The sequence below is a fragment of the Urocitellus parryii genome, chromosome 2, assembly GCF_045843805.1.
Source record: "Urocitellus parryii isolate mUroPar1 chromosome 2, mUroPar1.hap1, whole genome shotgun sequence".
Classification (NCBI taxonomy): Eukaryota; Metazoa; Chordata; class Mammalia; order Rodentia; family Sciuridae; genus Urocitellus; species Urocitellus parryii.
Window position 1 is genome coordinate 177,696,417 of NC_135532.1, and position 288,358 is coordinate 177,984,774.

Consider the following 288,358-nt stretch of genomic DNA (forward strand, 5'->3'; position numbering starts at 1 on the left):
CAGGAGAGAGGTATGGAACTAGTTCAGAAGGGTGGGCAGGGCCAGGTAAGAGGACTTTGCAACCAAGACAAGAAGGTGGGTTGAATTGTAAAGTGTCATGGGAAGCCATTCAGAGAGTTGAAGCCAGGATGGGGCCTATGACCAAACATGGAACTGGGCTCTCAGACAAAGAAATGAAAATAGAAAATATAATGAATCTCTCCAGTCCCTGTCCCACAAAATGTTCCCTGCTCACATTCAGTTATCTTTGTACAAAGGTACCTTGCATCTAGTTCCAGAGCAGCCAGGTTCAGGGCTGTTCTAGAACAGCCTTAAAAATTTGCATATCAAATCCTTAAAATTTGCATATCACTTCTTTCTAGCAAGGACTCTCCAGGCTGAGGATTGGAGAGGGAAGAGACAGAGAAGTCCTTGGGCTCTTGTTAAACTGTCCTGTGCCAAGGACTCACTGCAGAGAAGGCTAGGCCCTGACTGGGGTACAAAACTACCCCTAAGGAGTAGCCTGCCACCTCATATCTCTGAAAATTCACAGCAGAGACGCCTGCATGCAGAGAGAGGGAGTTAGTTGTGCCGTTACAACTACTCCCAATGGCTCCAATCTTCACACACAACAAATTAAAGGAATTGGCTTAAAATTATAGCATTAAAAATAAAAGTCCTGCAGGTAAGACTTTTCCACCTATGAGGAGTTACAAGCACTGGGCTATATTTCTGAGCAGAGATGTGCACAGAGCCTCCGAGGGACTGTGTTTATTCTGTTTATTTAAACTCCACTTTGGGTAAATAACTACCCCCGTGGAAACATAAACATGGCACATCTTCTCCATTACAGAGTCACAATTTCCAAATCTATGCTCTCTCTTCTATCATCAGTGTGTATATATAATTTTTATGGGGTTACAATCCCAGGGATGCTTGCTTCCTAGTGTTCTGGTTTTGTTTAACATTTCACATATATTTTTCCATGTGGCTTAAATATTTACCATTTTATAGAGCTGCACAGTGATTCAGTATAATAGGAATAGCTCACACTTACATAGTCATTACTGTTTGTCAGGCGCTGTTCTAAGCACTTTATCCATTTTTTTTTTTTTTACTTATTTAATGTTTTCTCACTACAACCCTTCGAGGTGGGTGCCATCTCTCTTAGTCTGGATTCAAAGTAAAGCCTGAAGCAAAGGGTTCTGTAGACGACTGTACTCAGGGTGCAATCCCCAGAAAGCAAGAGTAAAGGAACAATGAGGTGAAGCTGGGAAGGGGGAAGCATCAGTTTGAGGGGATGTGATCAATTTGGTCACCACCAAGTGTGCCCAATTGCTCCATCTCACAAGACTGACTTCCCAGGAGAATATCCTCCGAGAGGCTGCATCTAGACCATCTCAACCAGTCTCACAACAGGAGGAAGAAGAGCTTGTCCACCCTTTCCCATCTGCCCAGTGAGACTTTACATCCACCCACCCTTACCCTGAGACACACACTTTCTGGGCTGGTGCGTGTCACACCTCAGTATGAGCAGGGAAGTCTCAGGAAAGGTGACAAAGGCAGGCATCTGGGCATCCTATGGTTTGCCTGCACAAAATCAGAAAGTGGTACCTGCCCACACAAACCTGGGAGGTTCTATTATTGAGACTCTATTATTGCGCTGGTCTTACAGATGAAACACAAACAGATTGAGTGTCTGCCTAAAACCACACATCTAATAACTGATGGAGCCACAATTTGAGCCCAGAAACTCGGTCTCTTCACAATTATGCTAAGCTACCTCTCTAATTTGGGGAAATCTGAGTTGTTTTCAGTTTCTCACTAAAATGCTCCAGAACATAATAGAAAGATCACTGGACAGGAATCTTAGCTCTGATCTGGCTCAGACCCTTGGAAAATCCATCCTCCCTGTGTCCAAAGACCTCAGACTATATGACCTTAGAGATCTCAAATTTTGGTTAGTACTTCTCTGAAAATATAAACAATTTTTTTTTTAATTTACAAATCCTTAGAATACAAATCCAGAGAATAGATCACTAGGTGATAAGGTAGGACCACTTTCATGAGTCATGGTTTAGATTACCTGAAAATAATCATACTGATTTAATGCACTTATAGTACCTTCCATATCTGAGTGTGTCTCCTTCCTGATCATTGAGATTAAATAAAATTATGTATAAATATTAATTTTCAATTATTTGATAGGTGTGAAGTACTATCTCAAAATTGTTTTGTTTTCTATTTCTTTAGTAACTGAACAAGCCAAACATCTCACGTGCTTTTCATATGATTTCCTCCTGTGTGAATTTACATTTGGCAAGTTACTTCCCTTCCCAGGGGGATTAGTTGTGCCATCACTAAAATGATTAAGTAGACTGAAGTCACTAAGTTTGTCTGAAGCGTCTCCTCAGACCACTAAGAGATAGCGCCGGCTTCAGAACCACTTCAGTGCCCTAAGTAAATAAATGAGCCTTTTCTGTCTTCAGGATTTCTGAGTCTAGAAACCAGACAGCGTGTCCCTTGACAAGAACTTTTAAAAAATGCCTGGTCGACCAGATTCTCTTCTTTCTAGATGGTTCATATTTTAGTCCTTCCCAAAAGGAGAAGGGATGAAATTAAATGACCTACATGTTTTTCCCCCAATCCAGCCATGTGTGGCATTATTGTTTGATGAGAAATGCGTACCAAACGTCGCTCCCAGGTCACCCCTTATCTGGATGGACTAGCACGTCTAGTTTTGCTCTAACGGTGGAATTGGGCAAACGTTTGACACATTTGTTCTGAACTTGTGTCTACCTGCTTATTCTAAGTCTCAGTCGTTTAGCAGATAAGATTAAAAATGGACAAAGCAATGATGTCATCCTTGCCATTCTTTGGAGATTTAGAAGAAATAGGACAGCACTCCCAGACATGAGGGCAGAGTTAGAAGGCTGAGGAATTGGGTATCTGCAAGCAGATTATCATGTTTCCATTTGGGGATAGAGTTTTAAAAAGCAGGGACTCATCTGTGGAGAGAGCCAGTCTCCCTTTTCTATGCCTTATCCTCCTCTCCATAACGTTCCTCTTGAACATGCTTCTTCTTCTCCTTCTCCTTCTTTTCTTTCTTTCTTTCTTTTTCTTTTTCTTTTTTGAGGGAGGGAGTGCCTAGGATTGAACTCAGGCACTTTACCACTGAGCTACTCCCCCAGTCTTTTTATTTTGTTTTTTTAATATTTGAGACAGGGTCTCACTAAGTTCCTGAGGGTCCCCCTACGTTGCCAAAGCTGGCCTTGAACTTGCCATCCTCCTGCCTCAGCCTCCCAAGTTGCTGAGATTACAGGTGTGTGCCTCATGCCAGCTTTCCTCTTGATTTTTTACTCTTCTGTGAAAATCTGTGTTCAAAACAGACTCGGAGGCAGGAGACAGGTCAAGTCCAATTCTGTCACATTATATCTCTATAAATTTAATAAGTAATATCACATCATTAAGTCTCAGTTTCATTACTGTTGCCACAGTTATAGTTCCTTTCATTGACTGTTCAAGGTCTCTACTAATTGGTAGGTAAGATTCATGAATTAGTAGTAAGGCCTTATCTCTCTCCATCTACCGCACAAATTTGTCATGTGAAGGTGCTGTTTCTTCTTTAGTATTCTGAATTCTTATCATTCTCTCCTTGATCCTGAGAATAACCCATATTTTTAAGGTTGCACAAATATATTTCTTTTTCTAGACCACTGCAACAAATTGCTACAAACTTGATGGCTTTAAACAACAGAAATTTATTTTCTTATAGTTCTAGAGAGTAGAAGTCTAAGATCAATGTGTCCACAGAGCCATGCTCTCTCTGAATGTCCTAGGAAAGGATCATTTTCTGCCTCTTCCCGACTTGTTATGGTTGCAGACAATCCTTGCTGTTCTTTGATTTGCAACTGAATCCGTTTAATCTTCTCTTTGGGCCCAAATCTCTCTCTCTCCTTATATGGGCACCAGATACTGGATTAAGATGACCTCATATTTACTTGATTATATCTGCAATGATCCTATTTCCAAATAAGGTCACCTTTACAGGTTCCAGGAGGAGAAGAACTCAGAGGGACACTGTTCAACCAAATACACTAGGACATCTCTACCCTCTGGCTTTTCCCAGCTGTACCATTAGGCTTTCTCCCTTGCCCTCATCAAGAGGAAACCCTCCCCCAGGATGACTTCGTTGGAGTCCAGAGGGTCATCCTCATTGTTCTCCTTGACAACAACTCTCCCTCTTCCACCCACGTTTCACAGGAGTCTGCTGTCAGGCTAATCTACAAAAAGAACAACTTAGATATCTTCACTCCCCTGATCAAAAAAAAAAAAAAAATGTTACCTATAGCATCAGGGCTACATTTTCTCCAAAGACACTTGTAGACCTTACCACATGACCACAAGTCACCTTCCTAGTTTTGCTTTCACCACTCCCCTTCACAACACCTCACTTTGCCCTGTGACTCCATCGCCTGCCCTTCTTCCCTTGGATCATTATTTCCTCCTCCAACTAAAAAACTATTCTAACACAATATGAATTAACATCACTCTTGAAAAGCCTCTTTCTTTCACAGTCTACCAAGAACCACACCTATAGTCAGTCAGAATGGTCACTCCCACTCCAAACTACCACAATATTTTCATATCTTTATTCCTGAAGTTATTGTGATGATGCTATATCTCTTTTGATTAAAACATATTTTTTTTTTTACAAGCAGGGTCCCTTTCTTCCTCCCCAGTTTCTGGTTCTTGGGAGGTGTTTGATACATGTTCCCAAGGGAGGAAGAGAAGAAGGGAATAAAGAAAAAAAGTATGACTCTAAACTAGTGATTTTCAAATATTTTGTATTTGTTAATAGCTAAGCTAATCAAAATGTAAATGTTATCTTTACCCCTAATTTCAAATGTTCAGAGTTATAAAGATAGTTCATTTCTTTATAAGCAAATACTATACTTTCGGACTTGCCAAATAAATGCATTTATTAAATGTATTTTTATCTTATAAGTAGGTTCTGAGTAAGATTTTGTGCATTAAAAAATTATTTAAACCATTATAGCAATGAGGTCACATATTGCCCCTGGCAGATGAAGTATTAGCGTTTTCTTTTAGACTCTCTTAACCCTGGGAGACATAATGATGCTTGGGACTTTCTATCCTGTGGGTGAAATTAAAAGAGGGGGATGTTGTAAGACCAAGAAGCAGAAAAGAAAGGTAATGGATTTCAGAGTTACAAAGACTGTGAAAACAGCCATTTATTAACTGTGTGATTTGGGAGAAAATAGGGATTCACTCTCATTCCTAGTGTTGTTGAAAGGATTAAGTAGTATATTTCAAATGAAGAACATGAGTCACTCAACAAATGGCATCTATCTTGATTACAAGGGGTTCACTCTGGGGAGAGGCACCATGTTTGTTTTTTCTTTCTCTCTCTCTCTTTCTTTCTTTTCCCCTTGTGAATTGCAGCCACAATTCCAACAGAAGCTGAGAAAGTGGATGAGTGGGGCCTTCACCTCTAAATTGCCCCCAGGGAGAGTGAGTTAATGAAAAGCCACAGGACTGAATTATCTGCTGACTGCACTCTTTGGCTGAGGTACAAAATTACTTTTGTATAGATATTCGGTTTGCTAATTATGTTTTGAAAATCAAATGAGTGTTCTTTTTCAAGTCCTGGTTGTGACCAAGATGTACTAAAGGAAAATCATCTGATTTTTACCCAGGAATCAAGCAAAAACATATTCAGAAATGACAAGCGGTACCTGAAGGCATATTGTCTTATGTGACTTTGAAGTAGATAAGGCATTTTCTTATCTGTGGTCTCCTCCCTCCCAGACTTGGATTTTAAAAATAGAACAATCGGAGAGATGATTCTGAGATAAAGAAAAACCCACTTCCTGGATTAATTTGAATCTTTAAAAGAATGATTTCTTCTCTTACCAGTTGGCTTTCAAACCACCATTTTTGAGGAGACGGCCCTTCTTGTGCACTTATTGCCAAGGTCCTGGGTACTGCAGAGGAATGTGCAGCATTTATGTACAGGACTAATTAGTCCTGGGGGGGAGGGTCTTACCAGCAGGGCTATCGATGTGCAAGTGTTGGTGGATGTACCTTCATTTTTGCCACTCAGGGAGTCTGGGAGGATGTATTCAACGCTGTACAGGGCATGTCAGGAACCCTCCTCCCCATCTCTCATATTAAGTTCTAGGGCTGTTTCTCAGACTAGAATCTTATTTTTATTGTCCTCAACCTCAAAGAACCTAACCTACTGTCTTTCCCCTTAAAATACATGTTATTACTGCTTCACATTCTGTCCCTTGGGCAAGACACCAGGGCTCTAATTTAAAGAGGTTTACTATCAATCAGAGTAAGGAACACACAGAGCAAGCAAAATCATATGGGAAAGACAGAAAGTTTCTAACATCTTACAAACTAACTGGAGCTGGCGTCCAGAGCTGGAGTTGAATTTCTGACCTCTTGCTTTCTATCCTTTGCTTTTGTTATTCCAGCAAAGCATTATTCGATTTCTACTCATTGCCTGTCTCTACCACAAAGAAGCCAGCAAAACAAATAGATGTTATCAGCTCTAAAGAGTGTAGCATTTTTTTCTTTCTTTTTCTTTATTTTATTTAGTCTGGGAATTGAACCCAGGGGTGCTGTACCAGTAAGCCACATCCCCAGCGCCCCCCCCACCACCACCACCTTTTTTTGGAGATCGAGTCTAAGTTGCCAAGGCTGGCCTCAGACTTGAGATCCTCCTGCTTCGGCTTCCCACAGTTCCTGGCATTACAAGCATGTACCACTGTGCCTGGCAAGAGTACAGCTTTTATATCTGAAACTTCAGACTGGGCATTTCCAAGCTTTTCATAGGAAAGATTGACACAGGGCAGGTATTCTCAATGCTTTGGAGAGGACACCAACCAAAATGACAAGAGAAGCAGATGCGGGGTAGGGGGATTTCATTTTTGTTTTTGTTTTTTAATGCCTCAGACTCCTGCCATCCTGCAGTCCTTATCAGCTTCTTCACACTGGTCCCTAAGCCACCTACCTTGGTTCTCTGAGAGGTTTGTTGCTTTCCCCTTCCCTCAAACTGCACCTGTGGCCACAAGCTAAGCGTGATATATCATCTTCACCCATCGATCCTACTTGATGATCTTGTTTTCATATTAAAATGTACACACACATTTGTGTGTAGACATGTACTGTGAAGAGAAAGCAAAGTTCTTATATTAGATTCAACCATAAGCAGTTGCTAACATTCTGCCATTTGGGGCCTATAGAAAGGGCAGTGATGTATGGTTTTTAAAGTAAGTGGATTTTTTTCAGGGGTTCAAGGGAGTGCTTTATACCCAGTTCCAGAAATGCTGCTTCCCTTTCCATTAACGTTAGGAATATCTCAAATAAAAGTCTGAAAAGCGGCACTTTGCATAGTGCAACTTATTCAATAATATTTGGAATATTTGATGGTATTGGGGATAACTGGCTATAATTCAGAAAAGACCATCTTTCAAACTGATTAGCACCGCATTCTGAAAACAAAGGGGAGGGTGACTGGTTTCATTTTCTTTTCTTTTTCTTTTTTTTTTTTAAACATGATCAGCTGTTTCAGAGCCCTCCAATTTCTCACCCCTTACCAAAATTTTCTCCCTTTCTCTTTCACAGCTCATAATTTAGTCAGCTTCTTTGCCAGCCCTTCCCCCCATCTTCAGCCCAGGTTTTCCAGATTCTGTTCATTCACTTTTTCATTAAACATACAGAATCCACAGTTTCCCATAAGTCTCAGGGTGGGTCTCTCCAGTTTGTCTCCTGTGAGTGAGACAAAAATAGTATCAGCTGTGCTGATGAAAACAAAATGTCACTTAAAATTTGACAGGGTTATACCAGATATGGTAGCACAGGCCTATAATCCCAGCTACTTGAAAGACTGAGGCATGAGGTCTCAAGTGGGAGGCCAGGCTTGGCAACTTAAAGAGACCCTGTCTCAAATCGAAAAAATAAAAAGAACTGGGAATGTGGGTTGGTGGTAGAGCACCCCTAAGTTCAATCTCCAGTAACAGAAAAAATGAATCATTCACAGGGCTTTTGAGGTGATGGATACACCAATTATTCTGATTATTTTATCATTACACATAATACATATATTGAAATATATACTGTACACATAAATATGCACACTTGTTATGTGTCAATTAAAACTTTAAAAACACTTTTTTTTTGGGGGGGGGGGTGCTGGGGATTGAACCCAGGGCATTTTGCATGCAAGTCAAGCACTCTACCAGCTGAGCTATAGCCCCAGCACTTAAAAACATTTTTAAGAGTTGATAGGGCTAAAAGAATTTGAAAAACTCTAACATATTATTAAATTCTATTCATTCATTTTTTTCATTAAATTTTGAGCCATATGATTGGGGGTGTGTTATACTCATCTCTCAGTTTCATCTTTCTCACATGTGAAGTATAGGTTACATAACTAGATGAGATGACACTTCCAATTCTGGCACTTCTCGATTCTACAACTCAAGAGCATTCATGCTTAACGAAGCTAAGAACAACATAAAAATACATCAGCTGGGACCACCATCAGCAGAGGATATCAGCTGTTGTGTTTGGTTGTGGGCCAGCACAAAAACCAGTATTTTTCCATATTCTCTTGTGCATTTGTTTTATGTGAGCTAGGTTTTGAGCTACTTTGCAATGATTATTAATTAATGATACCCAATAAATGTAGAAGCCAGGAAAGTATTGAAAGTGTTAATAAGAGATCTAAGTTAATTACCTAAACAGGTTGGAGTATATTTAAAAATTTAAAGTGGCCTGATTCACTGGACTGCAGAAAAATTTCTGAAGACAAAGAGCTGCTCATGAAGCAGGTGCAAGGATCTATACCTTTGCAATCAGCAATAGTCATTAAGAGCAAAAGAGAAGTGATTGATGAACCTGAATGCCATTTGAATGTGTGGCTGCAACATCAGCAGTAATGTGTTCATCCTGGAGACTCTGAGTTTGTTAAAGAATTTAAAGGTGGAGCCTATTAACCCAGTTAATGAAACCTGTCATAAGCCATGCATAGTGTGTGGGTTTAGGCATCTCCATGGGGAGGGAAGGAATGCAGGTGCAGGACATGCTATAGAACAGCCTGCAATACTTAGAGGAATATCAAGGAGTAGGTGACCTGCCTCAGTATGTTTCCAGGCTATAAAATGAATTGGTTATTTGGGGAAAAGATGTTAGAGACAAGGCATAGCTGTGAGGAGAGAAAGTGACTATCCAGTTTCAAATCTTTGAACATCACTCACACTAAAAATTCTACAGGGTGGAAATTAGGGTGTAGACAGTAAATAAAGTCCATGCATATTTATGAAGGTACCACTCTAATTCCCATTGGCTTCAAGAACAGGACTCACTTCCCACCTCTATGAGAATTCAATGCAGGCGATGCTGGTGGCAACATTTCACAGGACCCCCTGTCCTGTGGCTCCTGTGAGTCCTCCCCACCAACCTAACAGAGAAGGGTGCTGTGAGGGAGGTACACTTGCCCCTTAACTCTTCCACCCAGAGGTGGCTCACATCACTCCTCTCGCACCTATTGCCAAGAACTGGCCAAATGCCTCCCACTCCAGATGCAGGTAAATGGGAAACACCTCACTTCTGAGCACCCCTGCACTGGGAGGGGAACTTGGAAAGTCAGCTATCCATCTTTGCTGTGCTTTCTTATTTCTATTGTGAACTAAATTTTCAGAACCTAACCTGAAATAGAGAAACTTCTGTGGTACTCAAAAATAGAAGTCAGGCCTATAAAATAAATGAATAAAAGCATTTTTTTTTTTAAAGGAACAAACTGCAGGTTACAGAAAAGAGAGGCACTCTACTTTAGACTGTAAATGTTTTAACATCAAGCTTATGGAATGCACGTGTGTTAACCCAGCATCACTTCCACTAGGAAACTACCACATCCTCGTGATGTAGCATCTCTCTCAGTTCATATGGTAAAAGGAGGTAGAGGGAGGACTGACCAAGGTCACTTCCCTCCCTGGGTAGTTGCATAGGACCTGGCCCTGGTCAGTCAAATGGCTTTTCCCACCTGGACACAGTGAGTTTTCAGGCATGAGCACATGATCTAAGCCAGACCATTCAGACCTCCCAGTGGTAGACTTTCCAATATCTTGTTTTCTGGACCCATATTCTCTGGAACTCATGTAAGCTGTTGATAGACATTACAGCATGGGCATAGCCTGAGAATGAGGCCAATCGAGAGCTGATGGTGTTATTTGAAGACCTGAACAACCTAGACCAAAGTCTACTGCTTGAACCTTCTGGTTGCAAGAGCCAATGCATTTCTCCTCCTGTAGTTTTTCTTTTCTTTTTGCTTAATTTGAGTTGTTTCTGATAATAAAATGTTCAAAATGAAAAGGATCTTAACTGTGACACTTGGTTTGGATTTTTCCTTCTTTTATCATGTTACTGTTCTGCTCTGAAACCTTTCATGAGCTTTTTAACTGTCCATAAAACCAAATTACAGCTCTTCTGCTTCACTTTCAGAGTCTCACACACACACACACACAAAAGGCCCACCTTTCCTAATATGTTCCAACATAAACCTGAGAATGCTCAGCCACTTATTTTTTATACTGACATCTGGTTTTAGTCAATTTCTGTCTTAACCTGTCTCAACCTCTAAAATTCTACCTATGTTAGCACAGTTCCTGTGGAAATTATTGCTGCTTTGAGGGAAGGAACTGTGTCTTACAAACAATGGTATTCAGCTTTGCCATCTACACCCTTGCCTCTTAAAACAGTTCAATACTTAGAGTGGTACAGAATCCATAAAATACTCAGCAAATACTTGTTGAATTACATTTCCACAGTGATATTTCCTTGTGAAGCAGACTTTTAATTTTGAACAAGCTACATTTTTTTTTTTTTGTTTCTGAGAGGGGGGAAAAGAAACTATCGAAGTAGACAATTTGAGGAGCGAATTTATAGCTTGTGAAAGGTGCTGAATTAGCCAGAGCCTCCTTAGGTCACTTCTAAGGTCACTTTTCTTTTTATTTCATTTTCAACACCATTATAGCTCAGGTAGCAATTCAGAGAGGGGTTCCAAATAACTGACCAAAGTGGTGATCTCTTTTAGATGTGAAAAAGGAACCAGTTCTTTACAGATCAGCTCTCCAGAAACTGTTGATCGCCTGTTCTTCATTATTTCTGACACATGATGGTATTTGTTAAAAGAAAAAAAAAAAAACAATTCCTGCATTCCCTTGGGTTCTTTCCTTCAACTCCGAGACTCTTCAATTTCTGCACAACATTAGGAAGGCAGAAAATTAAAGTATAATAACTTTTATAATAATTTTATAGCTTTTACTTGTGTTCCATCTTTTCACAGCCCCCTTCCCCCCACCCCCTACCAATAACTTTGTAGCAAGTAGGAAAGGATGATGTCCATTTTGCAGAGGAGGAAAACTGAAACTCAGAGAGGCCAAGGGAAATTGTACAAATGATACAGCTAGCAAATGAGAGACCTAAGCTGTCACATCTCCTGACACAGACAAATCACTTGCTACCCAGTACCTTGCTCACTGTCCCACTGTTGGCCCTAGGAGGTGACCAGGAAGGCATCACAGAGTGGTGGTCAGGCCATAGATCTAGATTCAGCCGATGCAGGTGAGAGTCCAGGTTGGCTCCTTGCTATTATGTGGTCTTGGAAAAGCTATATGATCAACTCCAACCTCAGTTTCCTCCTTTGAAAATGGAAATGATACTACAATTTCCTAATCCAATTGGAGAGAATGAATGATATGGTGTTTGAGACATAATGAGTATTCAGCAAACACTGGGTGTTAAGAACAAAGTTCTGGGGGATGAGAAACTAGTCAGGTGCAAGGGGTTGTTATCATAGGATTGAAAACTGGGCTTTGGTTTCCATTAGCTTATAGAGTCATTATCTTATCTATGAAATGGGTTATGAAAGACCATAATGAGGGAAATGCCCCCACTTTGGAGAACATCTTGGAGAGAGAGTTGGCATTTATGCCCTGCTTCACAGGCATTATCAAGAATTTATCCTTGAAATATCATCCTTGGGTGAACATGGGAGGGAATCTCAAGTGAACTCAAGCCAAGATCCCCCAGGGAAGGCAATTGCAGCATGAGGATTCCAGTGGAGGGGCTACATTCCCAAATCCTTTGTTACTTGCGATTCCCCAAGACATTTCTTGATGACACACTTGTTACACAGTCCCCACAAGTCAACTCGTTTTCCTCTAAGGATCAGGAGACTCCTGTGGCCTTTCCTACAGTGCTCTGCGGCATGGTCTAGCCTTGAGAGACACATGCCCACTCATCCTGTGCTGACCGCCTCGGACCTGCACCCATCTGGAAGTGTCTTGTAACTCTTCATACTCTTCAAGCTCACACCCCAGGCCAGTGAGGCTTCTTCGGTTCTACCTGGCTCAAACTTGCCTTCTATCCTTTTTTGAGGCCCCACTTCTGTGCTGGTGAATGTTTCTGAGGATGTCTGCTTTTCTTATGGGGACACTCTGCTCTATAACCAAATGGGGCTGTGACCTTGTCCTGAAGCTAAGAGTAAAAAACAATAAACTAAATAGATGAACATCTTGGAGGGGATATATTTTCTTATGAAGGCCATTTGTTTGTTTGCATAATTATCACGTATCTTCCTCAAGATGCTCCATTTCTTGCCACACCTGCCCCTCTGAGGCATATCCGGGCATTCTCTGTCCAGGTATTATGGATGCACTGTGAATGATTGAACTCTGCCCTCCAAAATGTAATCCAACAGTCCGTGAATCAATGGTTTGCCTGTCCTATAAGATTGTTGTGGGGATTGACATTAAAATGAGTTAGTGTACAATAAATCCAAAGCATTATGTAAATGTGAGGTAATCTGATTCTAAGCTTCTAGACACACTCCTCATCTTTGGAAAATAACAAGAGACCATCACCACCACAAGACAAATGTTCAGCTACCCACGGAAAAAGCCGAACTCTGATCCCCTTGAGTGTTCCACACATTGGTTAATATCCACTTCCCAGTGATGTCCATTTATATAATACCTCTGATCAATAACCTCATTTCTCCCCAGTCTCCCTTTTATTAGCCTCTTTGATAGATTTAATTAAAGTAATGCACTTTATGGGGATATGAAACCAGGCAGTTGGTGACATCACTTCCTGGTTCAGGTCCCTAGCTTCCCTTTCATAAAGTGGAAAGCAATTGCTCTTGCTCAATTCACAGTGGTATCAACTGAATAAAGTCTGGTCTATGAAGTGTCTGCAGTCTAGTTCCTATCATTATCATAATTTTTTTTAATGTTACATTAGACCCAAAATTTGGCGAATTATTTTGAGTGGGATAAGAGTATCAGTTTCAGGGCTGGGATTGTGGCTCAGTGGCAGAGCGCTTGCCTTGCACGTGTGAACTAGTAGGTTCGATCCTCAGCACCACATAAAAATAAATAAATAAAATAAAGGGATTGTGTCCATCTACAACTAAAAAAAATACAGTTAAAAAAAAAAAGAATATCAGTTTTAGAACAAGCCCATGGCTGACTAGTTCAGTTACAAAAACAAAACAAAACAAAACAAATGAACATGAATTCCAATGTGGGCAACAGATGATTAAATTTAATGTAGATATGGGAAAGACTGGTAGTGGTGTAAGTAAGGCACAAACTGTGTCTATTTAATAGTGATTTATTAACCAATGGCCATTCCTTGAAATGAGGGTGGGGCTTGGGGCATGGAAACAAGATGGCCAAGAGTAATTTAAGAAAAGAGGTATACAAAACACAAAACTATATGTGATAAAAGCAGTCCCAGCTGAATTTTACTTTCTTATGAACCTTTTAGTTCCCATATACATTTTCTCTGTGTACACCATTCCCCTGAGAAAAGCAATTTTATCATTCCTCTCTCTCACACACATACAAACACAAAAAATATCCTCGACTGAGTGGTAAAAAGCATTAAGGTTTTAATTTTGTGATATATACATAGCTGAGCATATTGTTTGGTGAATCAATTGCTATATATATTCATTGAAAATTAAGGTCTAATAGATTTCTTCCATTTATGGAAAGAGAGCATGGCTTTTTCAAAGACAGTTATACTGAAACAACAGAGATAAAGCGTTCTTTCCCAGGGATGGCAAAACTCATTTGGAAGAGGCAGCAGTATCTGTCTTCTGAAGGAAAACAGCACTGACTTGTATGAATCACACCCTGAAGGTTTTCTGTGTGACTTTGGAGGAATCTCCTGATCTCTCTGTTTCCTCTGCAAATGTGTTAATATCTTTGGAATGAGTATTGAATGAGTTCAGAGTAATCACTGGCTAAATAAAAGAAGTTTGATGAATGCTCTATATTTCCAGCCAAACTGAACCACTCAACGTTCCTATATACATCACACATTTCCCTGACTCCACACTTTGCTTATGCCATTTCTTCCACTGGGAGCGCCACCCTCCTGTTTCCCTTGTTCTAATTTTACCCATTCTCCAAGGACAAACTCCTTTCCTGTGTCTTTACCTAGAAGTACTCTTTCTTCTTCCAAACCCACAAAAGACAGCAGGTGCTCTCCATCTCTTTTGATTTGCAGTCGTATTTTTCAATGTTCATTTAAGTAAATGATTTATGTTCTTCCATTGGAAAGCAGAGATTGTGCATGATTTATCTAGGAAATTGGCATCAGGTAAACACTTAATAAATGTTTGTTGAGTAGATGGTGTGGTGGTAAGTTTTATGTGTTGACTTGGCTAGGCTATTGTATCCATTTCTTTCATCAAACACAAATCCAGGCATTCCTCTGAAGATATTTCCTCTTAAAATATTTCCTCTGAAATATTTTCCTAGATGTGGTTAACCTCTACAGATAGATGGCTTGAAGGAGATTACCCCACATAATGTGGACAGGTCTTCTCCAAGTAATCAAAAGGCCTTAAGAGTAAAAATTGAGGTTTGAGAATACTGAGAGTATTCTCTCTCTTTAAGAGAAGAAATTCTGCATCCACAAATCCTGGTTGTTGACTTTCTAGCCTGCTTACCTGCCCTATAACTTTCAGACTTGTGTACCCTATAGATTTCAGACTTGTATGTACCTTGAACTGCATGAACCATCCCCTTAAAATCAATTTCCTTATATAGGCATATGCTGTTGGTCCCATAGGAAAATCATTTGTTTTCTTTATATCATCTTCTTCATCAAGATGATTAAGATTTTGATGTGATAGAATTTAGAATTCCTTCCTCTCTTCTCTAGTATATGTGAATTTTATGCACTACTATATCTTTAGTTTTGCACCTATTTTTGATATTCTACACACTTGATGTGTATTGCACCAAGGGACGTGGTAATTGTTGCACGATAATTATTTCTTCACTAATCAGGCTAGCATCAATTACTAGCTGGGATTTATTGTTTTAAATTGTTTTCCAAAATACTTAAAAAAAACTGTAGCCCAGATTTCTAGGACCAGATCTCTTCCATATCTTAGTTGTGAAGAAATAAAGAGACTTTTAAAGGCTTGCCAAAACCATGTTTCCTTGTGCCCAAGGAAGGAAAGCCTGGCTGTAAAACCCCATATATACATTCATCCTACACCTGAGCTTCATTCAGAACATCAAACTTCTGCTTCTAATTTTAGGGACAGACAATTATTTTTTATCTTTTTGCAGCCTCTTGTAAATAATTCCTGGGGTACTTTCTTTGCCTACCTTTTGTTTGTTTTTATCCTGTGGGGAGAAAGATATCTGGAGTCGGACACACCTGCTGGGCTCTGGCGGAGCCCTAAGAACCCAGAGGCCATATATCCATGCCCCAGGGTTGAGCTGCTGAGTGAATTTGAGCAGCAGGCTTGGCTTTGTCCCCCACCAGCAGAGAATAAAAGGCAATTAGCCAGGATGTGCTGAGGAGGGGGGTCTTAATGCACTTATAGATTCTCTTCTCTTTGATTTCAGGCTGATTCTTTTAGAGCAAAGATCCTTAAAAAAAAAAATAAATAAAAAATCTGAGAATGTCTAACTATGGAATGTCAAGCCATGCAAGGATACACTGGGGAAAAAGAAACGAAATGTGTTAGGAATTTGTAGGGGCATAAGATGGCTTTATTTGTCTTTTCATGTTAGAACTACAGTCTCAGAATGTCACGCCTGGATAACACCTTATTCTATTTACCTACACATGAGGAAATGGAAATTCAGAGAAGAAGATTTTTCTCTAACCATGGAATTTACTAATGGTCAAACTGGACTAGAAGAGAGGTCTCCTGACTTCCAAACCATTGCTTTTGCCTGTATTTGCCTATTCATAAGGCATACCCTATATATACTAGTAGGCAAATTAAAAAAAAAATGTACACACTCATATTCCCCAATTAGCTTAAATAGACAAGAATAATCAGAAATTGTATACAGCAAGGTAACTGATTTTTTTCTTTTATGTCTTCACTTTTTTTTTTTATTCTTTTGCTGTTGTTTTTAAAAAGCACCCCCCCCCCTTAATTCATTAGACTATATTTTAAGAAAGCATTGGGGAGTGGAAAGGGGTTCAGATTTGAGAATTTTTCCCCCACTCACTTTCTTTATTTCTGCTTAGGAAGTTTAATAGAGAAAGCAGAATTAGAAGGCACTGTCCATGGAGCCTATTTATGGCTATGAATGATAATGTCAGAGCTGAAGAAATGTCAGCTTCTCTCCATGTGTCCTCTGGGTTTTGCAAGTTGGTGTTGACAATGAGATTTGGACCACAACTCAACACACCAGGTCTCAGACAGGGGAAGCAACATCTTGTATTCATACACTGCACTGGGCTTGCCTGGGGAGAGAGGAGCCGTGTTTTTCAACAAACTTCTAACAGAGTTGGGTTTAGAGAATCCTTTTTTTTGAAAAGATCTGGAAACAAAACAGGCATCATTAGGATTCCTTTGTCAATGTTGCAAATCTGTTCAGAGAACCATTGTCTACTATAAAAAGATCGAGTACACTAATGTGTTAAAGGAAGAACCTTTCTTTTCTCTTTCCTGAGATCTTCTTTGAATATAAACTTGGGGTATGGGGTATATGTGTCATGTGTGTGCTGAGTTTCTGTACTACAGAAATTCTTTATACAAGGTAGAATGATAGAAATTGGTAGAATCAGACAGTAGGAAAGCCAGAAATTAGAATATATATATATTAAGCCTAGGGGAAAAAAGACACAATCCTTGATTTTGGATCTCATGGATAAATGATATAAATGGATATAAAACATTTTGTGCCAGGAGCGGTGGTGCATGCCTGTAATCCCAGCAGCTGGGGAGACTGAGGAGGATTGTGAGTTCAAAGCCAGCCTCTGCAATGGTGAGGCGCTAAGCAACTCACTGAGTGAGACTCTGTTTCTAACTAAAATATAAAAAAGGGCTGGGGATGTGGTTCAGTGGTTGAGTGCCCCTGGGTTCAATCCCTGGTACCCGCCCCCCAAAAAACACCTTGTGCTTAGTGCAGAATGTAGCTCAGTTGTGAGGTGTGTCCTTGCAGAAAGCTAGTGCTCAGTTATTCTGTGAGCTGAAGATGAATCATAGAGTTGGAGCTTCTCAAAGCTTGAAGAGTCATAGTCTGAGCTCCTTGCCAGCTCAGGACCTCCTTGAGCTGAACCCTGACAGACTGGTAACACTGGTCTGGACATTTCCTCAGATGAGGAGTTTACTAATTCAAAAGCAACACTGTCTTTGCAGAGTAGCTCTTTTTGTTAGAAAATACTCCTACATCCTGAGCTTTAATTCTGAAGCCTGCCACCCATCTCTCCTGGTTCTGACTTCTATAGCCACACAGAAAAAAATAGCCTAAATTAATTTTCCCTTATCAGTTAACTGATTATAGTAAAATAAGCCAATCATCTCACTCTTCCCATAATAAGATACCATGCTTCACCTTTGATACATGAACCCATACACAAAACAAGACAGGATATGGATCCGTGTGGAGGACCTGGAGCTGGCCTTTTCTCAAGTTCTAGGGCTCACAGAGGATGTAACAGTGTCAGGAATTGGTTGGTTACAGGAGCCCCAGCTTCCACAGAACAGTGGCTTGGATTAAGGCATTCATACACAAAGAAGATTTCTAGATTAGTTAAAACTGCTGGAAATCAAACACTGTCTTTTCTTACTTGATGTGTAGAAGTATAGTTTGGATATGAGGTGTCCCCTAAAAGCTCATATGTGAGACATTGCAAAAATATTCAGAGGTGAAATGATTAGGTTATGAGAGCTGTAACCTATTCAATGGATTAATCCACATGAATGGAATAATTGGGTGGCAACTGCATGCAAGGATTGTGTAGGTGCAGGAAGTAGGCAATTAGGAGTTTCTTTTTGTGGGTTATATTTTTGTCCCTGGAGAGCAGAACTTTTTCTGCTTCCAGACTGTCATGAACTGAGCAGCTTTCCTCTTCCACACCCTTCTGCCATGATATTTCTGTCTCACCTTGGGCCCAGAGCTATGGAGCTGGCCAACCTTGAACTGAACTTCTGAAACTCTTGAGTCAAAATAACTTTTCCTCCTCTAAGATGTTGTTATCTGGTATATTGGTCACAGTGATGCAAACACAACTAATACTGCAATTGAACAAGTTTTCCCTAGAAAAGAATGAAAACTTTTGACTTATTTTTTTTTAAAGCTATTTTTGTCATACAGTTAATTGAGCAAATAGCCTGTGCTTAGATTTTAAGATAGGGAAAAGAGGAACAAAAGACTTTGCAATGATGGAATCTGAATCAAGCTTTTGGGATCACATGGAGTGTACATTGTGTGGAGACAAACAAGAGATCAGGCAGCTACAATGAGCTGTGAGGAAAATTAGGACCAGAAAGAGCAAAGGCCATAATAGTCTAGAAGGAGCCTCCCTGGCCTAGTTGTGTGGTAGGGTAGATGGCAGAGGGAGGGTCACAGAAAAACTATTTGCAGAAAATTGAGCTGAAGGATAATTACTGACTGGTGACCTCATAAAAATCACCATCTCTCTGAACCTTGGTTTCTTATCTCTAAAATGGGAATAATAACAATAGCCTGGAATAACCTATTTTAGTAGGAAATTGTGAGGAATGGATTAATGAATCATTGTTCAACTGGAGCTTTTTTGAACTGTAAAGTGCTCTGTCATTGTAAGGGATGTTAGTGTTTTCAGATATTATCTTCTTTCTGCACATATAGATTTGCCTCCCCCTTGAACAGCAGGAACAGAAGAACAAAACAACAGATTGGGATGGGGAGATTTATACTGTTTACTTTTCTGCTCAGCTTGATTACCTAGGCTCTCAGGGTTATCAGGGGATGGGGAGAGAGTAGGGCAAGTCTGTCAGAACCAAGTGAATCTGTCAGAGAGGGCAGGATTCCCTTGAGGCCTACCTTGTTAGAGCCAAAGTCTTAGTGAATAGTGTAATCCATACCTGTTTATGTGGTGGTGGTGGGGGGGGGGGCTGGTGTGGATGGGTGACTTCCATAGGATTTCACTAACATTTCAGAGGCCTCATCTCACCAGAGGTAAAATTGCCCAATTTGTTCCAAGCAGACACGTGTGTATCTGAAGGATTTGTTTGTATATTTAAGAGATTTAGTTATAGTTATGATTATTCATTCTCACCAGGAAATAGTAGTAGCCCAGTGATTCCAAGTATCATTAACTCATTGTTCATTAAGATTTGAATTCCAAGTGCAGGGGCTGGGGTTGTGGCTCAGTGGTAGAGTGCTTGCCTAGCATGTGTGAGGCACTAGGTTTGAACCTCAGCACTGCATATAAAAAAATGAATAAAATAAAAGTCCATCAACAACTAAAAAAAAAAAAATGCAAGTGCAATGTGTACATTTTGCCCAAAGCCCACTCTCCTATAATAATAATTATCATTATTAAATCAAGATTTTGGCACAATTTCATGGCATTTCCTATCCTGCTTCTGATGGTATGAAAACATAATATTTACTAACTTTGAAGCTGGCAATAATGTTGGAATCAGTGACTCTGTACTATTTAAGCAAATCTTTCCTTTTCTGTTCTCCTGTCTGCAAAATAAAGACGATAGATTTGATTTATCTTCCAAGTGCCTTCTAACATCAATATTCCACCCATCTGTAATGTTTGCCTCTCCTTTCCTGCCCCAATTCTCAAATCATAAGAAACTTCCATTTGTTCGTCTTTTATTGAAAATCCAGCTGCCTGAGAAGGCCAGATCTTGTAGACTGGGCTGCTATTTAAATCTCTGTCAGGCCACAGAAACTTTGCTTAAAATCATATTTTGTTAATCCATCATGTGGATGTGGAGCTTGCTATTTTTAATATATGCTCTGCGCAGCCTAGTTATTCATGGCTAAGAGTTTGCCACGAACTTCAGAGCTGAATGTAAAAGCAAACAGCTCCAGAAAAGCAAGATGGAGACTTCTTTCACACACTAATAAAATCTGGGAGTGGAGGAGAGGAGCCAGTTTCTCCTCCTGGTGTGAAACACAGGGAGTTCCTCTGGAATGTTTGACCTCATAGGAGCAAAAGAAGAAACAGCCTACAGTAGTGTTTATTTAGATGGCAGGCTCTTTTTTTTTTTTTTTTTTTTTTTTTAGTTATTGAGCAAAACTCTAGAAATGTGCCTTTTGTTACAAGGCTCAGATATTCTCCTGAACATCTTCTAATTGCTGTTTTCTCTTTTTCTCTTCAACTTCCTTTTCATCTCCTTTCCTTCTCAAATATCATATAATATGCACAGGTTAAAATAAAAAGGCATGAAAATTGAAGCATTTTAATTAGACTCAAGAAGAAATACCTACATTTCTACTAACTTGAGTCCTAATGGAAAGCCACTAGATATGTACTTGTAGCCAAACTCACCTGAATACTGACTTTCTGAACTTTGAGCCATGTAACTAATTTATTCATTCAGACATGTTCATTAAAGTCATAAGATGGATTAGAAATTGCATTAAATGCAGTGTTCACAAAGGTGATGAGACCCAGTACTTGCTCTTGAGTAGTTCAGAGTCTACTAGGGCCTAGAGATTAAAAAGAAGCCAAGGGTGGTGACACACATCTGAAATCCCAGCTACTTGGGAGGCTGAGGCAGGAGGATTGAATGTTTTAGATCAGCATGGGAAATTTAGCAAAATCCTCTCTCAAAATAGAAAAGAACAAAAGGGCTGAGGATGTGGCTCAGTTGTATAGAGCATTCCTAGCATGTGTGAGGCCCTGGGTTCAACCCCCAGCACTGTGGGGCAGAATGGGAGGAATCCCTCAAGAGATATATCAGGAAATAAGGTCCTGATTGTCTTTCCAAAATTTCAAGTAATGTTTATACCATCTGATCACAGTTCTATAAAAGCCTATGAGAGGTATTTACCATTCAGCTACATTCTCTAAATAAATAGGCTCATTGAGGGTCAATGATTCATAGAATTCTGATCTGGCTAATGGAAAGTAGAACAGACAATGAAGAACAGAAAGACCATTCATTGACTCAGTCACTCAAAACTGCCAAGGCCCAGAGCTAAGGCACAATCAGAGTAATTTCTACTACATACCTGTTTTCTCTCTACGACTATAAATATCACAAAAAAAGGCAGAAACAAGGGAGGGATGATACCTCCTCCCCATATTTTTGGAAATTAACAAAGTGCCTTGACTTGACTTTTTTTTTTTTTTTGTCTAAAGTATTTCTAGTGAGAGTACATAAGTTGGAAGTAAGCTAGAAAACCACTCTGATCCATTGGATAACTGTGCCTCTCTCTGCCAGCTGTCTCACAGATGCCCACCACAGGAAGTAGACCAGTATGTGCAGGAGTTTCAACCACTTGTGTAGCATACACTGCTGCCAAGGAATGATAACATCCTCTCGTGATAAGTCAGTTCCTCATGGCAAGGCTGCAAATGTCAGAGACTTCGAGTACCTTCCTCATCAGTCCATCATCATTTATTTAGGTGCATATATCCTCCTTCTTTCAGAGTAAGTGGGTGAGAAAGCTTATTTTAAAGAGAAGGAAATCAAAAGTAAACTACCAGGTTATACCAAAGTTCTTCACTCTTTACTCGATTCAGTAAACATAGAGGAACTTTGTGCAGGGCTAAATGCCACAGGGAATACAAAGATGAGCAAGATTTTGCCTTCATTTTAAAAGATGTCATGGTCTGAAACTTGCATTAAGAATGAGACAGCAATGCCAAAATTCATCATTGTCATATGAAAGCTTCTGTAAGGGTGCAATGAGAGTTCCAAGGAAGGAAAGGTTGTTATATGTCTTGGGCACTTGTGGGGAAGGGGCTGGCATGTAGAAACTTTCAGATAAAAGGCAGGTATGGAATTGACTGTAGTATAAAGTTGGAAAGGGAGTAAAGAGAAATTCCACGGGAATGTTGGTGACCAGATCTGTGTTTTGTAAAGATCACCGTGGCAACAATGTACAGAACAGATTGTGGAAAAGGGAATTAAGTTTATAATAATAGTGGAAGTTGACAGAGCTAATCTCTATTAAGCACTTATTATGCCATTCCTTATTCTAAGTGCTTGACCCTTTTTCCCCCTCATATAATCCTTAAAACAATCTGTGATACAGGACTTACTATTTTCATTTTACAAGGGATGTTGTGGCAGAATCTGGACTTTCTTCCAAATCTAACAAAACAATCTGAATTCTTGATTATAAGAACTCAGGTAAGACCTGATCCAAAGCAGAGACTGTGATATAGAGATATGTTTTGGAGAATTAAGGAAGATACCCTTTGTTTCTAAGAGGCAAAGGCCTCCTCAGTGTTTGAAAATCACCTTTCAGATCCCATCTGTCTGATGACTATGACTCAGACTGAACCTGCCTTGTCATGAAAGCCTTACTCCATTTAGGAAAACACGTCCTTTGGTTTATCACTGTCCACCCAGGTTCTAGCATTCTGTCAAAAAAAAAAAAAAAAAAAAAAATAGAATGCTCCAATTCTACGTGTTAAAACAAGAGAATGTTCACCTCTCCATCCCATAGTCATTGGAACCTGGAGCAATTTATTCTATTTCCCCTCCTCCATACTCACCCTCCAGTTTGCTTATCTTTATGTTAGAGCAAGTTGGACCTCATTAACTCATTATATGTTAAACTGAGTAAGTTGTTATCCTGAAAAACTAATTACCTAGGGCAAAGGTAGGCATACTTTCGCGGTTAATAAAAGCGTCCATACCGGGTGGCATTGACACCCCTTTTTTGGATACGCTTAGCCCTATAATTCTTGGTAATCTATGTTAAAAAAAAAAAGAAAGAAAAAGATGGATTTCATATTCCTTAAGGAAGTTTCCTTCACCATCAAAAGGTACTGGAGTTCTTGGGATAGAGATGGCAACGCGGCCCTAGAGATGTCCTCGCCCGGGACACCGCCCTTAAGATGAGCCAAGGAAGACTCCTTTCTCCTTGAATGCGCTTGGCAAGCCCTGCCCCCAAAGGGGGGTGGTGGTGGAGGTGGAGGAAGAATACGTGCGCACCTCGTGCATCTGCCCGAGTACAGATTGGCAAGTGATACAGGCGCGCAGACCTCTGTCATTTATTTATTTCTCTTTCCACCGGGTGCGCTGTCCCTTTAAATGGGGACGCTGGTGCTGGCTCCGTAACACCGGAGCCCGGCAGCTTGTTGATTTCAGAGCTGGTGAATTTCACATTGTTTCCACTTCACTTTCCTTGCCCGGGGGGGAGGCTCCGGCTGGCGCTACGACCGCTGTCGCCGCTGCCAGCGAGAGCTAAGGGAGGACAGGGACCCGCAGCATCGGGGAGGGCTCGGGACCGGAGGAAAAGGTGTCGGGGCCACACACGCACCCTCGCTGCAGTCCAGCTCCTCCCGAAGCCCGGACGCCGGGAGCGCACCGAGCGGGGGACCGCCCGCCTAGACGCCAGCCCGCCCACGGGCCGGGGCCGAGCCCGGGAGCCGGCGAGTGGAGGAGGCCCCGGGGGCGGGGTGGGGGGCGGGGGTGGGTGCCGCCGCCGCCGCGGAGCTGCTGCTCGGCGCGTTTTGCATGAAGATGGCGGCTCCCACCGCCAGCAAGGCAGCCTCCCTGGGCTGTAACAACAAGCCTGCGTTCCCGGAGCTGGATTTCAGGTCGGGAGCTCGGGTGGAGGAATTGAACAAACTCATCCAAGAATTTACGAAGCACGACCAGCGGGAATACGACGACCAGAGAGCGCTGGAGATTCACACAGCCAAGGATTTCATCTTTTCCATGCTGGGTAAGGAGGAAAAAGGGGGAGGTGTGTGTGAGTGTGTGTGTGATGGGAATCGGAGTGGAGTACCCACTCCTCCTCGAGCGCTTGCCTTCTGGGTTTCTTTTCCAGAGCCGGGTGGGTGCCTGGGGGTCACCCATCTGTTCCTCCTCTTCCCTGTTTTTTCTCCGCTGCAAGCCGAACTGGCTCCCCTCCCCTCCTGACTACACTTTGCGCCGGGAGCCCCTTTTCTCCCCCCGTTCGCTGGCTCTTTTGTTAATTTCCCAGTCGCCGGGGGCTGGCAGGCAGGTGAGGCGGTCAAACGCCCCACTGGTGGGAGGAAGCCTTTCTGCGCCGCGCGGTCCAGGTGCGATCAGAGGCTCCTTTCATTTGGGGGTGTCTGGGTCCTCTCCTAAGCTTGGGGCGCAGAAGACAGCTTGGGGCTTTGGCTCCGAGCCCGAGCGACAAGTTGCTTCTCTCGTCTTGCGGCGCGGCGCTGTCACGCCGAGCCCCCGTGGCCAAACTTGTTGGGTGTTCCCGAGTAACCCGCCCAAGTAGTCTGGGCGCCCAGAGTTCCTGCAAGTTTGATTTGCAAGTCGACTTCCCTTCGAAGCCTTCGGAAGCATTTCCGGTGCTTCTCCAGGGTGGTTGCTGGGCTCCGAATCCCTAATTCTCAGCTCGAATTTAACCAGACGCAGCGCTCTGACCGCAGAGGAGCGTGGCCCCCTCCTCTTTGTGTATTGTCCTAGCGCTGGCCAAGAGAGGTGCCCAGTTTCCAATCGAGAGAAACCGGGCGGGTAGAAAATATGCCCCTCACCTACCGGTCCTGAAAGGTTATCGATTGCTGCAGAAGGGAAAGTAATTGAGCCGGGCCTGGGAGACCAAACACCTCCCAAAGCGTCCTGCCTTTGGAATGATTGCTACTGAGTTGAAGAATGAGTGTCCGCTGCTGGGAGCCTCGGTGGTCGCTTTCGGCTCTTACAGTGGAGTCGTGGCTGTCATGCAATACGTGGCTCCGTCGTTGTCATTCTGCAGAACTGGGGCTCCAGCGTAGCGCTGCTCTAACAACGCGCGTCTCTGTGTGTGTTTTACAAATGTACCCTCAGTCAGTTCCCAGATAGTGGAAAACTTGGCAAAGATCTTTCTACCACCGAGGAAGTCGGAGCCTTTTCCTTCCTCCTGCGATGTAACTTGGATTCCAGCCTGCCCCTGTTGCTGCTTCTATTCCGGGATGTCTTATTCCCTCTAGGTTTCCTTCCTCCCCACAGCCCAAGTGGGGGATAATACAAGTTGAACATTGTCCACTGGTAGTACTAAGGACTTGGGAAGTTGGATAGAACATACTAAAACTTGGGGCTAGTTTTTACCTTTTTTCATATACCTCCCAAGCATATTCTAGATTGTGTATGGGGTTGGAAGGATGTTTACTGGAACTTTCAACTATTGAGCTGAATTACTATATATTTTTTTTTAAAACCCATGACCTGGTGGGAGTGAGCTTTCAAAGCAAAGCTTAAAAGGCTTACAAAGCTTCTGCATCTGAAAACCAACATGGTGATTGTCAGGAAGGTGGGGACACACAGAAAGCTCAGGGCAGTTATTTAAGTTGCTTAATCATGGCCTTTCTCTTTGGCATAAGTAACACTAGCTGCTGTTGTGTTATTACAGCCCCCACATCAGTTTTCCTGTCTTTTCCTTCTTATGGGAAAGGTTGTGGGTGGGTCAGAAAAGTCAAGGATGGAGAGATGATGGGGAGGGATAAATTAAATGCCTAACTCTTTAGGAACTTATGTTAACCTATGTTTGATACACCAAATTAGCAAAGCTTTTGTCCAAATATAAAGGTTGAATTATTCTAGGATGCCTAATTTATGCATGTGTTTAATGTCATGGGTGGCATTGTATTGACAGGTAAACTAGATTTGCCTCTCCTCCTTTTTTACTCAGTTGACCTTGCAAGAGAAGTCTTTCTTCCTCCTGGCAATTTGATGTTTCCACTCTCGAGAGAGAGAAAATTCAGGAGTGTCATTTAAGCCCTCGCCCCTCTGGACACTAGAAGGCAGATGGCGAAATGAGCTTGCCCGTGTGTGTTGCTGCATTCATTTTCGAGTTCCTTGCTTTCCTTAATGAGGTGCTGGCTGCTCTAGACAAGTGAAGGTTCAGGCGACAGCAAGGGTCCCTGTGTGGGTTTACTTTTTCTAAAGCAGATTTTCGCTTGGCTTAAGAAACAAAATCTCTTTTTGTACACTTTGTTTTACTTGCTACAGCCTTGGGTCCTTCATGAATATGCAAGTGAGGTGTCTTTTAATGACCCCCAGCTTGTTAAGGTGTCACTTGGGTGGCATCCGGCCCTCATTTCTGGGAGTTGTTGGGAGCCATGTAGTTTGCTTGGCTTTGTTCTGCCTCTGTCTGAGCTGCACCTGAGGATTGTCAGCAGCTTAAGGACATTATCCCCTCACACAGGATAAAATGACCAAAGAATTTGGTACAAGCCTCTTTAAGGGAGCTATGGATAATGCTGCCTCTGGTTTCAGGCAGGTGGAGGTATGGTGGCCAGGCCAGCCACTGTCTGTATGAGATTGTTAGACTGGGTGGAAACCCTTCCAGCTTCTTAGACTCTTTCTTTATGTGTTGTCTAGTTTGCAGGCAGTTTTACAAAGAAGAGCCAAGGGGTGAAACACAGCTCATAATCAATGACCTGTCAGCACTAAGACATTCCAATGTACTGTCAAAGCAGAGATCTGCATAGGCTGTGGGATTGATGGGAGCCCACTGGTGGTCACTGTGTCTCTGTGATCTGGCCTGATGTTTTCTTGTTTGTGCAGATTCAGATTCCTCTGGAGGCAGGTGTTAGCTGAAATCACCCAGACCTACTCCTTATTTCTTTACACCTTGGTCTTTTAGGAGAATGATTGCTGTTATTATCTAGTTAATGTTTGAGAGCCCAGATTGTGTGAGAGGCTGGCAGTGCATAATAAACACCATTTATCAAAATTCAGGGAAATTGCCAGAGTTCATTAATGTTTTAATAATATTTGGTATTTGCATAATGTCTTTGCCGACTCTTTTGTTATCTTCATTCCCTGGCGAGGTTGGATGGCGACTGGTTGTTTCTATTGAACATTTGTGGAAGAGAGGGCATATGAAAGCCAGAGAAGACAGGAGGGAGACAAGCAGTCACTAAATCTGCAAACTAAGTGGTAGGTACCACACATAGTTATTAGAGTAGCTGTCATTGCTTATTACCTCCTCGAGCTAAGAACATGACATAACCTTTTGAATAGATATTGCTTTCCCATTACACAGATGAAGGTATTGAAGGTTACTGAGGTTAGGAAACATATAAGAGTACATGGTTCATAAATGGTAGAGATTACTAAAACTGTGGTCTGTTGGATGCAAAGACATAATGCGTGATGTTCTTCTACTTGAGGCTGTTTGGACACATGAGCCAGGCACAGTGGCCCATGCCTGTTTGTTATACAAGTGACTCAAGAGGCTGAGGCAGGAGGATTGTAGGTTTGAGGCCAGCTTCAGAAACTTAGCAAAGGCTTTAGCAACTTAGCAAAAACCCTATCTCAAATTAAAAACATAAAAAGGACTAGGGATGTAGCTCAGTGGTAAAGTGTTTGGAAAAAAAAATAATAGTTACATGAATTCCAAAAAAGAGCTTTATTTTATTTTATTTATTTATTTTGTCATGTTGGAGATTGAATAGGTCTTTTTCTCTATCAAGCAAGCATTTACCACCTAGCTATATCCCTAGTTGTGAAGGGGCTTTGTTTTAAAAAACTGCTTTTTTTTTTTTTTTTTTTTTTTTAGTATTATGTTTCTGGTTTCAGCTAAAAGTATTAGATTAGCATAATGCAAGCAGCATCTGAAGTGATTTCAGGAGCAGTCTGAGTTCAAGTTTTTTTTTTTTCCATAAAAAGATCACCTATTTGAATTTTTGATTGAGAAAATCATGATCATTATAATAAAATGTTAAAATCTTCAGTTCCTATCTCAGTCTGCCTCTGGCTGAATGTGTGGTCTTAGTTTTTTTTGGTTTTGGTACTGGTGATTGAACTCAGTGGAACTTGACCAACCTAGTCCTTTATTTTTTATTTTGAGACAGAGACTTGCTAAGTTGCCCAGGCTGGCCTCAAACTTGGAATCCTCCTGCCTCAGCCTCCTGAGTCGCTGAGATTACAGTAGTGTGCTACCACTTCCGGCTTGGTCTTAGTTTTTTGATTTATTACACATTGCTAATAGTAGTGCATCATTTTAGAATTATGTCTGAAAGTGAAATCACTTTGCTAACTGAAAAGGAATGTTTACATGATCTTAGTATTTATTTAAAGAAATGTGCTTTATTAGAAAACATTGTGAACTTCAGTTGGAATTATTTCTGCAGCTTGACACCCCAAAGAACTATGGAATACCATTAGCGGCAGCCTAGGAGGATATTGGCTGTGGCTGTAGAGGGCGTGATGAATTCCAACAGCATCGCCATTTGTTAAGTTCATGCTATGGGCCGACCACAGTGCTAGCTACTTTGCATAAATCCATTAACTCCTGTAATCTTCTGACAATTTTAAGGATAAGTGTCATCCTACCTATTCTGAAGATGAAGTAGGTGCCCTTTTAATGGCGAAACACTGAATGAGGCTCAAAGAAGTCAAGTATTTACACCAATCATACAGAGCTCGGATTTAGATCCAGGCATTTTCCCCTCAAATGCTCATGTTTCTTTCACTGTATTAGCAATCAGCTTCTATTACTCTTGGGTCAGACAACCCAAAGGCCCCACTTCCCAGGGAATACTCCACCCAGTAGTAGCCCAATTAGCTAGTTGGAACAGGGAGAGTCCCATTCTTGCTCACTGTCAGTCCCAATCTTTCTGCTCCTCTTTCTTTCATGCACTCAACAAATACTTAATGTAATATTGTTTGCCAAGCAGTATATAGGACTCCTGGGATAGTGATCCAGAATGTTGGGATGTTCCCCAGGTCTTAGGAGACCCCTGTCCTTCTCCATTGTATCCTAACTCTAAGAGACTAGTTTGCTGGCTACTAAAAAAATGAAGGCCCATTGGCCATTTCAAAGCTCTAAACCTTTCTAGTGCTTGGGAGAGCTCTTGGATCTACCACATTTTTAGGCAGATGTTTAGAAACATCTGGAGATCCAGAGTAGGCTGTTTTGAAGGCCCGACTTTGGTATTTGAGTGCTACTTTTCTATTATTGAATTCACCAGCAATATTTGTTGTGAAATTGTTGCTTTGTGGTCTTCAACTGCTTGGTAAGTTCCTTAGAGTTGTGTTCACTAATGTGCTATATCAGTATCAATTACAAAATAATCTCTGAAGTTTGTTCTTCCTCTGAAAACATCATGTATCCAGGGCAGGGAGTTCCTCTCAACATTTATTTTTATGCTGATTTGAATTGGTTCCAATTCTCCCTCTATGGTTCTGGACAGCTGCTTCCTTCACCCTTGACAGAAGAGCCCTGGAACTGCTGTCTTCTCAGGAAGACTCCCATTGTGCCACCTATTGGGTGATGAGGCTGAGGCTGTTTTTTGTTTTTTTTGTTTTTTGTATTCAGAGACGCATTAGATTCCCTCTTGTCAAACAGAGAACTTGTCAATGAGTGTTAGCACTTTAGATTCTCCCAGGGAGCTTTTTAACAATTCAGAATCCATGGTCCCATTTCAGATCTATTGATTCAGAATCCCTAGAGATCCCCGAACTGGTTGCTCAGCACTTCAACCTACTGTCCTGTTAGGCCTAAGGCTGTGCATTCTCTGTCCCTTAAGCTGCTCCTGAGTGCAGTGAGCATGGTCCTGGTTGACTTTTAAGGCTAGATCCAGGATGCCCACCTCAGTGAGCAGTTATGTCTGCTGAATCCGGAGAGGTAATACTGGAGTCCTTCCACCCGGGACAGGGGCACTGAGGCTTAGTGGTTAAGAGTGTTTACCCTCAGGGGCTGTAATAGGATTTTTTACATCATTATATTCTATAATCGCCACCATAACCCTTTGAAGTAAACAACTGTGAGGAACCCTAGGATTGGAAAACTTTGGGAATTTGCCCAAGTTTAGAAACAAGTAGGTGGCATAGTTGGAACCTAATCAAGGTCAGACTGATGAAAAGCCCTTTCTTTCAACAAGGACTATACCTTCTACTCATAAGGGTCAGGAGACCTAGATTTTGGCTGTGATTTCTCTGGTTACTTACTGTGTGATTTTGGAGAAGTCATAGCCTCAGTTTCTGAATATGTATGAAAGTATAAGTTGGGGTTAATAATTATACCTAGTGCATGTATTTGAGTGCATCCAATTCTGAATCTGAAATCTTTTGTGCAGTGCAAAAGAAGGCAATTTCTGTGTTCTGGTACCAGATCTGTTTTTCACTGTGTGGCTTGAGTGTTGCTCTGAGTAAGTTTCCTAACCTTTTTTGGTCTTCTTTTGCCTACTATCCCATGATTGGAAACGCAAAGAAAAAAGTGAAAGCATTCCTACATTCTAATCACTATTAATATTTGGGTGGAGGGTACCCGGGATTGAACTCAGGGGCACTCAACCACTGAGCAACATCTCCAGCCCTGTTTTGTATTTTATTTAGAGACAGGGTCTCACTGAGTTGCTTAGTGTCTGACTTTTGCTGAGGCTGGCTTTGAACTTGTTATCCTCCTGCCTCAGCCTCCCAAGCTGCTGGGATTACAGGTGTGCGCTACCACTCCTGGCTCATTATTAATACTTTATTTATTTTTTAGTTGTAGTTGGACATAATACCTTTATTTATTTATTTTTATGTGGTGCTGAGGATTGAACCCAGGGAGGGCCTCACATGTGCCAGGTGAGCACCTTCCCTCTGAGCCACAACCCCAGCCCTCACTATTAATATTTTGATGTGCATATAGTTACATAGCAGGGATCATATGGGATATGTGCTTTTCTTATAAATTAATCTACCACTTTTTAAAAGAGGAGCTATAACTTGAAACCTGGGGAAAAATGTTCTCCTTACTTCTTTCAATCATTTCCTTTTTTTAATCCCTAAAGACAATTCCATTCTGGAATTGTAACCTGTGATTAAGTAATTGGGGGTGTTGAACTTTAGATTGATGACCTTTGACCTTCCTTTCAGGGCTGCCTCCCATCTCTTTTTGCATGCTTTGCATGGCCACATACACGCCCTGTATTTCTCCCCCCCCCCCCCCCCCAGGATTCATGAAAACAGTTAAAATAGTGTCTGTGAACTTGAATCAGAACATAAAAGACATTTTTATTAACCTCTCACTGAAATAAATTATTTCCTTCCATCATTAGTAGGTTAAAAAAACATTGTGTCAGTGGTACCCGTGTTTGTGTTGCCCATAGAAATCACAGGCATTTTCATTTCACATTACAGTTATTGCAGATATTTCAAAAACTCATTTATTGCTGTTTCAAAATGATGGCAGATATTAAACTAACTAGATTTTATTATTTCATGCATTAATAAAAAACCACATATGATACTCTATCATAAATATAATTTTAAAACATGTTGTGCACTTTAATACTGATTTTTTTTGAAATATCATGCAATATGATCACCTTCATTTAAATATACTATTCTTTGCAGGGGTTCATAAACTAGACCAGCCTGTCAAAAGAATCCAAGCTACAGAAACAGTTAAGGGTCCTAGTTCTCACAGATGGCCTTGGGTATCTTGTCTATGGGTTTTTTTTGCTTTGTTTTGTTTTTTTGTCTCCTCCAGCTCAAAAGCCCTTGACTCCTATTGGCCTTCCTATCTCTCCAAGGTGGGGGCGGGGAATTCCTTTCCTGTGTGGTTTTCTGATATCTTGTCCCCTTTTCTGACCCTTAGCACATTCTTTCCCCATGCTATAGATTCAAGGATCCTGGGCTTATTTATGTTTGCATCCGCCAGTGGGCTGTTGAACCCAGTAGGTACTAAGTGGGAGGTGACAAGAGTTACTTTTTAGAGACCTTGTGAAGCTTCTTACTTGAAGTGCTTTTTAAGAAATGAGCAGTTTCTGACCTTGTCGCTCTGATTTTCCTCTTCTATTAAGCCAGGCTCTTAGCATCTTCTCTGGAGTCCAAAAAATCTTGATGTTATCTCCTTAAGGGGTACAGGACTATAGAGGATTGTTTTCTACATTTTATATTTCTGTATTCCTTAATACTCACCCTACCTAGGTCTGTATTAGATATGTCCAAAGTGATTGCTGGTTTGCCAAGAGCAAGTGGACCTCTGCCTGCCTACTCTTGGGCCTTACAGAATGTAAAGCAGAAACTAGTTGTCTTTCCCAGTAAGGTGTTCCATAGACTTATCAGTCATCCTCCAAATGATTAGATGCTTTCTTTGGGATCCTAATTGTAGCAATTTGTTTGTTTGTTTGTTTGGTGCAGGGGATTGAACCCAGGGGTGCTTTGTCACTGAGATATATCCCCAACCTTTTTTTACTTTTGAGCTGGGGTCTCCTTAAGTTGCTGAGGGCCTCACTAATTTGCTGAGGCTGTTCTTGAACTTACAATCCTCCTACTTCAGCCTTCCAAGTCACTGGGACAGGTGTGCACCACTGTTCCTGGCTCCAATTGTAGCAATTCTTTATTGTAATAAATGACTGTTATTTGCCATCAAATAATAGCAGTTTGTTTTTTATCACAGTAAGCAATGTTTTATAGATTATAATCTCTATTCACATCTAGTGTAGTATCCTCAGGATAGGCCTTAAAGAAGGGTGTGTAGGAACTTTTTGCTCCTCTTTACAGATGTGGGTACTGAGACTTGGAGGTGGTGATATGACTTAGTTCAAGGTTTCAGAATAAGCTGAGAGAACAAGAGACAATCCTGCTATCAAGTGCTTCTGCTGCAGTACATTGCCTGCAAAGAGCTTCTATAGGGGCTGTTCTATCCTCAGACATCTTTCATGGGTTGCTGGAAGAAGCCCAGGATGATAGGGCAAGTAGGTTTCATTCACCTCTGGGCTTTTCTGCCCTTCTCCTAACCCTAAGCTATGCAGTGAGAGTGGTGTGGGTAAGCACAAGTTCTAGAGCATCTAGAGATGCATTCTCCAGGTCTGGTTTGTAGGCCTTGCCCAACTGGTTCTTAGTGTCTGTGATGGTGTTTACAATGAGCCTGGATAAGTGCTTGCCAGCTGAGTGATCTCTTTAAGGACAGTTCATAATTATGCCATTCTGTGAGGCCCTGTCTCCAGGAAACAGCTATCTGTTTTTCATCCACTTAAGTGCCTTTTCATGAATTCCCTCTGCACAAGAAAAAGATAACTAGGGACAGTGTTGCTATGAATATAGTGGGCATGGGGAGCTGTTATTCAATTTGTTTCTATATTTTTTATATATTTTTTTCCTCCAAACAGGAAGACTTGATTACTATTTATAATTTGAGTCAAGTCGCAAGTGGGAATTGGTATACATCTTGTTTAGGTTTTTTTTTTCTTCCACCTTAGTATTTGAATGTCTACAGTGCGTATCACAGTGGTGTTAAGCATTCACTTATTAATTCATAAATTCATTCAGCATATGTTGATGTGCCAACAGTGTGCTAGTGTAATTACTATGTAAGTACAGAGAGCGGTGAATAAGAGAAGAAAGATCCCTGCCTCCATAGGCTTCTGTTCTCTGGAGGATTTAACAAGATTAAACATGCAAATAAACAGGGATGTGTCTTGTAAGAAAAATGAGAAGCACAGAATATTTTGATGGGGGCTAACTGAGTAGGATGGAGTGAAAAGTGATAGACGAGATTTCCTTGAAACACAGACGTTTTGTATGAAAGGAGAAGGAGTCAACCTTCTGAAGAACCGATGGAAGCTTACTCCAGGTAGAACTGCAGATGTAAAGGCCCTGAGGTGGAGGTGTTGGGGAACTTTGCAGTTTTCAAGGCTGCTTGCTTTATAGCCTGTCTCTGTGGCTTCTACTGAGAGGAAGGATGATAGGATTAGGCCTGGACTGAGGAATGAGGTGAGCTTCCTGAGGGTGCACCTTTTCCAGGTGGATGCTTCCCAGGTGGGCCCACCTCTGCCTGGGCTCTTGTCACTGGCCTTCAGGGATAGGGGTGGAGGTGAGAGTAACAAAGAAAGGATGGATTACAGGTGCATAAAAGGCCCTTTGTGGCCCTGTGATTCTCTGATTTCACCTCTGATTGCCCTAGGCTAGAAACAGTAAGTCCTACATTTGATGATTTATGGGGCAAACTGAAGCTTTCTTGCAGGACAGAAAGCCTTTGTTTTGTATCTAGTCCTCTACAGTATACAAAATGCATTCATATGCAGAATATCATTTGACATATCTTGTAATACCCTATGAAGTAAGTATTAGGGTATCTTTTTTTCACAACAGAAGAAAAGATCAAGAGAAGTCTAGTAGCTCACTTTCCAAGGGGTTGAGGTGGGGTCAATTTCAAGTCCTTTGAAGGTCACCCTTTGTATTGTGCTGAATCTAAAACCTTCTCTTTTACCCTGTCCCATGGATCTTGGGGAGTGGAAGAAGGAGGGCGATTTCTGGGCAGAGAGTCCTTGGGATTGGGAGGCAGAACCAAGCCAGAAGCCTGCAGGTCTCCACGTGCCTGCTATGCCTGGACTGGCATTCAACTTGGACGCGCTTTTTCTAGTCTGCCTCAAGATCATCCTTTTAGCAGCTGCAGCTGTTCTTAATAGCAGCTGCTTGTGCGGATTGTGTTGTGATTAATAAAGGAAACTCAACAGTTTGTTCTTTCAACTGTGCCCTTGGTGTGCGCAGCCTGCTTGCACACAGGCTGTGCTTCTGATTTAGAGCAACACAGTCCTACTGGCATACGGTGCCCAGGGGCTCATCGCCCTCTTGTGAGAAGAGGTGGGTCATCTAGATTAGAGCCAGGGTGCCAAAGGCCCTCGGGGACTGGATGTAGGGGAATGAGCGTGTTGGTGGGTGGCTCAGTGTCAGAACCCAGGGCATGGGGGGGGGGCGTGCCGCCATGAACTGAGATCACCTCTGCCCTTGGGTCTGCCAGTGGCCGATGCGCCTCAACACCATGTCCTTCGTCTACTTGGGCCTGTATCCATCCCGTGCCTGTTCAGCACAGGTTGCCAGTCCCCACTTTCAGAGTTCTGATTATGTAGGTCTGGGTTGGAGCCAGAGAATTTGCATTTCTAACAGGTTTGCAGGTGATACAGCTGCTGCTGCTGCTAGTCCAGGGATCACACTCTAAAAACCACCATGAGGGTGGAATTTAGGGTGTTTGAATTTTTATGAGAAATTCTAAACTTTTTTAAGTATTGAGACTAAAATCATATTTAAAAGAAATACCATTGGATTTAAAAACTTAGGTCACATGGAACACTGTGCCTGTGTTTGTCCCCTCTTGTCTGAGTACTTCAGGGAGATCCTTGGGTTATCCCAGGCTTGGAGGGGCAGAAGCTCTTCCAAGAACATCCAGTTAGTTTTGGGCAGAATCATAACTAGAACCCAAGTTTCTTGTGTACCTGCTGTATGTGTGTGTGTGTGTGTGTGTGTGTGTGTGTGTGTGTGTGTCTGTCTGTCTGTCCTAGCATGCAGTCTTCTAAATGTTTTGTTTTTTAAATAGAAAAACTAGCTGTGTAATCTTGAAAATAATGATAACCACACTAAAATAATGTTCACTATGTTCTAGGCACATTTCTAAGTGTTTCGTATTTTACATTTATTGATTTTTTTTTAAGTTGTTATGGGGTGCTGGGGATCCAACCCAGGGTGGGCCTGGGTTTGATAGCACTTAGGGCTTCTAAGTGTTCTACCACTGAGCTCCATTTCCAGCCCTTTAAATTTCATATTGAGACAGGGTCTCATCAAGTTGCCCCATATCTGTGATTCTAGAATGCCCCACTATGCCTTGCATACTTTACCTTTATTATCTGTATCAATCCTAACAACACTGTGAAATGGGCAATATTATCTTCCTTCACTGATGAGAAGTTCGAAGCACAGAAAAATAATCTGTAGAAAGCCACAGAGCTACTAGTGGAGTGGGGGGTGTGAACCCAAGATGTCTAGTTTCAGGTAGAAAACATCAAATAACTCTGCATTTTTAAAAATTTCATTTTAAATAACAAGAAAACATTTTCCATGGGAACTGGAAGTCATCGAGGGACTGCTACAATTTTAATGCTCCTAAGAAGCTTGGAAATTAGGTGCCTGATGTCCTCTGTCCTCCATTTTACAGTCATGGAAACTGAGGTTGAGGAAGGAGGAGAAATTTGATCTTCACGGGCTCTGACTTACTTTTGGTCAGAGTGGAGGCTGAGTAAATGTTGGGTAATAACTGCTCCTGAGAAAGGTGTTTGCACATGAGACGGTTGACCCCATAGCATTTGCTCCCCAGGGAGGACTCTGCCTGGCTTTGACAAGGAAGGGAAGAAGGGAAGTCGTTCCAGAGGGTTATGCTTCAAGGTTGGGAACATTTTCCCTGCTACAAAGCCGCCTTGTAGTTTGAAGTTCTCTTAATTGCTGTTAGAGAAAGGATGCTAAAAAAGATAACCTCATGGGCAGGGTGTATTTTTGGTCTGTCGTGTTTGCTTTGGTCTTTTGATTGTTCCCTATCTCTCCCTCTCTGGTGTCTTTCCTCTGAAGTGTGTCCTTTTCTTACACCGTGCAGATCTCATGGCTTTGAGCGTTGTGATGAATATTTTCATCTTGGAAAATCTGTATTTGGAATAGGGAAGGCTGGCTGGCTGGCCCTCACTGTGCTTGAGAAGTGGCTCCACTGGCTGGTCTACCTCCTGGTGGAGGAGGGGACCGGCACTCTCTTCCCTTCCTTTTGCTGATTTGGGCGCTCAGAGCCTTAGGTTTAGAGTTGTAACAGGATTGGAGGAATTGCAGAGGAGTAAAGCCAGCGACAGTCTTCCTGAGATCAAGCCACCTGACTGCACCATTTTATTGAGAGGGAAACTTAACCCCCATAGTGGACAGTGATTTGCTCAAGGTCAAACAGTGGTGGTGATGAGAACAATGAGATTGGGAAACTTTCCCACTGTTTGCCAGGCATGGTTCCAGGTGCTGTATAATCATTAACCCATTCAGTCCTCACTACATGCTTGCAAGGAGGGAATCGTTACTATCCCCACTTCACAGATGAGGAAGCTCAAGTCCTGAAATCACTTGCTCAGGCTAGTAGTAGAGGCTGGGTTCAAACCTAGGCAGCTGGGTACCATCATTCCTTCCTTGCACCTTCCCAGAACTGACTGCCAGATCTTGCTCAATGGCATACAACATGGTGTGTGTATGTTGGGGGGGGGCAGGCATGGCAAGGAGGATGGGGAGGGCTAGTGGGCAGAGTGGAGAAGAGGGTGGCTTTGCTGTCCTAGAAGCCAGTTGTGCTGGCTCCTGGTCCAAAGTCTTTTCACTCTGTCATCTAGCTTTCCTTGGCAGCCCTTAGGACCAACATTCTTTTGATGCTTGTGGTTTTTGTTTATTGAATATTCCTTTGTATGCAATCTCATCCCATCCACAGCCTCCTCCCTTTGAAAGTAAGGGAGTGTATTCTAGCTAATTGATTGACTTAAGCTGCATAAAAGTCAACTGGGCCCTTGATATTGGGCAAATTAGGGCAGTTTTATGAAGATGCAGGATTTCCCCTCTTTTTCCTCTCCCCCCCCCATTTTTATTCCAGATTTAGAAGATTTAATTAGGACATAGTTAATGTAGTCCATCATTGTGGGGATAATGGGGAACAGATTTTTCTCCCCTGGAGAAGGGCAAATGCCAAATGTATTTCTAAGAAGTTCAAAATATATAAATTGAATTGGTTTCCTGTGAACTAAGAGATCAGCCTTTTTAGTGTTGTGCCCCCCCTTTTTAAAATTTTTTAATATTTATTTTTTAGTTCTCGGTGGACACAACATCTTTGTTTGTATGTGGTGCTGAGGATCGAACCCGGGCCGCACGCATGCCAGGCGAGTGAGCTATAGCTTGAGCCACATCCCCAGCCCCTGTTGTGCCCCTTTTTAAAAAGTGACTAATAATTTGTTAAATAATTGTGCCTGGTTTCCCTGCTTTGTAAGGGCTGATATTAGTATATGGTCTCTAAAGCACTGAAGCACGTTGGCATTATGCTACAGAATCCGTCCTTGGGTTGAAAGAGCTTCTTGACATCCTGGTGCTTGTGATTCCGAGGACTGGAATTGGATTCTTCACAGAAACCTCATTCCAACCTCCTTACTCGTCTTTTTTCCCCCAGCAATTAAAGTTGTAATGGGAATGGACGTGTCCTCCAGTGGTGAGCCCATCTGGATGCTGTAGGAACTCACAGGACTGATGTTTATAATTTCTCATTTACCTGCTGTGATGGCATCCTGTGAGGGACTGTCACCGCACTGCGTGGCAGGGTGAAAGCCAGGCACTCTGGCTGTGATTGGAAAGCCTCCGTGCTCCAGCTCTACAGTGTCTCTGGCCTCTGTCCCCAGCCTCCGATGGCCTCACCCTGTCAGTCACACTGGCCCAGCACAGGCCAAATCCCCCTCAAGTGGTGTGCCAGACTTGTAGATCTCTTGGTTGCACTGGTCAGTTATGAATTTGAAATTATTTGTGGTTAAGTCTGGTGCTTTCCCACTTCATAAAATCTCAGCAAGGGATGGCCTTTTATGGTTCTGTTTGTCTTTTTGTACTTGCCATCAATATTTGCAAGGTGTTCAGCAAATACTTCTGGTCTTGTTGATCATTTTTCTTTTGTTCTTGAACTTGGGCCATTGGGTGGTCACTGTTCATGATGAGGCACTGGGATGGCCATGTGTGTTCTGCATGTTAGATACATTCCTTGGTATGTTTGGTATCTTCCTTTCCTAGTCTCCCACCTCTCTGTAGCATTTAAAATAGGGACTTTTAGAAATTATCTAGTCTAGTCAATCCTAACTTTTTCTAAATGTGAGAATCCTTTTATGTTCAATAAAAAAGTTGTGTGAGATCATGGGACTGGGAGCATAGCTCAGTAGTAAAGCATTTGCCTGGAAATAGTAAGATCCTGGGTTCAATCCCTAGCATCACATATAATTACACACAATTATGAGATCAAATAGTACTGGAAATATTTTTGCTGTCAATTCACTGGGAAAAATGTATAGTTATGAAACCCTTACACTGAATTTAGTTAAGCATTTCATTATTTTGAATTCTATTTTAATGACATCTGTATGTACTTGAAAAAAGCAGTATATGTATATGTCAGATAATACATGGTGGGCATTTGGATTTTTAGCATCAATAACAATACCCCTGTGGTCCCACAGTCAAAACTGGATATTTGCTTCTCATTTTATATGCATTACGTTTAAGACTGGCTGCCTATTCACTTAGTTTCCCTTGTGTATGCATTTGATTTGACCAGTATGGTGTTTTTAAAAAATTTGGAGCAAACATTTGAAAGCCCCACTTTTTAAAAAAATTTTTATTGTTGGTTGTTCAAAACATTACATAGTTCTTGACATATCATATGTTAAGATTCAAGTGGGTTATGAACTTCCATTTTTACCCCATATACAGATTGCAGAATCACATCGGTTACACAACCACTGATTTACATATTGCCATACTAGTGTCTGTTGTATTCTGCTGCCTTTCCTATCCTCTACTATCCCCCTCCCTTCCCCTTCCCTCCCCTCCCCTCTTCTCTCTCTACCCCATCTACTGTAATTCATTTCTCCCCCTTGTATTATTTTTCCCTTTCCCCTCACTTCCTCTTATATGTAATTTTGTATAACCCTGAGGGTCTCCTTCCATTTCCATGCAGTTTCCCTTCTCTCTCCCTTTCCCTCCCACCTCTCTTCCCTGTTTAATGTTAATCTTCTTCTCATGCTCTTCCTCCCTGCTCTGTTCTTAGTTACTCTCCTTATATCAAAGAAGACATTTTAAAAGCCCCACTTTTGTCATAAGCCAGGTAGTATGGGAATTTGTAATCTTCTGACTTAATCCCCAAGTGAGTGGGGTCTCCTGTTCATCTCTGCTGAGGCTTGTGAGCATGAAGAGCCCTGGGCCAGGAATCAGGAAACCTTGCCTTCTTGCAATTACTGACCCACCAGCTTGGTGACCTCTCTGGACCTCAGTGTGATCATCTTTTACCCCATTATGATCAATACCTTCTGGTTCCCAGAGAGTTGTTTGATCTACTGAGGGAAAAAAAAGAGCTTGCTATAATAGAATTGTTATTATTTCCCCATCTTCTCTTTTTTGTCTCTTCTCTCTTTCTGTCATGGAGGAATTTGTCATTCATTGTCACAGCTTCATGGTTCACTTTAGACTTACATGAGAAGGGAGCTATGGGTCTCCCTAGCTTTCTTCCCTACTATGTCCTATCCTGTCCTTTCTGAAGGGACCTTCATGCCTTTCATCCCACATCCTCTTGGTAGGGGTCCACAGCCACAAGCAAGCTCCTGCAGTGCCATCCAAGACACCTGATCATTGGAACTTTCCCCCCAACATCAAAGAATGGCTGCTGGATTATTGTCTGTTAAGATACTTGAAACTAAGGAATTGTGGCATTGTTAATATCTAGGAGATGCTAACAGGTTGCTGGACTGTCATGGAGGATCTCATTTCTAGCAGTAATGTTCTTACAGAAAAATCTTGCAGTTTTGTGTTAAGTCTCACTGTTTGGGGTGAAGAGTGCCATTGCATTGGTCCTTCTGGATGTTGAGGGGAGAGGAGGGTTGTAGTCATGCCAAAGAAGAGGAAATGAGCACAAAGGAAGCATGGCGGTATAGGGAAAACATGGATTTAGCCTGAGGGTCTTAGGTTACCTTGGGCAAACAATCCTGAGTGTTAGTTTCCTTGTCTATAGAACAGGGATAAAAAGAACGTGTTTCATCTTAATTTCGTAGCCTGTTTTGGTTTAAAGATTTTGAGGGGACCTTAACTTCATAGGGTTGTTTTAAGGATAAGTTTACTGCACATTCTTGTTACTAGCAGGGTATATGAAACTGTCCTTCCCTTCTGTGTCTGTACTGGAAAGTTTATTTTCCCCTCCTCCCTAAATAAGATTAGTCTGCCAGCCTGGGAACAGAGAAGTAGAATAAAGTCCTCTGAGTAGGGGCTTGTGCCGTTCTTCATGCAGACGTTTTGGCTCAACATGTTCTTGAGTAGATAGGATAGAGCTCCTAGGGATTCTTTTTCAAGTTTTATAAGTAAACAAAGGCTAGATTTCCCAGGAAACTAAATAAGTTTCTTTTGCTTTTAACAGTTTCCTGGACATTTCAAAAAGTGTGGGATTGGCCAAGCAGGATGCTTATTCTGGCTACTCTGCAAACCCAACCTTCAGGAGGGAAGAGAGCCCCCCATCCCACCCCCATCTCACTGTGATTGCCCGCCTGCCTGGATTGAAAGTTTCTTGCCTGGTTGGGTTCCAGAAAATGAAATTAAGTTGACCATTTTTTTTCTTTTTTTTTTTTTTGTAACAGGGATCGAACCCAGGGGCCCTTAACCACTGATCCACATCCCCAGCCCTTTTTATTTTTTATTTTGAAACAGTCTCTCGCTAATTTACCTAGAGTCTCGCTAAGTTGCTGAGACTGGCTTTGAACTTGTAATGCTCCTGCTTCAGCCTTCCAAGCCACTGGGATTACAGGTGTGCTTCAGCACACCTGGCTAGGCTGACATTTTGAATCTGATACTTATACTAATAATTTTTACACAGCAAAGAAGTGAGGGAAACATTTAGGGGAGATATGACCTAGAGATGGTTGTAGGATGTGGGTGTGGGAGAGTGTGGTGCTCCCACCCAGAAGTGTGCCTGTGAGGTTCAGGATTACACTAATCTTCCTGAGGATTGAGGTGGTGCTGGAGGTCAGGCATCTACTAGTAAAATGAAGGTGGGCACTGGACTAGAAGTAAAGGTTAAGGAAAGACTTACACTCCTCCAGGTTCCTTGACCTAAAGAGAAGTTGGTACCATGTAGAAATTCCCCAGCAGGTCCCTTGTTTCCTGCTTCTGTAGGGCTCAGTGACTAGCCCCATAAGTGGAAAGGGTTGGTGAACAAGGAGTTGCTCATGGGTGGGTTGCCAGAAGACTCTTCTGAGGGAGACTGTAAAGAGCTTGGAAAGAATGTGCTAGGAGATGTTAGACAAAGAGATTTCATATCGATACCTTTGTGTATAGGATTAGGTTACAAAAAGCCTAAAGGAGAGGTACACCTGGGATTACAGGTGTACTTCAGCACACCTGGCTAAGCTGACATTTTGAATTCTGAAGGAGCAGCTGCCCTGTGAAATGGGTGCACCCCTCCTTAGAATGTGTGTTCTTTTGCTTAGGTGAGAGGTGGAGGGAAGGGGTGTTGGGTTTCAAGGAGAAAAGGGCTTCTTAAAGAAGGGAGGAGGCTGGTGGGGGATGGACTTTCAGCCTCAGTCTCAGGAGTAGAAGAAACTCTAATTGCCTTTGCAGAAAAAATTAAATTGTATATTAGGCACAAAAAGCTTATAAGATTCTGGCAGCTTTTAAATGTTCCTGGGTTGTTGCTCCAACTCCCATTGCCTTCCTATTGATTTGGGTGATGAGAATCAATCAGGGCCGAGTTCCTTTTCCCCAGATGTTGAAGACTGAACACCTGAGAAATACCAAGGCAAGCGTAGGAAGCAAGTTTTATTTATTTTTTTCAAATTTTTTTTTTTAATTTCAATATTTATTTATTTAGTTTTCGGCGGACACATCTTTGTTTGTATGTGGTGCTAGGGATTGAACCTGGGCCGCACACATGCCAGGCAAGCGCGCTACCGCTTGAGCCACATCCCCACCCAGGAAACTTTATTTAAAGGACAGAACACAGATAGACTTCTCCCGGGAGACGGAGCCCCAGAGCTGGATGTGCAAGGAAGTGAGGGTGTCCTACCCCTTTTATAGGTTTTAAATTTCCTTTTTCATGCCCTCCTTCTCCCCTTTTCTTGCCTATGTGACTACTGACCAAAAGGTGGGCAAGAAGCCTTCCGGGCATGCCTCTCTGTGTCTGCCCCAATGGGCAGGAAAGGAGCTGCCCAGGAGGTACTTCATTAACAACTTCTTGGGAGGAACCATTCCCTTGTAAGCAGGTAACCTAGCAACAGGTGGAGGAGGAGGGAGAATGGCTCTGGAGGTATTAGCATTTGATTGCCTTTCCTGTCCAATCAGCCCCCATCTTCAGGATCTGACCCAATCGTGGATTATTACACTGACTGTCCTTTTGCGCCCGTGCCCCACCTCCTTCCTTCACTATTGTGCTGAGAGGTACAGACCTCAGGAGAAGCCAGGTAGAGGGCTGGGGGAAAGGCTGAGGGGGTCCATACTGTACTCCAAAGCCAGGAGGGAGGGAAGAAGATGTCTCTGAAGAGCAGAGGCCATCCCACCCTGGAGTGGGGAGGAGAAAGTGCCTGGGCATCAGGGAGGGCCTGGGGGCTGGACCCTGAGAAGCGGGCAGTGGGGTTCCCCTCAGTGTGCTGAGAATTGTTCATGATGTTTCCCGGATGTTCCAGGGAAAGCAGTGTTTTCTCAAAATCTCTGGGTATTTGCGACCTTCTTCTGTCTTGCACGACTTGGTTGTCTTCAGGAAGTCACTTCCTCTCTCAAGCCCGAACTTTCTCCTCTATAAAATGAGGAAACTGGGTTTCTTTTTCGGGGTCTGTGATTTTAGATTCCATATATACTCATCTCTCTCTTAGTGGTGTGAAAATGTGTGTTACATACCTCAACTTTTGAAATTCTGGGTCGGATGTGGAGATTTGTTGTGGTGGTGGTTTGGGGACGGTGATTTATTTTCGAAGGGAGTTTCTGGAGAGCAGTTTCTGTTCTCATTTGAGGAAGCCAGGATGTCATGTCACATGACACATGGGGAAGCCCAGATCCCCTCCTATGGCTCTCAGAAGGGTGACTCCAGAGGGGCTTTGACCTTGTTGGGAGGTTGGTCACCTGGCCCCTGTTGCCCTGGTGTGACAGCGTTGTGCTGTGGCCCAGCAGAGTATTAATTGCAATGTGGAAGGCATCAGGAGGGCCCGGAGCAGTTTACACTGAAGGTGACAGCCAAATATTGTCGTGCAAATTAAGTAGGACACCAAATGAGAAATTCATCTTAATCTTCTTTAAATACTTACTGCTCATTTGCCAAGGTTCTAAGTAATGCAATTTAGAAGGTTCAGAGGTGTCTAATACAATTTTCCCCCTCTGTACATAATTCTATGCCCATTGTGTAACTCTATTAGAAACATTAGGGTAATTATAGAGCTATGTTCTGCTTTTGGATTGCTGTAATATTAGCCCCGAGTCTGCCTGTACTAGCCATATGAATAAGCAATGACTGGGAATTAACAAGAATTTAGCAGACTCCTTAATTAAGATACCCCAACCCATTCCTGTGCCCTAAAGCCTTTGTCCCTGGCAGTAGTGTGTCCCACAGGCAGGCAGGGTGCAACATGGGGATGAGCTCTGGATTCAGAAACCCAGTTCTATGTCCTCATCTATAAAATGGGGACAGAATTATCTGAACTTCTAGGAATTGATGGATATGAGGACCAGTGAGCTAAAGATGGACCAGACAAGTATGATTGGCAGGGCTGCTATTTAGCACAATTCATAGCATAGCCATAGGGAACTGTTACTTCCATGGGTACTTTCTGGTAGTCCTCATGGGTATGTTTTGTGGAATAGAAATTTAATACTTAATATCGGGGCTAATAATGATTATATTTCCTTGACACTTGATAGTGGATGAAATGCTTTGACCCCACAAATCCAATGAAATAAGTTATTTTGTTACTTCTTATTCTACAAACCAAGCAATTGTGGTGCAGATGGGTTAAATAATATGCCTAAAATCCAATTAAACTGTTTGAAAATAATCTGTTATAATGTCTGGCTTGTGTTCACAGCATCTTGAGTTTTTCCTTTTTTTATATATCACATTTTACTGCAGAAAGGGCTTCCTGTCACCTCTGTAACAACAATAATAGCTGACATTTCTTGATGCCTGGTCTATGCCAGCACAATTTACAGATGATGACACTGAGCTAGAGATGTTATGAGTTCCTTAGGGGATTGGTTCCTGGACCCCTGAGGATACCAAATTCTGCAGATGCTCAAGCCGCTTACATGAAAAGGCCTAGTGTTTGCATATAACCTGCACACATCCTCCCTGGACTTTAAGTCATCTCTGGCTTACTTATAATAGCTAACGCAATATGATGCCACCTGAAGAATTATACTGCATTGTTCAGGGAATAATGACAAGAAAAAGCAGTCTGTACATGTTTAGTATAAGTGCAGTTTTGTTTATTTTTCCCCAGGCAATTTTGGTTGAATCCATGGATGTGGGCCCCCCAAATTCGGAGGGCTGACTGTCGCTCGCTGGAGGTTACATTGCTGGGTGGCAGATGCAGTCGAGCTTTTCCTGTCCTAGCTAGTAACCATGATAACTGCAAAAGAATGAACATTTCTTGACTACTAGGTGCCAGGCACCCTATGCAGCAGTGTCAGTCAGAGCCTCATTTGGTGTCCCACTCGCCTGTGAAGGAAGCTCCAACAAAGAAAGGTGTTCTGCAGGTGGCAGCTCCTGCCATCTCTCCCTGCTCAGAGTGGATTCTCACATGCCTACCTCCTGCTTTCTCCTACCAGTTTGGAAATAGCAAAAGTCAGTATTTCTTATGAGGTTGTGTTTGCTCTCTTTCTGTCACATCTGTTAATTCCAATCCAGATGTTATAAATCATCAATCTGCAGCCTCAATTTGGCTTGCAACCCTACCTTGTTTGCCCCTGTTGTATTAAAAACAAACATACGAAATTAGATGGCAACATTTAAAAATTCGGGTGACACTATGAAAGTCTGGATTTATCATTTGTCGTGGAAAATAATGGCCGTGTGAGGTACTTTTATTGATGACCCAGAACCAAACTGCTCCCTTTAGACTGGAAATGAACCTTATTTTTTCTCCCCATCTCTTTTTTCCTTTTCCACCTAACTACCAGTGTGAGTGAGGTCCCTAGGAGGGTTGCTTTGGTTAGATAGAAAAATAAATAAATCTTGATACAGAGAAGAGATGCCGCCAATGTATGCAGAATTAAATTCATGGAGGTAGCTTAAGAAATAGGTTGTTTGGTAAGAGAATATTTGCTATTTGTGAGGTGATTTACTCTTGTGGGTTTTTTTTTTCCCCACAGATGGGCATATTGGGCTTAATTATTATGCAGGGGAAGAAGGGTTTTGTCCCTCTAACTTGAGGGCCTGTGACTCATCAGAACTTAAAAGGTGACATGCTTTAGACCTTCCCCTGTGGTGCATAGATTGAACCCAGGGCCTCAGGCATGCTAAGGCAAGTGTTCTATTTCTACTGAGTCACCCTCCCACCTTCAAAATTACTTTTACTATACTACTTGACAAAATTACTTTTATTGTACTACTCAGTATTTGAGAATATGGAAAAATAAAATAAGCCATATAACCAGTGAGTTAAATGAGATGATGTATTTGGAAAGTACTTTATGTTGTTGGGTATTAAGCAGTGAATTACTGAAGTTTTTATTTTTTATTTTTTATTTTTTTAATTTTTGTGGTGTTGGGGATTGAACCCAGGGCCTTGTGCATGTGAAGCAAACACTCTACAACCAAGCTATACCCCCAGCCCACTGGAGATGTTTTGAGAGCATTATCACCTATATTGTTTCAGGCTTATGATAGGCTTTGTGAACCTTTGTACTCTTCCACTTTGTCCCTGTCTTGAGAAGTCACCTAATCCCTGAGCCTTTTCAATACTCACACATATATGGCTAATGTTATCTCCCAGCACTGGGTGCACTGCTTGGCATAGAGAAAAGGTACTCAATATGTTGAATACATGAACAAGTAAATATGGAGATTTTTGCAACTTTAATGAGTTAGTGTACATAAAACATCAAGCCAGCAGGTTAGTTTGTTAGGGTCTCTCTCTCTCTCTCTCTCTCTCTCTTTTTTTTTTTTTTTTTTGTGGTGGTGCTACTTAAACTCAGAGCCTTAGACGCACTGCATACAAACTCTGTCACTGAGCCACACCCTAGGCCCCAGTTTGCAGTTTTTAGCAATTGATTATTTTCTAGGACTTTTTCTTGGACACAGGCTGGGGGATGAATTTCACTCTTGGTTAAAGCGAATGGAGGGCTGGCAAGTGTGCTGGCAGGTGACAGAAGGCCACAGGGCTCCAGCTGTGTGTGAGACACTGGAATGAGAAAGGGAAAGTCCAGGGTTCTTCATAAAATGCCAGAGCTGCCCTGCTGCTGCCTTCTGTCCTGTGTCTGATCCCTGCCCTTTCCAGCCTGTCAAGCCCAGTGCACCTGATTAAAAAGGAGCAAGAGGAGTTCAGACGTATGGAACTGGGAGCCTGGTGATTAGGACTATTGGAAATGAGTGTGCAGTCTAGAAAGACTCTTGGCCAGCATCCAGGCTCAACCCTTTTTTTTTTTAATGCTTTGTAGAGATGAGGAAGGAGCAAAGAGCAAGGACTTTGGAGTGAGACAATCCTTGGTCAGAATCCCTGACCTGCCTTTTCCTAACTCTTATTGTATGTCATTGTTGACATGATGCAATTCACTAGTTATTTGCGAGGTTTAAGCATAAAACATTCTTAGCCTGATACCTGACACATGGTGGTGTGTATTTCAGAAAAGTGGCAGCTGTCATTGTTTCTGACAGGAATTGGAAGCCCAGAGGTAGGAGTGGCTTGTCAAAGGTACTAACCATGGGATGTAGTGCTTGTGGTGACACTGAGGCCTGCTGAGGTGGCCTGTGGCCTCCTGATATAGGCCTGAGTCCCCCTGACAACTGGTCTGTGGTAGGGAGGAGAAAATGGAGCTGGGGACATGTACATTTGTTTTTATCTAAGACTGAATTACCTCGTTGGGGAGTGAGCTGAGATCTTGAGTTTAGGAAGATCAAAGTAAGCCCTTACGTACTTATTTGAGTTAAAATGAGTCAATTAATTTGAACAGGAAACTTCTAGAGGAACTTCATACATGTCAGAACATGATGTGTGTTTTGTGTTGTAAATAAATATTTGATTAAAGTCTTCCCCCAAGAGGTATTCTTTTTGTGGGATACGCTGTTAAGAAATGATAAAAAACAACAACCAAAAACCCTCTAACAATGCAACAACCTTAGACCTGGATATGGGGTGTCATTATCATTTTTCCCCACTTGACACAATCTATGAGTTTTATTATTAATATTAAAAATGATCATCTTTTTTCCCTCTTTCTTTTGCTCTGTGTGGACCTGATATTTAGGATTCCTGAGAGGCATGTACATCTTGTAACAGTAACCACCTGCCATGGGAGGATGTGAGGATGGCTGTTATGACTTAATGCTATATTCTCATAGCATAAATCATTTTTGTTGAAATTCACTTGTTTCAAAGGTTGTTATAAGATAGTATAATCACTTTGCTTCATGGCTTTCAGAATTTATGAATTTGTACCTGTTCAGTCTGGTAGAAACATGGTATGCCAACTATAAACTTTATTGGTAGATTTTTTTTTCTTTCCTGTAGTTATTGCTTACAGAACAAAACGGAAAAATTTATCATGCAGGAAAGCTCAGATTTTACCTTTTGTCTTGATGTCCCATCAGGCATTCAAGGCCAAGCCTGCTGTCCTGTAAACTCACCCAGGGTTCTTTAAAGGACATGTAGAAACTTTTTGTTTATCAAGTTCTTGAAATCCTAAGACTTAACCAGATCATGGTTTCCCTAAGTACACAGAGCTGGAAATACCAGGAAAAAAAAAATTTTTTTTTTCAGTCCTTTTATTTCTTTTGGGATTTTCTCTGGCACAGTGATCTGTGAAAAAAACAGACTGTCCACAGGAGGATGGGAATATAGTTTGTTTGCACCTTGCTGATTCTCAACAAGCAACTTTTCCATACCACTTGATCCTTAGGCCTGTCCTGTAAGGGAGACAGAACATGTCTCGGTTACTTATTCTAAGGAGGCACTTTTCCATAAATACCTGAAGGATGTCAAGAAAAGTTCGCCCTTAGTTCTTGTTTGTGTATATTCTGAGGAAGAAATAAAAGGGAAAGGAATTGTTTTTCTGACTCACTGTGGTTTCAGAAGTAGCATTGGACATTTCTCGAAGTCTGTACTTCACAGAGAAGACACTTCTGAATTTTGCCCTGGGATTTTCTTGGGGGTTTCTTCCCCACTGAGCAACATTTTTATGATTTTATCTTGTTAATCTCGGTACTAATTCTCTGGAGGTGGGTGTTCAGGACCTTACCTCTTTCCCGTGGGAGGTCTTTGGACTGGGTCTGATTCTAGGACTGATAGAAGTGGTTTCTAATTGTGGATAAAAAGTTTAACCATGACATTTTACTGTTGTATTGCCCAGGTTGCAAATGATGCACAAAACTCCTTTCATGTCTGGACTCTGAACACATTGTTTTTTGCCTCCCTGTTTCATATTTTGGGTAGTGGTTTTGGTTTAGGTTCAGGGCACCCTGGTTCAAAACTCTTAAAAACAGAGTGTGAACATGTTTCTTTATCTTTCTCTGACAAACTCCAAAGACGGGGCAGATGTCCTATAATTCCCCTGCAGACTGTGGCCTCAAGAAAAGCTTCTGGGGCTAGTCACAACTAAAACAGATGTTTTGCAAAGTCACAATAGATTTTTTTTTTAAGGAATAATATCTATTAATTAAAAATTAAGTACAAAATTGGAGATCCAGGGCTAAGCAGCCTCTTAAACTAACCAACTCACTGACTTCTTTTCTTCTAGTGGCCCCAGTAGTCTGAATCTTTGCATTCCAGCCATTCCAAACTACTTGCTGGTGTTGTTTCTTATAGGCCTCAGTGTCTTAGCTTCTATTTTTTCTTCTTTGTATATTATAAGTGACCTCAAGGTCCTTCCAAACCATCTTAATGGAGACCTCTCAGCCCTTTTGTCAGGATCCCCCCAGCCTGCACTGAATGGAGTGTGTGTGTGTCAGACAGTTAGTATATACTAATTTTTCTGTATGCTGACTTCTCCTGCTGACTGCAGGCCTGACTAAGGCAGGGATGGGTAGGCTTCTTCCCTGTCCCTCACAAGTAGCTCTCTATCATACCCCCAGAGGGTGAGCAGCTGGATTTGAGCCACTGGATTTGAGCTGCTCCTCTAGGTATTGGACAGCTTAGATCTGCAGTTCAAGAGCAGAGAGAGTTGCTAGCACCTTTTCTTTATATCACTGCCTGCTGAAAGAAGCAAGAATTAACATTTTAGGAAAATATCTTTGCAAAGAGGAGAAGGACTTAGTAAAGACAAAGTGTTTTAATTGAAATAATTAATATAAATTGCTTAATACTTGTCTCACACTCAGTGAGCTCTCTGAATGGGAGAGGCATGATTACCTGCCTACACCTTAAGAATTGTCCTGTATGCTAGGCACAGGTCATCTAACAAATAGAGCCAGCAGTCTCTGGACTCAGAAGACTGCATAAGTTAACCCAGTGACCATCAATCCTAAAGGAAGTCACTGTATTTTGTGGACAAGATTTTTTTATGAGTAGAATTTCTTTTTTTGATTCTTCGGAGATGTGATTTTTTTTACGCATTCTCATGCTTACACGAAGTTTATTTCTTTATCACATGGAATTGACTTGCACTTCCAAGATATTTTGCCCTTTGGACCTCCTTATAGTTAATGGTTCTCAAGTGTTGCCTGGGAATCTAAACTTTGACCTCTGAATGTGTTTCTTTGGTTTAGTCATTACTTAACAGATTTAGAATCAGAATCTGTCTGGGCAATAATTTTTCATTGTAATTTAATGAGTTTAGATGTACAGTGCTGTCCCCAATGTGCAAACCTTATTGTGAGGCGCCTTCTGTTTTTGTGTGACCTCTACCTTGGAGTGAATGGTGATACCTCTTCCTGGGGTGCAAAGGGATGAGACTTTTCTCCAGAGCAGAGCAGCAGCATTGCTATGCAGATAAGCAATATAAATAAAGTATTGCTGGCTCCCCCCTTAGCAAACACTTGCTGCCTGTAAGTCCCCCATTGCCTGGCTCATGCATGACCATTAGATAGCACCTTCACAAGGGAGCTTGTCAGAAAACCTTTCAGGCATCACCCAAGCCCTACTGAACAGCAACTAACTGGGTTTTAGCGAGGTCCTGCCTGAGGTGATTCAAAAGCACATTCAGGTTTGAGAAACCCTGTCCATTCTAGAACCACAGAATGAGAACAATGTTAGCATTTGAAAAATATGCTGCTTTTTATTTCAGCTTAAATGTCAATCAGCTCATTAGTGAAATGGAGTTATTTTTATGTTGGGCTAAACTAGTATTTAAAACTTTTATTTTGGAGAACTTTAAACATGGAAGTAGAGAGACTAGTATAATGAACTCATATGTCCCTATTATCTAGTTTCAACGCTTATCAACTCAGGTCTAATTTTTAACTACCCTGGATTAGGGAAAGCAAATCTAAGACATAATTTATCCTCAAATATATCTTTTTCTTTTTTTAACTAGTTATGGTGAAATGCACATACCATTAAATTGATTATCTTAGCCATTTCTAAGCATACCATTTTTATGCAATCTGAAGAACTCTTTTCATTCTGTAAAACTAAATTCTATAAATATTAAGAGACTTCTTTTTCCTTCTTAACGTAACCACACCACCATTATCGCACCTCAGAAAATTTAGTATTAATTCATTGATACCAAATGTCTGCCTGATGTTCAGATTTCCCAGAGTGAATATTAACTTAAAGAAACCAGGGTATGGAGTTCAGTATTTTCTGTTTGTGAGTTGGTAGCCTTGTTTGTACCGTGATGAATCTGGAGACAGTGGTAAGAGAGAGGGCTTTTTTCCCTTTCTCTAATCTACTACCCCACAGGGTTTTGTATGAAGCCTTTGTAATTTTCAGTCTCAGCTTTCATAAATGAGGGTTTTGCAATAGGAAGAGCATGGACTGTTGAATCAGAACTAAGTGTGTGTTAGTCATGGCTTTTAAGAATGAGGGTAGGTATTTACTCATCATTTCATGCACAGGGTCACTATGAACATTTAATTAAATTAGAATACCATATGGCAATTAGAATTGGTTATCTGGGTTACATTTCCAATATTTGTAGATCTCAAAAATATAAAGTTTTGAAAAACATGTTGTAGAAAGATTTGTATCACAATACCTATTTGATGTTAAATAATAATATAGATTCTTTATGAAATACACATGTAGTCAAAGTATGAAATTGAGAATGATACCCACACATTTTAGGATACTCACTTCTCTGATGTCAGGAGAAGGGGGATGGACTAACTGTATCTATAGATTTTTATTATACAGAAGCTTGAAGGAAATATAAAGTGCTAATGGTATGCTAAAGCTGGTTGATATATCAGTGGGCATATATGGTCTTAGCTCTGCTATATGTTTTTGGAGTACTACAAATGAAATGTTTTTTCAAGAACTGGTCAGTTTTATTTGTTTGTTTGTTTGTTCGTGTATGCTGGGGTTGGAACCCAGGGTCTCTGAGCATGCTTGTAAGCTCTCTACTACTGAGCTATACCTTCAGTCCCTTGCTTTGTTTTTATTATTAAAAAAAAAAACAGCAACTGGTCAATATCAACTTATATGGTGACATTTTGTGAACTTGAGTCCTCAAAAATGTTGGTGTGGTTTATTTATGCCCCAAACTCATCAAAAAAATTTGAGACTGTGTAAAAATATTATGAAAATAATTTAACTGGTTGGGTTAAAGACTTACAAAAAATAATCAATAGGAGCCACTTGTGAAGTGTGTGCGTTTGTCCAGAATTGGAGCTAGTCTGCTGTTAATCTACACTGCTTACCTTATCACTGTAGACTCAGGCAAAGTTCCAGAGAGTTTTATTGGTGGACCAGGGCCAGTTCTGTTGGTATTGGAATTTATGGTTCTGCTGCTTCCAAGGAAGATTTGAAGTGGCAACATCCCAGCGTGTTGTGGCCTTGTGGCCTTTAAAGCATCTTACCCTCAGAGCGTACACATGGCTTTGTCATTTGTTCTTGTCCTGTCTCTGGACAGCTCTGCTTCTGAGCCATCTGAGGCTGATGGTGGTGTCTGAAAGATCACTGAGCAGGATATTTGCAGGGCCCCTTGGAGATGGTTGCGGGCTTAATTACCTTTCCCTTCAGGAAAGCCTTCCTCCCTCCAGAGTCTTCCTGCTGTGCATGCCAAGGCAACTGATCAGTGTTCTCATTATAATAATCCTTGCCTAGAGGGTGTGCTAAAGGTCACAAATATAATATTTATTCATGAGTGTAGAACTGAAACCAATCACTGTGGATGTTCTTTCTGGTGATGGGGAAAGACTTGGACTTTCAAACCAAAGAGCATGCACGGGTGGCCAGGAGCCGAAGAATTGTTAATTAAAGCCACGTTGACAAAAAAACAATCAAGAGTTTAAATAATGTGCTGTTTGTCCAGCATCAAGGTCTCTTAGTGGTGGTTGTTTTCTGGTTAGTAATGAAATTGTGCTTCCAGCCACAGTCACTGAAGAAAGCCCCAAGAACTGTTCCTGGTCTCATCTAACCCTTGCCACTATGATTTTATTTCTCTTACAGAACTGATTTTTGTCTCCTTAATCATATTTATTGCTCTTATCTCCACTCTCAAATATCTCTAATCTTCCAGAAACATATATAATTATCTTTTAAGGGTCTGATGTAGCAGAAGAATTGCTTCGTGGCTCTTGCATGACACTAAATCTTTTTGTCTCAGGTTTTACCTCCTTGGAATAGGGATGATCCTCTGTCCTTTCCCATCTCTGAATGATTCATGGATTTGTCCTTTCAATCAGGTGTTCATTAGATTCTTATCAAGATCCTCCTCGTGTGTAAGGTGGCATGGTGAGGAAGGCAGTCATGGGTCTGGGAAATTGTGTATATACACTCATGTGCCCAGAGCAAGAGCATCTCAGTTCAAGCTCACAATTATTGCCTGGCTTTGATCAGGATGGAACTATCCCATGGACCTCTACTTACTTCAGCTCCCAACACTGTTGTAGTTTGCTTTAACAATTGCATGTAGTTAAAAGGGAATGAGGATTAGTGCAACATCAACGAAAGATTTATTGTGTTTGAATGATGTAGAAGTGAAGGAATGGTTGGTTACTGGGTTTTGTTAGGTTGCCCAGGCTGGCTCTGAACTCCTGGACTCCAGCAATTCTTCCGTCTCAGCCTCCTGGGTACTGGGACTGCAGGTGTGTGTCACCATACCTGGCTTTCAAATGCAGTTTTTTCATCACTGCATAGACAACACATTCTGATTTTGTCAGGCAAGGGAATATCCCATCTGATACATTCCCATCCAAAGACTTTGGACTTGGCTTTATATGTGTAAACATGTCCTTGTAAATCTAACTGGTTCTGACTCCTGTTCGGCTCCTTACCCATGACAAGGAGCCTCACGTGTTTGTAGACTAGGGATAGACCAAGCCTGGGAAGGTTGTACGATTCCATCTAGATTTGATTATTGCCATCAGGAAGCAGCCCCATCATTAATAAAACTGATTTCTCCCCTCTTTTTAGCAAATAAAAGATGTGCATTTCTTGCAGTGAGATACCCCTGAAGAGGAGTGAAGGAAGCTGGGATGGAGATGAGCTCACTTAGGTTGGGGAGCTGTCTAATAATTATGTCTCTTTGGAGCTGGAAACTGGCATTCAGAGGGAAGTAACTCCTGGTATTACTCCCTGGGACCCCACTCAACTGCAGCAGAGAAGCAACTATTGTCTAGTGTTTCCAAGTACCTTCCAAAGGATCACTCCCTTCTTTTAAGGAGTGGTCAAGGATTTACATTCCTGACAGTGAGCACCAAACCTAGCTACGAAGCAAGCTGAAAGCCATCTCTTTTATGCCCTGCAATTCAGTGGTTCTTTATATTGATCTTCAGCAGTACTTTTTCTAATCTAAAGTATAAATGTATATGTACATGTCTTCCTCTTATCCTAGACTACAAACTAAGTTTTATTGTATTTCTCTTATTGAATCATTTTTTTAAAAAGTTACAGACATATATCTTTTACAAATATGAAGTCAGCACATGGCAAAAGGTTTATTTAACTCACTCATGAAGAAACCAGGAGGAAGCTAAAGCTAGTTCAAAGAGCATTTGAGGAGATGTGTAGTTATAGGAGCTGGAGTAACTATTGGAATAAGATTGCTAGGGAAGATGCAAAACTAGTCCATGTCCTGCAGGGCAACAAATGAGTTAACATTTGGGGCTCTTATTTCTACCAGCCAGAGAGATCATATACATCTATAATGGATAGAAATCTCCAAGTTAACATGTAACTTTACAAAGTCTAAGTTGACCTGTAACTTTTCAAAATTTGAATTCTAATCAGTGGCAAATAACAAGTCAAACACTGGTGTATCTCCTAAAGAATCAAATAATCCCTGGGTGCACCTCCTAGTTAGTGCTCCAGTATAGCACTGAAAGAATATATTTCTTTCTTTTGCCTTAATTCCAAGCATGGCGTGTTTTCTGATATCCTTAATGTCCTTGTATGTAGCCTGAGGAGCGTATGTGTTCATTCATTTGTTCATTTTTAAAATAATTAGTTTTGTGTCAAGTAATAGGGTAGGTGCTAGAGATATATAATTGAATGTTACAAAGGGTCCTTGTTCTCAGAGTTCAGAGACTGCTCCTTGAACGCCTTAAAACGGAGATAAATAGGCAAGAATTCTTTTTAGGAGAAGCCAGGGGAACCATCCTTTTTGGCTCATAGTCCCAGATGTCACAGAGAATTACAGTGAGAGACCAGTACTTTTAGGACAAGGACAAAATACCAATGCTACTTCTTTGTGTTCCCATGTAATCTATAGTTTTTTTTTTTTTTTTTTTTTTTTTTTTGGTAATTTAACAGGACCAAATAAATATTTGCCGTTTGATTTGGCAGGCCATTCCTGGCTAGTGCTGCCTGGTTCCCTGTTTGCCTTTGTGAGTATAGATCTGTTTATTTCTGGTTTGATCAGATTGCAACATAAGCCTCAGCAGGTTTGTGACAGCGACCTGCCAAGGAATCTGCTCTTTGGTAACTGACAGAGAGCTCAAACTTCATTGCCACCAGTACAATTTTCTTATAGTAAATCTATACCTTTATTTAAACTGTTTTGTTCATTTATTAGTTAAATTTAGTTTCCCATTCCAGAAAACAATGAGGGAGGTGGTAGACGACATTTGTCTTAGAATCATAAAACTTGAGTTGGAAGGGGTCGTATAGATTTTCCAGCTTTTCCCACCTCTAGCTAATATGTGCAGAAGCTGAGGTACAGATCAGCTAGTTTTTAGTCTATTTTGTTGGTGAGTGACTGGATCCCAAGGCCTTTAGTTAATCTGGTTTCCTTTCTCTATAATGGCATTCTCACCTGGATTTACAAGTAAGATACAGAAGTCCTTGAGAGAAGAGAAAAAAATATGCTTTTGGTTTGTGTGCACATCTTTGTGTGTGTTTTCAAAGATTAGAGTTTTGCTACAAAAATACAAACAATTCTGAACAATATTAAGAAGAAAGAAAACATTTCTCAAATCATAGCACCAAGAGATAATTACAATGGACATTTTTGGCAGTATTCTTCCAGATAATTCTCTATATAAATACACACTGCTTGCACATATAGATATAAATACATCTTTATAATTTTTAGTAAATGAGAAGAGCAATATTTCCTTGCAGTTGATCTTTCTTTAATTTTAAAATATCTTTAAGTACAAATGGAAATATTTTTTCTCTTTCTATTTTACTTTTAAAATTTAAACTTTTAATATTTTAAAACCTAATCGTAAATTATAGGTTATGTCTCTGGAACAGGTGGATGTGATAACTGCAGAAATGTGCCACCGAGGTTTCCTTTGAAAAGGAGGCATGCTGACAGTTGCAGGTGGTGTGCTCTGCTGACAGTCTCCTGATGGCTGTCAGCTCCAGGAGGGTCCTCTGCAGGGAGCTGCTTGCCCTAGGCCTTGCCCTTCCCGGGGAACCTTCTAGAGACATATGGTGACAGGCCAGGTACAGGTGGGAAGTCCCTGCCCAGGCTTTATTGGCTTGCTTCCTCTGCCTGAAAGTACTTCCTCCTCCTTTTAGCAGAGTTGATACCCTGCTGCACATCTTAAGCACTTCATCATCATGACCAAAACACCTGGCAAGAACAGCTTAGAAAAGGGAAAGTTTCTTTGGCTCATGGTTCCAGAGGTTTAGTCCATGGCTGGCTGAGTCCATTGCTCTGGGCCAAAGGCGAAGAAGCAGAGAAAAAGAAAGGGAAGGGGGAACCAAGAAGATGCACTCTTCGGGGCGCCCTGCCACCAGTGACCCACCTCTTCCAGCCACTCCCCTCCTGCCTACAATTACCACCCAGTTAGATCATACAAATTAGGATGGACTGATTAGGTTTCAGATCTCACAATCCAGTCGTTTCACTTTTGAATATTCCTGCATCAACACAGGAGTTTAGTGGGTATACCTCATATCCAAATCATAACAAACCCCAACTTGCAACAGTTCATTTGGTTAGTGCAGTGGCTCTGTAGCTAGTATGCATCAAAAATTCTTATGGAAGCCCCTCTTGATGGTAAGGGTCTGGGCCCCAGTAGAATTCTGAGGTTGCTCAGAATGCCTCTTCTCCAGTGAGCTCATTCCCTCCTTCTCTACCCTTGTCAGAGGTTTGGCATTTGAAGAATTTGGCCTGGGGCCAGGTGCTAAAGCTGACTATTTTGTGGTTTTAAGGGAAAATTTACAAGGCTTTCTTGCTATGCATATTCTTTGCAATGAAAACTCATTTTAATTGTTTATGACATAAATCAATTAAAGATTTATCTGCTTTGGGAGAACTTTCTCTAGAACATTGAAAGCTCCTGCCTAAGAGTTGATTAAGAAGGTTTGTTGTTGTTGTTTGTTTTGTTGTTATTTTTTCCCCTTTATTTTCAATAGATATCCCTGCTTTTCTGCTGTGTTCCCAACCTGCCACATGATGAATGGTGTCTTCTCTAAAGTCCTCCATTGGCACAACCTCTCCAATAACTTTAATTTCCAGAAAAATTTATAATCTTGTTGATGCACTAGAAAGGGGTTTAGAGAGGAGAGTATGGCGGAGGCAGGGAATGCCTGTTTGAGGTCTCACAGGGGTTTGTTCTAGTCACTTGCTTAGATACCTTGTCATCCTGACTTTGTTGGGAGCATCAGTAGACCTGCCCCTGCCTTCTTCTCAAGGGCCCTTGTAGACAGCTGTGCTGCCCAGCTCTGATGTTGGTGGCATCTGGCATAAAGAGAGCTACCTGTGCTCTGTTCCCCTGGAACTCTTTTTTTTTTTTTTTAAAAAAAAGAGTCCTTGAAGGCAGGGAGATTCTTCCTCCCCTTCCCAGCTCCTAAGGCCCAGTTTACTTTGGTGTGGTTTTTTTTTTTTTTTTATTGTTGGTCATTCAAAACATTACATAGTTCCTCATACATCATATTTCACAGTTTGATTCAAATGAGTTATGAACTCCCAATTTTATCCCGTATACAGATTGCTGCATCACATCAGTTACCCTTCCATTGATTGACATATTGCCTTTCTAGTGTCTGATGTATTCTGCTGTCTATATTATTCTCTACTATCCCCCCTCCCCTCCCCTCCCCTCCCCTTTTCTCTCTCTACCCCTTCTACTGTAAATCACTTCTTCCATTTGAATTATCTTGTCTTACCCCTCCTTTCCTCTTATATGTCATTTTGTATAACCCTGAGGATCGCCTTCCATTTCCATGCGATTCCCCTTCTCGTTTCCTTTCCCTCCCACCTCTCAACCCTGTTAATGAAAATCTTCGTCTCAAGCTCTTCGTCCCTACCCTGTCCTTGTTTCCTCCCCTTATATCAGAGGAGTCATTTGGTATTTGTTTTTTAAAGATTGACTAGCTTCACTTAGCATAATCTGCTCTAATGCCATCCATTTCCCTCCAAATTCTATGATTTTGTCATTTTTAAATGCAGAGTAATACTCCATTGTGTATAAATGCCACATTTTTTAATCCATTCATCTATTGAAGGGCATCTAGGCTGATTCCACAATCTTGCTATCGTGAATTGTGCTGCTATGAACATCGATGTAGCAGTGTCCCTGTAGCATGCTCTTATTAGGTCTTTAGGGAATAGACCGAGAAGGGGAATAGCTGGGTCAAATGGTGGTTCCATTCCCAGCTTTCCAAGAAATCTCCATACTGCTTTCCAAATTGGCTGCACCAATTTGCAGTCCCACCAGCAATGAACAAGAGTGCCCTTTTCCCCACATCCTCTCCAGCACTTATTGTTGTTTGACTTCCTAATGGCTGCCAATCTTACTGGAGTGAGATGGTATCTTAGGGTAGTTTTGATTTGCATTTCTCTGACTGCTAGCGATGGTGAGCATTTTTTCATGTACTTATTGATTGATTGTATGTCCTCTTCTGAGAAGTGTCTGTTCAGGTCCTTTGCCCATTTATTGATTGGGTTACTTGTTGTCTTATTGTCTAATTTTTTGAGTTCTTTATATATTCTGGTTATTAGGGCTCTATCTGAAGTGTGTGGAGTAAAGATTTGTTCCCAGGATGTAGGCTCCCTGTTTATCTCTCTTATTGTTTCTTTTGCTGAGAAAAAACTTTTTAGTTTGAGTAAGTCCCATTTGTTGATTCTAGTTGTTAACTTTTGCACTATGGGTGTCCTATTGAGGAATTTGGAGCCTGCTCCCACAGTATGTAGATCATAACCAACTTTTTCTTCTATCAGATGCCGTGTCTCTGATTTAATATCAAGCTCCTTGATCCATTTTGAGTTAACTTTTGTGCAAGGCGAGAGATAGGGATTCAGATTCATTTTGATGCAAATGGATTTCCAGTTTTCCCAGCACCATTTGTTGAAGATGCTATCCTTCCTCCATTGCATGCTTTTAGCCCCTTTATCAAATATAAGATAGTTGTAGTTTTGTGGATTGGTTACTGTGTCCTCTATTCTATACCATTGGTCCACCCGCCTGTTTTGGTACCAGTACCATGCTGTTTTCGTTACTATTGCTCTGTAGTATAGTTTGAAGTCTGGTATCGCTATACCGCCTGATTCACACTTCCTGCTTAGTATTGTTTTTGCTATTCTGGGTCTTTTATTATTCCATATGAATTTCATGATTCTTTTATCTATTTCTACAAGAAATGCAGCTGGGATTTTGATTGGCATTGCATTGAACTTATAGAGAACTTTTGGTAATATCGCCATTTTGATGATGTTGGATCTGCCTATCCATGAGCAGGGTATATTTTTCCATCTTCTAAGGTCTTTTTCTATGTCTTTCTTTAGGGTTTTGTAATTTTCATTGTATAAATCTTTCACCTCTTTTGTTAGGTTGATTCCCAAGTATTTTATTTTTTGGGGGGATATTGTGAATGGAGTAGTTGTCCTCATTTCCGTTTCAGAGGATTTGTCGCTGATATACAGGAATGCCTTTGATTTATGCGTGTTGATTTTATATCCTGCCACTTTGCTGAATTCATTTATTAGCTCTAATAGCTTCTCTGTAGACCCTTTTGGGTCTGCTAGGTATAGAATCATATCATCTGCAAATAGTGATAATTTAAGTTCTTCTTTTCCAATTTTTATCCCTTTAATTTCTTTCATCTGTCTAATTGCTCTTGCCAGTGTTTCGAGGACTATGTTGAACAGAAGTGGTGAGAGAGGGCATCCCTGTCTTGTACCAGATCTTAGAGGGAATGCCTTCAATTTTTCTCCATTCAGAATGATGCTGGCCTGTGGCTTATCATATATTGCTTTTACAATGTTGAGGTATGATCCTGTTATCCCTAATTTTTCTAGAGTTTTGAACATAAAGGGATGCTGTACTTTGTCGAATGCTTTTTCTGCGTCTATCGAGACTATCATATGGTTCTTATTTTTTAGTCTATTGATGTGGTGGATAACATTTATTGATTTCCGTATATTGAACCAGCCTTGCATCCCATGGATGAATCCTACTTGATCATGGTGTATAATTTTTTTGATATGTATTTGAATCCGGTTCGCCAGAATTTTATTGAGAATTTTTGCGTCAAGGTTCATTAGAGATATTGGTCTGTAGTTTTCTTTCTTTGAAGTGTCTTTGTCTGGTTTCGGAATCAGGGTGATGTTGGCCTCGTAGAATGAATTTGGAAGTTCTCCCTCTTTTTCTATTTCCTGAAATAGCTTGAAAAGTATTGGTGTTAGTTCCTCTTTAAAGGTTTTGTAAAACTCTGCTGTATACCCATCCGGTCCTGGGCTTTTCTTAGTTGGTAGTCTTTTGATGGTTTCTTCTATTTCTTCTATTGTTATTGGTCTGTTTAGGTTGTCTATATCCTCCTGGTTCAATCTGGGCAGATCGTAAGACTTAAGGAATTTATCTATGCCTTCACTATCTTCTATTTTATTGGAGTATAAGGCTTCAAAATAGTCTCTGATTATCTTCTGTATTTCTGAAGTGTCTGTTGTGATATTGCCTTTTTCATCCCGTATGCTAGTAATCTGGGTTCTCTCTCTTCTTCTCTTCGTTAGCATGGCTAAGGGTCTGTCAATTTTATTTATTTTTTCAAAGAACCAGCTTTTAGTTTTGTCAATTTTTTCAATTGTTTCTTTTGTTTCAATTTCATTAATTTCAGCTCTGATTTTGATTATTTCTTGCCTTCTACTTCTTTTGCTGTTGTTTTGCTCCTCTTTTTCTAGGATTTTGAGATGAAGTATGAGATCATTTATTTGTTGGTTTTTTTCTTTTTTTGAGGAATGAACTCCAAGCAATGAATTTTCCTCTTAGGACTGCTTTCAATGTGTCCCATAGATTCCGATATGTTGTGTCCGTGTTTTCATTTAACTCTAGGAATTTTTTAATTTCCTCCTTGATGTCTTCAATAACCCATATGTCACTCAGCAACCTGTTGTTCATTCTCCAAGTGATGCTTGATTTTTCCTTCCTTCTTTTATCATTGATTTTCAGTTTCATTCCATTATGATCAGATAAGATGCATGGTATTATCTCTACCCCTTTATATTGTCTAAGAGTTGCCCTGTGACATAATATATGGTCTATTTTTGAGAAGGTTCCATGTGCTGCTGAAAAAAAAGTGTAACTACTTGATGTTGGGTGGTAAAGTCTATATATGTCAATTAAGTCTAGGTTATTAATTGTGTTGTTGAGTTCTATAGTTTCCTTGTTTAACTTTTGTTTGGAAGATCTGTCCAGTGGTGAGAGAGGTGTGTTGAAGTCTCCCATGATGATTGTATGGTGGTCTATCAGACTCTTGAACTTGAGAAGAGTTTGCTTGATGAACACCGCTGCACCATTATTTGGGGCATATATATTTATGATTGTTATGTCTTGTTGGTTTATGGTTCCCTTGAGCAGTATGAAGTGTCCTTCTTTATCCCTTTTGATTAGCTTTGGCTTGAAATCTATTTTATTAGATATGAGTATGGACACGCCTGCTTGTTTCCGCTGTCCATATGAGTGGTATGATTTTTCCCAACCTTTCACCTTCAGTCTATGGATATCTTTTTCTATCAGATGCGTCTCCTGTAGACAGCATATTGTTGGGTCTTGTTTTGTGATCCATTCTACTAGCCTGTGTCTCTTAATTGGTGAGTTTAAGCCATTGACATTTAGGGTTATTATTGAGATATGGTTTGTACTTCTATCCATATTTGTTTGTTGATGTTACTAAACCTGATTTGTTATCCTCTTTGACTACTTTCCCCCCTTTACTGTCCTACCTCCCATTGTTGGTTTTCAATGTTATTTTCCATTTCCTCTTCCTGCAATGTTTTGCCAAGGATTTTTTGAAGAGATGGTTTTCTAGCTGCGAATTCTTTTAACTTTTGTTTATCATGGAAGGTTTTAATTTCATCTTCTAACCTGAAGCTTAATTTTGCCGGATACACGATTCTTGGTTGGAACCCATGTTCTTTCAGTGTTTGAAATATGTTATTCCAGGATCTTCTAGCTTTCAGAGTCTGTGTTGAGAGATCAGCTGTTATCCTGATTGGTTTACCCCTAAATGTAATCTGCTTCCTTTCCCTTGTAGCTTTTAAAATTCTTTCCTTATTCTGTATGTTGGACATCTTCACTATAATGTGTCTAGGTGTGGATCTCTTATGGTTTTGTACATTCGGCGTCCTGTAGGCTTCTAGGATTTGGGATTCTGTCTCATTCTTCAAGTCTGGGAAGTTTTCTCGTATTATTTCATTGAATAGGCTGTGTATTCCTCTGGTTTGGAGCTCTGTGCCTTCCTGTATCCCAATGACTCTTAAATTTGGTCTTTTGATATTGTCCCATATTTCTTGGATGTTCTGTTCATGGTTTCTTAGCAGACTTGCTGAGCTGTCTATGTTCTTTTCCAGTTGAAATACTTTGTCTTCATTGTCTGATGTTCTCTCTTCTAAGTGATCTACTCTGCTGGTAGTATTCTCAATTGAGTTTTTAAGTTGGTTTATTTTTTCCTGCAATTCTAGTATTTCTATTTGTTTGTTTTTTATTTCCTCTATCTCCCTGTGAAATTGATCTTTTACTTCCTGGATTTGTTTGTCAATGTGATCTTTCATTATCTGATTTTGCTGTCTCATGTCTTCCTTGAGACTCCAGATCATCTGAAGCATGTATATCCTGATCTCTCTATCTGACATTCCATCTGTTGCACCTATTACCTCTTCTAAAGTTGAGTTGACCTGCATTGCCTGTGGTCCTTTCTTTCCTTGTCTTTTCATACTGCTGGCGTTTCTTTCTGCTTGGTGAAACTGTTGTGTTTTGAAATTTTCCCTCTATTTATTTATATTGCTCTTGTATAGTTGAATAATCACCCTTGCAGGGCATGTAGTGGCTGTGATCCTCCTCCAATTGGTGTGATCCGTCTACCACGCTGGGAGGCCCTAGGTCTGCTCTGCTGGTCGGTCAAAGGTCCGCCTACCCAGCAGGCACGAGGGGCACCTCTATCACTCCGCAGGTTGCTGGGCCTAACCTCCCGATGGGTCAAAGGTTCGCCTAGCTTGCAGGGGGCTGCTCCCGGAGCGAGAGCTAGGCCTCCCGGGGGAGCCCGGATGGTGGAGGCCGACTGCCGGTTCAGGCGGGGTGGGCCAAGCCGCACTGGGTGCCGGCGGCTTGCAAACGCGGCTGGTATCAGCAGGACTTAACTCCTGCACCCGCTGCGGGGGCACCTTTATCGCCGAGTAGCTGCGGTCGCGTGGTTGGGACCCGGGCGGGTGGGGCCGCTTCTCCCAGGGCGAGAGCTGGGCCTCCCGGGGGAGCCCGGATGGCGGAGGACTGCCGGTTCAGGCGGGGCGGGCCAAGCCGCTCCGGGATCCCGCGGGTTGCAAAGGTGGCTGGCGTCTGCAGGACTTAACTTCTGCACCCGCTGCCGGTTCGGGCGGGGCGGGCCAAGCCGCTCAGGGATCCCGCTGGTTGCAAAGGCGGTTGGCGTCCGCAGGACTTAACTTCTGCACCCGCCGCCGGTTCGGGCGGGGCGGGCCAGGCCGCTCAGGGTTCCCGCGGGTTGCAAAGGTGGCTGGCATCTGCAGGATTTAACTTCTGCACCCGCCACGTGGGCACCTTTATTGCCGAGTAGCTGTGGCTGCCTGGTTAGGAACCGGGCGGGTGGGGCCGCTTTTCCCAGGGCGAGAGCTAGGCCTCCCGGGGGAGCCCGTATGGCGGAGGACTGCCGGTTCGGGCGGGGCGGGCCAAGCCACTCAGGGTTCCCGGGGGTTGCAAAGGTGGCTGGCATCTGCAGGACTTAACTTCTGCACCCGCCACGTGGGCACCTTTATCGCTGAGTAGCTGTGGCCGCCAGGTTAGGAAGCGGGCGGGTGGGGCCGCTTCTCCCAGGGCGAGAGCTAGGCCTCCAGAGGGAGCCGCCTGCCGGAGCGGCTGATGGTTGGGGGACTAGACCTCTGTGCCCGCGTGGCCTTCCAAGATCCACTTCTCTGGGGCAACCTGTCACTTCGAGTAAACCTACCAGTTCACGGCAGCTCTCCTCTTAAGGAAGTTATGCTAGAAGTTCCTCCGTAGCTAGGCTGCAGCTGTTTCGATGAGTCTTTCATATCCCGTTAAAGTGGAGACGTTGGAGTCGCTGCTTCCTCGCCGGCCGCCATGTTGGATCCTACTTTGGTGTTTTTTAACCTTCAACCTTAACCAGCCACTGCTGTTTGGATTTTAGGGACATAAGGAAGGCCTGACCCTGCTCCTTTAGCACCTGTTTGTGTCTTGGGTAGGCAGGTGGGGGATTCTTTAGAATTATTCTAACACAGTCATCCTGCTCCTCCAGTGCAAAGTGCCCACCACAGGACTTGCCTGTTAGCTGGGTCTGAAGAGTGGAACTGGGATTTTTCACAGTCAGGTCTGCCATACATAGTTCCTATAAATGCAGACATTTGAAAGCCTCGCTTGCTTAATGGATGTTGTTTAAAGCTATATATAAAAAAATGTTGGGCAGACTAGACCAGAAGATGATGCTGAATTAGGCTTTATTCTATAGAAGGCAATGGGCAAAGACTTGAGGCCACAGAAATTGTTCAGCTTTTTATTTCTTGTCCAATTTTCTCTGTAGGGGGAGAAAGATCTATAAAGGCGCTCATCTGTGACTACTTTTTAAATGACATAGTACGGCCACTGAATTTGCCTGGGGGAAGAAGACTCATAAGTAGAAAATACACTATCGAGTCAAAAAGATTTTTTGAAGTTATTTAGTTCACTGTCTTCATTTTGGGCGTTGGGAAGTGGGAAGAGGAGGAGAAACCACTTGAGGACACTTTGCAGGGCAGTTCTTACCTCGCTTTGTCCTCTCCTGCCATCATGCTTCCTCTCAGTGCTTCTTTTGTTTTATTCTTTTTCAATAATAGATTGGTGTGAAAGGGAGGCATGTTAGTTAGCCTTCTGTTCTTGTGACAAAATACCAGAGAATCAGTTTGTAAGGAGCAAAGGTTTATTTTGGCTCATGGTTTCAGAGGTTTCAATTTATGGTCACTCAGTCCTCTCGCTTTGGCCTTTTGGCAGCACAGTACGTCATGTGGCAGAGGAGGCCCGTTTGCCTCATGGCAGATGGAGAGTAAAGAGAGCCAGGAAGGAATTGGGGGCTTAGTATCCATTTCAAGGTCACACCCCCCCATAGCCAAACTTCCTTCTACTGCACCAGGTCTCATGAGAGATCCACCCACCTCTCAGTAGAGCTGTAGGCAGGCAACCAAGCCTTCCACACATGGGCCTTTGGGAGGCATTTCCTCTCCAAACCATAGCAGGAGGTAATGCTCTATTTGTGAACCTCAGATTCCCAGCAACTTGTATCTCTGGCCCTTTGAAATTTTGATAACAAAAATGCCTATCAGAATTTAGATGTGGTGACTTGTGGAGAGAGAGCTGTGCACAGCACCGCCATCAACCTGACATACCTGCTTGTGAGTTCACCAGATCCTAAGCCCCAGTCAGAGTGGCTCTGGTACCACTCAGCTGCGACGTATTCTTCTTCATAAAGACGTATTGGATAGGAGTATAATACAGATTTCTTGAGCAAACATTTGAGTAAGTACGTATAAACACTATGTGTGTTAATGTGTATGCACACACAGGTGTAACTTACAGATCCATGGTGGATATTTGAGGAATCATAAATGAGCAGTGTAGACCGTTGAAAGATCTCTCCAGAAGCCTTGTGGGGGGACAGTGAAGTAACTGCTATAGTGTCTGGCACAGGCCAGGGAATCCTTTGGATGGGTCGACACTTGAGGTGGGCTGAACTCAGAGTTGATAGGTTGGAATGGCAGGAGCATAGCTTTGGATTTTTTCAAAGCATCCACATGGCCCAGGTTGGTAAAGGGTGACTAGTTGGAAATGGTTTTCAGCATTCAAAATGATCGTGAGATTTCATTCTTCTGAAAGTTTATTCAGATTTTTAAAAATGTAATGACCTAGATAGTTATGGATATTCCTTAAAAGATGAGTTTAGAATTATCAGGAATGATTTGAAGGTAATTGGGTTGAATGCAACATAAAAGGTATGATAGTCTGTGGGAATTCATTCTGTTTCCTAAGGAAGAAAATATAAGTTTCCAGCCAAAGCCTATATGGAATCCGTGGGGGTCTGGCTCACACAAATCCTGTTGTAGATAGGGTCTTAAAAGTCTTGCTTTTCGTCCTTCTCTTCCTCTCCCTCCTTCTCTTAATGCATTCTTCCATAAACATGTATTAATTTCTGCATGCAGTTCTAAATCCCAGAAATAAATGATGAGCAACCCTGTGCTCTCAAGTTTCCCTCAGAGGACAGACTGTAAGGATTCTCAGTAGTGAATATCAGGTGCAATGAGAGCCCTCAGTACCTAAACCAGTTTGGGATGCCTAAGAAATTTTTTAGAGAAAACTGGAACCAAGCCAAGTGCATACCTGTAATCCCAGCTACTCTGGAGTCTGAGCCAGGAGGATTACAAGTTTGAGGCCAGCCTAGGCAACTTAGCAATAACCCTGTCTCAAAATAAAAAAAAAAATAAAAAGGATTGGAGATGTAGCTCAGTGTTAAAGTACCCAGGGTTCAATCCCCAGGACCACACTCCAAAAAAGAGAAGGCTGGAGCCTTAAAGGACCTGTGGTAGGAAGCATCCAGACCAAGAACAGAGAAAGAGCATCCTAACCGAAGGCATGGTCAAAGGACATGGGGGTGAGGAATGATGTCCCCTGGGGAATTATAGATTGCTTAGTTTGATTAGACAGTCGAGTAACTGGGGAAGTGGTAAGAAGTGGCACTGAGAGAGGAAGTAGGAGCTAGATAATTAAGAGCCTTGTGTACCAACTTTAGGATATGGGGCATGATCCTGGGGGCAAGGTCTGTCGAAGAGTTTAAGCAAAAGAGGGATATGCTTTTTAGGAACACCCTGGTGGCTATAATGTTGAGAACAGTCGCGATGCTCCAACAAGGAAGACAGGAGTGTGTTTCAGTAGTGCAGGAGAGAGGTGGTAGGAACCTGTTCTGGAGAAAACCAACCAGATCCAAGAGATAATTAGAAGGCAAAATTGAGTAGAATTGGTGTTTGGATGTGGGTGGTAAAGGAGAGATAGAAACAAGATGTTGGCCAGGCTTCTTTCTGGGGCACTGAAATGAGCAAATGGGAACTCGTGTCAGGATAAGGAAGCTCAGTATTGGTCCTGTTGGGTTGGCAGAGCCTGGAGGGAGCATCCAAGAAACGATATTGACATTCTTCCTCTGCCATCCGTGTCCTACCACCAGAAGTGGTAAGTGTAGAATGTCCAAGCTGCGGGCACTTGTGGTCTGGCAAGGAACTTCTAACTCTGCACATGAGGAAAAGGAGCACCTGAGAGATGGAACAGTTTGCTTAGGGTCATATGGTGCTTGTTGAGCTGGGGCTACTAAGTTACCAGCATCTATCTAGGAGTTTTTCCACTCTTATTCTTGGTTTAGTGGCCTCTGAAAAACATGTAGAAATAAATATGTGTAGCCATGTTGTCCCGTGCTTGGGAAGAACTGCTGACAGTAAAAATGTGGGCCATAAATCCACGTGGGGACTATGCCCCATTTGCATCTCATTTGATTCCATCTGCCCTTTTTGAACATGATTATGGCAACTTTGTTAGGCAAGTGGTTGCTTAATACAGTGGAAAGTCTTAATTACTCTTTAATAGCTGTGTGCAGAGGGAAAGTCAACTTTAATGTTTAATCATTTGGTTGTCTCTTGAAAAAGTTTATTTTAGTATTCCATTTGTGTATCCATAAACATATAAATGCATATTTGTTACATTTCCATTTTCATTCCAGATTTTAGTGTCACAAAAATATTTTCTTTTAAAATATTATTGCTATATAAACATAGCAAATTTAATGAAAAATTAAACTTTTAAAACCCACCCACAGTCTTTTCATAAAAACAACAACAAAAATTTAAGCTTTATGTTCTTACAGTCCTTTTTTTCTACATATCCATATGGTAATCCCAATTTACATTTTCTTTTCTGTGTGTGTGTGTGTGTGTGAGAGAGAGAGAGAGAGAGAGAGAGAGAGAGAGAGAGAGAAAGTGTGTATGTGTGTGTATGTTTGTGTATATTACTGAGCCTTGAACTCAGGAGTACACTACCACTGAGCTACACCCCAGCCCTTTATTATTATTATTATTATTATTATTTTATTTTGAAACTGGGTTGCCTAGGCTGGCCTCGAGTTTGTGATCCTCCTGCCTCATCTTCCAGAGTAGCTGGGATTACAGGTGTGCATCACTGCCCCCAGATTCTAACTTTCTTCTTTTACCAATATTGTACCATATGGTTCATCCATCCATCCATTCAGTCCTTCATCAGACATCTGAATGTCTTCTCAGTGGTGGGTGCTCTGTAGCGTTCTGAGGTTGTAGTAATGTCACTCCTTGTGAAGCTAACTTTGGGAAAGTAGGGGAACAAGGGCTGCTTGGGTGATAGCTTCAACAGATAACAAGTTCAACAGGAAAGTTTTAATGAAGGTAATAGACATGGTACAGCATGTTCTATCCATGCTATAAATTGAACAAAACTGCTTTCTTGTTATTAAACATTATATCCATTCAGGGTCTTAGTAGGCAACAGGTACTATACCCAAGTGAAGAAAAATGGGGGAGAGTGTCCACATGATTTACAGAGGTTCCAGGAAACCATCAGGATAGTGCCTCCCTGGTACTAGTGGCTGTCAATCCCTCTAGGCCTAACAGAGCCAGGGGAGGGAGAGGTTCTGAAACTCTAAATGACTTCATTTGGTAAAAATGGACACGTTGAGAGTTGAGTTGAGGAATATAGCCATGCCAAGTGACCCTGAAGAGGAGTCAGGAGAATACATGCCCTGTGCCTATGTTCTTTGATTTTTCTCTGATTTTCTGCTGGTCTTCTCACTGGTTAGACCCTGCTAGAAGACAGCAGGCAAGAGAGATTTGGGAAACTCTCTACCCAGGCTAGCTCTGGAGGGCCAGGTGTAAGAGGAAAATAGATGCAGAGGCTATCAAGCACAGACAGATGAAGTTTTGAGTTCTCTGTCAGAAAGCACTAGATAGCAACTTCACCATGTGCAATAATAGAGCAAGCAGCAAGACAGAAGTTGGAATTGGGAAACTGGGATTTAGTGGGGTGGTTTCTTGGGCCAATTTTGGTGTTGATGGATGCAGTTTGCCTATTTTTAAACATAAGCCAATGTGAAGTTTGATTAGCCTATCGGCTTGTGGGTTAGAGTGCAGACATTTTTAGTGACGGAGGTTTGGGGAGTGGACATTGGCTTTGGGGAGTAGACAGGGCTTTGAGGAGTAGACACCTGGCTCTGATTCATTCTTGTTCAGTAATTCATACAACCAAAAAAATTTTCCTCTCTTTTCCTGAGGTACAACGTCTGCTTTGTAAGGGGCAAAATCATCGTGTTCAGTTCAACAAATTTATATGTTGTGTACACTTGTGTTGCACCATCTGGGTCTAAATGTGGAACTCTCTAGTGCCTCAGCCATGCACATTCTTTGCATTCACATTAAGCACCGTGGAATTTTTACTGGTAACAGGGAATTTTGGCTGTTCTGAATCTTCATATAAATGGAACTGTAATATTATATATTCCACATATATTAATTATTGATATCATATACACGTGTGGAATTATAATATATTTAATAGATAGTATCTGGTTGCTTTTCCCCATTATTCTTTCTGTAGGACTTGTCCATGTCATTCTCTCTCTCTCTCTCTCTCTCTCTCTCTCTCTCTCTCTCTCGTCTCTTTTTTTGCTAGTGTTTCCTTAGGGGAATTCCTTCCTGGCACTTCTTGGGAAATTTCTTTTTCTGAATCCTGAGAAAAATAGTTAAGAAATTGGGAAAATGGGAAAAATAATTCTCCCGTGAGAGTTAAAGCTTGATACTCATTGTGCAGATATTATGGGTTAGAAGGAATCCACTGAATCCAGTGGAGAGCAAGAGCAGGTCTTAGAGAGTGTCAGATTAAAATTGATGTTTTGGGGAAGTGGGACAGGCTGCACAGAGAAGTAGGCACAGTCTCTTTGGTTGAAGAGCAAAGGAGGGATATGCTTTTAGGAACAACCTGGTGGGTATAATGTTGAGAATAGTCTGGATGCACCAACAAGGAAGGCAGAAGTGTGTCAGTAGTCCAGGAGAGAGGTGGTAGGAGCCTGTTTTGGAGAAAACCAGCCAGATCCAAGAGATAATTAGAAAGCAAAATTGAGCAGAGTTGGTGTTTGGATGTGGGTGGTAAAGGAGAGACAGAAACAAGATGTTGGCCAGGCTTCTTTCTTGGGTATTAAAATGAGCAAAGGGGAACTCGTGTCCAAATAAGGGAGCTCAGTATTGGTCCTGTTGGGTTGGCAGGGCCTAGAGGGAGCATCCAAGAAATGATGTTGGCATTCTTCCTCTGCCATCCGTGTAGTTTGTAGCTCTTGCCTTGTCCTAAAGTTTTGCTCCAGTTCTTGCTGGTACTGAGAGTGAGTTGTTTTTGCAAATGAAATAAGCATCGATATATTTAAAAAAAAGTTTTTTAGTTGTAGTTGAATACGATACCTTTATTTTATTTTTACGTAGTGCTGAGAATTGAACCCAGTGCCTCACATGTCCTAGGCAAGCACTCTGCTGCTGAGCCACAACCCCAGCCCCTAATATATTTTTATGGTAATAAACTTAACAAAGTTGTATACATGGTGAGCCATGTATAAGTGGCACGTGTTGGGAGAGAGGGGAGTAATTACTAAGGAAGGCTTCTGCTTCCAGGGAGTGAAGCTCATGGACCAGGACAGCAGGTCCCCTCAGTGCAGGAGGGGAGGGAAGGGCACAGAGGAGTCCCCTAGGCTTCTCCAAGTGTGAAGTAGGCTGAGGAATGGGGGTGGGAAGGAGGGTAAGGGTTTTTGGAGAGTGGGGAGGGAAGCACATGAGTACTCCTTTCCATACTGATTGTGTGTACTGGGCAAAGGTGTATGGGGGCCAGGGCAGCTTTCTAGGTTGCTTGCCTGGGTGTGTGTCTTGTGGATTGTCAAATTTGGCCTCAACCTGCTAGAGCTAATGAAGCACTTGTTTGAATGGAACCTCATAAGGGAAGTAGGAACACACATCAGAATCTAATGGCACCATTAAGGGCTCTGAGCTTCGAGAAGTGTTTGTGTTTGTGTGTGTGTGTGTGTGTGTGTGTGTGTCTGTCTGTCTGTCTGTCTGTCTTTATGAATCAGTGGAGCCTTGGCATGGTCTCTGTTTTTAAAAACACAGGGCAGGGTCTGCGAACTCCTATCAAGTCATTTCTTTGTTCCATTCGTTCTTTCTTCTGTTTTGGTCTCATAGTGAGGGGAAGGACTTACACAGAGATGAGCCCAGAGAGAACCTGGAAGCTGTTCTGCTCCTGATGTTAGACATCCCCCTGGGAGATACTGCCCCTGTCCACAGTTCTTTTTTTTTCTGTATTGGTTTGTTAAGCCATGAAGTCAGAGCCTGGGAGCTTTCCATTAAGGAGGCCTCGTGTGTGGTGCTGGAAGGTAGAGGGTGAGCTCCTTTGTCAGACCTTTTTGTTTGTGTCTCTCTTTAACCTTTTTCTAAATTTTAAACTGCCTCAAATCCTTTTTAGAAACAGGTGGAGGTTTGCCTAATGAGAAAATTTTCCTTTATTCCCAGACTGCCAGAAAGCTAGGCAAAGATTATCTTCCCACAACTCAGTCTTATGAGAGACAGACTCAGATCATACTTATTAAAGGAAAAAAAATGAGTGAAATGTTTGGGTATGTTACAAGATTAGGTCATCTCTGTTTCAGTCTATCACACTGAATGACTGACTGTGGTTATATTTTAGCACCATATAACATCTCAGTTTTGTCCCCAAGGGCATTTCCAGTTAGTAAATTTCCTTTGAACTTTCCAGGAGAGTAACTGCTCTCTATACAGTTTTTCCCCTCCATGTCAGTACTCTGTGGCCATTATCATTCTAAAAATCATTCCTATTGGTTTTTAGGGATGACCTGGCCTCTGTCCACCTCCCCAGCCTCACCTTCTATCCCCAACCTGTTCATTCTCTCTGGTTTGGTCCCTTTGCAGTCCTTCAACCTGATTGCCTTATTTTTGTTTTGTTTTGTTTTCTTTTGGTCGGGGGAGAGGTTACTGAAAATTGAACCCAGAAGTGCTTAACCACTGAGCCACATCATCAGCCCTTTTTAGTTTTTTTTTTTTTTTTTTTTTTTGAGACATGATCTCACTAAATTGCTGAGGGTGGCTTTGAACTTGCTTTTGATCCTCCTGCCTTGGCCTCCTGAGTTGCTGGGGTTATAGGCATGCACCACCACACCTGGCTTACTCTTGTTGTCAGACCCTGGAACATGGTCTTCGCCCTTTCCCGCAGGTCTTCTTCCCTGGCCCTACAGGTGAATTTTTTCCTTTTTTACTTCCATGCCTTGTACCTCTGGTGTTCATTTGTTATAAAGTGTTAGTTATTCTCCAAAGAAGGTAATTCCAGGAGAATAAGCTCTGTGTGGTCCTTGCATTTACTACCATGTCCCTGGAATTCTTGCTCCGTGCCTGGCAGGCAGGGCTCAGGAGAGACTTGTTGAGGAATTGCAATAAGTGCTTTATAGTAATCAAGTGTTTTGACAGCAATCCCTGTTTATTAGGTCCTAGCAACTGATAGGTAACCATCATTTTGACAGGTTAGTATCCTTCCTTTTCTAATACGCCTGGATATGTTCCACCAGGAGGTGTTTTTTGGCTTTTCATGGTAGGTGACTGACAGCATGGGTGGGTGGGTGGGTGGAAGGCAGGTTGCATGTAGAAGTGATGGACTCAGCCCACTTTTCATGTGATTGTGTGGGTGTGAGATTCTTATGTGTCTAAGCAGTCCTGGGCTGAGAGCTCAGTGTGTGTTTGTATAATTTATTTCATGATGATGATTATTAGCTTTGTTCTTCAGCTAGGCTTTCTGATAAATCTCAAGACCTTTGCTGTACTCTGAAGCATCATTCATCCAAGTATTATGGACATACAATTTATTTTCTTTGGGGAATTGCTTTGTGTGGCTCTAATATAATGTGAATGCTGCAGCTGCCCTGTTTCCTGCTGCTCGAGTTCCTATCTTAGCTCAGTTCAGCAGGTTGGAGTCAGTGCCAATGCTTTCTAGCGAGTGGTGTTTCTCATTACTGGTAATATCGCTGCACTTTGTTGCTTTGGCCTCTGCAGCTTGGATCAGGCTCATCAGTGGTATCAGGTGCAGATACCCTTCTTTCCGGTGGAAATGGCTTTAGCCCCAAGTGCAAAGTAGACCCAGTGGCTGTTGCAGGGGGTGTTGCAGAGCCCAGAGCCTGGTGGGACACTGGCATTCCTTTACTCTCTATTTACCTTGCAACACAGGGGATCAAAGGGGCCTAGAGCATGCTAGGTGAGTGCTCTTCCACTGAGCTCCACTCCTGGCCCTTGGCTCTCTTTTGGCACAGCCAGGAAACCCAACCATGAAGAGGGCCTCTGCATGTCATTCGCATGCTGCAGGACTCTGGAGAGTTGTGCTTTGCATTTGTTCCAGTCACAGGGGAGACGGGCTGAGTAGAACACCACCTCAATTGCAGGCAGCTTTAGGTTCTCGCCTGTTTTACTCACCACGTTCATCTCTGCTGCACCCAGTCCTACAACAACATTATTCCTCCTTCTCTTATTTCATTACTAAACACAGCGTGTGTATTTTAACAACTAATCTGTGACCTTCTGATTCAATCACTTAGTGATTTATTTCACGGACATAGATTCAGTTAGTAGCATAGATTCAGTTAGTAGCCCAACCTTCCTATTTCATTGACTACCTTACTTTATTCACACTGTACTCTGAATGCAGTTTGATTAACTGGTCACCAGTGTCCATCTGTGGGGTTATCACATGTAACTGAATAGCATGGCAAAGAGCTACATGATGGGATCCTAGCAGTGTTAGAATCCTTCCTTCCCTGGGCTTAGACCAGCCTTTTCTCATTTGATAGATCAGCCCAGAAAATGGCAACTAGATTTATTTAAAAATTTTGCCTACATGTCCCTATCTTCCAAAATGACTTCTGTCTTTGCCTGTAATGACTGATGGGCATAGAAAAAAACAAAAACAAACAAACAAAAAAAAAATGAAGGACTTGTGATGCTTCTTTGACATTAATTGGTGGTTAGGAGTTTCACCAGCAGCAAAATTCTAGAAAAGGCAACATAAACATGCTTAAGCAAAATATTCATTTATTGACTTGTGTGTGTGTCACTGAAAATTCACGGGTAGAACTGACTTGATCAAAGGAGTCAAATGATGTTGTTAGTCCTTATTTCTCCCAATGTATTGACTTCATTTTTCAGAGAGGTTCTCCCCTCCAACTCTAGCTGCCTCTTCTGTTTCTAGTCCAAAGGGAAGGCAGATTCTAAAGAGTCAGACAAGGCGGGTTTACCATGAGCATGTACCTAGCCCTTCTAACTTTGAACTTCTGAATTTGATTACCCTAGTGAGGATGGGGTAAGAGGTGGAGGACCACATGGATACATGAAAGTCACAGAATAGGAGTTGTTAGGACTAGAAAGGTGTATTAGTCAGTTTTCTGTCACTATATCTAAATACCTGAGATAAATAGCTTAATGAAAGTAAGGTTTGGACCTGCGATGAAGCACAACATCATGGCAGAATCATGCAGTGGAGGAAACTGCTTGCTTCATGGTGGCTGGGAAGCAAAAAGAGAGAGGAAAAGGAACTGGGGTCCTTATATTGGCCCCAAATGAGCTACCCTCCTTCCACTAGGCTCCACCTCCTAATGTCTACACCACCTCCCAGAAGCACTATAGGGAGGGACGATGCCTGCAACACATAACCTTTGTGGGGGACTTTACCTTTAAGATCCAATGCGTAACAAATGGCTTTTATAGATTGCATTTAAGTTAGGAATTGCTGCATAAAAACTAGCTCACAATCTATCTAGTGGCTTAAAATATATCTAATGATTTTGTGAGTCAGGAATTCAGACAAAACACAGAAGGGATTGCCAGTAATTGCTCTGTGATTCTGGACCTGGGCTGGGAGTTGGTCGCACATTTCTCCCCTTCTTCCTTCCAGTCTTCCTACCCTCAGGTATGGGCATTGTTTATCTTTTGGTCTGACTTGCTTGGCCTTCTCACCACATGGCATCCTCAGTCTGTCAGACTCCTTGCATGGAAGATCAAGCCTCCTAGAGAGAATGCTCCAAGAAATAAGCAATAGAAGCTGCCACTTTCTTAAGGCCTGAGCTGAAAAACCAGCCGAGCCTCACTCCCCTGTTATTTCCCTGGTCAGACAGTCACAACACCTACTTAGAATCAAGGCCATGGGACTTAGGCCCTCCCTCCTGACTGGAGAGTGCCAAAGAATCACAGCCATTATTCACTTTCCAGTTACCTGGTCATCTAGTCTTCTATTCACAGATGACAAGAATAATGATTGGGTCAATTTTTTGGAGGCCAGTTTTTGAAATAAAATGAAAACAATTAGCAGCCAGGACAGAACTCCTTACCCTGTGGGCCAGAGCAACCCACTGCCCACCTTTTGCTGCCTTCTCTTGCTTTGCATCTGAGCCACAGGGCCCATTGCAGATGAGCCAGGGTATACTGTTTTCTCTTTGCAAATAAAATGGTGACAAAATGCCACTTGCCACTTTTGAGGGAGCTGCTTTGTATGGGCCTCAGGCTACTTTGCGCTTCAGGGACTTGTTCCCCAGCCTGGAGCAGGGGGGGGCTGAGCCTGCTTTGGGTGTCTCATGGAGTGTCCCTTTGCTTATTGCAATAGTACTCCCTGGAAGGGATTCAGGGTCTGCTGCCTGTTGCCTGAGCTACCACTTTCTACCTAGTGCTCCTCCTGTTAATTAGTGGGCCACGACACCTTTGTATTTGAAAGTCAGTCATTTTATAACCTGATATTGCAATATTTTCTGGGTTTATTACTTCCCTCCAACCTGCGGCTTCGTACCATCTGGTGTGCATAACATGCAAGAAAGGGAGAGAGATGAGGGAAAAGGGAAACAACTTTCTCCATTCTTTCTCCCTCATGGGAGGAAGGAACATTTGCAGGCTTTCTTCATGCAGGACTTGATGTCTATTTCTAAGTGTGTGAAGCAGGAGGAGCGAGGACCAGAGAACATGGTCCTGCAGGAAACCACTTAAGTCCCCTCTTCCAGCTCCTCTCTCCTGAATTATCCAATACCTGATGTGAGGGCAGATTGTTTTGACAGCCTTATGTTTCACATGATCATGCTTCTTCAAAAACAAGCCCTGACTTCCTGGATAGGCTAGACAATTAAGTTAATTTAGAATTAATATATAACCTAGTATACCTGGAGAGAATTCAGAATGAGATATGTGTGTGCGCACACACATGCACATGCAGAAAGGCACTGCACCTGTATCATTACAGATCAGGCAGAAAGAAATCCCAGAAATACAGGTATTGGGCTGAGGAGCAGGGCAAGGTGAGGGGATTAATGTTCTTTTATTTCCTCCAATCAATTCCCTTCTTAATCAGAGAAAGAAAGATCTTCTATCCAGAAGATACAATCTAATTGATATTCTTTTTGTTTTTTAATCCTAGTAAATTAAAGAGACTTTGCCAGTGATGTTTGCAGTTTTTTCAGGAAGAATGTGATTCTTGCTTGCACTTATACATTGTGATGTTAGGATATAGTCAAAGTTTGTATTTGCCTCCGGTTGATTGAACCCAGGGTACTCTATCACTAAGCCACAGCCCTTTTGATTTTTTATTTTGAGACAGGGTCTCATTGAATTACCTTGAACTTGCAATCCTTCTGCCTCAGCCTCCTGAGCTACTGGAATTATAGGCATGCTTCAGCTTGCCAGGTTTGCCGTTGCTTTCTTAACCCAAATATTTGGGTGAAATTCTGAGCCTTAGCGATGAATAATCAGTGTATAAGGATATTCAAGTAAAAGGCCATTGGTACACAAGGGCCCCTGCCCCTCTTCTCAGTGTCCAGTGATGATCTCATTGTTATCCTTGGTATCGGCAACTTCTTGAAGGTGCAGATGTAGATAATCATAGAGTGAACACAGAAGAATGGTGGATGTGGGAGGTCAGGGCAGGAGTGAGAGAAGGCCTGGTCAGCAGCCTCCCAAGGTCCATCAAAGCCACGTGCATCCCTAGCATCAATCCCACTCTGTCCTCAGCTCTTTCCTTGAGATTCCCAAATTCAGAAGGCAGAGGTGTGGGTTATTTTGGTTATATACATGAAGTGTCTCCTACTTTAAGGTGAAGGAAAGCAGGGTGTGTGCTTTTTCTCCTTCTAGTGGCATCTTCATCCACATCACCTGGATGATTTTTATTTACTTCTGCTGAACCGTTTTCCTAGTCTACAATCCTTTGAGCTCTTTTACATGCTTCAAAAGAAAATCAGGTAGGACCATGAAGGGTAAGAGCACCCTGGGTTCAGGAGACCAAGTGTTCTCTTAGGTCAGTTCTGCTTTGCTTTTTTTCCTTACCCCTGGGCTCCTTCCAGCCTCACTGATGCTGCTCAGCTCCTTTGGTTGCCGTAGGAATAAGGCCACTGACACGTGAGTGCTCTGGAAGGGTGGAAGGCTCCATGCAAAGGGGTTACATAATTGTGTTCTAAGAATGCTCACAGCTGTCAAGTGCGACAGTGACATCCTCATGCCCCTCTGCTATTGGGGAGCAGATGTTAGTTTCATCCCTGCCTCTCCCTTCTCCACGTGCCAGAGTGAGGAGAAATGAATGAATTAAGAATCTGGTGGGGGTTTGGAAAACCATCTGAGGTGACTTCTGTCTAGTTTTTCAGCAGTGAGTATTTTAAGTGTTGCTATCCCCATTGAAACAGCCAGGTGGCATATAACCAGCGTGGGAGGGGGAGGATGGCGCTTCTGTCACTCTGAGATGAAATGGCACAGTGCCCTGGGTGTGAGGGGAGTCACTGAATAAGACTTCTAAAAATTGGAGTTAGGAGCCGGGTGTGGTGGCGCAAGCCTGTTATCCCAGTGGTTCGGGAGGCTGAGGCAGGAGGATTGCAAGTTCAAAGCCAGCCTTAGCAAAAGCGAGGGGCTAAACAACTCAATGAGACCTGTCACTAACTAAAATACAAAATAGGGCTGGGGATGTGGCTCAGTGGTTGAGTGCCCTGAGTTCAATCCCCAGTACCCACTCACCAAAATAAAATAAAATAAAATAAAATAATAAATGGAGTTAAGGGTTGTCCAAAACCTGTGGGGTTCCCTGGACTGTTTCATGTAATTCTTGAGTTTTATTTCTTGTCCCTCCCTCATTAAACCCATCTGTAGTATCTATATTGATTTAAAGATATCAATCAAAAAACGTCTTTACATTTTTGGTGGATGATGTGTTTGTCCCTTTGAGCTACTATAATAAAATACCATAAACTAGGTGGCTTATAATCAACAGATATTTATTCCTTATGCTTTGGAGCCTAGGAAACCCAGAATCAAAGCACCAGCAGATCTGGTGTCTGATGAAGGCCCATTTCTTGGTCCATAGCTGGCCTTCTTTTTACTGGGTCCTCACATAGCAGAAGGGTCAAGGGAACTCTCTGGCATCTCTTTTAGACAGGCACTGATTCCATTCACGAGGGCTTCACTCTCATGACCTAGTCACTTCCCCCAAACTCTCCTCCTAATGTATGGATTCTGGGGGTGAGGGTGGGGTGCCTCAAAATTGAGATCACAGCAGACAGTGAGTTCTTTGAGAACAGAAATCATGTCTACATCCTTATCTCTTAAGGTCTTAGCAGAATTTTGGAAAACATGTTTAGGACTCAGTATTTAATAAGTATGTGATTGAGTTGAAAGAATTAAACCACATCCCAACATTCTTTCTGATTCAAGAATTAATTAGTCTCCCAAGACAATTCCCATTTGGAACACAACAGTCAGCTCCTAAGACCTATAATACCACCAAGGTCAGGCAGTAGTCTATACATTAATTTCCTAGGGTAGCTGTAACAAATTTCCACTAATTGGGTGGCTTAAAACAAATGTATTTTCCCACAGTTTTGGAAAGTCTAGGAACCTCAAGCTCATGTTCCTTCTGAATATGATAGACAAGAATCTTTCTTTGCTCTTCTTAGCTTCTGGTGGTTGCTGGCAGTCCTTGCTGATCTTTGTCTTCTGGCTGCAATGTTTCAATTTCTCCCTCCAACTTAAGGTGGACTTTGCTGTGTTCTGAATGTTTATGTCTCCCCCAAATCTGTATGTTGACACCAAGTCCCCAGTGCAAGAGTGATAAGAAATGGGACCTTTAGGAGGTCATTAAGTCCTGCAGGCTCCATTCTTTTTTTTTTTTTTTTTTATTGTTGGTCGTTCAAAACATTACATAGTTCCTCATACATCATATTTCACAGTTTGATTCAAATGAGTTATGAACTCCCAATTTTATCCCGTATACAGATTGCTGTATCACATCAGTTACCCTTCCATTGATTGACATATTGCCTTTCTAGTGTCTGATGTATTCTGCTGTCTGTATTATTGTGAATGGGATTAGGAACCTTAAAAAGAGAGGTCCGTAGGGAGCTTATTCACCTTTCATCATGTGAAAACCCAGCAACAACACACTGTTGTTTTTGAAGCAAAGAGCCCTCACTAGACACCAGATCTGTTACTGTGTGCATTTCAGACTTCCCAGCCTCCAGAACTATAAACAATAAATATCCATTGTCTATAAAGTATTTTATTGGTTTAACATTTTTTTTCTTACAGCAGTCCAAATGGACCAGGACAGCCATCTTCTCTGTATGTGTGTCTCTGTGTCCAAGTCTCCCTCTTCTTTTAAGGACACTAATTGTTGGATTTAAGGACCGCCTTAATTGAGTATGACCTCAACTTTATTTGATTGCTTTCACAAAGACCCTAATTCCAAATAACGTCCCATTCACAGATGGGGTGGTAATGGAAGGAATCAGGACTTGAACATAATTTTTTTACAGGACACAATTCAACTTACATTGGTACCCATACCTTGCCATGGGAGCTGAACTCCTTCACACCTCAGCCACCCCTCCAAATGGTTGCCAGCCTCTGCTCTAGCATCCCTGGAGTGTTACTTCCCCCCAGCAGTAAATTTCTTTAATTAGACAATAGCTTTTTAGGAAATTAAAAAAAAAAATTGGGGACAAGTCTATTTCCCTGTTGCCATCATCTTTCTATAAGTAGGATGGATGTGGAATGATAATCATACTCATTTCTTAGAGAAGAGGGAACTTCAAGGTCTCCTTACTGTATCCCCAGTTCCTTCAGACCTTCACCCAGGTATGGTTTCCTTCATGCTGATGATGAAACTTCTATTAGTCAGTATGTTAGTGAACCTGAAGGTGAACCTTCCAGGTTTGGCATGCGCAATGCAGATCAAAAATGACCCAGTTGCCCTCCAGGAATCCTCCTCTGCTTATGTAGCTTCAATCATGAACTTGGTTTCATGTGATGTTGCTAAACCCTGTTCTTACTTAGTTGACCCCAAGACCACGGCCTGGTCCTTATATCATTGTAATTTACTGTGTCGTACTTGGTCTTTGTTTGTTTGTTTGGGTTTGTTTTTTTTAAAACTAGGAATTGGACCCAGAGGGAATTCTACCACTGAGCTACACCTATATTCCCTTTTTATTTTTATTTCCAGACTGGGTCTCTAAGCTGTCCAGGCTGGCCTCGAACTTATGATCCTCCTGGCTTAGCCTCCTGAGTGGCTGGGATTACAGGCGTGTACAACCATGCCTGACTTAGGAAATACCTTTATCACAGTGTTGTCTATGCACATTGGACTGTTTTGGCTTGTGATGGAAGGAAGGTGGAAATAAGTTATCACTAGCAATGGGTCTGTGTTAGAGACCCATATTGCTTCTCTGATTCTCAACAGTTGATCAGAACAAAACTCTGATATAATCTGGGGATAGCTATAAAAAAGGCTTTCTGTTACCCTAAGCTGCTGAGGTGGCGTCAGTGCCATCATACTGTTTAACTAGTTCTCCTCTGACACTTGGTTACTAGTTAGATGCACATAGACTCTGGTGGTCTCAGCCCTTTCTATTTGAATGAATGCTGTTGATGGTCAGAGTGAGAAGGGACTTGGAGATGACAACCCCGAAGGATTGAGAACATGGTTCCCTGGAAATCAGGCAGTTTTGCACTTCTGACTCCACTTCTTATTTATGAATTTGGAAAAATTATTTTACAAAATGATGTTGATGATAGTATCAACATAGAGGTTCATTACAATTGAAATAATAATATCCATTTAACTTTAGCTAAGATGCATTTAGGAAGGGAAGCTGAGGATCAAAAAATCAAATGATTTGCCCCAGATCACTTTTATGCCCACCCAAACTGGGAATGATATTCAATCTCTTGGTTTCTAGGTAACTGCTCTTTCCATGAAAGCACTTAGCACTTTAGAGATCACTGGCTTATGTTATTTATTTACCAATCTGTCTTTATGAACATAATGAAGGAAGATAAATAAATACAATTGATATTTAATCTTTCACACCAGAATATTGATTGAGGGCCTCTGTGGGGTCTATGCATTTATTTCAGACATGTCTGGATTGCCTGGGAGATTCAGTTGCCTTCTGAGACAGGAACATCAGTGGAGTTGCCCTACCTTGCTTTCTCTTAAGATGTGGTCATGTCTCCCATTTCTTTCTGGCCAGACTTAGCATACCTGGCTCCTAAGACCAGCTGACCCTATGCAGAAGGTGCCCACATAACAGTCAGCAGCTGCCCATATCTTGGGGCCATGCTATCTCCACACTATCTCCATATTTTCTTCCATTTCCATGAATTGGAGAGGTGCATTGTGCCAGCTTTCTATATTGCCACAATCAATATTCCACTGCCTTTATTTTTTATGCATGCAAATGACTTCTTTTGAAATGTACTTGTTTCCCAGATCAGTCTTTGAAACATTAAAAAATAAATAACAACGACAAGAAAGAGCCCTCTGCATCACAGTGAGTTTCAAAACCCAGAGTTTTGCGGGGAGAGACCCTGCTGGTCTTTCTGGACCAGCCAAGCCCGAATGAAAAGGGAGATGGGGTTTTGGCTCTGAGAACCTATTGGCAGTGTGAGGAACAGCTTGAGGGCCTGTGCTAAATTTGTTGGCTTCCAGGAATTATCCTCCCACCTCCAGCCGAACTTTTTTCTAGCAGGGCTTGTATGAGTTTGGGGACACCAAGGTGATCTCCTGAGAGTCGTTGGTGGCCCTCCACTTGGGTTTGTACAGCTCTTCGTCTGTACACTTTACCCAACATGTGGGCTCCGTTCTGCATTCTCTCTGCTTTAGTTTTATCTAAACATCTTCTATTTTAGACAAGGAGCCCCTCCCTTGTGCCATTCTGGCCCCCTCCATACTTTTCCACATTGCTGCTTCCACCTAGTCGTCTCCCTCTGGTTTGTCCCCTCCTCGTTTTTGTCTGCTTTCTGAGCTCCATCCATCAGGTTCTTCAGGTTTTCTCTGATTTCTACCATTATTCCTTTTTTTCCACAAACATTTGGTTGAGTCCCTGATTTGCCTGGGGCTTTGTGCTTGTTGTTATGGACAAAGCACAGAGGAAAACAGACAAAGATTTCTACTCAAGGAAGGGGTGGGGATGTGCATATAGGATGTCCTATGTCTTGGAGCAGGGACAGGGATGTGATTTTATACAGGATGGTCCAGGAGGGAAGCTATTAATGTTTTATCTGGGTGCTTACTAAATGATTTGGAAGTGAATATTGTTGCCCAGGCTTGTTTGCCAGCTATTCCCCATGAGGCAAAACAAGATTTATCCTGAATTGGACAGTATTGCTCAAGGCTAGATCCGGGATCCCCGTGGGACCATGGTATTTGTGGTGGTGGTGCTGGGGCCAGCCAATGTGGAAATTGCTACGTGAGCCCAGCACACACAAGCCATTTCCAAAGGCTTAATTTGTCAGTCTTAAAATACAGGAGTAGAATAACCACCTCCTAAGGGCTTTCCAACTGCAGAGTTCCTCTTTTTTTAAAAAAAATCATAAAATGCTCATCCCATGCAGGAGTTCTTTGCTGAGGAGTCTTAACTCATGGATTGTTCTAGGGTTTGTGCTTCTGGTCTGTACTCTGTCAATAGCACCTGTAGGTGTATATGTGCATTGTCCATGCTCTATGACTTGGGAGAAAATCTTTTCCAACTAGATTGTGAGCAGTGACAGGCAGACTTGGGGCATATCCTGTCCCTTTCATCACCTAATGTATAGAACTCTGTTCAGGGCTGCTTGATTCATAGCTCCATAGCTCCATTTTTTCCTCTGTTCATTGTTTATCGGGTGCCTAGAAAATAAGATATGCGGTGTATTGAGTACTAGAAATATTGTGGGGGCAGTGAACCCTGACCCCTACAAGTTCACAATGTAACAGAGGAATAATCTTTATTTGTCAAATACTTCATTGTTTGCACAGTGCTTTCTCATTATTTTGATGTGTTAATCTTCAGATATCCCTAGGATTAAGATAGGACTTATAACATGAAATGATTCTGTGCCCCTTAAATTACAGGATTGTGATTAGGAAGAATTTAAATGGTGCTGGTGGCTTGCTTGTCACACAGTGCCTTATAAAGGAGACAATGCTGAATTCTGACAGGATCATCAAATCATGAAAGAGAATGACTGCTGGAAGGCCTAGGGACATGGAGCCAGGTGATCTGAGATGGGAGGGGAGCCTGGAAATGTGGTTGGTCGGTCGGTGGTGTTGGTCCTATACGTCAGGCTCAGGGAAGAGGGCTCCATGCATTCATTTGTCCATTGATGGTGCTGGGATTGAGTGGAAAAGGAATCAGAACCATATGCACTAGAAGTAAACCAGGTCAAAGGCCATTCCAGTGGTCTGAGAGGGAGGGAGATGAGGACTGGATGGAGACCAGTGATAATGGGAAAGAGAAGCAGCTAAAAGGAATCAAAGGTGCTTAAAAGCACTTGTTAAGATTCTGGATTTCTAATGGGTCACAAAATTAGAACAAGCAAATCCAAAGTGATATGGAAAAGTAATAGAAGGCCACAGCAGAGGATAATGGAAGTCATATTGAAATGACAGGAACGACTGGAAGGTCTGGGTGAGGAGCTCGTTCTGAAAATTCTAGGGCTCTGCCTGAGGATTTTCTCGGGGTTTCACCTGCTTTGAGCAGTTGCCCATCTCCTAATTGTGATACCTGTATTGACAAATGGACTTTGATTTTTATTTTGTTTTCATTGTTTTAAATTCTCTATGTTTAAAAGCTTTTGCATTCTGGCAAACACGAGAAAGAAAATTTAACTTTTTTTCTCTCTCCATCATCAAAAGAAGAGACTATTTTCCTTTTCTTACTTGAAAACTTTACTTCATTTCCCCCTTCTCCTATTTTTCCTTTCTTGAAAGTGTTTTGCTAAGAAAACATCTTCTAGAGCATGTATATGGAACACATTCCAAGGGGTGGTCCAGCTGACTGTTGGAATGTGTTAAGTATTCCTTACTGACTGCCAATTCAAGCAAAGAAACTGTTGCTTTGAAATAAGAGCCTATTTGTTTCCCATGGCATCCCCCCCCCACCTCCCTTAGATCCCTTCTTCCCAGTTCATTTTTGTAGCCATCACATTGATTGAAGAGAGGCTGCTGATATAAATAGGTCTGTGTGCTGGGGACTGGTGCTGTGCATGCTGATTACTATCTCTGATTACAAACTCAAGCCAAAGGATGAAGCAGGTTTCTCTCCCCCATTCTTCTCTTCCTGAACCAGTTTGACCATGTTCGGCTTTGATCCTTTCCCCTGTTGGCAGAACCTGCCTTTGACCCTCAGCCACAGTGAATCAGCCTGTGCTGGCACCTTGCCAAATGCCTGGGGGAGAAGACTTTGTCCAAGTTGGCCAATCATTCCTCGAAGCTGCTCAGTGGTTCAAGTCTTTGTTGGCATTTCCTAGAAAATTTTGGCTCCACATTGGTCATTGGTTGCTTAGCTTAGCACATTAAGCATGCCTTGCTTTGTTCCAGGTACTTTAGAGGGTGCTATCTCAGAGGGGAGGAGTAATGCCTTTTTAAGAAAAATTCACAGTTTGTTGGTTTTAGTATACTCACAAAACTGTGCATCAATCACTACTATCTAATTCCAGAATATTTTCATTGCCCCCAAAGAAACCCCGTATGTATTAGCAGTCACTTTCCATTTCTTCCCAGTCCCCCAACGACCCTTGGCGACATGCCTTAGCAGTCCCTAATTTACTTGCTGTGGATTTGCCTATTCTGGACATACAGTGTCATTGGAGTTGTCTTATAGGTGGCCTTTTATATCTGGCTTCTTTCACTTAGCTAATGTTCTCCAGGTTCATCCACATAACAAGATTTCATTTCATTGTGTGAAGATACCACATTTTGTTTGTAGGATTAATTTTGAGTGTTTTCTATGTTTCTTGTTTCATAAGCTTTACCTAAAATTCATTAGCCTTCACCCTTACCCTACTTTGTAGGCATTCTTCTTCTTCTTCTTCTTCTTCTTCTTCTTCTTCTTCTTCTTCTTCTTCTTATTGCCATTTTGAGGTGAGGAAGAAGGCATAGATGGGCCACACAGCTCATAAGGGGCAGAGCAAGCCTGACTTAACTAAGGAGATTGCTCTCAGTTGCTGCCCTGTATACCCCCACAAGTCCTCGGATGTAAGATGTATTTTTAAATGATACATAGCAGAAAGTTGCAAGGGTCTTCAACTACTTTGGGGTTCAGTAGCTCAGGCCTGTGGCCTGGGGTGTTCTGCTGTATTCCGTGTGGTGTTGTGTGTTGTACTCAGAATCATTCTTACTGCCTTTTGGATTATGGCACATAGTAGATTTAGGGCAGCAGAGGTGATCTGGCCACATGGGGGTGAGAGGAGCTCCCAATCCACTGCCAGGCCTGGCTGACGCAGCACTGGGCAAGGCTGAGCCCGAGGCTAAAGATTTCCAGACATTATGTGTACCTGGGTGGGGCCCTGGGCCAGCACAGACTTGACAGCAAGCAGCTCTTTTCTCTGGAATGTAGAGGGGCCCATACAAGTCTAAGCAGGATGCCCAGCTCATCGTACATGTGATACAGGATGGAATGACTGAGAGATATGGTAGGCTGTTGCCTCTGCACCTCAGATCCAAGAGTACACCAAGAGGTGTACAAATATACACAGTATACTATATATATGTATATATGCTGCCCACATCTCTGTTGTTCCACATAAACTTGCTGGCCAACAGCTGCCTGGGGACACGGTCTAGGTTGTTTGCTATGGCATAGTCTGTCTTCTGGGAGATGGAAATCTCTAGGCCTAGTCTTTGCCTTAGTGCAGCCCCAGAAACTAGTTCTGTGACACAACATTTCTATTTCGGGCAGTTTGGTTATTCATTCCACAAATATTTGAGGGCTTGCTGTATGCCAGGAATTGTTTTAGGCACTTGGGACATATTGAACAAAATAGAGAAGGATGTTTGCTGTCCTGGAACTTAGTCATTTCACCAGGAATAAACAGATAATAAGCAGTAAACATAATTAATCTTATAGTTGTTTTTTTTTTAATTTTAATGCAATTGGTCTTATGAAAAAAAAGGGAAATGTAGAGTAGGGTAAAAGGAAATGTAAAGTGGCTAAAATTGTTAATAGAATAATCAGATGACTTTCAAACAAAAACTTGAACTTGAAGATGTTAGTTGTTACACTTCCTGCTAGGGCAGAGTTCTGAAGGCACTGAAACAGTAAGGGGGGAGTAGTGGAGCTGGTGTGGGCACAGGAGACAGTAGTGGGAGACGTGCCTGTCACTCCTCGGGCTGTCAGGACAACTCTGGCTTTCCTTCTGACTGTAATTTGCAGCCATTTCAGGACAGAGCAGAGGAGGGACAGAGGTGCACATGTGCTTCAAAATAATCTCTCTGGCTGCAGCCTTGAGAATCTTATCATGATACTGAATCTGTACTATGTTTAGTGCACTTCTTGGAATAGGCAGATTACCCAAAAAGTAAAAAGAAATCATTCTTCTGGTATGTCCAGAGCTTGGAGAATTCTGAAGTCACTTTGCCAGGCTCCCAGGAACCCCTGAATGCATTTTCTTATTTTCTTTTCTTTGGCCAATTGGAACCTTAAGGGAAGCAAGTACATTCTGTAGAAGCAGCGTGGCCATTCCGTGGTCAAACTGGGCAGGGCGGTGTGACCAGTCCTTGGATCTTGTTCTAGAAAGATTTAGAAATTACTATTTGATCATTTGCATGCTTTGTGTGTATATCCTTTAAAGTAGAGATGTATACATAAAACACATAGTTTCTGTTACACATGGGCTTATTTCATTTCACAGCATTTCCTTCAGATTAGAAATAGATCCTCAAAATAGGATACGGAAAACACTGGGTCTTTTACTTTTACGAAATTCCACCTTGGTCCAGTGGGAAAAGGAAATGGGTCATGCAACAGTTACACTGTCAACCATATGAATGGACATCCTCTTGTGGATAAGTGTATATTCTTAGTTTAAAACTACTGATGTCATTTATTTCATCTGGCTTGACTTGAGCTTTCTCTTTGCCAGAATGGTTGGAAGATGTCCCCAGAGTTTGAGACTGATGCTACTGTTGTTGTACTCCCTCTTCCCCTCCCATTAGAGATTTGTGGGATAGCTCTGGCAAAATGTCAGTGCAAACGTTTGTAGAAGTGGGTGAATGAATTAAAAAGCAGAGTAGGCATTTAACTGGCAGGCTGAAAGAAAAATGTCAATTTCTGTGGGTTAAGCAGGAGCTCTGCAGCATATTTAGCACTCGACTTCTTCCAAATTTGCCTACATGAAATAACCTCTGTGTTTTCACACATGAAATATTGGAATAACTTTTAAAAATGTGTATAATGCTGGGTATGTGACCAGATGGAAGAGCATTTCTTGGCCAATAAATGTAAACAAGCTGCCACCGATGTTAATGTTAGAGCCATAGACGAATACATTTTGGTTCGTTATATTTTATTTTTGAGAGTGCATAGTATCAAAGTTAAGCTCAAATTGGATTTCTATTTGAATTTTCACATATGTATTAATTTTACCTGTCCTTACTGGCTAGACTATTTTAACCCCATGTAAGGTGGATGCAATTGTTTACATTTTTCAGATGGTTATCCAAACAATCATTCCCATCTCTAGTTCCCCAGGAAAAAGGGCTATGCAAACAGCCTTAGGTTATTGTAGCCACTTTAAATCAGCAGCCAGGTGAAGGGTTACTGAGATTGTAAAAACATCTGGGCAACCAGTCTGCTGTATTGAATTGGGAATTGCTTATCCTGCAAGGACTTCAAAGGTGGGGTGCTCTGGTATATGGTGTTAAAACCCAGAAACAAAGGGGAAGGGGGAAAAGCATACAGTGGGCATCAGGAGCCCTGCTGTCACATGCCCCTCTCATTTAATCCTCACTTGTCATGCGAGTTGCTCTCAATACTCTTTATATTGAGGAAAATTAGTTTTTGAGAGACATCCTTTCTAAGATCCCTAACTGCTAGCTAGTGGCAGAGCCAAGGTATGGACCCAGTCCCAGCCTCATCCAGCTTTTCACTATTTCCTGTTGACGTTGCCGGGGAACAAGGTGATTTTTCTAGCATGTCCCAAATGATTGAGTCTGACGTGTCCAGTGTTTCTTAATTTCTAGATAATTAATTTGGAGAACCTATGTCTTTACCTGTTATGAATTTATCTTGAATATTTAATCAGCAAAGTCACGTTGGTCTCTGAGACCTGATCATCTGGATCTTGTTTTGACAAATCATTACATGATTGTCTTGTGGACTAATGAGGGCATAGGTCCTCTCCAGCTCCCTTGATCCTGAGACCGTGAAGACTCAGAATGATTTCTTCCAGAGTATTTCCAGGGCCTCTGCATCCCTGTGCTAACAAGTCTTCCCCACAACTGGGTTCTGATTTCTACCTCTAAATAAAGGGATTCAGGGAATCCTCAAATAAGATCACTTGGGGGATCTTAAATTAATGGGCATTTAATCAAAACGTTTGCAGGAGCCAAGGTGCCCATGCACACAGTTGCTGGCATGTGTGTCCCCACCCTTGCATCTTGAAACAGGTAGAAGAGGAAAGTGAAAAATCAGTTCCAAGAAGACCTCAGACTCACGGCTTTATGACATGCAAAGCATGAATGAAAAGGCAGTCTCTGGCTTTGTTTATTCTAGGGAGCTCTCTGCAGCAGTGTATGTTCTGAATGTGGTTTGGCCAAATGAGCAGTTTTCTCTGATTTTAGATGAAATTTCATGGCTTTCTTATTTGGTGTATTTCCAACAGGAAAAAAAATGATCTTGGATCTCAAATCTCTAGCTTCCATAATAGATAACACTGTGAGTGGAGTTGGAGCCAGGTGGTCGATGTCCCCCTGGTGTGGGTTTATGTGAGTGCATCAAATCAAGGGGGTGGCTTGTTGCATGGAGGGAAGAAAGAAGAGGAATAATAGGCAAGGTAATTAGATAGAAGAGCAAATAAAACACCACAACAACATATGTACATCACAGGATTTTTGTGAAGTTTTATTGAAATAATATATATGAAGTGTTTCAAGCCTAAGATGTAGTAATACTGTTTTCTATGTTATTACTATTGCTTTATTACTGTTATTTTATATATATATATATATATATATATATATACACACACACACACACATACACACACACACACACACGCACACAGTAAGATGTGCATGGGAGAAATGCTTATATGGATTAAAAGAGATGCTATGTAAGTTTTCTAACATTTGTAACTGACAGAACTAGATGATGACTGGTTGGAGGGTAACAAGACAGATTAAAAGTTTGAGCATCCTGTGCCTGTAATCCTAGCACTCAGGGGGCTGAGGAGGATCTGAAGTTAGAGGCCAGTATTAGCAACCTATCAAGACTCTGTCTCAAAATAAAAAAATAAAAAGAACCAGGGTGCAGCTCAATTGTGAAGCATCCCTGGGTTCAATTTCCAGTAGTGTCCTCCACCCCCGCAAATAAAAAGATCGGCATCCAATCCAAATTTTACCATATTTGGCTAAAGGCATTTATTTTAGAGTGTAAAATAAATGTGGCCTCTTGCATGTGTTTTTTTCCAAGTCACTAGTGGAGGGAAAAGGAAGGAGGACCAGAGTGAAATGTGACATTACTGACTTTGCACTGTCCCCTAAGGCCCTGCAGAATGCATTGTGGGGAAGCACTGCTAGCTAATGGCACAGCCAAGGTATGGACCCAGTCCCAGCCTCATCCAGCCCGTGGTCTTTTAACTATCTCCAGTTGACATTAGGAAGGGGACAAGGTGATTTGTCTAGCAAGGTCATAAGCCGGTTAGAATTCAGGAGTGTTGACCACTAAAGTGAGAAGTTATGGGTCAAGGGGAAGAGGCCAAGCATTTCCTCACTGTTGTGACCCTTTTGCTGCTGGTGGTGAGAATTTATGATTGGAGCAAGGGCAGGATGCTCATCTAGTCAGGAGGGAAACATTCTCTAAGTGTCGACTGTGATAGAAGAGTGCCAGATGACCTCGACCCCAAAGCTGTGTTCGCTGTCCTGTGCAGCAGGAGCTGTGTGGATGCCTGGGCAACTCCCTGAATTGCGGATGGTTCATTGTTCTTCCTGTAGCTGATGAGGTGGTTGGAGTTACTTTTTCCCTGGCTCTTAATTACACAGGGAAAGAAACCCTTACTCAGTAAATTGTGTCATTTGAAGAATGTGTGCTGGTCATCCTCTAATCCGTCTTTTACTATTCATTAGGCTTCTCCATCACTTACTTTGCAACTTCCGAGTTTCCCAAGGAAGTGGGACAGTGAATACATGTTTCTTTTAAATTCGAATCAAATGTACTTAGCGGCCAGATCTACAGTAAGTGGAGGATCACTCTTGTTTAAGAGGCTGTTTATCACCAGTTGTAAAAGTTCCAAGTGGCCACAAAAGGGGAGAAAGGCTGAGCTTTTGTCTCTTGGCCCTTCCTTTGGAGGAAGAAAGGAAAAGGGCTGCCAACAGCCTGAGAGATGGGAGGCTTCGAGGTGGACTTTCTCCTGCGAATCAAAGGAGGGCTCTTTGCTTATTTGGGAAAAATATGAATGTGTGAGAATGCTATCCTTGTGAGGGAACAGGCCGGAAACAGGCCTGAAGAGTTAGTGAGCAGAAGGAGTCATGTGAGGGAAACACATCTCCTCTCCTGCTGAGACTCCAGCTCCCGGTCATTGTCACAGAGAGGGCTCAGCTCCTTGGATTCTCTTTCAAGGGGGCTTCACTGTCTCTAGAGATTTTAGGGGAGGTGAGTGTAAAAAGGAGTGGGTGGTGGTTTGAGGATTGCATTTTAAGTTTTGGCATCATGAGGCATCGCTGGTCATTCGCACTTTGATCTGGGAAGGGAGGCAAGGGGGACACTGAAGAAATCTACATCAGGAGTCACCGCTGGAGATCAGCAAGGGTTTCTGGGAAAGCATACTTAGGACTCCAAAACCACCACATGAGTGTAAGCATCTGTCTCAAGACCAGGGTGGCTCAATTCACAGAAACCCTAACATCCAGGGCAATAAAAACAGTTGAACTTCTTCCCTCCAAAATGTTTGAAAGTAAAAAATAAATTTGAATGCTGACAATCATTGCATATCCAGGCCCCATCGACACAGTGGCAGGGACAAGACAAGTGAGAGGGTCTGGTCTGGCTGTGTTTATGCTCTTACATGCTGGTGGGGATGAGGGCTTTCAGGTGGTTCAGAGCAGGTTTCTGCACAAGGAGACAGAACCAGAAAGAACAAGGTTGAGTAGAAATCAAGACCTGGACAACAATGGCATATTTCTAGTCATAGGGGAAATAAGCAAGGTAGGAGAGGAGCCCCTGGGAGGACAGGAGCTCTGGCCACCTCTGCACTGTGGGACTCCGCATGCAAATGGGGGTGAGCTCCTGAATGCTCCTTGTCCCACAGTGCTGGGAGCAGGGCTGTGGCTGCCTACCAACCTGTGCAGGGGACCATGTTGGTGCTTCTCTCTTGTAGTCTTCTTGACAGCCAGACAAAGCAAAGGGCATTTACTTCCTTTTTAAAGTTGGTGAAAAGTGAAGTGATCTGCAGGTTTCATGGTTGTTAAGTGGAGAAGCCAGGGCATAACAGGTTTTCCTTTTATCGATTCTCTGAGCAGGACTCTTTCTTCTCTGACCCAGCTTTCTTCTTGTGTATATGTACATTCCGCATATACTTCCTTTGGCAGACTTCACCGTTTCCCAGATGGAGAGATGTTTATATATCTGTGAATTTATCACATCCAATTTTCCTGAGCAAATGTCTCTGCCTCCACTGCTTTTGAATCTAGAAGAGTGCTTAGCTTCTCCTTGGTCTCAGCACAGCATGCTGTTAGCAGAGCTGTGCTGACAAGCCCCTCGTCTGATCGTAGTGTAGAGAAAGAGCACTGGTTACTAAAGCTGGCTTTTTAGCACTTGTCCCTCACGGGAAGCCCGAGCAGCATTCCACTATGACATGTCACAGACAGGAAGGAGCTCTCTTGCACCAGTGTCTTTTGTAGTCCATTGACAGGACTAAGTGACTGTGAATCCTTTAGCAAGTTACAGATGGGGGTGATTGAGCCGCTTCTGGACCAGGGACGAATCACATTGTTCTATTGAGAAACCTAGGTGCCAGTCTGATCAGATGTCTTGCCTGTGTGATCTGAGCCAGTAGCTTTAACTTTCTCAGCCTCAGTTTCCCTCACTGGAAAATGAGCGTAGGCTAAATGGCTTCCCCTGCACATGAAAGCCGGCATTAACCTTCTAGGAAGCAAAGGCCACATGGCCCAATGGCATATTGCTTCTTTCCTTTCAGTCCCTCAAGGCTTCTGTTGGTCAAAGAGAGTGTGCCAGAGGTCAGGACTTTGTGTCAGTTTTCAAAGTTGTGCTAGATTGACCCTGATTGCATTTAACATGGGCAGCAGCTTCTAGTCTCTGAGTAACTGGCGATGTCCACTTCCCAGAGAATGCCAGAGGCCCAGGATCTAAATGTTTTTTGAATTTCTTTGGCATCTGGATAGTTTTTCTCTTGTGATATAGGATATCTTGATGAGATTGATATTGTTAATATTGGTCCTCAGGGCTCTCCTCCTCAGACCTGTCACTCCCATAAAGGATTGTGTTTTGAATTTTCTCTGTATTACCTCCACAGCTTGTTTTCTTATCTTATTATTAGTTGACTTTGTTTTATTAAAAGATAACAGTGTAATTTGGAGTCAGTTGAGATGATTTAAGAAGAATCGGAGCTTACACGTTTACTATAATTTTGCTTCTGTGACACCCGCAATATTTACGACATTAATTTTGTCATGCAGTGTGTTGTGTACCAGAACAGCATGTTATGTGCATGAATGGTGGGGCTTTCACTGAAGAGTGTGTCCTGTGGTAGCTTTGTCCTCAAACATATAACTAAATATGCACATAGATTACACGAGCAAGTAAGTGTTCAGAAACTTCCGACCTGACAAGTAGCTGTAGGAGGCTGATGTTGGGCGTGGTGGGCCATGTTCATTCTGTGTTTCTCACTCTTCTCTCTATGTCTCTCTCCCCATCATTATTCCTCTTTTTTATATTTATTTTTTATTTTTAGGTGGACATATTATCTTTATTTTATTTTTATGTGGTGCTGAGGATCTAACCCAGTGCCTCATGCATGCTGGGCAAGCGCTCTACCACTGAGCCACATCCTCAGCCCTCTGTTCCTCTTTTAGCCAAGCTCTACTTCAGCTACTTCTTCCCTCCCTTGGGTTCCTACAGTAGGCTCCCATTTGACCTTTGCTTCTGCTTTTATGCTACCTTCCAATCTTGTGTGTCTCACCAGTAGAGAATCCCAGTTCTTGTTACTGCCAATCATCCCCTCTCTCGCCTGTGTGGGATTGGTGTAGGCAGTCTGCCTGGGATCCGTGGCCACAACACACTGCTGCTGTGTTTGTCTGTCCTGAAGCCTCCACCTGGTTCACTCTCATGTCTGTAGCTCGTTGCCCCTGCACCACCTCTCACAAACCAGCCTTCCTCCAACAACACCTAACTTCTTTGGTGGAGAACCCCCAGCCTTCAGGGATTTCTTCTTCTCCCAAGCCTTGCCACTCTTAAAGTAGCCTAGTGCTTCAGTTTTCTATTGTGGTGTAGCAGATTATCCGTGACATCAAAACCATGAACATATTCTCTTGTGTGGGTTCTGAGGACCAGGAATCTGGGAGTGACTCAGCTGGTGGTTATGGCTCCGTTCCACAGGGGCTGCAGTCTTCTGATGGCTTGACTGAAGCTCACTCATGAGGCTCTGGGCAGGAAACAGTTTGTTGCTCTTGGTCCTGTCCATAGGGTTGCTCAGTAACAAGGCAGCCGGATCTTTCACAGTGAGTGATGGGCGAGACAGACAGACGACTAAGTATGGAAGCTGCTTTTTTGTAACCAGATCTTGGAAGTTAAAACTCCTACTTGTCACCCTGAAGAACACTGACACACCATGGGAAGTGATTGCTCAGGATGTGAGTGCTGGAAGGTAGGGTCACTAGGGGCCATGGGTGCCCCAGCCTGGGACTGTTAGGGGGTCTTGCTTACTTATGGCTCCCTATTTCACAGGAAGTGTGTTTCATGGAGATGTTTATATTTTCTTCCTGGTAATCTGTTGTTGTGATGGTATTTTTAATTTTTTTTTTAGTTATCAATGGACCTTTTTTATTTATTTATATGTGGTGTTGAGAATCGAACCCAGTGCCTCACACATGCTAGGCAATACACCACATATAATACCAAACTACAACCTTGGCCCCAGTGTTGTTTTTTAAACAAATTGTAGAAACTATTGACCCAAAGGGTTGATTATCTAGGTCATTTAGCCACTAAGCGGCAGAGTGTGGATCCACTCCTAGATCTTTCTGATCTAAAACGTGTCTTCTTTCCATGTTAAAGTTGGTGTGCTGATTTTGATTTCTGAGAATTATTTTCTTCACTCTGTTTCCTGTCAGCTTTGGTGATATGAAGAGGAACAACTTGGTGGCACCAAGGAGTGCAGGGAAGTATGTATATATAACAATTTAAAGATAGGAGATGCTCCTAAGAAGTCCTCTAACCAGCAAAACCCCCCAGATTCCTGGCCTTTATCTTTTCAGCAGTGTCCTGGCCAAAGCCTCCGATTTGACTGTTTTACTGAACAAGGGAGCATAAGAGGCCCACAGGGGAGCCACATTTTACTGTATATATATTTTTTTTTTCTAAAGGTTATCTGGGGACAGTCAGTTTGTCCCCTTCCACCCCAAGAAGTTTCTTATGGTGGGAGGAGCCTTGTCCTAAAGAGGTAAAGCTTTTGTGAACACGCTCTGGGTCTTCCGGAGCCTGCTGGGATTGGGCTGTCATCCATCTAAACTAAAATATTTCGCAGTAAACTGTTCTAGGTACTGTAACTTAGCTTCAGAGAGAGGTTCTAGAAAAAACAGAAAGAAAAGGGGGGAAAAAAAGGAAGAAGTCCATGCTGTTCCTCCAAGCACAAAGTTAGCTGATTGAATTCAATAAAGGTGCTTTGATTTTCTTTTTCATTTTGAACAAAATTCTGGGCCCTTTATTTTACTTTGAAAATGTGGAGTGCATATGTGTTTCTAATTTCAGGCACTCACCCTTTCTGCTGTGCAAAAAGGGGCGCTGCAGGTGGCTTTCTAAAACTTGAACACCCTGAGTTTTTGTGTTCTCTCTCATGATCATCTTTTATGTCTGCAGGAGCCTTTTGGACTTATTCTTGTAATGATTCTTGGACATTTTACTTATTGGTTAAAGATACAGTTTTTGGACATTTTTTTTTTTTGTCCAAGTATGTCCTCCCCCATAGTTGGAGGATTATGGAAAATTATTCTTCAAGATTTTTTTCTTGCCTCTGCATGGATATTCTTTTTTTTTTTTTTTTTAAACTTGCAGTGGTCATGGGGTGGCTTAATATTACATGCTTCATCACAAATGAGTTTCTTCAAATCTGGAGTTTCTTGAATCTCTTTAAAGCATTTGAACATACCTGGGATAGAAGATAAAAAGGAAATTGGAAAAAGAATTGAAAACAGCCTTCTCAGACCTTTCCATGCTCCTGGGTGGTTATGGGGTTGTTTTCTGTGTCGCTTAACATTTTCTTTAGCAGCTATATTCTGAGTCAAATTCTTTTCTCCTGAACCCTGAGGAAGCTCCTCTTCTGATGACAGAATTATGTAACACTAGAATTTTTGTATATTTCTCACCTATATAGAGATCCATAATACTTAAATTTCTGTGTGTAAACATACCTGCAAGTACTAAATATTCTAGACACTTCCATATTTACTTACAGTTCCTTTTCTCTCTCACTTTGAATATATACGGACAGGGAGGAACCTCAAGTCTTCAGGGTGAGTTACATGATTAGACAGCTCTGTGCAGTTAGTTCAGGTACATTTCATAGGATCCACCACCAGTCCAGGTGGGGTGGGGGGCATCTCTCTCAGCAAGGAAACATAGTTTGGTGTTAGAAGATGTGTGACCCTTTGCATGCAATTTTCTTATTGAGTAGCAAAAGACTGTTTTCCTCAGAAGGAAGGTGCACAGATCCAGAGGAGAAGGTTCTTGCAAAAGGGAGTAAGGTCACCTGAGGGTGGTTACTCCACTTTCCTGTATGAGTCCCGGGGCTTATAACAGGCCTGCTAGTAATCATAATTGTGTGTAGCACTTGGCTCTTGGTCTGGCACTGTCATGGGTTTTATCCTCTTCAGCACTCACAGAATCCCTGTCTCACATATCCTACCCTGTTACCAGTTATTCTGTGAAGGAGGAAGACAGTAGATTAGGGCTTAATGCAAATGTAGGAAACCAGGATCTCGAACCCAAGCCATTTTGACTTCTAATTTGCTATACCATGTGCCTCTGTCCTGCCTAACTGGGCATTCACAGCTTGTCTTTGGGAAAGGAGAATGATGTATTGAGTACTCTGCTTCAGTTTTCTGCTTCTGCTGCTACCTATGGATTCTACGAGGCAGAGTCGGGGCCACCTGTGTGCTGTTTGTTGTTGTTTGTAAGCACTCCTACTTTATTCTTGGATGACACAGCATAAAATATAAGCTTAAAATATGTCCACAGATTCTTTGACACTCCCATCAAAAGATGAATCCTGTTCTTCTAACTAATATAGTGACTTGCTTTTAATGAGTAGAGGAAACTGGAAATGACAAGGGCAGTTTTGGAGACTAGATTGTAGAATGTGCCTGGCTTTCTCCTTGCTCCTCTTGGATCACTTACTCTGGGGGAAGACAGCTGCTGAGGACCCTTGAGATGTCATGTGTAGAAGCCCACACAGTGAAGCACTGAAGCCTCTGCCAGCCTTCAGTGAGCACCTGAGGTCTTTGCTCAACAATTTGTGAAATGATATTTCTGCCCCAGTCAAGCCTTCGGATGATGGCAGCCCTAGCCAAAGACTTCACTGGAGCCTCACGAGAAATCATGAGCCAGAGATACCCAGCTCCCCACCCCATGCTCCTGGACTTCCAACTACACAGATTGAAAGATAAGAAATGTTTGTTGTTATAAGTCACTAAGTTTTGGGGTGTTCTATTAGGTAATTGTACATCACTACTAGAGAAATAGATGAAATAGCCCTTCAAAGAGCAGATGTTTCTGACAGTCAATGATACTGACTCAGTGATAGGATCTGTAATTTGTAGGCACCAGCTACTTCTTAGTTGTTTCTTTCAACTTTGAAAAATGCATAGCAAGTTTGAGTGTTTCCTAAATTAGATAATCACCTGGGGATCATTTAAAAATCACAGAATCTGAGATGTCACCCTGACTCATGAAGTGGAACATCCTAGGATGGAAGTTCATATTTTTTGAAAGACTCTTGAGGTGATTCCTGTGCAGATGATGTAAACTTATCCAAGGATTATTATTTGAAAACCACCAAAGGGAAACCTTTTCCTTTTTCCATCATTCAGTTCTGATAATCAAGGTTTGCTCTGGGGTGGTTGCACTCTAGTTCTCTTTCTGGGGGTCATCCTAATGCCTTGGAGTCATGAACCATTGCAAGCTGGTTCTCTCCTTTGAGCCCTGCTATGTGCTTGGCATGGAGCGCACATCACAGTGCCACCATTGAGTTTATGTTTGATAATGTTCCTATTTGATTTTTGCCCTACTGGAGATGAGACCCAGTGTCCGACCTGGGCCCTTTTGATTTTTTGTTTTGAGACAGGGTCTTGCTAAGTTGCTAAAGCTTGAACTTGTGATCTTTCTGCCTCTGCCTCCTGAGTTGCAGGGATTACAGGTGTGCACCACCGTGCCTAGCTAATGCCTGATGTTGTTCTTAGAAACAGGCTTGTTTATGTGTGTGTGCCTCTCCATGTGTATGGACTTCAGAGCACTCCTTTGGGAAGGAGAAGAACTCAGAAGAGAGCAAGTAGCTATGAGAACATTCTCAGGAGGAAGCTTGTTGGCTGTCTAGAGGGAAGAAAGAAATCCTGTTTCTTCTCTTTTAACAGAGGCAGATACAGTTGTGGGTACAAATATGGTACCTTTTAAATGTGTTTTTTTCATTTTCAATGACATGCTGTAATTCTAACTTAAAATGGGTTCTCCAAGATTGTGATTGCCCTGGGTGTGGTCTCTGATGTTTACCGTTAGGATGTCACACTGAATGTTTCAATGTCTTGTTGTATGATCTGCATTTTTTCTTTCTTTCTTTCTTTCTTTTTTTTTTTTTAAATAGGAATACGCCCACGTATCCACAGGTGCCTATTTTCCCCATGAGCTCTGTGCTAGTGCCTCTCTGGCACTAAGTAACTGAGTCACCTTGGCCATTCCAGCTCTAGAATAGATGTCTGTTCATTAGAGAAAAGGATACTTTTTCCAACTACTCATCTACATAGGTAAATCTGTTCACTATTATATTAGTTTGCTCAGACTACCATAAAATTCCACAGACAGGGTGGTTTAAATGACAGCAGTTTTCTCAAAGTTCTAGAGGCCAGAAGTCTTCAATCCAGGTGTTGGCAGGGCCAGTTTCTCTGGAGGCACTCCTTGGCTTGCAGATGGCCTCCTTGCTGTGTGGTTGCATGGCCATCGCTCGGTACACACACAGCCTGGTGTCTCTCCAGGCATCCAGGGACACCCGTCAGATTACATCAGGGCCCACCCAAACAGCTTCATATTGCCTTAGTTACATCTTTTAAAGGCCTTACCTCAAATACAGCCATATTCTGAGGACTTAGGGGTTATGGTTTCAACATTTGAATTTTAGGAGAACACAGCTCAGCTTATAGGAAGCATCCAGATTGTCTTTGGGTGTTAGAGGTCATGTGAAGCAATGGCTTAGGGTAGGTGTTGGGCACCCTGGTGTCTCTATAGCAGTGGTAATGAATGAAGCCCTGGAGATGCCAGGTCCTTTGCTATTCTGGAGGTGAGCTCTGAGATTTCTGTGTGCCATGTGACGTCAAAGTTAGAGTCACAGAATGCTTCGAAGGAGGAAGGCAAGACTTTGACTGATGCCCTTTCTTTAAAGTTAGAAGAAACCAAAGTCCAGAGAGGGTTTGAAGTGTGCTTATAATCAGGTCTCTTGATTTATAACCCAGCTCCACCCACTACAGGAGCAATCAGAGCACAAAGCTGTATCTCTGACCTCAGTGGCCTTGCTCTTAACACCTTGCAGGTGCCCTAACAAAAGAGTGGTGTGACATTTTTTCAGCCCCAAGGAGGGAGGCTGTGATGGGTATTTTGCTGGGAATGCACTATAAGAACATCCTAAAAATAGTGACATCCTGTAATCAAAAGCTTTTTTGTCTGAAGGAAGACTGTTTTCAATGCTTTCTTCTTCTTGATCTCACAGAGAAGGTCAGGGTTTCTTACCATGAGTTGTAGGTTGGTAAGTTGGCTGAGTTGGTTATATTGAAACACATGGGTACAGAAACAGACAATAGGAACGATCCATTTGTTTCTTTTAGTTTAATTTCTGAGTTCCTACTGGAAATTATTCCTGATGACTAACTAGTTTTAAGAACTAACAGACTGTTGAAACATTTTAAGAAATTGCACCCAATTTTCGTCATTTCTTTCCGGAATCCATGAAGTGACTTGGAGATCAGAGGTGTGGCTTAACCTTTTCTTTTGTGTTTGTTGAAGTAAAAGTCTGTAAATGTTGTGAGCACTTTAAAGAAAACTGTTGGAAGTTCCATAGGCAAATCAAATACAACCAATCCTCTCAAATGTCTGTATCATGTGGTAGGAGCAATTGTCTACATAATTCAAATGGGTGTTTCCATCTTTCCTGGGAAAGAAATTCTGTAGTATCACATTGGCATTCCCAGCTTGTCTTGCTCTCACGATGGGATTGCTGGTACTTCCTTGTTGTGAACTCACTAAAAGGGAAAGAATGCCCAGACCTTTCCTAGAATCTGAAGCGTAGTTGTCTTTCGACATCAGCTAGGGGTTATTTATATGAATGAAAAAATAGAGATGTTTTTTACTCTGCAAGAATGATTTGCCACTTTTTACTGTATCTGTGCTATTCAGGAGAGAGAATAGACCCACTCCCTATTTCCTAAATGATTTATTCATTCAGCAAGAATTGAGAGCAGCCCCCTGTGCCAGGCAAAGGGAACAATGATAACAAAGATTACGGTTCCTACTCTCCGGGATTTTATATTTTAGTGAGAAAAATAGGCTTTAATAAAATAATTTCACTTTGAATACATGCAAGTTGGATAAATTCTCCAAAGGAGGGAATACGAGTCTAGGAGGTAATAGAAGTGGATAATGAAGGAGCCTGCCCAGGCTGGAGGGCTTCCCTGAGGACCTGCTTCTCGGCTGAGAAATGAGGCAGTAGAAGGGGAGGGATAATTCGAAGGTTGGAGAGGTGGAGCCAGAAGACCGTGGCCCAGCAGAGGGAACAGCACCTGCAGGGAGATGGCATAATGGAAGAGCAGTGGATTGGGATGATGGCATTTGGATTCTAGACTTTTTTTTAGTTCTATTATTATTTATATTACTAATATTTTGTATAACTTGGAAAAAAATCACTTTCCTTCTTTGAGCCTTGTGTCCTTGTTTCTATTATGACTGAATTTAAGCTGGAAGAGCTGAGGGACCTTAGAGTCACTGGACAGGATTTACACACACGAATTGGGTGCTTCCCGTGTACCAGGCAATATGAAGGGTCCTGCAACTGGGAGATGAATGAATTGGGGTCATTGTCCTCCAGCAGTGAGGTCCAGTGACAGAGAAAAACATGAGGCAACATGTGATGCCGTGCTTTGAGAGTCATGGCAAATCAAATGAGCATGTACTTGGCCTTCATAGGAGGAGATCAGGGTCTGGAGGGCTGCATGGAGGAAAAAAGGAGAAAAGGTGAAATTAGCCTGGGCGGCCAGACTGCTGTGAAAACAATTTGTAGAGATTGAAAATATTCATCTGGCCAACATTTTTGCTACTTCCGACTGTAAAGCACTGACAACTTAATCATGTCCTCCCGCTCGCACACTCGCTCTCACTCAATCACTTTTCCCGCAGTGTTATGATCAACCCCAGGGTTTCACGCATGCTAGTCAAACAGTCTACCACTGAGCGACATCCCCAGCCCTGGTCATGTCCTTTGGAGACCTCACGTGCACCCAGATCTCCAGGGTGGATATGAAGATTGTAGATGGAAATCTTGCTCTGCGAGGCTGAGAAAGCAAAGAAACTGTCTCTCTGCTCTGGCTTGATTTTCCACCTGTCAGAAAGTGCCTTTTCCTGGCAGAGGGCCAGTGACGTAATTATTACAGCTTGTGGGATCTTTAGAAGATCAGGTCAAGGATGCCTTTCTGTTGTGGAACTGAAGACACCCAAGTGAGAGGTTTAAAAATGAAGGGGGGATGGTTTTGTTTTGTTTCACTTTTGCTTTCTCTTGCAGAGAAAGATGTTCATGGCCTGAGTGTATTTCAGAGTTGGGTCAGAGCCTCAAAAAATGGTGTCCTCCAGGAGATAGGAAGAGCTTTGGAGGAGCAGCTGTGATGTTCTTTTTGGTTTATTCTTTTAAATTTGGTTTTAGTGGGATGCGTTTTCCTTGCCAAATATAGGTTCGCATTCCTGCTGGCCAAGAGCCTGGCTTGAGCGGAGGCAAGCCCAGCAGCTTGAGGGAGAAGTACTAGAACTGGGCTGAGGTCCTTTAGTGCACACATAATGAGAAACACACAAAAACACCCAACGAACATTATTGATTTTAGAATTTTTTTCTTAACCAACTTCTAAAAGAAAAGTCTCAAGAAAAAAGACTTCATGAAACACGGCCTTTAAAATACAGGGCAAAGCCAAAGCCTTCACAAGAAGGTTAATGTAGCAGCGAGTCATTTTTATTGGATCTAAGTAGATAGCTACAGTAAGTATTATTTTTCAGGGATCTGAATTTTAGATGGAAGATTACTGGCAGTCTAAAACAAAAAAGGAAAAAATATGGTTACCTGACAACTTTTATCGATGGATGAAAAGGAAACAGGTCAGTTTGTTGGGAGATACATTTTTTAACAAATTTACTATGCAGGTATTGATGCGATCAGTGTTGAATAGTGTAATTTGCTTTTATTTCAGTAAGTTTTCTAGCCAGTGGCAAACTCCCTTTGGTAAACCAAGTTTTTTTTTTGCATTGACTTTAAGTAAAATCTTATTGTTAGTTGAAGGCATTTTTATGTGGACACGTAGTTAAGGTAATCCCAGGTGTGTAGATTTATTTTCTTTTTTTGGGGAGGGTGGGTACTAGGGATTGAAGTCAGGGACGCTCAACCACTCAGCCCTACTTTGTGTTTTATTTAGAGACAGGGTCTCACTGAGTTGCTTAATGCCTCACTGAGGCTGAGGCTGGGTTTGAACTTGCAATACTCCCGTCTCAGCCTCCTGTGCCCCTGGATTACAGGTATGTGCCCCTGGGATTACAGGTATGTGCCACTGTGCCCAGCTCAGGTGTGTAGATTTCTATAATAATTTGATGCAAGGAAAGCTGTCAGAAAGAGGATGGATATTATATTGTTTAGATCTGTGTTTTAAAACTTGTATGTTCTTAATGACTGTGTGGGACTCTTGTTAAATATAGATTTCAATGCCCTCCCCAGGCTTACTGAGTCAAAGTCTCTAGGTGGGGGAGGGAGTCTGTGTATATTTAAGAATTGCATCAACTGATTTCTTATTCTCAAAGAAGTTGAGGAACACTACTGTAGAACCTTTTCCTTGACTTTTTTTTCCCCCTCAGTTGGTCTTTGCAGCAGCCACTTTGAGCATAACTTGTGAATAGGAGCCCGAGGCAATAGCATTGAAAGTGGGATGGTGAAGCCCAGCAGTGCCAGTTTAATTAGCTGGCCTGCACAGCCACAGTGTCATTTCCCCTTCTCAAGCTGTGGTGCTTCTGGATGCTGCCCATCATCAGTGCCTTGCAGGTGCCTTCTCATCTGAGAGTCCATTGATTCTTCCAACATCTCAGTGTGGTAGCAGAACAAGTATAATAATAGTATTTTATTGATTCTAAGATGCACATTTTTCCCACAGTTTTACATCTCTAACATTAGTACACATCTTAGAATTGATGCTGAGTTTGATTTTTTCTTTTTTTTCTGAGCAGGACATAAAATAATGGTGCATCTGATATTCAGAAAGTGTCAAAGATTTGATGAATAGGGTTCTTCCTTTTATAGATGAGTCATCTGAGACACTAAAAAAGGCGACATGACCATTGGGAGTCACCATGAGTTAGGGGAACCTAGTTTCGGATTCAGCTCTCTGTTCTTGCACTGGTTATTGATTGCCAAGTGACCAGGTTAAGCATGTATCATCTTACAGTTCTGGGGGGGTCACGCATCTGGGATGGGCTTGGTGGACAGTTCTGGTTTGGGATTTCACAAGGCCGCAGTTAAGAGGTTGGCTGGCTGCTGCCATTTGGAAGTTTGACTGGTGCCAGAGGGTCCATGCAACTGGTAGGGTACCAGTGGAGGTCTTGGTTCCTCCCCATGGAAACCTTGCCACAAAGTTCCTGGAAGGGGCCCTGACACAGTGGCAGTGACTGGCTTTTTCCCATCGAGTGACCTGAGGGACCAAGGCAAATAAAATATCAAAATGCCTTTTATGACCTTGCTTCATTTTGTCACTTCTACACATCAAAATTGCTGTGTAGTGTAGACCCACCCTGAGTCTAGGGGAAGATGGGAGGTGAAGTTGCTGGGGGCTGGCTATTTCTTTCACACCTCCCTGTCCTTCCCGCATAGTTGCGTTATGCTCTATTTGGCCATTTCATACCCTTAGGCCAGTTCTTAAATTGAATGAATGAAAACTCTTTCTGATTTATGTCCCATTCTAGCACTTCTGAAATTTTAATGAGCCTACAAATCCCCCAGGTCTCCTGTTGAAATCCAGATTCTGATTCAGTAGGTCTTGAATGGGCTTGAGCTTCTGCATTCTCACACGCTCCCAGATGGTGCCCTTGCTCCTGGTCCACGACCAACACTTGGAGTAGCAGAATGAACAGAACCAAGCAGGCATCAATAGCACTGTCTCTAGGACCACACTGTAACCCAAACTTCTTCCTTCTCAGAGTCTATGCACCTCCTCCTCTATTTGGCAGATGGTCTAGGGAGAAGACACTGGGGATACTGAGCAGGCTGCTGCATCATGAAGAGTGGCTCACAGAGGGAGGCATGCAGCAGACAAAAGTCCCTGCGTATTTAGGTGGGTCTCTGGCTGCAGCTGTGAGCTTTATGGTGAAGGTCAGGTTTCAGACAGCAACAGCTGGGTGCTCACAGTGGCCAGGTAGTTAGCCTGCAGGGGGTAGAGGTGAGATGGACCAGAAACCATACAGTACTTAAAATGAAACATGTCAGTGCGTTTTTCAGAGCTCAGACACCCATCAGCATATCCCCCCCCCCAGCCCCAGTTCTCTCTCCCTCTTACATACACATCCTGAAGCATTCTCACTCAGGCAAGCTCTAGACCCAGAGTATATTTTCCTGAATAAAATGAAGATTATAGCTGGGACACTTCCATAAATGCTACCAAACTTGCTGCTTAGCTGAGAGTTGGACATTGGCCCTGACACTGTTTTTTTTTTTTTTTTGTCTCCTGTACACCCCCTGTGGTCCCCACCCCATCAGTCATGAGGAACATATTAGACCATAGCTCCACAAGAAAGGAGTGGTGCCTGCTTTATTTGTCTTTGAATCAGTCTCGATCTCTGCCTATATGTTTACACACACACACACACACACACACACACACACAAACACACACCCACCCAATAAACAAAGAGAAGAATGAGTAAGCCAACAGGACATGTTGAGAGGGAACCCTTGAACCTGGTGATCAGGAAACCAGTGAGCTGTTCGCAGCAGTGCACAAGGAACTTTCTTCGTAACTTTCTTCTTCTACATTCTGGTATTTTGGGGAACCTATCAAAGCTGGAAGGGCTTTCAAGTTTCGAGTTCATGAATTTACTTTGCTTTTTTCCTTGGTGCTGTGGAGAGATGATATTGAGTGGCATGTCACAGGGCCTCTGGTTCCAGAAAATTCTACAGATGGGATATTGATTTGTCAAAGAAAGAATAGTCATCATCGGAGGCTGTCTAGAATATCAGCCAGTCCCTCCCTGGTGGATAGAAATTTAAAATAGGACAACCTCTTTGGAAAAATAATGGCATAACTTCTTTATAAAAAAGTTAAAAAAGTATACTACACACTTAAATAACATAACTATTGAACACTTAATTGTTTACCTAAGGAATGGAATTGATATCTGCACCAAGGTCTATACACAAGTGTTTACAGCAACTTTATTCCTATTGGCAAAAAAAACCTGGTGAATGACTAAATTGTGAGATGTCCATTCAGTGGGATTCTACTCAGCAATAAAGGAGTGAAGGTTAAATCAACGAAATAGATGAATCTTAAAAGCATCATGCTAAGCGAAAGAAGCCAGCCGTGAATGATTACACACTGCTGCATTTATGTGTCATTTGGGAAATACCAAAACTATAGCTATTGGTATTCAGAGATTACCTGGGGCCTAGAAAGGGAATGGACTGCAAAAGTTAGGAAAAAACTTTTTGGGGTGATATTTGGGGTATTGGAAATCTGTTTCTTCATTGTGGTGATTTTATGCACTGTATACATTTGTCAAACTCATCAAACTGCATTTGGGAGTATCAGGGATTGAGCCCAGGGGTGCTTTACTACTGAGCCACATGCCCGGCCCTTTTTATTATTTATTTCAAGACTGGATCTTGCTAAGTTGCCCAGGCTGACCTCAAGTTTGCAGTCCTCCTGTCTCAGCCTCCTGAGTGCCTGGCTCAAACTGCATTTTTTAAAGAGGTGAATTTTATTGTAGGTAAGCTACACCTCAGTAAATATGACATTAGCAAAATGACATCAACCAGTCATTTTCCAAATGAGAAAAGCAGCTGTCGGTGAAGGAGGACTTGCTGCAGCAGTGCAGAGGCAGGAATCCAGGCTTCCTGGGCCCATTCCAGAGGTGACACCGAGCTGAAGCCCTGGCCTCCTGTCAGTCCACTGCACACTGCAAGTGGGACTCCAGTCCATGCTTCTCAGAGCAGTGTCCTGTGGGGCTTTTCCAAACCCACCCTCTACTCTGACACCCATGAGGCTGTTCGCTTGCAATTTGGCTGGAGGTTTCTTAATTAGAAAATAAAGTGAATTTGCATCCAACATAAAGCTCTCGTGGTGAACTTCTGTGGACACATTTTGCTTTTATAAGTGGGGGGAGGGAAAAAAAAACAGTGTCATCCATGTATTGACAAGAGGCCTTGTAGGGCACTGTGGTCAGTCCAGACAGAAGAGTGTCCTGGAGACCCACACCAATTTCTTGTCTCAGAGAATGGCCAGGTTTAGAGTGAACCCAGCCTGGTCTAAGTTCTTGAATCTTTTACTTCCTCGATGATTGTCCTTGACAGATACTTAACTTCACTGTCTGAAAAATGGTGATCACAATTCTTGCCTTATAAGGTTTGTGTGAGGTTTGAGAGAGATTGGGAAGTAGAGCAGCTGACCCAGCTGGGGTGTGCGGTTCTGTGTGTCGGCCCAGGCTCTGTACTTCCCATATCTCATCTCCAGCCTTAACAATCGTCATCCCCTCCTAGAGGTGACTGAGCCCACAGATGCCATGTGCTGCCCTCACACCCCACCACCACAGCCATGGGTCTGTGTGTAGATTTTGGTAAATGATTGTGACTCTGAATCAAAATCTGTTTATAAATAATTGTCTGGGAAGGTTATTGAGGAATGAAACTCTTCTAAATTTGGGCAGAAGCTTCTTTTTAGCTTTTTTTTTTTTTGTAACTTATATATAATAAAAAGTTTTTATTAAAAACAAAAGTCTGTTTTTTGCAGACTCTCCATATTGCTTTCCAGAGTGGTTGCACCAATCTGTAGTCCCACCAACAATGTAAGAGTGTGTCTGTTTCCCTACACCCTTGCCAGCCTTTGTTGTTACTTGTATTCTTAATTGTTGCCATTCTAACTGGAGTGAGATGGAATCTCACTGTAGTTTTAATTTACATTTCTCCAGTTGCTAGAGATGTAGAACATTTTTTCATATATTTGTTGGCATTTGAGTTTCTTCTTTGCTCATTTATTGATTGGGGTGTGTGTGTGTGTGTGTGTGTGTGTGTGTGTGTGTGTGTTTCTTTGTATATCCTGAAATGAATGGTCTGTGTGAGGTGTAGGTGGCAAAGATTTTCTCCCATTCTGTGGGCTCTATCTTCATGTTCTTGATTGTTTCTTTTGCTATGAAGAAGCTTTTTAGTTTGATGTCATTCGTTTACTGGGTTTAAAAATTTTTTTTTTAGTTGTAGATGGGCACAATATTTTATTTACTTGTTTTTATGTGGTGCTGAGGATCAAACCCAGTGCCCCACAGGTACTATGCAAGTCCACAACCCCAGCCCCCCATTTGTTGATTTTTAAAATTTTATTTCTTGTGCTTTAGGAGTCTTGGTCAGGAAGTTAGTTCAGGTGCCATTATGTTGAAGTGCTCGGTCTGCCTTTTCTTCTAGTAGGTTCAGGAAATGAAACCACCATTTAACTCCATTTGACTCCATTTCTTGGCATATATCCAGAAGATTTAAAATTAGCATACTACAGTGACACGGCCACATCAATGTTTGTAGCAGCACAATTCACAATAGCTAAGTTATGGAACCAACATAGATGCCCATCAACAGATGAATGGATAAAGAAATGGTAGTATATATACACAATGGAATATTATTCAGCCATAAAGAAGAATGACTTTATGACATTTGCCAGTATAATGGATGAATCTGGAGAATATCATGCTAAGTGAAATAAGCTAGAACCAGAGAGGCAGAGAGACTGTCAGCAGCCACCCTGCAGGGCAGCTCTCTGGGCATTTTCTGTAATCACAAACTGTCCTCTAAGGCTTAGATGGTGGTTTAATGCTGACCGAAATGGGGTCACTGGTTTTAGGGTTGACTTTTATTAAACTTAATTCATTGTCCCCCTTTTGCATTTGTAGTGATGTACCAAGTTAAGTTTTCCATCTTCACTTGAAAATACTTCTTATTCTGTTACATAGTTGGTGAGAGCTTGGGTTTCCAAAACACCAGCTGGTTTTAATAGCCTAAGGTAACTGGCAAAACATTAACCAGCAAATGTACCAAGGATGAGAGAACTGGTTTTCTCACTGTGTTTAAATCCCTCCATTCAGTGACTCATGTGCTTTGACTTGCCTCTCCCTTCCTGATCCTAGCCATCCAGCAGTAGTGGCCAGTTAGACTTACAGATACGTATCCTCTCAAGCACTGTGGACCACCTTTTGTCATGGATGTTACACTCAAAAGGTGTAATTTGGTCTGAAAGTTAGCACACGAGAGATCCTAGTATGTGGAGAATATAATTCATGTTAAAGCCCTGTAGGAGAGAAAAAGCACACCGTTGTGGGTGCTAGAGATTTTCCTACTACCCCAGGCAGAATTATTGTCCTCTTGAATAGATTAGGAGCCTGATGTCCAGAGTCAGGGCCAGTGGTCAAGGTGGAGGAGGATGAAGACAGTCTCCTGACACCCGCCCAGCACTGCTGCTGCTCGCCCCCACCTCACTCCCTTTGTGTAAGTTATTTAATAAATTCATTTCACAACCCATAGAGCACAGTAGGAAGCAGTGCAATTACTGAACCATAGGAACACAGCTGCCAACATCTTGTTGATTCAGAATTGTCCAAACACTTCCATGTGGGGGCGGGACTGATGCAATTTGCTGGTTCAACAGTTGACATTGATAAATTGGAGTTTCATTTCCTCTGCCTTCTGTTGGAGGTGCTAATGAGCAGTGAAAGGCTACAGAAATGCAGCCCCGAGACCAAGGGAGACTCTTGGCCTGATTTACATACTAAGTAATCGAGCCCAGAAGACGTACATTTGACACCGATAGGTGATGGGTGGGCTTACTTGAAGGCACTAATAAAGGCCAAATAAAATTAGCATCGTGAAAATTTTTAATTATTTAAGTTCCACTTGCAGATTGCGTGGGCTGGAATCTTCATTTATTAGGAGAGGGTGTTTGCTCTTCCTAATATTCTTTTATGTTTCCTGAAATGTTCTTTTATATGTAAGGGGACACTGTGCCAAGATTCCTTGGCGTCTGGAAAATGAGGGGGTTGGACCAGATGATCTCTGAGGTCTCTTCCACACTCTAATTTTTGACTTGCTTTGGCATGAGCATTTTTCTAAATGAATTGCATCCCCCTGTCTGCACATTGATCCGGGCTTCCATTTTCTGAAATGTGTTTTTCTTACTTGTTCAAGAAGCTCACTGTGTGCCAGTTAGCGCGTCAGGAACTAGAAATAAAGTAGGTAACAGTCCTGATCAGCACCAGGCCCCTGTTCTCAAGAGTTGAGGTTCTGACGGGGAAAGAATCCAGCTGGGGGCCGGGAGTAGAGAGCAGAGGAAAGCACCGATGAGCTCCCGAAGCAGGTCCTTCAAGGACTTCTGTTAGGAACGTGTAGTATTTCAGGTAGAGTCCCAAAATAGGAAGGGGAAGATGGGGGCGTGGGTGCAAGTATTTGAGTGGGCCTTGTGCCGTGTGCCTCCCAGGACTTCTTGAGAATGTTTTCTCTGTCTTCTGCAGAAGAGGATTATGAGGGCATCCTAAAGCATGGTGTTTGCTTGATGTAAGAACAGAGAGTGGAGAAAAAGGGAGCCCACATGGCAAAGGGTTGATACTCAAAGGGCTGTCTTTATGAAAAAGATTAACATTTTAAAATGGAAATCTTAGAAATATGTTTTATATTTCCCTCCTTCAATGGAGATTGCTGGCCATAATTGAACTCAAGCCTGTCTTTATGAAATCAGCTATTTAATCAGATCCCTAGAGTTCAAAACCACTTCTCAAAATGTCTACACTCATCGTTTCACATTCGATAATCGATGCACACAGAAGTTATTTATTTTTTTTCAGAAATCAGTTTGGGCTGGAGACACAGCTCAGTGGCAGAGTGTTTGTCTGGCATGCACAAGTGCCAAAGGTTTGATCCGTAGCCTGGCAGAAAATAAGCAAACAGAAGAACCAGGTTAATGGCAAAGTTGACTCTAAAACGCTCTCCACCTCTGCAAATTAAAACGCTCTCCACCTCTGCAAATTACCTTTTTCCCCAAAGGTTAACTCCAAGTATTACCTCCTCTGCCTTCTTCCATGTTGTACTCTTTCCCTTTATATTCTACCAATTACCAACTTCAAACTTTTCCTCATTGAAAAAGAAAAAGAAAAAAGATAAAAGAAAAGAAAAACAAATCAAGCAAACTTGAACTTTTGCCAAATTATTCAAGGTCTCATTACACCTCACAACATACTCTGGTAATTTGCTTTTTCTTCTTTCATCCTACAAATTGAAATTTTTTATTATTGTTATTATAAAGGAGTCTTTAGGTTTTGGTGTATGTGGTGGGAAGGTGGGTCGCACAGTTTTAAAGGATGGAATCTTAAATTCTTCATCTGGAATTTTAATACCTTGGTGATTGACTTTATTCTGTGTATGATTTTCTTCGTAAAATTGGAGAGTTCCACTTTTACTCATTGAGTTTTCACAGAAACAAATCCCTGCTATACATGTCAAAGTTGAGAGGAGTCACAGGGTCCTGAGGCTGTCTATGGTGTGTCCACACGAAAAAGTGTTTTTATTACATTTGGGCACAGAAACCAGTTCTTATTTCCCGTTGTTTTAAAATTTTCTCATGTTTTTCATCTGTCCATTTTATTCAAAAACAATTACAAATTCTGTTTGAATAAAACAGATTGTTATGAATACCAAAGTTTTCAAATTAACCACTTACATACACAAATGTGTGTCTCAAAGTCCAAGCCGACCACAGGTGTCACCTTTTCCTTATCTCGACCACAGGTGTCACCTTTTCCTTATCTATTAAGCTCTCAGAACTAAAGGGTAGACTTTGAGAAGTGCATTTTGTTAAGCAGCAACCAGATACAGTTAGCTTATCTCCAGGTGTGAGTTATTTTAGAGATTATCAGATAGTTATGTACTCAATGGTTTTATTTTATTTTTGACTTGGGGTCTAGTTATATTGCCTAAGCTATCCTTGAGCTCCTGGGCTCAAGTGTTCCTCCTGCCTCAGCCTTCCAAATAGCTGGGATACAAGCGCACACCCTGTGCCCATCCTTTTGGGTGGTTTCAAAGCAAATTGTATGCTTTTTTTTTTTTCAATGCTATTGATTAGAGCTATTCTAATCAGAATTTCCTTGTTGATAATCTTGGCTATATTTTAAATGTGTTTGGTGGAAGCCACCTATAAATAAAGTAGAACTCAGAATATTGAGTCTGAAAATGATTCAGATGTTATTTAAAAAGTGCAAATTAAATTTTGAAGTAATACTATACCAGCTTATAAATGTGTCAGATATGGCTTATGTTATTTCCCCAGTAGAGAGTGTAGAAAGCAGATGTCCACGGAACGCTGCTGTTAGTGTAGTGGTCAGACTGCCCTGAAAGGGATTTGGGCTTGTCATTCATGGCCCATCCTGCCACCTCCGTGTGGTATGACTGGACTGACTCCAGGGTATCCGAGTGCTGGTTTCAGAATTAGGAGCCCTGGGTCTAGGCTGGACTCAACACTTACCAGTTGGGTGACCTTTCCTTCCTAACATTACCTGTGTGGCACTCAGTGTTCCCACCTGTAAGATGAAGCAGTCAGTGTTCTAAGGGCCCATGTCGTTCCGAAATGGATGAATGTGACAAGGGAATGTCTCCTTCGGTTTTGGAGGCAGAGAAACAAAAGCCATAACGCGTACAGGGACCTCACCCCAGCATAGGGAAAGCTGCGTACTCAACCGGGATAGGTCAGGCTCTTGGAAATAGTTGGTCCTCTCCAGCCCTTTGACCCTCATGGCCCCTCATGGTCACCCCGACACTTGGACTTTATCATTACCAAGCTCAATCATTTGCATTTACTCTTACCTTTGCCGGGATCACTTCTAGGTGGGCATTTAAATGGTGTGGGAAGAATAATCAGTGGGCAGGTTCCCATTCTAATACCAAGTCCTGTTTCCATGCAGTCTTTCTGTCCATCTTGATAGCGAGATTGGTGTGTGCTAGAGGAGCTTGTATTACCTTTTCTATTGAATCTCACTTTGGGGGAGAAGCCAGTCATTCAAGTGGAGCCGTAGAAGTGACTCTCGAGGAGACCATGGGCTCTCCTCTTCACTTAAATTCAGAAACAGCTTCCATCAGGAATGAACATTTTAAGCAGATTCTCTGTCTCCCTTCCCCCTCCCACCTTTTCCCTTTGCACCAACACTGTTAAGCTTGTTTGCAGCACATGTAATTAGTTTTTATGTGACTTGCTGTGAACAATATCTCCTGATAACCTCACATTTAGAAACACGCCGGGCATAAATTTCTTTAGAACCAGATCACGTACTTCCATGTAAGAACATTCCAAATAGTGCCTAGGTTCATAGTTGCCATTTTAATTCAATTTGCATACTTTTATTAATTAATAACCCTAATACTTATTAACTGGGGTTTGGAGAGTCAGAATCTGTAGAGGAGGAGGAGAAAGGAAGAGGGAGAGGAGAGTTGAGCAGTTTTGAAATTGACAAATCATTTCCTTGGTGCTACCTTGGGCTCATCCTTGCTGGATCTCTGCCCCCAGGCCATCTAGCATCCAGATGTCTCCTTCAGAACCAAGGAATGTTTCCTTCAGTTTTGCAGGCAGAGAAACAAAAGCCATGACAATGTACAGTGACCCAGCCATAGCCATCAGGAAAGCCACAGACTCAACAGGATAGGTCAGGCTCTTGGAAACTATTGGTCCTCTCTAGCCCCTTGGCCATGGTACTTTGTCAGTCTCCAAATGAGTCACGTAACTCTGAGTAAAAACTTCCATCCACAAGGGTAGGTGGTCTCTGTTGCCGTGAAAATTTCTCTCTGCAACGGAACACATTTATACTAGGAGTAAATGATAATTGGCATCTTAACTTCTAAGAGTCAATTTTTATTTTCTTTCTTTTTTTTTCCTTTAATTTTATAGATAACTGGTAGAATTTCAGGAAACAATGAGAGGGCAAAAGTTCAGGAAAAGTCAGGCTTGAAAATCTGTCTATCCCCAGGCTTACTTTTCCTGCCTTGTTCCTAAGTTCCCAATGTTCTTCTTTCGTATCTGGACCCCCTAGTGTTTGAAAGCTTCAGTCACTTTGCCAGCTCCCAGGGCAGAGGTGGAGCTGTGAGGATGGAGAAGGAATATGGGACAAGTCAGCCTGGACAGGCAGCTCCACTTGGCGATATGAGAGGTCCACAGTCAGGTGCATGTTAGGAGTCAGATCTGCTGACTGTGTAACTTTGGGCTCTTTAACCCAGAGTCTCATACTCCCAGAGGGATCATAAAGATGAATGATAACACAAAAGAATCTCTTGGCCCAAAGTAGATGCTCCATCAATGGGTGATATTAGGAAGAGTCTAGAGATGGTTGGACAGTGACATCAGCAATACCTGGGAGACGGTGGCATCATTCGAACAAATGTAAGTGCATGATCTTTTGAGGTTTGAGAACGTTTTGTTTGCTTGACGTAGATCTGTGGGGATGGACAGTGGTTGATGGAGTGCCAGGTGGACTTCCAGATGCATGTAGATGAGGCAGCTGAGCTGACCTGAGGAGGGTGGGCCTTGCAGAAGGAGCCTGGGGCCAGATGCTGGAGGAACATTTGAAACCAGCCCAAGCAGTCACCAAGACACGCATGCCTTCATCAGCAGTCACTCGCCATTTGTCTGAGGCAAGAATCAATACCAGAAGGAGAAGGTGACAAATCATTCATTGCCTGAAGACTGGCTGTAAATCCAGTGCCTGTTATTTTCTTTCTAACCACTGTAAAGAAACTTCCACACGAGTCCTTTCCCTGACACACACATCCTCTTCCCTGGATTATGGAAAATGCTTTGCAAAAATCTGAAACGACCTTTTGTGTTGTAAGGAGCTGTTCTCTTGGGGAAATTAAAGGCCTCTTCTGTTTCGTTCTGCTTAGTCACGCCAGCATTCGTTGATGTCTTTGTTTTATTTTTCACAGTCTGTTCCTTGGTGCTCATGACTTAGAGTGATAATCTGTCTGAAGGGTCTGCATGAGCATCTATGTGTCTGTGGGGTGTGGACTTTGACACCTGTCGGCTCAGACTTGCTACAAATTCACTCTTTTTTTTTAAAAAAAGTTTTAATTTGTTTTAATTAGTTATACATGACAGTAGAATGCATTTATGCACTTTGATATATCATACATAGATGGGATATAATTTCTCATTTTTCTGGGTGTACATGTTGCAGAATCCTATTGGTCATGTAGTCACATATATACATACAGTAATAATGTCTGTTTCATTCTGCTATCTTTCCTATTCCCATGTCCCCTCCCTTCACTTCCCTCTACCTAATCTAAGGTAACGCTCTTCTTCCCTAGTGCCTCCCACCTTATTGTGAATTAGCATCCACATATTAGAGAAAGCATTCAACCTTTGGTTTTGGGGGATTGGCTTAGCATGATATTCATCCGTTTACTGGCAAATGCCATAATTTCACTCTTCTTTAAAGCTGAGTAATATTCCTTTGCAAACTCACTCTTAATATGGCCTCTCCTTCGCCTTCTCTCCACACAGAAGCACAAACACTTTTATGTGTCCTGAAGGTCAGAGCATTAAGACCTTGGCTCATTTCATAGCCAAAGAAGTGAAGGTCAGAGAGGAGGATCACCCTTCATGGGTGGGACCAGGCCTAGGGCATCCTGCTGTAGGTTCAGAGCTCTCTTGGGATGTAGGGCTTGTCCCCAGAGCACTTGGCTACAGGGCTGAGGGTCTGCTCATGGAGATGACTGTGTTTCCAGTTTCCATGTAAGGTGCCCGCCAAGCATCTGACCTGCCTTGGGACATCTGGGTGCAGGTAGATGTGGGTGCATCAGTAAGTAAAGTTGGAAGAAAGTAGAGTCCTTTTAGACAGCTTTGGAAACGATTAGAGCAGGGAGTCGGGGACCCCCAACGGTGTTCTGCATAGAGTGGGCTTTTTGTAAGCACTGAATTATTTTTCTGCTGAAGGCCAGCCTCAGGCAGAATTGGGAAGTAGGCAGCTTGATATGATGCAGTGATTCTCAAACCTTTTTCTCGCTTTTAAAACTGTAGGACTCTCACTTCAAATAGAAGCGTAAGAGGAAGCCCAATATGTAAAACAGTGAAAAGTGGTTGAAGTGGAGGTGGGAGGCCCAGATTCGGCTCATTTGGCTTCCAGATTCTTTCCTTAAATTTCATCTTCTGCACTTAGCCTGCAATCATGTCAGGGGCTCCATGGGAGGCCCAGCCCCTGGCACTCAGTCTGGAAACCACCATTGCAGTGAAAAGCCAGTGTTCTGGATTCCAGCAACCCTGGGTTAGTCACCTGAGGCAGGTCCTGCAACCTCTGAGCCTGACTCCCTCCCCTCGGCTCCCCTCCCCTCTGCTCTTCTCCTCTCCTCTCCTCTTTCTTTGCAATACTGAAGATTGAACTCAGGAACCCAACAGTGCTTTTCCACTCAGCCACATTCCCAGTCCTGTTTTGATTTTTTTTTTTCTTTTGAGACAGAATCTCCCTAAATTACTGAGGCTGTCCTCCAACTTGAGATCTTTCTCCCTCAGCCTCCCCAGTAGCTGGGATTAAAGGCATGTGCCCAGCCCTGGTTTTCTTGTAAATCGAAGCTAAGATGTCAAATAGGTGACTTTTGCATGTAAATGTTAAGTGAGATGGTGCATGGTACACCTGGGCCATCGTTGATCTCTGTGATTGTTGACACATCTCTTGTTATCATTTCTCCCCTCCTGCCTTTCTTCCCTCCGATAGTCTCTCCAGGACTTAGAACTCCTCAAAAACACTCAGCTGTCCAGGAAAGCTCTGAGTCACTTACATGCGGTGTCAACTCAGGTCAGCCTGTCTTCCCAAGTGCATGGCCAGTTCCATGCACGAGAATGCACTAGAATCTGGCAGTTTCAGATTCTAGAGAGGAGCTCAGTCCCTGCCCCTCCCTGGCCCAGAGAGGCCACCCTTGTCATTCTTTCCAGAACAGCAGTCTTGCCTTCTCTCCCCAGGGCACGAATCGAGGTGTTTACATAACAGCACAGTGTGCACATTTCCTGAAACTCACATTCTGCAAGCTCACCTCCCAAGAACAACATGATGTGGAGGGAAAATAGGGTTGTGAAGCGGTCACTCAAAACCCCTTTGGCTTTGGAACTGGAACATTAACAAAATCAATTAACAATACTATGAATAAAGAAATAATCTCATGTAGGACTTTACCTTTGAAAAAGGGCTAAAGGTGACTTAAGGAAAAGGGTCACGGGACAAGGAATAAGTGGAAATTTGATGATGAGGGTAAAAACATTATAAAAAGCAATTTTCAAAAAGAAAAGCATTTCCACCCCAGACCACATGCCAGGATGGGCCAAGGAGAACGGGAGCATGATTTTCTCTGTGGGTCTCTGCATTCTGCTGTGTTTGAGGAGGTTTTGTTTAGGTACTCTTCCTTGGGCATACAAAATGTTAAAATTCTAAGAAAACTGCATGTGGCACCAACGCTACTCTCATTGTGCTACACAATTCCCATTTTCCTGTCCCATACAAACTAGTTCATATGGCAGTGACCCGTCTGTACCAGGCCAGGCCATTTCTGGATCTCAATGGCCGAATACCCAAAGAATGCAGGGAGACCCATGTGAGCAAGTTCTGTCCCTGTCCTCAGGAAACTCATGGTCTTGAGTGAGACAAGATGATCTTACTTAACCTCATAAAATGTCAGGGCAATCAAAATGCTGTGCAAAGAGAAAGGGAACACTATGTGTACTTGTGGAGGATTAGAAGGGAAAAGCTTTCTGAGGGGGGAGAGTTGGCAGGCTTTCAACAGGCAAAGACAGGGCAAAAGGAAGAGAGCGAGAAAGGATTGGGAACTGGAAGCCCAGGATGGGACTGGGGAACCAGCTCCTGGAGGATCCACTTTGGGGCAGAAGCCTATGAGGAAGAGAAGGATTGAAATGGGGGCAGGATTGAGATGGGGCTTGGCCCCACAGTGTGGGGGCCCCAACTGCAGGGAGGGGACACTATTGGGATGTGTGTAGGTGAGCCCTGTGATTGGAGCCTGTCCTTAACAAGCTCCTTCCGTAGCTGCTTTTGGGTGATGGAGATGGGAGGTAGAGTCCAATTAGGAGGTGTTGTCCTTGTCCCTGGAGAGATGTGAGGCCCTAGCTAGATGGTAACAGGGACACACAGGGACAGTGAGATGGGCAGGGAGAACACGACACCAGGCATTTTAGGGAAAGAGGAGAAAGCCTTTGTCAGCCGAAAGGATGGCACAGGACCCTGGGAGCCTGTCTAATGATGGCAGACAGGTCCCACCAATGACAGTGTGAAGCTTGGTTTTAGGATGTTTGAGGAGCTAGCACTGAGGGCTGGCAGGGGCTAATGTACACCTGGGTTCTGCAGCTGGTCTGTACTGACAGTGGACAAAGCACAAGGTCACTGTTGGGTGCTGCTAAGGCAAAATGAAAGATTCTAATGCTCAGCTCCAGGCCAGGAGCCGAGCTCAGCGCTGCAGCTCATGGGCCGACTGAAGGACAGTGGAGTGTTTACATATGAAGGACCAAGTCTTTTGCTTTTTATATAGAAAACGATGGCCCAGAAAGGTCCTGCACTGTGTCTAAGGTAAGGCAACTGGTAGAACCCAGGCAAGAACCTAGGACTGCCCAGTCTTTAGGCAATCTATAAAGTAAAGGCCGTTTTTATAGGGCATTTGCTCACTTTCTTCTGAGTCCTAATTAATTTGTTTCCTTCATTGCCCTTCATTTGGTGTGTCCATAGTTTGAAATTGTTCCTCTTAGCCAGGTGCAATGGTGCATGTCTGTAATCCCAGTTCTCAGGAGTCTGAGGCAGGAGGATCACAAGTTCAAGGCCAGCATGGGTAACTTAGCAGGACCTTGTGTCAAAAAGATACAAAGGACTGGGGATGTGGGTCAGGGGTAGAGAGCCCTTGAAAGAAGGAGTAGAAAGAAGGAAGGAAGGAGAGAAGGGAGCGAGACAAAGAGGGAGGGAGGGAGGGAGGAAGGAAGGGAGGGAGGAAGGAAGGAAGGAAGGAAGGAAGGAAGGAAGGAAGGAAGGAAGGAAGGAAGGAAGGAAGGAAGGAAGGAATTGATCTTCTTCACACAAATAGCAAACGGAGACCTGGACAGGTAATTAACCTGCCCCTACATCACATGGTGAATTGATGAAAGCTAGGAACTCAGCCTAGATTTCTTATTCTGTTCGGTTTCTGGTCTGCCATAGGATGGTTAGTTCTGTGGTGGTGCTAGACCAGTGTTTCTCAGTGTGTAGTGCCGACCAGCAGCTTCTGCAGTACCCAGGAACTTTGTTAGAAATGCAAATTCCCAGTTCCAGCCAGACCTGCTGAATCAGGCGCTTACTATAGGCCTAGCCAGGTGTGTTCCAAGTTCCCCTGAAGGACCCAGGTGGCAACAAAGCAGGATCCATTCAGTATCCAGGATTTCACTACATTTCCTCATGTATCAGATTCATCAGACAGCAGAAGAGATGGTATAAAGCTAAAGTGAACAATAAAAATCTGTTCATCTGTCGCTTTCCCCTCCTTCCTCCTGCCTACCTACCAGGTACTTTGTTTTAATTTTTCATTAGAAGTGTTTTCTATCCTTACAAAGCCTGCAGAGTTGTCACAAGGTTTTAATCAGCCCACATTACTTGCCACTACGAAGCAGCACTTAGGCAATCTTGGTAAGAAGGAGACAATCTAAACACAGCCCTGCCCTGCAAAGCCACGTTTACCCTGTGGAATGTTGAACTGTGCAACTGTATTACTTATTAAAATCTAATTTTTTTTTTAAAAAAAAGGAGAGAAGGACTTGGTTGAATAGGAAGAAAAACACTAGAGTATTTCTTTGAAATATTTGAAAAATATTCTGGCTTAATAGGAAAATACTGGAATATTTCTTTTTAAAAAGGTCACGTGTTCAACAAATAAGATTAAAAACTGGTGTTATCAGTTAAACTGAACAAGTGTTAACAGAATTCTGCCTTAAAAATAAAATAAAATTTTCTCAGCATTTGTAAAGTTCCAAAAACTGTACTGGGAGCTGTATGTAACCCTTAAGAGCCACATGAAAGAGGTGGTATTATCCCCATTTTTTTTTTTAAATGAGGAAACTAAAGTTTCAAAAAGTCAAGTAACTCACCCAAACGTCACACAACTGATGAACTAGTAGCCAGGGTGCTCACTGGAGCCTGTCTGTATCCTAAATTCAGAACCTCTCCGTCACACCTTCTACATTAGCTATTGGGACATCCTTCCTTTCTTCTGCTGTTTTCCTCCCAGTTCTATGGAATTGTATCAATGGATGTGTGACATTTCACCAGTGCAGACAGAACTGTTCATCAGCGAGAAGCACTGTGTTCTCATTTTGGAAGTCTATCAGTAAAATTAGGTATGAATTTTACAAGTTGAACCTTCAGGCCCTTTCCCTTTGCTGATGTAAAAGAAAAATTAGGAAGGCACGCCCTCTAGTGGAAAGAGTGAAAAATTTGTGTGTGTGTGTGTGTGTGTGTGTGTGTGTGTGTGTTTTGCCCTAAAACAACATCCAAGTATACACACACACACACACACACACACACACACACACACTGCCCTCTTTAGACTGGAATTATGGGGCTTTTCATCTGAATGTTACTCTCATAAAAAGACTTGAATCTGTGCACAAGATGTCATTTTTGTCATTGTCTTAAAAATTGTATTTCTCCATCTCACAATCATACTACACCTGGGTTTGTGTCCTTTAATGACCCTTTCTCAAACAGGCATCATATCATTTTTAGTCTTTTCCCTGCTTAACTATAAAATCTAATCTCTCTGGATTTTTGGAAGGGACACGATATGAATAGGACATCTGTATTTAATCATTGTCTCTAAATGCAGCTCGGGGACAGTGGATGGCTTTGGAAATCACATTCCTGCATTTGGACCATTTAGACTGTGTGATCATTGGTTTTAGAGACTAAACTGTAATTGTGCCTGTCACCATGGGCTTACTGCTCGGCTGCTGGTCCACCCCACTCGATACTGACCCATACACATGCCCCCAGGGAAAGGGTAGTGTGTTTTGCCAGTTGTCCTCAAGGATTCTTGGCTGATGACACAATCACCATGCTTCATCTTGAACAGAGGACAAAAATCAGCCACTCTGATGGGAGAAGGTAGATAAGGGTGTAATAGAACAACCAGCAGAAACTTAACAAAAACCCATCTTTTCTTTCAAAGCCAAACAGATTCCTGAGGGCTGGAGATGTGAGGGGGTCTTCTAGGTGAGAGGGAGAGAGGCCACACCTTTCCTGACTCTCAGTTAATGGCCTGCGTCTAAGAGTCCCACCTAGTTTGTGTCCTTCCTGATTCGAAAAGTTACTATTCTCAGCTCATCAAGATCTTAGAATTTCTGGGGCAGTAAACCCTCTCTTGATTCCATGCAGTTAAACCTTCCACTGTGGAATTGAGGGAGGGAGCAGGAATCTCATTATTTAAGGGCATTTCAACATTGATAGTTTAAACACATGGCATCTCCTTGGAGATGATGCTTCAGTCCTGGGACCAGACAGAGAGACCTGTATTTTTAATGCCTCCCTTGGGCTGGATCCCCCCCGGGAATGGAAAGAGCTGTGGAGTGGGCATCAGGGACTTTGGATTCTATCCCCAGCAACCCCAGTAATCCAACTGCTTCATCTTTGTTTGGGAAACAGGCAAGCACCTCATGCTGCATTGCCTTGAGAGTTACAGGATTTGCAGTTGACGCAAACAACACCCTTCAGCACTCAGGGAAAACAAACAGGACTTCTCCCTGAAGCGCTGGGGTTTGGTTGTGATTGCTGTAGAATATCCACCCACTTCCTCCATTTGCAGGGGGTGGAGGGGACAGCGGGAGAAAGAAGGCATCCCCAACAGAACTTTCCCACTTTGGCATCAGGAGACTGACCTTTGGAGCTTGTCTGGACTTCCTTCTGTATTAAGCAGACATGGGTTTAAAAGCACTGCAACTCTGCCCTCTTTCAGATGATACCTGTGCTTTTAGACTATACATTTTAGTGTCCACCTAGGGTTTGGGCTGGTGGTTTGGAAAAGCCCGACTTCTTTTGATGTGAATGTTTTCAAGCTCAGACAATAAAGCATGTTTTTTTACCCAGATACCAAAAAAGTAATTAGCAGGTAGATAGTGGTGTCTCTGAAGTGAGTTCTGCTCTTCATTAGCCTGTCAGGCGGTTGCTACTTTTTCCCCATGACTGTTTTCCTTGAAAACTTTATTATGTGATCCTCCAGTCTTTCCATAAATTGTAGGTGTGGGTGCAGATGTACTAATCTGAACCTTCGTTAGGGAACATTCCAGTTTTATACCATAGACAGACTTGTAAGGCATTGAGTCGTTACTGTTTTTAAACAGCAGGTTTTTAGGATGTGACTGCTTTGTTGTTCAAAAACTAGATTGAGAATATTGGTATTTGAAACAACATTATTTAAATGAAGGTAAAGACAGTCTAGACAAAGGGGAATTATTATTAATATATGACAAATTGATTAGTTAGTATTAAATATTTGATGATTGACTCTTATTAAAGAAAGGTGTTTTCAGGAATGATGTGTGTTTATTTTCTTGGGCAGATGAAAGTTGGCACTTAGTATTGACCTGGTCAGTCCAGGCTTAACTGCAGTCCTAGGCTGAGCTCCGTAGATACCTCCAGCAGAACAGGCATTACATTTAAGCCCTTTCTCTACCTTTCTGCCCACTTTGCAGCAAGCAAATTGACAACTCTGTAAAAGCAAACAAAACCATGACATGTCCCTCCTTCCTTTAAAATAATTTTGTATTAGATAAGGCCAGAGACCTAGGTGAATATTGTGTTCACTTACCTTGGCAATCTGAGTGGCCAGGAGCCTCAGCACCCACACATGTTGAATGAGGGTTATGGTGCTTTCTACTGGATGGTGGTTAAAAAACCAGGAGAGACCGAGACTAGTGCTGCAAAATATCATACAATATGTGGCAATGCTTGTTTTGATTATCTATTAATTAAATCCAGGTTTAAAAAATTCCTTTCCTTTTTATTAGTCACCTAGATTCCTCAAATCAATTCATGCATTTATTTGTTTGTAGTCAGAGTGAAACCATGTCAAAGAATAATGCCTTTATTTTGTAATAGCTAAGACCATTTCTTCTGCCTTCTCAGAATCCCCTTTATTCTGACACTTGAGCCCATATTCCTCTTTCTTGTATTATTTAAATCTCAGTTTCAGCAAGTGTGAGCTGAAGCTCTGTGCCTTACAACAAGGTCTTCAGCATGCCCTGGGAATTATTCGTCCACCATGCTGCCTGCCTGCTGTATCTTTCAGTCTTGATAACCTAGATGGAGCCCTTTGGCTTCTAAATTACCAGGATTTTCTCTGAGGAGTCAAAAGGCAAAGTTACAAATCATGTTAGGGTTTGGATTCTAATATCCCCCAAAGAGCTTCAGCATATAAGGCTGGTCCCCACAGCAGCACTGTGCTGCTAAGGATTCACAGCTTAGTGGGTTGTTGGGAGGTGTTGGAAAAGTTGGAGGTGGGTCTAGTTGGAAGTAGATCACTGGGAGCCTGCTTTGTCCCCAGCCCCTCCCTGCCTCCTTCCATTGTTCCTTCCTGAGGTAAGAAGTTTTGCTCTACCACATGCTCCCCACTGTGATGTTCTGTCTCACCACATAAAGCCCAGACCCCATGGAACCAAGTGACCATACACTGAAACCTCTGAAACTGAGCCTGAATGATTCCTTCTTCCTTTATGTTGTTTATTTCTGGTATCCCCGCCACCCCCGTGATGGAAAGTTGGCTAACATAAATCACTACACGGTATCTAGAGGCAAATAGGTCCAGAATGACCATTTTAATATATCTTATCAAGTCTTAGCTTCTTACTAAGCTTCTGGGTTTTTTTTTTAAAGTTTTGATATATAGGAGAGATTTATTTGAAGAAATATTTAAACATATAAAAACTCCATAATGTCTTAATTTCCACTTGCACAATGGTAATTTGATATAATGCATAATAATTAAAAAAAACTTTTAAAATCCAGAGTACATTTTGTACTGCACAGTTTGATTACTAAGACATTAGTTAAGCAAACCTCACAGAACAGCTTCTGTCTGCAAGGCCACAAACACTGTACAACACACCTGAGCCTTCTAGGATTGTATGACCTTGGAGTCTAGCTGGAAACTCCTTGAGTGGAGTGTTGGCGCCATCTCCTGGTGGATACTGGGAACTGCTTAGTAAGGAGGAGTCCATTTATTTTTACTTGTGAATCGAAGGGAAAAGGCACATTATTATCTTTTTTAAAAAAATAAGATGTGAGATTTTGATCTTCTATCACACTATAATTATATAGTACTTTTTCTCCTGCTCCATTGCTAAAGTCATTTGGCTGAAAATTGGTACTTTAGAGAATGTCTTAGAGCTAAATTTTTCTTAGAGAGTAAGAGGAGTGCCCTGTGTATTGTGGAATAGTTCCTAGTCAGCTCATTAATAGGCTCCTAGCATCTCCTTTCCATCTCTTCTGACTGTGTAATATGGTTTCTTTGCTTGCAGATATAAAGGCTCTGGAATTTCTTATGTCTTGAAATGGCAGTGTCAGGTTAACACTGTCAATCTAAGTCTATGACCTGACAGTTTCATCCTTATAAAGATGGAATTTATTTCAGGCTATACCATCTATCTTTTTCCTTCAAGTTACATCTGTTGAACATCTGTTTAATTAGGTTAGGAGACATACAGATCATCAGGCAGAAGGACACCAAGGTAGACAGATAAACTATAATTGGTTTGAGTCCCCCATCTGGATTTCTTTCTATACATTTTAGAGGAGTGGAGATAGACTAATCCAAAACAAAACCTGAAAGATAGTCTCTTCAACAAATGGTGCTGGGAAAACTGGAAATCCATATGCAGCAAAATGAAACAACTCCTATCTCTCCCCATGCACAAAACTCAACTCAAAGTGGATCAAGGACCTAGGAATTAAACCAGAGACCCTGCACCCAATAGAAGAAAAAGTAGGTCCTCATCTCCATCATGTCGGATTAGGCCCCGACTTCCTTAATAAGACTCTATAGCACAAGAAATAAAATCAAGAATCAATAAAAGGGATGGATTCAAACTGAAAAGCTTCTTCTCAGCAAAATAAAAAAATAATTGAAGAGAGAGCCTACATTTTGGGAACAAATTTTTGCCACACTCACGTCAGAGCATTCATCTCCAGGATATATAAAGAACTCAAAAAACACCAAAAAAACCTATCAACCCAGTCAATAAATGGGGTAAGGAGCTGAACAGACACTTTTCAGAAGAAGATATACAATTTATCAACAAATATATGAAAAAGTGTACAACATCTCTAGTAATTAGAGAAATGCAAATGAAAATTACTCTTAAGATTGCATCTCACTACAATTAGAATGGCAAGAATCAAGAATACAACAGTAAGTGTTGGGGAGGATGTGGCGAAAAGGCACACTCATATATTTCTGATGGCATTGAAAATTGGTGCAACCACTCTGGAAAGCAGTATGGAGATGCCTTAGAAAACTTGGAATAGAACCACCATTTGACCCAGCTATCCCACTCCTTGGTCTATACCCAAAGGACGTAAAAACAGCATACTACAGCGACACAGCCACATCAATGTTTATAGCAGCACAATTCACAATAGCTAAACTGTGGAAGCAACCTAGATGCTTTTCAATAGATGAACACATAAAGAAACTGTAGTGTATATACACAATGGAACATAACTCAGCATTAAAATAAAATTATGGCATTTGCAGGTAATGGATGGAGTTCAAGAATATCATGCTAAGTGAAATAAGCCAATCCCCCAAAACCAAAGGCCGAATATTCTCTCTGATAAGTGGTTGCTGATCCATAGTCTGGAGGGAGGATGTGGGGAGAATGGAGGAACTTTGTTTGGTCCAAGGGAAGGAAGGGAAAGGGAGGGGACGTGGGGATAGGAAAGATGGTGGAATGAGATGAATATCATCAACTGAGCATATGGTGCACTCTATATCATGTACAGCCAGAGAAATGAAAAGTTGTGCAGCATTTGTGTACAATGAATCAAAATGCATTCTGCTGTCATGTATAATTAATTAGAACAAATAAAAAAATTTTAAAAAAATATGTTAGAAAAATGGAGAGATAAGTGATACTAGAATAGATTGGCAAAAAGAATCCTTGGAGCTTGGTGTAATGGGCACATGTTGATTCTTTATACTATCTTCTCTATTGTGTATGATTGAAAATTTACCAAGTGAATTAATTTTAAGATCTTTGACTAGCCTATGGTAGTCAAAGTTATTGTAGATTTAAAGTACTTTGAAGAAGCCATCTTTATATAAATTGGGATTGGCTGTGAGCTACTGTGACAAATCTGAGAGTGTGGTGTGGACCTCAGTTATAACAGGGTCCCTTTAAAGTGAAGAGTGACGTGTTGTTTTTTCAGGCAGCTGGGTCACAAGGAGCATGGGATTTCCTGTTTCAGTTGTTTCTTGATTTTGTTATTTGCAAAGAAGGTACAGAATTTTTCATGTTACTTTCTCCACGTCTCCAGATGTGCCTGACCTGATTTTTGTACAAAAAACAAATATCACATTGCACACAATACAACAGTCATAGCTCCTGTCTTCAAGGTTAGTGTTGCCTTTGTCCATCAAGTTCGCCTGCCTCCTCAGCCTGGTACTGGAAACGTGGGGATAGGACCTCACAGTTAAAGTTCTGCTTTTGGCTTAAAATAAGCAAGTGAGACGATGCATCTGGATATGTGGGAACATTTTCAGAGTTTGTCTTTGGGGTCTAATGGAATTCCAGGGATGCTTTGTGATTGAAGCATTTCTGGAATGTTCTTTGAGAACATCCAGGAACTAAGTGAAAAACTAAGTGTGCAACTTGGTTCACATGCACACACACACCATGTGTCACAGCATTGGATGTTGTTTTCTTAATGTTATTTTGTAATCATGTCTTCCTGTGATCCTTGATTCATTTTCCTTATATACTTTATTCCCCAGGGATGGCTGGAATAATTTTTATGTACTTTAGCAATAAATACTCCAAAATGAAATTTGTCTCATTTTTATATATAGAATTAGGCTTCTGTTTACTATTTCCTATAGTGTTTTATGTTGCAGTTTTAATGGCCCCAAGGTAGTAAAGATAGTAAGTGGTTTATTCTCCTGAAAGAGCCCATTTAGCACTGGAGAGAGTAGTAGGGCGTGGTGAGAAGAGCCTACTTCAAGAACACACCCTCTAAATTCAGCCCTTCTTTTTTTCTCCATGTGTAACATTTCTAGTCCTGTGCTCTCTCCTTTAAAATTGACCAATCTGGTTGGAGGATGTGGCAGTAACTGGCTGCAGATTAGAAACGACGCTGTGCAGACCACCGAGGAGGAACCTTCAACATCGGAGCAATTTCCTTACTTCCTACTGCCACCATTGATGGGGCACACGCTTGGATGGTCCCGGGTGGCCATGGAGTGGACCTGGTGGTGGTCTCCATTAGTAGCAGGCTCTCATGATGGACAGACACCTTGGGAGGCATCTGCACTCAGACTCTATCACGTGGTTTTCTTCCTGCTGAGTATTACGATTCTTGAGGCCAGAAACGTACTGCTTCCCCAGGCAGCGCTGTTAGAAGGTTGTGCCCGATAACATTACACTGAGTTTTTATCTCTGTACCTTCTATGTATTGAAATCTGATAGGTGAAGTCCTTTTGTTCTTTATTAGGACAACTCCATCCCATGGCCTTCTTGAAGTTTCTGTTCTCCAGGCTAAGCCTTCTTCATGACTCTTCTTCCTCTTTAGGACCTTTATTCATTTCTTTCATTGTTATCATCTCAGCTTGTTCCTTGGTGGGTGATTATTTGATTAGTATGGGAGCTGTTCATGCTGCCTATCAAATATTTCTGCATTCCCCCTGACTGGCATGTGGTAGAATCGCATTTTCTTTTCTATGGTTGGGTGGGACTTTACACTCGTCTTCACCAGTGATTTGTGAATAAGAATGATGTATGTCAATTCCAGCTAAGTGACTTTTGGGAGTTGGGGGTTATTGGAGGTTAATTCAGTAGGCAGGTGCCAACCCCATTTTATTTTATTTTGAGACAGGCTTTCTAAATTGCTCAGGCTGATCTCGAACTTACGATCCTCCTTCCTCAGCCTCCCAAGTAGCTGGCATTACAAGTGTGTGCCCTACCATGCCTGGGGTAGCCACAGCATTTTTAACTGCTGAAAATTGATCCTCCAGAGCTTTCTGTTTCTCTAGTGGAGAGGCTATGAAGTTCTGGGCTTACCCTTGATGATCCTATAGTGTGAATGAGAAGTAAAAATTTGTTATTCTGAATCATTGAGATATCAGGTTTGTTCCTCTCAGTACAACCTCATCTATCCTGATTGATATAATTATCTTCTGGCTTTCGCTTAAGTGGTAAGCATCATGCAGTAGAGACTGCATGTATTTCTCCTCACCTTTTTATCTTCACGAGTTCACAGGAAGCATTTGAATGCATGCATGAATAAAGGCAGCCTTAGTTTTGGATTCCATCTCCACCCTTTTTGCACTTTCCTGGACTTGGCTTACTTCATTATTTTTTCTGAAATATAATCCCCTCCCTCCTTAATGAACCCAGATTTCCAGTTTCAGAGTAATTAAGTTATTCACATATATAATCTCAAATAAGAAAGGAACAGAAAACCAGACTTGGCTAGGTCACAGGCAGAGGTGAATGAGGTTCAGTTGAATTAATTCCAAATATCTCCATCCCATACTTCAAGCTTCGTTGGGCAGATCAAGAAAAAGTTAATGTGGTCATCTTTGTGTAGCCATTTGAGACCACATTGACATTGCTCATTGTTTTTCTTTTGTTTTTGCTGTCCATTGTCAAGAATGAGCCTTCTAAAGTGAACCCCTCCTTCTTGTAAATTATCAACCTGTGTCTTTCACCTGCTGTGGTAGCTGTGTAAAGCCGCTTGCTCTGGGGAGCTAATAAGTCTCTCCTTTGACTCTTGCCACTAAGCCGAATGGCAGAAACTGGGTTTTTAAACTATCTGAAGAACTGAAAAGAAAGGGCAGAATTTATTAGATGGGAAAATAGCATGTGTGCGTGCAGAAGCCCAGAACTCCTCTCTTATTATTGACTGCTGATCACGTACAGACCACACACTAGGAAGTTTGACATGCATCTTCCCATGACCACCCAACAAACTTACAGTTGTCATTTTAGGGTCAGAGATAGATCTAGAGTAGTTAATCATATTGGTCATGGATGAATCGGACTTGAATCCGGGTCTAACTCATTCATGTTCATTCTGTATACAGTAGCTTAGTAGACTTTGACAAAGCCTGGCAACTTTTAGAACTTCAGCTTTAATTTCTGAGGAGGGAAATAATGAAAAAGTAGAGAGCCTTTTTGTGTTTTTTTTCTTTTTTTAAATTAAATTATTTATTCTTATTTATTATACATGATGGCAGAATGCAATTCATTTCATATTACACATCTAGAGCACAATTTTCAAGCCACTGATTGTACATGAAGTATTTTCACACCTTTCATGACTTCATACATGTACTTAGGTTAATGATGTCTAACTCATTCCACCATCATTCCTACCCCCTTGCCCCCTCCCTCCTCCTCCCTCCCCTTTGCCCTATCTAAAGTTCCTCCATTCCTCCCATGTTTCCCCTCCATTGCCATTATGAGTCAGCATCCTCATATCAAAGAAAACATTTGGCCTTTGGTTTTTTGGGATTGGCTTGCTTCACTTAGCATTATATTCTCCACCTTCGTCCATTTACCTACAAATGCTATGATTTTATTCTCTTTTAATGCTAAGTAATGTTCCATTGTGTATATATACCAAAGTTTCCCTATCCATTCATCTACTGAAGGGCATAAGGGTTGGTTCCACAATTTAGCTATTGTGAATTGTGCTGCTATAAATATTGATGTGGCTGTGTCCCTGTAGTATGCTGATATATATTGAGGAGAGGGATAGCTGGGTCAAATGGTGGTTCCATTCCAAGTTTTCCAAGGAATCTCTCTCTATACTGCTTTCCAGATTGGCTGCACCAATTTGCATTCCCACCAACAATGTATGAGTGTGTCTTTTCCCCCACATCCTCACCAACATTTGTTGTTGTTTGTATTCTTGATAGCTGCCATTCTGACTGGAGTGAGATGAAATCTTAGGGTAGTTTTGATTTGCACTTCTCTAATTGCTAGAGATGTTGGACATTTTTTCATGTTTGTTGATTGATTGTATACCCTATTTTGAGAAGTTTCTGTTCAGTTCCTTGACCCATTTATTGATTGGGTGATTTATTTTTTTGGTGTTAAGGTTTTTGAGTGCTTAACATATATCCTAGAGATTAGTGCTCTATCTGATGTGCTTATGGTAAAAATTTGCTCCCATTCTGTAGGCTCTCTATTCACCTCACTGATTGTTTCTTTTGCTGAGAAGAAACTTTTTAGTTTGAATCTATCCCATCTATTGATTCTTGGTTTTAATTCTTGTGCTATAGGAGTCTTATTAAGAAAGTTGGGGCCTATTCTGATATGGTGGAGATTTGGGCCTACTTTTTCTTCTATTAGGCGCAAGGTCTCCTAGTTTAATTCCTAGGTCCTTGATCCACTTTGAGTTGAGTTTTGTGCAGTGGTGAGAGAGAGAGAGAGAGGTTTAATTTCATTTTGTTACATGTGGATTTCCAGTTTTCTCAGCACCATTTTTTGAAGAGGCTATCTTTTCTCCAATGTACGTTTTTGATTGTACATTTGTCTCATATAAGATAACTGTAATTATGTGGGTTAGACTCTGTGTCCTCTATACTGCACCATTGGTCTACCAGTCTATTTTGGTGCCAATACCATGCTGTTTTTGTCAGTGTTTCTCTGTAGTATAGTTTAAGGTCTGGAATAGTGATGCCACCTGCTTCACTCTTCTTACTAAGGATTGCTTTGGCTGTTCTTAGTCTCTTATTTTTCCAGATGAATTTCATGATTGCTTTTTCTATTTCTATGAGGAATGTCATTGGAATTTTGATTGGGATTGCATTGAATCTGTATAATGCTTTTAATAGTATGGCCATTTTGACAATATTAATTCTGCCTATCCAAGAACAAGGCAGGTCTTTCCATCTTCTAACATCTTCTTTAATTTCTTTTTTTAGTGTGTTGTATTTTTTATTGTAGAGGTCTTTTACCTCTTTCGTTAAATTTATTTCCAAGTATTTTATTTTTTTGAGGCTAGTGAAAATGGGGTGGTTTTCCTAGTTTGTCTTTCAGAGAATTTGTTACTGATGTACAGAAATGCCTTTATTTATGGATGTTGATTTTATATCCAGCTACTTTGCTGAATTCATTTATTAGTTCTAGGAGATTTCTGGTAGAATGTTTTGGGTCTTCTAGGTATAGAATCATATCATCTGCAAATTGTGATAATTTGAGCTCTTCTTTTCCTATCCATATCCTTTTAATTTCTTTCATTTGTCTGATTGCTCTAGCTAGAGTTTCAAGAACTATGTTAAATAGAAATGGTGACAGAGGGCATCCTGTCTTGTTCTAGTTTTTAGAATTTAAAATTTATCAATTTTATTTATTTTTTCAAAGAACCAACTTTTTGTTTTGCCAATTTTTTAATAGTTTCTATTTCATTGAACACCTGGAGACTAAATAATATGCTATTGAATGAACAATGGATTGCAAAGATATCAAGGAGGAGATTAAAAAATTCTTAGAGGTAAATGAGAACAGCGATACAACATATTGAAATCTCTGGCACACTATGAAGGCAGTTCTAAGAGGAAAGTTCATAGCATGGAGTTCATTCCTTCAAAGAAGAAAAAGCCAACAAATAAATGACCTAACATTACATCTCAAAGCCCTAGAAAGAGAAGAACAAATCAACCCCCAAAGCAGTAGGAGATAGGAAATAATTAAAATCAGAGCTGAAATAAATGAAATTGAAACAAAAGAAACAATTGAAAAAATTGATAAAACAAAAACTTGGTTCTTTTGTTTTGTTTTGTTTTCTCATCTCTTTTTACTTAATTAGTAAGCAAATTTATACACATATGCTGACAGTATTTCATATTATGTTGTGTAGCAAACTTCACAATCACAGGATATAGTCAATGAGGTATTCAAATTGATTAACTAAAAATAACCAGTAAAAATAAATAACAATTAAAACATGAAACTATATAATAAAACAAACAAAAATAAGTCAAAGCAAATGGTGCCTTCAGCAAGCAGTTGCTTTCTCATCTCCAAGTTGGTTCCTGCCTTACAGTGTTGAAGCTTGACCACAGGGAGTGTGTAGACTGTTACCCATGACAGTGTCTTTCCTTTGCTGGGCCTCACTGCCAGTTACTGTGCCAAAGGCTTTCTGTTATTATCTGATTGAGGAGGGCACTAATCTGCAGCACAGCCGGCTGCTCCCAAGGGTGTGGAACCTGCTAACTAGGAGTTCAGGTCAGGGCCCTCCCAAGGGGCACAGTTGCATTCCATGGAGCAGCTGATTGGGGAAACATGGAAAGGGCCAGGATCCCACCTCACCTCCAGGTCCCAGGCCATGTTGTGCCCCATGGTGGCATCTACCCAGAAGAGGTGTGCCTGTGTCAGCAGCAGTCCCATATGGCCCTGGGAGACTGCTGCATTCATTTTCCTCCTTCTAACAGGTTTTATTTGCCTTCCATGTGCAAGAGGTTTTAGACAGATTATCTTATTTAATTAAATCTTCAAATTAACTCTGTGAAATTAGTTTGCTATTCCAGGCTTAGGGGTGGCAGAAAAATGGAAGAACATACGGAAAAAATGAACTAAGTATCTACTCTCTGCTTAGATTCTTCCTACCAGCCCTATAAAAGTGGTGTTATTTATTTGTTTAGATTTAGAATTAGAAGCTCAAGAGAGGTCACATAACTCATGAACTTATTATTTAAATGAGTGACAAACCCAGGACCCAAGCGAAGCCTCTTAACTCCAAGTCCAATGCTCTTGCACACATTTCAGTGTCAAAATGAAGAAAGACCAAGGATGGCTTGCTTGAGGTGGCATCTTTCAGTCTGACCTATTCCATATGTATTCTGCTCCATTGGGCGTGATTACTGCCATGCATGAACTCATCGGTTTCCAAAAGGGTTAAATAAAACTGCATGTAGTTCTGTCAGAAATTAAACAAAATAAAACCACTTCTTTGACTTATAATTAATAAAATATTTACTGTGATTATGAATAATGATGAAAGATGGTGGAATGAAACATCATTGCCCTAGGTACATGTAGGATTGCAGGAATGTTGTGACCCTACTTAGTGTACAACCGGAGAATTGATATGTTCTGCTCTATTTGTGTACAATGAATTGAAATGCATTCTGCTGTCAGGTATAATAACTAAGTAGAACAAAATTTTAAAAAGTGTGTGTGGGGGGGTGACTAATAATGATCACCCAGGAGATGATGAAAAGCTAGCAAGCTCCCTTGGTTTCTTCTGTTTCCAGTGTCTTGCACTTCCTTTGGGGATTTAAGGACATTTTTTCAAGGCAGATTAGGTCTGTTCTTCCTTATGCGGAAAGCGGATGGTCAGACACAATCTGTGGTTGTCAGACGTCACCCTAAAGTTCTGACCACTGAAAGCACAAAGCTGGCACTTTGCCCTAGACCTCTGCCTCTGCCCTTCCAGGTCATTCTGCAATTACGTCAAACTGAGTCATTGTCCTAGAGAGAACAGGATGTCTGTGACATGCTGACCTTTGCAAAAATATAGGAATAAGACAGTGCCGTTCATCTATCACCAAGGTTGTGTGACCTTGAATGAGTCACTTCTTCTTTCTGAATCTTAGGTTTTTCAGCTCTAAATCAAGAGACTTTAGATAAGTGATTTCTATCATGGATGAGGAAAATGCTAAAACCTTCCCCAAATGGGGGTCATTTAAAATCCCAAGGTCAGTGACTTTCTTAGAACAAAGGTGGCTATGCCTACCTCTTAACATGTTCCACAGAATGCCAGGTAAGCTTGACAAAAGTTTATTCTCCTCTGAAGCATAAGTCAAAATATTTTGTAGGAAGGTTCTTTATAATTTATTATACTAACCAAGGTTTCTGCTGCCCCTGAGGTGTGTCAGAATCACAGAGGACTTTGTCAGCTTTATCCTACCCTCTTCCCTCCTGTCTTGAAGAATCACTGCTGTGGTGAGTGAGTGTTGGTTACTAGTGTGCACCCCGCCACACTCAAGGCTGAGAAGATCACCCTTTCTCTCAAAACACTAAATACTGTTAAGCTCTACCTAGAGGTCTTTCTATATACATAGTCAAAGAAAGGTATATAGGGAGATAAATTAAAACTAATTACAAAAGGCAAAAGTTTTGCCTCTTTTATAGGTCTTTCTTCCTTCCACATAAGTGTGTGTGTGTGTGTGTGTGTGTGCGCGCGCACGTGCACATGTTTAAAGGAAACCTACACAAATTACTAATTTCCTTTATCTATACTGGGCCATGAAGATGTCTCATGCATTAATGTAAACAACCTGGTGATGTGTTTGAGTGACAGGGGTTAGTATTTTGAGTTCAGTGGAAAGTGATAAAGTTTTACTGCTAGGACATAATGAAGTTCAATAGTTCACAGTTCAGTTTTTTTTTTTTTTTTAAATAATCAACAAAGAGCTAAGGAAATGACACAAAGCTCATTCCTTAAAGTCAAGGCTTCAGTAGCTATATGGAAGAGTAATATTAAGGTCTTGTTAAATAGACACTATGAAATAAATCAAAACCAAGGAGTGGGAAATGATAGGGAGGCAGCTTTTTTTAAGAGCAAATATATGGCAGTCCTTCCCTGCAGAGATGTACCCAGGGAGTAAGCTGCTTCCCCGTCCCTCCTCCTCTTTGCTGCTAAGGAGCTCAGTGGTGTATGTGGGCCTCCCCTTCGTTCCCATTCCTGACTTTGGATAATGTAACTAATGATTAAATGGCCAGTCACTTGATCTTATGCTGCTATAATTATTGCCAGAAAACCTTGATCTTATGCTGCTATTATTATTGCCAGAAAACCTTGAATCGGTTCAGAATGGCACCTGTTGGAGCTGATCCCTCCACCAAAGTGTACAGTGTGCTCTGTCTTTTCCTCTCCCAGCTCTGGGCTGATGCAGTTGCCTGGCAACCCATCTGCCATGATAGCTGATGTCAGCTCATTTCCACTTAAAGTTAGCCCAGGAAAGTCTTCAAGGAGGACATCTGGGCTTGTGAGATGCTGGAGAAGGTTCCAGTTTATATTATCAAATCATTTGTAAAACTGCAGACTAGTAGGCTCAGGGAGGCTGAGAAGAAATGTGGATGTCACAAGGAATTAGCTTCTGGAATCGTGTGACCTTGGGGACTTTATTTCTGATATCTGAGAACTGGGTAAATGAGCCTCTGCAATATTCTCTCTGCTGCTAAAGTTCTTTCTGCACTTTAAAGGGAACACGAAATATCCAAAATCACCCTGCCTCTTGAAGAATAGAATTTAGCCCAGTACTTTATATTGGTTCTTTGGAAAGTAGTGTTAACATTTTAACTAAATGCCTGAGCAGCTGTTGGGAGGAAAAGAGAATAATTTTATCATTGGCAGGAATATTCTAGGATATACAGGAACTGAAAAATAAACTTATTTAATCCAGCAGAGGGCAGAAGGGAGTTTAAACTGTTTCTCACCTAAGACTTCCTGAACAAAATTTTGACAGTCCAAGATAAAATTCAGTGTCACATCTGTAGACAATTACCTTCAGGTTGTTAATGTACAAGTCACTCTTGATTATATAGACAGATCCCAGGTGCTGTGCTCGGGATCAACTTCTTTTTGTCTAGGATGAAAGGACAGAAAGAATATTGAGTTATTTACACCTATCAGGAGACAATAATGTGGTACCCACAAAACAATAGCACTGTAATTGTTAAAGAATTTATTTACTAACCACAACACAGTGTTTCACAATTTTTTCATGTGTCTTTTTGACTTTCCAAATGCTAGAAGGAAAGAATATATGAAATAATTAAGTATAAATTATTTCATTATCAAATATATCTCTTTGAAAGTAACTGTACCTATATATGAGTCCATAAAATAAATAATAATAATAATAATAATAATAATAATAATAAATCCCACAGCCTATTCTGGGATCTGAGAAATGAACCTTATCCTACTATAGCTAGCCTTAAAACCTGAGGTGGTGATATTTCTCACATTGCAAAGATGAGGTGAATATTAAAACATGGTGACCATTGAGAAATTGATATTGGTCTTGATGTTTAAGATAACTGTCCAATCCTGATTGCTAAGTTTGGTTTTTAAAGTCTCTTTTAAAGGAAAATAAATTTTCCATGCTTCATTTGTAATGAAGGCTGTTTTAGCTTGGGTAGTTGTGATGTCTTGGGTTGGTTCCTCAGGAAGCAACCACAGGTGGAGTTAGCTTCTATACCTCTGAAAGGGAGGGGAGGAAGAAAGGATAGAAGTTGAGTTTCCCTGCAAATGCAGGCTAGGCCTCTGTTGAGCTCTTGGGGCTTGAATGGTCCTTCACAGTATCCCAAGCTGGGACGTTCCCACACTGACCAGCACTGTAGATGTGCTTCACCAGTCTCACCCAGCCGCAGGGAATGGCCGTGGTGAAAGCAGTTCTTTGCAGGCAGGACAATACTTAAGGGATTGCACTTCCAGCCTCTGGGACAAATCCTTCTTGAAAAGGGGTCAAGATGGTCTGTTATAACACAAGTAGTGTGAACAAACAGCATTAGCCAAAAAGTACATTGGATTTTCTTTCTGATGAATTGCTGACTCTATAATGTTGAATAACTTATTGATGGCTTTAAAAAGAAAGTAACAACTTGCCGTATTCCTATCTGAATGGAAGAACATGATACTAAATGTGGTTAATGTGGTCTGGAAAACAGGATTTTAAGGAATGAAGAAGAACACATTTCTATAAATGAGTGTTAAATTTTGAAATATGGTTGTCTTTGTCCATTCAAGCTGTTCAAACACAGGACCATAGGGTGGCTTATAAAAAACAGGACTTTGGGGCTGGGGTTGTGGCTCAGAGACAGAATGCTTGCCTAGCATGTATGAGACACTGGATTTGATCCTTAGAACCACACAAATAAAAATAAAGGCATGCTGTCTGTCTGCAACTATAAAACAATTTTAAAAATAAAAATAAACAAATAAAAAACCACAAGACTTTGTTTCTCACAATTTGGGGGGCTGGGAAGTCCAAGATCATGGCACCAAATTTGGTTATCTGGTGAGGAGTTACTTTTGAGAGAGAGGGGGGGGATTTTTTAATATTTGTTTTTTAGTTTTTGGTGGACACAACATCTTTATTTTATTTTTATGTGGTGCTGAGGATGGAACCCAGCGCCCCGCGCATGCCAGGCGAGCATGCTACTGCTTGAGCCACATCCCCAGCTCACTTCTTGATTTATATCTTCTCACTGTGTCCATACATGATAGGAGGGGTAGGGAAGCCCCCTGTTGTCTCCTTTATAAGAACACTGAGCTCACTCACAAGGGCCCCACCCTCAAGACCTAACCTCTTAACAAAGGCCCAACATCCTGATAACCTTCACATTGGAAGTTAAGATTTCAACTTGCAAATTTGGTGGTGGTGGGGGGGGGGCAGGACACATTCAGTCTATAAAACTAATGGTAACAAAACACATCTAGGTGGTTATCTTAGTCTGTTGTCTGTTGCTTTTAGCACCATAGCACAGGCTAAGTTATAAAGAAAAGAGGTTTGTTTCAGTTTGTAGTTGTGTAGGTTCAAGGTTGAGGGTTGCCCCTAGCTGGCAGAGTGCCCATGCAGTGCAGGGCAATGTATGGTGACAGGGATCTACCACAAATGTGCATCTCCTTGGGTTACTTTCTCTTATAAAGCCAGCAGTATCCAATCATGGGGCTTTGCCCTGTGCCTCCATCACCTCCTGAGGCCCCACCTCTGAATGCTGTAGTCAGATTAAGTTTCCAGCCTCTTCATACCTCAGAGTGGAGATGAAAATCCAGCATGTGTTTTGGAGCCACAAACGGTATTCAAACCATAGCACTGGCTTATTTATTTGCTTTGAGATTTGTCCTGTGAACAACCAACTGTCAATTTGCAGTAATTGGAGTGAATAATGGAATATTAGTTCATAGTTCTTGGATCTTTGGGGAGAAGCTTTTACATGAATCATAAAAGATGATGCTGCCAGTTTGTTAGACAATGAAATACCAGTAGTTACATGGTAAAAAGGAGTCAGGGAAGGTAAGTTGGTATGTTTTTTTGTGGAATAGTCATTTAAGTCTAGCCCTTGTTTAAGTACTTGTGTGAATTCAGTCTGTTGATTCTGTGCATTTGTTCCCATATCCCATGGGGTAACCCAAGTTGTGTGTTTACCCATGCAGACCCTGTGCCTGCTTATACCCATTGGAGACACCATTCACACCCTCAGAGGTCTCCGTCTCATTGAAGAATCACATTTGTTAATATCATCATCATCAATCCCATCAGAGATTTACGTAATTTGGAAAATGTCAAACTCCTGGTGAACAATGAGTTTTCTAAAATTTAATTTTCTCTTGAAAGCTTCAATTTTGTCATTGGCAATAAATATTGGCAGTTGTTTTTATTAGAGCCAGGCTTATTTTGTTCATTTTGCAAGAAAATGGATGCCAAATACGCAATTCAGAATAGTCCTCATGAATCATTCATTCTTCAGAGTAACAGTGGTGTTCCCTGAGCAGAGGGGCCAGGTTGGCCCACAACTCAGTTGTACCAGTGCTTCTGTGATCCAGGTGGAGCAGAGGAGCTTTGTGGATACGTCCACACCTTGACATTAGACTATTAGAATGGGACTCTTTCTGGTGGCTCAAAGATTGGGATTTAATAAAACCAGTCATGTTTCTTCACCATTAAGGGTTTTATTAAGTGAAGTTAAATATATATATATATATATATATATATATATATATATAAAGTGTGAACCTACTGCCTGCTGGTACATTTGATACTGCTGCCTTGAATGGGACTGAGGTGCCAGCAGCTTTGCTCTCCATGGCTTTTGTACCTTCAGTACAAGGGTCCACACACTTGCTTTAGCGAAAGACAAAAAGGGCCTTGCCTCCTATGATGGCAGCAGAGATGCAGAACAGGGAAGCAAGTGAGAAACATAGGGCACATAGGTAAAATTTGGTAGGAGAAGGGCAAAGAAGGGTTGAAGCTTACTGAAGTGTTCAGCCTGGTTGAGTGGATAGCAGTATATGACTGAGGCAGTATATGCCTGCAGGAAGAGGAGCCCTAGTCTGTGATTAAAAACGATATTGCTTTTCACTCTGAAAAAAAAAAAAGATGTGTCATAATAATTCTACTTGGAAAAGGGTAGATTCTGGGACTGGGCAGAAGAACAAAGTGTTGTAAGTGGGTCTGAGCAGCAGCCTGAGATCTGGTTTTGTGTTGGTAATGAGTTTTGGTTCTTAGAAGGTCAAAGACTCCCTCATCTGAGTTTCCTATAATAGCATTTTTTTTTTCTTTTTGTTTCTAGGAATGGTGCAAAAGCTGGACCAAAAACTTCCAGTGGCTAACGAGTACCTGTTGCTCTCTGGAGGAGTCCGAGAAGGCGTGGTGGATCTGGACTTAGATGAGCTAAATGTCTATGCCCGAGGTACTGACTATGATATGGACTTTACCCTTCTGGTGCCAGCCCTTAAACTACATGACCGCAATCAGCCCGTGACTCTCGATATGCGTCACTCAGCCTTGTGCCACTCCTGGCTCAGCCTTCGTCTCTTTGATGAGGGGACAATCAGTAAATGGAAAGACTGCTGCACCATCGTAGACCACATCAATGGTGCCACCAACTACTTCTTCTCCCCTACCAAAGTGGCCGACTGGTTCTATGACTCCATCAGCATTGTCCTATCAGAGATCCAGAAGAAGCCCCAGCGAGGGATGCCAAAGGTAGAAAAAGTAGAAAAGAATGGGACCATCATCTCCATCATTCTGGGTGTGGGGAGCAGTCGCATGTTGTACGATATCGTCCCTGTGGTATCTTTCAAAGGTTGGCCTGCAGTGGCCCAGAGCTGGCTCATGGAAAATCACTTTTGGGATGGGAAGATAACGGAGGAGGAGGTCATCAGTGGGTTTTACTTGGTGCCTGCTTGCTCCTACAAGGGTAAAAAGGACAACGAGTGGCGGCTGTCCTTTGCCAGGAGCGAGGTGCAGTTGAAGAAGTGCATCTCTAGCAGTCTCATGCAGGCCTACCAGGCCTGCAAAGCCATCATCATCAAACTCCTGTCCCGGCCCAAGGCCATTAGCCCCTATCACCTGCGGAGCATGATGCTCTGGGCCTGCGACAGACTTCCTGCCAACTATCTGGCTCAAGAAGACTATGCCGCCCACTTTTTGCTGGGCCTCATTGATGACCTGCAACACTGTCTGGTCAACAAGATGTGTCCCAATTATTTCATCCCTCAGTGCAACATGCTGGAGCACCTGTCGGAGGAGACGGTCATGCTCCACGCCCGCAAGCTCTCCTCCGTGCGCTCAGATCCCGCGGAGCACTTGCGCACGGCCATCGAGCACGTCAAGGCAGCCAACCGCCTGACGCTGGACCTCCAGCGGCGCGGCAGCACCACCAGCATCCCCTCCCCGCAGTCGGACGGAGGGGACCCCAACCAGCCTGATGACCGTTTGGCAAAAAAACTGCAGCAGCTCGTGACTGAGAACCCGGGGAAGTCCATCTCTGTCTTTATTAACCCCGATGATGTCACAAGGCCCCACTTCAGAATTGATGATAAATTTTTCTGAGTGTTTTGCTGACTTTTTTTTTTGGAGGGGGGTCTCTCCTGGTTCTAAAACTCCCATAACCTTCAGTGTGGTTTGTGATTCTGTCTTTCCGTTTTTTACATATCCAGCTTAGATTGGATTTGTTAAGAACAGATTTTAAGTTTCCTGGTTCTGCAGGATGGTGCAGGCTCTGAAACAGTATATTACTATTTCATACTCTGCCTCTGATTTTGTCGTGTATGTTTTCACGTTATTGTCCTGTAGTTTTGTTTGTTGGTTTTGTTGCTGTTTGTTTTTTAAGGAGAACTTGAGCCATAGATGAATATGCCCATGAATCCTCTTGTTTTTTTTTTTTTTCTTTTCTTTTTTTCTGTTTTATACTTTGAGCAGAATTTATTAATAGGGCTTGGGAAACAAATCTCTGACATTTAAGAATTCTAATGTATTTTTTGTTTTCTTTCTGTCTTTATTTTTCTAATGAGTTTTCATCACTGTGGATATTTGAGAATCATAAGAACCTGGGAACTACCTGGCACGTTGACTGGATTTCTTTCTTTTGATCAGTGACCAGAGTGGTTTCCCCCTTTTCCACCAGACTATGTAAACTTTGAAAGTAATAATGCTACAAATTGTATTTGGGGCAACTTCACTGAAGGTAATTGTCCTGGATCCAGCAAACATTGGATGGTTTGGAAGAGTATGTTTGATAGCTTTGCAAACAAATTTAAGGTTTCCAAATGTTATGTTTAGCATGTATAATTATTTGAAGCCTTATTTAAGTCCTGTTAAAGAATATACCATTATAATTGTTATTTGCACTAATGAAATCTTTGCCATTGTCAGAGTTGCGATGTGTGTTTCAGTAGGAATTAACATCCACTCTTGAAATGCTATCAGTTGTTCATTTAGCCCATTTCTCTCAGTTGATAGAATGATTCTTTGTATTTGTTTAGTTCTCCTTTAATTGTGGGGTCCTGTTTTGCCCTCTTTGATATTCCTGGTTCCTAACTTACTGAGAGAAGTTTTTAAAGCTTTATACCTGTTCAATGACTCTATCTAAAGTTGGGGAAGATACATACTTGATAAAGTAGGTGTCTTTGTATTTATTTCTTTTGGGGTTCTAGAGGTGAGTTTTTGGTTATTATTATTTTTTTAAATGAAGTCTCTTTATTTCTCCTGAGCTTTTTGAGGAAAACTGGCAGGAAAATTTTATTATCCTCAAAGAGAAGATACCACGTCTGTTCAATAGCAGGTGTTATTGTAGAGCTGGAACCAGGAAAATCTGTGTGGCAGCATTGGAACAGAGGTGTCCTGTCTTCATGAGTGAAATTCCTTGCCAGTTGTAGGTGCTTCAAGACATTGGCTCCCTGCTTTGGTCTGGATTCATGGCAAACTGCTGTTCGAGGGTCAAGAGACCTGCTGCTCTCCCAAAGGATACCCATGATGTCTACTCATGGAAAAGTCAAGCAACATCTTGGTTTTCGTCTTGAATGTCCAGACTCATTAGTTGGATTTTTGCCATTTGGAATCAGGCATATGTGGTCTTGGGTTTTTGCATGGGAATTAATGTAATGCTTATAAATGAAAATGAAATCATTCAATGAACTTAAGTTAATTGCAGAAATAATAATAAAAAAAGAAGCATACTGACCTTGGAATTTTGTTGTTATTATAATTTTTTAATCTTGAGGTGATTTTCTTATTAGTTACACTAAGAGTAATTTTCAGTAAGTATAACTTGAATATAAATATTCAGTAACTATAGACTTTCAGACTAGAAGTCCAGGTAATGGATATCCAGTATTCATTCTTTCCTTTTGTCCAGTTTCCCTTCTGGTATCTACTTATCCTCCACATAATGTACGGCCTTCTTGGTAAATGACTTGATCTCCAGCTCCAGGTGTGAATGGAAAAGCCACTCAAAACCAACCATCATTCCCCTAACCACAAACATTAGTGAAGGACATATGATGTAAGCTGCTCCAATCAGGGACATTCACAGCATTCTAGGTTGGAATGCTGGGGTGGAAACATATCCTATCTCTGGATATGGAAGAAGAAGCATTTGACTTCTGTTGTACTTGCACATATCATACAAGATGACTAGAGCCAGTCTCAGGATGAAGCTGATGGAGAGATGGGAGATAACATAAGCACCAGAGCTCCTAAGTCCATTAAAATTTATTATACTTTGACCATATGTTATACCTTATAGGTTAAAATAGTTACATACCACATCAGTAGCAAGTGTGTTCAAAAGCTATTACTGTCAAGTCAACTGCAACTTCAATACTTAACTAGCAACTTTAGCAACTTTTGCCATATTTTATATGCTGTGTTTTCTGATAAATTTCATTGCAGGCATGTTAGAAGGCTAACACATTGATCCTGTTGGCATATTTTTTCCATTTTTGCTACCTTAAGTCATAGCAAAGAACACAAATTCTTGGTTGAACTTCACAAAAAGGCCCTTGGGCTCTAGAATTTTAAAACTTTTTTTTTTTTTTTAATTCTCAGAGTTTAATTCTCAGTCAAAAGTTGAGGCTGAATAGAAATAAGATGTAGTTTGACACCTTTCCCTGAGACTTCACCAGTCCATCTATCTAAAGCCCAGAAGATTGGTTACAATCACTTAGGTTTCAAGTGTAATTTAAATGCCTTAAAGATGAAGTCACGATTTGACATTATGCATGGCTGAGTTTTTCTGTGAAGGGTTTATAAGTGATTACTCAACAGGCTTTCAGTTCTCTGATAGGATCTGATTTCCCCTATCTCAAGAATAGATTATTCTCTGCCCCCTGCCTTTCTCTTTTGAAACAGAAGATTCAAAGATGCAAATAAAGGTTCATGTCAGGGATTGAATGGAGCCAATCAGGATCAGACAATTAAAAAATAAAAATATTGCTAAAATTACTATGCAGAATTACCTAAGAGAAAACGAGATAGGAGTTATGTAATTTTCTTTTGAATGGACATATGAGGAAATAGGAGGCTTCTGGGCCTAAAAGAGGATCTGGAGGAAGAAGAGCATTCTTTAGTGAGAGGGAAGATCAGGCTGAGGCAATGTGTCCACGATTGAGTGCAGTAGTCTAGGAGCTGGGCCACCTGGCTTGCATCAGGCCTGCCATTAGCTATGTGACTTTGGGCATCTCTCCCCTTCTCTGGCTCTTCAATTTTGTCAACATTTGAATATTGAGGAGGTGAGATTGGGGTCCTCTGAAGACCCTTCCATAAACAGCTGTTGGCAGTAGAGGGAAAATAAACATCAGGACAGAGGGTGGACAAAGGGAAAATTAAGTAATAACAACCTATGGTGGGTCAACGGGATTTGCAGGCAGGGGCTCCAGATGAACTAAGGTGCAGGGAAGTGACAGTAGCCCCCAAGCAAGAACAACCAGAAGGCAGTGCTTCTACTGGCCCCATTCTTTAGTCCCCGTGGCAGCTTTCTGAGAGCTCCCTGGGGCCAGTCTCCTTGTCATAGGTCAGATCTCTCCGTATCCTTTGCACAGCTGTGTTGTGGCATTTTGTTAAGCTATTGCCTGCAGAAGAATTTTACTGGAAAAATTGAGACCTTTTTCATTGTCAGGTCATTATATCTAGCTCAAGCCTTGACCTTGGTAATGCATCAGTTTTGTTCAGCTTTTTTTATATGAGAGTCCTTTGGGCGGTCATGTGACAAGAAAAACTAGATTGCATATATAATCTGCTTAAATTTGATCTTTACCTCCTATGCCTTTGGGGACAATGTCTCCCATCATAATCCTGTGACTCTGACAAGATCACAGCATGACTCCAGCCAGCAGAATCCTCCCTTGCTATCCTACTGACCTTCCAGTCCTCTTGCATTTCTCTATGCTCAAGGTGCTGAGAAGAATTCAACAAAGTGTAATGGAGTAAAAACCTTAAAAGAGGGGCTAAGAATGTGTTCCTCGCCTTCAGAAGGAAGGTCCTAGCCTGGATCCCTGAAGTTTGGCCCTAGCTATCTGGTTTTTGTTGTTGTTGTTTGTTTGTTTGTTTGTTTCTCAAATTCCTTGCCCAGACCCAATCTTTTCAGATTTTTTTTTTTTTTTTTTTTTTTTTTTTTGGTACAGGGGACTGAACCCAGGGGTACTCCACCACTCAAACACATCCCCAGACCTTTTAATTTTAATTTTGAGACAGATAAATTCTCACTAAGTTGCTGAAGCTGACCTTAAACTTGCCATACTCCTGACTTCACCTCCTTGACTCCTTGGGGATAACAGGCACACATGCTTGGATCTTTATATTATCTTAAATTATAGAGGAGGACATTTCATGGGTGAAGAGACCCCACTCAAGCAAGTCCTTACACAACATTCCCTGTTTTCTACGTCTCACCTTTAAAAACCTGAAATCCTTTGATAAACATAAAACCCTCATGTTTCAACCTCTGAGTCTTTTAGACACTTCTTTTTCACTTTCCTATGACTTGCTAGAAAAGCACTCTCTTCGTAAGTATTCCCACTAGCCAGGCAAAAATATTTTGACAAGCTTTCAGAGGTTTTTATCACAAAATTATAGGTGTTAGGGAATTTTAAAAAATAAATTTACAGACGGCTTTTTCACACACAACACATACTCTTAATCCCAAAATATCGTGATACGACCACCCTCTTCCAAGTAACAATCATTTACTTCTAAGGAAGGGCAAAAGGATGATAAATTTCTTCCACTTGAATGGGTCTCATAGAAAATCATGTCTCAGTGGGAAAAAATGATTCATAAATATCTCTGTAGGTAGTTGAGCCACAGAATTTGTTCAAGTTTCAAATTTCCCATGGATTTGGACAGGGATTAAGGGTTCATAGAGGTTTTAGTCTAGTGAAAAGAGGGTCAATGTGGAAGAAGAAGTATGTCTTAGAATATAGGGGTTCATCTCTCTCTCTCACACACACACACACACACACACACACACACACACCATCTACACACACATACCAAAAGTATAGTATTTATACTAGTTCAACAAAATGAGAGACTTCATTCTTCACTTGTCTTTCAGGGCTCTTAAATGAAAACAGCTTCCATTAGTGACCTATACGTCTGTGCAACTTTAATCTGGTCACTCTTTCTTTCTACTTCTGTTTTCCCAATTTCAATCTGAGTGTGTTGTTGTTTTTAATACTCCCTCCTGGAGATGCTACAAGTGTGGGTAGGGAGCTCCTAATTCCCCACCTTTGGCTTGGGGAGCTGTTCTATGTTTATCTGTCTTACATGCTAGAATTTCCCATAGGAAGCTACTTTGAGGGGAGAAAAAGTCAGGTTTAACAAATATTAAGAAGCATGTGATCAGATTATCTATAAAGGTCCTTCTAGATTTCTAAAGGGCCAGAAGCTCTAGAAAGCAAATGCCAAACCAATGTGTTGAAGAATGAAGGAAGAGTGTGTAATATTTCAGCCTTTTATTATTTATTCAACAAATATTTATTTATACCTGGGTTCAACAAAGCTTTACCAAGCATCTTGAAGAAGAGAACTAGTTTCTAGATTTTTTTTTTTTTTTAGTTTAGTAAAATGAGTTTGAGTGTGGGGAAGACTGTCAGTCCTAAGTGCTCCGAGATTATAATATCTAGCTAGCTATATATATATATATATATATATATATATATATATATACACACACACACACATACACACACATACACATACATAAAGCAGTCATGAAAATTTCATAATTTGAAAGAAATATAAGAACAACTTTTTTATTATTCTAATTAGTATGACAGCAGAATGCATTTCAACTCACTGTACACAAATGGAGCACAGCTTTTCATTTCTCTGGTTGCACACAATGCAGAGTCACACCATTTGTGCAATCATACATGTACATAGGGTAATAATGTCCATCTCATTCCACCATCTTTCCCATCCCCATACCCGCTCCCCTCTCCTCACTCGCCTCTGCCCAATACAAAATTCCTTGAAAGCTATTTTTACATACATCAGGCCACATTGCCACAGCAACTTAGGATATCAAACTTGTTGCTGTTGATATTTTGGGCCAAATAATTCCTGCTGTGGGAGGCTGCCCTGTGGATGGTGGCATCCTTTTTGCTTCATTTACTGTGTGTCAGTGGCATCTTACCCCTTCCACTTTTAATCAACAAAATGTCTCTGCGTATTCCCAACTGTTCCCCCCAAATACACAGAGTAAAATTGCCTCTGGTTGACAACCCCAGTAGTAAGTAATTCTATATTATCTGTTATTTCCTCAAGGTAGGGACAATTCAGTTTCATTTGTATGGCTAGCTAAAAGTAAGTAATGCCTAAAAAATAGTGGTTAAATTACATATGCAAGATCTGAAGTGTTGATGCATATTCCCATCATCCTTCATTTAACAGTTTTATGTTTCTAACGATTGAAACACTTGCTCAGACAGCTAATCAACCAACATTTTCCAATTCAGTATTGCCAACAGGAACTGTTATTACACTCAAGATGTGACTTTTTCTTCAAGGAATTTAGTTAGAGTGTATAAGAGGAGTTATTGATTGTGAGGTGGAAGTATAATAAGTAACAAAAGTAATATGGAGAAAAGGTCACAAGAAGGACCATTAATAGTTATTATAGAAGTTGAACTCAGGTAGAAATATTGGACTGGAATGTTGAGTTAAGGCTTTGAAAAGTAATAGGATAGACCCATGAAGATGGTTGGGAAAGAGTTGTAGAATGAAAGAGAAACAAAGAAGGAGATATGGAGGTACCAAATATTGGAATGAAGGATAAGAAATAGAAGTCATCCCATTCTTTTGTACACTGAGATCTGAAAAATGCTGCTATAACAGCAGTTTGAACTTGGGATATGTAGCTGTTGCAAATTTGGGTTGGAAATGGAATCTCACTTCTTGTTTTAACTTTTGACAGCATGGGAAATATATAAAACAGCTTGACAGTATTTGAGATTCAAATGTAAGTTGTCATTGAAATGACTTTTCTGCAAAATAAGGTTTACATATGAGCACAGTTTTACTTTGCTATTTTTGGTTGAATTCATTAAGAAACATTATCAAGTCTGTAGCAAAAGCTAATTTCCAAAGCTATTCAAGGTCTAGTAATAGTCATTGAGGGCAGTTCTCATTCAGAAATTTTCAGTTTCAGCCCTATACTGAAAAAGGGCACTAACAACTAAAAATGTTTCTGCCCTTCCCCATGTGTTTAGGAAATTAAGAATGGTCAACTTCTATTTCTCAACAAAAATACATAAAATTTCCAATAGTTACATCAGTAGGAACATTTTAAATTCACTGTTTCAACCTGTTCACAACACAAAATTAAATTACAATGCTCAAAGTAACTGGTGATGAATAGCATAATGAATAATAGGTTTAAGGTTATATTTTTTAAAATTTATGAATTTATCTATAACAGCAGTTTGAACTTGGGATATGTAGCTCCTTTTCTAGTCAACACACACTTTTTTAAAAAAACCATTATCACCTTGGCAGATTCCACTTCGGATTGTGTAGAATTAGTGACTTTCTCAAGTTCTTTGAAAATATTCTTACCTGTGGTTGTTCCACACAAACTAGTAAAAGTTTAAGTCACATCATATGGTGCATGAAACTTTCAAATCAATAACTGAGCAGTATCAGTAACATGTGTGAATGCCTCAAAAGCCAAGGAAAACAAAAAAAATAATTTGCTTCGATTTTAAATTTATTATCGATTTTTCTCCTGATGTCAGTTTGTCTTCATTTGTATCCCCTTTCATGTTTTTTTTTTCTTTAAATTTAAAATTCCATATTAAGACAGGTATTGGCCATTCTAGGAAATATTTACCAGTTACTGGGTGTTTTGTTTAAGTACATTTAAAGCTTATTTTTAATATGAAAAAATTTTCTGTTATAACATTGTTTTGATCATTTTCTTTTGGGACACTATTAATATTCTATTTTATTTCTCTTGCTAGTCTTATTTTTCTCACTGTCTTTAAATTATTTTCCTTTTCCTTTTTCTTAGTTTCTATTTAATTTGTTGTATTTTTTTCTGTCAAAATTAAAGAATTTATATGGATGTATTATTACTATCTAATACTCAAATTCCATTCAAATGTGTTCAGTTTACTTAATAATGTTCTTTAGAGCAAAATAAATCCCTTCTGGACTGTTTGTAGTGGATTTATTTATTACATTTAGTCTCCTGCTATCTGGAACCATTTTCTAGTCTTTCCTTGACATATAGGACATTAGCATTTTTAAAGATGACTACTTAGTTTGTTGTTGTTGTTGTTGTTGTAGTGCATCATAGTTATACATAACAGTGAGGTTCATTTTGATATAATCATAATGCAACAGTTTGCAACATAACACAATTTTCTCCATTTCAATTCCTTGTGCTTCCTCTTTCCCTTCCCTCCTTCCTCTCTATGACACCTTCCTCTACTCTATTGGTCTTCCTTCTATTTATTATTAGTTATTTTGTACAATGCCTCTCAATTTAAGCTTCTTAATATTTTCTACACATCTTGAATTAGTTTTTTTGCAGCATTGGCAGTGAAAACCAGAATCTATGCTGAACTTTTAAAACATTCCATCTTGTGGCACATTATTGAGATTTGACTACTAAATTAAGATATTGCCTGCCAGCTTTCTCCATTATGAGATATGTTTTTATTCTCAAAGTATTTTGTAAGGAGCTATTTTCTTTTCTTTCTTTTTCCACACTTTTACTGGTGCATTATAGTTTTACATATTAATGGGATTTGTTGTGACATTTTTGTACATGCACATAATATAACAGCATAATTTTGTGCATATCACTTCCCAGTACTTATCTGCTTCCTCCCATCTTTCACTCCCTGGTACCTCTCCTCTACCAATCTTCCTTTGATGTTTTAGAAGATCCACTACTACCTTTCTTATCCTTTTTCCTCTCTAGCTTCCACATATGAGAAAAAACATGACTCTTGACTTTCTGAGTTTCACTTATTTTGCTTAACATGATCATATCTAGTTCACCCATTTTACTGCAAATGCCATAATTTCTTATGGCAGAATAAAACTCCATTGTGTGTGTGTGTGTGTGTGTGTGTATCACTATTCAACTTTATTTTTTTTTGCCTTTATACATGAACTTTGTTTTTTTTTTGCATTACAATTCTTATTACACATATATACCAAAATTTTTTGTATCCCTGTTTATATATAAAGTTTTTGACACCCAATTTGAGTCTTCATACATGTACTTTGGATAATGATGTCCATCACATTCCACTGCCCTTGCTAACCCCCTGCCCACTCCTTTTCCCTCCCACCCCTCTTCCCTATCTAGAATTCATCTAATCCTTCCATGCCCCCCACCCCCACCCCAGTATGAATCAGCCTCCTTATATCAGAGAAAACATTCGGCATTTGTTTTTTTGGGATTGGCTAAATTCACTTAGCATTATCTTCTCCAATGCCATCCATTTACCTGCAAATGCCATGATTTTATTCTCTTTTAATGCTGAGTAAAATTCCATTGTTTATATATGCCACATTTTTTAATCCATTCATCCACTGAAGGGCATCTGCGTTGGCTCCACAGTTTAGCTATTGTGAATTGTGCTGCTTTAAACATTGATGTGGCTGTGTCCCTGTAGTATGCTGTTTTTAAGTCCTTTGGGAATAGTCCAAGGAGAGGGATAGCTGGGTCAAATGGTGGTTCCATTCCCAGATTTCCAAGGAATCTCCATACTGCTTTCCCTATTGGCTGTACCAATTTACAGTCCCACCAGCAATGTATGAATGTACCTTTTTCCCCACATCCTCTCCAACACTTACTGTTGTTTGTCTTCATAATAGTTGCCATTTTGACTGGAGTGAGATGATATCTTAGAGTAGTTTTGATTTGCATTTCTCTAATGGTTAGAGATGATGAACATTTTTTCATATATTTGTTGATTGTATATCCTCTTCTGAGAAGTGTCTGTTCAGGTTCTTGGCCCATTTGTTCATTTGTTGATTGGGTTATTTTTTGTTTGTTTGTTTTTTTGTTTTTTGTTTTGTTTTGGTTTTTTTTGGTGCTTAGCTTTTTGAATTCTTTGTATACCCTAGAGATTAGTGTTCCAACTGATGTGTGAAGGGTAAAAATTTGCTCCCAGGATCTGGGCTCTCTGTTCACCTCACAGATTGTTTCTTTTGCTGAAAAGAAACATTTTAGTTTGATTCCATTCCACTTATTGATTCTTGTTTTGTTTTTAATTCTTGTGCTATAGGAGTCTTATTAAGGAAGTTGGGGCCTAATCCCACATGATGAAGATTAGGGCCTATTTTTTATTCTATTAGATGCAGAGTCTCTAGTTTAATTCCTAGTCCTTGATCCATTTTGAGCTAAGTATTTTCCAAATGAGAGATAGGAATTTAATTTCATTTTGTTGCATATGGATTTCCAGTTTTCTCAGCACCATTTGTTGAAAATGCTATCTTTTTTCCAGTGCATGTTTTTGGCACCTTTGTCTAATATAAGATAATTGTAGTTTTGTGGGTTAGTCTCTGTGTCCTCTATTCTGTACCATTGGTCTACCAGTCTGTTTTGGTGCCAATACCATGCTGTTTTTGTTACTGTTGCTCTGTAGTTTAGTTTAAATTCTGGTATAGCGATGCTACCTGCTTCACTCTTCCTGGTAAGGATTGCTTTAGCTATTTTGGGTCTCTTATTTTTCCAGATGAATTTCATGATTGCTTTTTCTATTTCTATGAGGAATGCCATTGGGATTTTGATCAGAATTGCATTAAATCTGTATAGTGCTTTTGGTAGTATGGTCATTTTGATAATATTAATTCTGCCTATCCAAGAGCAAGGTAGATCTTTCCATCTTCTAAGGTCTTCTTTGATTTCTCTCTTTAGGGTTCTGTAGTTTTTATATATACCACATTACCACATTTTCTTTATCCATTCATCCACTGATGGATACCTAGGCTGGTTCCATAATTTCACTATTGTGAATCGTGCTGCTATAAACATGAGTGTGTATGTGTGTGTATGCATATATATATATATATATATATATATATATATATATATATATATATAAATAACACTGTAGTAATATGACTTTAATTCTTTAGGGTAGATACTGAGGAGTGGTGTAGCTGGGTCATATGGAGTTTCCATGACTAGTCCTTTGAGGATCCTCCATACTGATTTCCATGGCAGTTGTACTAATTTACAATTGCACCAATTGTCTAAAAGTGTTCCTTTTTCTCCACCTCCTCTCCAGAATTTATTGTTATTTGTATTCTTGATGCCTGCCATTCTAACTGGTGTGTGATGAAATCTCAGTGTAGTTGTGATTTGTAGTTCTCTAATTGCTAATGATGTTGAACATTATTTCATGTATATCTTGGTCATTTGTATTTCTTCTTTTGAGAAGTGTCTGTTTGATTCATTTGCCATTTTATTAATTGAGTTATTTGATTTTTTGATGTAAAGTATTTTGAGTTATTTATATATTTTAGATATTAGTCCTCTGTAAAAAGAGTATCTAGCAAAGATTTTCTCACATTCTGTAGATTCTTTCTTCATATTCCTTCATATTGTCCCATTTAATAGCTCTTGCCATTTTTTTTTTTGAGTTTTAGGGGTTCTATTGAGTAAGTTATTGCCTGTGCCTAAAAGCTGGAGTGTTGACACTATGTTTTCTTCTAGAAGTTACATAATTTCTGGTTGAATTCCAAGATCTTTGACATACTTTGAGTTGATTTTTATGCAGGGTGAGAGATAAGTGCCTAATTTTATTCTTCTACTCATGGATAACCAGTTGTCCCAGCACCATTGGTTAAAAAGACTTTCCTTCAATGTATGTTTTTTGGCACTTTTATCAAGGATAAGATGAATGTTTCTGTGTGAGCTTGTCTCTGTGTCTTCTGCTCTGCACCATTGATCTATATATCTTGTTTTATGCCAGTACCATGAAGTTATTTTTACTATAGCTCTGTAGTATAATTTGAAATCAGGTATTGTTATGCCCCCAGCATTACTTTTTTGGCTTTACATTGCCTTTGGCTCTTCTGGATCTTTTCTTTTTTCAAATGGATTTTAAGACTTTTTTTTCCTAGATCTGTAAAGAATGTCTTTGGTATTTTGATGGGGATTGCACTGAATCTGAATATTGCTTTTAATAATATGGTCACTTTAACAATATTAATTCTGCTTATCCATGAACATGGGAGTCTTTCCATCTTCTGAGGTCTTTTTCAATGTCTGTCTTCAATGTTCTATATTTTTAACTGTAGAGGTCTTTCACCTCCTTAGTTAGATGTATTCCTAGTTTAATTAATTAATTAATTTTGTTGTTTTGTTTTGTTTTTGAGGCTATTGTGAATGGAATTGTTTTCCTGATTTCTCTCAGCAGATTCATTGTTATCATATAGGAAAGCTATTGATTATTGCCTGTTGATTTTGTAACCCAGTACTTTGCCAAATTTGTTTATTAGCTCTAGCAGTGCTTTGGTAGAGTTGTTTTTAATCGTCTAGGTATAGGATCATGCCATCTGCAAACAGTGATAATTTGACTTCTTCCTTTTAAATTTTTATCCTTTTTATTTTCTTCTCTTGCCTAATTGTTCTGGCTAGAATTTCTAGCACTCTATTAGAGTGGTAAGAGTGGAAATCTTTGTCTTGTTCCAGATTTTAAAGAAAATGCTTTCATTTTTTCCTCATTTACTAAGAGGTTGACTTTGGGTTTTTCACACATAGTCTTTTGATGTTAACATAGGTTCCTTTACCCCTAGTTTCTTCACGTTTTTTGTTTTAAATCATTAATGAGTGCTAAATTTTGTTGAAGGCTTTCTCTGTTCTCTGAATGTATTGAGATTACTAATTGATTTTTATCCTAATTATTTTAATGTGATTAATTACATTTTTTTGACTTGAACATATTAAACCATCCTTGCATCTCTGGAATAAAACCAACTTGGTTGTGGTGTACAATCTTATAAATATGTCACTGAACATGATTTGCTAATATTTTATTAAGTATTTTTTCATCTAAGTTCATCAGGGACATTGGTCCTTAGTTTTCTTTCCTTGTTCTGTCTAGTTTTGGTCTGAGTGTGATATTCATAGAATATGAATATTCATAGAATGAATTTGGAAGTGGTTCATCCCCTTCTATTTCATGGAATAATTGGAGTATTGGCATTAATTTTTCTTTAAAGGTTTGGTGAAATTCAGCTAAGAATCCATCTGGTCCTGTTTTTTTCTTTATTGGAAAGCTTTTTTATTCTGCTTGTATCTCATTACAAGTTACATATATATATGTTTAGATTTTCTATGTCCTCTTGATTCAGTTTTAGCAGATACTTGTCTAGAAATGTATTAATTTCTTCTAGATTTTCCAATATATTGGAGTATAAGTTTCCACAATTCATACATTTATAATGATCTGCTGGATTGCTGAGATATCTGTAGTGATTTCTCCTTTTCATCTCCAATTTTATTAATTTGGTTTTTCTCCCTTTTTTATTAGTTTGGTTAAAGGCTTATCAATCTTTTTTATCTTTTCAAAGAACCAACTCTTTGTTTCATTAATCCTTTTTTTTTAAATTCTCAAGTTCATTGATTTTGGCTCCAATCGTAATAATTCCTTTCCTTTGACTGGTTTTGGAATTGGTTTGTTTTTCTTTTTCAAGGCCCTTTATAGTCATGATTAGGTTGTTTATTTGGGATCTTTCTGATTTTCTTACTTAGGCACTTATTACTATAAACTTTCATCTTAGAACTGCCTCTATAGTGTCCCAGAGATTTTGGTATATTGTATCAATATTATTATTTGAGTCTGAGAATTTTTAAATTTCTCCCTTGATTTCTTCTATCACCCATTTTTAATTTAAAATGGTATTGTTCAGGGGGCTGGGGATGTGGCTCAAGTGGTAGCGTGCTTGCCTGGAATGCATGCAGCCCGGGTTCGATCCTCAGCACCACATACAAACAAAGATGTTGTGTCTGCCGAAAACTAAACAATAAATATTTAAAAATTCCCCCCCCCTCTTTAAAAAAATAGTATTGTTCAATCTTCACATGATAATATAGTTTCTCTAGGGTTTGGTCATGTTGATTTCTAATTTCATTCAATTATGATCTCATGAGATGCAAAGAATGAACATGATTTGCTAATATTTTATTAAGTAGTTTTTCATCTAAGTTCATTAGGGATATTGGTTCGTAGTTTTCTTTCCTTGTTCTGTCCTTATCTGGTTTTAGTCTAAGTGTATTATTTTTAAGAGTTTCTTTTTGGCCTAAAATATGGTCTAATATGGAGGCGGTTCTATAGCCACTGAGAAGAAAGTGTACTCAGCTGTTTTTTTGGCAGGTGGGGGTTACTAGGGATTGAACTCAGGGGTACTCAGCCACTGAGCCACATCCCCAGCCCTATTTTGTATTTTATTTAGAGACAGGATCTCACTGAGATGCTTAACACCTCACTTTTGCTGAGGCTGGCTTTGAATTCACTATCTTCCTGCCTCAGTCTTCCAAGCAACTGGAATTACAGGCGTGCACCACTGTGCCCAGCTTTTATTCAGCTCTTTTGGATGTAATATTCTATAGATGTGCATTAGATCCATTTGATGTATAATGTTTCAGGCCCAAAGAGTCTGTACTATATGACCTATCTAATGGTGAGAAAGGTTTGTTGAAATCACCCAATTTTACTGCATCTATCCAAGGCTTCAATTTGAGTCATATTGCTTTGATGTAATTAGTGGCACACATGTTTGGGGCATAAATATTTATTATTGTTATATTTTCTTGTTGGATTTTTTTCTTTACCAATATGAAATGACTTTCTTTGTCACTTATGAGTAATTTTTCTGTGAAATCTGCTTTGTCAGATATGAGAGTGGCTACTCCCACTTGTTTGGGTGCTCCATTTGCATGCTATATAAGTTTTAATCCTTTCACTTTCAGCCTGTAGCTATCTTTGCCTTTAAGGTGAGTCTCTTGCAAACAACATATAGCTGGTTCTTGTTTTTAAATGCATTTTGCCGGCCTATGTCTTTCAATTGGAGAGTTGAGATTAGATGTTATTATAGAGATGTTTATTAATTCCTGCCATTTTGATTTATTTATTATGTTTAATTTGGTCCCGTTTCTCATTTTCATAGCTACCCTTCAAATGGGATTTGTTGTTTTGTGAGCTCTGAGGTTTGGTTTTTACTTCTACTGTGTGCAATATTTCTTTAAGTTCTATAATGTTGGTTTAGTAGTCATGAATTCTTTTAGTTTCTGCTTGTCTTGGAAGGTTTTTATTTTGTCTTCAATATTGAATGATGGTTTTTCTGGATTTCTTGGTTGATGTTCATGTGTTTCAGGACTTGAAACACATCATTCCATGCCCTCCTGGCTTGTAGAGTTGGTGTTGAGAAATCAAAAGTGAGTTTTAGTCTCTTTCCTCTAAATGAGAACTGACTTTTTTTTTTTCTTGAGGTTTTTAGAATTCTCTCTTTGTTCTGTCAGGCATTTTAATTTTAATATTTTGTGAAGAGGTTCTTTTTTGATCTTGTCTACTTGGGGTTCAGAATGCCTTCTGTATCTGGATGTCCATCTCATTCTGGTTTGGAATTTTTTTAAGTTATTATTATCCTGAAAAATTTATTTATTCCATTAGCCTGCATTTCACAGCCCTCCATAATTCCAATGATTCTAATATTTGGTCTCTTCATGTTTTCTGAGAGTTCTTATATATTCTGATTGTGGTTAGTGTATATTTTTCTCTTTAATAGCATATGAATGTTCAGTGCTGCCCACTTTGTATTCCAGCTCAAGATCCTGTCTTCCACATGGCCTACTCTATCAGAAAGACTTTCATCTTATTTGATTTATTGTGTCTTTCATTCCTAAGATTTCTGATTCTTTCATTTCTGAGATTTTTTGGTTCTTCTTCAATATTCAATCTCTTTATTGAATTTCTTATTCACATTCTGTACTGACTTCCTTAATTCATTCAGTTGTTTTTCTGTAGAATTCATTAATCATTATTATAACGACTCTTTTGAATTTTGAATTTATTATTTAATATTTAATCCACTTCAATATTTTGGAGGTCATTTTCTGATAAATTATGAACTATAAGAGGTGTTGTGTTAGCTTCTTCCTATTTCTTGTATTTATGTGTTGGATTTTTTGCATCTGTTGGAAGGGATTTCTCTTCTACTCTTATGTTTGGACTTTCCTAGGACAGTCTTTACTTGGCAAAGTATCCTAGAGTGATCTGGATTGAGACCTCTCATAGCTGTGGTGTCCATAGCCTTTGTGTTATTTCTTTCTGTTTTTTTGCTATAGCAATGAATATCCATATGTGAGACCTAGGGGCCCATCCCTAGTTGTTTCTACTTGGGTTCTTCTTGAGCTGTATACTAACAGTGAGAGCAAGAGCTGGGAGTTATTAACTCCTTCCTCTTTTTGTTTTGCTTACCAGTGGCCTAAGACAGAAGCCAGTTTAAATAATTCTCAGCTTCACATCTTCCCAGTATGAGGTAGGATGGGCTGGGAAGTACTATCGGTTGGAGTTCTGTCTACTAATATTATGATTTGTTTGATGATCAAAGCATCCTAGATTTGTCCAGTGGGAATTCCTTAAAGATAGCTTCTAAAGGAGAAGACAAAGAGGGAGGGAAGGAGGGAGGGAGGGAGGGAAGGAGGGAGGGAGGGAGGGAGGGAGAGAGAGAGAGAGAGAGAGAGAGAGAATGTGAGTGTGTGCTTCCATGTCCTCTTTAATTGACCTCATCACTCCCTTTGGACACTTCCATATTTTCATGCACAACAAGCTGTTTCAGGCTCATAAGGTACTCACCTTGCCTCAGATAAGGAATCATTAATTTCTCCAAGGAATTCTGGTTCTATTCAGTAGAGAATGGCATTTAAAACACTAAGAACTGAGTGCTAGGTGTGTTGTCACTGGTGTGTCACTTCTCTCAGGGGAGAGACCTAGGGTGTATAATCATATTCTCACTCACACACAGATCTGTAGTTATTTCTATATCCATATATATATATATATATATATATATATATATATATATTGAAAATAATTAGTTCATACCCCTCCAATTTCAATCTACCTCTATAGGTTTCATTTTACTTTCCTTCCTTTTCATTTTATAGTGTGTCCTTACTCTTTGATAGGCCTGACCTTGACGTGTTTATGTATTTGATACATTTCTATGTATTGATCCGATCTCTACTCCCTTTTCTGCCTCTTTGCCATGCCAACCCCCAATTTGAATGCTCTCCTCATTTTTCCAAGTCTTAGATCTAAATGACTCTATCCTCATTTACTGGGTCTCTGATATGCCCCCTGGGCTACTGCTCCCCAGACTCTCCTCACTTGCCCATGCACTTAATCCAGGTCATGCACACTGTGCACACACAGAAAGGTGAATATTTCACATAAATGCCTGTTATGCTTGATCTTGTCATTAATTTTCAGACTGAATTGTTTGAGGAGAGCACATTTTTAAAAATTATTTCCAGAGATGTCTTGGCTCTTGTTTAATTTCCTCCACATAATTTCGATTTAACATCTGAGCTTTTTTCTATTTCAGATTTGTGCTGTTCTTTCAAAAGTGAAAATGCTTTTCTTAGTATGTAATAGTTTATCTTATAATTTTAGTTTTCATCTGCTTCATGGGCACCTTTTTTGTGTATTTGCATAGTCAGAGTATTTTAAGTTTTTTTTTCAATATTTGCTCTTATAATTTGTACCTTATGGGATTAAATTGTATTCATTTTTATTTCCCTTGTTTAAATAAGGTGGGACTTCTTGGGCTATTAAAAGGAGTTTACTGTTGGATGGGAGGGATGATGTAAGGTCTTTCCAAGTCTTAGATTTAAATGACTCTCTCCTCTGTAGCGACCAGGAAAAGTTTAAAATAAGCTCTCTATGTGGTCAGGTTGGATTCAAGGAAGTTCTTAGACGCTGTTTTTCATCTCCAAACAAAAAGGTCATTGCTTTTGGTTCTCTAAGATGTTTCATATTTTAGAGGCAATTATGGACAGCTGCTTCTACTTGAGATTTGTAGTGAGTATTCTCCCTTCACATCTTTGACAACTCTTCTTTTGATATAACCAAGGAGCACAGGTGTTTTCTAGTTTTGTTTTGGAGAGGATTTTTTTCCCCTCATTTCTAATGTTGTTGTCAACTTATTACTGAACCAAGTGAGCAAAGACATCCTTACATCACCATCTTACAATTCCTCAATGCTTGTTCAGTGTTGTGTTAGTGTTTTTCATAAATAGAAACTCATTATTTCCCCTAAAACCTACCCATCTTCTCATCCATAATTACTGATATTTTTGGAGGAGGGTACCAGGGATTGAACTCAGGGGCACTTGACAACTGAGCCACATCCCCAGTCCTATTTTGTATTTTATTTAGAGATCAGGGTCTCACTGATTTGCTTTGCACTTTGTTTTTCCTGAGGCTGGCTTTGAACTTGTGATCCTCCTGTCTCAACCTCCCAATATACTTACTGATTTTATAGTTATTATTACAAATAATTATTTTATTATAAGAACAATTACTGATTTTAAGAATCAGATTCTTAAAAGTCTCTTGTTACAAGAATATTCATGTCTTTTATTTTTATTTTGTATATGAAAATATTTATTTCTCTAATCCTACTGAAGTTAATTCTTGTGTAAGGTTTAAATTAAATATCTAAATACTGATTTTTGTAAATGGTCACTCTATTTTCCTTTTACCATATTTCTCTTTCTCTCACTAGGATTTAACTTAATAATAATTTAATATATTAAATTATGATGCACACTTTTATATCTTAGTGTACTATTTTATCTAATCATTTATCATTTTTGTTTCAGCGTCCATGTTTTAATTTATCATATCTTGAATTTATTTTATTGCATGAAGTAAGTAAGTTTATCTCCTCACTTTATTTCTCTCAGACTCAGCTATTTCAGACCTTTTCAAGGTACTTTGCTAAATTAATTGATATTTCTAAACCCTTGAGGTCTTCTCAGAAACATGGAACTCATTTCCTATTTGTCAGTATTTTATTAAAATTTTTCTGATTTCTTCATAGTTCTCATTACTAAAATATGATTTCCATTCTTATTCCTTTATGTATTATCTCAATAGATGCTACAACTATGGCGAGAAATTTAATAGAAGGTAAGGCTGACCTTGTGGAATTAATTGGAAAGATGGCCATTAAAATTCATTTAAAGGCTTTAAGTATTAAGAACTATCTGTTCCTTGAATACTTAAAGGAAATTCCATTAAAACCAACAGGACTTATGCCATGTTGTGGGAGGGCTTCATTTGCATTTTAAAAATGTTTTTAATAGATTTTTTTTTTAGGGCACAAGAGAGACAAAATCATCCACTTAATTCAGTCACTTAATAAACATCATATGCCAGCTCTGCGCAGTGTTAGGAAGACTGGGACAAGCCATGTTCTTTGTTTCCTAGAGTCTCGGGAATTTATTTTGACTGATTAAACTGGCAAATATTCAGATGTTAAATAATAATTAAACTGGCAAAAATAGTCTGAGTTCAAATTCTTTTGACAAATCCTTCTTTTGATATTATCAGAACTTAAATGAATTCTGGTAGATTGAGTGTTATCATTTTCACATGAGTCATTGATAAGCTTTCTATTTGAGTCCTCACCATATCTTTGTAAAGAATTATTTTTTTCAAGCTTATCCCACCCAGCTAACCCAAGGATATTATACAATATTATTAATGCTGGTGATTCATTAGGTTAGTATTTGAAGGGCATGAAGAAAACTCAAATTGAGTCCCTGCATCCATCTCACACGTGTGAAATCACCTTTCTTAATTTATAAATCTTTTACAAATCCTTTACATCTGTTTACATATAAGATGAATTCATAATTATTTTTTCTTTGCTTCTCAAAATATCCAGTGCCATAGTTAGAGCAAAGATTAGTTCCTCTCTTTACAAATGACAGTACTATGCTTAAACAGAATGATATGGATTCCAGCCTCCTCCCTGCAAATGTCAGAGTCTTTTCTCTGGACTAAGCTAAGGGTAATACCATTTGTATCTCCTAACAACTGTGAAGGAAGTAGTCTTCAGCTTACGTAGTAGCTCCTACTATAGGGAGTGCTGATTTACCTGACCTAAATTCTTTTTTTTTTTTTTTTTTTTAGAATTTTTAACATTTATTTTTTAGTTCTCGGCGGACACAACATCTTTGTTGGTATGTGGTGCTGAGGATCGAACCCGGGCCGCACACATGCCAGGCGAGCACGCTACCGCTTGAGCCACATCCCCAGCCCCAACCTGACCTAAATTCTAAGTATCCTTTAGAGTCCTTTTCTTCTCTGTATCAGTGGCTCCCATCATTTCTTTTGAAGATGAGCTGAAAAGAATCATGTATCCATTCTTCCAACTTGAAATTTGGATCCTGACAAAGTAAAGGAATTACATCATGATTACATCTTGTCTTACCTAGTTAAGCTTTCATTTTTACCCAATTTTTAAATTCATAATCAAACTCTATATTTTTTTATGTTGAGGAAGAGAAAGAAAATGCAGTCTATGTAATGAGAATAGTACAAAGAAATTACCGAGACACAATTTTCTGGTCTATTTTATACTTTATAATGAAAGGAGAACTATAAAATTAGTTAATACCTTTGGGATTGTAGTCTTTGAGTGAGATAACACTTCCAAGTGTAAGCTTATAATTATGGGAAGATAATAAACATATAATTCCTATGGAGAATTTTACACTGTCTTTATTGGAAAATATGTCATTCAGAAAAAAAATAAAACCTTGAAAATAAGCATGCAAGTTAACTTTAACAAATTTGTATATTGGGGCTGGGGATGTGGCTCAAGCGGTAGTGTGCTCGCCTGGCATGTGTGCGGCCCGGGTTCGATCCTCAGCACCACATACAAACAAAGATGTTGTGTCTGCTGAGAACTAAAAAAAAAAAAAAAATGAAATTCTCTCTCTCTCTCTTTAAAAAAAAAAAATTTGTATAAAGGTGAACATCCATTGACAAATACACAGATCTGGAAGCAGAACATTTCCAATGCCCATGGGCCCTATCTGTACTTATCCCCAAATACAATCCCTTCCCCCCTAACAAATGTAACTATAGTAAATTTTATATTAATATCTTCTTTGATTTTCTTTATAGTTTTTTTGTATACCTCTCCATCTTTAGATGCCATATGTAAGTTTGACAATATTTTTGAATTTTATATAAGTGGGGTCATTCATTTGTGTTCAGTTTCTTTCATTCAACTTCATGTTTGGGATTTATCCATATTGTAGTTTGTTAGTTTCCAATGCTGTTTTATAGTCTGTTATATGGGCACATTATGGTTTATTTAACTATTTACTGTTAGGAATATGTGGTTTATTTCCAGTGTTTGCTTTTAATGAATAATCCTGCTGTGTATATTCTCATCTGCTAAGGTTTGGATGTGGTTTGTCTCACAAAGGTCGTATGTTGGAAGCATGGTCCTCAGTATGGCAGTGTTGAGGTGGTGGAGACTTGAAGAGGTGCGGCCAGTGGAGAGGTTTAGGTCACAGGAGACTAGGGGAATTTTCATGAGACTCTGATTAATTCCCAGTAGAGGGAGTTACAAAAGAGTAATCACGTCTTCTGAATCTCTCTGGCTTCCTGTCTTGCCCATGATTTCTCTTTCTTGCATGAACTCCCACCATTGTAATGCCATCTGCCATGAAGCCTTCACCAGAGCCAATCTGATGCCAGCACTATGCCTATAAACCTCCATAGTTTCCTCTTCTTTGGAATTGTTGTTTTGGTGGGTACTTTCCATTATGACCCTTAGTTTCTGTTTTGTTTCTAAAATTGCCTTGTATTCATGTGGCTTGACAAACTGTTCTTGGTTAAATATCTTTCATTCTCATCACCCAGACGTGAGGAGTGTTTCTGTGAAGGAGGTATGTGAGGTATTCAGGGGCAAACTATGTTTCTCATTTCAAGGTGCTCCCTCTTGTCAGTTTAACAAAATATAGTATTATAAATATGTGATATATCATTTTGGACAAAATTGTTATGATTGTTAAATTTAAGGTATTTTCATTTTAGTAAAACAAAACAATCTTGGATTTGATCTGCAATGTAAGAATATGTTTTTTCTGCACATACAGATTCTTCAGTGACTGTCACATATTATTAATTCAAAATTTAGGTGGTATGAAATTTAAGCGTAAATTTTTTCTCAGTTTTGGAATATAATCTTTACAAAAATCTATGCAACCTGTTTATTTGACTTTATTTGTGAATTTCTGGTTACATATAAATAACTCTATTCTATATTCCATTCTTTGGTTGCTGTTCTTCCTGAAATAATTATTTGCAAATTATTTATTTAAAGCTTCTAGTACCCGTGACATTAATATGGAAAATATTTTTTATTTTACAGAGTTTCCTTTTAAAATTTTATTTTTTATTTATATATGACAGTGGAATGCATTGCAATTCTTATTACACACATAGAGCACAATTTTTCATATTTCTGGTTGTATACACCAGAGTTTCCTTTTATTAGAGACTTTGAGAGTACTTTATAAGCATTGCCTGGTGGAGAATATTATCAGAAAAAGTCTACCAACAGCAAATAAATTTTTTTTATATAACTTAATTGGGTAAATGAAAAAGAAAACTAAAATCTTAGTAAGACTGAAAAAGTAATCTAGTGATTTATCATTTATATTTATTCTGGACTCAAGCATCTGGATAAATTATTTGAAAACGTTGAATATTAACTAGAAGGGAAATTTATAGAGTAAGAGAAAACAAGTGACACCGATTTATTGCAATACCCTCTGCAGTCTGAGGTGCTTAGAGATTAGCTCCATGTACAGAGAATATTTCAACCTGAGTCTTTAACCTATTGTAAAATCCATTGCTTACAAGTGTTCACAGAGACAAACATTATTCTATTCTCATAGGTCCATATATTATTGCTTGGACGCTTTCATGACAGCACAAGAGCACAATCAGTCAGTGTTGGACAAGGTCCTCTAGGGGGCAGCAGAGTAGCAGTTGCTATCTACTTGGTAGCTCCTGGATGAGTCTGAAGGAGTCCTGGGGTTGTGAGAAGAGCAGCCCTACAGGAGAATCAGAATACAAGAGTAGAAAAATGTCAAGACTTCAGGATCAAGAAAATATAAAAATGTAAACATGTATGTTCTGGGGGCAGAAGCGTAAGCCCACTGGATGTCAGAACTAGATTTGTGCCAGTTAAGTAAATAAAGGAATATTTACTTTTTCATCAAATGTTTCTTAAGTCCCTGATCTGGGACCCTTGAGGGGCATAAGAAAGAGTGAATCTGCTCACTTTTGTATTAAGACTTATAAACAATGGATCCAACAAATATCCAGGAACACAGAGATCTTACAAGTCAATTGGGGAGAGGTGACACAGATCCTGTGTAAAAGGATCACTCATTAGCTCATTTAATACTTAATGTGGTAGGGAACAGGAAAAAAGACATTATTTTATTCTAGAATTAAGACTCCTGACTTCAAGTGCCTAAGTGAGAGTTTCCTAGAACCTCTCTACACTTCCATTTGTACAGGACTAATACCTAGCACAGAATAGGCACTTGGTCAAGAGTTGTGAAATAAACAGATGAATGAGTCCCTCAGTCAATCAGTTGGATTATATGAAACCAAAGACATTTGTGAGGGTCTCTAGCTCTGTATTTGCTCCAGTCGGACTCCCACCTACATTGAATCTGAGCCTGTTGATATATGTGTAAGAAAGTCATAGGGGCGTGCTAACTGACAAGCACTCTGTTCTCTAGAGCAATCAGTGTACTGAGTAGTTCAGTGCCTGTGGTGGGAGAAATCGATGCCATTTTTGAAATGGCAAGCAGACTCACTGCCGCAGTCTTGCACAGAATCACCAGCCACCACACACCTTGTAGATTCAAACAGCAATTCTTTATTTCCGAACTCACCCCGGCCTCTACACACGTTCTGGGGAAATCCAAGTTCTCCCGCACAATTCACGTCCCAAATACTTTCTCAATTCCAGGAGAACTCAACGGGAACTCAGGCAGCAGGAACGCCCCATTCCCATCAGGAATAACCTTCAACCTGGAACTTCCCTAAAACCCAGATTGTCTTAAACCAGGAACGCCTTAAACCCAAATTATCCTAAACCGGGATACTTCCTAAAACCTGCAGGATACACCCTAATCCTGGATCCACCCTGGTCCTTGAGCAGGGTCACCTTTCTCAAAGACACATGCAATGTCACAGCGAATTTCCATTTAACATGGGGTACGCTGGCAAGGAAATTTCGATGCATTATTCCTACTTGGCAATGGCCCTCAGCAACTCACCACAGCTGAGGTTTTGAAGCCAGTTGCCTCAGGTCCTAAAAAGTCTCATTTGAGAGTCCTTAGAGGGGTAGCATGATTGGAGGAATCTGCTGGTATGCCCCAGATCCTTACACAGTTGGAAAATGAAAATTGGCATTCTTAGCTTTGACAAGAAATGCTGAGTATGTACGGAGGTGCTTTGCCACCTGCATTCCTGACTCAGCTATGAACTGCTGAGTGTGCTTGCCCATTCTGGGCAAGAGACGTCAATAGTTAAGGAATTTATGTGCAATTGACCAAAAAGTATAGCAGAATGTGGTCCAAGGGACAGCTGGTTAGAGCTTCTGGTGTGGGCCTGTGAACTCCTGGTGGCACAGTTCTCAAATCTATCATCACTGATAACTGACACTTTTGTCATTTTGTCAATGCTTATATATCTTTACTGAAATCTGAGCTACCTCAGTGGCTGTTCCAACAATGCAAATACCATTTGCATTATAACTGTTTTCAAACAATTGATATGAGAGGTTTTTTTAATTCAAAATTCACTATCACTCTTTTATTTTTCTTAAAGCTGGGGGTTGAACCTGGTGGGCCTTGTGCATGCTAGGCAAGAGCTCCACACTGAGGTATACCCCAGCTCTTGCCATCACTTTTGTTAATGGAAGTTAGGGAAAAGTTGTCAATCTTTAAATGTAACTCCAACTTTTAAAATATTTATATGGTTGTGAAAAAATAATGACCTTAAATTTTTTATCTGCTTTTGTGAATGGTTTCTCATCAATGATGACAATCAAGGATTGGAGAGTGGGGGAGAATGGGAAAACGGGGACATTGGTTAATGGGTACAAAGTTACCGTTAAAAATAAGTTCTAGTGTTCTATTGTACAGCACAGTAACTAGAGTTAATAATAGTGTATCATGTGTTTCAAATTAGACAAAAAAGAGAATTTTAAATTTTCTCATCCAAAGAAATGATATTTTTTTTGGAGGGGGGGCTGCTACCATGGATTGAGTTCAGGGACACTCAACCACGGAGCCACATCCAGAGCCCTATATTGTATCTTATTTAGAGATAGGATCTCACTGAGTTGCTTGGGGCATTGCCATTGCTGAGGCTGGCTTTGAACTTCTGAGCCTCAGCCTCTTGAGCTGCTGGGATTACAGGCATGTGCCATCATGCTCAGCTCAAAGAAATTGTAAATATGTGAAATGAGTTTATGCTAATTAGCCTGATTTGATTATGCTATACTACAACCATGTATTAAAACACCACATCGTACCCCATGCATTATACCATTATTATTAGTTAATTCAAAAATCGGGGGTTGGGGTTGTGGCTCAGCAGTAGAGTGCTTGCCTAGCACGAGTGAGGCCCTGGGTTCGATGCTCAGCACCATATAAAAATAAATAAATAAAATAAAGGTATTGTGTCCAACTACAACTAAAAAAAATATTAAAAAATTGAAGAGCTTATTATTAAGTCTCTTATCAGGAATTGACTGTCACTTCCAGATTAAAACATGAATCAAAAATTTTATTCTTATTAAGAAAACTTTGACTTTCTAATCAAAAATTTTAAAGATTTTATTAGAAAATTTTTCAAATTTGTCTTTTCCTAATGTTATGTTAGTGTTCTTATGTTCAAAAGAAAATCTAGAAAAAATTGTCACCAAACTATTTATATAAGCTCCAAATCACCTCATTTTTAAAAATGTGACATACAAATACCATCACTTACTATAAGTTCAATATGTTCATGTCCTGCCCCCTGCCCAGTTTAAAAAAGGAGGAAAACACTTTTAAATATCTGAGTTCAGTTAGGACACTTGACTTTTTTTTTTTTAACCTCCTGTAGAACTGTAATTTTTTTCTGTTTCTTTTTTTAGGTTTTTTATTCTAATTTGTTATATATGACAGCAGAATGCATTACAATTCAAATTACGTATATAGAACACAATTTTTCATCTCTCTGCTTGTATACAAAGTATATTCACACCATTCATGTCTTCTTCATACATGTATTTAGAGTATAAATTTGTTTTGAAATTTTTTATTTGTTCTTTTTACTTATACATGACAGTAGAATGTATTTGACATATCATATATACATGGAGTATAACTTCCCATTCTTGTGGTTGTACATGATGTGAAGCTACACTGGTCCTGTATGCATACATGAACATAGGAAAGTTATGTCTGGTTCATTCTATTGTCTTTCTCAGGGTAGTTTTAATTTGTATTTCTCTAATTTCTAGTGATTTTGAACATTTTTTCATGTATTGGTTGACCATTTATATTTCTTCTCTGAAGTGTCTATTCAGTTCCTTTGACTATTGATTGATTGGGTTATTTTTTAAAAATTTTATTCTATTTTTGGTGATAAGTTTTCTGAGTTCTTTATATATCCTGAGATTAATACTGTATCTGAGGTGCAGGTGGCAAAGATTTTCTCCCATTCTGTAGGCTAGATCTTCATGTTCTTTATTGTTTCCTTTGCTGTGAAGAAGATTTTTAGTTAATAAAATCCCTTTTATTGATTCTTGAGCTTTAGGAATCTTGTTGAGAAATTCGGTTCCTAAGCCAACATGATGGAGATTTGGGCCCACTTTTTCTTTTAGTAGGCACAGGGTCTCTGATCTAATGCCTAGGTCCACTTTGAGTTATGTGAAGGGTGTGAGATAGGGATCTAATTTCATTTTATTATATATGGATTTCCAGTTTTCCCAGCACCATTTGTTGAAGAAGCTATCTTTTCTACAATTTATGTTTATGATGCCTTTGTCTAGTATGAGTTAACTATTTTTGTGGGTTTGTCTTTGTGTCTTCTATTCTGTACCGTTGGTCTTCATGCCTGTTTTGATGTCAATACCATGCCGTTTTATATGGCTCTGTAGTATAATGTAAGGTTTGGTATTGTGATGCCTCCTGCTTTACTTTTTTTTGCTGAGGATTGCTTTGCCTATTATGGGCCTCTTATTTTTCCAAATGAATTTCATGACTGCTTTTTCTATTCCTATGAAGAACATCATCAGAACCATAATAGGAATTGCATTGAATCTGTATAGTGCTTTTGGTATTATGGTCATTTTGACAATATTAATTCTGCCTATCCAAGAACATGGGTGATTTTTCCATCTTCTAAGGTCTACTTCAATTTCTTTCTTTAGTGCTCTGTAGTTTTCATTGTAGAGGTCTTTCACTTTTGTTAGATTGATTCCCAAGTATTTTATTTTCTTTAAGGCTCTTGTGAATGGGATAGTGTTTTAGTCCGCTTTTTCACTGCTGTGACTAAAGGATCTGACCAGAACAACTGTAAGGAGGAAAAGTTTATGTGGGGGCTCATGGTTTTAGAAGTCTTAGTCCATAGAAGGCCAGCTTCATTCCTCAGGGCTAGAGGTGAGGCTGAACATCATGGTGGGACAGTGTGGCTGAGGGAAGCAACTCACATCATAGTGATCAGGACTCAGAGAGACACCATTGCCAGATGCAAATATATACATCAAAGCCACGCTCCAATTCCCATCTCCTTAAGCCACATGCTACCACTTCAGTTATCACTCAGAGGATTAAATCACTGATTGGGTTAAGACTCTTACAACCCACTAATTTCTCCTCTGAACCTTTTTACACTGTCTCACACGTGAACTTTTGGGGAACACTCACAGCTAAACCATAACATAGTTTTCCTAATTTCTCTTTCAGTTGTTTCATCACTGATGTATAGGAGCACAATTGCTTTATGGGTGTTAATATTATATTCTGCTACTTTGCTGAATTTGTTTATGAGTTCAAGAAGTCTTCTGGGGGAGTTTTTGGGTCTTCTAAATATAGAATCATGTCATCAGCAAATAATGATAGTTTTAATTCTTTTCCTATTCATATCCCTTTAATTTCTTTTGTGTAATTGCTCTAGCTAGAGTTTCCAGGACTGTGTTGAATAAAAATGGTGAAAGAGGGCATCCCTGTCTTGTTCCAGTTTTTAGAGGGAATGCTTCCAATTTTTCTCCATTTGGAATGATGTTGGCCTGGGGCTTAGCATAAATAGCCTTTATGATGTTGAGGTATTCCGGTTATTCCTAGTTTTTCTAGTGTTTTGAACACAAAGTGGCGTCGTATTTTGTCAAATGCTTTATCTGCATCTATTGAGATAATCATGTGATTCTTATATTTAAGTCTATTATGTTGATTGATTTCCATATGTTGAACCCACTTTATATTTCTGGGATGAACCCCACTTGATCAAACTGCACTATCTTTTAAATGTTTTGTATGCAAATTGACAGTATTTTATTAAGAATTCTTACATCAATGCTCATCAGGGATAATGCTCTAAAATTTTCTTTCTTGATTGTCTTTGTCTGGTTTTGGTATTAGGGTGATACTAGCTTCATAGAATGAACTTAGAAGGGTTCCCTCCTTTTCTATTTCATGGAATAATTTTTGTTAGTTCTTCTTTGAAGATCTGGTAGAACTCAGCTGAGAATCTGTCTGGTTCATGTAATTTTTTATACTTGGTTTAGATAGAACATCAGAAATTTACTGTGTTTCAGCATTACAGATATTATTTATTAAATTATCTAAATTGCATGTGATAAGAACTGGTTGTTAATATTCATTTATTTATCTTGTGTACTGGGAATTGAACCCAGGAGTGCTCTGCCACTGATCTATATCCCCAGTCCTTTTTATTTTTTCATTCTGAAACATTCTCACTAAGTTACTCACGCTGGAAATCCTTCTGTCTCCACCTCCCAAGTTCCTGGGATTACAGGCATGCACCACCACACCTGGCTGAATAAAACCTTTTTGAATGTCTTATTCTCCTAATAGACTGAAATGACCTGATATTAATTTGTTTTATCATCCATTGAGAACTCAACATTGGATTTCCTTTTCATATTAGCAGCCAGGACAGTAATTTAGTTTTGGACTATATTAACAATTATAGCTAAGACATTAGAAATATTGAATTTTGACATTAAAGTATAATAAATTATGCAGATAAACAGGCAGGAGCTATCATTCATTCATTGCAAAAAAGTTGATGTTGCAGAAAAAACTTTTTTTTTTTTTAGTGCTAAAGTTCAAACCCAGAGCCTTTCACATGTTAGGCAAATGCTCTACCACTGAGCTACATCCCAAGCACCTTTTCCTCATTCTGGCTTGTTATAATTCATTATAGGATTACACCCCACTCACTTTTCCCCTATGTAAGTAAGATGGCCAATTTAGGATTTATACAAACTAAGCTGCTAGATATCACCCATGAAGGCTGAGATGTTATGAAATGTTGAAATCTGACCTAAATGTCATAACTTACCACAGAAAGATAAGATCAAGACCTGGATAGTAAGGATATTGAAAGTCTTGCATCTTACTACATCTAGGAAGGGTTTTCATATGATTTTTATAAATGTAAGCCAAACTGCATGTCAGAGACATGCTAAAGGTGTCACATGGTTTCTTCTACAACATCCCTTGGTAGAGAGCTGTAACAATATTTTCTAAAATACCTGTGAGCCTGACTGTCTTCCCTCAGTTTTCCTGGGAGCCACTGGATCCTGTGTCTGTCCACTTCCACCTTGTGCAAGATACATCTGTCCTCTTCTCTTCTTATTTAAATAGTTTTCAATATTTACGAAGGGGTAGAAATTGGTGAGGAAGCTTGTAGAAATACATTTCTATTTATTTATTTTAGATAAGTACATCAGTTTCCTTTTATTATTCTAATTAGTAATAAACTGCACTTTTATTTTCTCATTCACATGTGTCTAACTAGTTGCCACTGTTCAATTATATTCTCTCTCTCTTTCTTGATACCAGGTATTAAACCCAGGGATGCTTAACCACCGAGCCACATCTATAACCCTTTTTATTTACTCATTTTATATTGAGACAGTGTCTTAATAAATTGCTTAGGGCCTTGCTAAGTTGCTGAGGCTGGCTTTGAACTTGCAATCCTCCTGCCTCAGCCTCCCTAGTTGTTGGGATTATAGGTGTGCACCACCACACTTAGCTAGATTATATTCTCTTTGAGGACAATGTTTATTTGTATGTCACTTATATGGAGCAATCAATTAGTCTCATATATTCTGACTAAAACAATATGTATGTGTTCCATTCAGCTCTATTTTGGCTAATAAAATGTAATTTCAAAAGAAATTTAGGTAGGGCAGTAATCACAGATCTGGAAATCAGGAAAGCCTTGGATTCCCAGTTCTCATCTTGGTTCTAGTTTGTTGTGATTTTTGGCAGATTTTTTTAAAAAAATATTTTACTATTGCTTTCCTTATCTGTGAAATTAAGGAATTTGGGTGAGATTTCTTTAAAATTTCTATCATTCCATTATACTTATGAAATTCTACAGTTCTACAAAAATAAAATATTATAATCCTGAAAATATCTGATTTAACCTGAATTAAAATGAAAATCAAAATAGAGACTACAAGTTTGTTTTTTTTAAACAGAAACTTACAAGCTAAAAAATTGCTGACACCAATGCTCTTAAGAATGAAAAATAGAGTAATTACTAGTTCTATTTAAATGAACAAAAGGAAAGTTTTATAAATGTCTATGTTTTATCATTTACATTTAAATAAATAAACTTATCTGTACTTAATCATTTAAAAATGCAGTCTATATCTCCATTAGTTTACTAGAAGGAAGAGATAAACTTTCCTATGTTATTAATTTCTTATTTTAATAATTGCAAGAAGATTTGGCTTACATTTGACTTATATTTATTTTTAAGGTTATATTTCTTAGAATTAAGTGCATTTGATGAAATATTTGTGGTAGAAAATGAAAGTTATAAACTGTTTACCATGGGAAGTTTTGCATGCTCATAAACTAGGTAATTAACCTATTCTGACTCACCTTTTTGTTTAAATTAACTCAATGGCATCAACGCAGTGCTAAAATTTTAGAGCTAAAATGAGAACACATCTGAAGTGCCTTGTAAATAAGCAATTTTGCAAGTAAAAGAAATGTTTTAAACAGATTAACTTTAAAACACAAGTCAGAAATACCATATGTTTACAAATGATACTGAGATGTCAGTCATCTCCACCTATTATTGAAAATTAAGTAACCTTTATCTTGCTTTTGATAAAAAGTCAGACATTGTTTAATGTATGTCCTCTAATGAATAAATTTATTCATTCTTAAATGAATTTATTGCATTTCCACAAAAGTAAAACAAATTCCAAATCTAGTTTATGATAATTCAAAATTGCTGATAAATATTCATGAAATGAAACTCCTTTTCTCATCATGCTACTCCCACAGCAATATTGTTGTGCCCCTTGATATAAGAAAGATAGCGTTTATCTCTTCATCTTCTCTTCACAGCATCCCAATTGTTAGATGGGGCTAGTTGAACCCACACAACTAAACAGAGTTGGGTAGTCCTGGAAAGTGAGGGTGTTCTGCTGCTGTCACGGGCTGTTACTTTATCTCTTACTGGGAACAGGAAAGAAGTTATTAAAGACAAGAGAAAGCTTAGGTTAACTATGGAGTACATTGTTAGTAATCACATTCTTTAGCATAAAAATAAGTCTTTGCCACTACATTTGAAACTGAAGATGTTGAGAATGAATTTGTCTAAAATAAGTTCTATTTTTGATTATGGTCAATCATAAAATTAAAGATTTATTGCCATGAAAGCAGTGCTTTCAGTATGTTGAATTAATATATTTTTTTTTCAGAAAATGTTAAATCAGTGACAGTCTCTACCATACTGATGTGTAAAATATGAGTCAAGATGGGCTTGGAGTTGAACTTCTAACCAGGCCACTCGTTTTCTCATTGTAGCACTATCCCAAGCTCGCTGTTATCTTTCAGTGATCCCAACACTCCGGAACATAATAATTTCCCCTTTGGGTTGCAAATACCAAATTTGTATGCATGGAACCCCAAGCTTTACTGATGGAGTGGACACTAGGGATGGCCTGCTGAGGACCCCTTTCCTCATCAGCTTGCTTATCAAGAGAATCATTAGTGCTCCTTGACCCTAACCATTGACTCCAATTGTTTGGTTCAGGAGTGGGAACACTTAAACCAGGTCACAGTCACTTCTCTCTGAGATATTTGATCTTTGGGATAAGAACAGTGCTATTGTTGCCTGTAGACTACAAGGTTAACATGAAAATACCATTGGTTTGGCAGCTATATTTTATATCATATAGAAAAAACTAGACTAGTAAAAGAAGAAAGAAGTCATTCCTAGAGAGAAGCAGAGAAGGTAAGTGGCAGGTATCCCGAAGACTCTCAAGTTCCTGATTCCAGCTGTTCCTGAAGTCTGTTATGGCTTTGCTATGGAAATATTCTATATTTCCAGATTCTTCTGATATCTTGCTGTTTAACTTAGGTCAGCTGAGATTTTGTTACTTATATCAAAGAGAATCTAACCAATAGGACTTCATTTTATTACCTGGTGTCTGGTAATCAATAGTGTCTAATGGAACTTGGTTGATATACTACGTTACTAGAAACTGATAGTGTATAATACACATTAGCTGGACAGAATGAGTTTGAAGTTATGAAAACTTGTCTATCAGTAATTTCCTATGTATCAATAAAGTAATAATTTTTAATGTTAACTTGGATAGAGGATATGAATATTACAGTATAAGAGGATAGGGATTGTGAGTCTGTGAAACAGCTGCATATCACTTTAGGGTGAGTAGAATGAAAAGAAATTATATTGGAGGTAGAAATTGTATTTGAGATAATCTAGTTCCTTCTTCTCATTTCTCCCAGAAAGATCAACTGAGGTAAGAATGGAGAGTTGATTTATAGTAATTAGCAATATTTCTCTGGTTTCTTGACTTCTAGATCAGGTGCTCTGTAGAATTTCTCTGTGGATGGAAGAATATTAAGTTGCTGTGTGACCATTCCCCTAGAGTCTTGATTCCTCCTCTATAAACTGAGTGTGGATCATATGAGATGATAACTAAATTCATTCTGGTTCTAATATTCTCTGATTCAATAATTTTATGGTGCATAAAATAATTATAGAATTTATATGAAGTTAGAGGCTTTGGTTTTATTTGAAAATCTGGATTGAAATTCTGCTTTTAAAAAGAAAAAGAAATGACAGAAATTAAGGAAAAAATGTAATTTATATATTTTTTGGCAATTTATAAGGTGAATCATTATAGCCTTTTTAGTAATCATCTTGCCACTTACATCTGGCTTACAAACAGATTTTGGTGTTTACTATTTTGCATTTAATCTAAGTGCAATGCTTTTCAATTAAAAATACATCATATGGGACTCAGAAGATAATTCAGTACAGAACACTTAGAGCTTCAGCCTTGAGGATAAAATGTGTTATATTTTAAAAGGTTTAGCATTAATGATACTTTTGAATTAGTCATATCTTAAAATAAGTTAGAGGGAGATTATTAACAATAATGCATTTCTAAGTAATGTTGAAATTTACAGGACATTTCAATAAAGACAATTTCCAACATACTTGCTTTATTGAGATGGTTTGGGTTGAATCTATATTATTATTATTATTATTATTATTATTATTATTATTATCTGTTGTGTCCTTGGGCAACTACCCTACCTTTCTAAGCCTCAACTTCCTTTTCTGTAAGATGAATATGCTATTTATATATAATTGAAAGGATTGTTGTGTATATGTGTGTGAAGAACCTATCATGGTGTTTGTTGTCTGGAAAGTGTTTAGTGACTGTTCCTATTACTCCTGTCCTTGAAATATGACATTAGACCTGTTGATAACTTTGGAAAAAGGGAACATCTTCAAGCAAGATTTATTCTAGGTTTGAGTTGGCATCCCCATAACCAAATAATCATTGGAAGTCAAACATGTGAGTCTTTAATAATGAATGGGAAGGTTTGTTTGTTTTTATCAAAACACATATTTTAGATCATTGAAAGTAATAGTCACTATAGAGTTTGTTAGTTTTGTTGCTTTCACATATAAATAAAAGTATGTAGATGTGTATGTGTATGCATAATTCTGAATTTTTCTATCTACCGAATAACTGTATTATTATTTCCATTGTTTAGGCAAAGAAACTGGTTTAGAAGTTGATATTTACACAACTCAGTGTTGGAATTGGAATTGTCATCTGAGATCAGGTATTTCTGACTGATTCTGGCCCATCACTCTATTTAGTGAATATTTGTTAGGACTTTTTCAAGAATAAAGCACCATCAAACACCAGGGAGTCTTACTGTAGAGCAGGCCTTTTATGTTTGCTCACCCGGCACTTTTCCCTCCTACTGTCCTGTGCAGGAGCTCCCCACAGTTGTCTGAGTGCTCAGCCACCCACCAAGCTCTAACTGTGAAGTGACAGAAAGAGCTTTCATGTTGACCTCACTCCAGTCAGCAAAACCGCCCAAGGGAACAGCTCCATACCAGAATGAGAGACTTAGAAATCCTTAATAGACTCTGCGTCATAGTCCATGGAGAATGCTAAGTGTGTTTACTTTAGGGAGACTGGATGCTTGATGCTTCCAAGCCAGTTTGACTCCTTCCTAAGAATTTGGATTTATAGAAGAGAAATGTATGTGGATTTATGGACATATGCATATTTAGCACTTGGGAAATGATGGCAGTCATATTCTGCTGATGAGGTAAGGAGGAGGATTTTCTGATATAAGACAGAAGAGCCAGGTAGATATTTAGAAGCCATTCAAGACATAAATAGATTCAAAGTTTAGGTGGTGATCTAGTTCTTGAACCTGCCTGCCTTCTTGTATGGGGTTTCATGATGCATTCTAGTAGCATCCTTACAGTTAAATCTCCCTTTTTTGGTTAAATTAGTTAGAATTATATTTTCGTGCATCCAAAAAGGATGTATAACTAATACCAAAAACCGCCCCCAAGATTAAAAACATGAAGTCTCTGCTTCTGTGAGTAAAGAACCAATATTCATATTTTCCAAATGACCAATATAGGATACAGAGGAAATTGTTGAAATGCAGATTTCAGGGCACTGCTTCCTATAGGTTCTGGTTCAGGATATTTAAAATTTGCCTTGGATCCAGGCACAGTGGATCTGGTTCAGGATATTTAAAATTTGCCTTGGATCCAGTGAGACTCTGTATCAAAATAAAAAAATAAAAGGACTGGTGATATAACTTAGTGGTGGAGTGCCACTGTGTTCAAAACACACACACACAGAATTTGGTCTGGAAGTCTGTATTTTAATAAATATTTCATGTGAGTCTGAGGCACGACAAGAATTGGAAACTGGCAGGAATACTTTTGTAAATGTTTTAAGAGCATGGAAATGTGACTTAAAGATGGTTCAAGCCATTCAGTTATGATACATCAGCTATACTGCAGTTTAAACACTGATTTGATGATAAAATTAACATTTCTTTCTGCTTATGGAGTTATTTTTCCTTTGATGTGTCAAGAAGAGAAGACAGGAGGCAATGTCACCAGACTTGGGGATCAGAGATTTGGTGGACAAATCAGGAAGAGCAGAAGGTCAGAGTGGAAGATTATGCCCAGGAAAGGAGTAGTGAGTTGTGGGTGGGCAAAAGAGACAGAGCGCTACGCTGCTCAAACCACCAGGGTGTCAGGCATCCCTGACCAGAAGCGAGGGAAAAGGCAAAAGAACAAAAGCCCTTTTGATGGAAGAAGCCTTTGCTTGTCTATGTTCCTGACCTTGACCTGCCTGCTGGGAAGGTAGCTCATACTGTACAGCATGATATTCACCTGATCTCCGTCTCTTGATCTCATGGGACATTGCCAGGTCTTGGGAAGAATGACTTCCTTCCCCAAGTTGACCCTGCTGTAATTGACATTTACCTTGGCATCTTTCAGAAGTGCAGACCATCAGCAATGCATAGAGCAGCTCTAATCACCGTCAAGCTGCAAGGACACTCATGAGAAGCTTTTCCATCTTAGAAACACAAAACAGCTCCATCGATCTTGCTAACACCCTAGAGGTAAGTGTGAGAGCAGTTGTCTTGGGGGTGGAGTGGGGAGAAGGGATGGCATAATGATTCTTGAATTGTTTCCTGGCTTTGCCAAAAAGCATTACTGGAAAATGGAAGTGGGTGTGGTTAAATTCTCAATACCTTAGAATGTCGATGCAGGAAGAAAATGTAGAGATTATTTCATCCATAATTCTATTTTTTACAATTGAGAGACAACTTGAGAGAAAGAAACTGACATGTCCAAGGTTCGTATGTCTAGTTGGCGGGAGAGACATGTCTAGAATTTAGGCCTCCCAACAACTTAGTGTTCAATAATTGGTATCTAACTATTAAGCTGTGCACCAAAATTGCCATGAGTAAGACTGCGACTGTGATAAAGCATGAGAATACAGCTCGTCTAAGACACAGAACTGTAACAATGATGATATGAGTCAGCTTGAGCCTCCATAACGTAATAGCATAGACTTGGTGGCTTGAACAACAGAAATTTGTTTCTCACAGTTCTAGAGGTTGGGAGTTCCAAGATCAGGGTGTTTACTTATTAGATTCCTGATTTTCTGGTTTGTAGATAGCCACCTTCTTACTATGTCCTTATATGATGGTGGTGGAGGGGAACACACTAGTGTCTCTTCTCATAAGGTTACTCATTTCATTGGATCAGGACCTCACCCTGTGACCTCATTTAATCTATGTTACCGCCTCCTAGGTCCTATGAATGAGTCTATAACACTGGGGATTGGAGTCCATAGCAATGACCAGCTTCAAACTAGTCTGTATCAGGCTCATCCTTGGTCATACTGATGATTTAGATGGAGGTAGGAACTTGCATTTACAGCCATCAATATAGACCCTGCTTTTGAAAGGAAGAGGAAGCAAAAGCAATATTAATAATGATACACCTACATGTTGTGTGGTGTTTTCTTATGAAGACAGGAAAGGTACATAGAAAAATCAATTCCGTACAAATCAAATAACATCAATGACAGTCTTAGACAGATAAATGAAGTCTCCAAGGTCAGTTGACTAAATTGAGTAGTTGTACAATCTCTTATCTACCATTCTAAAACCCAGAAAACTCTGAAATCTGATTGTTTGTCTATAAATGTGTAGCAAACTTGCTGGGTGGCAAAATCTGACCCGTCCCTATGTAAAGCTGTTCATAGATTTTTCTTAAGGAGAATATTTATATGTTTGCTACAGAAATACTAAAACATTTTATTATAGGTTCCTGTCCTAGACCCTGCCGTGCCTATTAAGAAAGCTACTGAATTATCTTTCTGAAATCCAAGTAAGTATGAATTCTTGAAACACATATGGCAACAAAGGCTTTAGAAATGGAGATTCAAAGTTTGAATGGAGATTCAAGTTTGTGCTAATGTGGATATTCCGTTTTCAGGACTGGAATGACATGTGATTTGGGAAGGAGGAATGGCAAGATTAAGCAGAAGCAATTATTTGTTCAAATTTCCTTGGAAGTGAGCTGATGCTGAGCCATCAGAATGAGTGTGTTGACTGAGTTGGGCAGAACTGCCACTTTTACTTCTGCCCAGTGCCTTTCTACTGCAAGCAGGGAATTCCTCAAATGAAATTTTCAGGCCAAACTGTATAGGTCCATATTGAAGTGTTGTGAGGAAGAGCGGTGGTGTTTGAAACAGCAATAGGAGGCAGTCATTTCAGGAATTTGGTGATGCTGTCTCAGCCTGCGGGTTGACCTCGAGGGGAAACTGACTTTCTGCCATTCCCCTCTTATTCATCTCTTCTTGTTGGAAATTGGCCAAATCTCTCGATCTATAGGCTTCCCCCTTTTTTTCCATTTAAGTGTAGATGTTGTGAATAGCTCTCCTTACCATATTCCGGATCAATACATAAAATATCATTTTAAAAGGACTCTCAGTCCCACATAGGCATTGTTTGGAAGGTTTCTTGATGGTGCAGCCTTTGGTTCTTGTAGGATGAGTTCTAGGCTGGGCATCAGGAATCTTGGCTTTAGTTCCAGCCTTGATATTAATTTCCAGTGTGACCTTGAACATGCAGCTTTCCCTCTCTAGACCTGTTTCCTTATTTAGAAAATAAGGGATTTGAAACTGGTGATCTCTGAGACCTATTTTAGTAATAATACTAAACCTATAAACAACAAGATGATAATGAATTCCTCTAGGACCCCCGTCTGTTTAGCAGCTTATGGTTTATAGTCCACATTCACATTGATCAAGTCATTGAATTCGCTTGTTGGTATATGATGGACAAAAAAATATTATTCTCTCCTAAAAGTTCAGTGAGAAGGAAACAAGGTCACCATATAAGCTAGAGTCAAACAAATGGCAAAACCAGGTTGTCTGGCTCCCTGACATCCCAGCCTGATTCTTTACAGTCTGCCTTCCTACTTCATTAGTTTCAGAGAGATTCTTTGCTCAATAGTGTTCACAGAGAAAGTATGCTTGGAAACTACTTCAAGTATTAAAAAAAATTTTTTTTTGTTACTGGGGATTAAACCCAGGGATGTTTTACCACTGAGCTACATCACCACTCTTTTATTTTTTGTTTTGAGATGATCTCACTAAGTTGCTTAGTGCTTCACTGATTTGCTGAGGCTGGCCTTGAACTTATTACGATCCTCCCACCTCAGCCTCTATAATCACCAGGATTATAGATGTGTGCCACCATGCCTGGCTCATGTCCAAAATTTTAAAGCCTAGTGTTGGCCTAGGTTGAATAGCATTTTCTACATTTTGACCATACTTTATTTGAGGAGAAATAGCCAAATAATGCTTTAGCTTTTGTTAATCAAGATACTGGTTTTTCTTATTATCTGAGAAGATATTGGAAAATATTGGCAAAACAGTTTTAGAAATCAATAAGAGAAAAGGCCAAGAAGAGGAGAGTCATTTCTCTTTCTAAGCCTCAGTTTCCCCATCTGCAAGTGTACCTGGCATCCGGGGCTCTCTGTCATCTGGCTCTGACCATCTATAGCACTAGTTCTCTGCAAACTCCAAAAACTCAGACTCTTTCTCTTGCCCATGAGGCATCCTGACTCCACTCTTGTTTTCCTGATTCCCTCTTTATTTGATATTTTATCTCCACTATTCCAATTTTCCCTGTTTGTTGTTGTTGTTTGTTTGTTTTGTTTTTGGTACGGGGGGTTGAACTCAGGGGCACTTAACCACTGAGCCACATCCCCGGCCCTATTTTGTATTTTATTTAGAGACAGAGTTGCAGTGAATTATTTAGTGCCTGTGGTTGCTGAGGCTGGTTTTGAACTCTCCATCCTCCTGTCTCAGCCTCCTGAGCTGCTGGGATTATAGGCGTGTGCCACTGCACCCAGCCAATTCTCCCTGTTTTTTGTTTTTGTCTTTTAGTATTTTTTAAGTGGTAGTTGGACACAATACCTTTTATTTTTTATTTATTCACTTTTATGTGGTGCTGAGGATCGAACCAGTGCCCCGTATATGCCAGGTGAGCACTCTACCACTGAGCCCCAGCCCCAGCCCTAATTCTCCCTGTTTTTAAGGCTGTACAAACGAAATGCCTCAGAGCTTTCCCTGAGCTCCCAACTGGAAGCCAGCATTCTTTCCCCACCTCAGTCACTTATTTGGCTTGAGGATGATGCTTTGCAGTTTCTACCTGGTGACATACCCTGTGCTCTTACCCAGGACACAGCTCTGGATCCTGCCTCCTTCCTGGGACTGGGTACCTAGTGAATTGAGAGCTTCACAGATATACAAAGAATTAACCAGATCTGAAGTCCCTTCTAACACCAACTCTGTGGTTTATTATATTAATATGATGCTTATTCTGAAGCATGTTTAACAAGCATCTACTTGGAAAATTGTAAACAAAGTTATAATTGAGACTTGTCTAATCAAAAACCAAACAGTCTGGGTAGATTTCTTGTTCCTTTAAAAAGTGATCCCTTCAAAGGTAGGTGCCATGTTATGGCGGTGTGGAGGGGGGACTTCCTGGAGACCTTTTCTGGGGAGAGTTAACTTTGAGATTCTGTTCTGCTTCTTACTAACTGTGTAACTTTAGGCAAGTCATGAAATGTTTCTGAGCCCAGGTTTTTCAGCCAAAAGATAATGATATACGTTTTACACAGTAATGCTGGGAGGAATGAATGTGATAATGGACTTGAAAGTGTTTTGCAAAGTGAAAGGAATGCCATCCATAATAGAAGTTATTATTATCATTATCATTATCAATATCAATTATTATTTTAGAAGTAATTTCCATGGGATGTAAATTCATTCTCTAAAGCTCCTTTGGGCTTCAGAGTGTACAGACTGTATTTACAAGTTTATATCAGATCTAATAGGAGATTGAATAACAGCCAATCAATGCTGAAAGTCTTGGGTTCTTATTTACAGAGTGCCTTTCCTCCAAGATCAAGAGCTGTTCAAAGCTGGACCCATCATTCTTTGATTTCCATTTGGTCTTTCATCCAACTAACATTTACCGTATGCCTACCATGTGTCAGGCAGAATTTCAGACAAGTGGGTGGATTATTAATATTGTTAATGTTAGGCTTATATTATGGAAAATGAGGGGCTTTTCAAAGCCACGTGAACAGACAAAACTGGGGAAAGGGCTCTAGTTCTGAGCTGAGGGTAGGTAGTGGCCTGCGTTGTGCTACGAATAATTTCTTAGCTCATGAGCCAAAGCTAGCTACCCCGGTTTTGAGTCATATGTATTCACGCACAGCAAACTGGGTCTTTGCCTTTATGTGCCCCTAATGAGAAGTGATGTCAGTGGCTGAAAGGCACATCATGTGACCCAAGTTGCAGAGGTTAGATTTCTGACCTGCTCTGGTTGGCTTAGTTGCAGACAGTTTGGAAAGTTTAAATGTCGCTATTGATTGCTAGAGATGTGTCTGTCCTGAGCTGACACCTGCAGAGCCCTGCACCTGGGTACAGACACGTCCGTAGTGCTGCAATTTCACTTTCATCCTCCAGAGACAACAGACTTCCAAGTGGAGGGTTTTTAAGATGCTGGGATAAAAGCTAGGCTTTTATGTGTGGTGACTCAGAGAGCAGGGATTCAGCAGGGGTGTGCTGAGCCAGCCAGCCCTGTGTGTCATGAGGGAGATCTAGGCATGCTGTCCACTTCAGGCTTGTAGCCTCTCAAACATAAATCCTACCAAAGGGCTCTGAGTGGGCTTCTACAGCTTTGGAACAACCCCAGCAGTGTTCGTAGAACAGGAAAGTAACATAGGTAATAGGTATAGCTTTTTGTTGTGGCATTGTTAATAGCTGATTTGCCACATTTGCCAAGGAATTTTGGACCTGGAGAAAGACAGAGATGATAGGGCCAACCCCTTTCAAAAGCTCACTTTAGGGTGATGAAGAACATACAGAAATAGTTAAAAGGGACCACTCGTTGAACAAATAGTTCATGACAGCATTTGTTCACCCAAATCATACTCTTTGAAGAGTAAAAAGCATTTGGTGGGACCAGGAGACGTTTTTTTTTTATTTTTTATTTCCAGGATATGGTATTTGGGATAGTTCTGTAATTTTTGAAAAATCAAAACAAAGAAACACAAGGGACGGAAAGTGGTATGTTCCAGAGGTGATCGATGTCCTACAGGCAGGGAATTAGAAGGTGTTCTTGGGCCTTCAGAATGTTCTCCCAAGGATAGACAGGAGAGTGAGAAATGTGGGGCCCCTGGCCAGCCAGCTCAGCACCTGGGTAACTGGGTGGGTGGCACTGGAAGACTTAGAAAGTCTTCGGAGGCATTTAAAAGTCAGCAGAGTATAATGGTACCTACAGATCCATGTTTACAGATTGCCTATGTTCAACTTAAATACCTTGTCTATATTTACTATTTCACTATTTACCCACTTGTATGCCATAGATTGCTCAGAGTAATTAGAAATCTAGCCTTTTATTAAATAATAAATGTCACTGTAAATATAGGGTCAACATTCCAGCACATAGGCAGGCACAGGCAATGACTTTCTCACTAGTACCCCTAAAGCTCAGGAAATAATGCCAAGGCATTTAATTAAAAAGCTTCTGCACAGCAAAGGAAACAATTAAGAATGTGATGAGGGAATCCACAGAAAGGGAGAAAATCTTTGCTAGCTGCTCTTCTGACAGAGGATTAATACCTAGAATATATAAAGATCTCAAAAAACTTTATACCAAAAAACCAAGTAACCCAATTAATAAATGGACAAATGAATTAAACAGACAGTTCTCTAAAGAAGAAATGCAAATGGCCAACAAATATATGAAAAATGTTCGACATCATTAATAACTAGAGAAATACAAATCAGAATTACACTGAGATTTCATCTTACATCAATCAGAGTGGCAGGCATTGAGAATACAAATAATAATAAATGCTGGAGAGGATGTGGAGAAAAAGGAACACTTTTAGACAGTTGGTGGGGATTTAAAATTAGTACAACCATTATGGAAATCAGTATGGAGGATCCTCAGAAGACTAGGCATAGAACCACCATACGACTTAGCTATACCATTTCTTGGTATTTATCCTAAAGAATTAAAGGCAGCATAGTATAATAATACATGCAGATCCATGTTTACAGCAGTATAATTCACAATAGTCAAACTAGGGAACCAGCCTATATGCTCATCAATGAATGAATGGATAAAGAAAATGTGGCATACACACAAAGGAGTTTTATTTAGCCACAAAGAAAAATGAAATTATGTTATTTGCGGGAAAATGGATGAACTAGAGACCATTATGTTAAGCAAAATAAGTGAAACTCAGAAGGTCAAGGGTCATGTTTTCTCTCATATGTGGACACTAGAGAGGAAAATCAAAAGAAAGGTAGTGATGGTGAGCTCATGAAAATCAAAGGGAGGCTGTGTCCCTGTAGTAGAAGATAATGCTAAGTGAAGTTAGTCAATCCCCCCAAAAACAAATGCTGAATGTTTTCTCTGATATAAGGTGACTGACTCATAGTGGGGTAGGGAGGAGGAGCCTGGGAGAAATAGACGAACTCTAGATAAGACAGAGGGGTGGGAAGGGAAGGGAGGGGACAGGGGGTTAGCAAGAATGGTGAAATGTGATGGCCATCAAAGTACATGTATGAAGACATGAATTGGTGCCAACATACTTTATATACAACCAGAGATATGAAAAATTGTGCTCTATATGTGTAATAAGAATTTTAATCATGCTGCTGTCATTTATTTAAAAAATCAATTAAAAAGAAAAAAGAAAATCAATGGGAGATCAGTAGAAGAAAGGCACCAAGGGGTGGTTGTGGGAGAGGGAGGGGCTAAGTGCTGGGGAGCGATATTTGCTAAATTACATTATTACATTGTGTGCAGGTGTAAATACGTAACAACAAATCCCATCTTTATGTACAGCTATAATGCAGTGACAAGAAGTATGGAATAGAAAAAAAAATGTCATGGTAATTTCTGTTGAGTGAAGGCCTAGAAGGACTACCACAATGATTATTTTCCAACTACCTGAGCTTTGCTATGAATATCATGAAGTTTTCTTGCTTTAGCAAACTGGCCCTAGAAATTTAGTAAGTATATTAGGCCATTAGTTTTATTTTGATAAATAGTATATTGGCTAGTGTGGGGGGAAATACACCCCCTATCTTCTTTTTGATTATATTCCTTTGGACCCCAGCATCTCTCTACTTGGTTTAAATATAGATGTTAATCTTATTTTTAGCAGCACCTTCCTCTTCTTTTTCACTTGATTATTACAATATTCCCAATGATTTAGGAATTAGTTTATTTACCTAGTTGTCCAGTTTTATCAAAGCAATGTTTTAATGTAAACAATCATTAACCAGATCTGATGACTTACCTGGAACAGATTCATAATGTCAATTGTCAAAGAATTATGGAAATAATGTCCTTCATGATATACAATTTTATAACTGTTCACCAATATTAAATATTAAATATTCACCAATAATGCTCTGATAAACTAATCTCAATCTTAGTTCATTTTTTTTTTTTAGAATGATAAGAATTTACTCAGGAGTATTTATTTTATTTTAGTTCATTTGAGCATAGATATTCAGGATATTCTTTATTTCTTGACACTATTGTATGAGCATTCAAATTGAAACTATTTATCATGCTTATTGTGGCAATAAGATATTACAAACCAAACATAAAAAGGGAAGAAAAATTTAAGTTTGAAGTATTCAAATTCAGTCCATCAATGACTACTTAATCCAGCCACATACTCAATTTAACAACTTTGGTTAGCTCTATTTACTTGGTTTATTTTGCCTTGTGAACTTTAGAAACAAGGATTCATAAACTTGAATATAATATATATAAAGCACACAGTATCTAGAGCAAGTGGTAAATAAATAGTACATACCACTTATCAGGCTCTGTGCCAGCCTTTCTCTTGATCTGTCCTCCAGGGCAGGGCAGACAAGAGGTGAGCCAATGGGATTTCTGTGGACACAGGACAGAGACAGAGCTGCTATTCTGAAGGTTGTTCAAAAGCTCATGGAATTAAGAGAGATAAAGGCACAGCTGGAAAGAAAGTGAGATCAGAATTTGGATCCTGCATCATGCTGATTAGGGAGGTGAAAGCAAGTCAGATGCAAAGTGGATAGAAAGACTCCCAGATCAAATTGCTGAGTAGATGGGGTCAAAGGAGGAGGATCTAAATTTGCACCTGGTCCAGATTTCTCTTTTGCAGTCTCAACAACTTGGGAAGTAAAGGTTGGATCCTCAAAGGAGCTGCACTGAGAAAGACAGGTCTAGGGGGAAACATATGTGCAAGAATCAGTCTTTGCAGCCAAGAAGCTGTATCTGATTAAACAAGTAAATATGAAAATAGTTGTTATGGTTTGGATCTCAATGTCTGCAAAGGCTATGTTGATGGCTTGTGTACCACCAGCCTATGGTATTAGTGGGGGATGGTGGAACTTTTAAAAGGGAGGGCCGAGTGGAAAGGGAGTGCCTCAGGTCACTATCAGCGGAGATATTGGGCTCCAGGGCCTTTCTCCTGTCTTTGCTTCCTGGCCACCAGGAGATAAGCAGCTTTGCTCCAATGCAAGTTCCTTGTCAAAGGCTACAGGGTCAACTGATCATGGATCTAAACCTATGAAACCATTAGCTAAAATAAACCTTTCCTCTTTTAGTAAAACTTTTCTTTTAACTTGATTTTCTCAGGTATTTTGTCAAAGCCATGGAAAGCTGACTTACACAATAGTCAGTGCTAAGTCCAAGGGAAAGTAAGCCAAGCGTTTTAACAAAGGTAGTTAAGTTACTCAGGAGGCCTCACCATCCCCACAACAATTCTGCTCCAGTCATGTAACAAGTCTTCTGATTGGTCAGTGCTATTAGGGCAGAAATTAAAAGTGGCCCTTAAGATATGGAATCCCAGAATATTAAGCTTCATCCTCAGTGCACATTCAGCACCCCTTTCTCCTCCTCTTTCCCCCAGGGACACAGAATATTTACCTCACTTTCAACCACCTTACCTTCTCTCTACTGAGCCTCTGATGCTGAAACCCTGCCAGCAACAGCGTTTTCTTCTTCATTGGAGAGGACTTTTCATCTGGAGTTCAGTGTTCCTGCTTCTTCCCTAGCTGGGAAAGTAATGCACTCCTTTGGGCTCTTATAGCACAAGTTTATCCAAACATTGGAGGTGGAAGATGTCTCACCTACTGAGTATATGTCCTTGAAGCAGGTGTGAAGGTCAGGCATTCAAATTCCGTAACTGATTGGTTCTGTCTCTGACTCTGCGTCTCACTTGCTGGGTATATTGTACAAATAGTTTGCATTCTCAGAGCTTTAGTTTCTTATCAGTGTTATCATGAGGAATTAATAAGAGTGGAGTGGATACAAAGTATCAGACAGAATATTAGACACACATGAGGATATTTGCTAAATTTAATATATGGAATTCATAATACAAACGAATATAAATGCGAAGTAGGCACGTATCTTATACTGGATATAAGGGGTCGCTTAAGATTAGGAAAGAAGTTTGATTTCTTAAATTGTAATACTGTCCTTCTGAAAATGCTAACAGGAACAAATCATTCCCTTGGACAATTTTACTCCTTTATTACCAGTATAGTGATACTACGGTGCTGTTTTAATTTTATTCCATGTAAGATCCCTGAGTAAGATGTTTAAGTTAATTTTATAAACTGAGTATTGATTTCTCTTCTGAATTCTGATTTTTATTTTACCATAGAGATGGTGAACGATTCCATTTCTTTGTTGTCCTTTCTCTCCTACGTGGCATTCAGACTTCAATCCTCCATTCATGGCCAGAGTGATATTTGTTGCTTTATCTTCTTCCTTGAAAATCACTTAAGAAAAGAAGGAGAAAAAAAAAGCCACACTTGCAAAAAACAAAGTGTAGGGAAGGCACCGTGTCTATTGATGATTCTCCATTCTCCATCTGTGCAGCCTCAAAGTGTCTGTTTTCTGCACTTACAGGACATTACTCTTCTGGCACTATTATCCAGAGCAAATAATGCTGAATGTAATAATAGCAAATGATTTGGCGTGTGCATCGATGTGGAAATAGAGTTTACAAATGCACAGTAATGTATCCTACAAGAAGACATCATCTTTTAAAATGTGTTTCTTGAACACATTGCGTTCGGTTGAGAAAGACCACATCCGTTATTCGAAGGTAGAGTGTCTACATATTCTGGGAGGAGTCTTGGTAGCTGATACCTATATTTAGCCAGGGAAACTAACATCTCACTTAAAAGAGGGTGGGGAGGAGAAGCTGTTCAGGGTGAAAACCAGAAATTGTGCGATTTTAAAATTCCTGCTTCAAAAGAAGAAATAAATAATTAGGAAAAAAAAAACTAAAGGAAGTAGTTAACTGTAACATTCAGTTATAGTTCAAAACTAGAAAATGAACATCAACAGAATATTTATTACTCATGGTTTCTTTGTCCAAGCCATTCCTTTTCCCTTGACCAAGCCAGGATAATGACCCAGCTCACGGAGGTCTGTGGAGTTGAGCAGGGAGAATAGTGAGGAAGGTGTTTGTGTGGTGGTAGTAAGGTGAGCATTTCAGAAGGAGGAGAATCCAGGAGCAGAGGGGTAAGAGAGTAAAGAGTGAAAAAATCTCAAGGAGATTCAAGGAGAGAAAAGAAAGGTTGGGGGGCAAAATTGAGGGAGGGTCCAGGCAGCAGACTCAGCATAGAATAAGTACCAGTATTGAGGTTTATTTTTATCTGCTTTCAGGGTATAATGAATGAATCAACCAACTAATTTTAAAGGTCCAGGTAAAGTCAGGACCTTTATTCATATAGTCCCTTGCTGATTGATTCATTCATTAATTCAGGATATAATTACTCTGAGCCTACTATATGCTGGGCACTATGCCATGTGATAACCCTGTCTGTGCTACTACAAGTGTTGTAAAAGAATACCACAAACCAGGTAGCTTCTAAATGATAGAGATTTATTTCTCGCAGTTCTGTAAGCTGGGAAGTCCAAAATAAAGATGCTGGCAGATTTGATGTCTAGTGAGGGCTCACTTTCCTGGTTCATGTCATATCACTTCCCATGAAGGAAGAGACAGGGACTTCTCTGGGTTCCTTGTATTATGCCACTGTTCACATTCATGAGAGTTCTGCCCTTATGACCTGATTACTTCTCAAAGCCTCCACATCCAATATCCTCACATTGTGGATGAGATTTCAGTATGATTTGGGGGAACACAAATATTTGACATAGTACTCCCTGTAGAGGGAGATGAATATGTAAATACACAGTAGATATGAATGAAAAAGACAGAAAATAACATGAAGATTAAGAGAAGGTTTTTTGGGACATGCTTTAACTGGGGTTGAAGGAGAAATAAGAGTTTCCTAGGCTGAGAAATGGAATCTTGTATCTCTATGAGACTCTGCTTGCCTGTCCTTTTTATCACAGTCTAGAAATAATCTACCAGCTCGGGTTGTTGACATGGCAAAGGAACAAAAATGAAAGAAACAAGTGAAAAGGTTTAAGAGAGAAGGAAGAAGTGAGATAGGTGGGAAGAGACCTTTTATGGGTTTGTACATCTTTGTTCAGTGGTTGAATGGCATGGATAGGGCCTAGTAGAATAATTTCTCTTCTCTTATTGTCTATTTTATGCTGAAGTACTTTGTATTTCATCAACATGTGGAATCGCCAGCTAGTAAAGAAACAGCCTAAGAGAACATTACAAACATCAGCTATGGAATGAAGGAGATCCAAGTTCAGACCAGAAGTCTTCACTTCTCTGGGCCTCAGGTTTCTCATATATACTCGGAAGGAGTTGGGCTTGAGGAACTCTAGGGGCCCTTTTGGCTCTAATGCCAAATGCCTTATGGTAGACAAGGAGCCATGCTATGGTCCAGTACATAATCTGCCAGGTGAAGGCTGGAAGGGCCTTAAAGGTTGTTTTGTCCAAGTTCCTTCTTTTACAGAGGAGAAACTGGAGAACAGCTCAACCCTTTCCAATAGGCTTTTTAGGACAGCTATTAATTATCAATGGCTTGTGATTCTTCTGAGAGAAGGAAAAAATCTTTATTGCATGAATTTGGAAAGGATTAGGTAGGCTGAAAAGGAATCTTTTCAGTCATAATATATAAGCATAAATTTAACATAGCGGAAGAAAACTATTTTCATCTGATATTTTGAATCAAGACCTGTTTTAGGTGACTGAAAGAGAGCCTGGAAGTATCAGTCATCTGACCAACCTGGGCCTAGAGATGAGCATACAGGAGAACCCTTAGTGCAGAGCAGCAATCTAACTGCAGGGATCCATCTCTAATAGCAGCTGTGTCTTGGCTTCCTTAACAGTCCAGAAATATCATCTCACTGGGGCAAATGATTAAAGAGAGGGAGAAAAAAAATGTAAAAAAGGCTAACACTTTTTTTTTGATACTGGGGATTAAACCCAGGGGCACTTAACCACTGAGCCACACCCCTAGCCTTTTTTTTTTTTTTTTTTTTTTTGTATTTTATTTAAAGACAAGGTCTCACTGAGTTGCTTTGGGCCTTGCTAGGTTGCTGAGGTTGGCTTTGAATTCATGATCCTTCTGCTTCAGCCTCCTGAGCTTCAGGAATTATAGGCATACACCACCACACTTGGCCAAATACTTTTTAAAAAGGTAGCAAAAAAAAATACATTTGTCCACCCTTCATATACTGTATTATGGTATAGTGTCAGTACTATCAGCAGTTGGTCATGAACTTCCAGGTCCCTGCTCATAATGCCCTTGCATTAACACACCTGTGAGATCTATTATGCTATTGTATTATTCTGCTGCTATTTAATTTCAGTTGGCTGAAATTACTCATTAATCTTCTCCTTTTTTAATAGCAGGCTTTTTGGCACCAGTCACATAGCTAATTGCTTCATTTCTGCATTTCACTTTGCCTGGATAGCCATAGCCACAATGTGAATTGGGATTTGAGTATGAACATAAACCAGAAAGATCTTCACCAAGTAAGAGCACTGGTAATGAAAGAAAGCTTTGTGATTATTCATCACACAAATGATACACTTGTGGCATGTCAATCGGGCATCATGGGGAACACATGGAGGTTGCTTATTGTTGGCAGCACCTTTAGGTTCATTATCATTTTCCCGCTCTTCAACAAAAATTTTCAGTTGTGTTGTTAAGTGACACAGTTAGAGTTCCAAAACAATAGTTTGTGGTAGAATACAAAGAGGACAAATCCTGCAACCAAAGAATGCCCGCAATTGTTCATATCATTAAGGGGAGGGCTGTGATGAGATGGGCACCAGCAGACTTAACTTTTAGTCTCATTTGTAACTTGTTATTTGACTTGGGAAAAGTTGTGGCTTTATCTCCCACCTCTTGGTTTCATTTCTCACTTTTGTGTAATAAGTGTTTGAGCTACAAGATTTATGAAATTTCTTCCAGCTTTGAAACCACAACATAAACATATTATGAGTGGTCAGATTAATGGTATGTGCCTGTTAGTAGGCTAGTGCCACACATAATAAGTGCTCAATAAATATTTATTCAATGAATGAATGACAAACTTGGTTCATTTTTTTAGATTTTGAAGGACTGAATATTCGTAATCAATTTTTACTAAAATATTGAATATCCTTGTATTTGGATTTTTTTTTTTTTTTTTTAGCAGGGGGGAGAGTAGGATGAGGAAACGGCTTTATTTAAATGTCTACATTTCTTCTGAATCATGACTCTTCAGACTAAAGCCTGATGTCAGTTGGTCAGTTCTTTGCACTAGAACTCAAGGTTAGAGCTGGGCTTCATAATGATCCCAAGTAGATGCAAAGAGTTACTTTTGTCTCCCCCTCCTCCCCCCAGGTTATTTCTCATCCCCAGAGTAAAAAGGTGCAATCAGCCAAAAAAGAGTTATTTCCCAGTATCCTGTTTGGACTGATTATTTCAACCCGTGACAACTTCAAATCTAAACATTAATGAGACTAGCATACACCATTTTAAATGGGCATTATGCCAGTATAACAGATGGGGCCTGAAACTGTCAGTTGATAGCTTGTGTATAAATCTCTTACATTGTCAAGTGGACACAGTCCTTAACAAGAAATGTCAAAAACATTTGTCAGTTGGCTTGCAGATACCTTACCCAGGCACCATTTCTCTGCTGCACTCTGCAAGTCTCTTTAGACTCAATAGCCTGGGTATAGGTATCTCCATGGCAAAACACACCCACATGACCTGCATCTTTCCCACCTATCACAGACTATTCCTTACCTACAACCTGAACCATTTGCGTTGAAACTATCATTTACCACTTTCTTTTTTGGGGGACTGTTCTTTCACTGTCATGCAAGGAAGAGAATGAGAACCTGGCACACAGTATATTTACTATGTATACAAAATATGTTTCCTCTCTCAGAGACACTCTCTACACGTCACTGTCTCTCTCACATGACTTTGTTACATTGGCCTATTACCTTCTTGTCCTTTGAAACCCAGGATGTCTTGCACGCTAGGCAAACACCCTCTACCACTGAGCTACATTCTCAGCACCTCCCCACCAAGCATTTTTTTTTAATGAGGGCATGGCCTGCCTAAAAGGGCACCTGAACTTGGATTCTAAGATATGGGGAACCTAGACCTGATTATATACAGTCTGTGCCCCAGAGCAAACATCAAACACATTAATTAACTGATTTCCTGCTTTGTGATGATCTTGCTGCCTCTTGAAGGTCACTTATGAGCTAGTTTGTGTCATTAAGATTGATGCCTTGGTTGCCAAATGAATTGGTTTTATTGCCATGAGAAAAGTATCATCTCATTAAACTCATTCAGTTAATCATCGGGTGTTAAGTTAAACCTTCTAAGCACCACATACTCTTCTAAAAGCTGGAGACAGAACAGTGAGCTAAAGGTACATGTCACCTGATATTCTGGCCACAGTTTGGAATTAACAACCTTAACACAGACTGTGAGCTGACCATCTCTCCCATCTTACAGTGAGTACACATTTGTACAGGTGAGTGGACCTCAGTATCATTCACAAAGAAGAGTTATAAATGGCCAACTGTTATGTTTTATAATACATCAGCCAGTTGTAGAAGATGAGTAACAATAATTGAGTCGAAAGAAAAGGTCACAAATTCCTCTGAATTTATATTCAGCTCATCTGGGAGAGTAGGGTGAATAAATGGAAAAAAAATGTATGTGGGCTGGTAATTGATTTGACATTAACAACACCCTTTAAATTGTTAATTATAATGTAACGAATTGATTGTAATTAATTCCAATCATGTATATTGTTTCTGTATATTCAGGTAGGAACCAAGACTGGAAGAATCTGAATATGCACATGGAGCCCATCAATTATCTGGGTTAACCAGAAATAGGCTGGAGTCCTGGTGTTGAAGGTATTGCTCTCCTTCAATTGTACAGTGTGAGTGATATGGTCATATGATCTACTGCTCAAACTGTTTATGGTGCTGAAAAAAAGGTCACCCTTAGAATTTACGCTCTATAATGGGTGTAAAAAGGGTATAGCTTCAACAAACCAGAATGTCAGCTCTCCCCACATATAAGGGACCTAGTACCATTTAATTCTTTTTTCTTTTTTTAATATTTATTTTTTAGCTTTAGATTAACACAATATTTTTATTTTATATTTATGTGGTGCTGAGGATAGAAAGAACCCAGTGCCTCATGTATACTAAGCGAGCGCTCTACCACTGAGCCACAACTCCAGCCCCACCACTTAATTCTTGGCATATTGAAATACCAAATCACTAGTTTATTTCTGTATTTCAGGTTCATCATCAGGCAAATTCTTCAAAACTAGGTCAAAGTATTTCTTATTAACACTTTCATGAAGCAACTGTACCTTTAAGATATCTCCCACTTTGGGGGATTAATCTCTTTCTTTAAAAAAAAAAAAAAGTGGAGGCTGGGGTTGTGGCTCAGTGGCACTTTCCTGGTGTGTATGAGGCACTGGGTTCAATTCTCAATACTGCTTATAAATAAATAAAATAAAGGTCCATTGACAACTAAAAAAAATATTTTTTAAAAAAGTATGCTTCCTGCTCTAATCTTTATCACAAATAGTTCCAAGACCCTAATAATAATGAGCATAATTTATTGAGTGACTAGTATTTCAGACACTTTTCTATGTGTTATAGTCAGTGATTATAGATGAAGAAACTAGGGCCCATAGAGATTAACAGTTGTCTAAGGTGGTTCTCTGAGTATTATAGACTAGCTGCATGTCTCCTTGGTTCCACAGTTTCTCTTCTTTTCATTATGTTCTACTGTCTCTCCCCTCAAATTTGTGGCAGAAAACTCAGGTGAGATAAAGATGTCTGATCTCCTTCAGGCATTGTGAGGTTGGAGTTCTGGCCCAGATCAATATGGAACATTTCTCAGCCTCTTTCCACTTTCTCCCTTCACACTGGATGCTTCCATCTGGTGGATAAACCAGCAGCACTTTTGGAGTCTCATGTGGTCCTTGCCTCCTACCCCCACCCCAACCCTCAGAAATTCATGCTTCAAGAACTAGCATGGAGTGTCTGCTCCAGGAAACTTCCTTAAAAGCCTCAGGCTGGCTAACTGCCACCTCTGCTGTGCTACTTACTACTTCACCTGTGACAGCCTCTGTTTTATACCCTACCATAGCTCTTAAAATCATTTATGTTTCTATCATCTTTATTAAGTCTTATGCCTCTCTAGGGCAGAAATTATATTTTATTCATACTTTCACTTGTTCGTGCTTCAGATGTGCCCATCTTCAAAATAGAGATAACAATAGTGCTGATGTCAGAGTGTGGGTACAAAATTAATTCAAATATTTGGAAACCTTATCATAGTGCCTGGCACATTGTAGTTTCTTAGTATCATTGGCTCAAGATAATTATTATTATTTGTTATCATGATACTTAAAGTCAATGTCACATAACATAATATGTGTAGAGTGGATTAATACTATTTAATATACCTGTTTTTGCATAGCACACAAAAACAGGTATATTAAATAGTATTAATCCACTCTACACATATTAGTGTTTCCTGTCTATGTTCACGACACCCCATAGACTACAAAGATGATTCAGGAGCCCATTTATTTTTAGTAAGTGTGAGGAATGAGAATAAGTTGTATATAAAAATAATGATGATAGAAAACAGAAAGGGATAAGTGATGTAGGAGAAGAAAATATATTGAATCATCAGTGTTCCAAATAGAGAATATATTCACACTGGGAGAATCAGGGAAGACTAGGAATGAGATGGGATTTTAGATGGAGCTTGAGGAAAAGATAAGATTTTGATATGTACACATTTGTGGTGGTATTAAGATGAAGAGAGTCCAGCAATAACTAAGTAAGTAAAGGAAAAGTTAGAGATCTGCTTGAGATAATGGCAACTGTCTTCTAGGAGTTAAGCTTGGAGAAGAATGATTTTTTATTAACTTTGATTTGTTTTCTATTTAATAAAGCATTTGGGCTTTTAAAACTTTTTTATTAACAGAAATGATAATTCCTATAGTAGGGGGCTCTCTTTGTTCCCATTCCCTGTAGATGATGGGCAGGGGGTTTTATGAGAGATCATCCTGGAGAAGATGGATTGTCTCTGCCTACAAGGCAAGCCCCTCCTGCTCTGAACCTGGTTCTGCATCACCCTGAGATTCTTATCAAGTACCCTCTCCACTTTAGTTTCTCCATCAGTAAAACAATAAATATTGAGTATGATAAAATGTACTCTAAAGGTATCTCCTCTTCTAAACATTTTGAAAGAGATTGAACATGTCCCAGGGTACAGGAATGACTTATCTCAATGACATTAGCTGTCACTCTAAGGAACAGCTCCACTCCTCCCTGACTCTGCTCTCACACCCATTAAACACTCTAAAGACTGAGTTTTGTGGTTCTTACAAATATTTACCTGGGTATACATTTGGAGAGCCTAAAGATTAGTAGTCCTTAGCTTGTGGCTCTGGAATCCCATTCTCAAACAGTTTGATTTCCCAGTGCTCAAATGTGGCTAACTTTGCTAAGCCACAGCAGTTCATCAATGGGAGCTCTCCACTAATAAATGTCCACATCCGGTTGAACCATCGTGATTAATATTTGTAATCACGGGCTCGAAGGCATTGAAAAACCCCAGGATGTCTTCTGAATTACCACAAGAAGATTAAATTATAGTCAGCCTCAGGTTTCTTGTTGGGAGTCTATTTTGTCGCATTTCAATGTTTTGGAAATTAAGAGTAGAAATCTACGGTGGAGGTGGGGTCTTTGTGTAACCTGGTGTGTTTGTCAATATGCACATCTCTTCCCTTGGCCAGTCCAGACTTGTTTTTATGCCTGAGAATAAGATTCTTCTTCTCAAGGAGTGAATGTTTTCCTTGGGGAATTTGGAAGATGGAAAAAAGTGTAATAAATGCACCTATTAAATATTTTGTATACAAAATAAATTTAATGAGGGCTTTAAAAATATTCTATGAAAATAGCACTTCAAGAGATTTTTGGCTTTACATTCTCTAGAACCTTAAAGAAGAAAAACTATTCCCCTACCACTTCGTTAAAATGATTACATATTCTCTTTTAAAGTGTTTATTATCCAAAGGTGACTCCCTGCCTTTGGAGACTTGGCTTCTTGGTAGATGTTGGAAATAAACCCAAAAGAGCACCTCAAAATGTCCTGGGTGGCTTTGTTTGGGGAACTTTCGAAGCTTTGGAGTCTGTTCTTGGAATAGTTTCGAGGTGGAGGCCAAAGGGATGTCTGTCAGGCAGGCAGGGTAGCATCATTCTCAGCGGCAAGGAAAAAGGACTCCTGCCACTCACCCCAGACAAACAAAATAAGTTCGGGAAGAAAAGAAGAAATAGGAAGTTAGTGAGGGAGAAAAGGGGAAGCAGACACCTGGAAAGTTACTGCAGCGACGAGGAAGAGACACCCATACTGTGACCAGGAAACAGCCTTCGTAAATCCTCCGTCTTGGCTGGGGAAACCAGACCCAGCTCAGAGACCCTATAGCCTTCTCTTAAGGTTTCAGTCATCCATCCTGGAAAATAGTTGGGGAACGATGCACAGTCCCAGCTCAATCCATTTTCTAGTTTGCAGAGGAAAATCCGGTCCGGCGTTTATTTTTAGCAGCGTTTTCCTGTGACCGAATGCTACAGCTCTTCAGCGGGGATAACTGAGGACCGTATTGGGGAGCGAAGCGAAGGGGGTGGGGGAGCGGGAGGCGGTGAAAAGGGGAGGGGAGGCCCTGCGCATGCGTGCCAGCGCCCATGCAAATCTGCTGTACATCCAGAGAGCAAAGTGGGATGATCTGTCACTACACCTGCAGCACCACGCTCGGAGGACAGCTCCTGCTTACAGCTTCCAGACCCAGGTAAAAAAAAAAAAAAAAAAAAAAAATTCTGAGCGGGCACAGTGCATGCATTTCAATATCAGACAAGCCTCGCAACCTACCCCCTGTAGAGGCAATCTGCTGCTGCTGCTGCTGCTAAGTGTCCTTTGGTAGCTGATTGCTGCTTCAAGGTTTAAGAAATTCCATCTTTCAGGAAGCCTGAAGGGAAGGAAGGAAGTACGGGCGAAATCGTCAGATTGGCTTCCCAGATTTGGGAACCTGAAGCGGGCCCACATCTTCCGGCCAACTTCCATTGAACTTCCCAGCACTCGATAGGGACCGAAATGGAGAGCAAAGGTATGTGGCTGTCCCCATAGGGGACTTCCCGCTGCTTGTGCGTGTGGCCAGGGCAGTACTCAGCGAGGGGACTGCAGTGCTTGGAGAGCGAGCATCATACTAGGTCGATAGGAGGAGGAGATGCTATGTCCGTTGCAGCACCGGGAAGTGTGGCAGGAAGGCCACTTCTTTTTAACTCCCACAGCTTGGAAGGCAGTGTTTAATACTCCATCAGTTGCGTAGTGAAGTGTGATGAGTTTTTTTCCCCCTCTTGGTGGGGGGTGGTGGTGGTGACGGGGTTGGGGGAGAGTCCCTCCCAAAATGGAGGGGAGGAGAGCTGTGTTGGTAAAGCAATTTCTTTTGTGTGTAATGGATGGGCTCAAATAAATACATTTCATTTGCTTTAGGATCGCTGACAGGCACGTTTGTATCTGATATCCAATAATGCATTGCTTTAAAAAAATGGATTTCTCCACCCCCCCCACCCCATGAACATGGTATTTCTGGGTGTGTATGACCACATTCTACTGCATTTTGAATATATATCAGCACAAAAATTGGGTCTATTTGAAACAGTGTGCGTTAGAACTGACCTCTAAGAAGAACAGTGTATCAGAGTACTGCTTGGCTCCCAAGCATGATGCATTTACTAGTTCTGGACATGCTTATATTAATATTCTCCTCATAAGCAAATCTGCATAATGTACACACACCAACTGGTAAATGAACTGTAAAAATCAACTTCTGGATGGCATATTTAATCCACATAAACAAAACGACTGTTAAAATTTTAAGACTGGATATCCTTTGGATTTAACCCCATCTATGCAGGTCTCTTTCTTCTCCTTCTCTTTAAAATGCCCCCCAGGTTGGGAAAGGCTTAAGTGATGTGGTCAGATATCCAGTAGGGATATTGGATGTATTTAATTTTAGTGAAATCAGAAGAAATGATGTCAACTTTTATGAAACTATATTCATTACCCAGAACTCGAGAAGCTATATTTGAAACAAGGTTTTATTTTTAACCAGGAATGTCAGTCACTGAGGCGATGTACTTAGGATCAGGGAGTGGTGGTGAGTTACCCATTTCTGGGCTGATTAATAAAGCTGAAGTGTTGAATGATAGCAGCTATATGTTCAATAAGTTGTTTTAAGTATTTAGTTAGTAGATTTAAAGTATTTGAGCCTCAGTAAGTATTTATAGTATGAAAAGAACTAAATTGATGTGGATTAAGAGTAACTGGCAATTTTTAGTTTAGACAAAATATCTTATGATAAATTGATGGGCATTTTCATGTCTGATAATGATGTACATAAATGAGAGAATCCATAAATAAGCATGAGATTATTAACTCTTTAATATGAACTCTAGAATTAATTTTAAAATGAAAATCCAGTCTTCCTTAATTCATAGTGGTTAGTAATATTCTAGTTGATTAAGCAATTCCAGAACATGAAGTTAAAAGAGTATCATTTTACTGTGAAACAGTTTTTTTGCACCTAGATGATACCTGGTAATTTGGTCATTAAATTTGTTTATTTGGCAAAGCGTTCTTGATAACATTTTGCCGCTAATTTATACACTAATTCCTGGTCTAACATAAAATAAGACTATATCTCTCTACAATAATCTTTTATTTTCCTTCATTGCCCATAAAATAAGCTGCATGCCACTGGGAGTTCAGGTGGTTTATATCTCAGATTGATGACAGTAGAGTTCCAACGACTCTGCCAGTCTAGGGAGTTCAGAAAGGAGAAGGAACCTCAGAGATACATCTGAGGAGAATTGGGCCAGAAGTTCTCTGTTAATTCAGAGAGCAGTGATAACAGTGAATCACAGTTCTAACCCAAAGGCAATGAAGATTTTTGCCCCATTCCAAAGTGTGGTCATTTTGTAGAGGGCTCATAGTTACCTGGGACGAAAGATAGGAAGAAAGTCTTTATACATGTTAGTTCTTGGACTTCTTACATGACGCTAAATTAGCCAATTAACAATCACATTAAGAGTGGCTGATTACTTAAACACTGGCTTCGCTTTCTAAGTTGATGCAAATGGCATAGCTAAAAAGTATAGCTAACTTGAGGGGTTAAAGATGTAGCTCTGTGGTACAGTGCTTGCCTAGCATGTGTAAGGCCCTACATTTAGTCCCCAGCACTGAAAAAAAATTCCTAAAAATTGTAGCTAACTTGAAAATTTTATTATTGTTTGTGTTAAGAGGAGTTTACATCTGTATTTCATTCTAATTGGTACGTCTTTCATACTTTATGCTGCTGTGTATAAAATTCTTTCCCTATCAGATTCAAATGTAATTCTAGGAAGACATTCTAAAATGTAAGTACATATGCTTCTTTTCTATTGGAAACTCTTTGTATATAGAATCATTACATGCTTTATTTGAGGGTTCAAGAGCGCTCCATCCCAGAAAAAAAATTCTGATCTCATTTAATTGTGAATCTTACCTCTAGCATTTGGCAACCTTCGTATTACCTCTAGAATTTGAAAACATCTTCCAGAGCACTTGTTCATAGTATGCAGCCAGGTTGAACTTCAGTTATTTACAAATAAGGTCAATTCTTTTTACTTCCTATTACTTATTACTTTACATCCAAGGTAAAGACAAGAAGAAAACAGATCAATAAGTGATCAATTTCAGTAATCATCATGCACCTTGGTAATTTATGCTGTTTCAGAAATTTGAAGTTGTGTACAGTCTCAGCAGTTTGGACAAGAATTTGTGCCTTTTGGGTCCTAAGGACTTGAGTTTCTTAAATAACTTACAGCATTAGTATTTAGAACAGTATTCACAAACTTTGCTGAGCAGTAGAATCACTTGGCATGCTTTTAAAACTTCCTAATGTTACATTATAATGTTGTAATGTAATGTGTAAAAGCCATAGACATTTTAAAAATGTCCCCAGGTACAATATTTTGAGAACCACTTATTTAGACTCTTGATAATCAAAATGTGGTTTGCAGACTAGATTTTTTTTTGAACCACAGAATTTTGATCTGTAGGTTTACTGAATCAGAACGTGATTTTTTAAAAAAATCCCTGGGTAATTTGTATACACATTAAAGTTTGAGAGGCATTGATTCAGAGTGGGGAAGGAGACTCTGACTGTCTCTCTTTCTGCTTACCTACCTTTATCACATCTTTGTTTAGCTAGTTTTTCATTCTCATTCTGAAGAAACACCTGTAGAGCTTTTCCAATGCAAGGATATTTAGGCCACATGCCTAGAAATACTGATTTGATTCTAAGTTGGGACTTGAGAATATGTATTATTTATTTATTCAGTCATATAATTAGCACTGCTGGGGATTAAACCCAGGGCCTTATACATACATGCTAGGCAAGTGCTCTAACACTGAGCCACATCCCCAGCCCGTGTAATAGGGTATTTTAAAATAGCTTCCCCAAATGATGGTAAGGGATAGCCAGAGTTAACCACTGACCTTGGTCCTTGCTACTGGTGGTCCTCAGAAACATAAACAGACCAGGAACGTATTAGAAATAAAGAATCTCAGATTCTACCCCAGACTCACTGACTCAAATCTGGATCCAACAAGATCTGATGGTCATTTGTATGCACATTAAAGTTTAAGAAGAAGCACTAATCTAAATTTTAAGGATCTGAAAATTTCAGACATTTCAATAGAGAAGATTTGATATCATCTGCCTGATCAGTATAGAGACTTCAGATATGTGGCCATGTTGGGTTGTTTTTGGAAAGAATGAAAATTACATGGAAAAGAATTTCTGTCTCTGGGTTAGATAAAAAAAAATCAGACTCATTTTAAAGTATTTTTCTCTGTTCTTACTCAAGCCATTTACTTTCAACCCCTGATTATCCTTAAAAATTCTGGATTCTTGACAATATGCTGCTGTTGGCCTATGGTATTGTTATCTGACTACTTAAATCAAGATATGTCTTAACAGAGTGAATGTTGCTTCATTGTCAGATATCTTGGCTCAACTCTTAAGATTCATTGGACATATTCCTTGTTCCATAGAATCTCCCATGACTGCCCACATCAATTAATACAGTGAATATTGCACTGGTATACTTTATGTAACACAAGTACATGCTTTCCATCACATCTTGTAGTCAGTATTACAATATTTGTGTTCCTTACTTAAAAAGTATTTGTTGACCACCTGCCATGTGCCCAATGTGCTTCATTCTGACAATGTACAAGGAAACTTAGATAAAATCCCTGATCTTAATGACCTCATTCTACTATCTCCACTAATAGATTCATTTACCTTCTTGTGGGCATAATCTGAACTTCTGATATTCCTGCAGCTGCCCCAATGTCCACTTCAGGTAGAATATTTTAGTTTACATGGTGAGGATGAAGATTTTGTATGTTGAATTGAATAGCCTTAATTATTTTTTCATGCTATGCTCGTGTATCCAGAAGATTGTAAATTGGGAGAAGTGACGAGTTTGCCTACTGGGAGGAGGGGTCCCAGAAACAAGAGTCAGATTGCAGAACATAGAAGGCAGTAACCTGATCCACTCTCCCAGTAGAGACCTGTGTTCTCAAAGAAGCCTTTGTTCTCTGTTCTGGGTCTCTCAGTCATCAGAGTCCCTCACAGGGCATAAACCCACATATGTAAGGTACACAATAGTCATTTTTCTGAGCCTAGGATGGTTCAACCTTCAGGGGATAAAGGAAATATCTAGGTGGTCATTGGTGTAGCAAAACTGGAAAGTGATTTTAAGAAAAGTTATTTGTGGTTAGACAGCAATAAAACACCGAGGCCATTGTAGAAGGATAAGTAAAATATAATAAGTTTCATTAGAATAGAATAGACAATCGGCATAAAAGATCTAGAGTCTTACCCCAGCTCTAGTGTTGTTACTTTGGATAAATCACTTTCCTTCCCTGGGTCTCAAGATTCTTAACTATTTAGGGGAGTTCATTTAATTCAACATATTTACTTGGTTGCCACACTGTTTCAGGCACATTGTTAAAAGCAAGGGATAGACTATAAACAGGGTCTTGGCTTGCCTTCTGGGAGCTTACCCTCTAAGCATACATAAACAGGCACAAGAGTTGTGGATTTATAACATTGTGTTTGTTTTCTCTATTCATCCCCAGCTTTCTGGTAGGTTACCCAGGAGGTTGGAGTATAAAATTTTACCTGATTAATAACCTCAAAAGAGTCACTTAATGTTCCACAGCAATAATACCTTCCCTTTGGTTTCTTTGAACAAAATCATAGTATGGGAGAATATTTGAACCCAAACTATGTACCTACTCCACAAGCTATTCCAAATGACTAGCTACCTAATTAGTAACCTATTGTCTGACTTAGGTAGTTATTATGAAGCTTGTTAGCTTCAGTAGTGAGTCCAGGGATGGTCAGCAGATTATTTACCATTCTCTTATCCCTGTCTTTTTATTCCTTAAGCTTGTGAAGTACTGATCCTATTAAATAGGTATTTTTTATCTACTAAGTGACCAATAAGAATTTATTGCATTTGTTAATATTGTGTTTCCTAGTTTGCCAATGAATAGCCATAAATAACATTCATTAGACACTTTTGTCTTTTTACCAAGGACTTTAAATATGTTATTTCCCTTAAAGTCTTGTGATTATGGGTTTCAACTTCATTTTGTGGACAACAAAATAGAGGCTCAGAAAGACTGACTTACACAGATCATCTGAGTTTCTTTGTAAAATAAGATGTATTACACCCACCCCATCCTCATGCCATATCATAATTATGAAATAAATCTCATACAAATACAGCATTTAAAGTCCTTTAAAACCATAGTCCAATTTTCATCTCCAGTAGCTGTGTTTATCTTTTCACTAGACTGTATCCTGGAGGGTAGAAAAGGATCCTTTGCCATTTCTGGTTTTAGTAGCAAGGATACCACATAGACACTAAGCAAATCACTTTCAGTGATTTTCACAAAAGCTTTAATTTATCAAAAGGGATTTTTTGGTGTGTGCTTACTTTTATTCCACTACCCCCCCCCCCCTTTTTGGTATTTTAGGGATTGAATTCAGGGTATGCACTTTCCCACTGAACTATATACCCCAACCCCTGTTCTGCATTTTTTATAGTAACACTGATGCTTGAATTTGCCTCTATTCTTTCTAAGACTTTGTTTTGAGGCAGTTATGTACTATTTTCTGATAAGGATGAAGATACATTGGGTCAAATATTAGACTTTGGAAGGGTTTTAAAAGACAGACTGTAAATTCTGGTCATTAGCAGTGGTTCTCAATTGGAGGTGCACAGCAGAACCACTGGGTACACTGTGGTACATCACACTCAGTTATTTAAGAAGCTTTTGGACAATTAGGCTGGTGCACCCTCAATTATGAAGGTGAGCTACAGGGCTGGTGCTGTAAGGTCGTAGGTACCTGGGTCCTTCAACAGGAATCCTGCCTGGGCCTTGTCTTTTATTATCATCATTTTTTTTTTTTTTTTGGTGTTAAAGAGAGCGTATGTGAAGAAGAGGATCTTAATCCCTGTACTATAGGCTTGGAATAGAAAATAGATATGTAAAATAGATGGCGAGAGTCTGAGGCTAAGGCAGCTTGTCACTTCCCCCAACATCTTTGTCTTCATCTCCTTATTAGCGTCGTTGCAGGCAGAGCACGGTAGGATTTTTTTTTTCCGGGATCTATGTCTATGGCTCTAATTTTAGTTTTCTCATCTCTCCAGTTACTTTTCGAATGAGTCCTTGTTTCCTTCTCTTTGGAATGTGAGACTCCCACCCTGAGAGGCTTAGATATTCAGCTGCTGTGATGCAGCGGATGGTACTTTGGCAGAAAACTTAAAGGACACCTGTGGCCCCTTTGCAGCTCTTTTCCTTTTTCTTTAGCCTATACTCTGCCTGTATTTTTACCTGAAACAAACCCATCACTAAGGATTCAGATAATGCAGATCATTGAAAGTGGCCTTAACTACATAAAAGAAGTAAAGGGAAGCTGCTATTCTGAGGCTAAATTTTTATTTCTCTCCTGTTTGTAGACCTGTCATTAGCCTGAGAAGCTGCCCAAACGGATGGACCGCAGGGGGGAAAAATCTAGAAGCTTTCAGTGGCCATTCAAAAGATAACTAAACACACCTAAAACTCCCTTGGCAAGCAAGAAAGAGAAGGCAGCAATGCCAACCTCTCCCTTCCCCAGTTATTCCTACAATTATCATCTATGTGACAGTATCAGGTTTTTCTCAGTTTCTCAAATAATGGTAATCTTCAAACAGGTTGAACAAACCTCAATACAAGACAAATTGGGAAATTCCTTTTAAGCTATTTGGATACTGAAACATCTAGGTATGTTTCTGTCTTTAAAACCTATCAGGGTGATTTTTGTTGGTGGTAGTTTTTGTTTTGCCCTTAGTCTCATTCACATATTAAATTCAATTTAGATGCTGTAAAAATAAGACAGTCACAAAACATTAGTTTATGATTTATTATCATCTAGGAAGTTTAAAATTTAGTTTGCTACAAAGGCTCTTCCATTTCAAAATATTTTTGACATTTCCAGCACTATTTAAAATTAAATTTGATATAGTTCTTTCTTCTGGGATTTAAAGAAGAAATATTTGCTCATGTGTCAAGATAAAGGCTGTGATGTAAATCACACTTGATCGACAATCCTACAGATAATTCAAAATGAGATGACGTGGGTACTTTGTACCTATGGACTTTGCATCTGCATCAGCATTAAAAGCAAATGGATAATGCAAATACAGCAAAACCCTCAATAGGACCAAGGGAAGGAAGAGCCAGAGAAAGGGCACAGACCAAGCAACACCAGTCTTTCAAAATGAAGTGATTGGTTGATTCATTTAAAAAAATGGTATTTCTTGAGTATCTACTATTGGTTAGATATTATAAGACTGAGCTTTTCAAACTTGGTATGCATATCGATGGTATTATGAGGCTAGATATTGGATTGATAGATGAGGGCATAGAATAAACATGCTATGTGTTCTGATGAAATATGAGTAATAATGGATTAGATACCAGAAAACTTGGGTCTAGGATCTTGTCCTATGAAGACAAGTATCTTCCTTCTCCTTTCTGAAGCTAGGAAGAACTAACGTTTTATTCTCTTTGCCTATTTATTTTTACTTTCTTATTACAATTTGCCTTCTTTTCAGCTTGTTTGCATTCTTTCTTGATTGTTAGGCTTGACTTCCATAGAAAATAAACAAGGTGGTCATAATTACCACATCAAATTTTAAGAATTTTTTTCAGTTTGGTGATTGAACCCAGGGGCCTCCTGCATGCTAGGAAAGTGCTCTGCCACTGAGCTACGCTCCCCATGCCTGACTTTTACATTTTATTCTGAGATAGGGTCTTGATAAGTTATCCAGGCTAGTTTTGACCTTGCAATCCTCCTGCCTCTGGGCCAGCTTTTTGAATTGGGCATTGTGTGACTGGAGATGCCAGGCTCATAACTGGGTTGAGCAATTAATTTTGTTCAGAGAAAGCATCAAGACAGGAAAAATGGGGAAAATGGTTACTTGGCTGAAGGTTTTATATGGCATGATTATGACCATATATAGATCCCGGGACTATGTCTGAATTGGTGGATAGTTGTAGTGGCCTTGTGGACAAGGCCCTGGCCTGGAATCTGGAGACCTTCCTTTGATACTGATTCTTGCTTGGCTCAATTCATGTGAGTTTGGTCATTTTCTTTCTCTGGCCTTATTCTTTATCTGTGAAACAAGGGTAAATTAGAGGCAATATTCTCCCCATTTCTGAGATTCTGAGAACCAGCATTTGTGGAGTCTTTATCTAGGAATACAGTGGATATATTCTGTTTAATGACTTATGGTCCGTTGCTCATTCCTTCCTTTCTCTTTGGCTAACTGGGTGGCATTTTTTTTTTTGCTCAGCAGATTGTACATTATGTTTTTATAACATCTTTTTTCACCCTCATATGCGTCCTCTTTACAATTAAGATTAGTTTATTTATACATCAGTCATATGTGAAGTTGATTGGTGGATATGGTATCTTCTGTCTCCGAGACCTAACCAGCACCTCCCTGCTAAAAAAGGAAAGAGTAACAGAATACTGCAGAGCAGTCCAAGTGCTGAGTGCTTTACTGACTTAGAGAAAGGAGATTTCTTTTAGTTTTCAATGATTTAGTAACATACTATTCAAAACTAAATACACTCAGTCCTTGTAGTCTTCAAGCAATTTAAAAACCAATAACTGTCTCTCCTAATCCTGATCATTTGAGATAGAAGAAACATTGCTTTTTTTTTTTGCTTCTAGATGAAAGTTATCCAAAGTCTTAAGAGTTTCATGATTAACAAACTGAATTTCTTGATTATGCAAAGGATAAAAGATAGTAGAATACTTACTAGCCATTGACATGTTTATGAGTGTGTACTTGTGATACTATAGTAATTATGAAAAACAAAGGATATGGAGGAGTCCACTGCTTATAATAATGTAAAATTTGTATGCTCATGGACAAATAATGTATTGTCATATGTAGAAAGTGGCCATATTTGAGTGATCAGTGGGCTTTTATTCTTTTTCAGAACTTTTATCAATATTTTATTGCATTTCATTTCAATAAAGCATGTGTGCACTTAATATTGGGCTCAGTTATAAACCGTTAAACAGATTTACTTAAACCTCAGCAGATCTCTTCATGCTTCATGATTTCATGCTTTATTCATGGCAGACATCAAGAGGATATTTGAGGAGATAACAGTCTTTTTAAATAATGGTTCCGTAGCTTTCACTATATATGAGGCACTATGCTTTATGTATATTGACTCATTTCATCTTCATAATGACCCCATAAGGCACTATTGTATCCCTGGTTTCAAGATTGGGAATCCCAAACATAGAGATGGTAAGTAACTTTCCCAGGTCGCACGGTGTCTGTGAGCTTAATCACTAGTAGCCATCTGAGGCAGATTTGCTGAAGTCTGGAATGCCAGTCAACCTTCCTTTGTCACTGAAAAACCAACTCAGCAATGTACATTCAGATTTTATTAACCTGCAGGTTTGTGTCACCTGGACCCTGAACCCATAAAAAACAGACTTGGGGAATCACTGGGAGATTCTGCGGGCTGTCTGGTGGGTTCAAGAAAGAATTTAATACTCTTCCATGCCCAGGGGCTTCATGCACCATCAGCCTGCTGCTTCCATTTCTAACCCTCCCCTTTGAATAGCTGTCCTGCTTATCTGGGAAACTTGGTGGTGTGGTAGAAAGATCACAAGACTGGGAATCAGACACATCACTTGCGACTTTTAATCCCTGCCCCTTGGGAAAGATATATTTCTGTGCCATTGCTTCCTAATTTGTACAGTGGCTCCCTTTCAAAATTAATGGAACAGATAAGGAAAATGTATATAAAAAAATCAAGCATAAAATTGGTGCTCAGTGATAACACGTGTTGTTGTTATTTGTATCATCTAATCCTTGGTTCTTCTACTTGCTCTGTTTCAGTATAAGTCGGGGTTCTTGCTTTAAACGTCCCACCATCATGTTAACCCCTCAGCACAGAGTTAGATGCAGCTTTTGATATTTATTACATCACTGCATTGGACAGTGCTGATGCATGACAAGGTTCTTTTTGTCTGATGCTGGAAGCTGTTGCTCTTAACCTTAAGACCACATTCCCTCCTTCCCCTACCATTGCCCCTTCACCTTTGACACCGGCTGTGATTGGACTAATTGATTACATTCCTCCATACTTTACATTGCTGACCCCTGTTGTTCTCTTCAGTTTTCTTCTTCATCTTTCCCAGTTCCATGCATTTTCCTCTGGTTGGAATCACCTGAATACCATGCAGTTGTGGTGTACAGTTGAACACAGTAGTTAAGACACTGGTTGAATCACACTATAAAAGTTAAGAGTAGTGAATTTGGTGTATTAAGAATTGTATGCAAAAAAAAAAAGAGAGAGTTCATGTATAATGGCATAATTTGGAGTGAACATACCTTATATACAGAGTTACAAAAAATTGTGATGTGAATGGATAATCGTGAATGTAATGCACTCCACTATTGTCATGTATGTAAGAAATAAATTAAAAAAATAAAGAAAGAAAAAGTTAAGAGTAGTGATATCAATTAGTTAATCCACTGACACTTGAATCAGAATTTTACTAATTTGTTCTCATCTGGCCTCAAAGGGAGTCCAGTTTTCTCCAAAGAGAGAACTTGAATATTGTAACAAAAGTTTTAATGTTGTGGCTTAGTTCCAGGACACCCCATTCATGTTGGAAGAATGAGGGCGACTTTCTGTCCTGTTGTTCCATCAGGGGTTCTCAGGTTTAATCATGCATCATAATATTGTGGGTTTGTGAAAGCACAGATGCTGAGCCCCACCCCTAGAGCTCCTGACTCAGTGGGTCTGAGGTGGACCCCAGAGTTGGCTTTCTAACTCATATCCAGGGTTCAAGTGCTGCTCATCTAGGGACCACAATTTGAGAACCATCAATGCAGAAATTGTCTTGTGCTTGGGCTTTGGCTCTAGACATGCGTATTTTTCTGTTTATTCAGAAACTTTAGAATAAAGTGTCAAGAGTAGCATTCTGACAACTCAAAGGAGACCACAGCCTGAAACTCATCCCTTGCATTCCCTACAACCACCCTGGCCAGTTAATTAATACCAAGACCTGTGTTTGGATATCCATTTATCCACTTATCTGCACCAACCATATTGTTTGTTGTGGGGACTAGAAATGAAAAGTGACACCATTTTTTGACCTCACTAAGACCTCACCAATCAGCTCTTAAAGATGTATAAAAACAGAAACCTAGGAAGAACTAACTGAGGGCAAAGCCTGTGAAAACAAAATTAAATTGAAATTGACTTTTATCATTGTATCTTCTGTATAGATTGCTCTGCCAAGGCATGATAGGCCTGAAACCAATGAGTAGGACAAATTTCATATCATCCCCTATCACACTACAAATGAAAATACAATAATGTGGGAATCCAGAGAGAAACTATCAATCTGGAAGGTGTTGGCCTTTGAACTCGTGTTTGCAAAGGGGTGGAACTAAAACATGGGAAAAGCATTCCCGGATGAAGGAATAGTATAAACAAAGGCAGAGAAGCATTAATATACATGGAGTAACCAGGAAAAGATGAATGGGTTGTTTAGTTTATTTATCTAGCAAATACTTGAGTGCTGAACACTGTACTGAGTATCGAAACCATAGATGCTCTTCACCTTCGTGATGCACAGAGGGCTGAGGATGGAATACAGGAAATAGCAAATCAAGGAAGAAAGATCAGAAGCAAACCATGGAAGTCTGTTACAAAATTATGTAATGTAGGCTGTGGTTTCATTTGCCTTTCAAAAATATTAATTAGTGTAATCATCTTTTTAAAAAATTAGATTCCTGGGGATTTTCATATACAATCCTACTTACAAAGCTTCAATTATACACTAGTTTTTCAAGAACACATCTACTGGGCAAAGCAAGCATACCTACAAGCACATGGCTGTAGCCGCAGGAAAGCCTTATGATTAGTATTTCACTCTGTGACTTTTGTCAACCTCTGATGCTGACACATTTCCTTTGCTTAATGGAACAGTATTTTTGTTCTGCTCACTTTTGGATCCCGATTCTCTGAGATTCCAGCATTACATCTTATAGACTGGCGTGTTAGGGGAAAAGCCCAAAGAATTTTTGAAACGTGTCAGGCTTAAAAAATTATTCCCTGAATATCTCTAAATGACTATCTAGTCTCAGAATTACAATGAGAGAACAAAAACTTCTTGTACTTTGCAACTCTGCTCTATGAAATTCTTCTATTCTTAAATATATGAAGACTTAAGAAATATATTTGTCCCAACCTCAACCACACTATTACAAAGACATATTTTGATTTTCTGATTACCTTTCTTTAGAGAAGAGAGAGAAGCTAAAAGAGTAATTTCTGAACCCAAATTTAGACATGACCTCTTCCTAATTAAAACATGAGGCAAGGTTCCTAAGCTCCCTAATCCTCTATTTTCATTTCTCCACAATGGAGATAATAATATTTATTCATAGAGTTGTTTTGATGATTAAATGAGGTAATATATGGGAGCTATTTATACATACTGCCTAGCAAATATTAAGCACCCAATAAAACGCAGCTATTTTTATTTTAAGTACTGTACCTCAAATTGCCTTATTATGTAAACTTCTGTTTTCAAGTCCATAGCCCTGGGCTTTGGCTGAGTCTGGGTTCAGGTTTGCTTCATTGTTTAAATGAGCTCAAGCATGACACCTCTAGTTAGAGCCTTCAGTGTAACTCAGCATAGAGTTGTAAATATGGCAGCCCCACGAATATATGGCTTTTGGATCATAGTCTTAAAACTGTTCCAGGAATACACATCCTGCCAAATGGGGTTGCCATAATCATGGCTGAAATCTAGAACAGCACCTCGTGTAGAGAAGGTCTCAGCCTGTCTGTGAAAGGTTTATGAACGAGGTTTTGAAAATGAAGGTCAGCAGGCGACTTTTATCTCATAACCATAGGAAGTGGTTAGACAGATGGCCAGGACAGCCTTATCTCTTCTCTAAGCAGCCTCTTTTGATCTTGACTGACCACGGATTCCTGTCTCAGGAAGGATGGCAGGTGTCAGGGACACGCTGTAGCCTCTGTGTTCCTTCAGAGATGTTTCTCAAGAGAGAGCAAAATAAAAACGTCACTTTGTGCACACAATTCGAGGTGATGCCTTCCTTCCCTTCCTTGCTTGTTATTGTTGTCACAGTTACAGAAAGTAAATTGTCAAAGACAGCACTGCCTCATCCCTTCTCCTAGTTCTTCCTTATGGAGATAAGCACTGCCCATCTTTTTGCTATTTACCTCTGTATCACAAACAATATTTCTTTCTTAATGCTTCTCAATTTCTCAGCTCCACTTATCATGTCCCACCAAGGAAATGACATGGTCACCTCACTCCCTTTATAGTAGTCCCACTGTGACACTTGTCCTGTCCCTCTGACCATCTTTTCAGCACCGTTATGCTGTGATTTTGGCTAGATGGGTATTTACTAGTTTTGTTATTATAATTATGTAGATAAATACTCTTCATGACTAAGATTAAGTTATGATTATTATTGATTTCAGTTTTTTTTTAAAATAATTATCTTGGGTTTTGTTTCTTGGCTTTCTCCATATTTTTCACCTTGTGACTCCTTCACAGTTCTCTGATTCTTATCTCATTCATGTGCAGATATTATATCTAGTTGATCTTCTTGAAGTAATGTCTCTTGGACCCTTCTGACAGGGAGCACTCTTCTCCTGATGTAGGAACAGGTGCATGGAGTACTGCATATATGGCATACGTTAAGGGCATCTGAATGGCAAACCACTCCCCTGTGCTAGGTGTTTGAGTGGCAAAACGCTTATCCCTTAGGCACAGTCCTGGGTGTGAGGCCATGTGTTGCAGTCCCTATGCTTGCTCCACGGCCCACTCCTCGATTGATTGGTTGCTGCAAGGACAGTCGGCAGAAATTGCATTGGTGGCTGCCTGTAATCTGCTTAGCTACTGCCTGAGTATATATACATGGTAACTGCGCCATAAAATCAGACCTGCTTCCTGCTTGGTCTCCGCAGGTCTTGATTTGCGACTCCGCAGCCACATTCTCCTGTACCCTGTTCTGTGGACCTCCTCGCTGGACGAGAGAGAGCCCACACATCCTTCTATGCCCCATGCCATGGTTTGATCCTGGGGTCTCTCTTACTATAAGAGACATCTTATGGAAAGATCTTATGGAAAATCTCTGCTGGTCTCTCTGCCTGGATCTTGTTTCCCTGTACCATTTGGATGGACCTTTCTTAGTTTACTCCCTTGCTTTGGTGGAATATGTTCTTTAGTAGTTTTCGGATAAAAGGAAATATAGTTTAATTTTCTGGGCTTTCATGTATATAGACACATCTTCGTCCTTTCTTCACCTTTGAACAATAATTTGGCCAGGTGTAGAATTTTCCTGCAGAATGTCCATTGCACCCCTCCAATGTCTTCTTCCAGTTTTGTTGTTCTGGTCTGATGTTATTCTGATTACTTCTTTTTGGTATATATCTGGTTTTTCTTCTCTCTAAAAATTTACAGGACCTATTCTTTGATCCTAGAGTTCTGAAAATGTATCACAATTTACCTCCTTGTGGTTTCATATCCATCCGTTAGGTCCTAGATGTACTGTCTTGTGGAGTTCTCAGCAGTGCCTGAAACTGTTCCTCAGTTTAGGCAATGCAGTGTAGGCGGTCAGACTTCAGGGTTATGGGTCTTTACATGAGAGACAGCTGTGCAAAGAGCTTATGAGGGTTACTGGCTTAAAACAATTACCAAGACCATCTCCAGGTATTTTCTTTTAAGTTTTGAAAATTTTCAAATTTATTTTTAACGGATGCATAAAACATAAAATTGTACATTTTAATGGGGTGCCATATTTGTGTTTTGATATGTGTATACATTGCAAGAATGTTTAAATTAGGTTAAGTGTATTTGTCAATTCAAATGTCTACCATTTCAAAATGGTGAAAACTTTCCAAAATCCTTTCTTCTGCCTTTTTGAAATGTGCAGTGCATTATTGTAGCTGTAGTCACTGTACTGTGCAATAGCCCTCCAGGACTTCTGGCACTTATTTAACTATAACTCAGTAACCACTGATCAACTTTTCCCCATTCCTCTCCCACCCCTCCTCTTTTCAGACCCTGGTATCCACCATTCTGCTCTGAACTTAATGTGAAATGGACTTTCTTCAATTCCACATATGAGTGAGATCCTGTGGTTTTCTTTCAGTGCCTGGCTGATTTCACTTAACATAATGATCTCCAGTTCCATCTGTGATGCTGCAAATGACAGGATTTCATTCTTTTTTATGACTGAATAGTATTCTATCCTGCATATGTATCCCATTATCTTTTATACATTTGTAAGTTTGATGGACACTTTGTTTCTGTTTCCTGGCTATGTGAAGTATGCTACAATGAACATGGGAGTACAGATGTCTCTTCCACATACTGATTTCATTTCTTTTGGATGTATACCCAGTAGTGGGATTACTGGATCATATAGTAGCTCTATTTTTATTTTTTTTTTGGAGGGATCTCCATCTGATTTTCCATATTGGTTGTACTAATTTATATTCCCACCAACAGTGTACAAGGGCTCCCTTTCTCCACATCTTGCCAACACTTATTATCTTCAATCTTTTTGACAATGGCCATTCTTACTGGGGTGAGGTGTTGTTTCATTGGGGTTTGGATGTGTATTTCCCTGATGTTAGTGATGTTGAAGATTTTTATGTATCTGTTCCCAGAGAGTTTGTTTGTTTATTTGTTTTGTCATTGGGGATTTACCACTGAGCCACATCCTCAGCCCTGTTTATTTTTCACCAAGTTTCTTCAGGCCTCACTAAGTTGCTGAGGCTGGCCTTGAACTTACACTCTTCCTACCTCAGCCTCCCAAATCACTGAGATTATAAGTGTGAACCAGCATGCCCAGCCAGCTCCAGAGAGGTTTTTTTTTAAAGTTGCCTTTGACACATTAATTAATTTATTCTTCCACATGGCAACATCTATTGGACACTTGCCTTGAGCCCTGCACATTGCTAGGCATTGGCAAATTACAATAATAAAATAGAGACACTTCCTATCTCAGGAACCTTCCATGCAACCATGGAAGACACAATCCGGTGCCCCAGATGCAATATGGTGAATGTCACCCTGTGGATGCTGACTAGTCCTAGAAGCTCTAGGGGTGGAATGATGAAGGCTGCCTTCAAAATCATGATTGGAAATGTGTCTCAGCTCTCATTACGTGAGCAATAATTTCCCAGAGAAATCCTCCTGCCAATTTGTAACTAACAAAGTTAGAAACTTCCCAAAGCTCTAATAAAGTGTTTATAGCCAGAGAGACTTTGGAAGTGATTTTTAGCTTCTTTCACTTTACCTGGAAAAATTGAGGCTAAAGAAAATAGTGGCACCAGACAGAAACTCAGGTTCCTTGATGCCCATGCTGATATTCTTTCCACTAAATCATACCGGGCCCTTACCACAAAGCCCAGTTATCTGTTAATATAATTAAAAGTTTTATTTAGTGGCTTAGAGTCTCAGAGATCTTGAAGTACCAATTTAAAACATCCCTGGAAAAGCCTTTTAAAAACAGTTATTTAAATGAAAGAGCTGTGCTTTGGGCAGAGTAGAGGACTCCATGGCCTCTTTTGACAGTGAGGTCATAATTGTTAAATTGGAAAAAACAGGCCCATTTTATTTTGGACAGGTTAGTGTTGATTTGATTTTAAATTCATCCAGAACATTTAGGGGGCAGCTTCCCAAATGAAGCTTTGGTATGCCATTTTGTGATATAGTTTTAAGATGTTTCTATGTTTACATTGTCTTGAAAGCATACAACAGATGTATAAACGTGGAATGGAAACATTTTGTAGAGGCGGAGAATGTTGTCTTCAGTGAACACTGAAGAATGCAATGTATTCTGTTAAATGTATGGTTTCATGACTTAATTAACAATTAGCAAATGCTATATTATGGGGGAAGCTAAGAACTATAAAGAACACATTATCCAATTGTCAGTTCTTTATCAGTAATATAATACTAGCAGTAATGCATTATTCATTAAAAACTTCAAAGTGATCTTATAATATCTTCCTAAGTATATTCACTTTTCAGAGCCACAAGTACTTAGATTGTAATCTTCTCTGTGACGTTTTTCTTGGTCTTCCTCTGGGAGGAGGCTTTCCACCTGTGGTCTTTTGAAAGTCTTCTGCAGTGTTGATCACAGCTTCTCTTTTGGCTGTCATTCATCCTGAAGGCAGGGGCCATATCTTGCTTCTTTGTCATTTCAGTGACATATTATGTACACAATAGACAGTTACTTGAGTGGATAAAAATAGAAGCCTTAAAATGTTATTTACTTGGTTTCCATAGCTCTTGTGTCATATCCTAGGCAAAAAGTAACTGAAGATTTTGGGGTTATATACATGCAATATGCATGCCTCAACTTCCCTTTCTTTCTCATTGAAATACCCTCATCTTGCCTCACGAGTTCATTTATGGCCCTCTAGATAATTGATCCTACTCTGTATAATTTAACTTGCAGCTGTACATGGACCCTATCCCTGAGAAATCTGGTTGGGCATAAAAACCATCTCCTCCATCTTCATAGAATAGTAATCTCTGCTGATCCTAAAAATGAGGAAAAAAAATTCTCCTCTGTTATTCTCATCCTACACAATAGAGAGGGGCACAGATCTGCATTATTAACTGTGCACCTGTCTTCTTTCTGTCTTCTGGCTCTCCTCCTTCCTGTCAGAGCCGGGATGCACTGAACAGCTCCCCGTATTCTAGTCTTCAGTTACATCCCTGGAATGACTGGCTCTAGGGTACAGATTGTCCTTCTCAGGACCTTCTGTGAGTGCCAGCAAAGAGACTTTGGTATCAGTTCAAAGGCGAGGCGTTCGGGAGTCTCAATTATCATGACCTCTGTTCTTTAAGAGAGCTTGTGATTTCCACTTCCTGAGGGCTGGCTGGGGGAAGAGATGTTTCTATTCCTCTTCTCAAAATGAGGAGTGGAGAAAAATGGGTAGTGAAAGCATTTCTTGCCTTCCATGTGTCAATTACTTTGCTGGATGTGCGTTCAGTTTGTCCTGCCCTTCAACTCCACAACTCATCTATTACCTCTGCATGAGCTAGTCATCTGGTTAATGTTCAAGTTCTTTCAAAATCAGCCTCTATATTCATAAACTCTTCACAAAGTTAAGAGGAAGGCCCCTTAGAATCTGGGTTTAATGTAATGCAAATGAGGATTAAGTGCAATGATTCTTTTTCTTTGTTTATATCTCTGAAACAAAAACTGCTGGAGGCTTAGGTATAGAGAACTAGGTGTTTAGTAATAAAGCCTGAGTTCAAATTTAGCTCTGTAGCATGGAGCTGTCACTTTCTTTCTAGGCCTTAGCTTATTGTGAGTGCAGCAGGTACATGCAATACCCTGCCCCTGGGTTTTGGGGATTCAAGGAGAAAACACACCTGAAAAGTGCTTTGTAAACTGTATAGTTCTATTAAAAAAAAAAGAGTTGTTATTAATAGAGATCTGACTATTTCCAGTTGTTTCTGTCTAGTCAGTTAGTTCTGGATGAGCAAATCGGAGAGGACAGGGAGGAAGGAAAGAGCACGCGGGGCTAGGAGATGGGTGACCTGGAGTCCATCCTGGTGCTGTTCAGCACTCAGCCACTGGCTCGTGACCTTGGCAAAGTGCTTCCCTTCATGTGCTTCTGTTGTGTCATTGGTAATATGAAGCAGACAAAAGAAAAGATGATCCACATATTCACTTCCAGTTTAAAAAAGAAAGCCTATTTTTTTTTGAGTCTAGATGAGGATCTTATATTTAAGTTTATCTATAAGTTTAGATTATTGAACCAGAAGACCTACCAGTTCTGGGCTTCATACTCTATTTTGAAAACATAATTTTAAGAAATGATTTTAAAGAAAATGGTCAAATCTTAATTTTTAAAGCACTGAAAAGGAACTAGTGGAATTTATCCACTCAATTTTTCTATTGTTATCTGGAGGGGAAATGTGTATGTCTAAAGAGATGCTAAGTACTAACTGATAAAATATTTGTGCGTGAGAAATCAATTATGTCTACGACATTTAAAGCACATTTTGTTGTGATATGTTTTCTCGTTACTTGAAATTTATTTATTTTCCTTCAGTCAAAAACAATAGCAAAATAAATATTTATTAAGATTGAGGCACAATGTTAATTCCTGTCGATGCACAGTAAAATGATTCCTATTTGAAGGATTCTTAATCTAGTATAGAAACAGCAAGTGATAAAATCAAATAAGGAGGGTAAAGAAAAGTTTCAAGACTAAAGAGTAAGGAGAGGTTTATTTTGCTGAAGAGGTAGAGGAAATGGGGAAAATATAGCATCTTCAAAATGCTTTGCAGATTATAAATGGTTTCTCGTATACTTCCTTATTAAATATTATATAGACCTTGATAGGCCTAGAACAAGATGCCATCTGTCAGAAATCAGATTGAAATCTAAAGAAACAAAGCCTAACAATGTAAAGAAATTGATAAGACATGTTGTTATTTAAAAAATTAAGGTAGGTTGCTGTAGTCAACACTTACAAATTTCTTTAACTTTTCCCTAATGTGACTTGGACTATTATTTTATATTTGGATGTTGGTATCATCCTATTTACCACCCACTTTTTAATGAGAAGGCTATGAGAAACTTCCCAAATTATGTAAAGTATATATTTAAATCTAGGCACATATTCAAGTGAATTTATCTAATACATTGATTTGTCATCACAAAGCTAGAGACAGCCTCATTCAATTAGATAATTTTAGTATTATTGACAATAGACAAGGGATGAGGGCACCTTAAATATTTATTGACAGGTGAATGGATAAGGAAATTGTGAAATATTTACATAACACTGCTTCATTGTGTACATTCAAGTCTTAAAAATGGAAATCCAGCTATTTGCAACAACAGAGATGAAACTGGAGAACATTATACTGAGTGAAATAAGCCAGACACAGAAAGACAAATACTGCTGGATTTCTCTCCTATGTAGAATCTTCAATAGAAATGCAGAGTGGTTATCAGGTGGTGGGTAGGGATATGGAGGCATAGGTGAAAAGTTGCAGTTATACAAGATGAGAAAGTCTCAAGTTCTTGCACAGCAGGAAGGCTGAGGTTAATAATATTGTATAGTATGCTGGAATTTTTCTAAGAGCAGATTTAAGTGCTCTTACCAAAAGAAAAAAAAAGATAACTGTATTAGATGATGGATATATTAATTGACTTGTCTATAGTGATCATTTTATTTTGTATATGTATATTAAAACATCATATTGTATAGACCTTAAACATATACCATAAAAATTACTAACTTTGCAGACAATAAATATAATCTGGGGGCTAGGATTGTGGCTCAGCGGTAGAGCGCTCACCTCATACATCCGAGGCCCTGGGTTTGATCCTCAGCACTACATAAAAATAAATAAATAAAATAAGGGCACTGTGTCCAACCAATATATATAAAATCTGCCCATTAAAAAATTATTTTCACAAAAGAAGTGTGTTGTTCAAGTGCAAAATCAGGATTATAATCTGGTCATCTGGTCTCCTAGACTGGCTTCCTTCCTAGCACACAGCCAGAGTAAAGAGTCCAATAAGTAGATGGTCATTTTATATGGAGACGACTACAATGGAGTCAATCTTTGTTTTGCTAATAGTATGGTATTTTTCCCTGAAAGATTTCTGAAATTATTGATGCTGTGGCTGAAGCCACTACTGCTGTCAATACTGACATGGCAAGGGTGTTCGACCCTTTTGACCTCAAATGCTTTTAATAATATCTACTTAAATATGTTAAGGGACTTCCAATCATAAAACAAGGAAATGTGGTAGGGAAAAGGCCTTACTTCATCTCTGCTTTATTTTCAGTGACATTTTTTTGGGAGCAAATTGCCTTTTGTTTTTGAATTACTATTATTTTATTATTATTTGGGGGATCGGAATTCATACTTGGCAATACTTTACCACAAAGCTCAACTCCAGTCCTTCGGTGACAGCTTTTTAAAAACTGAAATGTATCCTTTTATTACCATGCTAAAGGACTCTATTTGGGTTTGTTTTATTGCCAAGTAAAATTACAATTTTATTCTACTTGAGCACATTAAATATAGTGAATCTTATATTTCAATAACTATGGCTATAATTTAATTTTATTTCATGAAGTATAATTTTCTGCATTCATGAATATGATCTTTGGTTATATTCTATATTAGTTGTGCATTTTAAAAGCATTGTGTCCATTTTTGGACTCTGCAGTTTAGAAGAACCTGGTAAAAATAAAGTATGCATATTAAATAAGCACTCTAATGACAGGTTAAGAAAATTGAAGTTGCTTAACCTAAGAAAGAGAGAGTTCAGGAAGTATGCTAATTATCACCCTCAGGCTGAAGTGCTTCTGTGAGGAGCATTTCAATATCCCTTCCACTTAAAAAAGAGAAATTTTGGTTTTCTCTGGTGTGAGTGGTGATGGAGCATAGCAGGGTTTCGCCCAGGAGGACTGTACTTACCATTTATAAAAATCTCTTTTGACAAGAACTATGACCATTGAGTTTTTAAGTTGTCTTTTCTGGTGTCTGAATAAAATGATCTTTCAAGGTATCTTTCAGCTCTGTAGTTATCCTTCAGTTCTTCGGGGAGGAGAGCTCCAGACACATTTCTTTTGCAATGAAAATGACTTAAGCACAATTAAGGAACTGACTCAAAGGCTGTGGGCATTGTCTCACTGAGGTTCCATCCCACAGATGGAACTGGAAGTCTGGAGAATGCAGAAGGCAAAACGTACATCAAGATTCTACATCCAGTCTACATCAGGGCTTTTCCATGCTCTCACTCCTTTTGAATAATTGCTTCATGTTCAACCCTGCAATAGAATTGACTAGCCATTACACAAAATTAGGGTGGAAGATCAAGCTTGGGATACACTGGAAAAAGTACCTCTTTCCAAGTATTGCAAGTGATGGCCTATTCTGTCAGATCTGTGACTTGTTGATTGTAAATGATTTGTGGTTAGAGATGATGGAATTTTTGTAATGTGTCCTAGATCGTTGTGCTCTTCTGTCATGAGCTTGAAATAAATGTGTAGGAGTGGGTATCTTGCACCCACCATGGATTGAACAGTTATTACTTGGAATTTTTCACACTTAGCAGTGGTGTTAATGTCCCACTAGGTATAGCTTTCTGGGACTCATGATTATCACTGACACATTCCTTTTCCATGACTTGAATGTGGGTAGGAAAAGAAAGGGCAGATGGATCCAAACAGATTTCCTGGTGATAGAAAACAGTAAGGTATGACAAAATGATAGAGCTGCAAATGGAGTGGATGCTGTTTTTTCCAAACCCTTATCCAATACATTTGGGTGACAGGCAAGGTTTAGAAACAAGAAATCAGAATTAAAAAAAAAAAAAAGATTTGAAAGTTTCAGATATATTATAAGAATTCATCAGAAAATACCAATGGCAATTGTTTAGGGGCTAACACAAAGTTACCATGCATATTTTAGACAGAATGAGGGAAGATATCTTTCTCAGGACACATAGTTCTCTTTGAGCATTAACATAAAAAGAACTTTTCTAAGAGGAACACAGGGACTAATATTTTAAAAGGAAGAGAACAATATGATGAGCTCTCTGAAAGCCTGAGGAGCCGTTGACATCTCAGGCATTCTCCCTGGTGTCTCATGGTTTATCTTTGAAAAATAGGAGAGATAGATCATCCCTGTTTGGGAGAAGATGAAAACAACACTAAGATCTCTGTTTTTATTTGATCATCCTTGGCAAGTATTTATCCCTTTCAAAATCTCCAGAGAACCAAAGGTAAATTTTAGAGCTGGTGGGAATGTTAGAATTCACCATTTCTGCTCAATGCAAGAATTTGGATTAATCTTTTTCATTAAATGTTCATCTTTTTTCTCTTTCTTATTGGTGGTAAGTAAGTTCTATTGGAATTAAAGTCTGTTTAGTCTCCTTGATGCCAGTAGGATAGCAGTTAAACTATCTGATAGGTAGATAAACAGTTATATATATTTTATATATATATATATAAAAATTACTGTGTATAAAGCCATTGATGTTCTTATTTTCATTATTACCCTAATGCTAGATTTTTGAAGGGACTTAGAATCAGGCATAATTTCCACATTTGACAGTCAAGAATGAAGGTAGGAAAGAGTGATATATAAGTTTGTACAGATACATAGCTGCAGATAATAAACAGAACTTAGACATACTAAGTTTCTCAGTCTAGAACACTAAATTTTTGAGCAAATGATTTTGTTAGAAGATGTATAAACTTATTTTTCATAAGCAGTCACATTATCTGAGATTCAAGGCTTTAGTAAATCCATTATTAATTAATTAGTGAATGAATTAAAATATTTCTTTTGTTATCCATCAATATTTCTTGAGACCTACTGTGTGCCAAGCACTGGTCTACAGAGAGTTCCAGCAAAGCCAGCAGTTTCCTGAATCCATGGAATTTACCATCTGCAGTGAGGGAGAGATTATCAAATAAGAATAACATTTTGTCGTATATGAAAATGGTCAGGGGCTGGGGATGTGGCTCAAGCCGTTGCGCGCTTGCCTAGCATGCGTGCCCCCCGGGTTCGATCCTCAGCACCACATACAAACAAGGATGTTGTGTCCACCGAAGACTAAAGAATAAATATTAAAAAAATTCTCTCTCTCTCTCTCTCTCTCTCTCTCTCTCTCAAAACAGAAAAAATGATAATGGTCAGGAAAGAAGAGTTGGGGATTCTAGGAGGACTAGACTCATTTAGCATGTTCCTTAGGTAGGTCATGGCAGGCCTCACTGAAGAGGTGACATTTGGACAAGGACTAAGTAGGTGAAGGGGCAAGCTCTGGCCTGTCTGGAGGATTAGTATTTCAGGAAGAGGAAACAGCAAGTGTAAGTACTCAGGTGAAAACTTGCCTGGCATATTTGCTGAACATTAAGGAAGCAGGGAAGTCAGAGAAGATGAAGAATGTGGATGCGAGGTTTGGGGAGTTCATGGTACATCTCAATCCTCATGTCCCATTTCTACTGACTAATGACTTTCATCACAGCCAAATGTTAGATGCGTAAGGGGACACTCCTAGAATTACTTAGGCCATTCTCTCCCTAATGTAGGATTAAAAAAAAATTTTTAAAGTTATACATGATGGTAGAATCCATTCGACATGGAATATATCTTTTGTAATTCAGACTCCAGTACCTCTTCTCCCTCCCTCTCACCATGGCTTGCTCCCTTCCCTCTATTGATCTTTCTGACATTTACTCATAGTAATCTTTTTTAAAATTGATTTCTTGTGCATGTACATGATGGTGAGATTTAATATAGGGTGTTTTATACCAGAGCCAGCTTCTTCAGACAACCAATAATGTAGTCTTCTGCCAGACTTACACAGTGATTGCTTCTGGAATTCTGAACTAGGGCTGGGAGAGTTGACTTTTTGTATGTCTTGCATATCTCCACTCTGACTGCAGTAACCCCAGTTTACTGGTGAGAGAGAAAGAAATACAAATGAGTTTGAAAGAAATTAAATTCTCTATCCTGTTTGCACTAGCGATGTGAGTCTTCAGGATACCTCCAAACAGGTGTAGATCCAGACTATGCTTCATTTTAAGGGAGCTATGTGTTTTTCCACAAGGTTACTCAGAGCCCCCTCAGTAACCTTTGGGGATCCATTGCATTGTTAAATCACTGCATCAGCCTGCTGCCTTCTGGAAAGAATTAGTCCCATAGCTACTGTCAGTAGGAAAAATCAGCCCTTGGGCTAGAAACCAACTACTTTGAGGAGAGAGACATGGGGGAGGTTAGGGAAGTCCTTAAAAATAAGTTTAGATATTCAGGATGCAGGGAGTTTGGGGAAGGGGTAAAAATGCTGTGTTGACGAGAAATCACCTGTTTTTATTATTGCTGATCATAAGGCTTTCCTTAATGTATAACAGTTGATAAAACATTTCCCTCTCCCTTATCTCACTCAGTCTCCTCGCCAATCCTATGTGGCTTGTTATGTCAAATAGTAAGAACCAGCATGCCTGCATCACCCAGAAGTTTGTTAGAAATGCCCCACCCAGACCTGCTGAGCTAGAATTCACATTTCATAAGGCCCCTAATCCTTTAAAATTTAAGAAGTATTGGGCTGGGGATGTGGCTCAAGCGGTAGCGCGCTCGCCTGGCATGCGTGCAGCCCGGGTTCGATCCTCAGCACCACACACCAACAAAGATGTTGTGTCTGCCAAGAACTAAAAAATAAATATTAAAAAAATTCTCTCTCTCTCTCTCTCTCTCTCTCTCTCTCTCTCCTCTCACTCTCTCTTTAAAAAAAAAAAAAAAAGAAGTATTGTTCTAAGACCTGGAGGACAATCATTTATTTGATTACAGGAAGGAAATGGAGGATCCACGTGGTTGGTGATGAAGCCAAGGTCACTCACTCAATAATCAGTTGTGAAGTTGAGCCTCATACCCATCAAGGCTTTATGCCTCCTGGTCTAGCAAGTTTATGGGTGCAGTCACTGCAGTCATCAACCCCTTATGGCACACCTGCAATGTGCTAGCTTTTGAAGGAAAAGCAACTCTTCTCTGAATCCAGATTATCACCTCTTATTTTCCCCACCAGCTGTCCTGGGCTCCTGCCTCATCTGCTTGCTGATTCTAGAAATGCAAATACCCTGAAAAGCTCTGCAGCTTTGCCCATGTGGAGCCCACAATTAGTGAATCTGATAAGAACTGCTGGCATTAGTCACTTTCTCTGGGCTTCTCTGCAAAAACTTTCTGACTTGACTTTAGGGAATGTGTGCATATTCAAAACAAAACAATTGAGGAATCACAGCTGGACACTTCAGTGGGTTCAAATAGGTTTTTCCACTCTTGCTTAATCTTATAGAAAGATAGATAATATCCACCTTAATATCATAGAAAAAGGTGCAGAGAGATTTGCAAGCTGCCTTTCACCATGGCTTACTGCCCTCATGGAAATACCAGTATTTCCATTTCCAGGATGTAAAACTATGCCTAGATGTCATTTAAATGACAAGAAGAAGGCAAGTTCTTGCTAATTGACTCAACAGGTAGACAAAGCTGAGTCTCCAAGAAAATCACACTTCATCTATATTTTGGTTGAGGGATAATTCTAACAGAATTTTAAAAATGTAACTCATAGATCCTGAAGGATGATTCTTGAAGTAATTCAAGCTCACTAATCTTGGGTTAAATCTTCCCATTTTGTTAGTTGTTTGTTCATTGAAAATGATGTCATCATTTTCCATGAGCCTGCTATTACATGAAAGTCATAATAGGAGGTGGTCGGAAGGGGTCACTAGTGAATGAGATCCTGAGAGCCTGTTGAATAGAAGGCACATGTGTGTCTAAGGTAAACTAGATGGAAGACAATAGGGCACTCATCCATAGGACACTCCTCCCCCACCTCTTGTCCAAAGAACAGGCATTGGAGTTCTCTGTGGACAGAAGGTAGGTTTGGGGCATCTAGAATCTGCAGAGTAGAGAAAACCATGGGAGGAAAGGGGCAATGTAAGACTTAAGATGGAAAATGCTGGATTTGTATTTGGAGCAGCAAATAACCAATGTATTCAATATGACTTGTAATCTATCAACTCATTTCCCTTTTTATTGTATATATTTGTTATAGAACATGATATTTTGGTAAGCATATACTTACTAAAATTATTGCTACAGTCAATCCAATTGACATATCTATCATCTCACAAGATTACCTTTTTTTTGTTTGTTTTCATAAAACACCTAATATCTATTAGCAAATTTGCAGTATACAATACAAACACTAACCATAGTCCTCATGCTGTCCATTACATCTATAGACTCTTTCATCCTATGTAGATGCCACCTTTTACAATTTGACCTCTATTTCCACATTTCTCCCCCCACTCACCTCTGGAACTTGTCCTCCTGTTCTCTTTCTCCATAAGAGCCTACATTTAAGGGACAGCATGTTGTAGCTTTCTTTCTGTGGCTGCATTAATTTACTTTATGTGGTTCCCCTGGTTCATCCATGTTGTTACAAGTGGCAGTAGATGTCACAGATATTTTCAGGCTAAATAATATTCCATGTGTTCCTTTATTCATTCATCTATTGATGGACACCTAGATTGTTCTCATATCTTTGATCTTATGAATAATGCGTCAGCAAAGAGAGGAGTGCAGGTATCTTACGGTACCAGTTTCATTGGGCATATACTTGGAAGAGGGATTTCTGGGTCATATGGTAATTCTATTTTTAAATGTTTTTCAAAATGGCTGTAGCAATTTACATTCCCATGAACAGTGTAGGAGAGATCCCTTTTCTCTACACCCTTGCCAGTGTTTGCTATCTTTTATCCTTTTGAGAGTAGCCATCCTAATACTAGGGTAATATCTCATTGTATTTTTGATTTGCATTTGCATTTCCCTGATATTTAATGGTGTTGAGCAAGTTTTCACATCTCTGTTGGCCATTTTAATGTCTTATTTGGAGAAATGTCTGGTAGAGTCCCTGGCCTGTTGCAAATCAAGTAATTTGATTTTTGTTATTGAGATATGTGAGTTTTAAAAAATATATTTGACAATATGAATTTCTGTATGTCCCCATGTATTCTTCTAGGAGTTGTAAAATTTCAGGTTTTATGTTTAGATCTTTAATGCATTTCAACCAGATTACTGTGTATGGTATAAAATTAGGGCTCAATTCCATTCTTTTAATGTGGATGTCAAGTTTTTTCATCACCAATTTTTAAAAAGAGACTATTCTTTCCCTGTTGTAACTTCTTGGTGCCCTGGTCAAAAATTAGTTGGCCATATATTATATGCCTGGGATTATTTCTGAGCTCTCAACTTGATTCCTTTGATCTATTTGTCTGTTTTCAGGCCAGTACCATACATTTTGATTATTATACCTGTTATTATAATTATATTGTATTATTTGGAATCAAGATATGTGATGCCTCCAGCTTTGTCTCCTCCCTGCCCTGAGGATTGCTTTGCCAATTCAGGGTCTTTTGTGCTTTCATAATAATGTTCTTCAGTTTTCCTCATTATTGTTTTGTATTTTTTAGTGTATAGGTTTTTCATCTCCTTGGTTAAATATATTTCTAAATATTTTATTATTTTGATATTTTGTAAATAGCCTTGTTTTTTTTGATAGGTTGATTACTAGTGTAAAAAATGCAATGATTTTTGCATTTTGATTCTGAATATTTTCACTTTATTGAACACATTTATTAGTTTTTATTTGATATGGAACCATTATAGTTTTTTTTAAGTTGATTTTGTTTTTTTTAAATACTTGACAGTGAAATGCATTACAATTCTTATTACACATATAGAGCACAATTTTTCATATCTCTGTATATAAAGTATGTTCACACCAATTTGTGTCTTCATACATGTACTTTGGATAATGATGTCCATCACCATTATAGCTTTTTACATATAATATCATGTCCTTTGCATATTGGATTAGTTACTTCTTTCTTTCTGATTTAGATGCCTTTTATTTCTTTCTCTTGTTGATTACTGTTTCTAGTTCTTCCACTATTGTGTTGAATAGAAATAGTAAGAGTAGACAGCCTTGCCTTATGCCAGACTTCAGAAAAAAAAGCTTTCATTCCTACCTACCCGCATTGATTATGATGTTAGTTGTAGGTTTTTCATAAATGGTCTATGTCATAATAAGCAAATTTCCTTCTACACCTAATTTTTGAGAATTTTTATCCTAAAAGAATGTTGAACTTTGTCAAATTCTTTTTCTATAATAAGATATATTTTATGCTTGTATAATTTTACAAAATCGATTCTATGATGACATTTACCAGAAAATGGATGGATCTGGAGACAATTATGCTAAGCAAAATAAGCCAATCCCCAAAAGCCAAAGTTTGAATATTCTCTCTGATATGTGGATAATAACTCAAAACAAGGGGGGAAGGGGAAGAATAGGTGTTCAGTAGATTAGACAAAGGGGAATAAAGAGAGGGAGAGGGGATGGGAATAGAAAAGATGGTGGAATAATTCTGACATAACTTCTATGTACATATATGAACATACCACAATGAATGTCTACATCATGTACAACCACAAAACTGGGATCCTAATTAGAATACGATGCACTCCATGTTTGCAAAATAAGTCAATTTATACTCTACCGTCATGTATAACTAAAAGAAATAAAAATAAGAAATGAATACTACTGTCATGTATAATTAAAAAGAACAAATATTACAAAAAAGAAGCTGAAAGAGAAATTTTTCCACACAAAACAACAAGCCAGATCATGCAATTCTTGTGTTTCATTTTGTTAATCTTATGTATTGTGCTAATTTGCCTATGTTAAACCAACCTTGCATTCCAAGGATAAATCCCACTTAGCCATAATCTTTTTGGAGTTTTGTTGAATTGGGTTTGCTAATATTTATCAAGGAGTTTTGCATTTATGTTGATCAGAGTTATTGGTCTGTAGTTTTCTTCTGGTGTCTTTCTGGCATAAGAATCAGGATAATGCTGGCTTCATGAAATGAGTTTGACACTATTCCCTCTGATTCTATTTTTGTTATTGTGGAATAGACTAAGAAGTATTAGTATTAATTGTTCTTTCAGTGTTTGGTAGAATTTTGCCATGGACTCTTCTGGTTTTGGGCTTTTTAAATTGGGAGGCATTTAATTTCTATATCAGGTCCTTTGTTTTTCCTTTCAAGCTTTCTATCTCTTCTTGATTCAATCTTGATAGGTTTATATTGTTGGGAACTTAAACATTTCCTTTAAGTTTTCTAATTTCTTAGAAAATATAATTGTTCATAATAGTCCCTTTTGTCCTGAGGCATCTGTGGTAATGCTTATAATTTTAGTTTTGATGTTATTATTTGTGTCTTTTCTTAAGTTCAGTTCAGGGGTTATCAATTTTTATTTTTGCTTTTTCAAAAGATGTAGGAATTTATTGCTATAGATTTTCTCCCTAGAACAGCTTTTACTATATTTATGGATTTTGGTATGTTATGTTAACATTTGTATTTTTTCAAGATATTTCTAAATTTCTCTTTTGATTTAGACTTTGATCTTTTGGTTATTCAGAGACCTGTGCACTAAGTTTCTAGTTTTTCTCTTATTGTTAATTTCTGGTTTCATACCATTGTGGTTGTAAAAGATACTTGGAATGGTTTCAGTCTTCTTCCATTTTCGCACACTTGTTTTGAGACCTAACATATGATTTATGTTGTAGAATGTTATAGGTGTACTTGAGAAGAATGTGTATTCTGCTGTTGCTAAATGGAATGTTTTATAAATGTTTATTAGTTCCTTCTCTTCATTATTTCTTGTAAGATAGATCTAGTGGTGATTAATTTCTTTTAATTTTCTTTGTGAATATTTTAATTTTCCCCTCATTTCCGCTTTCCTAGGACAAGTATTTTTGGTTGATAGTTTTTCTTTCAGTTCTTGGAATATAACATCCTACTTTCTTTTAGTCTGTAAGGTTTCTGCTGAAAAACTTACTTATAACTGCATTAAGTTTCCCTTGATTGTGATATGCTTCATTTCTCTTGCTGCTTTCAAAATTGGTTTTAATTTTGACAGGTTAGTTATAATTTGGTTATAATAATGTAAACTGGTCAACACATTTTTTTGGGCTGGATTTTGTTTGATTTCTTTGAACTTCATGTAAACATTCATATCTTTTTCTAGGTTTGAGAAGTTACCAGCTAATACATCTTTAAACAAACATTCTTTTTTTTTTCTAACAAACATTCTTTTTTTTTCTATTCTTCCCCAGAAACTCCAATTATACAAAAATTAGCTTATGTGATTATGTTCCATAGATTCCACAGGACTTTTTAAATTTGTTTTTATTCAATTTTCTCATTCCTTCTCTGGTTTGCATATTCTTCCTTCTGCACAGGCTGGTGTTCTGTTGAATCTCTCTGTTGCATTTTACTATATTGTCTATATTTTTCACACCACAATTTGATGAGTTCTTTTATATGTTTTCCATCTCTTTATTGAGCTTCAGGTTGTGTTCTTGTGTTGTTTTCCTGTTTTGGGTTAGGAAAAGGGGAAAGTCCAGTTGCTTACAATCACACACCTGCAGGGGCTGGGGCTGAAGGTATGCAATAGCCTGCTGCAGGGATCAGCCTGGAGTGAATGTAATCTTGGACTGGAGCACCCATGTTTTTTTTTTTTTTTTTTTTTTTTTTTTTTTTTAAATTCCTTTAAATTAAACAAATCTAAATATGATTTTGATTTCCTATCCTTGTAATAAAATCATTGTCACTCATTATTCTGACTACCAGGTAGAGTCAAGGCCCTGCCTGAGTCTTATGAGCCTTAGAGCATTTGTGGTCACTGAGCACTGTTGTGAAGTATGTGCTGTGCACGGGGTGTGAAAATCTTCATTGCTACCAAGAGCTGCTCTTTGGTGTCCTGCTCTCCAGGCAATCCACGCAATCAGAAAGCTGCAGCCATTCTCCACCCTGCTTGCCTTAATCCCCCCATGCAGATGTTGTTATATGTTGCTCTCATGGAAAATATTGGCCTCCATCAAGATGTTTTTAAGAGACAACTTTCCCATATACACCTCTCATTCCTGATCCCTACATCCTTTCCTTAGTGTGTTCAATCTTTTTTGAGAACTGTGTTCTTTGAATAGCTTCTTTTTTCCTTAGTAAAAAAAAAAAAAAAAAAAAAAAAAAAAAAAATCCTGACTCAAGGAAATGCGAACTCAAGTGTCCTACTTCAAATAGCAAAGGAAAAGAAGAAGAAATTTAAGCTAATACTTTAATAAACAGCACCACATGCAGAGTCCCTGGGGGCAGGAGAGGGATGAAGGTAGAATGGTGATTGCTCAGAAGGATACTTTGTTGAGCTGCAGGAAGGGAAAGGGATGGGGACAACTTCCACTGACCAAGTGGCTTTACTGACTTAAGATCATAATTGGCCAACAATTTGGTCTGAATCCCAACTTTCTGACCCTTTCATCAAAGATGAACTTGTTTATTTGAGCCCATTTCCCCCTCTTCCTTCCCCAGAGCAGGGGGTGGTTCTCCCTTCATTTTAAGCTTGTCAATCTTTGCCTGGATCCTGTCACCTCTGGTCCCTGTAGGATGCTGCACTGGCACTTACTTCCAAGACTCTCTCTTGGTGACTGGGCTCGTCAGCATTCTCAAGTCTACTCTGCATGGCAACAAGATCAGTAATGAGAAGCCCTTCTCTTCACCTTCCATCCCTTTCTAGCTTCTACCTTACTTTCTCCGTTCTTCACAAAATCCCTGATTGTGCTACAGGACTTCAGCTCCCAGGGCTGAGGGACGCCTGAGAAACAGCTCCAGCCTTAGAGACAGTCAGTCTCTGCCACTCATGGTATATTCTCCCTGAAAAGCTATTGTGAGCCTTTCTAAGTCTCAAGTACTTAATTTTGAAAATGATGACTGCAAGGATAACCTTGAAAATCTGTGGTCAGGATTTAATAAAAACGTAGGTAAATTGTGTCACAGTCTTTGTGTATAATAGATAGTAAATAAATGGTTATAACAATACCACTCCCTCTCCCATCTGTCCAGTTTCCTAGAAAATTCCTGCTCATCCTTAATACTTTGCTCTCTGTGGGTATCTGCTGTCACCTCTTTCCCTTCCCTCCCTCCCCTCCCCATCTCCTAGTGCAGTGTACTCCCACGACACTCTTAAGTTGCCTTATGTTTGTTTCATTTTAAACCTCCTTCTCAACACCATTCTGGGAGATTCTAGACAATCGGAACTATAAATTTCATATTTCCAGGCCCTTGTTAAAGGATCTGATATGTTGTAAACACTTAAATGCTTATTAAATTAATTTCCCAAACCTTTTAATAGTCCTTTCTATGTGCCAGGTACTTTAGAAATATTAACTTGTTAATTCTTATAAAACACTGTGAGATAAGTACTTTTATGTTTTTTCTACAGGCAAGGAAACTAAAGCATAGGGAGGCTAAGTTGCCCAAAGCCACAGAGTTAGTAAATAGGGGAACTGAGATTTGAACCAGTCTGTACCCTTCATCCATATCTGGGTATAATTCAATCCACTGTGGGTAATATCATGTGCCTTCCTTCCTTAAAAGGATTGCAGCAAAAACTATAATAGATACAAGCAAACATTGTAAAGAGTAAAATAATGAGTGAATAAGGGAGATGATTTTTTTTAATTTATACTGAAAGTGTTAAATAGATACATGTCATGACAGGACTAAAATGAGAGCGTTATAAAAATAACACTCTAGAAATGTGAGGATTATCATTAAAGTAAATTTTTCACTCTGATTTAAAATTACTGAAAGGAGAGACTACTGTTCTTATTTTCTGTTTTGTCAAAGGAAAACAAGGAATAGAAAATAGTTTAACAGATGTCACCTCTGGAGTGTGGTCCCACGGTCATTTTTCTGTAAGGATCAATTCACTGTGAGCAGCTGTTTAGAGCAGATGAACATTCTAAACTGGCCCTGGAAAGAAAAAACCAAATGGGCAGCTGCTTGACCTTTTTCCAAAGGAAGAAACAAACCCTGATCAGTCATTCTTGATTGGCATGTTCAGAGGCAAGGAGCTTTTTTATCAGTTTTTATAACGAATCGCCCATGATGATCACTCACCGTTCACCAACATTAGCTCCAGTGATAGCTGTGGACAGCACATGCCAGTGCTGTCAGTGGTGACCTATGAGAGAAGCAATAGGAAGTATTTATTAGTGTGTCCACAGATCACCTGTGTCAGAATTACCTGGGATGGTTGACTCATGCAGGTTTGTGGATCTACTAACTCAGAATCTCTAGGAGGAAATTCTAACAAGTTGTACTGAGAGCAAGCACCCCCATGATGACCCTGGGCAACACCAGGACTAAGTACCATGAAGGGGAGACAGTGATGTTCTACAGAGTCACAGAAGAATGGGGTTCTGGAATTTATTTTGACCTTTCCCCCTAAAATATCATATTTTCTTTTTTTCTGGCTAATTGTGACTAATGAATTTATGTTTATAACTTCATGGGAGTTGGAGATTGAGTTTGCAATAAAACAAAAAGATATTCTCAAGTCTGTTTTGGCTCAGTTCGTATCAGTGATTTCAATTCTGTTCTCTATGCCTGTAGGAAGGGGGAGGAAAAAAAAAAGGAATGAATTTTCTGGATGAACGTTTGAGTTGCTTGGGGATGATAAAAATAAGTCTCACAGAGTAGTGGTTAAAGAGATGATATATTAAGCAGATTCAGTCAACACCTGAATATTGGCAACTGCCCCCCAGAATTTTTTTTTTCAAATTTTGCAACAGTTGCTTAATATAGCAAGGAAACATTTGTTTTTGAAGCCCTGTTAGGAGGTGCCAGTGAAGATGAGCGTATCCCCTTTGACATCATGGAACAGTTTTTCATGTCTTCATCACACCAGCATATCTGTGATTTGAAAATGCTGTCAGCAGCTAATCTTATAATCACATGATACCCATGCTGCTGCCAAATCACACCATGGAATTTGAACCAGAGTACTTGTGCAAGGTGTTAGGAGTCCATTTATTTCTTTAAGAACATATGTCAATTGTCATCACGTCCAATAGGTATATTTTATGCACTACAATGAGTCAAGTCTGACACAATCTACCTGGAGTCAGAGCTGACTCTGCAGGTTAAGGATGCAGCCCCAACAAGACTGCTCACTTGAGATGCCTGCTGCCAAGTATGTGGGGTCCCTCTGGTACCTTCACTTCTAGCCATGGACTATAAATTCAGCAGGGCATTTCTCATGACCCTTTCAGGTGAATTAATCCACTAGAGCAACTCACAGAGTTCAGGAAAATGATACACTGTAATTATAGCTTTATTCTAAAAGATACAGTTCAGGACCAAGCAAATGAAAAGTTACATAGGGTGAAGACTGGGAGAGTCTTGAAGATGGAACTTCATGGAGTCCAGGTGTGCCATCCTTGTGGAACATCAATATGGTCCCCAACAAGAGGACCAGAATTTTTACTAGAATTTCATTACATAGGCATGATTTATTGAATCACCGGCCACAAGAATGAAGTCAATCTCAATCTTCCCTCCTCCCCTGACCCATGGCTCAAAGCCTTAACCCTTTAATCTCATGGTTGGTCTTTCTGGCAGGTTTAGCCTCCATCCAGAGTCATTTTCTTAGTTTACACTCAGGTGTGACTCAAGAGCTCAAGAGAAATAACAGATGCTCTTATTATATGGGGGATTATAAGCATTAGAATCTCCATCTCAGGAACCCAAGACAAAGAATAGATAGATTCTTTATTATACAGCACCTAAATTTCTAGAAAGTTGTCTTTCAGATTAAATGCTTCAGTTATTAGATTTACATACAATGGTAGAAGAGAAATGAAACTTAGAAATAATTTAGTCCAAACTTCTCACTTGTCAGATGAGGCAACTGAGGTCCATTGGTGACGTGAGTCCCAAGTCAGTAACTAGAAAAAGTGGAGGAGGAACAGGAATCAGAGTCAAGTTAGATCTTCTAATCTCAGGATCTCAGGGGCGGGACCAGGAAAAAACAAATTTGTCTCACAAGATCTCTATATCCAAGGAGAAACAGCGTGGATCAGAGGAAACAGGCAGGGGAGCATGTGCACAAACCGTGTATGTTAAGGGCTCGCAGTAGAGAATGTCAGGCTTCTCCTGTTTCACTTGCCTGAACCAGGGCCGCCATGTGGCAGATGACGGGCTCCCTGGACCACTGCTGGGGAAATTTCTGGAACATAAAAACTTGGGACATGTGTCACCATTTCTTCTGGCCTATAGAAATCTTGGATTTGATCTCTGTTTTGGACTCTCAGTTGACTAATGAAAAAATGATGGGAAACAGTCCTAGCTCTCACCGGGTTCACCTCTCTGTTTGTCAGAAAGAGGTGGGGAGAATAATAGCATCACAATTTGGTACCTTGTAGTGGTTTAAAACATCCCGAGCCTTTTTGTGTGTTGACATGAATGAATGGAAATGTAAAGAAGAAAAATGAAGTTGCCACATGTCCCTTTCCCCCACCTTTTCAAGATTTAGGGGACCGGACTACTTTTTATGACCCTAACTAGCTTTTATATTGTCTATCTGGGTGGTTATCTTTGTTCCCTATATTCTCATCCATCAAACTAGAATAGAGATCTTTACTTGAAAGGAGGGCTTAAGTAACACTTGTTGGAAAAGAAAACACTTTAGAAAGATGTCTTCTAGCTAGTTGACCATTTTTTCTTTCATGTACTTTCTTCATTCATTTCTAAATCTTTCTGGTTCAGGAGAAACTTTGTGAAGTAAGTCTCCCCTTCTGCGAGGCCTTGTCTTTTTTAGAGACGCGACAAGGAAAGATAAGACCTCTATCTAGCCTTTCTCTCTTGAAGATACTATCTACTCCTTGTCTTCAACTGCCTCTTAAGATTCCTGTGACTTGTTCATCTCCAGCCCAGAACTTAATTCTGAACATCAGACCCAGAGCACCTCAAACTCTATGACTCAGTTCCAGCTTCTCACCTTCCCTCTGGTCACTCCTGTCTTTGTTTTCTCTACTTTCCCAATGGCACCCCAAACCACTTACGCTATCACTATGGAAACTCAGTCATCTTCTGGTATTTCTTTTCTCACCAGGTCTGACTCTGAGATAACCTTTTGAGCCTCTCTCAATGTTGCTGTCCTGTGAGTGCTGCTGTCTCAGAACACATCCTATCTCTTGCCTTATGACAGAGGCCTCCCTCCTTCTGACCTTGTCCCTCCTCCCCCTATCATCTATGCAAGATGCAAATGCCATTCTCTGTTATCTTGAGCCAGGTGGCTTGTCATCAGGAGGTCAGGAGCAGTATTGAATGAATGAGGCGATCACAAGTGTGTTCTTCGGCTGATTACAATACTGAACAACAGAACAATTTGATTTGTCCAGCTGAGCCCAGCACCAGGTCCTTATTGCCTTTATTTACATCAATAAATTACTTAGCTTCATTTAGAGCAGACTCCCAATATTCCCATTCTTGGATTTTGGCAGCTCATGAGCCTGGTTCTTAAAGGTAGGGACATTTGTTTATAACTATGGGACTATCCTGTAACAACCTGATAAACAGTTGGTGCTTAAGTTTCTGGGAACTGAATGCATGTTCCATATGTAGTGGAGAGCTAGAAGGACCCTCTGAGAAAATCTAATAGAACTCATTCATTTATAAATGTCGACCTGATGCTTAAAGGAGAAAGTCAGTCACATTGTGAGCCAAAGCTTGTCTGGCAGGCTGTTCTGATGCCTCTCACGTGCCCTGTTGGGTTTCCTGCTGTGCGATCCCTGGTCTTTTCTGTTGCAGAGAGTTTTCTTCTGTCTGCACCAGACCTCACCTTACAGTCCGACCTCTATGGCTTTCACCACGGAATGACCTGAATAACCCCTGCAATAAACCTTTTCTTCATTTCCTCTTCTTGCCACCACCTCCAACCAAAGGCCATCCTCTCCTGCTTTCCTGCCAGAGTCCCTGGGGTTGGTAGCTGCTCCAGTTCTTTTAACCTCTTCACCCCAGGCCTTGGGCATCGCCCCTTGGCCACTTTGATCCATTTCCTCCTGTGGCAGTCATCTTGCTTATTCATGTGTTTGACTATGGCATGAACCTCCAGGTCACTCCCTGCTCTCTCTAATTCTTTGTTCAAAATAGGTTCAGAGCAGTGAAGTGCCCTTCCAGATTTTGCTGAGGGGCCAACAAAACCCCTCCTTTGTCCCTGCTATTTCTGCCTTTTAAAAATTGCTTTCTTAGCACGGAGAGAAAAAGATGCGTGCACAAGTTGTTTTTTCTACTGAAGGAAAAAAACCCTCAGTATAGAAATCTTTTGCCAACATGAGAGCTAGAGGAAAATGTTTGTTTTTGTTATTTTCATCATTGAAAATGTTATGTTTCACTAGCATGCACACACCTGGTGGCAAAGGGAATTGGGGAGAGAATCTCATGCTCCTCCAGCTCAGGCAGAATTACTCCCTCCTGGCTCTGCCACTCTGAGATGTCATTCGTCAGGTTACAACTGGCCCTCACAGTATTGCACAGCTATATGGAGTGCCTGTACAACTGGCCCTCACAGTATTGCACAGCTATATGGAGTGCCTGTACAACTGGCCCTCACAGTATTGCACAGCTATATGGAGAAGCAACATGAAGTAACCTCAATAATTTAGAAGTTTGAAATCAACAGGATGTTTGGCCTTTAGTTTTGATCCCTATAGGGGTGCAGGGTTCCCTGTATGAAAAGGTGATTCTAACTCTCTTTATGATCTGAAGATGGAACGGAGACACTTATCTTTTAGATCAAGTTCAAATGTTGTGCTTATCTTCCCATGTGAACAGTATCTTCTGCACATCTCACACTCCAGCCTCTCTGTGTGTTTCATTCTTATTTTTAAAAATACGTAGTATTTCCCAAATGTTGGATCTAGATCAGTAGTTCTTAAAAGTGTGGCCCCCAAACCTGCATCACTAGGTTTACCAGGGAACTTGTTAGGAATGAAAATGCTCAGACTCTACCCCCGACCCCAATTCAGACACTCTGGGGTTGGCCCAGCAATCTGTGATTTAGCAAGCTCTCTGGAGGTTCCTGAAACATACTCATGTTGAAGTACATTGCCCTAGGGTGAAGTCCGTCACATTTCCCAGTGAGTACCATCAAAGGTTCCTTACAGTGGGATCTTATATAGGATCAGGTGGGCCTGTGCTGGCTCTCAGGAAGGTCCTGAATTCTGCATCCTGCCTTCACACTCACCTTTTTTTCATTGATTTGGAGAGGTTTATAGAAAAAAAAAAATTCTTAGTTGGTATAAGAGAAAGTGGTGGGCTTCAGGGAAATTTTAAAAATGACTCAGCAGTTAATTTGACATCTATATTCTACATATATCTGAATACATGTGCCGTATACTGTGGTAAAAAGAGAGGGGTTTAAAAGACAGAAACAACTAAACAACTACAAGGCTGAAAGTATCAAATGATCTATGAAGAACTGAGAAAGTTGAGTGGGGGAGAGAATGTTTCATGGTTAGCGCATGAGGTTGTGGGTGAGCTTAAATCATTCAACAGCAATCATCAAATGCAAGTGACAAGAGTAAAAGGCTGAGAAAGGAATAGTCTCTAACTTTAAAAGTGCACAGTGATGGGGGAGAGATGTACCAATAATGATGGCTACTGATGAGGGAAGCCGACTAGTTGGCGTTGAAAAGCATGGACTCTGGACCCAACTTGGGTTCACATTCTGCGTCTGCCATGTACTGGCTATATGAGTTTGAGTAATTTACTCTACCATTCTGTCTCTGCCACAGTTTCCTCACCTGTAAAATGAGAATAGTAAAAGTACATGTCTCGTAAGGGTTTTGTGCAGATTAGCACTTAATAGATGAAAAACATTTGAAACTGTCATATAACCTAGCATATAATAGCTGGCTCATGATAAGTAGGCGTTAGTTATTATTTTATCATTTAGTATTGTTATAGCAACTTGTGGAATCAATTACAATTATACAAGCTAGAAGTGGGTGCTATATTGTACAACTGTTCTTATGATATTTTAATTATGATGGAATAGGTTTAGAAAGCCTTTAAACAGTAAGCCCAGCTGGACTTAGTGGGATTACTTTACTTGGTCAGGAATACAGTGCTAAGACTTAATATGGAAATGACTCCAAGTTTCCACATTTGGCCAATGGTTCCACATTCAGCCTACTCCAGACTTAGGGGCCATTACTGCCTCATTCATAATTTCTGGCCAAGCAGTTCACTTAGGGTATGACCTCTGTGTGAGGTGGGAACACTCTAAAAGCTGTCTCTGCATCATCCATAGGCTTCTGGGTGGGGTGACTGGCATTGAAAAGCATAATGAATGAGGTCACATTGCATTCATTGGTGCCAAAGCATTTTTTTTTTTTTTTGGCACAGATCAAGTAGTCTTTAAAAAAATTTCCAATTTTAGAGCTTCCTACTTTTTGAAGTCATTTATATCTTCCTGTTAGAAGAAGAAAAAGACGACATATTGAACTAGTTAGTGGAATGATTAGAAAATATTATGCATAAGGAAACAATTGGAAATACAGCCCAAAGAGAAAGGAATTCTATGTATAAATTGTTGTGGGCCGGAGCAGTGAGAACATTACCATATGTCCTGGAATTTGCTGACACACTCTCCAGACTCTCTGTCTCTGGCCTAGCCTCTGCAGAGGTGAGGCAAGGAATAGAGAGGAGCAGGGAGGTCACCTCAACCCTGAAGTTCACCAGTTATCACAAGTTCTATAGAATCTCACTGTGGAAAGTGGGGGAGTTGGTCCACAAGGCTATATCATGTGGAAGGTGAGGAAGGAGTGAGGACCACTTGGCACACTATCTTTACTGTGTGTTGAGGTTGTGGACTTTTCCTGCTACACACAGTCAAGTGATCTCTGTGGCACATGTTTAGGCTGGCGTCTGCAAGGCAGCCTGTCACTGTAAAATGAGCAAATCCAGGCTGCATCTGAAGGACTTGCCAAACTGGAGAGACACTGTCTATCTTCCAAACTTATTGTTAAGTTATTATTAAGGCTGCAGTAACAAAACACCACAAACAGAGTGGCATAGGACACAAAAATGCATTTTCTGATTGTTCTGAATGTTAGAATCAAAGTGTTGCCAGGGTTATTTCCTTGTGAGGTCTGTCAGGGAAAATCTATTCCATGGCTCATCCCTGGCATCATGTGGTTTACTGATCATCTTTGTTGTTCCTTGGCCCTATGTCTGCCTTCATCTTCACATGGTTTTCTCCTGTGTTGTATCAAAATACCCCCTTTCTAAAAGGACACCCATCATATTGAATTAGGGCCCAACCCAATGACCTCATTTTAACTTGGTTACCTTTGTAAAGATGCAATCTACAAATACGGTTGCATTTTCAGTTAGACAGATTTGGACTTCAGCATATAAATTGTTTAAACTCACATTTAATAAATCCATTCAAATTCAGTCCCACATACTATAAAATGGAGGGAGTCATATTGCACTATGGACAATATAATACAAGGCCTGAGGGTGATGCCTGCTTCACCACTAATTTGCAGTAACTCGGACATAGATTTTGAGGCCTCTTTTCCTTCTGTAGGAGGGCTTCTTTCAACCCCAGTCTTCTAGGATACTACACTTCTTTCTCTGAAGTTCTCCTAACTTGCCTAGGATGTCTTATGTTGGTTAATATTATGTTTATCTTGTAGTGATGTGAGCTGGGCCAGGATTCCCCAACAGTGTATACCAGGTGCTCATTACAATAGGGAAGAAGAATTGATTATGCTTTTACTTGAATTGACCTTATGTAGCTGTGTCAGCCTGAATGAACCTGACCACCTGAGTTTAAGTTTCAGATTCTATGGAAATTCTGACACCAGTGGATTCCGTAAGTCTTCACAAGTAGTGCAGATTGCAGGACACACTGCACCTAAGCTATGTTCACCGATCTGTTTAGCCATCCTTGGATGCCTGGAGGAGGGTCTTGGATGCCTGGAGAAGGGTGACTTGCATACATCTTCATGATAAGTCAGTACTCCCCATCTGGTTTTCAGTATTTTCTAAGTTTCAGCATACTCAGCATTATTCTCCAAGTATTATGAACTTACTATCTGCCTGTCTTGGGTAACCCATTTTCCTCTGTCTGAATATCAGGTTCCTCATTTATAAAATAGATAAAAAGACCTCCTTTCTGTTCCCTAGCTTGTGAAAATAGATCAGGTGAAATGGTGAATAATGGGCAAAGGACTTTGTGAATAGAGAGATCCTTTTACCTTTCTTTATCCTTATTGTCTTGAAATGATAATTAATAGCATCTCCTTGTATTCTCAAAAATATCTGAAAGTGCTAGGGCTGTAGCTCAGTGGCAGAGACTTGCCTAGCATACGTGAGGCACTGTCTTCAATCCTTAGCACCACATAAAAATAAATAAATGATATAAAGCCATGCTGTCCAGAAAAGAAAAATCTAAAGTTACATAATAGATTATATGATAATCTTATAAAATTCTCATGTCGAGATTTAGATGATCTTAAATTCTGGTTTCTTAAATACTCTCACTTAAAAATGTTTTAGAAGACGTTTTCTTTTGCTCACTTTGAAGGACAGAACACCTACCTAAATATGAGCTTTATGCCTACACCATGACTAGGTAGTCATGCAATATATTCCTGCAGTTCTCCCTTTCCTTTCTGCTCTGAAAGACAAGGACACAGGTCCTTTCCATCTTGAGGACAAAAACCACCGATCACACTGGTAGACAGATGGTGATAAAAAGAATAAAAACATGGGGAGGCTGCAAAGCTTGAGGAAGGATACAGCATTCTTGCAAAGGCCATGGTCTATACTTCTCTACATCCTTCCTGTGACAGTAAACTGCAGGCCCCAGTGGGTATGCTCTGTGCTCATGCCTGAGGTTAAGACATACCACTGGGCTTCCCTTCCTCGGACTTCATTTTCTCCCTTGGGAAAAAGCATGTCTCCATCAAAGACATGTCCTTCAACTAAGGCTGCCTAGTAAGTTAGATCCTTTCCTTGAAGGAGCAGATTGCATCTTTGAGAATTTTCAGAGTGAAAAATATTCATTGGACAGGAACTTTTCTTCAACTAGCTACACTTATTGTTACTATTTTCATTAAAATTTTAGTATTGAAAAGCAACTTAGGGCTCACAAAATCCTCTTTTCCATCCCTCTTGCACAATGGAGGAAAACAGGTGCTCAGAGATTAGTAATTGTTCTTTAATTACAGCATATGGAGCTCACACCAGGTCTCTAGGCTCCATTTTCTTCCTAAGGTACTATTCCTAGTCACTCATTTATCATTTTGTCTTTATACAATGTATTGGGTAGGGGTTCAACGATAAATGATGAAATTCTGGTTGAATTGTTTAGTTCCTGTGCATCATAGGAGGTGAAACTCCAGGTGGCTTGCCTCTTGATTCTGCGAATTACAGTGGCCAAACTTTTGCACCAGCGCTTGTAACATTCATGGTGTTTTGATTTAGTTACAAAGTGACTGACCCAAGTCTATGACATGCCATAATTTGTCACAAGCATAATTACTACTGCATAAATTGTTTTCAGGGTCAAATGAGATAGGGCCTGAAGAACCCTGAGCATGAATGTGAATCCCTTAGACTGCAGAGCTAGATGGAGGAGAGATCACTCAATGAGAGAGGCTGGTCATAAGACACTCAGTGTTGATATTTGAATGAGTTGAGTCAAGGACTGGCAGATTTAGAAAGGTCTCCACAGGTAGTTTTCATGAACATAGATAATCTATTGTAATAATTATCTAATATATTTTTGTGAAATAATGTTCTTTATGTTTTTCTTGTTAATACCACAGCCCTCTTTGTGGTTGCTTCTGTTCTGGGGCACCTTAAGGTAGCCTGCTGTCATGAGCATGCTATCCGTAGAGAGTGAATCAGTGAGGAGAGCACCTCCTAGTGCTCAGGAGGACCAGGGAGGTCCACTTCATGGATAAATCTGCCCGTCTCATCCTCAGTTTCCTATCAAGGCTAGTTTCAAACATCGCTATCTTCCAGCAAGTCTTCAACAGGAAGTGATTGCTCATTCCTTGAAATCACTTGGGCTGTAACTCTTAGACATGCCTTACGTGGCAATATATGAGAATTGTACTGTGTTTTAGTATATGTTTTATTTCTCTCTCAGTACCTTGCATAGAATCTGGCACATAGTAGGAACTCATGAAATGTGCATCCTAATTGAACTGAGTAGGAGAGATAAGGCAAAGGAATGCCATGGATCAAGGCCGATCCAGTAGAATTTTTCTATTTCTTCTTAGTGCCAAGGGTTGCAAACTTCCTTTGTACCTGGGCTGCATATTTCTTTGGCCTTAATAGATTCCTCGGCTGCAGAAAAGTGCAGAAACTGAAACAAACATTATGGAAATTTATACAAATTGTTCAATAAAGGGGACAAAGTGAAGCCCACACAGCCTTTTCTTTCCGTGCTCTTTTTCTTCTAAAGATGCTTGTTTGTGTTATCGCTTCAACAGTTTTGTAAACAACTGAGCCTTCTCACTAATCTGTCCTCTTGTGCTTGCAGTGGTAAAATGTGATGATTAGTCATGGGTAAAAGCCGTATGCATCCATTCCAAGCTGCTTGGCAATATGTATGCAAGAATTTGAGGTAAATAGAGATGAGTGCCTGGATATCAACTCAGAATGACAATTTTAATGTGTTCATTCACTTGGAATTTTTAGGTTTGCTCAGACCAAACTTAAATAAAAAAGATCATTATGATACTGTAATGATTTATTTATTTACTTCTTTCAAGACACCCTTATTTTTTAATATGTTTATTAAATCCTGTGTCACCTCAAAGCATTTAGTCTGGGAAGTGTATGTTAGAGGGGTGGCTTGTCTTTATCATCCTCTCCCACCCCACTCTAGATCCTTCTTCCAACTCTAGGGTTTTATAGAACACAGAAAACCTCTGCATTATTTCCTATCATTATCATATATTTTTTTAGTTTATTATAGAAGACTATTGGATTGGAAGTCAAAAGAGCTGGGTTCCAGTTCTGACTTATGATGCTCAGTAAACCAGACTTTCTCCTTAGGTCTCAGTTTCTTTACTGGAGGAGTAAAGAAATGTGCCTAAGTTCCTTGCTATGGTGATCTAAAGGACTGATCTTGTATTTTAGTCTAGTTTATAATGAAAAATTATTCCTTTAAAATTAGTGTTGCATGATTTTAGCAGTGAGGAGGGACTTGGTTAGCTTCAGATTTCTTTGTTGATATTTGAATTTTTGTTGTGTTTTTGCTGTTGTTGGCCAAGAAGCACAAGATATTTTGCTGACTCTTCTACTTCACAACAATCTTCAGCTTTTCACCTAAGTAGAAGGGTATTTCCAGTCTGTAAGGGGCAATTCTATTCATCATCTCATATGATCTTCACAGAAAGCATGTAGGGATCATGGATGGTATCTCCTCTCTATTTTGCATTAGAGGAAAGAGCTGTAGCCACAGACTCGCCCAAAGATAGATAGCTGGTAAGTGGTGAAGGCTATTTCCACCTACCTTACCACATTTTGGGTTGACATTTGATTGCAGGAAACTCGTGATATATAACATAAGTAATTCATGGAATTTCCATTGAAAGCCACACTCACTTTTTATCTTTAATAATTGATTTCTTTGGATTCTGTTTTCCTAATGCAGAAGGAAGAGTAAATGGATCGTAATCTCAGAGGAGTCTCTAACGCTTTACCTGATTCCCTGTCCACCACTTTGTCTCATGTGATACATCTTCTATTCTACTACAAGAGGGATTCTTTTTTTTTTTTACCCTAAAGCACAAAAATAATCACATCACTTTCTTTTTCCTCCTGTCTTCTTGGAATCTCTGCAGGATCATCTAAATCCCCTTACTTGATATATAAAACCATTCATAAGCTGACCTTTGCATTCCCCAATAGCCCCCTCCCTTTTCGTAACCGTCCATTTGTTTGTTCCAAATCTATTTATACACTGATGATATTCCAGTTTCTGTGTTAGGTTGGAAATGAGAGAGACCTAGGCGGTTCTTATTCTGACTTAACCATCTGCAATCCAGGTGAGCCCAAAGCCCTGAGTTTGATGGTGTTCCGCTCAGATCACCCTTGTATTCATCCATCCTCCCCATCCCCAATAACACCTACTCTCCTTCAGAGTTCAATCTCCATCCCCTGTATGAAGCCTTTCCTTGATTCTCAAGGAGAATCAAACTAAATTATCCTTTTGGCTCTCATTATACTTTGCCTGTGCCTGTATATATATGCACAAATAATGTTTTAATCATTCTTATTGTGGAAATGAGGCTGAAGACTCCTTGCAGGTAGGGGATTCCGTAAACATTTATTCAATCCTTTATTCATCTGTGAGTCAGAGTACTGCACCCCCAACAAACCATTGCCCAGGAACACAAGTCCATTTATTGGGCTCATATTACTTTTAGAAGGCTTGATCTGCCTGTAGATATATCTCCATGGATACATATACATCATAAGACCTTTGGTTGTATATCGCTTACAGTATTTACATCATCATCACCATTATTTTTAAAATAATATTGTTTTAAAAGATTGTTCATATATTATTGCTTTTCAAACTTTTTGATCTCAGGATGCCCACACACTTCAAAATTACTGAGAATTTCAGTGAGTTTTTGTTTATGTGTGTTATATCTATTGATATCACCTTAACAGAAATTAAAATATAAGTCTAAAAATATGGTCATTAAGACATTTCAAAATAAGTTATAAAATTACTGATTACATGTCAATACAACAACATGTTTTTATTAAAATTACTACATTTTAACATAAAAATATTAGAGTGAAGCACAGCATTTTTACAAATATCTTTTAATGTCTAGCTTAATAGTAAATAGCTGAAATTCTCATATCTGCTTCTGGATTTAATCTCTGATAAATATCATTTTGGTCAAAAAATATTAAGAAATCCAGCCTCACACAGATATATAAAGTTGGAAGAGGCAGGAGTATTTTAATAGTCCTTTTAAATAATTATATATATTCTACATTAATACTATAATAAAACTCAACAAATGAGGCATGATATACAGTAGGTACTTGCCCAGTGTCTAAATGATGAATGAATGATATTACATAACTTTTTGAGCTCTAAAAAGTAATGAATCACATTATTTTTTGCCTACACATACACTTTTATTTGAGTGAGAATGTATCATGGTATTGTTTGTCTACTGATCAACCAATGTTCTATTTATGCTATTGATTTCCCCTTTTATCTCCTATCAAGCATATAGTTGGCACAAATTCTAAAATTACTCTTTGTTTGACTATTGAGCAAAATTCAGCGAGGCGGAAGAAAATCCATGTGGAATCTGCAGCAGGTCATTTTGAGGATGTTCCAACTGATCACCCACCTAGGGGAAGCCTCTTTATCTTTCTTAATTTTTTCAGGGATAAATAAAGGCTTTGAATTTGAAAACTTCCAAGGCAACTTCCAACTTTAATAGATTATCTTCTTACTCATAATTACAATCATATGTCCAAATCCTCTCTTCTATGAAAAGTAAGTGAGTTCCATGTTTCATAATAGCACTTATTTGTAATTTATTTTTAGAGTGTCAAAAGAGGAGTCATAACACTTGTACTGATGTTTCATCTTTCATCTGAAGAAATGACTTGTACAGTGCTGGGAAGAAAGCTTGTAAGCCCTTCTTGAAATATTCTGACTACAAATGAGCACCCACCCATATTTCTAGCGATTTGAAAGTGATAGCAAAGATGACAAACTCTTTGCTGCTTTCTAGAAAAAGTTCACAGAGTGAAAATGAATTCCTAAATTAAGCCAAGCTGGATAGCACTGAGTAGAAAACAGATATAAAGCAGATATAATATCAGACCTCTAATTGATAATGGAATAGGAAAGGTATTTAGTGGGCTCAGTGGTAGAGCACTTGCCTAATATGCAGGAGGCCCTGAGTTCCTTCCTATCACCACAGAAGAAAAAAAAAAAGGTATTTCAAATGACAAAATGACTCCACCTGGCCTCCTTTTTCTTTGTGTTCACTTTATTGTTATCAAATCGAGAGCTTGTGTTTAGGGCTCTTTTATTTTCAAAAACCTTTATGTTTCACTTTCACAGATAGCCTATCTTGGTTTTGTTTTAATTGCGTGGGAACTGAAGATGTTTTCCTAGTGGCATTAGAATTTGATGCACGAACTTAACCAAAACAAAGTAGCAAACAGAGCCCACCAGGGTCTTTGATCATGAATTTAATTTGACCATTAACTGATTGGGTCTTCTTGATGAAAAGGCTTCTTCCATAATTAATTAAGTTGAATTTCCCAGACCCAAAATTGTGTCCTGGGTGCTGGTCAGAGGTGCTGAGACCATAGACTAAGCACACATTTTTGTGGATTTCAGGGTTATTATCATCTATGGCACTGGTGTGGCAATCTGGTCTCCCATTTTGGCTTACCTGTGGTTCAGACTTCAATTTCCTTCCTTTTCCTATAATTGTGCTATGGATCGTGACTCAGTTGATGGATTTTTCTTAGTCAACTTTGGTAAACTGTAAAGAGGAACTAAATATTATTTATTTTTCAGCCACCCTATCCCAGTACTAGAAGACAAGATGCTTTCTGGAAATACTTTTATAACTATCTATATTTCAATAAGAATCTCAAGTTTTTTGATATTGAAATCATACTTCAGATTACCCTTAGATGAACTGTGGTCCTGACTTTGCTTGAATTTTAGGATTAATGTGCCAAAAAACTCACTGAATTCCAGATGGAGTTTCTGAATAATTCCTTTTGATCCCTTATAATTTTCTGTGTTTTCTAGTTTTTCTGTGCCAGATGAGTTCTACTTAGCTGGAACAAAATGAAATATTACTATAGTTTTAGAAAGAAGGGATTTAGATTTCTTCTTGAAGAAGAAATAACAACAATAAATGATCAAACTATGTGTGACTGAGTTTTGGTGACTTAAAAGTCCTTTTTGTATAAATTGAGGAAGGGAGGCTAGTGTTAGTTTTAGGGCTGTGATCTAAGACTTAAAATCAAAGCTATGTGTGGTCCAGAATAACAGTAAGAGATGATTTCAACCTCTTGGCACACATGTGGCTCTTTTAAAACAAGAAATGCTCACACTCAGAGCTCAGTTCTAATAGTTGTGTAATTCACATAGTGCTAAATTTATTGGATTATAACAGCTCTTCATCTTATCATGAAGATGTCTTTTTATATCTTATAATGGATTTATGCGGTTGGCACAAAATGAAATGTTAAGATGTGTTACAGTAAGGAGGACATTGGATTAACTTCAAAATTTCAGTGATACTTTATCTTACAATGTGTCTTGAGAAAAGTGGAGCATTATTATCTGTCTTCAGATCCTTGGACCCAGAATCAGCTTTTTCTCTTATTAATGGTGGACTATGCTGACCCTCGGTGATTGCCTATCTAACATGGTGGGCTTATTATTACCTGGAAGTCTTATCTAGTAGGATTACACAATGCACAAGAAAATTCTAGGTTAGTTGCATAGCATAGAACAAGTGGATATTGTCACCAATATTGTAGAATCTGTATATATGGCTAAAGTGAGATTCTTGGAAACAAGCTGGTAGATTTTTTTTTTCCTGTAGCATTTCTTCTGCCAAAAGTGTATATTGATTGCAGCTGGAAAGAAACCATTCGGAGAGGGAAAGTAACGTTTTAAAGGAGTCAGAGCCTGCTACTATTAGACAGCGTGAATGTTTCTTTATGCTTAATGATAATAATAATTCAGCTCCTAAGTGGATTTTCTGACCCGAGAGCCCACTAAATCAGAAAAGCTATAAATTGCTTTGAGGCTACCTTTAGGGCAGTAACCAGGAAGGGGCAAATGGGATAGGGTCAGTGTGTTTGGCTGAGACTGTTCATCTGCTTCCAGTTTTATAGGATATAAAGGAGGCCAGTTCTGTAGGATGTGAAAGATAAGAGAACACAACTTTCATGAGCCTTAGGTCTCATTTGTTGACCTACTATGTGTTACACTCTGTAGTAGGTGTTTTGGCAAAAGTATTACATTGGACCTTCAGAAGAAGTCTGTAAGATAAACATTGTTGAACTATGAATACATTTAGGACTACCGATAGTTCCAACTGTGACATTCCTTAAATTTTGTTTAGGTCTTGTAATTCTAAATCTAGTATTCTTTTAATTTTAAATGCCCCTACTTCCCACCCCCCCAGCCTACCAAGTTGCTTAAGATTGTATTAGGAACTTTGTATTTGCAAAGCACTTTCACGCACATTACCTTAGGTTGCTGCTACTTTCTCCAGCCCTGACCTTTCCAGTGCATGCTTGCATGTGGCTTTTTTCTGAGTTGTAGGACACACTTGAAAAGAACACTGAGAACCAAAGCTCTGGTCTTTCCTCATTCACCAGCTACCCTTGTTATCTCAAGTTCTGAAAGAGAATGGGGTCGCATCTAGAAGAATCTAGAGAATTCAGGTTTCTTGAGAACCAAGTCTTAAGATCTTTGGAGATAGAAAGTGCTAAACCAACACATACGTAGAGGTGATTATTTAATTATTTAATTAAAAACTGTAGTTATGATTTATTTCTTCAGTTGGTGAATAAAACTCTGACTATAAAATGAGATAAGGGGAAACACTGGTAGTAAAAAAAAACCTTAGCATGGAAATTTGATCTTAGTCTGTAATGCAAATGATTCTTAGAGACAAAAGAGAAGAAGCTTTTAAAATATGAATTAGTTGTAGAATTCCTAGCTTTGGGCTTTGATCTATACAAAAATGGGAACAGAATTTGGAGTATCTTTTAAAGCATCTGAATTCTTCTTGTGAGGACTTAGGTTAGTCTGAGAGTCTGAATATCATTACGTGGACATCTTGCCATGGAAAACAAATGTTCTGGAGACTCCCTCCAAACTAGGTAGCTTTTAAGTAAGTCCATGGGAAAAATCATTTTGGAGTGTTAATTAGTGAGATGGCTAATGTAGCTGTTCATGTTATTGGAAGCTATTAATTTGGATTTTGCAGTAATTTTAATTTGTGAAAATGAATTTGAAATGAAAATAAATGGAGAAATCAGCTAACATAGGGGAATGCTTAGCTTGCTCAGACCAACCTGTCTTAAATGAGACAAAGACATCACCTTTGTCCACCTCTAGAGGACAAAGACAGCATGTCTTTTGAGATATTTAACTAAAAGTTGGTTGTGATTCTCTTTTTCGGTCAGTTGCTGCTTCTCCAGGAAGGGTGACCTTGAGACTACTTCCTTCTTTGTCTGACCTTTCCTTCTACTCTTCTTCCTGAACAAACCTGGGTGATTGAAGACCATGGAATAGAAAACCCTAGTCAAATTGAAAGAGATGCAGTAGGGAATCACTTAGGGATCATTAAGGAGAGGGATAAGTTGAGTTGAGAAAAATTATTGAAGTAGCATTTTTATGGCAAACTTGAGTTGCTTGCCTGAACTGGGTCTGGTCTGTCTTGAGTACAGAAGACCCAAGGAAATCACCAAATCTGGCTTTCATTGGTTTTGGATGACAGGAGTTTGAACCTCAACATTTCAGCCATTTTATTTGCTAAGATGATGACATTTCACCTTGAACATTGTAATAGACTTGGTCAGTCTTCAGCTCAACAATTCTTTTATTTAAATGCTTGTTTGTTACTTCTAATCCACTAGTTGAAACTTGCTCTTTAGGAATAAAATTTGTTAGGATAAATCTAACATCTTCGCTGTTTTCATGATCTTTCCTTTCATACCTTTTAATCTTTTCTGATTATTAGAGGATTTCTTCTTTACGTCAGTGATTTAATTTTCTTATAATGCCAATTTTGTTCTTTTGGCTTTTTCATGTGGAATTAATTGGGCTATTGTTATACTGTTACCTTGCCATTCTTAGTTAGGTCCTTTAATAATTCCAGAACACATTTCTGTAATTAATCTTTTTATATTATCATTCATCCGTTACCCTAGGAAGTCCACTATATTGTGTATTTACTTGAGTGCACAGAGCAGGCATGCCCCAGTTTTTCTTTTCTTTTTCTTTATATTAAAATTTCTTTTTAAAAAACTGCCTATGATTTTCTCAGCATCTTCAGAGCAACTTCCCTTTTTTAAAAATTTTGTAGCATGGGGTACACCATGCTATTTTTGTTCACACCCTTCCTTGTCCCCATTTACTACTTCTTGAACATAGTTTCAAGTCTGGAGTTTTCTAAAACACTTCTGTGTTATTTCTTATTCCCCAATAACTCCCGTATGTACCAGATTTGGATAAAGCTCTTCACTAATGTTTAGAAAGTCAGTTAGTATGGCTCTGCCTAAATAAAGAAGTCTTTTCTCCTGCTGATGTCTAGTTCTTGGGTCATGATAAAGATACCCCCCCACCCCCGTTTTGATATGAAATAAATTTAAATTCTTATTTTTCCAGAAACAGAGTTTACCATGGCCAGGGCTCTTCTTTAGTATACACCGTTAAGTTTGTGTTTCTTCCTACTTGGCAGGTCTACACCACTGGGCCTTGTGGACTTCACATTTTCATATATGAGGGGGCCATTCATGCTGCTTTGGGGAAAATGTGAATGTGACCTTGGCTGGCTTAGCAAACCAGTTCCTTATGAAATGTTGGGAGGTGGAAGCCAGGTTTCTGGTCTCTGCATCTCTGCTATGGAGCTGCATGATGGAATCATGGATGGCTTCGACTGCTTTTCTAGCTCTGGGTACATACACAGCAGCTGAGGATGAGACTATCTGCTCATCTCACACAGATGAGTGTGGCTTTCTCTCAGGTACTGAAAAAGTGTTGCTAGATGTTATTAGTTTATATTTAGATATATTTTCTGTTGAAATATCAGGTCATATTTTTTTTTTTCTTCTTGTATTTTCAATGAGACATGGAGAGAAAAATTGAAGTGCCGTAAGACGTGCCAACACTTCATTTCTAGGATGTCACACTAATGTATTGCCACAAATGTACTTTCAATAACTGTAATTTCTTGGAGTCCTTGTGGAAGAAAAGATGTCCATTTTTTAGTTCATGTTTTCCTATCAGTGGAAACCTAGCATCAGCAGCTGAATCCAGCAATCTCAAAATGACTTTTAAGCTTGTTTTGTCACATCTCATTGTCCACTGAAGGTAAATGAAGAGGCAGTTCAACATCCTAGATAGACCACTAATCTCAGTAAAGTATAGATCAAGTATGACTTTGCATCATAAATATTTTGAAAAGGACCTGGTATCTGTGTTTCCAGAATATTCCAAATTATGCTTTCTGCAGAGCAAGTGCAAAGACCTATGAAGATTACAAGGGAGAACTCAGCCACATTTTCACTCACTGTATCTTCATCCCCCCTTTGGATAACTATTTTGGTATATAATCAGTGAGTTTCATGTTTTTATCTTAACTGTACATGTACTTTAATATTAAATCTTCCATAATTTTTTTCTTTTGGAAAATAAATTAAATAAGACTATGGTTTAAAAGAAAAACAGTTTTTAAAAATCTCTTCTCAAAATAACCCTTATTTTCCAAATAAGACAGGTACTCAAATTTGTAAAGGAGAGCTAATACACTCTAAATTTTCATTTATTACTTATCCTGCTCCAAACTGTTTTATTCTGCTCTCCATGATGATCTTAGTGCAAAGGCTGCAGTTTTCTCAGCTTCAAAGTCATGCAGAATGTGATCAAACTGCTAGTAGCAGCATTTAGATACCCAAGGGAACATTCTTGCAAACCAGCAGCTGATCCTGGTTGAGAGAGAGGCAGGCGTTAAGCCACAGAGGCAATGCAGTACTAGGACATGCCAAGTTCTGGGTACTTGACCACTGGCAGTTTCAGTGTTAGCTTTCTGCTTGTCTCGGCATGGGCCCAGTTCATCCCATATTTTGTTTAAATAAAACTATGAGGGAAATCTAGGTAAATGTGATGATTTAGCAATGGGCTGATTAATTATTTAGCAGATTTGTCATGGGTTTTCTATGATTTTCAAGAATCACTGAGGTACCCTGTTGTGTTTTGTCCCAGCTAAACCTCACAACATTACTGTGAATGCCTCATTTTGCATTGCAATTGCAAAGTGCTGATAAGAGTCCTTTCCATTCTCCAAAGGAGCAATGATAGAATGAAAAGAACACAAAATGGTCTCGTGGGCCTCATTGGAGACAAACAGTTTTCCCTGAAGTAAAAAAGCTTTTGAAACTTCATGTTATCTTGCCATATTTATTACTTTTGAGATTTTTATTAGTATTTGATCCTTTTGCAATTTAAGCATGAGGAGCTTTGTGTTTAAAAACATTGTTGGGATATGTCTAGGATATGTGGTTCTGTTGATAAATCAGGGCACAAGTGTCACTAGGTATACAGAGCGTGGTGGAAGCAAAACACAACATCTCATAATACGGACAAATGTGGGATTTTCTAAATTATGATAATTAAAACATCCATTATTGTAATACTTTATGAGTCTGAAGATCAGAGATCAAACAAACTTAGCTAAATAGAAATCAGCTGCAAACCAGGAAAAAAAAAAAAGCCAAAAGGAATTCAAAGCAGATAAAAGTGATACTCTGAAGCCTATATATTTTCAGTGCCTCTTCCTTCCATGACACTATGGGAGATTCTTTTAGGATCTTATTTTAGGTACATTTCTAATGATCCTGGTGATCTTTTTTTTTTTTTTTTTTTAATTCCATAGAAGACTGGAAGCATCTGGAATTAAGGCTGGCTGTCGTTCAAAGAGACTGTTCTAACTCTACTAGAAAAGGCAGAGGAACAAAAATGATAAAAATCATACAGAGGAATGAAAAGCTTTGGGACCATCTAGATAAGAGAGGATGCCCTGCATATTGCATTAGCTCCAAGGACATTGCAGTATAGGACAATGTGGGTACTCATCATAACGACCTTGGCATAGTAAGAAAATATTAAATTACGTTCAGGGACTGGGGTTGTGGCTCAGCGGTAGAGTGCTCGCCTAGTACATCCGAGGCCCTGGGTTCAATCCTCAGCACCATATAAAAATAAATAAATAAAATAAAGATATTGTGTCCAACTACAACTAATAAATAAATAAATAAATATTTTTAAAAAATTATGTCCAATAGGGTATACCTAGCAAAGCACATAAATTTATAGTACAGGGAAGCATGTATTGGAAGCATACTGAGCAAGAAAATTATTGTTTTTCTGAATGTAGAAAAATAATCTCATTCTAAATTACTAGAGAACATGGGTATCCAGAATAGCAACCATTTCATAATTTCACATTGAGCCTCCTGTTAATAGTATACCCTGGAACTCTTGGTGACCAGGGCAAGGAATTTTATCTCTAATGGCCTTAGAGCTTCTTTTCTGTAAAACAACTATAATAACACCATCTCCTCAAAAGAGTGTTGTATAGATTAAAAAATATTATCTTTTAATATTATCTGAGCTCAGTGATACACACCTGTAATCCCAGTAATTCTGGAGGCTTAGGCAGGAGGATCACAAGTTTGAGGCCAGCTTGAGCAACTTAGCAAAACCCCATCTCAAAATTAAAAATATAAAGAGCTGGGGTTGTAACTCAGTGGTAAAGCTTTCCTGGGTTCAATCCCCACTACAAATAATAATAATGATAACAATAATAGGGCTGGGGCTGGGGCTCAGCAGTGGAGCGCTTGCCTTGCATGTGTGAGGCACTGGGTTCAATCCTCAGCACCACATAAAGATAAACAAAATAAAGGTATTGTGTCCATCTATAACTAAAAATATATATTAATAATAATAATAATAAACTTTAATTTTTTTTCGTGCCTGCCAAACAAGTGTTGTTTCTCCTATCAAGCATTCTGTGAACAAGGAAATACATTAGAAGCTGACTAGCACCAACAGTTATTGATGATCACATATCACATTTTTATGATCCTGTGCATGCTGGTATTTTCTTTCTGGGCACTCTGAAAAATATTGCCTGAACTGAAATACATGAGTGCTGGGAAGATTTTGCCATAACCTTGAAATCACTACCCTGTTGCTGGATTGGGTGGGGGCAGCTCCCTGTTCTGAAGGTGAGAGGCTTCTGTACATTGCAGGTTAGTTGTTTGGCAGCATCTCTGACCTCTACCCACTAGATGCCAGTAGCACCTCCCCAAACCCCAGTTGTAACAACTCAAATGGCTTTAGACGTTGCCAAAGGTCCCTAAAGGGCAAAATTACCCCATTGAAAACCACTGTACCAGAGAAACCAATGTGTCACTATGTAGTGTAGACTTTTAATAAGTTAATGTTGAGTGTTTTAAAATTCTTGTTCCCTTGCTCTATGAGGCTTTGAGGACATGTATCTGCTTTTGGCAATTATCTCTGTGTGTGTCTTTTACCATTATAATTTAGATGTTCTTTACAGAAGAAGAGTAAGAAAGGACTTGAATGAAACACTGTGTCTCACGCAGTCTTTTGAGAATGAGGCATCCCAAGTGAACTTCATTCACCAATTTTATGGATGACTTTAAATTAATCAATTTGCATTTGTTAAATATGTGCCTTTAAAAATGTCCTATACCAGATAATCAAGGGTTAGAATTGTTTTTTCCTGAATCACTTGAATATGGAACTTTCTTTTCTGATATGCAACATTTCTTCTCTGGTCCCGTGCCTCTGGGGTATCAGTTAGGCTATCCATTTCAGTCCCAAACAGCCTGTCATTTCTCCTAGCTCCACTGATCCTCATGCCTTGATTCGCCTCTCCACCCTCCACCCCCATCTCTATTGCATCATTATGCAGAATTGCAAACACTGTCATCTTCTTTCTGGCATGACTCAGACTCCTGATAAAGTTCCATTTCTGGTTGCCTCATTTAGGGAAAATCATCTTCCTTTTCATCCCACATTAGCATGGAACACTGGTCCATATATTACTCAGCTGATCTTTAATTTTAAATTTTAGTTATAATAAAAAATTTCTGGCTCTTTATTCTGCCCATATTTGGGGGAATTCATCAGTTATGATTAAACTGGTTCACTAGTAAGAAATCTGAAGTAATCATGACAAACTAAATAGAGTTGATTTGCTCCTAACATAGAAGTCAAGAGACTGATTTAGTGAAGTTGTGACGTCATCAGTCTCAATTCCTATGCACAACTCCCATGCTCAAGGTCACTTCCTGGTCAGTAGGCGTTCATCCCTCTATTGCAGCTCCAACCATCACATGAATTTTAGGCAGAGTGATATAAAAAAAGAGAAGGGCAAAAGGCAGATTGTCAATGGAACACTTTCTCTGTGTTTAAGATCCTCTTAAAATTCTTTTGTTTAAATTTAACACCTCCCTACAAAGGTGGCTGAGATTTGTATGCTGTCAACGTGATAGTTATTGCATTAATAAGGGTAAAGTGAGAACAGATTTTGGTAAGCCACATACCTCTCTACACACTGAGGATTTTGAGAGAAAGTCATGCCATTGATGTTATATATACTATTACTGAGTTATTACTCCTAACATTTGTTCCTTGTGCTTAAATATACACTAGGAAGGATTCTTGATCATTGCCTAAAGGAATGAGGTGGAAAACTGTAATATTCCTCTGAGAAATGAAAAGATGTGGTCAATGCATCTAAGTGACTAATTATTATTTTTCTTCACCAATCTGTCTGAAATGGTTGATTCACTACGGGTTTCTAGGCACAGCTGGCATTTATCAGGGTAGCATCCTGAGGACACTATTTTCTTTTGTATATATGAAAACTGTGATCAGCTCTGACATGACAGGGTGTTGTAGGGCTGTCAGCCTGTCAGGCTGAGGTGTGAATTTGTTCAAGAAGGCACTGTTATGTTTTACCCTGACCCTTTCCTCACTCTGTTGCTTTTCTTTACTCACTCCAAGGCTCGAATTAACATCTATAAAATGAGACTAATGATCCTTACCTTGGATATCATTTGTTTTGTCCTTTCTCAAAGATGTATTGAATTCTGGTCTATAGCAAGATACTATAGTGAAACAAAGCTATTGTGAGTCTTAAAAAATATATCCTATAGAAAAACATATGTAAATTTAAAATTCTATTGTTTTGCTGGTGTTGATCTTATTATTTTTATTATTTAGCAGCAAATCAGAATTTAGCCACTCTTGGCAAACAAATAGACTCTATTTTCCCCCAAATCTTAGTGGCAATCAATTATCTCAAAAAGGATTATATTCTGCTATGTGACATTGTACTCGACTCACTAATGCTGTTATGGAGATGTTAAGGAGCACAACCTGGGGACCTATAGTTTACACCTGGTTCTCTAACTTACCTTAAAAATATCCAGAAAACACTAGGTTCTTTTGTGCCCATTTTCAAGCCAAAAATTCACAAGTAGCATACTTTATTCTTTATCTCTTTATGCATTGTCAAAATCATTCACCCTTTGTTAGGTAAGATTAAGTATTTGTATAAAGTCTAGTTGCAACCTTCCCTTTAAGAAGTCTAAAATAAGGAATAGACATTGAAAGGAAAGACTTTTATTTATTTAATTTGGTTTAATGAAAATTTGATCCATTGTCTTTTTCTTAATTAGAAATGATTTCCATCAAGGTTTTCTTACAGGGCATACAGGAACTAATTAGAATATTTTTAATAATACAGATCTGAATTGGCTTCCCAGTAGGCCACAGAACTCTGTGAGAGAGAACTGACTCTTTGGCTTGTATTGTCTAAGAGAGGATCATATCCGGTTGAGAGGAAATGGAGGTGTATGAACTCAGCCTTGATATGGAAAGTGAGTCTTGGTAACCATTCCAGGAAGAAATCACTAAGGTGGGGACCAGGTTTCCTTGGGTTAATAGGGGTAAAGAGATAATTTTTTGAGCATTCCAATAAATAACTCCTTGAAAAAAAGAGCTATGACTTAAAATGCTCACTAGGCCTAGCTTAGTCACAGTGATGACAGAGAGGGCTTGGTGACTATTAAATTGAATGGCTCAGTTCTAAAACAAACCAAAAGATGCAGAGACATGGTGAGCCCACTCTATCTTCTTTTGAACGTGACATGGCATGGGTGTTCCATAAAGAATATTTCACATTTCCTGATTGTGAACCATTTGAAATAAGATGTTATAGAATGGCCAACAGTAAGTCCTCTGTCACAAAAGAAGCTTAAGCAGGGAGAATAGGGTCATAGGTTGCATCTACTCAAATTAACAATGGATGGTACAGTCACCCTGTTGATAGTCCTGAAAAGTGGTGACTGTGCCTTGGCATAAATTCCTAGTTTGTTTCTAAGGGCTCCATTTCATCTTTGTCAACAGACTAACCTCTGTTCCTGCCCCTTACCCCTATCACAAAATGAATTAGCCTGTAGACTCCAGGGGTGGCTCAGCTAATTTGGAGTTAGATTTGCATAAGGTAGAAATCCAAGTTGGCAAAAAATAATGTTATTTGGGGGAACAATTTATTTATAATAATTGGCAGGTAAATATTATATTTTTTCCTGGTATAAAACAGTCTTTCGGTACTCATATGCATTATAGAATGACAAAATCAAGCTAGCATATGGCATTACTTTGGATACTTAATCATTTAGATGTTGGTCAAAGAACAGGTCTTTAAGGCAGTGGTTCTCAATCTTGAGTGAGCATCACAGTCACTTGTATGATTAATAAGATACAGATTGCTAGGCTTCACCCCCGGAGTTTTTTATTTGATAGATTTGTGACCAGGATCTGGGGGTTTACATTTATCACATGTTCCCAGATATACTAATGCTATTGATGCAGGGACCACAATCTGAGAAGCATTTTTTAAGGATAGTCTGAAGTCAAAAGCGATCCCCTCTGACCATGCTTGGAGAATGCAGGCAGTGGGAGGAGATGCTTTGCAATCTCAGGGCTGGTCCATCTGTCTCCAGAGATGGTGCTGGTTCAGTCTTCATTTTGCCCTAAGGTCTAAAGAACCATCTTCCCAGGGTCCTCACACTCTCACCCATCTAGGCTGCCAGTCATGCTGTCCTTTCTACATTGGCATGTTTTCCCTTCCTGTGTTCACCTATTCAAATACTTTTCACTCTTCTAGGTCCAGCTAAATGTCAGCAGCTCTCTCTGATTCTCATAAATGCAATGAATATTCAAAGTGAGCTCCCATGACTCCCTGCTTGTATTTATGTCACACTTATAACATTTGCCCACTGCATAAAATAGTTGTACCCACTCCAAACTCTCCTGAAAGTGTAGGGCCAGAAGTTTAGGAGGTGAGGGTGAGGTAGGATTTGGGATTCCCTGGCATCTAGCAGTTTCCAGCACAGAGTAGGTATCTGGAAAGTATTTCTTGAATGAATAAATGAACATTTCAACCTCTTCTTCTCTCACTAAGCAGCATCCTTGGTGACAATTGTATGACTGGGGTGAAGGGTTACATTGATATAAGGAAATTGAATTGAAATCTAGAGACTGACAGTTGACTCAGCTCCATTTAATTAGTTGCCTGATCACAGGCAGTACACTGAACATCTCTGTTCCATTCTCTAATTCAAAGAAACTTTCAGAGCTGTATCAAGGATACAAAGAATGTACAGTATTGAAATACTTTGGCAGACCACAAATCCTATTCAAACAACAATGATACACTGAATCAGTGTTTTATCTGTTCTTATTAAATGTGTTGCTCATAAGAAAAGCACCTTGCTTTTTTTGTTTGTTTGCTTTTTCCTTTGTCTTCAAATTTGAGGAAAAAGAATGAGAGTATTGTACTGAGAACTGCTTCTATTATTTACCCTCTACTAATAGCCAGAGATCAACTTCTCTTTCTTTTTGAGAACTTGAAACCCTCCTTAGACTAACTGTGCATGAGAGCAGGAAGGCCAGGGGATCATATCTGGGCCCTTATCTTATAGAGGAGGAACAGCAGTTCAGAGAGTAGTGATCCTCTCAGGCTTATGCAGCTGGCGGATGCCCAGTTCACTTCTCCTGGAGATCGCACCCTGAAGCTGCAAGAAATGTCAGTGACTCTGAGATGCTCAGTGTACCTAGTCCTGGTACTGAGATTTCTAGCAGTCCGCTGACCCAAGTGATGTGGACAACTAATGTAGTGTGGGGCCTTTTCCGAATCCACCCTTTCAGCTGCCCAGCACATGCCTGGGCCTGTGGATATAAGGCACAGAGGTGCACAGATTTCATCTGACAACACTGGTTCTTGGTGTCTAGGTCATCAATATCTTCCTCATCGTTTGAGACATTAGGATTACAATAAGTTTAACTTATTTATTGTTTAGAAGTAAATGTTGGCCAATGAAACCTGTTATTTGCTTTTTATTTTCAGGTTACTCATATTTTCTAAATAGAAAAAAAATCAAGATACATGATCTAGTGATAGAATAGAATGCTTAAAAAGTCACAATTGTGCCATGAGATATAAATTAATATCCTACATATTTTATCTAAGATTTAAAAAAAATCATTGTTCTTCAGATGACAATGTTTCATTCTTTAGCTTCATTCAGAACGTTTATGGAACACTTTTTTTTTTTAATATGCCAGAAATGGTGCTAATTGCTAATGATACAAAGTTGAAATGTACACAGGTCTTGTATGGGGAAAACTCAGACTGATGAAAGAAACATTTAAAAACAAATTATAACTGTGAGATAATAGACTCAACAATGATGTAAATAATAGGTATAGGGTTGGCACTCACACAAGGGAGTGGGTAGTTGTTTGGGTGGCTCAGGAAAGCTTATACAGATGGGAACTGTCTTTCACAATGAGTAGGAGTTCATCAGAAGAGGGAACTAGGAGAAAGGATGGCAGTTCCAGTAGCGGAAATAGCAGGTGCAAAGACAGGGAGATAGGAAGCAGTGTGGCATATTCAAGTGGATATAAGCCAGCTGATGGCTCTGGGATGCAGACTTCATGTGGGCTGGTGGTAGAGACTGAGGATGAGAGAAGAGATGGGGGAAGTTGCTGGAAGGTCTCATAAAGGCCATTAAAGTGTTTGAACTTTATAGGCAAAAAGGAGTTTTGAGAATGTGTGATTTTGGAAATGTGAAATGGTCAGATTGATATTTAAAGGAGATATTTTGCCCTCTTTGTTTCTTTCTCTCTGATTCTCCTTTGTTCCCTTTATATGTAGTCCACCATAGAGTGAAGGATGACTTCCTATAGGAGGTATGCGCAAGGAAATAGGTGCATGTGGTTAACTTATCAGAGGAAATATATTTTCTGCAAAACCATCTTTTTCCCCCTTGAAAATGATTAGTAAGAAAAATTACAGCAATGAAATATCCCTCAGAATAACCTTCAGCTGTATTTTTTTAAAAGTCTATGATCTTATGTGAAAAGAATTCATACTTGAAAACATTTAAATGAGATTTCAGTATAATTTCAATAACACACAAAACTCAAGATATTTTTTTTGTCACCCAAAGTTATAATAAGAAGGAGAAAACTAGACCATCAAGGTTATTTATGAATTAAGAATCAAAATGGTCATTAATTAAGCATCTTTCTTACGGCTTACTGGGAAGCAAATCAATAATGAGGTCTGTTTGTGGGAGGCCCAGCCCCTCCCTGGGTATTGTGTGGTCCTTACCTTTGAGTCACCCTGTCTATTACAGTAACTTACTGTTGTGTGGAGTGCTGTGGTTTTGGCTTTCGGAATCAATCCTCTGCTGATGGACTAGGGACAGATGAGGGCAATTGCTAGGTCACAGAAATAAATTTTTTACTATCTGGGACACCAACAGTTAAAGCGGATGGGGCCACTAATAGGTGTACTGATCTGAAAGCTGAGATGACTGAGATGCGATAGGGTGACTCAAAGCCTTCACCTTGTCTACCCTGGTTGTGATGATTTTTAACCTGGTGGGGTGACTCCTCAAGAGGACAGTTCCCCTTTCTTTATGCTGTGTCCCTCTAAAGATAAAATAATGACTTGAAATAATTCTGAGTCAGGGCATTGATATAGTAGAGAATCCATTTTGGAGATTATTCAACCCCAAGTTTGATGAAATCTCTCCCTAATGGCCTTCTAGCCCTCTGCTGTCATTTTAGGTCACATTTGGTTGTTACTAACTGAAAGCCTTATATTAAGGAAAAAATATTCTACTTTCTGCAAGCATCATTTTTTCCTATTAGTTTTCCTCTCAATTGCTTCCTTCTGATGCCATTTTTTTCTTCTTCATATTGCTTTTGAATTTTGGAGTCTAGAGTAGATTCATGAATAAAATTTTCACTGTCAGAGGAATGGAAATTTATTTAGGGGCTGCTTATCTACTTAAAGAAGGGGAGAAAGCAATAGCTAATTTGGCAGATTTGGAAAAAATATATATATACATATATATATATATGTGTGTGTGTATATATATATATATATATTTACTATTTTATTTATTTATTTACTACTAGGGATTTGAGCCCAGGGGCACTCAACCACTGAGCCACATCCCCAGCCCTATTTTGTATTATTTAGAGACAGGGTCTCACTTAGTTGCTTTAGTGCCTTGCTGTTGCTAAGGCTGGCTTTGAACTCTCAATCTGCCTCCCTCAGCCTCCAGAGCTGCTAGGTGTGCACCACCACACCTGGATTGAAAATATATTTAATCTGGCAAAAGAAAAAATGCCCAGTGATATAGGAATTTGAAATTCTAAGAGATTAAAGAAAATTCTGAATATGTTTCTTCCCAATAAGACCATGGACAGTTGAGACTTGTCCACAGACTAAGGAAGACACATATATTCATGTATGTAAAGGTATCTTAATGCCTCAATTTTTCTTTATAAAATGAGCAAAATCATCAAGACCAATAAAATTAAATACTTTTTCAGATATGCATTAGTTTTGAGGATATTTATGTGATAAGTATATATCATAAAAATCAGTAGATGACACACCAACATATAGATAGATAGCACCTTCCCAGGTAAAAGATGACTTTATGGAACTTAACTTCCAAAGTCATTATCAAATACATGCATAACTCATTCAGTCACAGCTCATCAAAGATGATATCATCTTTTAAAAAATCAATTCAGGCAAAATCCTACATAAGCAAGCTATCTAGATCTATCTATCTATATGTTATCTATATGATAGATATGGTATTTATATGATAGATCATTTTTATTATATATAATTATTTACTTTCTGTTTCATATTTATATGTTTTTTACCTGGTGGCAATTAGAATCACATTAGTAATAGCATCCCGTGTCACATTAGAAATTTTCTGGACTTGCTATCAGACTTGAGCTAGTATAAAACTGAAAGCTGACATGCCACTTACTAGAATGTAAATGTACAAAGTCCCCTTTCCCTGCTATGCCTCATGTGAAATGAGGTTCTTTCTGAGATGTTAATTTTGCAGAGCAGATGTTCTTTGAGACCCATAAAATACCAAACTGTTTATTTGTTAATATCAAAGTGTTTTTCTTGAGCTCCTCTACTTAGTTTGTTTGCTTACTTATCTATTCATTCATTTGTATCTTATTTTCTAAGGAATTGGGTAATTGTATGAATCCTTATTATATACTCATGTGTATACATGTATACATATATATGTAATATTCATATATATATAACATTCATAATAAAAGTGTCAAACCATGTTCTCCAGATTGACATAAATTCCAGATAACCATTCATTTTTTATCATAAGTTGTCAAGGAGAATTGAGAAATTGATGTATCCTTATTTTTCAATACTTCCTGAAAACTTTTTGTTATAAGGTATTATAAGGATTCAGCATCTTGAATCACTGGGCCTCTTTATTTCTTCCTTTTTTTTCTTTTATAATAGAGATTGAACCTAGGAGCCCTGAGACACATCCCCAGTTCCTTCTTATTTTTAGTTTGAGACAGGGTCTCACTAAGTTGCTCAGAGTCTCACCAAGTTGCTGAGGCTGGCTTTGAACTTGTGATGGTTCCTGCTTCAGCCTCCTGAGCCACTGAAAACTGGGATTTTTAAACTGGAAATGTATTAAAATTTTAAAACTTACCCAAAACAAACAGAAACAAGCAGGCCAGTGCTGGAATGATAAGCTGGATGCCAAATACATTTTCTGCTTCATTGAGGAAAGTGTCCTGTGAGCTCTAGTATCCGACGCCTCATTGAAGCCCCACTGAAGTACAGCTCTGCCTCATTTTTGATGGGTAGGTCTTATTCAGCATGAGTGATAAGATTACCTGTACATGGTAATAAGTGACAGTTTTATAAGGCACATGGATTCTGTCATCTTCATATATTTATGTGATGAATTACTAAAGCCTTTTTTTAGCACCTTTCCAGGTAAAAAATAACTTTATGGAACTTAACTTCCAAAGTCATTATCAAATACAGGCATAACTCATTCAATTGCAGCTCATCAAAGATGATATCATCTTTTAAAAAATCAATTCAGGCAAAATCCTACATAAGCAAGCTATCTAGATCTATCTGTATGTTGGTGTGTCATCTACTGAGACTATTGGGATGCCTCTCAACACTAAAAAGACAGGTTCATTAATATACAATTTACATATAAAAGTATACAGTTCAACAGCTTTAGTATATTCGAAGAGTTTTGCATACATTGCTATTATCCAATTCTAGGACATTTTCAACACCGTAAAAGAAAACCCTTGCATCCATTGAGCAGTAATGTTCCATTTCCCCTCTCTCCCAATCCCGAAAACCATTAGTCTTACTTTATGTCTGTAAGGGTTTGCCTGTCATGGGAATTTCATATTAGTGGAATCAAAAAATACATGTACGTTTGAAACTTTCTTCTTTCAGTGAACATAGTGTTTTGAAAGTTCATCCAAGTTGTAGAATGTATCAGTATTTCATTCTGTTTTAACCTAATGGTAGTCTGTTGTATAAATTACCTCATTTTGGTTTTCCATTCTATGGCATCTTGAAACTCACCAAAGCACCTCATGTAGCCTTCCTCTAACTTTTCTGGAACAGAATAATTCTGATGGAGAAATTTGCTATGAATAGTGACTCTTTTATTTATAGTAATTGAGAGGAAAGAGTTTCATACTGTGCTGGAAATGATCAAAATCTAGATTTCTTTTGCAGGATTTTCTGCCCCTGCTGCCTTTATTAAATATTGTGTGTGTGTGTCTGTGTGTGTGTGTGTGTGTGTGTATTTGTACCAGGGATTGAACTCAGGGGTTCTCAACCACTAGCCACATCCCTAGCCCTATTTTGTATTTTATTTAGAGATAGAGTCTTACTGAGTTGCTTAGCGCCTCGCCATTGCTGAGGCTGGTTTTGAACTCTCCACCCTCCTGTCTCACCCTCCTGAGCCACTGAGATTACAGGAATGCGCCACCATGCCTGACTTAAATAATGATTTCTAGATTCCATACACTGATGATTGATTGGTAGATTGATATTGTGTCTCAAGCTACAGACTCCCTGGAGAAATAGCTCTGCTTGAACTTATCCTTTCCCATCTCTCATCCTGGACTCATGCATTATTTTTTGATCACATGAACCTTTTTCAGGATTTTGAAAACTAACACTTTCTAGTTCTATGGACTTCACATAGTTCTGGGAACTAATTCTTTCTAGTTCAAGGATCTTGAAAACTCTAACTCCAGGATCTTCCACTTGGAGTGGAGTGTTCTTCACTTAGCTAAATCTTTTTATTTTGTTTTTTTTTTTTTTTAGTTGTTGGAAGACATTTATGTATTTATACGTGGTAGTAGCGAACTCTTTATCAGGCTTTCAGTCTCAGTTTCAATGCCCCATGTCTCAGAGAGGACCTGACCATCTCCTGTCCCCCAACCCCATTCTATCTAGAATAATATCTAGAATAATAAGCCCCTGTTGTTCTTTGTGATAACACTTTGTTTTTCCTCTCTGGCACTTAATGTAATTTGTAATTGTGGATTCCTTTGTATACATAACCTCTTGGCCCCATGGGGACTGGTCTTTTTAAAAAAAAAAGTATTTAGTTACTGCCATATCCCTAGCATCTAAAATGGCTTCTGGCACACAATAGGCATTCAATAAATATTTGTTGAACAGACAATTGGCTTTAATTACCACAGGAGCCCTGATGACTCCCTTCCTGGCACCTCTCCCCTAGACCTACCTCACACTCCATTCTGGTGCGGGGGCTGCCATCTTGACAGCTCTATCTGGATGTTCTACACATCACACCAAAGTCAGCAGTTCTAAAACTGGGCTCATTATCTTTCCTTTCCAACTTTGCTTCTGCTGGCTCTGTTTAATGGCATCGAAACCCTTTTATTACCTAAGCTGCAAGCATGAGCATCACCTTATTCTTTTCTCTCTTTGGCCCTTCATCTCTAACTGGTCATGAGGCACAGTGGATTCAGCCTCTGAAGCACTTCTTCAACACATCTTGTCCTCACTACCACCATCTGACTTCCAGCACTTGTGCCTTCTCAACTGGGCCACTGTGATCCCTTCCTCACTCACCTCTATCTCCCTGTCTGCATTAAGCCCCACAGGGAGTCTTCTAAATCTGATGTTGCCCACGTCACTTCTTTGCTTCAAAGCCTCTGGCAATTATCCTTTTCTCACAGGTGAGGTCCCAACTCCATTGCTTGGCTTGCCAACCCCAACCACCTCTTCATCTTCAGCGGGAACCTTGGTCTCACTTATTCTCAGCATACCAGACAGCCTGCAATTCCTTGAATATAATGTTAAACAACAACAACTGTGTGCCCTTTCCAGAAGTTTTTCTCTATTCACCAAGCCATCTTTCTCTTGTGTTAAATAGATGTAGTAGTCATTCTTTAAGATTCTGCCCAAATGCCACATATTTCTCAAAGATTTGGCCTATAGCCCTCTGAAGAATTAGAGTTCCTTGCTCTATGTCCAGTAACTCCTATACTTATCTGAATAATGGCATGGGCTCCATTGACTTAACCTGTATGGTAGTATCTCCCGCTAATGCTAGAAGTGAGCCTTAACAGGAAAGACTGTTTCCTGGGGGACCAGGCTTCAGATGATGACTAACATAGGGGTGAATCCTGATTCCTACTTGCAGTTCTGGGTGAAGGGAGCTGTTTCACATTCTAATTGAGATCACATGTGAAAAGCTCCTACCTAGTACATTACCTGATGTTCTGTAAGCATTTCCCAATGGTAATTACTGATCCTATCCTTTTTATTAGGAGTAACCACAGTGTCCTAGGGGTAGAGCAGCAACCAACATTTGGCAACCACATTTGTTGAAGTAATCATTAAATGAAAATTTACTTATGTTTGGTAAATTATAACCAAACTGCAATAAAATTGGGATAAAATAATATAAGCTGGATTTAGAGAGACAGTTTCTAAAAAAATGATGGAAGATAGCAACAGCAAGTGTTTAGGTCTGTGGAGGTGAGAAAGGGCTGGGTCCATAGGGCTGTGCCCCACTCCAGCTCTCTAGAAGGCCATACCTGAAAATTTTAGAGAATTTGTACAATTTTCCACATTCCCTAAAGTATGCCCTGAGTTTATTTAATGAAGTTATGGTTTCTCCTAAAAAATGTACATACCCAATGTTAACAAGAGCAAAGCCCTTAAATATACATTTAAGCAATGAACATCACCAGCTAAAAATAACTATTAGAGGATGCAATAGGATTGAATGGGGAAGAGAGAGGCATCAAGTTCTGGAAGACCCAGGTTTTAATTCTGGGTAAGGCACTGACTATTTTAGACATTCATATTTTAGGTATAAGGCTAGAAGTTTTCTGGAAGGTCCTTAAGGTTCCTTTAAGCTTTAAAGTTCTGAGATTACTTGATTTATTCTTCAAGCAGGGTCACAGTGAACCCCTGTATAAGAAAACTCCCAAGGAATCAAGACCTATTTGTTTTGGGGGGAACTACTTTATATTATACACTACTCTGTATGAATTCAGCTGTTTTTCATTTTCTATTGTTTTACCAAAATTCAGTTACCATAAAACCTCTTTTATATAATTGTTTTAAAAATGTGGTCTTGCAACAAAAGACTATAAATTATTCATAACCCTATTACCCATATAAAATAGAAAACCCAGAAGGATGAAGGAATCTAAATAAGTTCCATTGGAAATGGACACCAGTAAAGTCCATTAGGAATTCATAGGAGTAGAGCCTTAAAGTGTGGGCAGGATATGAATATGAAAGAGGAAAAGATACTCGTTTTACTTAGAAAGAAAAAGGAGGAAAAAACATCATGGCTGGTTTGGAGGTAGGGCAAATATGATGGTAGTTAACTAATGAAAAAAATTACACTAGAAAACCTATAATGGTTCCTTCAGTTATATGATTATTTTTATAATTCTGCATCATGAGGATCAATAAGTGGTATATATTCGATGAATATAGATTCTAGATCTATTAATCATCTATTCTGTTTTCAGATGACTGGAAGAATAAAAAATTATTTTGATAATTGCAGCTTGTGATGAGGCTCTGTTGAGCTCCTCCTCCATTGTCTGCCATTGCTGGCATGGTGACAGGGATGTGCTTCACCATTTTCATCATGCATCCTTCAAGGTGAACTTTGTGTCAAGGGCTACACTGACCTCTGATTAGCATTTGATTGGAAATCTTCATTTACTTTTGGGCCAACAAAACCATATGAAATGTTTCCTCAAAGAGAAAGAGACAGTTCTTAGTGGTGAGAGATGTTACCATTTGATTATCCTATACTGGTTTGGAGACTTTTTAAAAACCTTTTTTTTTTTAATGGACAACATATGTATATCATGAAAATTTAAACAAAAGAACAGTCTCTCTTAACTTTCTCTTCAATATAGTGGAGATATGGGTCTTTCTGGATATCCTTCCAAAGGTAATCATACACAGGATGGGCTTGCAATTTATTTTTGTGCTTATTATGTGTTTGGCTTTTATCATCTAAGCTGTCCTGTTTTCATCTGTGAGATGGATTGTAGTCCTAGGATCACCTGGGTTCTGGGTTCAGGGAAGAACCTTTTGCTTAGAAAACAGTGCACTTAAGAAGGCCCCTTGAATTTTTGAAGCCTCAGTCCCTGTCCCTTGTAAAGCAGAAAAGATAATTCTTTCCATTGGCACTTCATATGGCTTTTGTGAAAGCCACTAATGAATGGAATGGTGGTACAAAAAGGTTTTAAGCAGCAAATATCTGTTCAAGTATGGTTTGAAGAAAAGGTATTGGTAGTTGAAAAATTCTTGGACACTTGGTATGTTTGCTGAAACGTTGATAAGCTCATGGATGTTTAAAAAAATGCAGAAGGACATAATTTATTTGCAGAAGCACAGCTTGGACTTCTCTGAGATATGTCCAGGAGCACAGGAGTCAGCAAACTTTCTTTTAAGGAATCAGGTCATAGAAAGTTTGGGCTTTTAGACTAAAATGTGTTTGTTGTCCTAGCTGACTCTTTTATTGCAATGTGAAGGGTGCCGCAGAGAGTAAGAAAACAAATGAGTGGAGCCCTGACCCAGTAGTTCCAATAAAACTTTATATAGGGACACTAAAATTTGAATTTCATCTAATTTTCACTTATCAAAAAATTATTCTTTCCATTATTTTTCTACTATTTAAAAATGTAAAAACCACTTTCAACTTTCACCCCATACAAAAAGGAACTTCTCTATATTACCAACCACTAATTTAGATCAAATTTGTAAAAAAAAAAAAAAAAAGGAAAATAAACTTTTGCCAACCAAAATTTTTCTTTATTTTCTCAAATTTTTAAACTGTCCTGTGCAAAACTAACTTGGCTGTGCAGAGGTAGAAGAGCCTCATTGTACTCTAGTTCTCACTTTTCCTCTTGAAAAACAAACAAGACAAGTAACCTTTCATGATTTCTAGCTTTCCTTTGCTAACCTTTTGTGGTTTAAACTCTTTTTATTGAGGTTTGTGTTCACTTATGTGTGATATATAAAATGCATTTGTGAAAGCCATTCTCCTCACAAGCTTTTGGCTTCAATATTTTATTTTATGTTTTCTAGTTAAAAGTTGTGTGTATGAGTTATTGGGGATTGATCCCAAAGCCTTACTTACAGCTAGCCAAGTGTTCTACCATTTAGCTACATCTTCAGCCTTTTATTGGTTTTAATTTAGAGAAAGGTCTTGCTAAGCAGCCCAGGTTAGACTTGAACTTCCGATCCTCCTGCCTCAGCCTTCTGAGTAACTAGGATTCCAGGCATGTACCACTATATCAGGTTGGCTTTTTAATTTAATTTTTATTGCATATAATTAGCATATACAGCAGGATGTTATAGGATACATATAAATAGTAAAATGGTTACTACATAGTGGAGCAAATTAACATATTCATCATCTCACAGTAACTCCCTTTTTGTTGTTTTAAGAGCAGTTAAAGTCCACTTGTTCAGCAAGATTCCCAAATATAGCCCAGTTTTATTAACTATACTCCTCCTATTGGACATAAGATCTCTGGATTTGTTATTCTACATGTTTGCTACTTTGTAACCATTGACCTATATTCCTCTGCATACTGCATCCATTCATCCATGCTTGGTAATCACTGTCTCAATTTGATAATATTTTTTTTTAAAAAAGATTGCACTTATAAGTGAAACCATACAATTTTTTGCCAGCTGGGTTTGACTTATTTTTTTTTTTTTAGCATAATGTTCTCCAGGTTCATCTAGGTTGTAGCAAATGGCAAAATCTTCTTTTTAAAGGCTAAATACTCTTCCATTGTATATGGACATACATTGTACCAGTTTCTTTGCCCATTCATCAGATGAAAAACACTTCAGTTGTTTCTGTATCTTGGCCATTGTGATAATGCTGCAATGCACATGGGAGTGCAGGTTTTTGTATATGTTGTGATTTATTTTCTTTGGGGATATGCCAGAAGAGGGATTGCTAGGTGGTCATATAGTGTTTATATTTTTAACTTCTTTAGGGACAACCACACTGTTCTCCGTAAAGGCTGTACCAATCTTATCTTGCCACTACCAGTGTACAAGTGTTTCCTTTTATTCAGGCCATTGCCAACATTTAGTATTTCATGAATTTTGATATTAGCCACCTTTATGAGTGCAAGATGAGATCTCATTGTGGTTTTTGATTTGCATTTCCCTGATGGTTAATGATGTTGTCCACTTACATGTCTTCTTTGGAGAAATGTTGATCAAGTTCTTTAGCCGTTTTTAAGTTGGATTGTTTTTCTATGACTGGGTTGTATGAGCTCTTTATAAATTTTTTATATTAACCTCATCAGTGTGTTGTTTGCAAATATTTTTTCTCAGTCTATAGGTTGCCACTTAATTCTGTTGATTCTTTCCTTTGCTATGCAGAAGCTTTAAATGCATCGATGACCAGAGGTTGAGTTCTGCATCTTGATGGGCCAGTTTTTCCTTGGTTCTCAACTTTCTCAGTATTAAATTAGGTATGTTCAATGTGCATTAATTTTTCAGTGCCTCCTGGGTATCACTTGGGACATAGCCATGATCATTACACTGCCCAGTGAATCTGAAAACATTTTATTTCAGAGGGATTTTTTTCCTCCAATACTCCCATAAATGTGGGCTGTAGCTCATATGCAATGAGAACATCTATAAAACAGGGAACTAATACCTAACTTGTAGGCATGTGGTGAAACTTAATTATTTAATGCTTCCAAGGAACTTTCAGATCCGTGAATAAATGTATTATTCAATTGCTAAGAGCTATTATTGTTTATTATTTCCCAGTAGGTACTTTGTTATTAGGATATAATGGCAGTAATTTGAAACAAGCTGGCATTTGAGTTTGTTTGCAGTGCATGAAGCTATCGGTCACATTTTAATGAAATCCCCTTCTCCCTCCCACTCCCTGAGTAGTTAAGTGCACAGATACTGCCTCCTTCTGTTAGACTTTGGTACCATTTATTAATATTTAATAGTAATATTGTCATAAGTATAAAAAAGAACAAAATAAAAATTTTTGTTAACTAAGACAATATGATTTAATAATGTTTATGATATTAGTGATATTAAGATTATTATGATATTAAGATATGATATTAAGATATTAAGATTATGTCTAGGGGCTGGAGTTGTGGCTCAGCAGTAGAGCACTCACCTGGCATGTACGAATTGCTGGGTTTGCTCCTCAGCACCACATAAAAATAGATAAAATAAAGGTTAAAAAATGTTTTAAAAAAGATTATGTCTAACTGAAGGAGGAAATAAGATGTATTCAATAACTTACTAATAGTAATGATTACTAATAGTTGTAATTGACTTTTTATGTTGGTAAACATTGTAGTTTGGATAAGAGCTAGTGGAGCCACAACTTCAGTCCCACTTCCATGATATACAAATGAGCTCCGAAGGGTATATACTTTTTAGATGTTATGCCACCTGATGCCCACTTGCAAAAATGTGAAAGCCAGCAGCACATTGTCATAGAAAGAACACTGGGCTGGAGGTGAGCCACCTCTCTAGAAACTCAGCTCTTCCCCTCCGTAGCAAGTTTGTTCTCTGACTCTCAGATTGCATTGTATCATTGATTTTCAATCTATGCTGCTAGAGTTTAAGGCTTAGGACAAATGCTTCTGGGTTTCTACCAAAAGCTAAGTATATTCCAGTAAATATTGAAAACTTTTATGCTCAAGGACACCATTTATTATCTCTTCTTTACACATTTTAAGGTTCCTTTCAAATTTGCATCTAAAGATTTTTACTACTTTAGGAGAAATATTCCATTCTCTGTTCAAAAGATTGTTTCCAGCTCTATGATGGTGTGTCTCAAGTTAAGGTAAACACACTTACACACACACACACACACACACACACACACACACACACACATACACACACACGATAAATAAAACAAAACTGAATCTTTAAAGATTCCAATTGTAGGCTTTGGGACAAGTTTAATTCTTGAGGCTTATGGACTATAGTAGCTCTGTTAAATAAATAAAACATTCAATAAATAAATAAATAGTATTTGGAAGGCACACACTCTGAAACTGCTGCTGGAATGCTTGGCAAATTACTTGCCATAAATTTTCTCAGTATCTTACTCCATGCTAAGTGTTCTGTGTAGCCAAATTTTTACTGCTGAGGTCTCTGGAATCATGTAGTCATGCATGTGTGGCTCAACTAGAAAAGAGCCTGCTTCAATGCCAAGCATCCTCAGGACTGACTTAAGACCCAGAGCAGACTGGAGCTCTACAATTTGTGCTCTATTAGCACTTTCCATTTTGCAGAGCAGAGGCTTTTGAAATGCTAGTTGCAATGTCTATTTTTCTTCCCCACTATGGAAATCTCATAGTTCTGACCCACGGAAATTATTTCAAAAGCAAATGTTAAAAGCTAGGCTTGCATCTTTGAGTTGCTGCACAGAATAAATTGTAGGCATGTGGGGACAGCAGATTGTCAGTTTAACCATGTAATTTAAATAAAATATTTTAAAAAGAAGAATTCTTAGAAATGTATGTTGAATTGTGTTGATATGATAATAATTGATCTTGGGTCCTCTGCTTTGACAAAATGACATCATCCTTCATACTTTGTGTGACACGTGAAGCTGTCTATCAGAAAGCTAGGCATCTGAGGGAGTGCGCTGCAGTCATGCCATTTGGAAAGATGAATTTACAGACAGTGTGACAGGGCCATGTCTATCTCTGCTGCTATTAGTGGGCCTTAAATTTTCAATTGTTGATACAATACAGAGAATCCTTGGTCTGACATTTTCTACCATACAGTGCCTACAGTAGGCTCTGCACATTCAGAAGGTCTTGGGCAGTGGGATAAAGGGGAAAACCTGCCCCTGAGGAGTCCAGCCTCTATTCCCCAGCCTGCCACTGACCAGTTTGTGAACTTGGGCAAGTGCAGTCCCTTGTGTGCCTCTCAGTGTTCTCATTTGTAAAAAGCTTATGGATATGCTTAATGTTTCTCTTAGCTCTAAAATCCCCATTATCTGGCACAGAGCAAATTTAAGCAGTTGGGTTTAATGTATATTACTTAATACCCCAAATGACAACTTTTATGAATGCTTACCTTGCATTGGACACTGGATTAACTCTTTTAAACTTTACCGTGGCTTCCTGAGGATATTGTCACCATTTTAACAGAGGACAGAAATGAGACTGCAGGCAGGGAGGTCTACCTTCAAAATGGCACAGCTAGCAAGTGACAGAGAAGAAATTTTTATCCAGGAAATCTGACTTAAGAATTCACAAGAAATGTCAATGCCTTGTTGCATCCAGATGTTCGGGGCACCATGCTAAGACCTGTCAGAGGCCAGAAAGACAAATATGACAAGAGTTTTGGTCCTCCAGGAGCTCACAGTTGTATTTATGCTGAAAGGAACTGTAAGTGACAGCAGTTAGAGAATGCCAGGCAGCCTGAACATTGGAGGCCAGGGGAGAGGTGCAGTGCATGGCTATTATGGGAGTCCTGAGAAGAGGGCAATAGGAACTTGGCACCACTGAAGTGTCATTATAAAACCAGCCAGAAGCATTGTCAGCATTCAGCTAGATTTCCACTGCCTTATCCAAAGAAAAATAGCAGGAGAGAGAAGCTATAAAAAGAAGAAGAAAGAAAACATCTATTTATTAGCTGTGTTCCCAGTTATCCATTGCTTGATGGAACTGGGAGTCTATGACAATCAGGTCAAAGGGGGTTTTGTGCCACCCAATCAGTCTTTGGCTCCCTCCCACCTCTCTAATCAGTAATGTTTTGCATTGGCCTGCATCTCTCTCTGTCCTTCCTACTACCCTGACCACCCTGAATATATCCTAGTTTCCATTACTGCTTTTAATTTAGGGTTTTGCAAGCGCAAAATTTTAGAATAAGGGCTCTCTGATAACATCTTCATTATTCTGCTGGGTGCTTGAGTCCTCAGGAAAATTGTCCAGAGGTATCCTCTGCTGACCAGCATGGCTAAATCGCCTCATGGCAGGGAAGTATTCAATAGTCAGAGTGGCCAATAATTATGACTCTTTCTGCATCTCCACACCAATTCTGACACACCCACATACACCCACACTAGTTTATAGGAGACCAGCCAATATCATATCATGACTCATGAAAGAGAGAAGAAATAAAGAAGTGATATGTCATCTCAAAATGGATTTATAAACCTATTTGTTAAAGGTTGGCTTGTGCATATTTCAACATGATGAAGTGCCTATGTTTTATTTTGATTTCTGAAATATTTGCAGTGCTGTTCAAGAGAACTTTCTACCATGGTGGAAATGTTCTGAGGACACTAACACAGTAGCCACTGGCCACTTGTGGTGTTTGAACAGGTGAAAGCAAGAATATACTATTTATCCTCCAGATCCCAGGCTCAGAATATCTATCAATGTGCTGATATTTATCAGTGTTTCAAGGAGATACCATCAATTGACCTTGAATTTGTCTAGAGATGGAACATTGTTTGCTACCCTTGAGGCTCTGGGGGCAAAATGTATACTATACTCTGATACAGACATTTCCAGTTAAGACCCATGATCAGATGATCTTTAAGGCCCTATCATAAGATTGTGTAGTTCCATTAATTAAATGAGAATCAGCTGTACATCCATTCCACACTTCTTTATAGAATTTCTGAGGATCAAACTTCTGTGTAGCACTAAGTGATGCTAAAAGGATGGTCTCCTACTTCCAGTAAACTCCCTCCCCACCACACGGAAAAAAGAATAGAAATTAAAAAAAAAAGTGCAACAAATGATATGTCAAGAGCTTTGTAATGTTGTGAACAACCAATAAAAAAAAGATTTTCAATTTATTGACTTAAATTATACCAAATAGCTGTTTGTTCCCTTTTGTTTTTGATTTAGTATCTTCTCAGCCTTAGACAGTTTCATGACCATTATGAACATATGTTTAAGGTCAAGCAATATTAGGTACAGGTATACTCAGAGGACTTAATGTCAAGTTGGTAAAGCTTGTAAAGTGACATAAAAATCATCAGTCTTTAACACTCTTAGTCAAATAAAACAGGAATGCTGTGGGACATATGTACCATCAATGTTATCATCAAAATATGTACTATAGATCTGTGGGAATTTTAATGATTTGACAGTGATGATCTCAAACACAATCAGACTTATCCCAAAGAAAGAGTCTGCAGGTACTTGAAAAAAAATTCAAACATTTCTAAACACAGAAATAGAGACCAAGTTATTTCGACAGCTCCTGAACCTATGTTATGCCTCTGACTTTATATTGATGAGAATATCTTTTAATGATTTTGTGACCATTGTATTAGATCATAATATTTTTAAATGATCCTCATCCCTTATTAATTATTAGCTTATATTTAAAATCAGCTATTCTTATTAAAGTCTAATAATTCTTTCTTTATTAAATCTATTATTCAGTTAATTTATTGAAGTAATTAATTTCAACTAATTTAAACTTACAAAGCCATTCATTTATTTATTAGGGAGTTATTACAATCTTCTGGTACAAAGATTATCACACTGACACTCTGAGAGATAGTAAGGTATGAGTCTTCTTCTCTAAGAGTTTTATTTCTACTTTTGGAACTAGATGTATATGCGCGTGCATGTGTGTATGTGTGTGTGTGTGTGTGTGTGTGTGTGTGAGAAAGTGCACATGTGTGCATATGCATATATATATATATGTGTGTGTGTGTGTGTGTGTGTGTGTGTGTGTAAGCATATGTACTGAGCATGTATGTATACTTATCCCTTAATATTCATGGGGGATTTGTTCCAGGATCCTTGCTGACACCAAAAGCCTTGGATACTGAAGTACCTTATATAAAATAACATAATGTTTGCATGTAATCTACCATATATCCTTCTGTTTATTTTATGTAAACTTTAGGTTACTTATAATATTTAATACAATCCAAATGCCATGTAATTTGTTGTTATACCATACTGTTTAGACAATAATAACAAGAAAAAACTATACATGTTTAGTACAGACTCATAATTTTCAAGTATTTTCCCATCTGCAATTTGTTGAATATACAAATACAGAATCTATGAATATGAAGAGCTTACTGTGTGTGCACACATGCATATACTCACAGGTGTATTTATAGAAAGAAATAGAAGGAAAAATGGAGGATGTAAAGGGGAGGGGGGAGGGAGGGAGGAAGGAAGGAAGGAAGGAAACAGGAGAGTTGGCAAAAAGAAGAATAAGCTATAATAAAAGTTAAATTTTGTTTGATACCATCCTTAAGTGAAGAGGTGGTGCTATGGGAATTAAGGTGATGAGACATTTGTGTCTGCCCTGGCCTTTAAGGATGAATTTGAACTTAAATTTTGAGTATACAAATATGAACTGAGGGGAAAGACATTTCCAGAAGCAGAGTGGGAAACAAAAATGTAAAGTTTTATTAAGATAGAAGGAAATGGGCACTTATTTAATTCATCTGGCTGAACATAAAGGTGCATAAAGGATGTTGGGATGCTGGAGAGATTACTGAAAATGATAGTCAGGGGTCCAGCTCAAGTATTGTGGGTGTGATGAACACCCTGAGCTTTTTGCTGAAGCTGAGGGCAACTATTAGAGTTTCCTCAGGGCACTTCCAGCTGTATAATTCTGTGTTAATTATTGTAATTTAGAACAAGAGGCTCTTTTCCAATGTGAGGTAGAGTGACTCCAGCCAGGTAGCATCACATTCATACCTGGGAGGCATAACCTAATGGAAAAACTGCCTGACTTGGATTGGATTGGATATCCCTTAGTTTGAGACTTGGCTTCATGATCTATGAACTATGTGGATCTTTGCAAATTGCTTAGCTCTTCTGTAGTGGTGAGTAGTGTCCCCACAGAATTCACTCAGAACCAAAAAGTGACCTTATTTAGAAATAGGGTGTTAAGACCACACTTGGACAGGAGTGGGCCCCGAATGCAATGACTGATGTGGCTATGAGAAGGGACACACAGAGGACAGCGCTGTGTGAAAGTGAAGGCAGACATTGGGGTGATGTGTCTACAAGCCAAGGAACACCCAGGGCTGCCAGGGACCACCAGAATCCAGGAGAGGGCATGGAACAGTTTCCCTTGGAACCTCTGGAAGAAACCATCTCTGCGAACACCTCAGGATCAGACTTTTGGTTTCCATAATTGTAAGAGAATTTAAATTGCTATTCTTTCAAGGTACCCTTGTGTGGTATTTCTTATGGTAACCCTAGGAAAAGAATATATCTTCCAACCTTAATTTTCTTCATGGTAAATGGGAATGAAGATTTTTACTCCTGAGAGTTTGGGTAAGAATTAAATGAACCAGAAACAAACTAATAAAATATTTGTTAATTATGAAGTGTTCTACAAATATTTGCAAGTTTAAACATCAATTTTCTAGGATTGTGGGATGTATCTAATAGTTGATGAGCATTAACTATGTATTAGCCAAAGCATTAGGCCCTTGATGCCTGTGATCTCACAGGTGAATCAATAATATTTATTTGTCTAATCTCATGTCATTTTGTCTTCTTGGTATGTGAAACTTAATGACAATGAAATTTCACAGGTTTGGGGAGAAGGGCAAGTGCTTTGGCCAAAATGAAATGGTTAAAGCATTTCTACTTTCTGGCTGTGTTTTTCATATTTACAGTCTTTTCTTTCTCCCTACAGATAAGCAAAGTGCTATGCTATGATTTAATAAGTACAAAGCATACATCAAGTTAAAATAAATCTCTAAATGGTACTTGAATTCCGTGCTCTGCTTTTCAATTACTACTCACTTGTTCCTAGGAAAATCACACCTCATTCCCGCTCGATCTGGATTTGATGGGGAATAGAGTTCTTTGTACCATACAGTAAGTGTAATCTGGAGTCCCAGGAGAAAATGGATGTGCAAAGCTACTTGGCTCAGTACGTTTTCAGGTGATTTGGTAAATACTGGCTAATTTGTTCCTATTGCTCTCCCGAGAGAACTATGAGTTGTGTTCCTTTGCAATACAAAACCTGAAATGGGAAAGTTCACTTATATATTAAATGAGTAAAAGGAATAAGAGCTGATGCTGGAGCTGAACTCCCAGGACTTTAGGACTCTACTTACTGGCAAACTCCCCATACCAATGCATTCCCATGTCCCTGAGCATCCTCCAATAGCCAAGGCTTGCATTTCATCATTTATTGGAGGGCTACTTACTATCTATCTCCAAGTCTCCTAGTTTCTATTCCATGGCCTTATATCTACAAATTCAATGATAAATAAGTGTACCATGTATTCTGCCCTCTTGCCTTGCATGTGCTATGTCCACTGGGGGACAGAGGTTGTGAAAACACAGTATTAACTAGAATGCCATTTTTCAGAGTTCAAGTCCAGCTAAACAGGGCCACTTGCTTTTAGCAGGACGCAGTAGAAGTGGGTCCACTGAAACATTCTGTTGATAGACTTGATAGGAGTTGCATAAATCATCCAAGTCTCCATCAGATGAACAGATGATGTCAGCAAGATTCACTGTTATCATTAGGCAGGTGCTGTGGAAATCCAAGAGTGACCTGTGGTTGAAGTAACATTATGTCCTAAGAGTTGGAGAAACCATGGTGATGAATGCTCTGGGGGTAGATCAGTCTGAAACATCTGGACAATGACATCATTATAGTAGCTCAGTAGGGCTGAGCCACTGGCCTGAGGTTTAAGGAGAGAATACTTCTCTAGAAAGGCAGATGGAAAAGCCAGCAAATGGATGAAGGACATTGGACTATGAGGCATGGTAACAGAATTGAGGTGGGAAGAGTGGCAGTGCCTCCGGAGAGGAGAGATGAAAACTCGGCTGTTAGCAAGAAGGGCTCAACCTATAGAATCTCCAGAATGCAGGACTGGAGCCATTCAAGTAAGCTGGACGACAAGACAAAACGTGGGAATAAAACAAGAACTGAAAATGAGCCTGTATTATGAAACTGGGCCCTAGCCTCAGCTGCAAGTGGACACACTTTTCTTTAGAAGCATATTTTTTTCCCCAGAAACATTTTTTCTCTATGTAGGTAATTCTCAAATGCCAGGCCATGGACTTGTACCGGGTTGCTAGTAAGCACTGCCCAGGGTGCTTATTAAAAATTCATGTTCCTAGGTTCTACCCTCTATGATGATGCTTCAGATAGTCAGGGTTGGGTACCAGAAATCTGTTTTTCTGACAGACACTTTATGTCATTTGAAAGTAGAAATCTAGATAGACCACATTAGATTAGAGACTCTGTGGTCTCTTCAGTGTTCTCCTTTTTATTATTTTCTCTGTCCATCATTTTTCATTGTACCTTTTTATGTTCATGAGCAGGGATAATGTCAAAGATCTAATAAAGGAGTTTATTGGCACACTATTTCCAGTGACTACTTGAAGTCAGGGAGCCAAATGATTCAGGAAAGATAGCTTTATCACCGTCTCAGCTCCAAGAGCAGCAGAAACCATCACAAGTCTAATGTAAATTGGCTTTCATGTGAGCTCTGAGCCCATTTTTGAAGATGTGGAAATTCGGCTTTCTTGCCATCTCTGATGTTATTCTGATTGCATGAGGCTTTTCTAAAGTCTAATTAGTAACATCTACCCAGGATTTCTTTTTTTTTTTTAAGTGGGAGGTTTATTTTTTAAAATTTTTTTATTGGTTGCTCAAAATATTACAAAGCTCTTGACATATCATATTTCATACATTTGATTCAAGTGGGTTATGAACTCCCATTTTTACCCCGTATACAGATTGCAGAATCACATCTGTTATACATCCACGTTTTTACATGTTGCCATACTAGTGACTGTTGTATTCTGCTATCTTTCCTATCCTCTACTAACCCCCCTCCCCTCCCTTCCCATATTCTCTCTCTACCCCATCTACTGTAATTCATTTCTCTCCCTTGTTTTTTTCCCTTTTCCCTCACATCCTCTTATATGTAATTTTGTATAACAATGAGGGTCTCCTTCCATTTCCATGCAATTTCCCTTCTCTCTCCCTTTCCCTCCCACCTCTCGTCCCTGTTTAATGTTAATCTTTTTCTCATGCTCTTCCTCCCTGCTCTGTTTTTAGTTGCTTTCCTTATATCAAAGAAGGCACTTGGCATTTGTTTTTTAGGGATTGGCTAGCTTCACTTAGCATAATCTGCTCTAATGCCATCCATTTCCCTGCAAATGCCATGATTTTGTCATTTTTTAGTGCTGAGTAATACTCCATTGTGTATAAATGCCACATTATTTTTTATCCATTCATCTATTGAAGGGCATCTAGGTTGGTTCCACAGTCTAGCTATTGTGAATTGTGCTCCTATGAACATCGATGTAGCAGTATCCCTATAGTACACTCTTTTAAGGTCTTCAGGGAATAGTCCGAGAAGGGCAATAGCTGGGTCAAATGGTGGTTCCATTCCCAGCTTTCCCAGGAATCTCCATACTGCTTTCCAAATTGGCCACACCAATTTGCAGTCCCACCAGCAGTGTACAAGTGTACCCTTTTCCCCACATCCTCGCCAACACTTGTTGTTGTTTCACTTCATAATGGCTGCCAATCTTACTGGAGTGAGATGGTATCTTAGGGTGGTTTTGATTTGCATTTCTCTGACTGCTAGAGATGATGAGCATTTTTTCATGTACTTGTTGATTGATTGTATATCCTTTTCTGAGAAGTGTCTGTTCAGGTCCTTGGCCCATTTGTTGATTGGGTTATTTGTTTTCTTATTGTTTAATTTTTTGAGTTCTTTGTATACTCTGGATATCAGGGCTCTATCTGAAGTGCGAGGAGTAAAGATTTGTTCCCAGGATGTAGGCTCCCTATTTACCTCTCTTATTGTTTCTCTTGCTGAGAAAAAACTTTTTAGTTTGAATAAGTCCCATTTGTTGATTCTTGTTTTTAACTCTTGCGCTATGGGTGTCCTATTAAGGAATTTGGAGCCCGACCCCACAATATGTAGATCGCAGCCAACTTTTTCTTCTATCAGATGCAGAGTCTCTGATTTGATATCAAGCTCCTTGATCCATTTTGAGTTAACTTTTGTGCATGGTGAGAGAAAGGGATTCAGTTTCATTTTGTTGCATATGGATTTCCAGTTTTCCCAGCACCATTTGTTGAAGATGCTATCCTTTCTCCATTGCATGCTTTTAGCCCCTTTATCGAATACAAGATAGTTGTTATTTTGTGGATTGGTTTTTGTGTCCTCTATTCTGTACCATTGGTTCACCAGCCTGTTTTGGTACCAGTACCATGCTGTTTTTGTTACTATTGCTCTGTAGTACAGTTTGAAATCTGGTATCGTTATACCGCCTGATTCACACTTCCTGCTTAAAATTGCTTTTGCTATTCTGGGTCTTTTATTTTTCCATATGAATTTCATGATTGCTTTATCTATTTCTACAAGAAATGCCATTGGGATTTTGATTGGCATTGCATTGAACCTATAGAGAACTTTTGGTAATATCGCCATTTTGATGATGTTAGTTCTGCCTATCCATGAACAGGGTATATTTTTCCATCTTCTAAGATCTTCTTCTATTTCTCTCTTTAGGGTTCTGTAGTTTTCATTGTATAAATCTTTCACCTCTTTTGTTAGGTTGATTCCCAGGTATTTTATTTTATTATTTTTTTGAGGATATTGTGAATGCTACCCAGGATTTCAAATTTTTTCAGAGAAAAAGAAGTTTCATAAATATATATGGGATGATATCATTGTGGTGATTTTTATTGCCCTGTAGGGTGAAAGGAAGAGTTCCTTGGAGTTTTTAGAAGAAGTAAATCTATCTGCTCTGTGCAGGTTGGGTAAATAGTATACTGTAGGGCCCACGTGTTAACTAGTTCTCCAGAAAGATAATTTCCTATTCAGCAAGCAAATTGATTTTTTTCCTGTAATTTAAAAACTCTCCCTAAATTCTGAACCTTCATAATCAGACATGGATCTGTACTTATATTCATTAAAATTAAACTTGAAAGGATGACTAAGAATTTTCTAATTTGTGGAAACAATGTTGCAGAGAAGGAAATAACTTCTCAAGACCATACATCAAATTAGTGGCAGGACAACCACAACCTCTGATTCTTAACTCTACATAAAATAAATATAATATTTATTATAAAAATAATAAAATATCTTCCACTCTTGTCTTATTCAGGGCTCTCCAGAAACACAGATCCAGTAGGGTATGTGTGAGTGTGTATGTGTGTGTGTGTGAGAGAGAGAGAGAGAAGGGATTTATTATTATGACTTGAATCATATGATGACAGAAGCTGACTGGCTCCACAGTCTGCATTCAGCAAACTGAAGACTCAGGAGAGCTAATGGTGTAGTTCCCATCCAAATCCCAGGCTTGGGAACCAGGAGAAGCAGTCAGCAGTGTAGAACTAGTCCAAATGCCAGCAGGCTTGAGACTCAGGAGGAGCTGGTGTTTCAGTGTGAATTTAAAGAAAGGATACCCATGCTCTCTCAGCTTGCAGGATGTCAGCTAGAAGGAGGTTCCCTTTTACCCCAGAAGGCCATTCTCTTTATTCTATTCAGGCCTTTTACGGACTGGATGAGGCCTATGCACATTATGAAGGGCAATCTGTTTGATTTAGTGTCATAAATCAAGGATTAATCTCACCCAGAAATGCTTTCACAGACACTCAGAAAAAGACCTGACCGAATATCTGGGTACCCTGTGGTTCAGTCAAGTTGGCACAAAAACATGGATCATCATAACACCTACTAGAATAACCAGAATAAAATATAATAACACAAAATGCAGGCAAACATGCAGAAAACAGAGATCACTCACACATTTCTGATAAGGATGAAAAATAGTACAACTACTCTGGAAATATTTTGACAATTTTTATAAAACTAAACACTAAATTATCATACAGTACTGCAATTTTATTCTTGAGTTTTATTGCAGAGAAATATAACTTAAACACAAAAGCCTGTATTGTTCTTAGCAGCTTAATCTATAATAGTCCCAAAATGGAAATGCCTAGATGTCATTCACCAAGTGAAGGGTTTAACAAAAAAGAGGGGTGTGGCACACCGTGAAATTCAACTCAACAATAAAAAAGAACAAGCCACTGATACATGCAACAACTTGGGTGAGTGCCCAGGAGTTTGTTCTGAATGAGAAATGCCAATACCAAAAGGTTGTATACTGTATGATTCTGTTTCTATAGCAGTTTTTAAATGACAGCATTTTAGAAGTTGAGAGCAAATTAGTGGGTTCCAGGAATTAGGGATGGGTCAGTGAAGGGAACAGAGAGGGGAGTGGGACTATAAAATGGGAGCTTGAGAGAACCTTGTGGTGATGACACTGTTCAGTATTTCAATTGTGATTTCCACATGAACCTCTACATGTGCTAAAATTTTCCAGACTAAATACATACACATCCCCACCCACATGCATACCATATAAATCAAACTAGGGAGGTTGATGGATTATACAAATGTCAATATCTTGACTGTAGCATTTTTATGATTTTATAATTATAATAGTTGTTTATTTTAAAATTGGGCAGCATGTATACAGATCTCTATGTATTATTTCTTACAAGTTTATGTGAATCTATAATTCTCTCATAAAAATTCAATTAAAAAGAAGACACTCCCCCTAACAGGTAAGCTTTAAAAACAGTATTTTTCTTATGTCAAGTTGGACAAAAGAATGTTTTTATGCTATCCAATATGGGATAAGGATACGGTAAAGTAGACACTTTTGCACTGTACTGCTGGGAATTGCTATACTGTTGAAAATAATTGCTATATTATAAAAGTAATTTAATATAGTCAGATATTTTGATTTGATAATTTCATATCTATGAATTTGTCCTAAGAAAATAATCAGAGGTATGAATAAAATTTATGTGTATTTATACTGTAGTATACTATGGTACAGTATTATGATAACAGTGAAACAAATTGAGAATCACATCCTTTGGGACAGGAGTCCCCTGTGTTTCTCCTTTGCTAGTAAAACAGTAAATCTTATTTTTCCTTTTTCTCAAAAACCATGTCCTTGTTATTGGATTGACATTGGAGACAAGGACCAAGCTTTCAGTAACAAACTTGGCAACCCCAGTAGGGACCTGAGAGCAGCCCCACTCCGTGTTTCTTGAGCAGGACTGGCTCTCCAAGGAACTCTACTTTCATGCTGAGGATGTGAGGTAAACTTGTTGAAAGCCAACTGCAGGAGAGTTAGGAGACAGGTTGCTCCATCATGGTCCACTTTGAACTCAGGAAAGTAACAACAACTTTTGGCCATTTGCATGATCCCTGCTGTATGTATGCCTTGTCCAGTTACTTGCCATCTGCTACTGTGGACCTCTGAATTGCTCTGATACTGAATGCCCTTAACTGTCCATACTCCACCTGACAGTGAACAAGGACTTTGGGTTATTTCCCCCAACGTTACCCCCTTTCAGCAGGAAGTAGTATGGAGATGTTGCTGCCCATATTTTTATAGAAATGGAATATAGAAATTGACAGTGGGGAAATGGAACAGTGTACTACTTTATGATTTGAGTATAACCCTTGCTGCTCAGCCACTGGAAAATAAATACAGTGAAACAAAAGATACCTCACATGATAAGAGTATTTTTTGCATGCTTCATTAAAATTGCATTTTCCAAAAATATTTATTAATTGGACAAATGCTCATGTGGCAATGTTAAGTACAAAATATAACATGCTATTTATTACATCACAAACTATAATCAATATACCTACCTTACTTCTATACTTAGTAACTATTTTAGTCAGCTTTTTGGCTATTATGACCCCAAAACCTGACATGGTCAATTTGGGAGGAGGAAAAGTTTATTTGGTGCTCACAGTTTCAGAGGTCTCAGTCCACAGACAGCTGGCCCCATTACTCTGGGCTGGAAGTGAGGTAGAACATCATGGTAGAAGCAAACAGAGGAAAGCAGCTCAGGACATGGCATGAGGAAGCAAAGACAGCTCTACTCTCCAGGGACAAAATATAAACCCAAAGACAGAACACCCATGACTCAGCTTCTCTAGCCACACCCTACCTGCCTACAGTTACCAACCAGTTAAGCTCTATCAGCAAATTAATGTGCTAATTAGGTTAAAGCTTTCATAACCCAATCATTTCACCTTTGAAATTTTCTGCATTGTCTCACACATGGGCTTTTGGGGGACACCTATTATCTAATCCATAATAGTAACTATGAGTTTGGGTAAATTGTAGACCTCTCTTTAGACCTCTTATCTATACAGTGGGGATATAATAGAAATATTCATCCTTTTAATTTTAATTAAATGATTAAAGATCTCTTGAGTATATAGATTTTTAGAGTTGATTTTAAATAGTAGTTATTTTGGGGGTAGTAGTAAGACTAACCATATTTATACTCCTTTGTAATGTGAAAATATTCCACAATTAGTATGAACATATGATTCTTTGTGTTTAAAATATAATTGTTAAATATACATAGAACATTTAAATTTATACCTACTCTTATTCCAATCAGGACTAATTTCTATTGATACTTAATTTACACCCAGAATGCCTGGAACTAGTCCATTTATGAGGGAGAAGGACTTTACAAACTCTACCCAACTGAATTTCCTTACAGATTCATTTGGATAGGGAGGAAGTCTTTGAGCATTTAACTATATCCACGTTTAGGCATTACAGTTATGATTTAATCTTGAAGAACAGGAACATAGTGTTGAAAAATATTTACTGATCATTTTGGCAGTCAGTAATTAATTAACTTTCTTGGAAATTAATCACTGATGAAACCATAAAATAAATAACCCATGTTAGTTATTTCCAAGAGATTGATATGACATATATTGGTGATTAGAATTGAGAACTTGAAGAATTAATAAGAGTCAGATTATGAAGCATTTAATCACTACTTATTCTTGGTGAACTTTTAATTTGCCTCTACAATGGCAGCCATTTAGTAGCTATTAGAAAAATTTATAGATCTGATTCACCTCAGCATGTCCGAGACAAAGGAGATCTTGGGAAACAAGAAATTATTGCATGCAAGTCAAGAGGGACAATCTCTTCTATCCAATCAGATTTATCTAACTTTACACACAGTAAGTTATGATTATATCTCTCTTTACTCCCAAGTCCAAGATCTTATGACATTATGGCATTAGGTTTCTAAAGTTTAGAAATGTAATATTTAGTCATTGTTTTGCTTGTTATTCATTCTCATTCTTTTTGTTCATGCTGTGTTCCCTTTATATATGTCTTGGGCTTTTCTTGTTTTATTTTTTAGTATTTTATAATCTGAGCATTTCTTGGGGTAATCTAGATGCACCTAGTAACAAAATGCTTGCAAAAATATGACCTTTTAAATGTGTTTTCTAGAAATAGAGATTATTTATTTATTTTAAAATTTTTTTGGTTGTAGCTGGACACAATACCTTTAGTTTATTGATTTATATGTGCTGCTGAAGATCGAATCCAGGGTCCCCGCATGTGCCAGACAAGTGCTCTACCTCTGAGCAACAACCCCAGCTCCCAGAGATTATTTTTATTCTATAGTAACTCAGGCTCTAGACTCTGTATTTCTCTCTTAAAACCATTAATGCTCAATTGTAATGTTGCTTATCAACTTTAAAAAAGATATTCAAAGAACCTGAGCTCACTAGGTTCCCATTGTTATTTTAATACAGAAAAGTTATCATTTCATACCAGAGGAGATTCAAATAGCTCTCAAACCTATGGAAATGTGTTCAAATATTACAACAAGAAAAAAATCAAATTCCAAATTTAACATTGATATACCATTTTTAAATTCTCAGAATTTCAAAGATAGGAAAATTTTATAGCACTTCTGATTGGGCAGCAAGGGAATCAGATACTCAGAAACCTGGTGTGGGAGCTGACATAATCTTTATCAAGGGCAACTTGGCCCTATCTCTCCAAATTACAGATACACATACTTTGATACAGAAATTCCACTTCTAGGAATTGATCCCAAATACACTTGGATGTGTGAAATAAAAATATATTAAAGTCATTCATCACACTGTTATCTCTAATTGCAAATGACTGAATGCAATCTAACTAGTCACTAGTTACATAAATGAAAGTACCTCCAAAAAATAAAAGCTGTGTATATGAAACATAAGAGAACTTTCAACATGCTATATGCAACATTCTTTAAGCTATATTGTTAAGTAGATAAAGCAAAGGTACACAATTGTGACAGTAGTTTGAAACTACCTGCCATTTACTTATCTTTGCAAAGAACATCTCTGGAAGGCTATATTAAAACACAATATAATGCCTGTTCTATAGATGGGCACGGTCAGTGGAAGACAGGGAGTACATGAGATTTTAAACCACTGTAGTTTCTGTACCTTTTGAATTTTAAACTATGAGAATATATTACCTAATCAGAAAATATAGTGACTTTATATATAATAAACTTATACATATATAACACATAACAGGTTGAAAATGCTTAAAACTAGCTTTCTTCTTATTTTTCCTTCAATATCCTCCTTAAACAAGAATGATAGTGTACAATTATTTTAAAATAATGATGAGAAATGTTTTTTAAAATGTAAGGATAATTGTTCATTACAACATTGAAATCAGTTTGTTGTTTCTATTAACATCATTCATACATAAAAATTATAAATGAACATCTAAATTTGTGAAACCTTTCTCCTCCTCCTCCTCCTCCTCTTCCTCCTCCTCCTCTTCCTTCTCCTCCTCCTCCTCCTCCTCTTCCTCTTTTGCTTTTCTGTAGCACTGGCTGAAATCGGGAGGATTTAAAAATATAATCACCAAAATATGGTGATCATAGTGAAGGACAAACTACCTTTGTGCATATACCAGCCTTATTTTTGTAGAAATTACATTAATTCTTAAGAGAGCTTTATTTGGGGATTTTTTTTTAAAAAAAGAGAGAGATTTTTCTACATTTGCCAATGAGATATATGATTCACACACACATATACCCCCCCCCCCCACACACACACACACTCATTTAACTAATTTCTGCTATAAACTTTTGGGAAGATGTGAAAAAATAATTTAAACTACTTGGCCTGAAACCACCATCTCTGCAAGGCTCAAGATTCAATGTATTTTCACATTTAATTAACCTTTTGTCTAAAACTGTGATAACCCAATCTTAAAATTGATTATGCACTCTTGAACATGTTTTTGGAGCCTCCCTAAAATAATTGCATTTTCAGAAATGTGCTGTTGGAGTCATGACTGCTTCTCAACCTCCCATACGCAGTCATCAAAGAAGGGCCCAGATCCCCATGTGTTATGAAAATCCCCAAGAGCTCTCAGCAGTGGGGAAGTTGGTGAAGTTATTGGACCTCCCTGATGGCTGGCTACGTTCCTTGCAGCCTCCCATCCTAGTGCGGAGACTGTGAGGTGTGACTCATTTGTGTTCTTTGCACTTAAGGAGGCCAGCACTGTACTCTGGCAAAACATGGGGAAGAACATAAAGGAGGTCTGGCTTCCTTCATTCATGAGTCATGCATGCTCTTTCTCTGAAATATCAACACATCTGGATAAACAACAACAACAACAACAACAACAAAAAAAAACAGAATGCAAAACAAACAGACATCAAGTACTTTTGCCCATAACAATTTTTAGGACACAATGATTAGAGGAATTTTGAAGAAAATAAGTTGACCTGTAGCATCAC

At 39.5% G+C, this 288,358-nt stretch overlaps 1 protein-coding gene across 1 annotated transcript; it reads left to right on the forward strand.

Moving 5' to 3' along the window:
* Window positions 1-23,969: 23,969 nt before the first annotated feature.
* Mb21d2 (Mab-21 domain containing 2) lies at window positions 23,970-143,111 on the forward strand. Its single transcript, XM_026400297.2, has 2 exons — window positions 23,970-24,200; window positions 140,257-143,111. Exons 1-2 carry the CDS (start codon window positions 23,990-23,992, stop codon window positions 141,519-141,521), a joined length of 1,476 nt encoding a protein of 491 aa, XP_026256082.1. The 5' UTR covers window positions 23,970-23,989; the 3' UTR covers window positions 141,522-143,111.
* The last annotated feature ends 145,247 nt before the right edge of the window (window positions 143,112-288,358 follow it).

Coding starts and splice junctions, on each gene's coding strand:
- Mb21d2 (XM_026400297.2), top strand. CDS start 23,990: ATGAAGATGGCGGCTCCCACCGCCAGCAAGGCAGCCTCCCTGGGCTGT. Junction 24,201..140,256: donor TTTCATCTTTTCCATGCTGG/GTAAGGAGGAAA, acceptor TTTTGTTTCTAG/GAATGGTGCAAAAGCTGGAC.